This window comes from Talpa occidentalis, unplaced genomic scaffold (genome assembly GCF_014898055.3).
Source record: "Talpa occidentalis isolate TD23 unplaced genomic scaffold, MPIMG_talOcc4v2.1 talOcc4.9, whole genome shotgun sequence".
NCBI classification, from domain to species: domain Eukaryota; kingdom Metazoa; phylum Chordata; class Mammalia; order Eulipotyphla; family Talpidae; genus Talpa; species Talpa occidentalis.
Genome location: NW_023605305.1, coordinates 64,189,088 through 64,395,751, shown reverse-complemented (window position 1 = coordinate 64,395,751; position 206,664 = coordinate 64,189,088). Strand labels below are relative to the sequence as shown.

The window sequence follows — 206,664 nt, the reverse complement described above, 5'->3', positions numbered from 1 at the left end:
AATCAAAACTACAATGAGATACCATCTTACACCAGTGAGAATGGCACATATTAAAAAAACTAGCAACAACAAATGTTGGCGAGGATGTGGAGAAAAAGGAATCCTCCTGCACTGCTAGTGGGAGTACAAACTGGTCCAAACACTATGGAGAGCTGTGTGGAGATTCCTCAACCTACTAAAATAGAGCTTCCATATGATCCAGCAATCCCACTCCTAGGTATTTACCCAAAGGACACAGAAACATTAATTCCAAAGGGCACCTGCACGCCTATATTTATAGCAGCACTATTTACAATAGGTAAGCTATGGAAACAACCCAAATGCCCAAAAATAGATGAGTGGATCAAGAAGATGTGGATCATATACACAATGGAATATTACTCAGCATTCAAAAAAAATAAATTCATGCAATTTGCAGGAACATGGATGGAGCTAGAAGGGATCATGCTCAGTGAAATAAGCCAGAAAGAAAAAGAAAAATACCAGATGGTCTCATTCATAGCAGGAATTTAGAAAACCTAATCAAGGGACCAAGAAAAAGACTAATTATAATAAAGTAGAAATCAAAATCAACAAGCAACTATAAACCAGAGACATATTGGGGGGGAGGAGGGGAGGAGGAGGAGTAGGATCAAAACAAGGGGGGCTGGGGTGGGAATTTTATGGAGACAATAACTAAGATGAAAATGCATACATTGTGCAAAATTGAAAAATGATGTAAAAAACATATATATTAAAAAAAAGAATTCTCTTGGAGAGAATCTTGCTAAGAAAAAAATAATAAAGTTCCTGGGTTAGATAGTTAACTTCAGTTGACATTAGATTGAACGCTGGGAGACTAGTTTGCTTTAAAGATTCTCAAGATTAAACTCAGCTACTTATTAAGAAGGATAAAAATCTGTTACTCCAGGAGCAAATAAAAGGAAAAATAAATGGGTGTTTAAATAAGAGTTTCATATTTCCATCCACAATGCTACTTTTCTAATCATGAAAAGATCATAGTTTAATTGATGCATGTAACTGTATGCAAACAAGTATGATACCTAGATAATTCTTCAAGAGAACAGAACACTACAGATACTCATTAAAACTTACTTGACAAGTCATAAGTAGCATGTCAATGTCATTCTGGGAAATATCTGTCAATGTAGATTATGGGAAATAAAACAGCCTAATCAGAAATATAAATTTGAAGGTCTCTTCACTTTAAACTGTAATGTTGAACAATCTTACCAGTACGTCAAAGGCAATGAAACAGACTTGATAATTTAGATTTCAAAGTAATTAAGTAATTAAAATTCCTGGTAAACAGAGCTGACCAAAATTCAAACCTGAAAATGACACCGAGTTCATTAAACTAGGTTGTATAAAAATTATAACATCAACAAGGGATAAAAGTTTTTTAAGATGACCGCATTATGTATGGCAACAACCACACATCACTCTTAAATAACTGATACTTCTCAAGAGTTCTGAATGGTCTTCATTTCTAAGATCTCATAATACTTCAATTTTTTTTCTCTTATTTTAACCCTTAGCATTTCATAATTATCTCTCTCTCTCTCTCTCTCTCTCTCTCTGGAAAGGAATAAGTTGGCTATGGAAACATTTAAGAAAAGGCAACTAGACCCTTTACATAAAATGTATGTTCCAAAGGTCAGAGTCCAAATTTCTGAAGCCACTGAAATTCATTCATGAGACAGTAAGTTTTGGCTAAGAGGTATTGGTTTATCCATATTCTTTTAAAATGTTGCAATCCACCTCTGGTTTTTACTAAACAAAAATCTCTGACTGACAGGTTTAAGTGTTGGATTCAGTATCCCCCCAAGGACTGAATAGAGGCCTCCTCAGTAACACTCCAGAGAAAAGAGAGGAAGGAGGAGGGGATTTGAGATCTGAATATCTTGAATCTGCTGTTTAACTTGAGGCAAGGTGAACAGCCTTTCTGAACCTCAGTTCTCTCAACTTTTAAATGGGCTTACATTTTCCCCCAGTTTTGGGTACTAAAAAATTAAATAATACATTTAAAAATACCTGGAATACAAATATTAGCTGAATATTAATATTCCTAATGAACACTTTGTTTTTACAATGTACCTGATTTATTTTTAAAAAAATTATTGAATTAAATTGGTTTATTAGATATGGATTTTAGTCAATACAACTAATTTAAATACAGGTATTTAAAAAGTGTTTATCAAGGATCCCCCCTGGTGGCACAGAGGTTAAAGTCTCAGAGCTATGAAGCTATCACCAGCCACTGCCATATGAGTTCAATCCCCATTCATGGAGCTGACCCACATGGCACAGCATGACCCCTTTGTCTTGCCTGCTGTTCCCCTCAGCGGTGTATTTCAGTACACCCCCCTGTTCTGCTCTCCACTCTGTCTCTGGTGAATACTCTCACCCCCCCCACCCCCGCCCCCACCCTCTGGCCTATGCCCCAGTTCTTTTATGCATAAATAAATAAAAACATATCTTAAAAAATGTTTATCAAGTACTAACTTGGAATATACCATTTAATTATATTTATCCTTTCCTAAATACAATAACGCCTTCAGCCTCTCTATTCCTATCTTTTTTTAATGTGCAATTACTTGAGGTTTCTGAAGGTAGCTTTTCAATTTTGTTACATGTTGTTTTACTCAGGATTGTTGTAAAACTCAAGAAAAGCCATTTGCTTAAAATAATCATCTTGTATCACAAAGAACACTTTCATTTTGAAGACACTTTCACATCTATTATTTTATCCTTACAACTCATTGAAGTAGGTGGGGTTGCTATCATTAGCCCCATTTTATAGATGAAAAAACTGAGGCAAGCCCATTTAACTGGCTAGAACTAGTTTCCCCCATGTTTTAAATAGAAATTATTCTAACATTAGCTCATGTAGTATAAAAGAGACTCCTTTACAGCTAAAAAGATATTTGCAGCCACTGACCTCATTTTGGTTAGACAAGGTTAAGATTTTTATCTTTGTTTTAGAAATAAAGGTACTGATTTTTGTAAATTAGATATTTGATCAAGTTGGAGGGAAGGAGATTTTTGAAGCACTAGTAGAATCCTAGACTCTTAATTTCTAAACCAAGATTCTTGGCTTTACAACACAAAGCTTACCCTCAAATGTGCTCACAAGTGCCTGCTTCTCAGTAGGCATTTCACAAAGCAATTTTTAGGAACTGCAGGTTTTAATTTTGCATCTTTATTAAAAACACCTAAGTTTTATTTTCTTTTGTCTTTTGGTATAATCTGGGAAAGGAACAACATTGTTGTGTCTTGTGTTACTGAAAGGGAAGATCTGGATTCATTATTTGTCAAGCCATTATTTATTACAAAAACTCAAGTTTCAAGAACATCAACCAATTGCAGCTCCAAGTAGCCAGCGACTTCAGGGGTTCAGTCAAGAGGATTTGCAGCTTCCCACTCCACCTTTCTCTCAGTCTTTGGCACCTCCATTCCTAGGCTCTCACCCTTTCAGGAACTTTCTGTGGTTTTTAGTTTAAATTAAAGGAGTCATTATTATGGTGGAAATAATGAAATAAAATGAAGGAAAAGACAAAACAAAACACAAAACCGTAGTGTTACTACAAAGTCAATATTTTTACCTTCCTACATGCAGCGATCTTTTCTTTAGCTAGATATTAGTGCAATGACGAGCTAACCTTATAATTCAGTTGCTGCTCATTATCAAAAAAAGCAGGACCTATTGAAGAATGGGTGGAGGAACCTGCAAATACAGATGTGGAGTTTCCCTCTTGAACGGGTAAAACGAGCTTGGCTCATAACTTAAAAGGAGTCTGATGCTGCCACCTCGTGGCATAGAAGAAAAATGCTCTGCGTCCCAGAGAGCGAAATTAATCTTAACTGAGGGGTAGGGATGGATGAAATGGAAATTCAGAATTTTTATATCCTATATGAAATAATAATAGCCAACAGTAATTGAGGTTTCCCTGATTAAGGCATTTATTTATCATTTATGCAACAGTGAAGAAGGCAGACTAAAAAATCCTAGACTCATTGAGACTTTAGGCCTCTATTTAATATCTATTAATCATTTAATACTTGAAGCAAACCTATGTAGGTTTTCCCATTTTACAGATGAGATTATTGGGCCAAAGGGAGGTTAACTGGTCTGACTCCACAGCTGCTAAATAGCAAACCTGGATTTGAAGACAGGTTGTCTGACAAAAGAGCCATGAAGACTTGAGTCATACATTTATGCTGAATAAATTTTGTCTTCTTTTTAAGGTGCACAAGGGGATGATTAGTAGTTTCTGAAGTGGTACTCAAGTTGTGTGCATGTGGGAGGAAGGGATACAAAGTGTGTGTACATTTATGCGTATTATTACACTGAATTCATGTGTATAATTATTCTATGAACATATTCACCTATACATATGTGTACATTTATTCATGAGATTTGTATGGGTAGTTAATCATGCATTAAATTTTCATGAGCCCCTATTCTGTATTAAAATTAATATCAGATCCTAGAGATAATCAAATTAATGTGTATAATCCCTTTTTTCAAATGACTTGTATTTTAAGGACAAGAAAAACAAGTATTTGCAAAATTGTCATGCTCTTATGACAGCTTATTGTAAAGACTTAATCGTTTTCTTCAAGAAGACCACAATCTGCCTCAGACAAAACCCAAACATCTGTGCCAAGCACAGTTCATAAAGGACCTTCAGAAAGTGGTTGTTGGGTGTAGGGGCCGGACAAGCCACAGTGCAGGTTTTCTGATCCCATACAGACCCGGTAAAGGAGGAGTCAGAGTCCTCAGTGGTTTTTTGCAGGTCTTTTATTGGGGTTCACCAGGCATATGGCAGGCAGGGATGCTGGGGGGCCGGGAGGCTGGCAGTCCTCCCAGGCCCCAGCAAATCCTCACTCTATCTGGGCTCTCCAGCGTTCTCTGCTTCTCTCTCGGCTTCTGTCTCGGCTTCTGTCTCGGCTTCTTCTCTTCTCGGCTTCTGCTGCTACTGGCGTCCCCGTGACGCCGCCCTTAAAAAAAAAACACAGTGTTAGCGCAGGTGTAACCACTTCAGGTTCCCGCCATCAGGCATGCATTCAGGATCACAGGGTTCCCTCATCTATCCTGATGGCGGGAGGGCAGAAAAGCCTGATACCTTTTACCTTACCCTACAGCAGGTTTTCTAAAATCCAGCAGACCGGGTAAAGGAGGAGTCAGAAGTCCTCAGTGGTTTTGCAGGTTTTTATTGGGATTACCAGGTACACGGCAGGCAGGGGTGCTGGGGGGCCAGGAGGCTGGCAGATCTCCCAGCCCTCAGCAGGTCTTCACTCTAGGCTCTCCAGCCTTCTCTCTGCTTCTGCTTCTCTTGCTTCTTTCTCTGCTTTCGTTCATTCTTGGCTTCTTCTTGGCTTCTGCTGGCGTCCCTGTGATGCTGCCCTTATAAGCCCAGTCTCAGCCCAGGTGAATCCCATCTACCTATGCCCACACCCTATTCCAGGTGCCCGCCATCAGGCATGCATTCAGGACCGCAAGGATCCATCCTCTATCCTGATGGCGGGAGGGCAGAAAAGCCTGACATTTTTCCTTACCCTACATTGGGTGAATGACTAACAGAGAGTTAGAAGCTCTACATTGGGGAAGATTAAGTCATAACAGAACAGATAAGTCATAGCAACATAAGAAAGTCTGAAAAGTTGTAGAATAACTTGAGTATATAGCAACAAAACTATAATATCTCTACTTCACACCATATACAAAACTTAACCCCAAATATATCCTAGACATAAACATGAATGATGAAATACAGTTTCTAGAATGGAGAACATATTCATGACCTTGAGGTAGACAAAGATTTCTTCTACAGGAATAAAAAGTATGAATGACAAAAGAAGTCATACAAATTGAAATGTCTTAAAATTAAGAATGAGCAGGAGAGAGGTGGTGCCCACATCCACACTCCCCTACACGGGTCAGAGCAGCCCAGCCCTCCAGGGTGATGGCTGTGCAGGTGAGGATTCCAGGATGACTGAAAGTTGAGCTTTCCGGTGAGTGAGGACTCTGGATTCCTGAAGGGATGAAACAAAGTATCCTCTGATCTGTTTAAGCTTGGGTTTCCTGGCAGTGTCTGATAATGAATTTGAAGATACCACTTAGTTGCCAGAGATGTATAAACTTTGTCTTGTTTTAAAGTGCATAGGGGAAAGATTAGTGGTTTATACTATATGAGCTATTATTAGGAAAATTGTCTACATCTGGGATTAAGACTCTATCAAGAAACACTCCAGGAAGAGGCTAATTAAAAGACAAGATACTAGGTAGGAATAGTGACCTTTGCTTTTTTACTAATGCTGATAACTTGCATATAAGTAATGTTGAGGGAACAGTAGGATTTAAATGAGCTCCCCTCACCGATGTTTTATGAACTCCCCGCCACCTCTATGCCAAAAAGATCCCAGGGCTAAGGGCTACAATTCCCATCATGCCATGAATCTGCCATGACTCGACTTCTTGAAGGAGGGCTTACTGGAAACTAAGGGTGGAGTTAAGCATCCCTGTTGGTATAAAACCAAACACATGTGGGCTGGAGGGAACTTGGTTTTACCTGCCTTAGGGTGCACCTGAGATCCCAGCTCAGGCAGGATTTACCGGTAGGACATATTTGTAGGGTAAGGAAAAATGTCAGGCTTTTCTATCCTCCTACCATCAGGATAGATGATGGCTCCTTGCGGTCCTGAATGCATGCCTGATGGCGGGCACCTGGAATAGGGTGTGGGCATAGGTAGATGGGATTCACCTGGGCTGAGACTGTGCTTTTTTAAGGGTGGCGTCACGGGGACGCCAGCAGAAGCCGAAAGAGAAGCTGAGGGAGAAGGCCGGAGTCCAGAGTGAAGACTTGCTGGGGGCTGGGAGACCTGCCAGCCTACTGGCCCCCCAGCGCCCCTGCCTGCCGTGTACCTGGTAATCCCAATAAAAACCTGCAAAACCACTGAGGACTCTGACTCCTCCTTGACCCGGTCTGCATGGGATCAGAAAACCTACACTGTGTCCATTCCTGCCACTACATATTGAACAATTAATCTCTCTCTCTCTCTCTCTCACTCTCTCTCTCGTTCTGTGCTCCCCCCTCTTTTCATTTTCTCTGTGAATAAACCTTTCATTAACCTGCCTATTGTATGTATGCCTGGCCTTGGGTCTTGTTCTGAGGTTTAAAAAAAACCAACTGGGTGAGGACTCATACCCACATCACCCCACTTCTCTTGGGATCGCCCTGGAGGAGCAGACCCTGAAAAAAAAAACTTATATTGATAAAGTCTCCAATGTGAGCATGCACGCTTGAGCTAACAGCAGCAGAGGGTTGGGTGCAGCACTAGCCCCTCCCTCTGGGGGTAGTACTGCCACTATCCGCCCTCCCCCCCTTGCTCTAAACACAGTTTAATTATAGTTTTTCCTACCTCATTCCACCCTCCTGTTTCTCCTGATACATGTGATAGTCATGCCTTTATCTTTCAGGGATTGTTTCCTTTGTTTTGTTATTTCGTTGTGAATATGTGGAGGAGGTGAGCCAGGTGTTTTCGCTCTGCCACTATCTTGCCAGACAAGAACTAATATTTATAAGATACATCTGAGGGCTCCAAATTATGGCCTGAAGGCTAAATTCCACATGTATTTGTATGGTCTATGAGGTAAGAATAGTTTTTACAGATTTACATGCTTGGAAAAAATCAAAGGAAGAATAATAATTCATATGTTAAATGATTATGAAATTAAAATTTTTGGTGCCCATAAATAAAATGTTATTAGAATACAGTCATGCTCTTTCATGCAATGTGTGGCTGTCTATAACTGCTTTTTGAGCTATGGCAGCAAACTATTCAACTATTGCTCACAATGGCACACTATTCAAGAGTTGAATAGTTGCAACAGAGGCAGTATGGTTCACAAAGTCTAAAATACTTGCTATCTGGTACTTTACAGAAAAAAATTTGCTGACCACTAAAATACATAATTAAGGAGGTGAAAAGGCAATTAAGACAGTTTAAGAAAATACATGCAGCCACAAAGAGAACTTACATCCAGAATATATGAAGAACTCCTAATCAATCAGAAAAATACAAACCAATTAAAAAAAAAAAAAGCAAAGCCTTGAATTGGTACTTCACCTAAAAAAAAAAGGATTACAGTTGGCCAAAAACAGTGAAGGGTGAGGTACCCAATATCATTATTTATCAGGGAAGTACAAATTAAAACCAGAATGAAATACCACTATCAAATGGCTATCAAAATGGCTATCAAAAACCTATCAAAATGGCTCCAATTAAAAAATCTTGATATCAAGTATCAGTGAGTATATGGACTAACTGGAGTGAAAGTTAGAAGAGCTACTTTGAAAAACACTTTGGCAGTATCTACTAGATCTAGGTGTAGGTTGTTGTATTGCCCAATTCTAGTCCTCAGGATATGTCCTAACAGAAAGGTGGGCAAATATTCACCAAAAGACTTGTACAAGAAGGTTCACGATTGCTTTATTTTTGATTGCTCACAAAGGGAAGCACTACAAATGTCCATCAAAAGTGTAGTGACTAAACAAATTGTTATGTCACATAATGGAATACATACAATGAAAAAGAATGAACTACATCTACACGGAAGAACATCAGTAAGTCTCTCCAACATAGTGTTGAGAAAAAGAAATTGATGCAAGTGCATCATATATGGCTTTATAAGAAGTTCAAAACCAGGAAACAGTTTATAGCTAGAACTCAAAATAGTGGCCGTCTTTGGGGAGAGGGTTATTAACTGGCTATCGGCCTGAAGAAGTTTTCTGGATATTTGAATTGGGTGATGGCTACAAGGATAATGTAAAATATTAAAATAATGTAAACTTCAACATTGTTAAGTTTATGAACATAAAGGCTTTGTACTCTATTGTATGCTTGTTCTACAATAAAGATACTATAAGAAAGTAGCAAAAGTATAAATGAAACATGATTTAGGATGGAAGCCGCTATGTATGTAACAGATGGAGTAAGGGAGAAATGGGGGAATTTCTTTAATTTTCACATTGCTAACATTGATTAAGTTTATCTATTTGGTGTTTGGTGAACAGAAAGTTAATAAAATGGAAATTTAATCCATTTATTTATCCCAACTCTAAAATCAATGTTAGTCCCACCTTCTCCTTGACCACATAAGTGATTGTGATCATATGAACACACCTATTTCATAATTCTTCTCATCTACCTCACTTAGCTCTGCATAGACACTGCCTTCCAAAAAAAGTTTTGGAACTTTTCAACTTGGAGAAAGAAAGATAGGACTGTAAGGAATGTTCATGACAAGGTCAAGGGAGAACTAAAGATATATTTATAGTCTAATCACCAAAACCTCTGGATGCTGGGGCCTCCCAGGTGGCACCAGGGGTTAAGATGCAGCTCTGTGAAGGTGTCTGCAGCCACAGCAGCACAAGTTTGATATCTGGCCGGCCAAGGAGCAACCCACATGGCGCAGCAGACCTCTCCTGTCTCGCTTGCTGCTCCCCTCAGCAGTGCGTTTCAGTCAGCCTGCCTGTTCTGTTCCCCACTCTGTCTTTGGTGAATTCTCAAACCCCCCCACCCCTCTGGCCTGTACCCCAGTTATTGTATGTATCAATAAATAAATCTTTAAAAAAAAATCCCTCTAGATGATCTTATTAGGAAAAAGGGTGTTTGCAGATATAGTTACATTAAAGATCTTGAAATGTGGTCTCCAGAGAATGGATTTGTTATTTTAAACTACCACTTTGTAGTAATTTGTTTAAGTAGCCCTACAAAACTCAAATACTGAGTTACTGAGCACATTACCTTCTTCAGTCCAACAGAAACATTTCTTTTTGTTTAAATTTCAAAGGATGGGAAATTGGATACAGAATGGCAGTGAAAGGAAGATGCAGGGCCATTGCGCTACATGTCATCTCTGTATGAACCATCGCGCCCCTTTAATCCTGTCCTTCACTTAGCCTGCCTGCATGCACAAAGGCGTAGGAAGAGTTCATGATTAATTGTAGATATTGCTGAATCTGCCTCACTTGAAGATGCCTGCTTCATTGTTATTCATTAGGTAAAAGCCAATGTTCCAAAGCAACTCCACTTTTCTCAGAAATTATGTTGTCTGCTTCCTATCTAGCTGAATTCTGTATTTGCTGATTGCATTCTCTCTCCCCAGCCTGGATTGTACCTCTCCATTTAGACATTCCCTTTTCCATTTCCCCCTCTTCAGCCAATGTTAACTGGCCTTAATCTCCCATTTTAGAATGTTGGGCAGTTTAGTGGGCTTTCTCCCACTGAGAGAGTATTTTACACCAGTTTAATCTAGATAAAAGCAAAGCGTTCAATTGAGACAAAATTCGGGGTGGGGGATAAGGAAGTAAATTTTGGGAACATCCTCTGAACATCTGTACACTGGTTCCTTTCATATATGTTAATTTGTCTCTTTCTGTTAACCCTGTGAGATAATTGTAATGGCTACCACTTACGTTGAGCTTACTATATGCCAAACCCAAAGCACTTTGCATGTTATTATGTAGTGCACATGTTCTTTAACAACCCTATGACATAGGTGCTATTATTATCCCCATTTAGGGGTTAAGAAAATGAAACTCAAAGAGGTTAAGTAACTTGTCCAATGTTACACAACTAGAGTGTTGGTGGAGCCAGGATCCAAATGTGGGCAGTTGGGGTCTAAAGTCTGCTTTTAACCAATAAGCTGTGACAATCAAGTAACTTATTGGCCATTAGAGATTGTTATTATTTCCACGTTAGAGATGAAGGAATCAGGATCCTTACGTAGCTCTCCAGCTCATTCCCTATCTTACTTGTATACTCTTGGGGCATTGGCTTTCTCTCTGTTCTTCATGGATGTTATGTTTCTTCCCAATTTGGGGTCTTTATGTATATTCCTCTTTAGATTATGTTCCTTCTCTCTCTTCTATTAACTTCTATCTTTTAAATAGCTTTACAGAGATGTAATTCACATTATAATGTACACTCATTTAAAGTACTAAAGTAGGGCCTCCCTGGAGGAGCAAGGTGCTAAGTCTCAGCACTGTGAAGGTATCCACAGCCACTGCAGCATGAGTTTGATCCCAGGCCAGGGAGCTAACCCACACGGAACAGCAGACCTCTTGTGTTTTCCCCCGTTCCCATCAGCAGTGTATTTCAGTAGATCCACCTGTTCCCCACTCTGTCTCTGGTGAATCCTCTCACCCACCCCGCACTTCTAGACTATACCCCAGTTCTTATATGCATAAATAAATAAAATAAATCTTTTAAAAAAATAAAGTACTAAAGTACTACAATTCAGTGATTTTAGGACATTCACAGAGATGGGCAACCATAATCATAATCAATTTTAGGGCATTTTTATCATCTCTAAAAGAACCCCTATATCTGTTAGCAGTCACTCCCTATTTCCTCCACTCTGTAGCTCTCAGTCACTAATCTATTTTCTCATCTGAATTTGTCTTTTCTAGATATTTCTTATCAATGGAGTCAGTCATACAACACTGGTTTCTTTCACCTGGAAAGTTTTCAAGGTTAATCCAAGTGATAGTATATATTAGTATTTCACCTTTTTTTAATGCAAAATATATCATTGCGTGAATATACATTTTTGTTTATACATTCATTTGGTGACACTAGACTGTCTCTACTTCTCAGTTACTATAAGTAACACTGTAATACATGAGTGCCATGGAAGGGAAGTTAGCTTTACTCTAAGTGAAGTGAAAGAGGGGGTCAGGGGAATGATGATCTGACTTGAGTTTGAAAAAAATTCTGGCTGTTTTCAGAAAAGTTTGGATGTGGACAAAGGTAGACAAGAAATTCTAGTTTAGAAACTATTGTAGTAATCCGGGAGATTGTGGATTGAGTTCAGGTACTAGTAGAAAAGGTGGCAGGAAAGGTCGGGATCTAGAGTCAACAGCATTTATTGACAAAATGGGTTTGTGGAAAGAGAAAAAGCTTTCCAAGTTGGCTTCACAATTTTTAGCCTGTTTAACTAGAAGAGTGGAGTTGCCATGCATGTATAAAATTTGAACTATCCCTTAGGATGTCAAGGACAATCCGGATATCAAGTAGACAGGGAGCTATATGTTATCTATATAATTTTCTTTGTTGTTCTAGCATCAAGTAACTTGTTTTACTATTTTAATGATTTTATTCATTCAGTAAATACTCTGTGAATACCTATTATGTATGAGTCATAGCTGTAGATATCCAGTAAGGATAATCTACCTCTGTGTAAGCCTTACAGAATATTCTACATGCTGCAGGTAATCAATAAAAGTAGAATGTGGTGTGGAGACATGGCTATTAGTTGTGTCTCTGTTCTGACTGATGGTGTGATGATGTGCTCTTGGACAGATAGCTTCACTCTCAATGTATTAGATCTTCAAATGAGGGCAGCCTGGCTACCCACTCTCTCCCACCCTAAAAATTCCTTTATTTGCTTATCTTAATTGAAATCTAGTTTTCCCCAGGCAACATCATTTACTTAGAACTTAGTGGTGGAAGGTAGTTCCTTTTCCTTCTGTTGACCCATTGGGCAAAACTAAAGGGGGTGATCTGTGTATTACTACCTCTGCATAGCCACTTTGATTCTTTTGCATGAACTTAACAATCTCCCTTCTAACGTACAAATGAATCTTTTTCCTTAATCATTTACAAGAGCAATGCATATTCAATGTGGACAGAAATTAAAATCATGTTGATTTTCATTTTCCTCTACTAACCACTCATAATTCACTGTACTTACATCTGGTGGGGCATTTGTAACACTCTATTTGCTACTATGGTTATTTTCCTGCTAAGAGACTGTACATTTCATGAGGTCAGTGACTGTGTCATTATCATTTTTGCAGGTCTCAAAGTGTTCAATTCAGTGCCTTGTTAATATGTGACATCCCAAACACAAACACATGTACTGAATTAATGAGTAACCTGAAAGAAAAATATAATTAAGTACATTTTTAAAAATCTAATATATAATAAAACTAAATTTTCCGGGAGGACACTTCTGAAGACTGTGGGTGGTTTTTCTGCTCCTGTGAGCTTTTATATAATATCATTATTACCCCCTTTGATTTTATATTCATCTATATGAGGTCATTGAAATTCTCTCTGGCATAGGCAAGGTATTTCTGATTTTTTTTTAAGTAGCAAATGGAAATATTATAGTTATTGGAATCAGCAATTTGAATCCCAAGCCTGTCACTAACTAGCTGTGTGACTTTGGACAAGCTGAATAACTCCCAAACATTGAATTCCTATCACTCCAGCCAATGGGGAAGAACATACAGTGCCCTTTGTGGACCACATATAGATATGTGGAAGCTGGAAGAGGGAAACCCCTTTCCCTTCCTGGGCCTGCCCACTGACACCAGTTAGAAAATAAATAGTAGTTTTGAAATGAGCCCAGCAAGTGCCAGTACAGCAAAGAACAACTTGGAGGAGCAGCAGCAATAGGAAGAAAACTTAATCCAGGACCCCCTAGGGAAAGGCAGGCTTAGGATCCTAGTGACATTGTTATGAAAGCTTAATAATTTTAGAGTTGGGGCCTCCCTGGTGGCCTAGGGTTTAGTCTCAGCGCTACTACCACCACAAAGGCCCAACGAATTTTGCAGCAGACCTCTCCTGTCTCGCCAGCTGCTCCCCTCAGCAGTGTACCTCAGTAGATCTGCCTGTTCTGCTCCCCACTCTGTCTCTGGTAAATCCTCCCACCCCCACCCCACCCTGTACCTCTGGCCTGCACCCCGGTTCCACACAAAAATAAAATCTTTAAAGAAAATAATAATTTTAAAGGTGGTTCCAGTATAGCAAGAAAACAGTATTACACAAGGCACAAGAGACTTTGATGTCCCTAAGGATAAGCCTGTTCATACTTAAAAAAAAAAAAAAAGAAAACTCTTCCTTTTTTTATAATTTAAAATTCAATTTATTTATTTTTAAACCCAGTCTGTATAATAATAATAAAGAAGATATTATTTTATGTTTGAATCTGGGCAAAGTATTTTGCCTAATACCCTAACCTGTGGGTTATGGTGGAGGAAGGTAAAAACCCCAAGGGAATCACTCAGAAAAGTTTATCTATGCCCTTGAGCACTTTTTCTAGGCCATTCTCCTGGGATAATCATTAGTTATTCAGGTTCTAGGATTTGATGCAGATATTTTCTCTTAAGGCAGGGTAGGAAATACAGGAGAAAATATTCGGGCTTATGTATGAGGACATTTCTTAAAGCATAAAAGGCATATTTCTGAATTTTTGATTTGGAAGGATAATGGGTGTCTTCCTTGAATTCCCTAAATGATTCATTTGTGTAACCTGCGGACTGTGGCGCATCAAGTCCAACAGACTGTACTGCTTGCTAGCCTATGTGTCCAAGGCCAAGGCCATCAGCTCCCTGTCCCTGAATTACCTGACCTGTGAAATGTGGAGAGCTATATCCACTTTGCAGTGTTTCTTTGCAGATTAAATAAAGAACGTCATAAAATGTTAAATAAAATGCTCCCAGAATGGTAACTGTTTTATATTTTAGTAACATAATAGAAATAGTCCTTAGAAACTACATTCTGTTATGCAGGATTAATGCTTCCTGGTTAGTCACTAATTAGAATGTTCAAGTTTCTAAAATGTACAGACAAATGAGGAAAGAATAGTGTTCTCTATCAGGCAAACAGATTTGTCCAGCCAGAGATAGCTTAAGATGAAAACATAAGACTGGAGCCAATAAAAATCATCTGAAAAAGCTTGAGAGGTTGTTAAAATTCTTCCTAGGCTTTGTCATCTGACCTCTAGATTGTATGATTACGCTTAAATAGGAGGAAGGGTGATAGAATCTAAACTCCTTCCCTCTGTAATTTGCAAGTTGCAAAACTGGTCTGAGTGTCCACCTTTGCCACAGAAAGAAAGCACCTCAGCAGAATTATTGCTTTAATGTAAAAAAAAAAGTCATCAAACTTAGAGCCAGCAGGCCTTCAAATTGTAGCTTAGACTTCATTTTATAAGAAGAAAATTAAGAAAATTCCTAGGGAGATGTAGGGACTTGCTTAAAACAGAGAAAAACCAAGATCCCAGATCTTCTTACTCCCAGTCCTCTGCACTTTTTCTACTATGCCACATTTGTTTCTGTTTTGTTTTGCATGTAAAGGATTCAGAGAATTAGGGAAAAGAAAGGAGAGCCTTTGCATTTCTACAGATATGTGCCTTCTGATCCACAACTCTCATACATGTGGTTTTCGACCAGAAATATTTAGAAAATGTGATGACATTGTTTTGCAGTCACTAGCACTATGGGTTGTTGAATAGTAGGTGGAACTCAGAAGTGTTGAATAATACAGAGTAGTAAGTTATCCTGCACAAGTGCAACAGTGTGCCTGTTGAGTGAAAAGAGGAATTTTTCAGGTATTGTGCCATTTAATTAACACAAGAAGTCAGTAAGTCAGGTACTAGCAAATTCTCCATTTTACACAGTAGGAAACCCATGTGCTGAGGGGAAGACCTGTCTATCTGTCTGTCTGTATAACTTATTCCTAGGTATTTTATTCCTAAGTATATTATTCTTTTTGATGCAATTGTAAATGGAATTTCTTTTCTTAAGATCTCTTTCTGAGCGTTTATTGTGAGTGTGCAGAAGTGTAACTGATTTTTACATGTTGATTTTATATCTCTAATTTTACCGAATTCATTTTTCATTCTGGCAGGGATTCCTATTCTTACAAGAGAAACTCCACAAAGTCCCCATCCCCTACTACCACGTGCGGACATAGCACGGAGTCTGTAATCCAGAACCGGGTCCTCGCACAACAATCCTGGCACCCTGATCTCAGACTTCCTTTGTCCACAGCTATGAGAAATAAATTTGTGTTGTGTAAAATCTACTCCATCTGTGGTATTTTGTCATAGCAGTTCAAATTGATTAAGATAGGTGGTATTCTGGGCCTCCCCTGGTGGCGCAAACTGTTGAGCACCACACTATGAAACTGTCCGCAGCCTCTGCAGCGCCGGTCCGATCCCGGCCAGCCGATGAGGGTCCCACATGGCGAGGCAGACCTCTCCTGTCTCGCCCGCTGCTCCCCTCAGCAGTATATTTCGTCAGTCTACCTGTTCTGTTCCCCGCTCTGTCTCTGGTGAATCCTCTCAACCTCCTGTGCATCTGGCCTGTACCCCGGTTCTTGTATAAATAAATAAATCTTAAAAAAAAAAAAAAAAAAGAAGTACCATTGGAAGAAAATTAGGATTCGATTAAGTCATGAGACTGGGGCCCAGTTGATGGGATAGTGACCTTATAAGAGAGATTTTGATTATCTCATGAACCTAGAATACAGGTCCTGTGAGGATATAAGAAGAAGAAAGCTATTTATTTGCAAGCCAGAAGAGAGCTCTCACAGGGAACCAAAACCTGTCAAACTTTGACTTTGGACTCTCCAGCATCTAGAACTATGAGAAAATTAATTTCTGCTGCTTAAGACACCTAGTCTATGGTATTTTGTTATGGCAGCTCAAGCAGTGTCCTACAACCTGGTTATTTACACTCAACCAGTACCCTAATCTTTGCTTCAGAGCTCTTCACTCAGTTGGCTAGACCTTGTCAGATCTGCATTGCTGTCATATCTCACCACCCCCCCCGCCCCAATAGCCCACACTTGTGGCCTTTCAAAATATCCATGGTTTGTCATTTCATCTTTTTTTAATATAAGTAAATTCTAATATCCCCTGTCTTTCTTAGAAAAATGGTAACATACTGTGCATGCTTTTTCTTCCTTGCTTTTTACACTTAACAATATATCCTAAAGGTATAGTAATATATAGCAATATTTATTCCTTTTTTACATCCACTTAGCACTCTATTATATGACTCTCCAATAGATGTTGACCTAATCCCCTCTTTTCTTTTCTTTCTTTCTTCCTTTTTTTTTTTATGGGACCCTCGCCGGTGGCCAGGGAACGAACTGGCGCTACAGAGGCTGTGGGTAGCCTCGCAGCCCAGCACTCAACTGCTGCGCCACCAGGGGAGGCCCACTAATCCTCTCTTGATGGAATTGAGTTTTCAGTGTTTCGTCATCGGTTTACTTTTAGGAGAGAGTTGTAGAAGAGTAATTGCTAGTTGAAGAGCAAAAACAGGTAATTTTCTTAGATATTAACTGGCAGTCTTTAAACCTATTACTACTTTTTAATTTGCCATTTTCCTTCAAAAAAACCCTATCTAGTCAAACATCTCAGACAGTTAGAAATTTCCTCTAAGCTTTCTTTTATTCCCTACCATCATTGAAGTAGACATAAAATTAAAATAATTTGCATTCTAAAGTCTCTGCTTTAATTCAAACCTTTTGGACATGTTTTCTCCTATATCATATTACTTTTGTCTTTTTGCGTAGACTGGAGTGTGTAACAAGAATTTGACTGGATGGATGGTCAGGGAATGTTTGCACTTAAAAAAATGATTCCCAAACTTGCACCTGAAGACTGAACAGGCACAGAGCCGAGAAAGAGCATTCTATACAGAGGGAAAGCAAATTCTAAGGTCCTGTGGTAAGAGGTTACATGAAGGCAAATGGAACTGGAAGAAAACTAATGAGCTAGAAGCATAAAAGCAAAAGAAAATAAATAGAAGAGGTAGGTAAAGGCAAAAATATGCAGAATTTATAGGCTAGATTAAGGCTTTCTTTTTTTATTCTAAGGTATATGGAAACTAAAGATTTTAAACAATGGGGTGATACAGTCAGATTTGGAGATAAAAAATCATTTTGGCTGCTGGGTGAAAAAAAAAATTAGAGTTGTCCAGCAAAAGATTGCAATATACTCTGGTAGCATAGATGGTGATGAAGTAGACAGAGTCAAGAAATATTTAAAAGTAGATTGAATTTAGATTACAAATAGACAAATAGACAAGGCTTAGTGCAAGATTGTCTAAGGGGTGTGCCCCATCACCATGCTTTTGCTTCTATGACTGATGAGCAGTGATACCAATCACTGAAATAGAAAACAATGAAAGCCAACCCAGGTGAGCAGAATGGAGGGTGGGGTGGAAATAGCGAGTTTTTTTGAACATGCTGAAACTGCCATGCATTTGAGATTCTAAGATAAGATAGTAAGCACTACATTGCAAATAAAGGTCAGAAGAAAGGTCTCCATTAATGATATGCATTTATGAGTCATCTGCAAATGGCGTAATTTGAAGTCAAGAATGTATATGGGAATGCTGATGGATGTAATAAGGAGAGAGGACTTTGCTAAGTCTTGAGAACTGACAAGATTAACAGGCCAGAAAGAGGAGAGTGTACAAATGTTAGAGAAATAACAGCCATGTGAGCAGGGCTAAAGGGAAGCCGGGGGAAAAGAGTGTTTCAAGGAGACAAATTTTAGTTTGTTGTTTGTTGTTTGAAGTTGAAGTAAAATGAAGTCTTAAAAAAATGATTATGATGGGCCTCCCCACTGGCGCAGCGGTTAAGCACTGGGTTGCGAAGCTGCTCTCAGCCTCTGCAGCGCCGGTTCGATCCCTGGCTGCCGGGTGAGGGTCCCACATGGCATGCAGACCTCTCCGGCTGCCCACTGCTCCCCTCAGCAGTGTTCTTCATCAGTCTGCCTGATCTGCTCTCCGCTCTGACTCTGGTGAATTCTCTCACCCTCCCACGCTTCTGACTGTACCCAGTCCTTGTATAAATAAATAAATAAATCTTTTAAAAAAAAAGATCATGATGTATGCATTTTCATCTTGGTTATATTCCCCATACAATTCCCACCCCCCCTTATTTTGACACTTCCTTCCTCCCCTCCTGCCCCGTGCAAAAATAAAAATGATGTAAAAAATATATAATATAAAATAAAGATATTATAGCAAGTGAAAATTAACATAATTTGTTCTATTGACCTTATTATTCATAAGCTCTGGAACTTTCATTTATTCTGCTGGGTTCAAGTTACCATCTTGTGTCTTTTTCTTCCTAAAATTTATCCTTTCTCACACCCTTCCCTCTGTGCAGATCTTGTGAAATATATTATCAGTCACTAAAAAAAAAAAAAAATGATCATGAGATTGAGCAACAGAGAAGTTACCAGTAACTTCTAGCAGGGTGGTTTCAGTGAAGTGGTGGAGATGGGAGTCACATAAGAGTGAGTTGAATGAATAGAGGTGAGAAAGTTGAAACAGTTTTCTCTGTAGAGAAGTTTGACTGGAAAGGAAAGTAACTGGAAGACAATGTGGGCTAAAGACATCTCTTAAAGACTGAAGCGGGCCTCCCTGGTGGCACAGGGGTTATAATTTCAGTGCTATTAAGCTATCGTGAGCCACTGTGGTGAGTTAGATCCCTGGCCAAAGAGCTAATCCACATGGTGCAGCAGACCTCCCCTGTCTCACCTGCTGCTCCCCTCTGCAGTATATTCAGTAGATCCAGCTGTCTGTTTCCCAATCTGTCTCTGGTGAATCTTCTCACCCCAGTACCTCTGGCCTAGAAACCAATTTGTGTATGCACCAATAAAAAAATCTTTAGGGACCCCTGGTGGCACAGCGGGTTTAGCACCACGCTGTGAAGCTGCCTGCAGCCTCTGCAGTGCGGGTTGGATTCCTGGCCTGCCAGGGAGAAACCCACGTGGCAGTGTAGACCTCTCCTGCCTCGCCCACTGCTCCCCTCAGCAGTGTCTTTGGTCCGTCTGCCTGTTCTGCTCCCCACTCTGTCTCTGGTGAATTCGCTCACCCTCCCACACCTCTGACTTGTACCCCAGTTCTTGTATAAATAAATAAATAAATCTTTTTAAAAAATACTGTTATTCTCATCCAGTGAGGTTTGAAAAAAAAATCTTTAGGGCTTCCCTGGTGACACAAGGGGTTAAGACGCAACCTATGAAGCTGTCCACAGCCACTGCAGCACGAGCTCAATCCCCAGCCAGGGAGCTACCCACATGGTGCAGCAGACCTCTCCTGTCTCATCTGCTGCTCCCCCAGCAGTGTATTTCAGTAGATCTGCCTGTTCTGCTCCCCACTCTGTCTCTGCTGAATCCTCTCACCACCCGCATCTCTGGCCTGTACCCCAGTTCTTGTATGCATAAATATTTTTTTTAAAAATCTTAAAAAAAAAAGTAATTGCTGCTGCTTTAAAGACTGAAGAGTGGGGCCTCCCTGGTGGCACGAGGGGTTAAGACACAACCTGTGAAGCTGTCTGCAGCCACTGAAGCACGAGTTCGATCCCTGGCTAGCCAGGGAGCTACCCACATGGCACAGCAGACCTCTCCTGACTCGCCCTCTGCTCCCCTCAGCAGTGTATTTCAGTCAGTCTGTCTATTCTGTTCCCCACTCCATCTCTGGTGAATCCTCTCACCCCCATATCTCTGGCCTATACCCCAGTTCTTGTATGCATAAATAAATAAATCTTAAAAAAAATAAAAATAAAGACTGAAGAGTATCCTGAATGCATGTGTGAATGCTGTAGTAGAGATGATAGGGACAAGAAGGGGGGAGAAATAACAAGAGCCCAAGCACCTGAGCAGGTTAGATGGAATTGGATCTCTACCGAGGAATTGGCTGACAAGAGTAGAAGTGACACTTCATCAGATGAAATAAGAGAGGAGGAGATGCGGGTAGGCACAGATGGGTTTGTTGATCTACTTGATAGGGTTAAGGAAGAGCAACCCTCCAATAGAATCTATTTCCCCAACTAAATTTGAGAATGGGCTGTCAGTTGGTAACAGTCATGGAGATACGAAGCTTGAGGACGGAGGTTCTGTAAAACAGATATTTCAGAGAACATGAAAGTGAGTCTATAAGAGAAATGTAATATGACAGTTGGACAGTGTTGACACTCATTTCACTTGTTAATTAGTGTTATTAGTGTTATTGTTCTTCTGTATTTAACATCTTGTTGTGTACATTTATTAAAATTGATCTCTGCATGAGTTTGGTCTAAACCAGTTTATGGTCTTAATTCTCCCTTACATCTTATCCTGGATCTCACAGATGTAGAGCAGAAAGCACTTATGTGCTCTTACTTGTGAAGGAGTACAATCCCTGGGAAGACAACTGAAGGGCAAGGAAGGTGAAAGAACGAGGGAAAAGGAAGGAAAGCCAAAGTAAGGATGTCAGTTGTTGCAAAGTGCAGTTGATTGCTGGGTTCAAAAGACTCTGAAGAATGAGAACACTGTAGGACTGACCACTAAGGAGAGAAAGGGGTAAAAGGGAGTCAGACTTTATCCCTTGGTCATATCTAAGAGCTCATAAGCATACCCCCTGTGTTTCCGGGTTACATATGTCTGAGTATGGAAACTTAGAGGTATGAGGTAGGGCCAAGGCAACTTAGACCTGTGTGGACACTGTCAGAGCCCATATAGAGCTGGCTGACCCAGCAGCAGCTGGAATAAGGGATAGATAGTTCCAAAGAAGTGTCCAACAACTTACAACTGGGAATGTGGCTTACTTGATTTGATTAAAGCCCTATAATATTTTAGAAACAGACCAATAATGGAAATCGACTGATCTGTTTCTAAAGTCACTAATAGAAGTCCTCTAATCTGGATGGTGAACTGATCAAAGATTTTCAGATGTTTTCTATACAAAAGAAGAATTTCAGACTGGCACTGGGCACGCTAAGCCAGAAAACCATTTTTACGTTATTCTTTTTACCATTGTTTTATAAAAGGCGGATGAGTTTCAGGGATTCTGGATGCTGATTTTTTTTTTTTTTTAATCATATTAAAGTACCTCTGTCCTGCCATCTAGTGTTCACTAGTTTATCAAGGGGATATTTGAAAGGAGTTGTTTATCTGTTTCTGAAAGGTGGAACTGGGGCCTACCTGGTGGCACAAGGGGTTAAGATGCAACCTATGAAGCTGTCCACAGCCACTGAAGCACGTGTTCGATCCCCGGACAGGGAGCTACCCACATAGTGCAGCAGACCTCTCCTGACTCACCCACTGCTCCCCTCAGCAGTGTATTTCAGTAGATCTGCCTATTCTGTTCTCCACTCTGTCTCTGGTGAATCCTCTCACCACCCCCCAAACCTCTGGCATGTACCCTAGTTCTTGTATGCATAAATAAATCTTTAAAAAAAAATAAAAGGTGGAACTATTGATATTTTGTGACTGGAGAATTTCTAGCAATGAGGGGCTGCCCACAGCATTGAAGGAAATTTCTGGCTCTCCGTTCCCATCCTTTCACTAAGAAACAATAACTACCCCCAGCCTTGAGGACTGAAACACCCCCACACATTTTCAAATGTGCCACAGCACCCCAATCATTGGGAACCTCTAAGGAATGGTTAATGGTTAGCCCTTAGTTTATAGATTAGGAAACGGGCTCAGGGAAGCAGAATAACAAGGTCACACTAAACAGAAGAACACATACTCAGTAAAGATAAGTTATTTTCTGCATTCCTTCTACAGAAGACATACAGTCCTTTTCTGTCTTTCTACCAAGTATCTTTAAGCCCTCTGCACTTGTAAAATTGTTTTCACATGGTCGTATTTCATAAAATGAGGTTCACTTGTAAGATCATCATGCTAACAAAGAGAGGGTGGATTTCAGACAAGAAAGAAGATCAAATACAAAATACAAAGATCATTAAGAGTTTGAGAAAGAGATAATAGGAGAAAACTTGAAAAAAAAAAGGCTATTAAGTCTAGAAATTAGAATGGAGGTTTGACAATGACCTTCTTGAATATGAAGGGCTTTCATGTAGAAAGGTATATATATGTAACATAGGATAGATAGTATCTAAAATAGTATGAGTTATTGGTGTTTGCATCTGGATAACATTTGTACAATGCTTGAAAGCTTACTAAATGTTTTAATATGCATCATATCATTTTAATAATTTTATAGCATTGATTGTGTTTAAAATAAACACGCATCTTATTACATACATATGTAAATACTAAAAAAACAGACTTCACTGATAAAAACAAGAGAAAGGAGTGTTGAATATAAAACTATCTAATGATCCAGGTTTCAGTCCTCTAGGAAGATGTTGGGTATATATCGGTCCATGCCTGACCACCTAACATCTTAGTAATGTGGGGAATTGATTAAAGTAATTGAAAGTATAGGTATAAAGTATAGGAACAGGCTAGCTGAAAAAACCAAAAAACCACCAATCACAGTGAAATCAAGTACTAAGAGAGAGCTTATACACAGGGCAAATTGCAATCAGTGAAAACAAACCCTAAGTTTTTGAAAGCAATGATGTTAGGAGCAGAGGATTTGGGACTCATGAGGCATAAGAAAAATGATATCAGAGATGATATCAGAGAGAAGCCTGGCTAAAAGAGAGCTTTGAAGAGAATTCTTTATGAGAATTACATGCAAACATCTTCTCGTTTCATTAGTCATGAGGATTGTCCATCCCCCTGCCTGTGTAGTTAGCCAAATAACTAGAAGTGGGTACCTGATATAAGAGGTAAGATTGACTATGTGCTGGGTGTGAATATGTGTTTTTGTAGTTTTGCTATCTAATCAAATTTTATATCAAGGAATTATCTCCTTGCAGTGATGGCACTATTATACCTTCTTCTATGACATTATTCATTCAGCAAATATGGCACCACTATGTGCACTGACCTAGGCCAGGAGGATACAGTAGAAGACAAAATGAAAAATATTCTTGTCCTCATGGAGATTATTATTATTTTTTAATCTGTATGTCAGGGGTGGGTGGAAAGAGGAGTGAGTTGGAATAGGAGAGAGAGAAAATGAAGAAGTGTAAAAAGTCCAGTATGTAAACGGTGAGTAGTTTAACAGGGATAGTAAGGCAGGAAAGGAGAATTGAGACCACCTGGCAGGCCTCCCAGCCCCCAGTAAGTCTTCACTCTGGGCTCTCTGGCCTTCTCTCATGTTCTCTCTGCTTCTGCTTCATGGCTCTCCTTCTCCCTCAGCTTCTCTGCTCCTCCTGGCATCCCCGTGACGCCACCCTTATAAGCCCAGTCTTAGGCCAGGTGAATCCCATCTACCTATGCCCACACCCGACTCCAGGAGCCCACCATCAGGCATGCATTCGGGACCACAGTGTTCTGTCATCTATCCTAATGGTGGGAGGGCAGAAAAGCCTGATACTTTTTACCTTACCCTACACCCAGTATGTAAAAATACATTTAAAACAACATGCATAGAAAAGAGAATAAAAAAAAATGCTTAAATATTAAGTGATTTTCTTTAGTTATAAAATTAAGAGTGATTTTTCCAAATATTTTTATTTATACTTTGCAATTTTCATTAGTTTTTCCCTATGATTAGTATATACTGCTTTGCTAGAAACAATAAGAAACTTAATCACTTTTCAAAATATTTTTTTCATTTTCACTAAATAGAATGTTTTATACTCAGTACACTCAAGTATAATATATTTACGTTCATATATAGACTATATTTGCTTTAGATATATATTTAGATAAATATTTGCTTTAAGAATTGTTTTCTATAAAAAAGTAAATAAACATTTCTGAAATATCATCTCCATCATTATTTACATTTTTTCTATTAAAATGTTATCTTTTTAAAAGTTCTGTACAAAATGCCCCAAGTTTCTCTCCCGTTATTCATTTATTGCTTAAACATCTTATGAGACAGTTATCATCTGTTCTGTTGTATGACTAGCCTCACATTGAGAAGCCGTGTGGGACACCAGTTAAGAACACAGGTTGCAGAGGCAGGTTTGGATTTTATCTTGCTTCTCAGGAGCTGTGTGACTTTGGGCAACTCACCTAGTCTTTGTGCCTCAGTTTCTTCACACAGAAATAGTAAGAAAACAATGAGGAAAACCTCAGTGATTATTATGAGCATAATTTAGTTAATCCATACTCAGTATTTATTAAATGTTATTCATTGTTATCCTAAACTTAATTTTCCAGAAGACAAGGACACATTTTATATTTCTTCATGCTCTCAACTATAATTTAGAACAGTGTTAGGAAAAGCATCCTATCAATTTTACATTCCTAGGACCTAATGGATGTGGTGAATAGGTTAGATTTGAGGTAGGGAGGGGGAGATCAAAATCTCAAGCAATTTTGTAAGTTATCTTTGTAGTCCACCCCGTCAGGCTTTGAGGTAGGCAGCAGTTAGAATGCCGAGACTCAGAGAAATTACACCACTTGCCCAAGATCACTCAGCTGTCAAGTGCAAATTAAATCCATGTTCATATGTCTCTTTCAGTGTACTGAGTGTTGGTAATAAATGTGAAAAAATGAATGAATGAATTTGAGAAGAATCTGGAACTGTCTTTTGAGCTCTTCCTGTGTCTTTTTTTTATTTACTGCTGTGTTCCCAGAATTTAGCACAACACCTACTTCATAGGAAGAGCTGAATAAACATTTATTATTAGATGAATGAAGGAATGAAGAAGTGAAGAAAAGGGCAGAGAAATCAAGGAATGAATGGGCAAAATGGTCTCTCAAAAAGTAATTTCATCTTTAATATCCAGACTCTTATTCAGTATATGACAGACTCATGATAAATGCTTCTGTTCCATACCTACAGAAAGTGGAGGAAGTAATTCATTACCTATTTGCTACATGTACAAATTCAGACCAACTGGTATACAATCACCTGTGGTTTTATTTTTATAAAATGAGGTAATAAGTCTCCAGCTGTGCAGCTATAAACTCCCCTTGTTTGGCTGTGGGTTTGCTTGGAATAGGCAAAGGAATTCAAATAAATCTGTATAGTGTATCCCAAACATATTTTTTCTTTCTGATTCAAGGAACTCTGGGAAAACACCTTTGTTTATATTTTAGTGACTCCCCCCACTTATTCCCCCAAACCAGCCTCAAACTGGTAAAGGTCTACAGGGACTCCTGGAGGGACTATTACAGATGACTTTTTTTTGATTCAAACTAGTTCTCCACTTCCTTTTAATACAAGCATGGGAGAAACACCATAAGTTTAACATAAAACGGATTTGTTTATAATAAGATGTCAACATGATAAAAACATATTAATGCATCTGTGGGGTACAATGAAAAACTGCTGCAAAAATCAGCTGTGAAAATAATTTCCATTTAGATGACAAATACCAGATAGCTCAGGAATGGCCAATATGTGTCTCTGGGAAGGAAGTTTATATCCCACTGGTGCTTTTAAAACATTTCTCAATTCATAAAAATATGCTTTCTTGCATGATTTTGGTGTATATAAAATACTGGAAATAGCATAATCGTGTTCATTATTTTTATATAGTCACCATTCTCTCTACTTACACATACAAATCTCTACCATTATATTTACTTTTAGAGCATGGAGTTTGCTTTGGGTAGTCAAATAACTATAACATGCAAATACTGTGTAAGAATAGCAAAGCTATAAACAAGATGAGAGTCACACATGATTTGAAAAGTTTGTGATCTATTATGAAAGCACCACATTGAAGAAGAAATCTTTCTCCACTTGAGAACTAGAACCTTGCTACAAATGATTAATGATTAATGTCTGGTACTGTTATTATTTTCACTATCACATACTGATGAGTGCATAGCTTCATAACATTATAGTTACATAACATGGTTGCTTGCCTTTATATTGTTTCCTGTGGTCGTGGTGGCTAGTGAAACCTGTCTGTAGCATTACATAGCCTTAAGTTCTACTTTATTAGGGCAAAACTCTTTTCCCTTATGTAATTTTCTGCCCTGACTTAGATTCATGACAATGGATTTTTATTATAAAAATAAATCACTGTCCTTTAATTTTTTTTAATATAAGAGGCATTATGACAGATTCATAAATATTAATTACACACACACATAAACATGCTGTGAGTTACCGCCTGGCTCTTAAATATCTGCATACACTTTGGTACTAAGAGTTAGACATTGTGTTAAGGGTAATACAAATGGAGCATATGTCATAATTCTTAGATAATATTAGCTTTCTGTGTTATGGTTCTGAATGTCACCTCAAATGTCCAAGCTTTTGTTTATACTGCTTATGTTTTTCACACAAGTGTAGTATAAGGTCAACTCTTATATTCATCATTTTTTGCGCAGCAGTAACAACCACCCACCACTTTTCAGTGGCTTGTAGTAATAAAGATTTATTTCGTGCTCATAGGTCTATGAGTTACCTACAGCTTTAAAGAGTTCTGTATGTTCTTTCAGTCTAGGATCATCTAAGGAATGCCCTGCTTTTTGCAGAAATCAGAAGCTCCAGAGAGCAGACCAAGCCATGCAGGCATATTTAAAACTATGTCACATCTGTTCACATGCCATTCACTGGCCTAGGTGAATCACATGGCCATGGCTTTATCAATGTGCTAGGGAAATAAATTCCCCTTACAGGAGATAGAAGAACAAATATTAGTTGAAAAAGAATAAATTCTATCATGATTGCAGATTAAAAGTTCAGTTACATTCCTGACTTACAAAAAAATTAAATATTAAAATACCATTGCAAATTAAAGTAAAATTTTACTCTTTCTTTGGACAACTACTTATAAAGGACATGATAGTTTGGAAGCCAGAGTGGAGTTTAGGGAAAGAAATCTGATATAGTGATTAAATCTAAGAAAGCTTTAGTCTTTTGCAGAAAACAAAGCCTATTATTCCTCTTTGGGGCTCCCTAGCCCCTGTGCTTACCTTAATCATTTTACTTATTATTATGCCTTCTGCTTGTTAGTTTGTAAAGACTGGAATGTTTTATTTGTATACCTTAGATCTATTAAATTATTATTTTCTTTTTTAGCTGCAGTAACAACAACCAAATGGGATTGGGCAGGCACTCAGTGAATATTCATTAAATGACTAAAATAATCAATATATAAGTAATCCAGAATATGTTGTTCTTATTATCATTTTTTCATTGCTGACATTATATTCTAAAACATGGAGAAAGTAAGATATTTGTTTTTCCCCTCCAAAATTTCTTTTTCTACCTGAGACTTCTTACTTTCCCTTTCCTTAGTGAGGTTATTTTACTTTAAATAAAATAAATTGGATTTGCTTGGTTTGGATAGACCTCAAGAATTTTTCTGCAGATAAGCCTTCTGCATGTGCACGTGTATGTGTGTGTGTGAGAGAGAGAGAGAGAAAGAGAGAGAGAGAGAGAGAGAGAGAGAGAGAGAGAGAGAGCAAGAGTGCAAGCAAGCACACACCACACAAACTGTTATTATATATTTAGGAAATAACATTAAGATATTCACTATTCATTCACTGTAATACTGTTGAAAATCAGTTATTGACTCAAGCCACGCTTTTTCCACATTCATTTCTTTTGTGATTTGCTTACTGGGAAAACCTTCAGGGATTCACATTATGTATTATGAGCCTGTCAGGAGGACTATTACCATACTAGCATGGTTTAAAAGATTTCAAATAGGTTGTATAATGCAGTGCCTTAACAGTAAATAGCAGACTACAATACAGGAAATTGAGAAAACTGATGGTAATTCAAAAACATGTGAAAATGGAAATAGACTGCAAACTGGTTTCCATTACCATTCAACATATATAATCAACCTTTCAATTGCTTTAAAACTATTGTTAAACTCACTTGGCTAAGTTGTGTATTTTTCATGATTCAAATGTCACACTGAAGTCATGAAGTATTATATTTGAAAATGAATTTTGTGCAAAAATGGTATCTTTGCAAGGATCCAACAGTAATATGGAGATATCACCTCTGTAGTTCCCTCTCCCTCCCCAAACCATTACTTTCCAATTCTGTAGCTGCTTTTAGCTAGACTAAGAGGAATAGAAAATTGTATTTTAATGTAGTGACACAAAAGGAAGTAGAATTTGCTCATGATTTTTATATTTGCATATCATCTTACCAAAGGAAAATTAATTGCTCAGGACAAAATTTTAAGGACTTGAATACACAATTTCTTAGTTCAGGTGACTGACGTCTTCCTTATAGGTTAAATGTGGTAACAGTTTAGAGATTAAATGAATTATCCAAAACCGCCTGGTAAAGCCAGTTTATCTCATGAAATATCAAATTTATGATGAAAATTCACATTTTAATTTAGGAACTTAGAAATTTAGGAACATATCATGGCAGAAATAGTACAATGATTTAACATAGTTAACATTTTAGGCCTCAAAACTCTGCTTAATGCTGAGAAATATTTCCAATACAAGAGTGTAGGGGCAGGATGGCACAGGGCAGCTTTTATAGGATTCGAGCAGACCAGGGTAAAGGAGGAGTCCTGGAGCCCTCACTGGCTTTCTCAGGCTTTTATTGAGCCTTTACATGTAGTGCAACAACCAGGTACACAGCAGGCAAAGGTGCAGGGGGGTCGGGGGCAGGAGGCCAGTGCTCCAAGGCCTCAGCAAGTCTTCACTCTGGGCTTCTCTGGCGTTCTTTCTTCCCTTTTCTCTGTTCTTTCTCCCCGTCTCTCTCCTGCCTCTCTTCTGCTTCTCTTGGCAAATATCTCAATACTGCTGCTATGTGCCACAGAAGTAAACAAGACAACTTACAACAATGTAACAGATGCAGGTTCCCCATCAGGCAGGGCAATCCTAATGGCAGGGGGCCAGAAAAGCCTGAAAATCATTTACCCTACAAAGAGGATCAAGTTGTTTTAATCTGATGATTGACTCTATTCTAAGAATTCTGTCAGATACAAACTGAGCTAAGAGTCATGACATCAGTTATGATATACAGCTCCCAACAGCAAAGGAGTGAGAACATACAAATTCTGGTAGGGATTTACTTTTTAATTTATATATGAAAAATGTTCCTAGCAGATGGGGAAAAGTAAGGAGCTATTCATAAAACCTTTGGCTTTTTTCCATGAAAATGTCCCACTTATTGAACAGGAAATGTGGTGTAGAATGTAGAATGTGCTCTTAACCAAACTAAGAATTAACTTCTTCAATTTATAAAAGCTACTCATTGCTTTTACCACCAATGCAAACGTTTTCTTATCTAATACCTCTCAATAGGCTTGAGTCGTTAAATTGAACTCAAGAATAAGTGTTTATGATATCCTTTTGTGTGTGTAAAGAAGTGAAAAAAAAATCCCTCATCAATGTTGATAAATTCTAGTAGGTGACTATTTTGGGGGTAACTTGGTGTGACAAGCACTTGCTAGAGTGGCACGCCCAGGTTTACTTGATACCATGGCAACCACTTTCCAAGGTGGGGACTTGGAGGTCACTAGGGTGTGTCCAAATTTTGTAGAGTGAATTTAGGACTCGTAGGGATGACCAAGAAGTTATCGATAGCTTTAGATGTCAAATAGAATAGGAATGGAAAACACAGGTAAATATCAAAAATTAAGAAGACAACCCACAAATCAAGATGCAGCGTAAGAACAATTGGTAAGACTTAACAAGTCTACACCACTGAAGCAGAGAACCTTTCCAGCAATAATTCAGGGTTGAAGTAGAGTTTTGAATTCAATGAACATGATCCAATGTTGGGTCTTAGAAACAGGGGCTTTGTTAAAGACAGGCTTGTTTAATTCTGTTTAAAAAACATTTTCCTTCCCCTCCAAGTTGTTTTTATTAAGCAATCACCACACAATTTAGCTTTTACACTGTGAGCATCATAAAGACACCATTAGATTTTAGAATGGTGGACTAGAGAAAAGGGCAGAAAGATTGTATAATCACACTTTTTTTTTTACAAGTCTATGTTTCTATGTATTTACGTCACACGTGATGAAAATAGGCAAGAAACATGAAGTCATTTCTTTCCTTTGTATCTAAAGAGGGTTTGTTGAAAGAACTATAATGAAGTGCATTTTATGCATGAGTTAAAAAGTAAGTTACTTGTTTTTATTTTTATTTTTTACATTTTAATAGGACAGGTTTATTAGGAAAAGGAGGAAAAAAGAGGCACCAGCATAGACACAGGTGGGCTCTTAAGAGAGCTGCCATGGCTGCTTTACAAAGATTTAAAGGTTTGTGAAAAGAAACACCTGCATAGTCACACGAAGAGCTAGTTACTTGTTTTTAAATTGTTTCATGGGTTTAAGTCTTCACTTTGAGAAGCGCCTTGAGGTAATTGTTCATGAAATAATTCTTTTATATCTAGCATGGTAGGCATTAAAAAATTCTTGAGACTTGAATTACTTTGTGGAAAATTAGCATTTAATTTACCAAAAGAATTCCTCTAATGACTCAAGTTTATAGTAAAACAAGTAATAGTTACCTGGAAAAAATCATATTAAAAGTAGCTGTAAGTTTTATAGAAGTAAATTAGGATCAGTTAAGGAAAAAAAAATGCCTCCCAATTTTTTCCTTCGTTGTTCCCAAAATATTTGAAAAATATTACAAAGAACTTGGAATATATTTTTTTAATAAAGGAAAATACTTAAGATGATTTCTTTTTAGTCCTCATGGGGAATACTTAAAACCTCCTTTTGAGAATATAGTTGAAGACAGCTTTTTTTTTTTTAAGATTTATTTATTTATACAAGCACTGGGTACAGTCAGAAGCACGGGAGGGTGAGAGAATTCACCAGAGCCAGAGTGGGGAACAGAACAGGCAGACTGACAAAATACACCGCTGAGGGGAGCAGCGGGTGCGGCAGGAGAAGTCTGTTGCACCATGTGGGACCCTCACCGGCCGCCAGGGATCGAACCGGCACTGCAGAGGCTGCAGGCAGCTTCGCAGCCCAGCGCTCAACAGCTGCGCCACCAGAAGAGGCCCTTGAAGACACCTTTGACCTCTATTTTTTTTTTCCTGGAAAGACTTAAGACAGATGCTGTGATGAATTTTTCCCAATGCATTGTAATTTTTAGCATTTCTGTAATCTATGTAGTCAAGCATGCCTGCAATTCTACACAATTTACAACATAATCTATTTGAGCTATCAGCGGATCTAATAATGAAAGAGTGAAAGTGTAGGATCACAGTGAGGATGCAAACACATTCTTGCTTTCAGAATTCTGGCAAAGATAACCAAAGTGTCAAATTTGCAAAGGGGAATAACCTCTTTATTCTTCCTATCTTGTCCCCAGTAATAGGAGAGATTTTCTGGGGCACAGGGTGATAATACAAAAAGGAAAATCAAAATGGGGGAAATGAAAATTGCCTCCAATCTTTGGGAAAGAGGAAGCTCTTCCTTACAAAGATTGCAGAAGAAAGCAGGAAGACAGGCATGCTCAACTTGGGCTATTCATTTGGGGTGTGGGGGATAAGTGCTTATAACTGTGTGTGGATAATGCCCTTCATGTGATGCTCAGTCCTTTCCTTGAGAAATTTGTTTGAAGATTTGCACTCTAAGGGGCTGTAAATTAAAGATAGAAACTCACCCTTTTCAATGTTACACAGTTGTTATCACTGGGAGGAAAAAATACATCCCAAAAAACATCCCTTCCTCTCAATTTTAAGGAGCATGCTGAAGTGCTGAGGACCACTGGGAAACAGAGGTGTGTGGTCACTTGGGTTACATGGAGAAGAGAGGGATCAGAATTTAATAAAACTCAGGGGAAACTCAGTTCCTGGAATGCTTCTATTTGTTTTCAAGACTAGCATGATCTGGGGAAAGAAACAAAAAAATTTTTTTAACGATTTATTTATTTATGCATACAAGAACCGGGGTACAGGCCAGATGTGCAGGAGGGTGAGAGGATTCACCAGAGACAGAGTGGGGAACAGAACAGGCAGACTGACGAAATACACTGCTGAGGGGAACAACAAGTGAGACAGGAGAGGTCTGCCATGCCATGTGGGTATCTCCACTACCAGCAGGGCTTGAACTCACACTGCAGAGACTGCAGACAGCTTCACAGTGCTGTGCTCAACTGCCTGTGCCACCAGGGGAGGCCCAAGAAACAAAAATTTTTAAAATAAATCTATTTTTTGACTCAGAATTTAGTTTATGGGGGACAATATTGTTTTCCTCTAGCCCATAAAAAAATTACTTCTGGCTATAAACAATAATAGATTAAATGAGTGCAATAATTTTGAACAAAAGGCAAAGTCTGAATTCCCTTTGAACTTGGAAGTGGTAATTATACTCCTTTCTTTATTCATCATCAAATATTTGAAGAATACCTACGATCATCAGTGGGGCAACAAAATTGTAATAAAGTTATTCAAATAGTGTAGATGCAGTAGCTTTTTACTTATTTGTTTTAACAAAATAGATCATATCAGATTCAGATTCAGATGCTTTGTAGCTCTCGCCAGTGGGGAAGAGAAGAATTTGGTCAAGTGCTCTAGAAATTAGTTGGGTGTATGCTTATTATAGTATGCAGGAAAGAAGAGCTGAGATCACAACTTTATGGGAATATAATAAAGAATAAAATTTTTCTCATTGTTAGGTTTTTGTAGTCGCCTTATACCAATAACTATTATAGAAAGTAATAGTTATGGAGAAGACATACAATTACAACTTCATAGATTTTGCCAGAGCAAATGGTTCATTCCTGCCAAGAGTGATTGGAGAATCTTTGAGAAGGTGGAAAAAGATGGGCATGATTACATGATACAAGACTTTAAAAGATAAGATAGCTCTTTAATTATTAAACAATACATTCTTAAAACATTTACTGAGAACCCAGGTCCTTAGGATGCAAAGATAAACAGGACAAAATCCATGCCTTTTGGGGCCTCCCCTGGTGGCGCAGCGGTTGAGCGCTGGGCTGTGAGGCTGCCTGAAGCCCTGCAGCGCCAGTTCATTCCCCGGACGCCGGCGAGGATCCCACCAAAAGAAAAAATGCCCTTGGAATATTTCAGACAGGGGATATATACACCTAATAAGGGAGGAAAAGACAATGCCATAGGACAAATACAATGTTATATACAGCACATTTCATATATAGATACATGTATAAATACTTATGCATGTATACAATAATACATAAATATATATAACACAAATACACTGTTTCATATAGTGCCATATAGTGCTAAATCATAACTGATACAGGAACTTTCAGGAACAAGTAGGAAGAAGCCTTCAGTGCTGCCGGAAGGAATAGGTGAATTAAAATAAAGTTGCTCTTGAAGTAAGACTTCATTTCTTTTTTATTCATTCAGTCAACTAGCATGTATTAGGTGCCTACTATGTTTGCAGTGTTTACCCTCTAGGCATGAATAAATGGTGGACCAGACATAATTTATATCTATTTAAGATAAGTATAATGATAGATTTAATTAAGTATAATATTCACAGTGTTATTAAAAATAGGGCACCTAACGTATCCAGAAGATGGAGAAAAGGCTGCAGAGAGGAGGTGAAATTTGAAACACGTGCAGGCATTCGTCAGTCAGCTGTGATTGGGAGTACCAGGGATGAAGGGAGCTCCCGACTTGAGGACGAAGGATGGAAGGCTACAGCAGCTGACTACAGCATGATGTGTACACAGAACAAAAGGGAATTTGAGGGGCCTCCCCGGTGGCGCAGCGGTTGAGCGCTGGGTTGCGAAGCTGCCTGCAGCCTCTGCAGCCGGTTCGATCCCCGGCTGCTCCCCGGCCATCGGAGGAGGGTCCCACATGGCGTGCAGACCTCTCCTGCCGCCCGCTGCTCCCCTCAGCAGTGTGCTTCGGTCCCTCTGCCTGCTCTGCTCCCCGCTCTGGCTCTGGTGAATTCTCTCACCCTCCCACGCCTCTGACTGTACCCAGTGCATGTATAAACCAAACAAACAAACAAATAATAAATAAATAAATAAGACATGCCTCTAGAAAAATTAAAAAGAAAAAAAAAAGGGAATTTGATATGAGTATGACTTTAGGCAAGGAAGAGAAGTGAAACATTACTATTTTTTGAGATTGATGGGATCATATTAAAAAGGCCATAAATTCAGACTTAAAACTAAATTTTACTCTTCAGACTCGGTAGTTTTACTCAATACTTTACAAACTGTGCTCCACTAAATCCTTGAATTTCAAAGAGTATCTCAGGAAGGTAAAGGGCATGCCAAAAGGACAGTTTCTAGGAGGACTTTAGGGTTTTAAACATTAACTTTTAGGTAATGTAAAGTCTTTGACCAGACTTTAGCATTTTAAACATTAATTTTTAGGTAATGTAAAGTCTTTGAACATTTTTCAGGAAGGAAATGAAAGGCTAAGAACAATGTTTTGGGAAAATCCATCCATCAACAATACCATGCCAGAAATCTGGAAGTCATCCAAAATTGTTCCATTTCTCTCCTGATAGATAAATAAGCAGTCACTAAATCCTATTTATTCTTTCTTTTAAATACCCCTCAAATCCATCCTTTTCCCTCCTTTCCTAATGAAACTTCCAGTGACCCTGGCCCTCATAATTTTGCCCTGGTCAAATACAAGAGCCTTTTGACTTAACGGCTTTACACTCTTTAGTCAGTGCTATCCACAACTTTGCAATGGCCCTTGCTGCACTGTTTTGAAATTTATTAATTTGAGTGTATATATTTTTCATTAGAATTCAATTCCCTTGGAAGCAAATACAAGAGATCCTAAAGGAGTGTTAAATCTGGACTCAGCCAAATGTTCTACAGTATTCATTCTACCTTACAACATTATTTCCTAGTCTTCTAATAGATCATTTTCATCAGTATGCAAGTATATTCTATTTTTCCTCATCCTAAAAGTCCATCCTCATCTCAACATCCTCATTTGCTACTGTCCCCATCATAGCAAAACCCAAAGATTTCTCTGCTGCCTCTCAAAACTTAATCAACTGGAATCACCTCTGTTCATTTCAGTTTCCTCATATATGTATTCTTTCTTGACTTTCATCTCTATCAGTCCACTGCAAAGCCACTTGTCAAAGCCATCAAATCCAATAACCAACTCTTCATTCTCATCTTGACTTCTTGGGAGCATGAGACATGGTTGATAAGAATGCCTTGAAATAGTTGACAATACTTTTGGTGCAGTGGGGTTGAGTGCAGTGCTGTAAGGCTGTCACAGCCTCTGCAGCATGTGTTCGATTCCTGGCCAGCCAGGGAAATACCCACATAATGCAGCAGACCTCTCCTGTCTCACCCCGCTGCTCCCCTCAGCAGTGTACTTCAGTCAGTCTGCCTGTTCTACTCCCCACTCTGTCTCTGGTGAATCTCTCACCCCCCGACACCTCTGGCCTGTACCCCGGTTCTTATATAAATAAATAAATCTTTAAAAATAAAATTTCCTCCTACCTTAGCAGATATTCCTTTTCTTTATTTTTTGCTAGCTCTTCTTCATTTTATAGATCTCTGACTTTGCGCGAACTCAGTCTGAGATTCTGTTTGTTTGTTTGTTTTTTGTTTTTTGTTTTTTTTGTCTACGTTCACTTCCTAAGAGAATTCTAGTCCTAAACCATATTTGATAATGATTTTGAAATTTATGTTTTCAGTCTGGGCTTACCCACTGCAGTTGTGGCCAACTACCACTTAATATCTCCCTTTGAATTTCTAGTAAAAATCTTAAAGTTATCCCTCAACTCCCGTCCTCCCAACTTACTTCTCATGAAGTCTTTTGCATTTCAGTGTATGGCACCCTTGTTCATTTAGTTGTGTGCATCAAAAATCGAAGTCTCTCATTTCTCTTTTGTGATTCTTCTGATACCTCTCATACAACCACTTGCAAATCCTCTCTGTGCTAACTTCAAGTGCCTCGCACCATCTTCATTGCTATCATTCTGGCATAAGCTATTATCAACACTCATCTGGTCTACCACAATAACTTAATGGACTCTTCTTTCCACACAGCCATCCTCAGTGACCCTTTAAAATTCATAACATGTCATTCTCCTTTTCAGAAATATTCCAAAAACATTTGCTCACATTAGAAAACCTTCAAATTTTAGCATATCCTATTAAGATGATTTGGCTCTAGGCATTGCAATTGCAAACCCAGCCATTATTATTCTTAATTTTTAAAAGGATTTTTTTTTTTTTGTATACAAGAACTGGGTGTTGGCCAGAGGTGTGTGTGTGTGTGGCGGGGGAAGGGTGGTGAGAAGGTTCACCAGAGACAAAGCAGGGAGCAAAACAGCTAAATCTTCTGAAATACATTGCTGAGGGGAGCAATGGACAAGATAGGAGAGGTCTGCTGCACCATGTGAGTTCGCTCTCTGGCTGCAGGTCCATCTTGCACAGTGGCTAGTGATAGCTTGATAGCACTGAGACTTAACCTGTGTGCCAGCAGGGAGGCCCCATGCATTCTTACTCATCACTCTGGACACATACACCTTGCTATTCCCCCAGTATATTATTTGTACTATCTCAGTGCCTTTGCATTTGCCATTTTTCTGTCTAGAAGGCTCTTATCCCAGGTATTTCAATGACTCCTTTCTTCATATATTTCTCAGGTCTGCTCAAATGCTATATTCTCAGACTTTCTCTGACAAACTATATGAAAATAGGTTGTCAGCCCTCTCTGCTCCCCCACTTTCATATCTGCATCCATTTACTCTACTTTTCTTTACAGCACTAATCAATAATGTTAGATTATATTACATAGTTGTTGTTTGATTTGTTTATTGTCTTGCTCTTCCACTAGACTGTGCAAAGACTCTCCTTTGACCTAACTCTTTTCAGGCTCCTCTGAGTGCTCATCCTTTGGCATGTCCTTTTAGCAATAATCCTGCCAGTCAGTTTAACCATAATAACCACCCTGATAGACAACAAAAGTCCTTATCTTCCATCCCCTGGCCTACCTTTAGCAATGATCTTGTTATGTCACATTAGCATAGCATTACCTATCCTCTTAGTAATTTTCTGAGTATCAATCCACCCACTCTGCTACTTGACAATAAATCTCAGTTTCCTTTGTTGTGTTTAGAATCAAGCATAATATCTCTCCCGTAGTGAAAAACCTCATTGCAGCAGTCCTTGTACCTATTGCATAGCCCTGAATAAAGTCAGCCTTATCTTCTTTAACAAGTATCATGATTACTTTTTTAACAAATGTGGTAAATAATTCAAACTACATTGTTTTTCTGCCTTCCTCCCTTTCTTTTTTGAGGTAAAATTGATTTACAACACTTTATATGATTTAGAGGGATATGATCACATTCTTTTGATGAATGTTAGCATACCAAACCCACCAGCAAGGCACGCATAGTCCTCCACCATAGTCCATTAGGTCCCCTTCCCCTTCCCTTATGGTAGCCTCACTTCTACAGTCAGATTTCTAGGGTTTGCTATTGTTTTGATTTCGTCTTGACTCCTTGTTTCTCTGTATTACATGTGTGAGCATACAGTGCCCTTTTTGGTCATTAATGCACCTCCAGTGCCTAGAATAGTGCCAGTACTCACTAGGCATTCATTGTGTGTTTGTTCAATGAATGAATGTATTTAGAATAGGAATTATTTATTTGAATGTATTTCAATGAATGTATTTAGAATAAGAATGTATTTAGAATAGGGAATACTCAAATTATCCTGGAATCTTTAATGATTAAATAGCTAGTTTCATGCCACTTTAAACCTATTTCAATGTTTTAAAAACCAAGAGTGAAATGCTTATTAATGAAACTTTAAAAATTTTAACATAGTTCATCTTATGACATCAGGATTTCAGACTTAAAAATTCTTGAAGGCCACCTAGTCCAAGCCCACATTCTAATTAAAAAATAAATCTAATCCTTGGCTGTTTATTTAATGTCTTTATTCTTAGAGGAAGAATTATTTTATTATTTATAAAGCATGCAGAAATTTTGAACTTACCCAATTCTTCTTAAGTTTGCACTAATTATTCACGTCAAAGCTTTGCAGTCAATGTTAACAGGACTGAGGCAACAAGTCTCAGCATTAACATCCACTTGAGGTCATTAAAATTGTATTATAAAAGGCCTCAAATAATATGTATATTGTATAGTTTTGTCAAGGGTTGTTTTAATTAAAAAGTATAACCATAACAAAGATGATAATAATTCAAGGTGGTATTGGTATCTCTTTAATCAAATTTCACTAGTTTAAAAAAGTGTTCCATATAGATAGACTTTGAATCCATGACAAGAGGGGGGTGAATAACTTATTTAATTGATCTACAAGTATATTTGAGCCTTTCTTCAGACAAGCTGTCAACACAGACATGAAAGCAAGATTCTAAAAATGCTGTCAAATCCATAATGTTTATACAGCAAAGCAAACACCCTTTGTTATTTCAATTAATGCATCTGCTCACAGAGGAAGTCTGATTCAAATGTTTAATTTTTCTCGGCTACACTGAAAATTACAATGTTGACTCATATTGAAGCAATTTAACAATGTACTCAACCACAACATTAAAATGTATTACACTAAGTATAATATTTGTTATGAGGGTACCTCTTAAAAATAACATCACAAAGTTACATATTACATAGTCTTTAAAGGGTTTTAAGTATTGTTACCTGTACTGCATCTATGTATCTTTTTGAAGTGGGTTTGGCCAGTTAATACTATTGTTTCAACCACATGAAGCAATAATAATAAATGCCAAGTGATAAAATGTGTTTAGGGTACATACTGTACCAAGATCAGTTTGTTGATATACCTTGGAATACAGCCTATTGTATTTTAGAGTAATCTCTCTAGCTTTTTTTCTTTGATAGTTTCATTCTAAAATGGGGAATGAGATTTGTGAGTTGAATTTCCTGACCACTGAAAACTACTTTAAATATACTGTAATTCAATACTACTAGTTTTACCAATGAAAAGTGAAATGATTTTTTTAAGAATACACTACTAAGTGGCTAAACTAGGACAAGAATTCAGGACTTCTGCTTCGAACTCCTTCCATTTTGCTGTAAACAACAACATACCATCTTTCCTTATGACTGAATACTATTCCCTTGTGTGGATGTACCATATATTCTTGATCCAATCTGCTTTCACATGAACACTTAGGTTGTTGAAATTACATGTCCTAGCTATTGATGCAATTAATATTGAAAAGCATATAACTTTTTGAGTTAATGGTTTCTTGTTCTTTGGACAGATGCACAAGAGAAGGATTGCTGGGTCACATGGTATTCCCAGTTTTAGATTGTTAAGGTAATTGGAGATTGGTTTCTGCAATGGCTGCACCAGTTTACAGTGAAATAATTTTCCTCTTTCTCATCATCCTCTCCAGCACTTGTTGGTGGTATATTTTTTAAAGATTCATTTATTTATACAAGAACTGGGGTACAGGCCAGAGGTGTGGGAGGGTGAGAGAATTCACCAGAGACAGAGCGGAGAGCAGAAGAGGCAGACAACCGAAGACAGTGCTCAGGGGAGCAGTGAGAAAGACGGGAGTGGTCTGCCGCCCCATGTGTGTATCTCCCTGGCCAGCAGGGAATCGAATCCGTGCTGCAGAGGCTGCAGACAGCTTCACAGCACTGCGCTCAACCTGCTGCACCTGGGAGGCCCTGGTGGTCTTTTTAATATGTACCATTCTCAAGGTGTGTGATGATACCTCATTGTTTTGACTCTTATTAAAAGTGATGATGAAAATTTTCCAATATATCTATTTGTCTCCTGGATCTCCTTTTTGGTGAATTGTCTATTCAGATCTGCTGCCTCCTTTATTACTTGGTTAGTCTTTTTCTATTGTCAAATTGAATAAGATTTTCATGTATCTTGGATAAGTAAGAAGGATATCTCTTTAAGCTACTGTAAGGCCAGGGAATGGCCACTGAGCAGGTTTTCTGATCCAGCAGACTGGGTAAAGGAGGAGTCAGAGTCCTCAGTGGCTTTTGCAGGTCTTTTATTGGTGTTCACCAGGCATATGGCAGGCAGGGGTGCTGGGGGGCCGGGAGGCTGGCAGTCCTCCCAGCCCCCAGCAAATCCGCACTCTCTCTGGGCTCTCTGGCGTTCTCTGCTTCTGCTTCTTTGCTTCTCTTCGGCTTCTTTCTCAGCTTCTGCTGCTGCTACTAGCGTCCCCGTGACGCCGCCCTTAAAAGCACAGTCTTAGCCCAGGTGAATCCCATCTACCTATGCCCACACCCTACTCCAGGTGCCCGCCATCAGGCATGCATTCAGGACCTCAAGTATCCATCATCTATCCTGATGGCAGGAGGGCAGAAAAGCCTGACATTTTTCCTTACCTTACAGCTACTTACACTTTCTTTCATTGTATAAAAGATTTTATATTTGAATTCTTTTTATTTTAAACTTGAGAACAATCATAGGAACACTTTATCATGTATCTGTAAGGCCCTGCCTCTTCTGGCTTATGGGTAGCTCCAGTCTTACTAATGATTACTATACTGATATGAAAAATTATATTTTGTACTTAATATGCATATGCATAAAAGGAAATTCCTATAAATTTTGACTTCCTTTTAAAAGCACTCTTCCCTGTATCCTTGTTCCTTGATTTGATGGCTAAATAACCATTTTCTTTACTTCAATTCAATAAATACTTCTGGAATGTACTAGGTTCCATTAGGTTCTGGTAACAGCAGGTGGGACATGCCAATACATATATATATATATATATGTAGTAAATGTAAAATATCTGAAAAATGAAATATTCATACATATAGTATTTATAATAATATAATTGATAGATGCTTTACTAGATATTTGAACAAAGTGCCATGGGGATCCTGAAAAAAAAGCATTGTAGGGTAAGTGAAAAAGTATCAGGCTTTTCTGCCCCTCCCGCCATTAGGGTTTGTGATGGATCCTTGGGGTCCTAAATGCATGCCTGATGGTGGGCACCTGGAGTAGAGTGTGAGCACATGTAAGTGGGTACAACTGGGCTGAGAGACTGGGCTTATAAGGGTGGCATCATGGGGACGCCAGAAGAACCACGAGAGCAGCAGAGAATAAGGCCACGAGAGAACTCCGGAGCCCAGAGTGAAGACTTGCTGGGGGCTCCTTTACCCCATCTGCTGGAATCATAGAAAGCATGCACTGTGCTCGTTCCTGACATTACAAGCATGAAATCAAAAATTTTAATAATGTTAGAGGGAGGATAGAATTTTCTATTCTCTTTATAAAAAATTACAAAAGATGGAGAGGCAATCAAAGAATATGCAGCTAAATAATGTAGAAAACTAGCATTTTAGCAGTCTAGTTTATAAAAATGTTATTTTTCTGGATTTGGAAATGTTTTGTGTTATTTGTAACTTTAAGAGCGTAGATAACTGCTTTTGTGTCAAATGTCCATTTTCATAAGTAATTTTGTATTTTTTTCTTAAAGAAAATACATTGTATAGTTTTCAGATGCATCTTCAGTAAACCTGAATCTACTCAGTGCTTTATAATTTGCTGGGCACTAAGGATATGATATAGCAATGAGCAAAATCAAGGAAAACTGTCTTGTAAAGCTTCTTACATTCCACCTGATAAAGACTGACTGTAGGGTAAAGAAAATGTCAGGCTTTTCTGCCCTTCCGCCATCAGGACAGATGATGGATCCTTGCGGACCTGAATGCATACATGATGGCGGGCACCTGGAATAGGGTGTGGGCATAGGTAGATGGGATTCACCTGGGCTAAGACTGTGCTTTTTAAGGGCAGCGTCATGGGGACGCCAGCAGAAGCTGAGAAAGAAGCAGCAGAAGCTGAAAGAGAAGCCGAGAAAAGAAGTAACAGAAGCCGAGGGAGAAGCAGAGAAGGCCGGAGAGCCCAGATAGAGTGAAGACTTGCTGGGGGCTGGGAGGACTGCCAGCCTCCCGGCCCCCAGCACCGCTGCCTGCTGTGTACCTGGTAATCCCAATAAAAGACCTGCAAAAACCACTGAGGACTGATTCCTCCTTTACCTGGTCTGCTGGATCCTAGAAAACCTGCACCGTGTCCCTTCCTGCTGTTACACCAACACAACCCAAAAACATTGTAAACAAATAAACAGTACATTAGAAGTTAAATGCCATGGAAAAATGTTGAGGGGGTGGGGGTTAAGGCTAATGGAGTGTATCAGGGAGGGAGTGTGGGGAGATGAAACTGTAGTTTGAAACAGTGTGGGCAGACCGGGTAGGCCTCAACCAGAAGGTGACAGTGAACACACTTGCTGGAATTGGCTATGTAGCCATGATACCAGTGGAATCTACCCTAGATAGATTATTCTCTTCACACCCTGCTTTAGACTACTGGAGGTAAACTAACCCTAAAGATCCAGTAGTAGTGGGGTACAGCAGTAACAGTTGGACTGGGTTGAAGAACTGACTAGCTGCCTAGAGCACTAATCTTAGCAACTGTAATTAAAGAACATAGGTCAATATTGGAAATTAATAAATGCAGAGTTATATTTCTCAACATCTTTGGGGGATGTGAGAGCCCCAAGCAGCATGAGTCTTAAGCAGATTTGGTCAGATAGACTGCCAGGTATGTGTTGTGGGGGGTCTAGAGGGACAGATGAGGCCAATAGGGGACTATGTAAATGTTCAGTCTCATAAGGTTGAGGGCTAACACCAAGAACTGGCCTTTTCCTCCCTTCTCACCCACTGAGCTTTCAAACTTTCCTCTAAATAAAATATGGGAAACAAAGCTAAAACTATGTTTCAAGTTTATATTGTTGGCCTGTACCAGAAATTATAGTTGAGAATGTGACTATAATTGTGAAAATATTAAACTCTCTTAGAATACCATACATCCTTTACATATATAGGCAGCTATGGTATAGAAGAAAAACAAAAGGACATGTCAGAACTGGGTATGAATTCTGACTCCACCACTTTGCTGAAAAGCCTTGGGCAAATTAGAAAGGGAAAGAGTAAGTTTTAACATCTATAAAATGGGGATAATAGTTACTTTTATGACCATTAAATGAGATCTTTGTGTTTAAATGAACTTTAATAAAATATTATACACTTGTTTGGCATAATAATAAAGCTACACCTTGTTCACAGTAGTTAAAGATCATAATTATGAAGCATATACTAATTTAAGTTGTAATTATCAACAAATAGTTAAGACCTGCAAAATGCTTTAAAATCTTTTTTTTTTTTTTCATAGTCTGTCTTCATGTATGAAGTGCCAGCAAGGCACAGAGTAGGTTCTCTATTGATTCAGGCAGATGGGTAAAGGAGGAGTCCTGGAGCCCTCAGTGGCTTTTCCAGGTTTTTAATAATCTTTTTACACCATTTGTAGTGAGGGAACCAGGTGCAGGGTAGGCAGGGAGGCCTCCTAGCCTTGGCAGATCTTTCTGGGCTCTCTGGCATTCTCTCATGGTCTCTACCATACTCTGCTGCAAGGTCTGCTGCCACCCTCCTCTGTGACACTGCCCTTAGATGCTCAGTCTCTCAGCTCAGGTGTTCACACTCACACATGCCCACACCCTATGCCAGGAGCTGCCAGGAGGCACACTTGTAAGACCACGGGTGTTAATCATAGATGCTAATGAAGGGAGGGCAGGAAAAAAACAGGTAACTCCCATTTACCCTACCATGTAGCAGCAAGAAAGCCATCTAGCAGACTTTTCAACACCTTTTAATGGGATGTTAGAAGAGAGAGAGCTACTTCTTATATTTCAAAAGCAGAATAAGGTATTTGGTAAATGAAAACTGAGGGAGTGACTTAAATAAGTTTCAGCATCAAAACTAATTGGCTATTTTCTCCAAATTGCCAATTACTTAGTGTTTCTTAAATGATACATCTTGTCAGCAAGAAAGATGATCCTAAGAATGAACAAAAATAGCCTCTGTTCAACAGCTGTGGCATATATAATTTATAAGCTGTGATCATCTTTCAGATTGTCTGGGTGTGGAAACAAGAATGGATGGGTGTCATTTGTATATTTATCACTTCTCAGAAAACAAACTCTTGGCACATCTTGTTCTTTCTGATCAATATATTTTGTTCTTTACATCTTTACATATAAACAGTGTGACAAGACTTCCTATTTGATGAATGTGACCTTGAAATTAATGTCATGCACAAGTTGAAAGTGTACCCTAGTTCTAAAACATTTACTCCGAATCAGTACATAAATTTTAAGCACTGAGAGATGGGGCAACGTGAAAGAATAGGGCATCATGAAAGGAAGGGAGGAAGAGATAACCACTACAATGATATATTTTGGCAGTTTTTCATACTCTGCCTGAGTGTCCTGTTTCTTCTTAACATGTTTTTCCTCACCTCCATGTTATCACATTTATTCTTTCTTTGTGTCCTTATTGCCCTTGTGCTTCATAATTCTTTTTGCTCCTTGTGCATTTTACTTCCTACGCTCATTATTCAGCTTTCTCCCTCCACCCCCGTTTCCTTTACTATTTGCGTCTTGTGCTCGTTCTAGCACACAGTAGTTCACACTACATATTCATAGAAACGTGCTACAAATATGATTGTGTTTTATTGGAAAGTATTATGCAAGCAAATATTATGATTGTTTTATTGGAAAACGCAAATTAGAATTGAGAGCGCAGGAGGAAAGAGGCTTTCATCTTCATGACAGCATAGGAGGATTATAAAATACACGGCGGACAACGAAGAGAGCGAAGAATTGGGTTCTCTTGGTGCCAAGATCTGCATCAAAAATACTCAGCCCGTCGTGACTTGAGAAACTTGTGCATCTCCTCGGACTGCCCTTCCTTCAAGGCAACTCCCCACCTCCGCCCATCCTGCCTTCCCTCGTGCCCACAGTAGTTTTTACAGCCCCACACTTTAGGCCTGTTTCTCTTCAAATTCCCTTTCCACCTCTTTCCATTCCCTAAATTGCTTCTCACATCTCACCCTCACCTCTTCACCACCTTCGGTTTTCCTCATGCTGGGTCCCCTAAATCTCACTCTGGGGCTGTTCCCCGCCACCCCATTCCCAGTTACTGGGCGGCCGGCCCTCCCCCAGCTCTAAGCTGGCACACCTGCCGGTCTGAACCCCCAACCTCGCCGGCGCCCCGCCCCCTCCTCAGCCCCCGCCCCTCCTCAGCCCCCCGCTCCTCCTCAGCCCCCCGCCCCTCCTCAGCCCCCGCCCCTCCTCAGCCCCCCTCCTCAGCCCCCCGCCCCTCCTCAACCCCCGCCCCTCCTCAGTCCCCGCCCCTCCTCAGCCCCCGCCCCTCCTCAGCCCCCGCCCCTCCTCAGCCCCCCGCCCTCCTCAGCCCCCCGCCCCTCCTCAGCCCCCGCCCCTCCTCAGCCCCCGCCCCTCCTCAGCCCCCGCCCCTCCTCAGCCCCCCGCCCCTCCTCAGCCCCCGCCCCTCCTCAGCCCCCCGCCCCTCCTCAGCCCCCGCCCCTCCTCAGCCCCCGCCCCTCCTCAGCCCCCCGCCCCTCCTCAGCCCCCGCCCCTCCTCAGCCCCCGCCCCTCCCCAGCCCTCGCCCCTCCCCAGCCCCCCTCCTCAGCCCCCACCCTTCTGCCTCGCCGCGCGGCCGCCCCCGCCCGCCTGGGCTCTCCCGGCCGCCGCGCGTCCGCCGCGCCCCACCTGGCCCGGCCCCTCCCGGCGCCCCGAGCCGCCCGCACCCCTCGGCGCCTCGGCCTCGCCCCCCCCGCCCCGCTGCACTGTGGGTAGGCGGCGCGGGCCGCGCTCGGAGCCCGCGGCGGAGTCGGCGGCGGCGGAGCGAGGCCGCGCGCGTGAAGATGGCTGAGAAGCAGAAGCACGACGGGCGGGTGAAGATCGGCCACTACGTGCTGGGGGACACGCTGGGAGTCGGCACCTTCGGCAAAGTGAAGAGTTGAGTGCGCGCCGAGGCCGCCGCCCGGTGCCCTCCTGGCGGGCGGGGGCCGAGCCGGGGCGCTGGGGGCTCCGGGCCGGCGGCGGGCGCGGGCCCGGGGCAGGTGGAGCGGGCCGGGCCGGGGCGCGCGCAGCCCGGGGTCGGCGAGGGCGCCGGGCGCCGCCTCGCCCTGCCGCGGAGGCGGGGTCCGCAGGGGGCCGCGGAGGAGGGGCGGGGGCCCGGGTTCCAGGGCTGCGCCCACCCGCCTGTCTCGAGGTCGGGAGCCGGGCGCCTCCCCGCCCCGACCTCTCGGCCCCGGGGTGTAAAATCGGGAGCTTGGACTGATTGGTGAGGCGCCCCCGGGCCGCGAGCCCGTACCGCTAGCGCTGGCACACGCGGCTGCTGAGTTGCCATCTCGTGCCAGGTGCCCCCTGATAGGGCTTACACGTGATGTCAATTAATCGTTCCTGCAGCTGGTTGCAGGTGTTACCTTCACCTTAAAGGTGCGAAAAGGAGGCTCCCTAGAGGGTTAGGAACGTGCCCAAGGTCACACAGAAATTGGCACAATCAGGATGAAATCTAAAATGTCTTCCAGTTGTGCCCAGGTTGAGAGGTCCCTGGCATCCGGATTTTTCATGCTCCCTGACGCTGGGTTGGTGGGGCTGACAGTTGGGGTGGGGGATGCTTCGGGGGCCGAGAAGTGGGCGGGGCTTCTTGTTGGGTGTGTGAAATGCTAAAATGCAGCTGCTTTGGATTTGAGTTAATTAGACCTGGGAGGTCTGGAGTTTGCCTGATGTGTGTAAAATGGTTATAAGAAGGCTTCTGGGAAGGGGGAAGGCAAAAAGATTTCTTGTGTTGGCCTTTGGAGGGTGTAGGACTGGGGTCAGAACCTGCTGAGGCTTATTTTGCTGAGGTCTGTTTTTTTGGTAGAAGAACAGGTTGCTTTTGAAATGTTTTACTTCTCAAATGCATTGAGCATTGCTTTTTTGTTGTTAATAAGAGTCACCTGGGCTTTAATTAATTTGTTCTCTTTCCATAACCAGAGCTGGCTTATTAAAAATACTTTGCTGCAAATCCAGAATTATAGTAAAACTTGACCTTTTTTTTATCTGCAGAAATGTTGGGTAGGCAGTCTGGAGATTTTATTTTGAGGCCTCCATTTCCTTGTAAAATTAATATTTTAACCTCAAGTCAAGACTGTTAAATAGGCAAAAGAAATTCATTCTTCATTCCTGTGGCAAGGATCAGGTCCAGTTTGCTTCCACATATTTGATATTCCTTTTCATTCAGAAAACACTAAGCACCTACTGTGTGCCAGGTGCTGTTCTATGTAATAGGTATACAGCAAAAAACGAAACCAGCTTAAAATCCTTCTCTTTGTGGAGTTTATATTCTAGTAGGGTAAGACAAATAATAATCAGTGTGTGTGTATCTCTGTGTGTGTGTGTGTAAAAAATATGCAGTTTGTTAAATGCTGTTGAAAAAAGGAACCAGAGATTGGAAGATAGTTTTGTGATGTCAGTTTTCACTAAGGTGGTGAGTCAAGGGCTCACAGAGGGTGATACTTGTTTAAAAACCAAAAAAAGTTTATAAAATTCTGTGAAATCCTGTGAGGGCTGTGAAGTCCTGGATTATTTTTGAAAGACCTCACAAAGAGAGTGGAGTGTTAGGAGGATATATTTAGAATGAGTATAGGAAGATTGAGGGATTGGATTAATGCCTATAATGTTACTTGTCATTAAATATCATTACTGAGAACTATGGTATTACGACATTGTGCAGTTACTCAAGCAAACAGTACCTTTGCCATCTAGTAGACATGTACACGCTCAAAGTTATATAACTTAGCCTATGTCCTTTCTAATTGGTGATAAAGTTTTTGTTTGTCTTTTAAATTTCTATTACAATCTAAATTCAGAGTAAAACACCCATCAGATCAATCTGCCCATTGTCAAAAGACAACTTAAATCTCTTGTATATATTTTTGAAATTCTTTCAGATACTGGCTTATTAAACTATAAACCGACAGAATGTACTTTGATTTGTGAGAAATCCTTTTCCTGGATGACCCCAATCGGAGGGGTGTTTCCAACTAATATCATACTAGAGCCACTCTAAGTTAAACTGTAGTTTCCTATCCAAGGTTAGAATTAGTATAATGTTTAATAAAAAAATAAATATGTAGAAACTGTTAGAATCTAGTTCCTCATTTAGTTTTTCTAGGGACATGAAACAAAAACACATTTTTAAAAGCAGCTTCTTTGGGGTATATTTTATGTATCATAAAATCCACTCCTATCAAGTGTGCAACTCGTCACTTTACCAAATGGTACGTGTCATCGCGTATTAGCTTTAGAGCATTTTCATAACTACAACAAGATCCTTCATGCCCACTTAGTTCTTGTTCCCAACCCCAGCCTCAGGATATCACTACACTGTTTTCAGTCTGTATAAATTTGCTTTCTCTGGACATTTATAAATGGGATCATTTTATATGGAGTCTCATGCCTGGTTTCTTATCAATGTTTTTATTGTTCATAGATAACATAGTGGGTGTCTAGTTCTTTTTTTATCGCTGAATAATATTTCACTGCTTGGATATGCCTCTTTTTGTCTTGTTTTTGGTTTTGGACTATTAGACAATGCTGCCACAAAAAGTTGCATGCAATTCTTATTTTCAAATATCTTGAGTAAATCTTAGAGAAAACTTGCAGGGTTGTATCATAGTTTTTATGTTTAACTTTCTGAGAAACTGCAAGCTGTTTTCCAAAGTGTAGGAACCATTTTACAATTCTGTCAGTAATATATGATAGTTACCATTACTTCACATCCTCCCCAACATTTGTTATTATGTCTTAACCATTCTAATGGGTGTGAAATGGTATCACATTGTGGCTTTTGTTTGCATTGCCTCAATGACCAATAATGTTGAAAATCTTTTCATATACTTAATAACCATTGGTATGTTATCTTGGGTGAAATATCTATTCATGTCTCTTGTTCATTTTTCGATTGAGTTGATTGCCATATCATAAATTGAGTTGTAAGAATTTTTAGAACTTTTGGGTACAGATTTATTGGGTATATTTGCAATTATTTTTTCCAAACTTGTTTGACTTTTCATTTTCTTAATGTTGTCTTTTGAAGTATAAAACATCTGAATTTTCATTAGGTGTAATTTATCAGTTTTTTTCCCCTTTATTATGACCCATTTAAGAAATCTTTGCTTTAGGTTTCAAGGATTTTCTCTTATGTCTTATTTATTATTTTTTTTAGTTTTACCTCCATTTAAGTCTCTGATTTGTTTGGGTTAATTTTTAAGAATGGTATTTTGAATATGGCTGTCCAAATTGTTCTAGCACATTTTATTGAAAACAGATGCATTTTTAGTTGTATTGATTTAGACTTCATAAAATTAACTTCTATTAAAAAACTTAATAGTAGATGATGTAGTTTTATGTGGCTATAAAAACATGGAAATGGAGGAGTGAGGAACATTTTATGTTAACTGTTTTAACTATTAGGCTAATAATAGATTTTGAAAATGTAACTTCAGTTATTTATGTGTCAATCATAGACCAGTGTTAATAACAATAGGCAAAAATTGAAAACGATAGTTTCCATTTTATAGCACTGATATCATTTTTAAAAATATATGGAAATCTTTCTATTTTTGAAAACTAAGTGTCTTATTTAAAATGTATTTTTTTATTTTTATTTTTTATTTTTTTTTTAAAGATTTTTTTTTTTTTTTTTTAGATTTATTTATTTATTTATACAAGCACTGGGTACAGTCAGAAGCGCGGGAGGGTGAGAGAATTCACCAGAGCCAGAGCGGGGAGCAGAGCAGGCAGAAGGACCGAAGTACACTGCTGAGGGGAGCAGCGGGCGGCAGGAGAGGTCTGCGCGCCATGTGGGACCCTCCTCCGGTGGCCGGGGAGCAGCCGGGGATCGAACCGGCGCGGCAGAGGCCGCGGGCAGCTTCACAACCCAGCGCTCAACCGCTGCGCCACCAGGGAGGCCCTAAAATGTTTTAAATTCATTTTTCACCTTATTTTATTGCACTGTTGGGTTACTAGCGGAGTGTTTATAGAAGTATTACGTAGGTTGACAGAGTTTAAAAGTAATGCTTTTTATCTACGTGAATATATTTTTATATTGATTGTTTTGATTCTTACTCTTTTGAGGGTAAGGTGGAACTACTATTTAAGAACTCTCATAGGTTTGTTCATTTCTTACCAAAATAGTAAAGGGAATGAATAGAAGCTTTAGAACAATAGATCTGTATGTATTTCACAAAGACTGAAGAAAAAAAAGACATAGTGCTAATTATTTAGGAAGAAGCCAGCATTTTCAAGGTGAGGGCTGCTAGATATGGTTTATGATTTCATTACAATTTTGAAGCAAGCAGTGTTACTTCTTTTGAGAAAAAGATGCCAAGTTCTACATGATAAATGGAATTTTGGACAACTACCTGGTCATTTGTTGTACTTGAGAGTTGTGATTGTGGTGTTTTGTCCTTTGTTATGACTTTTCCCCCCCCTTACTCCCAAGTTAATGTCAAGCTCTGAATAAGATGTTTAACACCTCTGGGCCTTATTTTCTTCTTCTTTTTTTTTTTTTTTTTTTTAAGGACAGCACTAGGATAAATAACTTTGTCATTAAGCAGATAATTTTTTTTAAAGATTTGATTTCAGAATACGATATGTTTAATTGTTCCTTCTGATTTAATGAAATTTGAGTTACTGAAGAATACAGCTGAAATGTAGATGTGACATAGAACAAAAGAAAAGGGAAATGCATGTGTAACACCTAAGTGTAAAAAGCTAATTTAAAGTTTTTAATATTCTAAGTGCTGCATTTGATTTCATTTATTCCCCATAGTAATTCCCTGAGTTTGGTGTTATCCCCATTTTATAAATAAAGGATTTGAGAATCAAATACTTCAACTTTCCCAAAGTCACGGTGCTAGTTAGTAAGTGGCATATTTGGTAATCAGAATCAGGGTTTTCTGACTCAAAAGTCCATGCTATATAGTTATGTATATAACATGTTGTGTTTTACACATTCAATGATATAATTTTACATACCTGGGCCTCCCCAGTGGCGCAGCGGTTGAGCGCTGGGTTGCGAAGCTACCTACAGCCTCTGCAGCACCGCTTTGATCCCCGGCTGCTGGGCAAGGGTCCCACGTGGCGCGTAGACCTCTCTTGCTGCCCGCTGCTCCCCTCAGCAGTGTACTTCGTCAGTTTGCCTGTTCTGTTCCCCTCTCTGGCTCTGGTGAATTCTCTCACCCTCCTGTGCTTCTGACTGTTCCCAGTGCTTGTATAAATAAATAAATAAATCTTTAAAGAAAAATAATTTTACATACCCACAGATATTTATCAAGGATTGACAAGATTTAAATGCCTTTATTTTATTCCACATTTAGTAATCTTTTTTGAAACTCCTTATGTATGGTTTAAATTTACATTTCATATCCCCAATTTTCACTTTTGTGCCTTAATCCACTGTATTTCTTGTATGACGAATGTGTTGAATTCTGATAATTTCAACCCAAAGTTCTTATAAATACCAGGTATTTTAATTTTTTTTTCTTACAATGAAAAGTAATGTAGAGTAAAGATTACTGGTAATCTTTAGTACCCATGCTAAAAAGAACTTGTAAAGGGAATGGTTAATTCCAGTCAACTACTAGTTACATGACTTTGGGAAACCATTAAACTTATCTGAGCCTTTGTTTCCTCCTTTGTAAAATGACAGTAGCAACACTTGGCCTGTCTAATTCTAGAATTTTTATGAGGGTTAAATGCATTGAAGTACATTAAATGGCTTTTTAAAAAAGTTCCAGTGCCATACAGATGCATGGCTATTTTAAGTTTTGTACCTCTGTGGTATTAAGTGTTTAGAAAGTCATTCAGTTCTGACACCAACATTGAGACACAACTGTAACAATCTATCTCCATTTTTCGGTTGTCCTCACTGGAGAACATTCTTAGTGGTTATTTGTGATATTTGATAATTATTAATGTTTATATTAAAATGTAGCTTTCTGGTTAATCATGTAATTGGTTTTTTTCCACATATAAGTAAAAGAATAAAGTAAGAATTAAGTAGAAATGATAATGGATCTTTATATACCTTACTAGCTGAACTGGATTTACTTTTGGAATTAAGCAAATTCTAAATAAGTGTTAATAGTTCTAAATAATGGAACTAGATTTTTTTCTCAAATACTAGAATATTAGTGTTTGAATCAAAAGCAATTCAATCATATCTTTTAATTAGGTAAATGATATGCTACTTAGATTATTTTATTGATTTATATATCATTTATGACTTTGACATAATTTAGTCCTTAATTTCAGAATGGATTTTGCTCATTTTGTGTCATCAGTTGATTGATGCTCAAAAGATACTTTCTCAAAGAAACAATATTATAAATGGATAGATTCAGAGTAAGTCCTTAAAGGCAACATGGTATATAGCATAGAGAATATTGGATTTGGAAGACCTGGTGGAATTTATACTGTGTTGTAAATCTGTTGTGTGATCTGTAGCCAGAATCACTTAGGGAGAAAAAGAGAATAACCTGATCAGTTCTCTCTCATTGGGAGACATACATTGGAAGATAACTCAAAAATGCTTAAATTTTCTGTACTTTTAGGTTCTTGGGTCCTATCATTACTTAAACTCACAGTTAGCTGACTGAAATAATACGTGATTGGGTTTGAGACTAGAAATGTATTTGATTTGGGAGAGGAAGAGTTTATTGTCTTCTGTTTTGTTCTCCCCTAGGTGTTTTCTATTTTGCAGATGTACATGTTGAGAAAATTCTAATTCTTTAGACACTACTCACTTAACACCACCACTGGTACACACTTTGAATGTGCATGCCAAACACCTAATAGTCATACCATCCACATGCCCAGGTGGCTGTCATAGAACTCTTGGAAGAGGAAGGGAAAAGTTAGGAAAGGGAAGAGATATGAGCAGCAGCTGGCAATAATATGGGTTATTTTAAAGACAGTTTCTACTTAAAGTAGAACCAAGATGATGTTCATTTTTCAAACTATAGAAAATGCAGACTCTGAGCTAAATATGCCTTTCTACCAAACTTTCCCCTAACATAGTTATGTAAATTAGAAAAGATTTTTGTAGTTTGCTCATATGAGATAACTGCCACAGTTCTGTGGACTTTCTCCCTTTCCCAGCTGACATAGCACTCCCTTTCCCAGCTGACATAGCACTTATAAATATTTATAGAATATTTATCTTATGTTCTACCTTAGCTTTCCTTAAAGCTGTTGGTTTTGCTTTGTAATGATAATGCTGCTGCATTTATTCTTCTGTGATTCCTGTGGTTTCCTTAATAAGGAAAACATTTTGCAGGAAGAGTTAATTTTTTAAAACCAAGGCGATAATTTAATTTGATCTAGCAGAAGACATAAGTTCAAATTCTTTAAAAGATAATGAGTGAGTGGTACAAGACCCTTAAAATATTGACTGCATTGTAAAGATGAGAGCAAATCTTCCTATTATATTTATTAGTTATAAATACAAGAGAAAGCACCCTGAATTAGGTTGAATAGATTTTTATCTAAACAGTTGACCTGCAAATGCAAAAGCAGTGTGTTTATTATGAAATGTGGTTAGCCATTTTATTTTTAGTATGGTGTTATTAAGGAAAGAATTTCAGGCAGCTTTTATCTCTGCTAATAATAGAAATCTTCACCCCTGGAAGGGAACAGGATTCTTGACTTAGTGTAGTGTTTTATATTTAACAATATTTGCCTCTGATAAATTTTACTATAATTCTTTTGGTGATGACTTTGCTTTTAATGTGTTAATAATTATTTAATCTGCCTTTAGATTATAAACACAGCCCTTTATATAATTGAAAATAATTATCAAATCTTGCTGTCTTTATTCAGAAAGCTAATGTATCAATTTATTGAAATATTTCATTATTTTACAATCTTTTCATAGTATTTATATGTATATTTTATGTGCTATTAAAAACAGAATGAGTACTGTGTTCTCATTTAACATCTCTCAATTTCTGAATTATAAATTAGTTATAAGACAGTTAAATCTAGCCATCATAATTGAAAATAATAGAAAATTTAAATGTACCATAAATTTGTTTCTGAATTGAAATATACCATAATTTTTTTTCTAAATTTTTACCTTACTTGCAAATACATGAATGTTATTTTCCTTTTCCTTTTATAATGTGCTCAAGTACAACTTGGTATTATGCATATTTTGTAATTGAATTCAGTTCACACAGCCTTAATGAAATAATGAAAACAACACAAGCATTTATTGTGCTTATTCATACTGAATTTTAGACAAAATATTTTTACTAATGCTAAAATGTGGCAATAGGTATAGCAATATATGATTTACTAATTTAAAATATTGTGAGAAATATTTATCACAGAATTTACTTTGATTATTGTTTCACATTTGAACTCTAAGTCAAAAGTGATATACTAAATCCACCTTTTACTCTTATGTACACAGTCTTGTAATATATTTTAGTGCTCTACTAGTTATATTTTTACTATGTACTTAAACTTGATTTCGGCAAGAAACGACTCACTTCTTATAGTAGCTATATGGATAAGACGTGGAAATGTACTCTAGATAGTTTATTGCTACTGTAAAACTACTCCCAAAGAAATTAGGTATCCCCTTAAAGGGAAATCTTTGTCATTGACTTTTAGTTAATCATAGTAAACTTTACTTTTTTGGAAAATGCCTGCCTTTGGCAATACAGTGAGAGTCATCCCAGCCTCCCATTACCCCAGTGCCCATTGCCAGCACAGTAACTCTCCTTCACCTGCAAGCAGCATGAGTGAGAGCTGTCTCCTTGGGCAGTGCCTTGCTCCCAACTACAAGTGATGAGAACTGACTCACCTGGCCTCCATTTACCAGCTGCAGGAGCACTGCCTCCAGCAGCCAGCTTTGTGAACTAGAGCCATACTTCTGGCCCCCAGCTACCAGCTGCAGAAGATAGGCAGGAGAACCCTACCACTTCTGGGCTCCGACCACCAACTGTGGGAGCTTGCTCACCAGCTGGGGATCTGGGCTAGTTGCAGTTCCTGGAGCGGTGAACCAGAGGGACAGTTCAAAGAGAGAGTCCTGTAGATAGCATTGGTGTTAATTATCCTCTGTGTAAAAAGTACAGACTTCAACACTGAAGAGTTCCACATTACATAGAACAAAGGACATACAAGCAAAATCTCCACTGCCACTGACATCAGTTCTGAACCCGGGTGAGCTCCTGGGATGAGTGTGGGGGTGCAACTACACCCAGTAAAAGTCCCACCATTGTTGCTGGCCTCCAAAGCAAATAATGGGGACAACAGATGGCAACTTGAGTGCTCAGGGATTACTATACCACAGATTGAGAACCAAAATCTCCAAAACCTAGTCACAAAGATATGGGAGACTTGTTCTTCCTATCAGATGCAGAATTCCAAATTTCCAGGATAAAGAAATTCAAAGAAATGGGAGAAAACAAAGAAAATACAGATAAACAGATCAAAGATATACAAGACATGCCCTCACCTAAGAATATCCTGAGAAATAAAATTAGTGAACACAAAATTGAAATTGAAGCTTTAAATAAGAAAATAATGGAGATGCAGGATGTAAAACTATCAATAAAGGAGATAAAAAAATTCTGGAGAAACCTATGGAAGTAGAATAAATTAAAGGGAAGATTGAATCAGTGACCTTGAATATTATAATACACAAAGAATCCGGTAGAAGATGAAAAAGAGGTATGAAGGGGAATAAATGAAGAAATACTTTGAGAATTATCTGACTCCATAAGGAAAGGCAATATAAAAATAATGGGGATCCCAAGCAAAGGGGTAAAAGAGAGAGAGAAGGGAACAGAGAACTTATTTAAATAAATAATAGAGGAAAACTTCCCAAACCTGGAGAAAGAACTAATTACATAAATTCATGAAGCTAAAAACACCAGAGTGCCTAAACAAGAGACCTAATCAAGACACACGATGAAATGTCCAAGATAGGAACCCAAATTTAGCTAACAATGGACTTCTCTGAAAAAACAGTACCCACAGGGAGAGAATGGAATGAAGTGTTCAAACTACCTAAAATTTGCCAGCTAAGAACACTCTATCCTGCAAGGGCTCTCCTTTACATATAAGGGAGAAGTAGAGCCCTTCTTAGACAAACAGAAGCTGAAGGAGTTTGCAAACAGTAGGACTTTGCCTCCCAAGAAATATTGAAAGGCACTCTACTATCTAAACTGGGGAATATACACAAAGAACTGAACAAGGAAATAGTGCCACAAAATTAAGAACAAAATGGCAGCAATAGACTTTCATATATCAGTAAATACTATAAATGTAAACAGACTAAACTCACCAATTAAAGGGCACAGAGTAGTGTCAAGTTGGATTAGGGCACAGAATCCAAGTTTCTGCTGCCCCCAGGAAATGCACCTGAGCTGCAAAGACAAACATAGGCTAACAGTAAAGGGTGACAATAACTCTACAAATGATTGGGACCCAAAGGAAGGCAAGGACAAACATACTTGTATGAGATAAAGTAGATTTCCAGCTACAAGTGTAATGAGACAGGGATGGACACTATGAAATAATTAAGGGAACAACACATTAGGAAGACATAATACTTGGCTTTGTATGCTCACTAAATTAAGGAACACCAAAATATATAAGGCAGTTATATATTTTGAAATCTGAAAACAGACATTGGCAGAGGACTTCAACACCACACTGTCACCAATAGATCATGTAGACAGAAAATAAGGACACAATAACCTTAAAGAATTAGATCATATGTACCTAATAGACTTTATATGGCACTGCATCCCCCAAAACTGAATACACGTTTTCCTCAAGTGCACATATTCCATCACAAGGCAAGTATCAACAAATTTGTGAAGATTGAATTCACACCAAACATCTTACCATAAAGATATCAAACTAGAAGTCAATGACACACACACACACACACACACTCACGGGAAAACCTCTGATACCTGGAGATTGAACAACACATCACTGAAAGGCTATTGGGTTAATGAAGAATTTAGAGAAGAAATTAAAAAATACTTCAGGACAAATGACAATGAGGACACAACCTTCCAGAACTCGTGGGAAACAGCGAAAGCAGTAGTAAGAGGGATGTATATAGCAATACAGGCCTACATTGAGAAACTACTCAAGTAAATAACCTTGTCCTCCACCTCAAGGAAATGGAAGAACAACAAACAAAACCAAAAGGCAGTGAAAGAAAGGAAGTAATAATGTTAGAGCAGAAATAAATACTAGAGCAGAAATAAATAGAAATTAAAAAGTATAATAGATTATAACCTGGTTCTTCAAGAAATGAAATAAACAAACCTCTAGCTAGTTTCAGTTGGAAAAAAAAAATAAAGAAATTGCAAATAAATAGCATCATCTAGCTCTCTTCTTTCTCAAGTTTATTTTCCTGGAAGACATATACTTACTTTCTGATGCCTAGACTTTAAGTAAATTGCCCTTGTTCTGATCTTTATTCCTTCTCTCAGTATTTTTTCATATTTAGGAATTCACAGAATCTAGTGCCACATAGAATTCCTTGGGACTTGGAGTCTATAGCTAATGACCTGTTTTTGACAGATATTTGTTGTTTTGCCTCAGATGAGAGATTGGCACACACTTTTTGTATTCCCCTCTCAAATTCTGTAAGCAGCAATGCTAGTAGAGTATGAAACCTAAATTATATGTTCAAGCAGCCAAAATACTGCGATCAGATAGCATTTCATTCATACAGAAAACAACTAGTTATTGAACAACAGTTATGTGTCAGGCACTGTGCCAGATGCTGAGGATACAAAGATAAATAAGATGCAGTCCCTGCTCTGAAAGAGCTGATTGATTTAAAGAGGGAGATCAATAATAACAAAATATGTAATTATAGTACTTGATGTTAAGTGCTATCACAGAGAGGAACTGTGGGAGTACATGAAAAGCTTAATGGAAGAAATAGTACTTGTGCTGAATTTTAAAAAACAAGACCCAAATAGGTGAAACATTAATATTGGCAATTGGGGACACAAATGGGTCACATGTTTACCATCATTTATGTCACTGAATAAATTGAATTGTACTGAATACTTATGAACTCGGCATGTGCTAGCCACATATATACAGAAGACTAATCTTATGGAGAATTCCATAAGAATTCAGTTCTGAATAACTGAAGAATAATATTTGAGTTGAGGGAATAGTGAAACATATTGGAAAGGTAGGCATATGTCCTAAAGATGTATTACAGTATATATAAGGATGTGTAAATCTATGAAAGGATGGTAAGCCTTCAATATTACATAAATCATTATAATTAATTGCTTATCCCAATTTTCCCAGCCAACTACAGATTATAATGAGTATAGGACAGGCTCTAGCTTCCCAGTACCAATGGGCCCTCCATTCTGTATGGTGCCATAATTTTTTTTAAAGATTTATTTAAAACTGGGGTACAGGCCAGTGGTGTTGGGGGTGAGGGGATTCACCAGAGACAGAGTGGGGAACAAACTAGGCAGACTGATTGAAATACACTGCTGATGGGAGCAGCGGGAGAGTCAGGAAAGGTCTGCTGTGTCATGTGGGTAGCTCCCTGGCTGGGGATCAGACTCTTGTGCTGCAGAGGCTGCAGACAGCTTTACAGGCTGCGTCTTAACCCCTTGAGCCATGAGCGAGGCCTTGGTGCCGTAATTTGATATGACTCACAGACTTCCATTCAGCACCATCAAAAAAGTTCTTGGATCTTTCTATTTCCCTTGCTTTGCATTTCAGTTGGCTTGTCTCATCTTCACAGAAGACTAATCTATCTTACTATTTAAAGTATTAATATTATGTGGATACTTTTTGTCAAAATCACTTAGTTGAAGTGTTTTTGACCCTGGGAACTACCAAAGCTGCAGAGCCCAAAACTTGTTTATGCTCATTCCTCTCCTCTAATTCCTGCCACCCCCAAATTTTCTCCCTACTCCTTAAGACAAGGTCTAAATTTCAAGGTCTTTATGGTAACATCATTAGAACCATGAGAATAACCTGGTAACTGGGGCAGTAAAACAGTTCCTCTGTAATTATATAATAGAGCATTGTCCCTAGCTTCTCAGCTTGGAAGTCCTAGTCCTGCTCTCCCCAACCATAAATCACTCTTACGTGTGTTAAATGTTTTGCTGGGTAACCAGGCCATACTGTATAGTATAATCATGAAGAGCCTAGGCTTTAGAATCAGATTTGGATCTACATATGGATTTTGTTCATTGTTTTTAATTTTTCTGAGGCTCAGTTTCTTTTTTTTTTTTTAATAAATTTTATTGTTATATTCCCCATACAATTGCAGCCCCCCCATTCTGACCCCAATCCCTCCCCTCCCACCCCCGCCCCCCTAAAAGTGTCTCTGGTTCATAGTTTTTTGTTGATTTTGATTTTCACTTTCTTATAGTTATTCATTTTCCTGGTCCCTTATTTAAGTTTTCTAGATTCCTGCTATGAGTGAGACCATCCGGTATTTTTCTTTTTCTTTTTGGCTTATTTCGCTGAGCATGATCCCTTCCAGCGCCATCCATGTTGCTGCAAATTGCATGTGTTTATCTTTTTTGAATGCTGAGTAATATTCCATGGTATATATGTACCACATCTTCTTGATCCAGTCATCTACTTTTGGGCATTTTGGTTGTTTCCAAAGCTTAGCTATTGTAAACAGTGCTGCTATAAACATAGGGGTGCAGGTGTTCTTTGGAATTGATGTTTCTGTGTCCTTTGGGTAAATACCTAGGAGTGGAATTGCTGGATCATATGGAAGCTCTATGTTTAGTAGGTCCAGAAATCTCCATACAGCTTTCCACAGTGGTTGGACCAGTTTGCACTCCCACCAACAGTGCAGAAGAGTTCCTTTTTCTCCACACCCTCGTGAGGCTCAGTTTCTTTATAAAATTTACTTACAGGGTTGTAATCAGGTTAAGATGAAATACTGTAAAATACTTAGTGTATGTGTGAGACGTACAGACTTTTACCTGCTAGTTGTCCTCAGGTTTGTGGGAATCATTAACTGTCTCTATAATAATCCCCAGTATAGAGCATGCTGGGCTTGCCATTTAAAGTTTGAGCATGCTTCTGAGAAATTACAGATTAATCCCTGTAGCCCACCGGATATTCATGTTTTGGTAGTCTTTTGTACATTCACTTGGTGACCCTCTTGAGAGATTTAGTGTGTGTTTTGTAGTCTAAATTTTAAGTCAGAGGACCTCCGTGGTCTCATCACTGTGAAGCTACGAGTTCAGTCCCTGGCCAAGGAGATGACCCACATGGCACACAGCCGACCTCTCCGTCTTGCCTGCTGCTTCCCTCGGCAGTGGATTTCAGTCAGTACACCTGTTTTGCTCTCCACTGTCTCTGGTGAATTCTCTCACCCCCTGCACCTCTGGCCTGCACCCAGCTCTTGTATGCATAAATAAATCTTTAAAATTTTTTTTTTAAGTCAGACCGTACTGAAAATACCCTGAACATTTAAATAAACTTTTCCAACTATGCCTAGTAATATGGGATAGACTTGATTTTACTTATAAAGTACCTGATTTTTCCTGTTAGCCTAGCACTATGAATGACATTTGTCCTGTTAGATGAGAACTTTTCAAGTGCCAAAAAAGCAGCTTACAAACGGATTTTGTAAGTAGGCCAGGGACTTCATGTGGGCATAAGAAATACTACTTATAATTACTGGTCCTGTAGAGTGTTTGAAGTTGAATATATTACTTTAGTGGGCTGAAGCTTTTACTTCTTTGACAGTTCAAATTTTTGTATACAGTATGACCTTTACAGTGCAAGGACATTTTGATAACTTCAGTTAGTCTGAATTTAGAAGATTATAATTCATGCTGAAAATAATCAATGCTTTATTTTCACTTGTTCCTTTTCATTAGATGTAATAATCTAAATTATATCAAAATTGAATGAAGAAGTATTTTGTATGAATTAATAATGGAATAATATATAGAAAATGTTCCAAAATATACTTCATAAAATTATAGGGTCGGTGCTTATGTAAAAAAATGCTAGACTACATTGGGAACAATATTGGCAATTTGAATAATTATAGCCTATTTGCAAAACAATCAGGTACATAATTACATAATACAGCTATATGAAGTCCTGTATTTTGTGCATCAAGAAGAATGTGTGAGAGCCAGAAAGCATCAGAAAATGGCAACTAAATCATCATGAGTCTAGAGTGACTTAAGAGACATGCCTTCACTGTGGAATAATCCTTAGGGATATTGTTAGGAAAATTTTAGAGTTGCAGGGGGAATTAAGGTTGATATAGTTCAGCCTGTTACTTAATGCAGGTATTTATCTTATGGTAATCCTAACAAATGACTAAGCTTCCTCTGTTTGAATATTGGATGGTGCATGCTGCCTAGGTTTAAATCCTATACCTACCACATCATTAACCTCTCTGCATTCCATTTTCTTGGCTTTCTGTTGCCAGGAGCTGTATCTCTTGTAATAAAGACAAAAGGGATGTGGCTTCCAGCCCCTTTCCATATAGTATTGAGAGATGAGTTAAGAAACAAGTGTTAGTGCTATACAACCTGTGAAAATAGGTATACTCAAGATACAGTTGTTCCGTTATAAAGGGTGTTTACAGTATAGATGCGAGGGGTAAAAAGGAGGTACAAAGAAGCTTCATAAAACAGATGACTCTGTTCATTGAAAGAATTTCTATTGATATTCCAAGTTCTGCTTCTACAACAATACAAATCAGTCAAATCAGTTTCATTCTGTATGACAACTCTCACTTTATCAAATGTAAAATTCTAAAAGATATAGTTTGGGTAAGTGTGGACTCCCTCTCTACTTCCCATAAAATCCATAGTTTTTTTGTTTGTTTTTCATTTTTTTATTTTCATACATCACTGTTCATTTTTGTACACTATTCAATTCTCCCTTCAGGTGTAGTCCCCATAATTTTTCCACTACCATAGCACCGTGACCATCACTGTAGTCCCTTGTGCTCTCCCCTCCCCTGTTTTCTTTATTTATTTTTACTATTTTTTAATTTTTTTACATAATTGTTCATTTTTTAAAAATATTTGTTCCCCCTTCCCCCCCTCCATGTGGTCCCCATAGAATTTCCTTCACCAATGCACCCGTGCACCATCACTTCAGTCCCCTGTGCTCCTCCCTCCCTCCCTCTAACCCCTCCCCCTCCCCTGCAGTATATCTCTGATTTATAATTGCCTGTTTTTGTTTTGTTGTGTTTTGTATTGTTATTATAAAATCCATAGTTTTGAAGAGATTTTATGTAACTTGGCTATAAATTAAGAAAAACAAAATGGACCACTAATGAACTTGTAAAACTCTTTGATCCAAGAAATTGAATGGACTATAAATTATAATTTATTTCCATTAATTCACAGATGGTAGTAGAGCAAAATTGGAAATTTGAAGTACAGACCTTTCAAGTTTTAAAGGACAGTTGACAACACAGGTTTGAACTGCATGGGTTCACTTAAAATATGCAGATTTTTTTTTCTCATTAGATAGAGTTGGCCTTTCATATGCAGGGGTTCCACATTCATGTATTCAACCAATAGAATATCATTTAGTTGAATCTCAATGGGGAACCTGCAGATATGAAGGGTTCTAGGTATTATGGATTTTGTAGGTTGCAATACAAGAGATGGCTGGGAGTTAAGTTTTGTAGTAAAGCATTATAAGCAGAATTTTTATTGTGCTGGTGTTAGTGCACCTAATTTCCATGTTCAAGGGTCAACTGATTTTTGAATCAAATTATAAAGATAATATTTTGTTCTCTTGTAACAGAGCAGGTAGTTCAGACTGCCGTCATACCTACACCTAATGATGTTAAACGCACTTCTTTAGCCTGTTGCTCCCACCTGCCTAACCCTGCCCTCAGGTACAAGATGGTGGCTTTGGAATTCTAAGGGCCTTGGAATTCTTCAGGATGGAGGAAGGAATAAAGAAGAAAATGCTGGGGATATTTCTATTTACATGTCATTGCCCAGAACATAGACTAATGGCCATGACTAGGTACAGAGATGCTATGATGCAGTCTCTAATCTGGATAGACATTTGCTCAGTGTAATTTGGGAGTCTTATAAAAGCAAGTTCTGTGGAACTACTTTGACATTTGTATCCCTAGTGCCTACCTAGTACAGCATTTGCCATAGTAAGTACTCATTAAGTACTTGTGCCATGGATGAATGTCCCTATTGTTCTGGTCAAATTAGGGATTGATCTGGATATTTACTTATATACATGATAAATCATGGCAAATTTTTCATCTTTGGTGTTTACTTTTTAACTTTCTTATCAAAGTTCTGAAACAAGGCATCCCTAACAAAGTGCAGGCAGATCTAATACTGTACAGATCTTATTTTAGCTCCTTTATTTGTGTTTTTCTCCCTTTTAAAACTTGGAGGTATATTAAACCTCTTTTCATGTGATTTTTTTTTTAAGATTTATTTATTTATTTATACAAGAACAGGGGTATAGATCAGAAGCGCGGGAGGGTGAGAGAATCCACCAGAGCAGGGAGCGGAGCAGGCAGAAGGACTGAAGTATACTGCTGAGGGGAGCAGCCAGGGATTGAACTGGCGCAAAGGCTGTGGGCGCTGCAGAGGCTGCGGGCGCTGCAGAGGCTGCGGGCAGCTTCGCAACCCAGCGCTCAACTGCTGTGCCACGGGGGAGGCCTTGTAATAGCTTCTTAATGGAGAAGCTTAGGAGATAATGTCACTTAACATCTTGGTTTCTAGTATACAGACTCTGGTGCCGGCAAGTAAAATTGAGTGTATAGATTTGGTGGCGAAATGGAAGAATGCTAGTTTTTATTTTGAATTGGGGCAATTTTGTGGTATTAACCCTGAAATATATTGAGTTGAAGAAGGGTCCAGAGTCATTTGTAGATAATTAGTAATTAGGTGAATGAGATACTAAAGGCTCTATTTTGGACCTAGGTTAGAAATCTGGGAACACTAAACTGTAAAGCACAGGTGGAGGCCATAAAGGAGACCATCTGAAAGAAGAACCAGGAAGAGTAGAGTCATCCCAAAAAGAGAGTGATCAGTGTTATTGTCCAATATGGCAAAAAGTACAGTTATCTGAGAACTGAAAAATCTACATAGAGTAATAATTAATGCAACTTTTGCGGCCCTCTGGTTTTAGTAGCAGATTGGAGGCAGAAGCCAGAATTTAAGGAAGCTAGAAAGGGAAGAGCCATTTTGAAAAATTATGAGGAAAGTATTGGCAACTACAGGAAGATACAGAGTAAAATGAAGATTGGGATGTGCAGAAGGGATGTTGATTGGCTGAAGAGAAGGAGCTATTATAATAGAAAATGGTGGGATGTAAGGACAGGGTAGAAAAGATGGACTCAAGGGTACAAATCGATGAGACAGGCCTTAAAGGGGAGAAGGGGAAGATGTCCCTGGAGGAAAGAGGGATGTAGATATAAGCAAGCCTTTTAAGATAAAGGAAACTGCTCCTAGTGACTTCTTCCTCCCTAAACAATAAAAGATGAATCTGTCTGCTGGAAGGGGTGAAAAATTAAATAGGTGTTATGAGGATGATGGTGAAAATTTAGGATAGCAATTGAGGGAAATAGGAGTGGGACTTAGAAATTTGTTCTCTGATTGAGGGATTTGCCTTTCCCTCAACAGTAAGGGAATGTTACGTGAAAGGGCGAGAACTATTATTTCACTTAATGTAAATATTATTTAGGATGTAGTATGTATAAAACACTGCTGCATACTTTCTGGAAGATTCAGGTGCATATTTAAGGAGCATATGAGCTTACAGCTCATGTCATATGTTTTGGCACCAGCACAAATGCTTATTATAGCCTAAAAATGGCAAATGAGACATGAGCTTTATAAACTTACCATGAGTGAAAGAGACTCCTTTAAATAGAAGGGAACTAGAAAGACGTTATGGAAAAAGCAAAAAAAGTGGAGACTATATATGTATTACTTGATGAAATAATATTGAAACTAGTTATGTGTTTTTATTTTATTATAGCAATCACTTATTCTGTAATATAGTGACTGGCATTAACCTGAAGAGGAGAAGAAAACAAGATTAAAAATTACAGTGACTTCTGTCCAAAAGATATTCCAAATTAAATCGTTTTATGCATGAATATTAAATTCAGTAATATTTTCTACAGTATTATAGAATATCTCCGTGCTAGGTGCTGTGGATACAGAGGTGAGTGATTTAGATGCTGTTTTTTTGGGCCTCCCTGGTGGCGCAAAGGATCAGATGCAACCTCTGAAGCTGTACACAGCCACTGGAGCACGGAGTTTAATCCCCGGACAGGGGGCTACCCACGTGGTGCAGCAGACCTCTCCTGACTCACCCGCTGCTCCCCTCAGCAGTGTATTTTGGTCAATCTGCCTGTTCTGTTCCCTGCTCTGTCTGGTCAATCCTCTCACCCCTGCACCTCTGGCCTGTACCCCAGTTCTATATGCATAAATAAATAAATATTTTTTAAATGCTGTTTTTCTTCAAGGAGTACATACTCTAAAAGAAGAGTGCATACTTCTAAAATAAAACAGATGAAGATAGATAACTTTCGTTATATGCAATGAATGATATAAAAGTAGTATATGTCAGAGAAATTTGGGGTTGCAGTGGATAAAAGCACCTACAAATCATTATGTTGCTATTACATAAAATATTTTTTTCTTTTTCTTTAGTTGGAGAACATCAATTGACAGGCCATAAAGTAGCAGTTAAAATCTTAAATAGACAGAAGATTCGCAGTTTAGATGTTGTTGGAAAAATAAAACGAGAAATTCAAAATCTAAAACTCTTTCGTCATCCTCATATTATCAAACTGTAAGTATTGTGGTACCTAGTCATGCAAGAAAACTGTGTTGCATTATATTTTATGAGTTTAAAAATAATTGTTTATCTTTAACCTTTTGCAAATATACCACAGGTCTATTTAAGGTCTTGTATTAAGCATCAGTTTCTTTAAACTCCGCTAATCCTTTCTTTTGTATACTTTTGTTTTAGAATTAAACATTATTAATTACTTCAAAATTATACTCTTTTCAAGTAATGAATACAGGCTTGAAATTTTTTCCTTGAAATTTTTTTTATTGCGGTGACATTGGCTTATACTACTGTATAAGCCAGCAGGGGTATGGTTCACACCTTTCCAGATGAATGTTACCACACCATACCCACCAACAAAATACCAATCATCCACCACAGTTCATTTGGTGCCCTGCTCCACCAAGTCTGGTAACCTGGGTTCTGTTGTCAGATTTTTCAGATTTGATTTGTTTTGGTTTTGTCTGTTTTTTTGTTTTGCTTTTTTATATGAGTCAAATCATCATGTATTTGTTTTTCTCTTTTTGCGTTATTGTGCTCATCATAGTACCCTCCAGTTTGGAAGTTGACTCTTTTCTCTAGTAATTACTTTGAAGGTCACTTAAGATGTTGATGCTTATTGATAGTGAACTAGTAAAGATTTTATGTTTAATGATAGTGTCCATGTAGTGCATCTTCCCAACATCTTAAATATATGGTTGGCTATTCAGAGGGGAGTTTTTTATTGTTGGGGGGGATGGGGGTGGTGTGCCATTGGGTGACCTGTGATGACTCAGTTCTCCTACCACTATCATGAAAACCTCATTCTTACTGTAAGCCTCAGTGTCATTTGATCTTTGCTTGAAAGTTCGCATGATCATAAGTAAACAAAAAATCAGGCCCTTGAAATTGCATGGAAGTACTTAATTATAAGGTATCATCTAGGACCTATATACCAAATGATTCAGAATGTGTATAAATAAGTTTTCAGATTTTTCACTGGAGTTAAAATACCATATGTGCACTCAGTGACTCGCTTCTCCTATTGTTTCCTGAATATGAGATTCTTTGTAGTGTTACCTGAAGATTAAATGTGTTTGCACTAGTATAATGCCTAATAGTTGATAAGCATTGGCCCAAAGCAGGAATTGGCAACCTACAAGCTGATTCCAGTCCTTTTTCATGATTCTGAATGATTCTCATTTAATTGAAACCTTCATTGCTTACTTCAACTCCATGTTAGTTAGTAATGACTGTATTCCTGGTAGTGGATGAATTCTGAAATACATCCCTTTGCTTTCCTTATTGAATGGCCACTTCCTGTAAGAGAAGAAAACTGGGATGGCCAGATAATCAGACTAAAAATAACACATGCCAGCATGAGAGTGGAAAAGGGAATGATCTCTGTCTGCCTTGTGCCGTGATCTTACCACTTTTAGAATGCCAACACTGAAAAAAAAACCCTGTGGAAATTTTGCCCAGAAGCATTAGCCCTACTTCCTGTTCTGTTCTGACAAACACAAATTAGATTTTATCAGTAGTTACAATTTTCATGAGGATTTAAAAGCTGATCTTTGATGTTATATCTACCAGTGTTTTTCTGCCTCCATTTCTCTATAATTGCTTCATTTTGGTTTAACTGATTATCACATTCTGATTTAAAATTATTTATTTACTGTTTTGTTTGGTGAAGGAGTTATAGAGCATTATCATAGTGGGTCAGAAAGTAATTCCTATATTTTTAATATATGCCATTTTGATGTGTGTGATATGGTATTTCTTTGTTTTGTGCCACATCTTTCTTATTGAAAGTGGTGATGAACATTTATTCATGTCTTTGGGCCTTCAGGATGTCCTTTTACATTCTGATTTAAAATTATTTATTTACTGTTTTGTTTGGTGAAGGAGTTATAGAGCATTATCATAGTGGGTCAGAAAGTAATTGGCAGAGCCTGGCTTCCAGCCTTGAGCTTTAATCCATTTGACTATCCATTGGTCTCTTGTATTCTGGACCTGAACTTAAAAAAATGAACTCATGTATTCTTTCCTCGGAACAAGCTTGTTGGCATTGACTTCAATAGTGTTAATGATTGAAGCTAAGAGAGAGAATGACCTGACCCTTTCAGTCGTCTTGTTTTGTGCGGTTCTGGACTAGCTGCTAAAAATAGTTTCCTCTTTACAGAATGGGACTCTAGAATTAGTAATAAAGTGTGAAAATGAATTTTACCATGATTGTGTGATTTCTCTATAAACTAAAATTGATGAAGGAAAAAAATAAGCAAAGAGGACTTAAAGGAAAATCCAAACTTTTCTATGAACTTAAAAATGATTGAATTGATTTTTGTCATGTTCTTCCTCCTTGTTTTTGGGTTTTTTTTGGGGGGAGAGAGGGGTGGAAGGTGTTTTATTTTTGTTTGTTTTTTAAGATTCCCAACCCCACCTTTTCCCTCCCCTTGTCCTTTTCCCACCCTCCTCCCTCTTAACCTCAGAGCCCTCAGGATTTTTACTGATGTCCACTGGATTTTAAAGTGTTTCACATTATTGAGCTGTCTGCTGTATAAATGCCCAGCATTTGTTTTTATGTGACTGAGCACATAATTCACTCAGATTTCTTTTACTTTGTTGAAAATGGCTACATTTATTATCCTTTCTTATGGCTGTGTAGTACTCTATGTTGTGGATATACCACATCTTCTTGACCAGATCATCTGTCAGTGGATATTTAGGCTGCTTCCATGTCCTAGCTGCTGTAAAGAATGCTGCTGTGAACATCATGGACATAAGGGTTTTTTGGTTGATGGTTTCCTATTCTGTGGGTATTTGCCCAAGAGTGGGTTGTATCGTTATTTTCCATCCTTAGCCTTTTAAAGTAAATCCAGATTGCTTTCCATAATGGTGGCACCAGTTCATAGTCCCACCAGCAGTGTTAAAGGTTCCTTTTCCTATATTTTTAATATATGCCATTTTGATGTGTGTGATATGGTATTTCTTTGTTTTGTGCCACATCTTTCTTATTGAAAGTGGTGATGAACATTTATTCATGTCTTTGGGCCTTCAGGATGTCCTTAATGGTGAATTGTTCACATCTACTGCCCATTGATTAATAGGGTTATATTTTATTGTTGAGTTCTATGCGTTTTTAAAACATACCTTGTATATTAGTCCCTTATCAGTATATATTGTGCAAATATTTTCTCCCATTCACTAGGGTGTCTATTTAACTATCTTGTATTTTCTTTCACTTTATAGAAGCCTTTTAACTTGAGGTAGTCTTAACTGTTTTTTTTGTTTTTAATTCCCTAGTTACAGAGTTGATTAACTGCAAATATCTTTATTCTTGATACTATGGAATGTATTGCCAGTATTTTCTTTAATTTATTTTTACTACGTCTTACATCTAAATCTGTACAAATTTTATCTGGAGTTTATTTTGCATATAGTATTAGTGAGTTATCCAACTTTGTTTTATGTGTGGCTTTCTAATTTTCTCACTATCATTTATTAAAGAAACTGTTTTTACACAATTTATGGTTATTATTTCATTGTCAGAGAGTAGATGATGGTATATGTGTAAATTTGTTTCTGGGTTTTCAGTTTTGTTTCATTGATCCATGTAGCTTTTTTTGTGCAAGTACCATGCTGTTTTTAATATTATTGTTCTACAATAAAGTTTGGAGTCAGGTGATGTGATAATTTCCGTTTATCTCCTTTTTTCCTCCCGATTGCTTTTGCATTTCAAGACCTTTTGTGGTTCCAGATAAATGTTGATGTTTTTTGTTTAGGTTCCTTGAAAAATACTGTTGTTATTTTGGTGGGGATTGTGTTAAGTTTGTATGTCATTTTAGGCAGGGTAGTCATTAATTTCCCATACACATCAGCATGGGATATCTTTCTATAGCTTAGCGTCATTATCTAAGACCTTTAACATTCTGTAGTTCTCAGTGTATAGGTCTCCTTTGTTAGGTTGGTTTTGACTTACTTTCTTTGAAGCAATTAGAAATGAAGGGCTTTTTTCTTACTTCTTGTTCATTGTATATAAAAAAAAACTATGGATTTTTAATGCTTATTTTGTAACCTGTCACTGTGCTGTATTTATTGTTTCTAGTAACTTTTTGGTGAAGTCTTTAGGCTTATCTATGTATGATAGGATATTATCTGCAGATAGTCTAGTTTCATTTCTTTTCTGACTTGGATTCTTCCCCTCGGCCCCCGTGTTTGCCTAATAGCTTTGTCCAGAATTTCTAGTGCTAAGTTAAACAGAAGTGGTGACAGTGGACATCCTTTTCTTCTTCTGAGCGATCTTAAGGGAAAGCTTTCAGTTTTTAACCATTGACTATTAGGTTTGCTGTTGGTTTGTGATATATCTCCTTTATTGTATTGTGGTAGAGTCTCTTCTCATCTTGTGTAGGATTTTTGTCACAAATGAGTGCTGAATCTTAAATGCTTTCTCTATTGATACTATATTTTTTATTTCTATTTTTCTTGATATGATATATTATACTAATTGGTTTACATGCATTAAGTCAGCTTAGTTTTAGTGTCTCTTACTGTCTTGTGCCCACTTCAGTTGTAGGCTATTTTTAAGCACTTTGATGCAGACTTCAGCATGACTTATATTTGATACGGGCTCACAGACTGGAAGTTGTTCTGTTTTCTTTCCTAACAGTCTTTTCCTGATGTGTTTGCTCCTGTTATTGGTAGGTATTTGAGCTCTAGTTTGTTCAAGAATTTCTTGTTTAGATTTTAGCTAGCCCTTGGGTGGGGTGGCAGGAGTTTTGAATAATCCAGCCTGGGCTTCAGCTAGTAGCTTCTTGTAGGGAAATCCAGTTCTCTGAAATGATTAAGGCTACACATCTCTTCTATATTAAGAACCTCAGGCTCAAGACAGTAGTCCTCCCCCTGGGTCCCCACCCCTGCAGCTCTTCAGCAATGCACCCTCTGTCCTGGGTGCCTGCTCACATACCCTCTTATTCACCGCAGTCTCAGAACTTCCAGGATACTCATGAGCCTGATTCAGTCACTGTAGGTTGTTCAGCACGGCAAGCCTTTCCTCCACAGTTGTGGATAATTCTGCCCCCTTATCATGCTAAATGAAGTTCACTTAAAAATTTTCCTACCCCTTTCTACTGGACCAACACTCTGATGTGTGTTGTGGTTGTCCATTTTTCCCTAGGGGTTTTTTTTGGCTTTGATTTGCAGCAGTTTAATTGTAAGTATCTGGAGGAGGCAAGTCTGGTGTCTTCACTCTGCCACCATCTTGCCGGACCTCTCCTCATCCGTAGATCTTTGGAAAGCTGCATTTTAACTGATCAAAAATCGATGCTTTCCCTGTCTACTTTTTAAAATCTTTCTTTTGTTCAACTATGGGTACCTTTTTAACATTTTCAACCACCATCACTTTGTAATATTGTATTCTCTAGGTTTCTATGGTATTACAGTCTTTAAATTTTCTTTTTTCATTCTAATGACTTTTGAAATGTTTTCATATAATCTGTTACCTGCCTACCCATTATATATTATGTATTTCAGCATTTTATGCTAGTATGTAATCTTTTCTAGTGAACACCCTTTAGGTGACTTCATCTACTGCCACAGTGTTATTTTTCATCTCCTTGCCAGAGATTTCCAAGTCTGTTTCTGGGTCAGATACTTCTGAATTCTGGACACATTTATTGAACTTTTTATTGGATGTTTCCATTCTGAAGTCACAGAGCAGTCTGAAACCGAGTTAAACTTTGTTTCTCCCACATGTACACCTCTTTGTTATTTCTGTTATTTTGAGTGAAAATACCGTTCACTCAGTTTCCTAAGCATGAATCTTTGTCATTATCTTTGAGTCCTTTACCCTTACCCCTTACATGTAAATACTCATTAAACTTTACCTCTTCTTTCTCCAGATGCCCCTTGAATAGGTCCATGTTTCTCTGTTGTTATTGTTTGTTCACCATAATCTCTTCCTTGTAGTTCCCCTGTTTCTGCTTTGGAAGCTTTGCCCACACTTCTTTCCCCTAGACTTCCAATTCTAACTTGTCATTTAGAGTAGCATTTACATAGTTTCCTCTAGAAAACATACTTCCCCCCAAGACTGAGTTGTTTTATCCTGTTTGCTCCTAGATGACCCAACATTCAGCCTTTCCAAATTCTTACTGTTTTAATTGCTCATTTTCTTATTAATATCGCCCACAAGATTGAATTCTTTAGGAGCAGAAAATATATTTTTTTGTTGTTAGTGAAAAAAAATTTTATTGAGCACCTATTATGTGATGGGTGCTGTTGGTGGCTTTGGAGATAAAATGGTGTCTGCTCTTACATTTTCTAGCAATATCTATAGGTTAGAGATAGTAAGTGAACAAATTAACAAGATTATTGTAGACAGCTTTTGTAAGTGTTATGAGAAGAATGAAACATGGTGGAATGAAACATTTTTTTTTTTTAATAGTCATTGAGTATGACTAAGAAAGAATAAGTGCTATTTTAGATTTGGTTGTGGGACAGGCTTCACTGGGGAGGTAAAGTTTAAGCTATTGATAAACTTAAAGGATGCTACATATCTATCCCTTCCAAGATTTAGGGATAGAGTGTTCTCAAAGCAGCAGCCACAATTGGATGAAGCAAAGTTTGAGTATTGTATTTATATATAGTATTGATATGATAGATAGTTCATTTCTAGTTGTTACACATTGGCCATCTTTTAAATTCTCATTGTGAATTAAAAAAATATATTTTTCCTGAGTTTTATAGTCTGTTTTAATGGATATTGCCTAAAAATGTGCATAAATTGGCCAACTGGGAAATGCTTTTTTGTGTCTACTTGAAATTTTGTTTTCTTAAATAGTGTTTCTGAAATATTTTCTAAAGCTTACTTTCTGTTATATTAAAAAAATAGTGATGACATGTATGAATGATTCATGATTGAATTTTTCATAGTACTTCAATGTAATTATTATTTTTGAGGGCATAAAAGATTATTTTGGCCAGGCTTATAACACAATACCAAAATTTGACCTTTTCACTAATTCCTAACGTAGTAACTGTTTCCTTAGAACTTCTGTCTTCTAAAAAATCATGTTTTCCTTTGTCCCCACATTATTCTGGTTAATTGAAATTTTATTGGTTAAAGTTTTGTTACAATTTTGCTGTAATTTTTCAGCCTCAGATTATTCTGGTTTTGAATGCTTACATTATTTATTTTTTTGTAAAGATTTATTTATTTATACAAGAATTGGGGTACAAGCCATAGGCGCTGGAGGGTGAGAGAATTTACCAGAGACAGAGTGGGGAACAGGAACAGAATAGGCAGATGACTGAAATACACTGCTGAGGGGGAGCAGCGGGCGAGGCAGGAGAGGTCTGCTGTGCCATGTGGGTCATCTCCCTGGCCGGGGATAGAACTCCTGCTGTGGTGGCTGCTGGCTGTGGAAAGCTTCATAGGTTGCTTCTTATCCCCTTGCACCACCAGGGAGGCCCAGCTTACTTTATTTAATAGTGCTAACTCATATATTTATTTAAATGCCTGCTTTGTTATATCGCATAGGTGCATATTAATCAAATTATCATAATTGTGTAACTTATGAATAATAATATTTTATGCATGTGTTCTGAAGATAAAGGAAGTACTCTGAGAATAATAAAGTCATTGGACTTAAGTGATCTTTTAGAGATTTAAAGGATGACTAGTAACCAGATAAAAGGTGGAGTACAAGTCATGGTTTAGGATTCAAGTTAGCAGACACAGCTTATTATACAAAGGAGCAGTGGCAGAAGGAAGTGCAGCATAACTAATAAATAAAAAGAAATAGCGTGATTGCAGTGGTGGGAGTTAAAGGTGAGACCAGACAACAGAGATAGGTAGGGGTTTGAGTTACTCAGATCTGAAGGTTTTGAATTGGGTGACTACTGACGAACCCTTTCTTCATGTTTTGAAAAGAATGCTTGTTTAATATCTGTCTTCCTGGATAGACTGTAGATATTACAAGTAGAAACAGGAACTATTGCTCTCACCGAGTACAGTGCAAATAGGTTCTCAGTAAATACTCTGTCACCATTTAATAGCTCAGTGGCTGGCATGCAGTAGTGCTCAGGAATGTTTATTATGGTTTTTGCTGCTTGAGATTGACCTTTGGTGTGGAGAATATCTGTGGTGGAGTTAGAAGTTTCCATGTAGTCCAACAACATTTATTGGAGACCTGTGATACACTGAAGGAATCAGCAGCTAAATTTATTATAATTTATTAGGATTTTTTTTTCACTTACGCCCCAAAGATGTATAGAGGAAAAAGGTGTTAGAGAATTCTGTTAATAAATCAGATCAGACTACATTGAGGGAACATAGTAGGTGCTCCTGTTTTACTGTCTGTTCATTTTCATTGATCAGAGCTTGTTACCTGTTAACATTGCTTTTGTAGAACCATTTTTTTCTAGAGTTTGCAGATAAAATTTCCTTTCCACACAGTTCATTTGAAGTAGTTTCCACCTCATTACTTAGTTGTATTAGTGTATTTAATATAAAGTGGAGTACCTTGCTATTTTTTCATCCCAAAGACTAAAAATTGCTATGATAAATATTTCTTCTGAAAATACACATTCATTTGCAGTACTGTTTTAGCTTTAACATTTTACTATTTTGCAGTGTTTAATTTGTACCTGATATGTTCTTTCTGAAAAGGAGTAGTATGAACCTATATCAACAACTTCTTGGCCCTTTTCCCCCTCCTCTTTAGTGGGGAATAGTAACCAGAACCATGATGTAATACACACTTGCTTTTGTGCACATTAATGAGGTGCCTTATTCAGGTGGACAAATTGCAGGAAGGTTCCCCTGCTTCTGAAACATCCTGTGTTAAGGTGTACTGCCTGGAGAGTGGTGCATTGGCCACGTCTCAGTTCTATTTGTGCCTTCCACTGGGTGCCTTTGACCCATGAAAAAATACATAGTTTTCCATAGTGGCTCTAAAAAGTAACTCAGTATAAATTAGATATTGTTCATAGTCAACCAGACTCTAAATAATTTTTTATAAACACAGAAAATCTATTTTTAAAAAATAGAACAGTTGTTTCATTTATATGTGTTAAATGCAACCTTCATTTATTTTTATTGAGGTAACATTGCTTTACAACACTATTTATGATTTAGGCAAATAGGTTCACACCTCAGATATGTGTCACCACACCACACCCACTCAAAAGCACCCATAGTCCTTTTCCGTAGACCTTTGGAACCCCTCCTCACATTTTTCCTACCCTCTCTCTCTTCCCCTTCTAGTAGACTCTTTCTGTGGTGATATTTCTAGGATTTGTTTTAGTTTAGTCTTGTCAGGTTTTTTTTTGTTTGTTTTGTTTCTCTGTATTCCACATATGAGTGACATCTGGTATTTGTATTTTGCCTTCTGAGTTATTTCACTTAACATAATCTCCTTCAGTTCCATCCATGTTGCAAATGGCCACAGGTCATCTTTTTTTTTTTTTTTTAAATAGCTGAGTAGAATTCCATCGTGTGTGTATGTGTGTGTGTGTCTGTGTGTCTGTGTGTGTCTGTGTATTCACACCACATCTTAATCCACTACTCTCATTGGGCACTTTGGTTATGTTTCCATGACTTGGCTATGTATCCCTTAGAATTATAATTTGCAACATAGCCCTTTGAATTAGTGAAACCTTAATTTAAAATACTAATATGGGCCTCCCCTGGTGGCGCAGCAGTTGAGCACTGGGTTGTGAAGCTGCCCGCAGCCTCTGTAGCACTGGTTCGATCCCCGGCCACCTGGAAAGGTTCCCACATGGCACGACAGACCTCTCCTGCTGTGCCCGCTGCTCCCCTTAGCAGTGTATTTCATCGGTCTGCCTGCTCTGTTCCCCGCTCTGGCTCTGGTGAATTCTCTCACCCTCCTGCACTTCTGACTGTACTCAGTGCTTGTATAAATAAATAAACCTTTAAAAAAATACTTAAATATTTAGTTCATTTTCAAAGTTTTTGAAACTTCACTCAGAGTTTATGGGGGGAAGTTGTAGTTTTTTAGGAAAAAATTTTGTTTTGTCAAGTAAAGCTAAGGTTCTTTATTATTTTTTTAAAGATTTTTTATTTATGCATATAAGAACTAGGGTACAGGCAGGAGGTATGTGGGGGGGGATGAGAGGATTCACTAGAGACAGAGTGGGGAGCAGAACAGGCAGATCTATTAAAATACACTGCTAAGGGAGGGGGAAGCAGGGAGCAAGGGAGCAGGGAGCAAGACATGAAGCAAGACATGGTTAGCACCCTGGCTGGGTATTGAACTTAGACCATAATGGTGAAAGCTCTGAGACTTAACCCTTGTGCCACCAGGGAGGGCCTCTTTACTATTTTAAATGTGCTTAGGTTTGAGTGTCTAGAAATAAATAACTGAATATCCACACATGCACATATAGCTATTTGATTTTTTATCATGGATTTTTTTTTTAAATGTATACAAAATAAAGTGACGATGCCTCACTTATTTCACTTCAGTAGTGGTCAGTGTATTATTGCTTTATCTGTTTTTTCCTCCTCAAATCTCAGATTATTTTGAAGCAAATTCTCAAATGTGTTATGTTTTCAATCTGTAAACTCTAGAATCTATTCTGGAAGGTAAAGATTCTTTTAAAAAATTTAAATAACATTAGCACAATTATCACACCTAAACTATTAAATATTAAGGAGATTATCAACCAGTCAGTATTCAGGTTTTTAATTGTTTCATAAATGCATTTACAAGTTGGGTTGTTTGAATCAGAAAGCAAACTATATGTATACAATATAATTTGTCAACGTGTCTCTTGTGTTACTTTTAATCTATTGCTTCCTTTTCACCTTTTTTCCTTGCATTTTATTTGTTGAAAAAAGGGGTCATCTGACAACTTCCTTGATTTTGCTGATTATATCTCTCAAAAGGAGTTTTTGTTTATCAATGTATGATACTACTTCTCCTTAGACTATAAACAAATTTTGTAAAATGGAAAAATTAATGATTAATTTGGTTATCGAAGAATGAAGGTTTCACAGATTATGTAAACATGAAGGGATGATTTGAAATCCTGGCTAGTTGATGTGACCAGAAACCGATACCATGATATCAGGTTTTGAGAAAGGAAGAAAAAAAGCTTTATTGCGAATTAGCTGGCAAACTCAAATCTACCTCCCTAAGAATAGGGGTGAGGTTAAATGGATTTGAAAACAAAGGAATTATATTATTGGCTAAGGAGTGAGCTAAGGGCTAAGCAATTTGGGTTGGCTAAAGTACACTGGCTAGTTACAGGGCAGTTCATACATGAAGTAAGAAGAGGCTTTTCTTCAGACAACTGGCGTTTTGAATTTCTTTTTTTTTTTAAGATTTATTTATTTATACAAGAACTAAGGTACAGGCCAGAGGTACAGGAGTGTGGGAGGATTCACCAGAGACAGAGCAGGTAGCAGAACAGGCAGATGACCGAAAACACTGCTGAGGGGAGCAGCGGGTGAGACAGTAGAGGTCTTCCACACCATGTGGGAATCTCCCTGGCCGGCTGGGAATTGAACCCGCACTGCAGAGGCTGTGGACAGCTTCACAGTGCTGCACTCAACCTGCTGCGCCACTGGGGAGGCCCGAGTTTCGAATTTCTGTTGGTGGGCCCCTTGCTCCTGGGTAGTCTCTCTCCTCTGGGGGTGTGTGTATCTTCCAATTCTTAGCTAACCTTGAAACTCAGCTAAAGGTTAGTAGATAAACCTCCAGGCTCTACTTTGTCCACAAAAGCCAATCTCTGGGAAAAGTTTAGATACTTTTTTTTTTCCTTTTGTGTTTTAGGGCCTGAAAGCAATTTAACCATTTGACTTCTGTTACAGACTCAGGAAATAGGTGGATTTTTAAAACTTCCATGTTTATAGCTCTTTATTATTATTTTTTAAAGATTTATTTATTTATGCAGGAACCGGGGTACAGGCCAGATGTGTGGGAGGGTAAGAGGATTCACCAGAAACAGAGTGGGGAACAGAACAGGCAGACTGACTGAAATACACTGCTGAGGGGAGCAGCGGGCGAGACACAAGAGGTCTGCCACGCCATGTGGGTATCTTACCTGCTGGCTGGGATCGAACCCATACTGCAGAGGCTGTGGACAGCTTCACAGCGCTGTGCTCACTGCCTGCGCCACCAGAGCTGCCCTCTTTGATTATTTTGATAGCATTATATAATTTGTTGCCATCTTAAAATTGTGAACCACTGCAGTGTAAAATTGCAGCAAGAAAAGATATACTAGGTTGATTTTGGTTAAAGTAAAATTTTATTAACTTCCTTTTCATTTGCAAAATAGATATCAGGTGATCAGCACTCCAACAGATTTTTTTATGGTAATGGAATATGTGTCCGGTGGTGAATTATTTGACTATATCTGTAAACATGGACGGGTGAGTAACATCTATCTAGTACAATAGACATGCTAAAATAGAGAAAAGTAGTGAGAAATAGCAAGCCACATAGCTGTCTTATTGGGGTGCTTCTCTGATAATTGCCAGCTAAATATACAGAATATTCAACATGTTTTCTTTCTTTTAAAATACACTTTTTGAAAACATTGATATTAGGAAATATGAAATTCATTCCACTTAATTACCAAATATGCCTATTCTTTTTAAAAATATCTGTTCCATAAAATCATGTTGAAGCTTCATTTATACCATTTTCTTAACATTTTGACATAAACTTTTTAGATTCGTTTTACTTGTAAATTCTCTAAACCATTGTGCACATTTAATATTGTTGGCCTAGCAAAGAAAGAAAAACCTTTTGGTATGGTGAGTTATAATGGATGTTGTTGATTTGTCTGACGTTGAGAATTTTAGCACAATTTTGATTAGCTCACTTATTTTGCTGATGGTGAAATTAAAACTCTTGCTATGTAGATGACTGAACTATTCTTAAAGCAGCTTCTTTTATATTTAATAGGTTGAAGAGATGGAAGCCAGGCGACTCTTCCAGCAGATCCTGTCTGCTGTAGATTACTGTCATAGGCATATGGTGGTTCATCGAGATCTGAAACCAGAGAATGTGCTGCTGGATGCACACATGAATGCCAAGATAGCTGATTTTGGTATGCAATTCCAGGGTGGTTTAGAAATAGACTAGCTGCCTTCTAGAGTGTATGAGTCACAATTCTTAAAGAACTAATAACTTTAGTTTCAACATTGTAAATCAATCCTGTGCCATGAAAAGTGATTAGTTTCAAGGTCTCTTCACTCACTTGGTTCTACTTTTCCAATACATTAAAAAAAATTACAGATACTTCTAGAGAAGTTAGAGGGTGAAACTATTCAATCTCCATTCCCTCCTAAGTAAATGATATTTAACTGGTTTTTGCTTGCTTGTTTTTTGTGAGAGCCACTGACTCCTTAGAAAATTGAATGAAAATATAGGCACTTTCCCTGATGAGTGCTATTCAGTGGAGGCATATGAAAGCTTGCATGCAGTTTTGGAATTTTATAATTTCTCAGAATTGATCAAGGGGAATGTCAACAGATCTCAGACAACTTAGTTAAAGCATAAGAGTTTTTGTCAGAGATAAGAGAATATGTGAAATGACAATTTTTATGCACCACTTTCTGTGGCAAGCATACCTGGAAAGAGTGCCATGGTAGAGTGCTTGGGGAAAGGACTAGTGAACAACAAATTATTGAAAGAGTTGGGAAGATGTCAGAGTTAAACATTGCTTATTTAAAAGTTTTGTCAATACCTTCTCTTAAAAACCAGGAAACCAGTGTCACTGTCTTCCTTCTCTAAATCACAAAACTCATTTAAGTACTAGGTTCAACTAGATTTTTTTGTTCAGTAGATACCATTTTTTATGTTAAATCAGAACTTTCCAAATGAAAAACTTTTGAAGCATCTATAAATTGGAGTCTGGTTTCTACTTAGAGATATTTGAGACTTTTGAAAGTATAGTATAAAAAAACAGTAGCCTCTATGTTAGTCTTTCAGCAGTAAAAGTGGGTAAATAATATTTTTATGCTTTTATGTTGGGAAACTTAATTAGAAAACCTCATTTGTGATGCAAATCAACATTTTTTTCTCTAGAAAAGAAATAGTCTAATCATGCATAAGATATATTTTAAGCTGTTTTTTAGTCTAGTGTAAGTAAGCACTCTGAAATGGTCTTTAGTCTAACCAGTGCTTTTCACTGCTTCTTTTCAATAAATGAAATAAATATATGTATGGAGCAATAAAGACTTGACATTTTTCTTGTGCATTTACTACATCTTCTTTTATAAATATCAAGCACAGAGGATAAACATTACTCTTATTTTCAGGATTATCTAATATGATGTCAGATGGTGAATTTCTGCGAACTAGTTGTGGATCTCCAAATTATGCAGCACCTGAAGTCATCTCCGGCAGGTAATCATATATTGGTGAAGAGAAAGCATTTTGCAATTTTTTGTTCATTCTGGTAACATAACTGCATTATATTCTCTTTAGAAGATGAGATTTTAGCACACTAGGAACAAATTGTCCCTTTAATTTTTCCCTTATTGAATAGAGAATCATTATGTTAAATAACTAAAATATATAATTTAGGTTTTGCTTTAAATGTATTAGAATTTTCCCATTCAAAATGACTGAAACATACACTGCTTTTTTATTTTAGAAAAATGCAGTAAACAGTAAGCATTTGCTAGATTTAAGCTATTGTTATTTACTTACCACACACCGTCCTTTAATATTTTACAAATTCTTATAAAGTATACAGAATATTTTAATGTTGCCAATATTCTATAAAATATGTTCCTGATTAAAAAAGTCTGTTATATATGAGCTTGTTTTCTTGTAGTTTTAAGGTTAGAAAAGCTATGTAGCTTATATGCTATAGTATTATTTTTTCCAAATTTATCGTCTTCTACTTTGTTGTATTCATCAAAAAAAAAGTAGGAAGTTTCATATTTTTAACTAGTCATTTAAGCTCAGTTAAACAAATTTATGATAAGGAAAAACACCATTTTTCTTGTTCATTTACCTACATCTCCTTTTACAAATTGAATAGTAATTGGCTAGACCAATTTTTCTCTCTGGAGAAAAGCAATTCAGAACTGGGGAGTTACCATGGACTTCATTAAAGACCTTGAAAATTAATCCATAACCAAATTTATGTTATGCATTTGTCAAAACAGTACATACTGATGAGAAAAAGTGATAAATGCATTTCAGGCTTGTATTGTCATCCTTTGTTGTAGATTGTATGCAGGTCCTGAAGTTGATATCTGGAGCTGTGGCGTTATCTTGTATGCTCTTCTTTGTGGCACCCTCCCATTTGATGATGAACATGTGCCTACATTATTTAAGAAGATCCGTGGGGGTGTTTTTTATATCCCAGAATATCTCAATCGTTCTGTTGCCACTCTCCTGATGCACATGTTACAGGTTGATCCCCTGAAACGAGCAACTATCAAAGACATAAGGTGATTATTATTTTTGTTACTGTTATGTGCATTTTCTAGTATTAGTGCCACCAATTGAATGCCTAAATTTATGTGGGGCTCTATACCTTTTATAATAATTTTACTTATTATAAACATTTGACCATGTCACTCATCTTTTAAATATTTCATATTCTTTCCCAAACTTTTTAGCTTAGGAAACAAAGTGTATGAAGTCCTTCATAATGAGGCTCCAGGCTCTACCTCTTTGTCCTGAAATCACACTTCCTGCATTCACTACACACCTCCCAGTTAGTACTTCAGCCACTTTTCTTTGTTACTCAGACATATCATATATTGCGTGCCTCCATGTGTTTGTTACTCTCTTCCCCTCAGATGCCTGTTCTCTATCTTTTTGATGTGATTAATTTTCATTCATCCTTTAAAATTCTGCTCACATATTACCTTCCTTATGAAATGACTTCTGTTCCCTAAGTCACTGTTAGTTGCTTCCATTTCTACAGTTTCCACCTTTTGTTCATCCTTTTATTTCATTGTCCTATAGTATCTAGCTATTTCTCAGTGTGTGTTTTCTCCTGTCTTAAATTATAACTATGTATGGGTAGGGAAAGTGTCTTACTCATCTTTGTACCTTCAGTGCTGCAAGGCTAGGATCTAGTATGTCTCAGGAAGCATTTGAATGCATTTCAACTAGAAAAACAGGATGAGACATATCTTTTACATATGGTTAATGGAATAAAGCATAAAAGTTTTGCTCCATTTTTTAAATCCAAAAATAGGTGCCAGTGGGTTGGCTGTGAAGGATTTCATGCTATGTAAGAAACTTTGGAAATGGGAATATGACCTTTATGTACTACACCCAAGCCATGGTGATTCATTGCTTTTTTACTTAAAATGTTACGTTTCTTAGATTTTTTTTGTTGTTCTTATCTAACATTTCATCAGATATTTATTTACAAACACAATCTTTGAGTTCTTTCTAGAATCCTCCTCCTTTTGTGAATAAGCCAGGTGACCGTAGTGTGACGCTTGGAATATATAAATGATGGACTGGTTGGAGGATGGCAGTTGTTCATGTGACCGCTGCTGATCTCTCCTTCAAGCTAGGACTGATTCTTTTTGCATTCATATTGTTTTCTTCCCCTGGCTTTTCTTCAGTGTTCCAGGCCTCATACACAAAATGTGAAAGTGTAAATTAGCACCAGTTTTAGTTATGGAAATGAACTTGGCAGGAAAAATCCTTTTGTGCTCACAGTTCTTTAGAATAAACAGTTCATTTAATTAGCCTCTCTGTAGAAAGAAAATTAGATATGCTGATATATATCTTTGCACCTGTTTGCATCAGCACATATATTTAGAATAGTGAAAGTATACAGATTATTTTATTTTAAAATGTTTCTGTAGTTACAGGCTACAGACGAAGAATAAAAATAAAAGTGTATTATGATGAGTTAATTTGTACAAGAGTAGGCTGTACAGATAGTGGCGTTCACCGCTGTACTTTACATAAGTAATATAATAACTGCAATTTGTAGTTTTCATTGTTATGCAATTTATCCATGTTTAACTTTTCATGTTTGGGAATTCTTGGTTTGATAATATACAGTTCAACAGGGAGTCACTAACTGTTGAACAATTATTCTATACCCAGCATTTTACGAGGTACCTGACAGATGGCATTGACTCTTCGTATGTGGCTGCTACTATTCTTGTTTAACAAGCCATGAAAGAGAAGCTTAGGAGGTTTTCTTATGATTTTTTTTTTTTTAATATGTCTGCTTTCTCGTCTTAAGTCTTAAATTAGGGACCAACTATTAATTCATAAAATATACACCTCATGCATATTAAATGTTGACTAAATCTGTTTGTTGAAAATTACACAGCTAATAAGAGACAGAAATAGACTTAATTCAGAAATTCCTGAATTCAGAACCTATACTATTTCCACTAAATCAGATTGTTATGTCAGTTCTGTGATATCTGTTCTTCCTCCAGTATACCATAATATATTTTTCTTATGCTACCACATTTGTCCTATAGCTTTTTTTCTGTATGGTTCTTATAAGGTGGTAAGCTATTGGAAGTTACAAAATACAGCTCTTTCTTTAATTGTTCATGTAGTCGTTTTTTGCTTTTATTTAATATTTGTTATGCATCTACTCTCCAAGGCCCTATGCTAGGTGATAGAAATACAGTGGTAGACTAGTCAGACATTGACTTCATGAAAACCAGATCTTTGCATTCTCCCAAGTGTCTTAAGCTTGCTTTCACTGTTAATGTTATGATTAAAAGCCAAGAGTCTAAGTCCCGCTAAGTATGAATCCTAATTCTTCTGTTTATTGGCTTACCAGCACTTCCCTTTTAGTTACATCAAATATAGTGGGTTGTTTGGGAATATGGTCTTAGTTAAACCATGAGTATTTATTATTTTTGTCATCAGAAGACAGGTGAATATATCAAACTGCAAATATTCAACCTAATTAAAGCTTTTAGTTGGTTGATGATAAAGTTGAGAGCTACAAAAAAGACCAAGAAGGCAACATTTTTAAAATACTTAAGGCCTGAAATGATACCAGAATGGAAAAATAGCTTCTCACTGTTATTTCCAGTGCAGTGGCCCTGTGTCATCTGTAATGAGAACAATGGCAGTAAGACCTTCAAAAATGTCCCTAGAATTACTTTGCTTAATATAAGCAAACTGAACATCCTGAAATTTGCTCCTCGTGTTCATTTGGCATGTTGATGCATTTGGACTGAAAGTGCTTTCGGCAAGTTAGATAATCTGTACGGCACTTGGCATAACACTGTCTCTGTCAAGATTAACTGCAACCTTCCCATGCACAAGATACTTAGGACAGACCTCAGCAGAATTTTGAAAAGTGAAGAGGCCTCCAAGTACCATGCCAGAAGATTCATTGCAGAGTCCTGAAGAGGAATCCACTGCAGAACCTGAGAGTCATGTTGTCACCAAACCCATACACAAAGACCGAGCATGGGAACACCAGTCTTGGCCAGGCCAAGAATCACAAACTCTAGATGGATAAGGCAGCAGCAGTGCTAAGGAGCCAAATCAGATGGGAAAGAGGTTCCCTGTGGCAGGGAAGAAAGGAGAAAAGGCTATTGGCGTGAAGAAACCAAAGAAGTTTTTGTTTAAAACAGGACTGCAGATAACAGGAACCCAGCAGCTGGAAAGACGCCCACAGCAAAGAAACCCAATACAGGAAAAGAGAAGCTTGCTGCATAAACTTCAATTTGTTTATTCTATAAAGGGCGTATCATTTTGGATAGCTAATTTTGAATAAATACCTGATCATAAAGGCATAGGTTAAAAAAGGATTATGGTTCTTTATCTGAATTAGTAAATTATAAATCAAGTTTAGATTATTATATGTTGAATGTTTTTTAACATTCAATTGATATAAATCACATACCATCAAATTTCACCTTTAACATTTTCATCATTCCCAAAATATTACCCATTAGTAGTCATTTCCCATTTCCTCCTCCTCCTAAGCCCTAACAACTACTAATCTTTTGTGTCTTTGTGGATTTGGATTCTGGGCATTTCATATGAATGGAGTTGTAAAGTATGTGGTCTTTTGAGGCTGGCTTCTTTCACTTAGTATGTTTTCAGGGTTCTTTCTTAGTGTAGTATATCTGCTGATGCATGCAGATTCCATTTTTTGCTTGAAAAACCTATGGTTTATGGATATTTTAGTAGTTCTACTTTTTAGGTCTTTGAATAATGCTGTGAACATTCAGGTCCAAGTTTTGTAGGGTCATGTATTTTCATTTATCTTGGATATATGCCTTGAGTTTGTAATATGTTATTGCTCTTGTTTGTTGCATGATTTTTACTGAACTGTTTCCATAAAATTTGTATTGTTTACCCTGGGTGCCACTGAAGTCTCTGGTTAGCTAAATGGTCAGCTAATTATTAGGCATTTCCTTAAATGCCTTTAATAAGTCTTCTAGCCTTTGTCTAGGACTCTGTTGGCATGTTGGAACATGTCTTAAGTGTTTCAGTGAAAAGTTTGTAACTCTGCCTTAGTTTTTACTTCCTGCTTCACAGATCCTTAAAGTCAGCCAGTCATGAGAAATTAGTGCCTTTTCAGTTCTTTCTTGGGCATGCACACAATTCTGTACATGTGTGTGGCCTTGAGTCCCAAGAATATAGCAGACTGTTTCAAAGATCTCTGTGGGGCTGTTAGTCCTTAAATTTTTCCATTTGAATTTTTGGGTCAACAACATCTTTGTTTCAACTCTTGTTGTAGCTATAGGCACCTGGAAAGTTAGAAAGTTGCCAGTGACTGTTTCAGCAAATGTCCTACAGTGAGGGGTCTCTGAATTAGGTCAGATGAGATAATATTTTTGATGTGAGGTTGCCACGAAATTGCCATATATGTCAAATACTGGCAGTTTCTGGGTGTAGGGCTTTTGGAGAAGTCTCAAACTATCCTACTTCCCTACTTCCTTCCCTGGTGGTTGCCAATCTGCTGGTTTTCTGGGATTCTACAATTGTGAGACTCCTGGTTTTCAAAAATGGGGAAAGGGAGAGGGATATAGGCCAAGTTAGACTTTCACAGATCTCGCTGTTTGTACTGTTGTTCAGCCATTTTCCTTGACTCAACACTCCTCTGATTGTTGTGTTTGATTAATTTTTGGAGTTCTGAAAAAGTTGATTTTGATTATTTTTCTCTAGTAGTCTCTGCTCTTGTGGAAGAGTAAACATTTGGGATTCATTCATAGATGTACATTTTTCTATTTATCACTGATATTTCAAGAATGCTAGACATGTAACTTATTTTCTAAGAAAGAAGTCAGTTATTTTACTACTGAGCACTAGGTGCTTATTACTAGCATGGTATAGCAAATTCCTACAGAGCAGTGAATTCCTTTTTTTGTCTTCATGCATCTTGTGCCTAGTAATTATTCATAGATTCTGTATTTCTTGAACATTCACTACTGAACTGTAGATCTCATTTTCAGTGAACTCATTTTATTGGGGAGATTCAGAAAAACATCAACAACTATTAGAAAGTTAGAGTGTTATAGTAGATCTACTTGAATCTGTAGAATTTATCTTTGCATACATCTTGAGACCCTGGCACACTGTCCTTTCTCACTCAGACTATTGTGTTAGCATCATCCTCACCATTATTACTTTTGTCTTTTCAGTTCATTTCTGTATCACAAGCTGAGATATCTTGTAGAATTCAAATTAGCACATGTCATCCCTAACTAAAATCTTTCAGTGATTTTCATCATTTCAAATCCCACATCATTTCTTATAGCCTAAGATGTCATAAATACTTGATTCTTTTGCCAGTCCAACCCATAAGTCATTGTGCCTTGGTGATAGTGGCTTCAGTTCAGTTGCTTGAATATGGCAACACTCTTTCTTGTCTGGGAGTCTTTGCATATGTTGTTTCTTTTTCTGGAAATACCTGTTATTTCCCAATTCTTTGCTTAGCTGATACCTGATATCTTTGTTTATTCTCATACCTGCTTAAATGTTACTCACAGTGGCTTCCCTAATCACCTGCCTCCTGTTCTGAATAATCTATTATTTTATCCTGTGCTTTATGCTCAAAATCTTTATCATGGAATTTTTGTATTTATTTATAGCTACTTATTATTTTTCTGTGTTTTCATTTAATCTGTAGCCAGCTAAAATAGAATCTGTGTGATGAGGAGTGTGTATCATCTTGCTGATAATACGATCTTAGAAAATATTCACAACTGAATTAATCAGTGAATAGAAATTCAGGAAAAACATATATTGATCCGGATTTAGCTTAGGGGGTTCCCCTGTTCTGCCATGTAACAGTGCTTAGTCTTGAAGTCAGATGAAAAGAGGTGGGAGGGTAATAATAGCATCATGTACAAAGGTCCAGAAACAGGAGGAAATATGATTTAGGAGAGGGTCTCCAAGTTTTAGTGTCTTAGTATCCCTGTATAGAAATTTAGACTGCAGAGTTTAAAAATATTTAATTCTCTTAAAAATAACAAAAACCTACATATGAATCTAATATAGCTTTTATGAAAAATAGCTTAATTTTAAAATGAAAAATGTGACAAGAATGATATTTTACATCTTTTAAATCCCTGTAACGTTTGACTTAAAGACAATAGCTAGGTTCTCATAACTACTTCATTCCGTCTGTTGCAGTATGTTGCATTAGTTGAAGTCCATGAAGAAAATCTAATCTCTCACAGATAATGGAAGTGGTTGAAAAAGATAATGATGGGTATTCTTCTTTGATATTAAAGCTTAACGTGTTAGTTGCAATGTCAAATCAGAAAACTTGTTAATGAACTTTTGTAACTTGTTACATTTAAACCCACTTTTCTGTTTTTCAATTTGACTAAATCTGTTACCTATATATGATTCTATAACATCATGCATTGGTCATTTGGAAAATATCGGCATATTCAGTTGGACAGATTTTCCAAATGGTGTCACGGTCCATTACATAGTATCAAAAGTCATGTTCGCTATGCCCATCAGTAAACTCATCAGGTAAATCTTTGAGTATAGGGAAGCTGTTAAAGAGGCAGATGCAAATTATACAAAATTCTAAATTTTTGCTTGGAAGCTTGAATGTTACCATTGGCAGTATGTACTTCCATTTGTTTCCTTTGAAGTGACAGATTCATTTTATTTTTGAGAAAATGTCAGCTAAATACTCAAGCACAAAAAAACATAGTTATTAAAGGGTGTATATTAATACACCCTTACTCAGGGTAATAATATAGCTATGAAGAGCCCAGGTCTTTCTGATTGTTATATTGTATCACCCCATGTCTAAATTATTTGGGACTTGCCAAAGCATGTTCTTACAATAGTGTATCATGGTATTTTTCCTAGAGAGCATGAATGGTTTAAACAAGATTTGCCCAGTTACTTATTTCCTGAAGATCCCTCCTATGATGCAAACGTCATTGATGATGAGGCTGTGAAAGAAGTGTGTGAAAAATTTGAGTGTACAGAATCGGAAGTAATGAACAGTTTATATAGTGGTGACCCTCAAGACCAGCTTGCAGTGGCTTATCATCTTATCATTGACAATCGGAGAATAATGAACCAAGCCAGTGAGTTCTACCTCGCTTCTAGTCCTCCAACTGGTTCTTTTATGGATGATAGTGCCATGCATATTCCCCCAGGTCTGAAACCTCATCCAGAAAGGATGCCACCTCTTATAGCAGATAGCCCTAAAGCAAGATGTCCATTGGATGCACTGAATACAACTAAGCCCAAATCTTTAGCGGTGAAAAAAGCCAAGTGGCACCTTGGAATCCGAAGTCAGAGCAAACCATATGACATTATGGCTGAGGTTTACCGAGCTATGAAGCAACTGGATTTTGAATGGAAGGTAGGAAATTATAGTATATTTTTAGAAGCCATTTGTTTGGATAGTAAGCTATTCTGCATTGCTGTATTGAGCAGTGAGTTCAACGAAAATGTTTATTTTGATTTAGGTATAAATTTAGTGGTCTGGATATCTAGTTGATAAACTTCACTCTTTCCATGTGCATTCAAAACCACACATACATCTGTAAGGATGAAGAGCTGTTGATGTTCATATTTTTGAATTAGATAACAGCATTTTAGCTGAGAAACAAAAAACAAACAACTTAAAATCTGAGCAAATGGCCCACCTGTTTTTTTTTCCCAAAGATTTTATTTATTTATACAAGCACTGGGTACAGTCAGAAGCGTGGGAGGGTGAGAGAATTCACCAGAGCCAGAGCGGGGAGCAGAACATGCAGAAGGACCGAAGTACCACTGCTGAGGGGAGCAGCGGGCGGCAGGAGAGGACTGCGCGCCATGTGGGACCCTTGCCCAGCGGCCCGGGATCAAACAGGCGCTGCGGAGGCTGCAGGCAGCTTCGCAGCCCAGCGCTCAACCTCAACCGCTGCGCCAACAGGGAGAGGCCCACCTGTTTGAAGGGAGATTTTCTCTTCCTCTTCCTCCTCTCCTTTCTCCTCCCTTTCCTATACCCCTGCTCTCTCCCCCTTCCCTTCCTCTCTCTACCTCTCTCCCCTCTCTACTTTTCTTTTTTCTCATAGCTGTGGCAGCTACTCTGGTCAGTGCAAATTATACCACCAGGACATATTTATTCAGGCCACAAATACTTTTCTGTAAATTGATAAAATCTCTAATTTGGCTGATGCTTTAAATCCTTAGTTGTGGTATTTTTTTCTTTCAGTCTACCTTTTACCTTTATTCATAAGTGCTAAAATTAATTTTCATTTCCTTTTTACATGAAGGTAATAAACAAAGTAAAAATTTTCTCCAAACCATTAAATTATAGAGCTCCCTTTCCTGAAGCAATTTTATTTAATTAGTTTTTAAAAAGAGATGGTAACACTTTTAAGATTCCTTGTTTTGAAAAATTTTTGGAACAGATTTAAAAGCTATTTTGAAAACCCATAATATTCTTTATCTGAACTGTAGTTTTCTTACCTTCAAAAGGCAAATGCTGTGTTCTTCACAGGTACTTAAATTTTGTGACTGTACCTGTTATAGTGCCCTATGGAAAACATTAATATGTTAGTTCCCATATATTCCTTCTATTTCATATTCATAGGTAAAAATATTGAATTGGAGGCTGGGTAACCAGGCCTTATTGATGTTCTAGAGTAGGTGAATATCTAGAATGAAGGCTAGACTGTAACCCCTGAGTTCCCTTTAAATTATAATTCCTTACACAAACAGTACTATGAGTCGGGATTAAATTTAAAACTAAACTACAATGTACTATTGAAAAAAGATCCTTCAGGAATTCCTTCTCTACTTTCCTCAGTAATTATTTGTTATTGATTTTCTTCATAATAGGAATAAGGGGGATACTTGGTAGTTTGATACTTCTAATGTTTTTCTTTAAAGACAATTTCCTGTTCTAGGTAGTAAACGCATACCATCTTCGAGTGAGAAGAAAAAATCCAGTGACTGGCAATTATGTGAAAATGAGCTTACAGCTTTACCTGGTTGACAATAGAAGCTATCTTTTGGACTTTAAAAGCATTGATGGTAAGGAAGCTATGCAGGCAGGATCTCTGAGAAGATAAAACTTGGCACTAGTTGACAAGATATTAAAATCATCTCAAAAACATGGTGGGGTAGGTCTTCTATACTGTTCCCCCCCCCCCATTTAAAGAAATGCATTTTAAAAATGTAAGTGAAATGGAAAGAACCAAAGACATATGGACTCTTAGGCAACACCTCTCCATAAGTGCTACTTTGGCATAAAGAAGTGATTTGAAGTGTTGGCAGTGCAAGCAAAGTAAGGAACAACAGGGAAACAAATTTTGCCTAAACTTACTGATATTGTCAGCTGCTTTGTCACGTTTGTCCATTTGTATTTTATTAGTTAACACTATAATATCTAAACTTCCTCCCTTTGAGAGCATCTCTCATTTATGGTGGCCATGATGACCAGTCAGGGCTCTCCTGACTGGGATTTGGGTGCCTTTGGTTGTTCAGGTTGTTCACACAGAAATCAAGGTGTTTATGTCTGAGTCCTTAGTGTGTGCCAGGAGTGAAACCTGGGTGAATCAAATGTGGTTATTGCATTCGGAGGCCTGGATGAGATAAAAACAAAATAATTCAAGGGTCAGTTGCTGCATGTAGCAAGAGTAGAACCAGCCATGTTCAAAGCTAGGAAGATTGTTTTAACTAGAGCTTTTAAATTTGATTCTTGAACTACAACCAATTATAGCAGTGTTAATACGGTACCAAGACCACCGTCATCAAAATTACCCAGCGTTCTTATTAAAATGCAGGAAACACCCCAGGTCTGTGCAATCAGAGTCTCTGGAGATGAGCTGAATTCTGGAAAACTGGGAACCTGCATTTTAAATGAGATTTCCCTCTGTCTGCACCCTCTTGACCTCCATACAACTTGCAGTCCCTAGGTAATTCTAGTGTGTACCAGAGGTTCAGAACCACTGTGTGATAGTAATGTCTGTTTTTATCCTAATGATTTTTTGTTGATACACTGCAAGAAAATCAACATCCAAGGGTATGTTTTCTTCAGAGGCCAGGACATCAGTTTGATGGAAAGATTAATGCCAAATGCTTTAAGGACTGAGGGGCCACATTTTAACTGTGTGAAGTGTGTGATTAATTAGTGATATCTGTTCCCATTGTGAAAGGAAGAGGTGTTGCCAGGCTGCTCCTAAAACACTGAAATGTGACGCCCTTGGCTAAGTTGCCCCATGTTCTTTCATAGGAAGCAGGAGGGCATACAAACCTTTCCTGTAAATTGCTCTTTTTTGGTTTGTTTCAGATGAGGTGGTGGAGCAGAGGTCGGGTTCCTCTACACCCCAGCGTTCCTGTTCTGCTGCTGGCTTACATAGAGCAAGATCAAGTTTTGATTCTGCAGCTGCAGAGAGCCATTCGCTTTCTGGTTCTCTCACTGGCTCCTTGACTGGAAGCTCTTTGTCTTCAGTTCCACCTCGCCTGGGCAGTCACACCATGGATTTTTTTGAAATGTGTGCCAGTCTGATCACTACTTTAGCTCGTTGACGATCTTTTCCTAATCTCTATTTTTTTGTTACCGCACTGTGAAAATCAGACATATTCTTTAAATTATTATCTTATGGCTGTCACATACTCTGCAATACTGATTGAGAAATGTGAATGTCTCCAGGGGACACTCAGTGCCATTGATGTTACTAAAAACAAAATAGTTTGACACTTCATTTACCTGTAGAAATCTGTAATTCTTTTTGCCTACTATAAATCCACATAAGGCATTATCTTTAGTAGGTGACATTGATGAAGATTGTTTATTTAAAATTGTGAGTTCACTACAGATGATTAATCCACCTTCACTGGTGAATCATCTCAACTGAAGGGTGCTTTGGCAACACCGCCTTGCTTTACTCTTGAATTACAGGTACATTCAGTTGACTTCTCATTTTCAGTAAGCTTTAATCTGTGTTTATGCGTCCAGTTGTCTTGCACAAGAAGGTTAAAAGATAAAGCAACTATTAATAAGATAGTATTTGTATGCTGAAATTTTAAAAGGCTTCTAACAGTTTTTGCAGCTACTACCTAGCACTCGACAGAAGGGCTCTGATCCTGAACTAGGTAGCCCGAATTTCCAGGTTTTTTTGAAAACAGCTGTAAAGAACCCAAGGTTTTATCTTGAAATTTCCCTGGATAATTTATCTTAAGAGCCTTCAAAGTTCAGTATCGGAACATCTAGAACTGCAAGAACATTCATCTTTACCATAAATTTATATCATTTTAAAAGATGCCTTCAAAATCTACTTTCCTTAAATTCTTTTTGACTCTGTTTTTTCACTTCACCAAGCACAGGAAAACATGAAACCAAGCAAATTATCAACCACTCTTTAAAAGAGTACTCTCACGTTTGAGCTCTTATTATGTGCAGTGTTAGGGGAGATAATGTGTCTGTCCTGTTGCATCCTACAATGCTAATTCAGCACCTGAAAGTTTAAGTTTGTTATTGTGGCTACTCTCCCCCAACCCCCACCTTCTCTAGTCACCATTTTCTTTGCTTGGTCCTTAGTGGCTGATTGACTTATTTCAGTCTTTCTCTGTTTCCCTTTCTTTGTTCTATATCTTGGTTGCCAGCCAGCCAATTTGACAATACTGTTCTGGCCCTAAGGGCTTTTGTGTACTTCCAAAACTTGGTAGGCTGTGACCTTCATGTTGAACCTGTTAGGGTAGGGAAGACTTAATTTAAAAAAAAAAACAAAACTCTTGAATAAATACTATGTTGTTTACATATATACATATATGTATTCACACTAGTGCTTTTAATGAAAAGCCAATTTTTTTTTTTTTTTGTTTTTCCTTGTGCAGGCTTTTTTAATTAAAGAAAAAAATCCCTAGAGATAGCAGAGTACATAAAGCTTGTTTATTTTGTTGTTTTAGTGAAAGTATTTAAAATTTATTTAATTTGAATATTTTCATTTGTTTAATATAATTAATTTTATTCATCTGACTTACCCTAGAAAAGACTGAGCTCTTCAAAACAAAAAATGATACTGCCTCGACAAATTTCTCTGCCAGAAATACTGTTTTTTTCTACCAAGAGGCAAATGAGAGTAGAGCAAGTGTTTGTGGAAGATAAACATGTCTATCTTTAATTCTGAATCAGAAGTTTGTAGCATGTCATGTCTACAACTTTAAAAAAATGGTGTTAATTAAATTCTAAGTCTGATTTCTAAGTCGAGATAAAAGGAATCCTTGTTCCCCAATTTGGGAAAGAGTGAGATTGCAGTTAAGATGTTTTAAGTTTAAGCCTTGGAAAGATTGCCATCTAGTGACACCAAAGGGTACTTTCTGGGGCCATTTGTATAGGGATAAATAGTCCTAATGGCACAATTTTGACTTCTTCAAATATGTTGTAAATTCCTCTGTTGAGGGAAAAAATGGTGCCTCATAATAGTTACCTGGTGTGATGACCTTAGAAAGGTCACCTCATAAAATTTGCCTGATACGGTGACCTTAGAAATAAGGAACCAATCTTATTCTTTCTCCCAAATGACAAAATCTACAATCTTACAAGCAGATAAACAGCAGGAAGGAATCCAATGGCATTTTAGCTGTATTGGAGTCCAATAAATGTTAGAAACATCAAAATTGCTTTATATGAATGATCATCATTTTTGGAGGGAGTTAACATTTATTTTTTCATTCCAGTATTTCTGAACATCGACAATTTGAGAGTTACCTGTTGAACTTTAGGAGAACCAAGAGTCACAGTTTTGGTTCCTACATACATATGTTTTTAAAACACAGCTATTCTGTGCATCTAGATGGTGTAGTAAGTTGGTTTATAGAGAGATTTCAGGAGGCCCGGTCCAACATAATAGGGGCTAGAACTTTCATAGAGTTTTTTGTAGCTATTGGTCAGGGAGAGGGAATGAACGTTGCTTGCCCCAGTTACCCACATTTCAGTCTCATAAATGGGTTAATTTTGAGTGTGTTAAGTAGATCTGGGGTAGGAATGACTTCTTCCAGTTATAATTCTGGAGGAGAGCTGCTATCATTAGTTTTTAGATAAAGTCTAAGCTACATCATGGAAATGGATGCCATAGTGTTTGAGGACAGCATTTACTGAACTGTTTCCTGTGAGATGCTTTGCAGAAAAAAAAGATTCCACTGAGTAAGTTTGGAAAAATGTTACATGCTATTCTTCTGCTTGAGTATGGCAATGGATATGAACATTAAAGACTTTGACAAGTCTTTATGTGAAAAAAGTAAAATATTTTACTTTAACTCTGCTTTCCCCAATTTTTAAAACTAACTTTAAAACTTATTTTCTTAAGAGATGAAGCAAATTTGGGAAAGACTTAAGGAAAAAATTTGCCCCAGGTTTTCATAATTAAGATAGTTTAAAATTAAGGCTTCCTTTCCTTGTTGAAGAAACTGGTTCAAAATCAGAATAATCTCTTTTTAACATGTGGATATATTCATCTTGAGCAAATGCTGACCTAAAAAGAATTTCATATGACTTGTTCCATTGTACCTTGGTTTTCTTAATCAGTTTGTGGTATTGCTTGGAGCAAAATTTATTTTTGAACTTGAAAAACCTTAAACAAGATTACTTATAAAAAGAGCTAAGAGATTAGCACTGATGCTTATGACTTTCTGGGTAATGATTCAGTATCATTGATTCTTTGAAAATGTATAGTTTTTAAAATACTTTATACAGGACACCAGTTTAGATCTAATTCTTACTGTCTTTAATGTAGGTCAAATTGAATATATAGGGAGGGAGAGAAGCAGGCTAACTGTTTTGAGTTTTTGTTTTGATCATCTCTTAAGAGACACTTTTGTAACCTCCAGGATTTGTATGCCTTGATACTAACCATCTGTTAAGAGAATCGGGAGCTGAGATTAGTAAAAAATAATAGTATTTCTGCATCAGGTAATTGGCTACATAGAATGCAGACAATTCTCTATTTTCTGCAAATATGTTTTCCATGTTGGTTACATGATTCTGAGCTTGCTTTCTCTTTCTTGACAGTTTGTGCTCAGGGAATACAAATTGATTATTAGTAGCCTCTGTTAACACTATATACTGAGTTAATGTAAGCACTGCATCTTCCACTTACAAAATGTGAAAGTTTGGAATGTGCCTACCACTGACACTGCAGCATGTCTCATTTGAGTCCTATTCATAGGTGTGAAGCCTCAGTACCTAAATGCGAGACATCTCAGTTTTGTCTGTTTCTAAAGACTTTCACCTTTTCAATCTGACATTTCTTTAGTTGGTGATCCTGTCTTTCTGTGACTTCTTTAAGGAATGTAATTTATTTTAATTATTCTTAGACATGCTACACTATTGAAAATTCTAGATGTGGGATATGTGCAATCTATTAGTCGGTCACATCCTCTATTGGGCCTTGTTTTTGTCTCTGACGTGGGAAAGATAGCATAAAAGATCTCTGAGGTACCTTTGAGCTTTAAAGTTCTGTCTTCTCTGTCTTTTCATATGACTTGTTTTAGTGTTCCCTTTTTTATATTTAAGAGTTTTTATACCAATGTGAATGTCCTAAATTTGTTTGGTGAGGCATTTTGAAGGTATATACTTGAATATTTTTCTAAGTACAGCTGCCCTCTGTAAATACAAATGGCAGAAATCATCTAGAAAATCAAGCATGTTAAAACATCATGTGAACTTCGCATAAAGCAAAACAATACTAATCTGGAGTGATGGAAGCATTTTTTGCACTTATATGGTGATTTTGAGATCTACAGACCCTTCATGTCTATTAACTTATTTAATACCTTACAGTAACCTTGTGAAGTTCCCATCTTCCGGATGAGGAAGCAGGACCAGGAAAGTGCTTCTTAAAGCTTTTATGCCACACAGGTATTCAGAGGTGAACTCTGCTCTTGCCACCCTCCTCTGGGGAGAACAGTCTGAATCAATGAAATATTTGAGAACTTGAGTCATAAAAATAAACAGATATATTGCTTTTAAGTCTTAGAATGACATAATGTAGTCTTAACTGAATAATTTCTTAGTTTCATTATTGGAACCAGTTGATTGTACTAACTAGTAATTATCTGAAGTATTTATGATTAGCACATTGATTTTTACAAGTACTTCTATGTTATTGAGGGTTTTTAAAAAAATGAAGAAATGTTAGGATGTGATTCTTTTATTTACATAATTCTTAGAGTGTAATCTTTTTTAAAAAGTAAAACTAGCCCCAGCCTGTCTTAAATTATTCTAATTTTTGACTATTACCTAAATTAGGGTTATCTAAATTTCACATACAGATTGGTAATTTTTTTCACTTTGTATGCGTATTAGATGATAAAACAGTATTTTCATAGAGTGTATTTCTATCATGAACTACCTATTGTAATGGGCTTGATAGAGAATCTCCAAAACCTTATAAAACTTTGAAATGTAACTTGTTTGATAAGCTTTAAAAATTATATAAATCTTCTTTAAACAAGTTGCTGGAATCCTTACTAGCCTTTCCTACATATAATTGTAATGCATTTGATGACACTGAACAGTAATAGCATAGAGATCAAGACCCACAGTCTAGACTGGATTGAGTTTTAATTAAACTTTTCCAGCCATAACCTGATAAGAATCAGACTGGGTCTAGAAGTTATTAGACTGTGGTCCTGTATTAATTTTGTGAGCCAGTGTTAATGTTTACTGCCAGTCTTGCATAGCAATGCCAGTTTGTGGCTGTGACTATGTATGTGATTTTTGGTAACTATATCTAAAGCAGTTTAGTTATGGAAGTACTTATGATTATTTGGACAAGCAGGGTAGGTAAATTTGGTTACATTTAAAGTGCAATTAAGTGTCGAGCACTCTTTCCAGGAAAAAAAAAAGTATTTGTAGAATATATTAGCGTGAAAACGTTTGAACATTTATAGAATTTTGACAAGTTTCATTCAGAGTGTGTGTGTGTGTATGTGTGTGTGTGTGTGTGTGTTTAATGCATGGTTGGCTACTTTGCGTTACTTTAAATTTTCACGGAGGACCAGGAACATTAGATTTAGCCAAGGAGAATTGCATTTAATTTTTTCCTGCTAACTTAAGCAAACATTTTTCACAGTTATAAGCCCCTTTGAAGTAAGTTTTGTTACAAAGAAAGGCCATTTATCTAGACAGATACAATTTTCCTAAAATGGCCAGGAGAAACAGGTTCCCAGTTCTAGCAAAGACACCTGAATTGTGCCTTCTCTCTTAAATTGTAGGAACAGTAATAATTAGGCAAAAACTTATTTGAACTATATTTTCTTTTTTTCCCCTCTCATTTCTCCTTAGCTCTGCCCTCCATAATTGATCAACATCGTTTGTTTTTACCTGTTTGTTTTTAGGTCTCTTTGGCTACACCTCACCCTATCACTATCAGAAGTTGTTGAGTATTTTTTGTTGTTGTTGCTTCACTTTTTAAGTCACCTTGGTAAGAGTTTGGCTGCCTTCTCATGTTTTTAAAATTAATGCAATGAATGGCAATCTTTTTATTTCATCCCTTTAACAGATTTGTAATGGAAAGAATGCAAAGAACAAAATCCAGTTTGGAACCTGATTCTCATTTTGGCTGCTGTGACAACAGCAAGTCACATAACTTCACTTTTTTTTCTCATGTACAAAATGTGTATATTAACCTACCTCACAGATATGTGTGAGAAATTGTTTCAAGGCCCTTGTTTAAATATAGGATTTACCATCCTCATTTAATAAAAATGCATTTAATATAAATTCCCTCCCCTTTTTTAGATATCTTTGATACTGATAGGTTGAGTATCTTGATTTTAGGTAAGTCTTATGTGCTGAGAATATAATGGTAAAAATGTTTCAAAACACAGTTACACAAATTATATTATTTTAAGTGATTTAAAATTTCCTGTAAACAGTGAATATTTAAATACCAGATTTTCTTGTTCTAACAGTTATCTAGAACTTCTTAAAATGTTGGCTGAAACTGCCTTAATGTACCAAAATACAGTGCTTTCTTAAGACTGTTCACAAATATATGTGGTTGTACAATGTTTTGTGTTACTTTAAAATTGAGTGTTAAATGTAAAATTCGTACAAAACTGTGAACTCTAAGTAAAGTAATCTTGATTTGTTTTAGGAAGGATACTCATGTTCTTTCTTATGTATGCCTAAATATTACACAATGAATTTTGAGTATAACAAAAAAAAACCCTGAAAGTTGACGACTAGTAGGTTATGTCCATGATAAAATAAGATTGGATGTTATTCAAATTTTCTCAAGAATATTCTATGTTTATTTTTTCTTAACCTGTATTTGAAAAAGAAAAGAATTCCCATAGGCTAATACATTCAATAGCTATATAATTAAGTATTTAATTGTATATGTATTTAAACATTGTTTTCAAAATGTTGAAATTGGGATCACTTTCTATGTTCATACAAACAAGAAGGAATAAAAGACCACACTCCCGGTGCTTTGTGTTTTAATAACCATAAATTCAAATTTCAGTTTTATTTGTCATGTATTTTTCATTTTAAAATTCAGTGGTCAGGTCTTATAGTAATGGTGTGGTAAAAAGGTCTTCTTGAATTACAGTATTTCATAGTTATAGCTTCTCCTTCATTAATATTTGCACCATACAAAATGCATAGGTAACAATCACAAGAGAAAAGCAGCCTGTCTGATTTGTTTATAAGCTTTTTTCACAAAATCAAATTAAAGACTTTGTTTAATTTGAATTGTTTCCGTTTTGTTATTCAGCTAATATTCTGCATGTCAGTAGTTACAGAGAAAGCTATTATAGAAAATATTTGCCTGTACATTTTTTTAGATTTCAACCATTTCTATCTTTGTTGTACACTATAGTTTCTCCTTTTAGTCACTGTGTTAGTTTTCTGTTGCTACTATAACAAATTGCCACAAACTTAGTGACTTAAACAGCACAATCTGATTATCTTACAGTTCTGTAAGTCAGGAGTTCAGTGGTGGGCTCACTGGTGTTGCTGCTTCAAGTCACACGAGGCTGAAAACCAAAGCATTGGGAAGACTGGTCTGGGAGATTCTGTTCCACGTTCAGCAGGTTGTTGGCAGGATTCAGTTGTGTGCTGCTGTGGGATTAAAGTTCTGTTTATTTATTTATTTATTTTGACTGTTGGCTAAGGGTCATTTGCTGCTTCTAGGGACCACCAGCTTCTCTGGCCCACAGCTCCTCTACTCTTCAGAGCCACCTGAGGGTAACAATCACAACAAGAAAAGCAGCTTGCTTTTCTTGCCTCCACCTTACTACATCTCTCTGATTAGCTGGCTCTTCTGCCTCCCTCTTCTGACTTCAAGGTCCTATGAGATTACATTGGGTTCATCTGGATAACCTCCATATTTTAAGGTCAACTGGTTAGCAACCTTAATTTTATCTGTAAAATGTCTTTTGCCAATTTACATTATTACATTTACAGGAATAACAAAGGGGCATGAAGATTTTAGAGGTCAAGATTCTCCTTACTACAATCAGAATAGAAAGGGAAGGTAAGAAGACCTCAGGCTAAAAATAGAATTTTATATTAAAGTCTGAGAATACAGGATCAGCAGTGTAGATTCGATCTTATGAATTTATAATGGTCACCTTTCATGCAACTTTTTGAAAAATACCGTATTCTAGCCCTCATTAAAAACGTCAAAGTCAAGATACATTAATAAGGATCTCAATTTGATTTATTTAATGTTTAAAGAATGTATTTGCTATTAGTGAATGTTTTTCCTTTATTTTTTAAATTATGTGGGTAATGGATACTTAATGTAGGAATTCATAAAAATACAGGAAGCTTGAAGAAGCTGAAAAAGAAATCCTAGCCCTGTCACCAGAAACAACCATTTCTTAAGGAATTTATCATTATATATATATTTTTTTTTCCTCTCCCTGTTCTTCCCCTTTAGAGTCTCTGTGTTAAAAGTTCTGAAGATGTGTAGGAGAAGGCCCGACTGAGAGAATATTGTGTCATCTTGGAAGACCAAGTATTTCACAGAGGTGCTGCTAGGAGGTAGGGAAGGTTTCTTGGTGTACGTTAACAGGTTGTGGGAGGCCTGGACTGTAAATGAATTTGACTTGGCTGCTGTTAACTTTTGTTAGGGTTAAGTAGTTTTGGATACTATCTTTTATCTGATAGAATGTTTTTATGTTTACTGATCTCTTTATGCAAAATTACAAGTAAAATGGAATCTCAGTCTTTCCATGGAAACTTTATGCTAGATCAAGGGTTTCTTGAGGATATGACATCTGCTTGGGACATCATCACTGAAGTCTCACACTGTGTACTTTAAGCAATCTTGCAGATCAATAGCATGACAAATTTACCTTGAATGCTGCTGTGACTTAAAGAATGGAAGAAACATGACTGATATCAGTGAAAGAGAAATATAGCCACATTGAGTATAGATAGATTTGTCAGAGGCAGCTACTATTCCTGCAGAACAGACCATATCTATAAATAGTAACTGGGTGCTAGTTTGTATTAGACTAAAGGGTTTATACTTTAAAAATAGAAAAATGTTCAGTTTCAAAATCTTATTAAATATTTTTATGTAAAACTAATTACAGCCCAGCCATTCTTTTAAGTATTAGAATTTGAACATTTTGCATTTTGTTTTTCATATATTGCAAGTTCAGAAAAGGCCATGTATTAAAATTTTTAGCAGTGTACTACTGTCATGTAGTAAGGGTGTTATTAACCCTGTTTTACTGATGTAGAAATTGAGACTCATTTGTTACTGAACTGGAACAGGAGGCCTGCAATGACATGGTAAGTGCACAGGACAAACCTATCTCAATTCAAATGTACTTTCCCTACCAATTTAGGATTTAAAATATTTTATGTTTTGGTGAAGTGGTAAGAGTGTTATATAGTTTGTGATTCTCTGTTAGAATTGTTGCATGAAAGATCTTTCACCATAGTCAATTACCTCTTTGCCCACAGTCCAGACTCATTCCTGTCTTCTGCAGTGGCCATTGCATAATTTTTACTTTGGAGTGTGGGAGAGGGCTACAGTCACTTGATTACCCTTCCTCTCATTGAGTAGTAATTTAATTCAGGGGGGTGGGGGCAAGGAAGAAACATATTTCCAGTCTTAATCTCACCTCCTAAAAAAGAAATGAATCATTCCTTAACTCTCTTTCATCTCTACCTTTAGTCAGTCACCAGGACGTTTTGTTTCCTGACTGCTGTGATACCTTTAATGGGCGCCCTGTACTGTATATTTCAGTTGCTGTCTTAAAATTCGTTTCTCTTCTCTAATGTATCACCCACATCGTTGTGGCTTGTTTTCTCTGTAAACATCTGCATTGCCTTTCTGCTTACTAACTCTGACTCCTTGCTTCCCACAACTTCTCTCCTAGCAGCTCTTCCCATGCTGCCTTCGACTTGCCCTCCATATCTTCATAGTTGTTAAATATAGCTTAGATTTTCTAGCTGTTTTTCTCATCTAACAAATATACTGTATATTTATGTCACTTTGTAAAATTGTTTCATATGTTAATAATCTCTATCTTTTCCCATTTCTATAAGTACTTTTGATTTTTCTACACTAAGTTTGGCCTTTATTGCAAGTGCCATTTGGAGCATGGGAAAAAAGAGGCAAATCTGAAGATATATTTATTTGAAGCTGCTTATTTTATCTTTTTGAGCAGGCAGTGTACATCATTTAAAAAATAGAATATTATTTACAAATCAGCTTTAAAATAATTATATTTGGACAATAGGATGTTTTCAGTGTTATAGCATCCAATTTAACTATTTCTTGAAATGATAAAGACCAAGTTGCAATTATTTTAAGATTATACTTATAATTTGAGTATTTAAAATACCTTGGTTACACTATTTACTTTTCATAATTTAATAACACCCAATTTAAAGGCACAACATTGAGAAATTACAGACACTGTTGTACCAGTATTAGACGCAAGCCAACCATCTGCACAGCTGACTAGCTGCCATAGGCATGGCTTCTAACTTCAGACATGGCTCATTAAACAAGTGCTCAAATGCTGGCACAGAGTTTCACATGCTCTTGGGCCAGCAGCGAAAGATATTAAAGCAGACATTGAAAGATAACCATTTAGGAGTAAAACCAACATCTAAATGTGGAGGGTTTTTTTTCTTTTCCATTCCTAACAAGTTTACATGTCAGCCACACGAGTGCTCACTTGTGCAGCCCATACGGTCTTATCTTGATCCTCTATGGTGACCAGCCTTGATGCCTGAGAGAAAGAAAATAGACATACATTTTGAAATCTGTAGGCCTGAGGAGTCATGAATAGTCTTAGGGATTTCTTACTCCAGTTTGATATTTCTATGCTCCTTAATTTTTTTTTTATTTTCTATATACTTTACATCATTTTCCTTTTTTCACAATGTATGCTTTCTCCTCTCAGGTGTAGTCCTCGTAAAATTCCCACCACCAATTTACCCATGCACCATCACCATAGTCCCTTGTGCTGTTTTTTAATTATTATTATTATTTTAATTTTATATATTTTTTACATCATTTTTCATTTTTACACAATGTATGCATTTTCATCTTGGTTATAGTCCCCATACAATTCCCACCCCCCCTTGTTTTGATCCTACTTCCTCCTCCCCCCCACCCCCCGTGTCTGGTTTAGAGTTGCTTGTTGATTTTGATTTTAAGTTTTTATAATTATAGTCTTTTTCCTGGTCCCTGATTTAGGTTTTCTAAATTACTGCTATGAGTGAGACCATCCGATATTTTTCTTTCTCTTTCTGGCTTATTTCGCTGAGCATGATCCCTTATAGCTCCATCCATGTTGCTGCAAATGGTATGAGTTTATCTTTTTTGATTGCTGAGTGATATTCCATTGTGTATATGTACCACATCTTCTAGATCCAGTCATCTATTTTGGGGCATTTGGGTTGTTTCCATAGCTTAGCTATTGTAAATAGTGCTGCTATAAACATAGGGGTGGAAGTGCCCTTTTGAATTAATGTTTCTGTGTCCTTTGGGTAGGTAAATACCTAGGAGTGGAATTGCTGGATCATATAGAAGCTCCATCTTTAGCAGGTTGAGGAATCTCCACACAGCTTTCCATAATGGTTGGACCAGTTTGCACTCCCACCAGCAGTGCAGGAGAGTTCCTTTTTCTCCACATCCTCGCCAACACTTGTTTTTGCTAGTTCTATAATATATGTGCCATTCTTACTAGTATAAGATGGTATCTCATTGTAATTTTGATTTGCATTTCCCTGATTACAAGTGATGTGGAACATTTTTTCATATGCGTATTGGCCATTTGCATTTCTCCTTTGCAGAAGTTTCTTTTTAGCTCTTCTGCCCCTTTTTTGACTGGATTATTTACTTTGTTTTTGTTGAGTCTCATCAGCTCTTTGTAGATTTTTGTTATCAGTCCTTTATCATTAGTGTTGTGTGCAAAAATTTTCTCCCAATCGGTGGGGTTTCTCTTTATTTTGGTCACTGTCTCTTTTGCTGTACAGAAGCTCTTTAATTTGTCGTTTATCTTTTCCTTCACTATCACTGCTTTGGGTGATGTGTCTTTAAAGATATTACTGAGGTGTATGTCACGTAGTGTTTCACCTGTATTTCCTTCTATATATTTTATGGCTTCAGGTCTTATATCTAGTTCTTTAATCCATTTTGAGTTGGTTTTTGTGCATGGTGTCAGGTAGTAGTCAAGCTTCATTCTTTTGCATGTAGCGACCCAGTTTTCCAGCACTATTTATTGAATAAACTTCCTTTGCTCCATTGATATTCTTTGCTCCTTTGTCAAAGATTTGTTGACCATAAATCCGTGGGTTTATTTCTGGGTTTTCTGTTTGGTTCCATTGATCCATGTGTCTGTTCTTGTTCCAGTATCATACACTTTTGATTATTATGGCTTTGTAGTATAGTTTGAAGTCTGGGAGTGTGATACCTACATTCCCTTCCTTTTTTTTTTTTCAGGAGAGCTTTGGCTATTCAGGGTTTTTGGTGGCTCCATATGAATTTCATCAATATTTGTTCTGTTTCTTTGAAGAATGTCATTGAAATTTTTATTGGAATGTCATTGAAATTTTTATTGGAATAGCATCTATAAATTGCTTTTGGTAGGATGGCCATTTTGGTAGTTAATTCTTCCAACCCATGAGCAGGGGATGTCTTTCCATTTCTTTGTGTCGTCTTCTATTTCTTTTTCTTTTTAAGATTTATTTATTTATTTATACAAGCCATGGGTACAGTCAGAAGTGTGGGAGGGTGAGAGAATTCACCAGAGCCAGAGCAGGGAGCAGAACAGGCAGACTGTCAAAATACACTACTGAGGGGAGCAGCGGGCACGGCAGGAGAGGTCTGCACGCCATGTGGGACCCTAGCGGGCAGGCAAGGGTTGAAACGGCGCTGCAGAGGCTGCCGGCAGCTTCATAGCCCAGCCCTCAACCACTGTACCACCAGGGAGGCCCATCTTCTGTTTCTTTTAATAGTGTTTTACAGTTTTCTTTGTATAGGTCCTTTACCTCTTCTGTTAGGTTTAGTCCCAAATATTTGATTTTTTGGTTTCAATGATAAACGGGATGATTTTTCTTGATTTCTTCTTCAGATTTATTGTTTGTGTACAGGAAGGCTACTGATTTTTGTGTGTTGATTTTTGTATCCTGCTACTTTACTAAACTGATTAGTTTGATTAGTTTTTCTGTGGAGGTTTTGGGGTTCTCTATATCATCTGTGAATAGTGATAATTTAACTTCTTCCTTCCCTATTTGGATTCCTTGTATGTCTTTCTCTTATTGCTCTTGCTAGGACTTCCAGTATTATATTGAAAAGCAGTGGTGAGAGTGGACATCCTTGTCTTGTTCCAGATCTTTTTTTTTTAAGATTTATTTATTTATACAAGCACTGGGTACAGTCAGAAGCGCGGGAGGGTGAGAGAATTCACCAGAGACAGAGCGGAGAGCAGAACAGGCAGACTGACGAAGTACACTGCTGAGGGGGAGCAGCAGGCGGCAGGAGAGGTCTGTGTGCCATGTGGGACCCTCGCCCGGTGACCGGGGATCGAACCGGCGCTGCAGAGGCTGCAGGCAGCTTCGCAACCCAGTGCTCAACTGCTGTGCCACTGGGGAGGCCCTTGTTCCAGATCTTAATGGAAATGCTTTTAACTTTTCACCATTGAGAATGATATTGGCTATAGGCTTATCATATATGGCCTTTATGATGCTGAGGTATGTTCCTTGTATCCAGAGAATTTCAAGGGCCTTTATCATAAATGGATATTGTACTTTGTTGAAAGCTTTCTCAGCATCTATTCATATTATCATATGGTTTTTATATTTCTTTTTGCTGACATGTTGGATTACATTGATTGATTTTTGGATGTTGAATCATCCTTGTGTCCCTGGAATAAATCCTACTTGGTCGTGGTGAATTATCTTATGGATACATTGTTGGATTCTTTTACCTAAAATTTTATTGAGGATTTTTGCATCGGTGTTCATTAGAGAGATTGGCCTGTAGTTTTCTTTTTTTTTTGTGTTGTTGTTGTTTGGTTTTGGTATTAGTGTAATGTTGGCGTCATAGAATGTGTTTGGTATTATCCCTTCCTTCTCAATTTTTTTTTGAAGATTTATTTATTTATTTATACAAGCACTGGGTACAGTCAGAAGTGCGGGAGGGCGAGAGAATTCACCAGAGCCAGAGAGGGGAGCAGAACAGCCAGAAGGACCAAAGTACACTGCTGAGGGGAGCAGCGGGTAGCAGGAGAGGTCTGCACGCCATGTGGGACCCTTGCCTGGTGGCCAGGGATCAAACTGGCGCTGTGTAGGCTGCGGGCAGCTTCGCAACCCAGTGCTCAACCGCTGTGCTACCGGGGAGGCCCTCCTTCTCAATTTTTTGGTAGATTTTATGAAGGATAGGCACTAGTTCGTTTCTGAATATTTGGTAGAATTCATTTGTAAATCCATCTGGTCCTAGGCTTTTGTTTTTGGGTAGGGTTTTGATTACTGTTTCAATTTCACTGCTTGTAATTGGTCTGTTTAGGTGTTCTATTTCTTCTTTATCTAGCTTTGGTTGATTATAAAGTTGTATGAATTTGTTCATCTCTTCTAGATTGTTGAATTTGTTTGCATATAACTGTTCATAGTAATTTCTGATGATTCTTTTGATTTCTGCTATGTCTGTTGTGATTTCTCCTCTTTCATTTGTGATCCTATTTATTTGTGCTTTCTCCCGTTTTTCCTTTGTGAGCCTTGCTAGGGGTTTGTCTATTTTATGTATTTTTCCAAAGAACCAACTTTTGGTTTCATTGATCTTTTGGATTGTTTTTTAGTTTCCATTTCATTTATTTCTGCTTTGATTTTTATTATTTTCTTTCTTCTACTGCTTTTAGGTTTTTTTTTGTTGTTCTTTTTCTAGTTCTTTGAGATGTGTGATTAGGTTGTTTCTTTGAGTTCTTTCTTGTTTCTTGATGTGAGCCTGTATTGCTATATATTTTCCTCTTATTACTGCTTTTGCTACATCCCATGCATTTAGAAAATGTGTGTCCTCCTTGTCATTCAACTCAAAGTATTTTTTAATTTCTTCTTTGATCTCCTCATTAATCCAGTGGTCTTCCAGTAGTGTGGGTTTTAACCTCCATGAGGTAGGAGGGTTCCTTGCTTTCTTTTTATGGTTTATTTCTAGTTTCATGCCTTCATGGTCAGAGCAAATGGTTGCTATGATTTCAGTCTTGGTGTATCTGTTTGATGTTTGTCTTGAGTCCCAGTATGTGATCAGTCCTGGAGAATGAGCCGTATGTGCTTGAGAAAAATGTGAACTCAGATTTTTTTGGGTTTAGTGTTCTATAGATGTCAGTTAAGCCCGTGAGGTCTAGATCCTTATTTAGAGCTTTAGTGTCTTTACTTATTTTTTGTCTCATTGATCTGTCCATTGTTGATAGTGGTGTGATATGATAGTCTCTTACTACATATGTATTTTCTCTGAGGTCTGTTTTCAGAGATGATAATAGTTGTGTGATATATTTTGGTGCTCCTTCATTTGGTGAGTATATGTTAATGAGTGTTATGTCTTCTTGAAGTATTGTCCCCTTGATCCTAATGTAGTGACCCTCTGGGTCTCTTTTTTTACATTTTTGAGTTTGAAATCTGTTTTATCTGATATAAGTATAGCTGTTCCTGCCTTCTTTTTTTTTTTTAATTTTTTTTTTATAGAGGCATGTTTTATTTATTTTTTATTTGTTTGTTTGTTTGTTTGTTTTTTTGTTTATACATGCACTGGGTACAGTCAGAAGTGCGGGAGGGTGAGAGAATTCACCAGAGCCAGAGCGGGGAGCAGAGCAGGCAGAAGGACCGAAGTACACTGCTGAGGGGAGCAGCGGGCGGCAGGAAGGTCTGCGCGCCATGTGGGACCCTCCTCCCGTGGCTGGGAAGCAGCCGGGGATCGAACCGGCGCTGCGGAGGCCGCGGGCAGCTTCGCAACCCAGCGCTCAACCGCTGCGCCACCGGGGAGGCCCCCTGCCTTCTTTTTTGGTTCATTTGCTTGTAGGATTGTTTTCCATCCTTTCAGTCTATTTTTATCTTTTGCAGTTAAATGTGTTTCCTGGAGACAGCAAAAGGCTGGGTTTTGTTTCTTAATCCAGCCTGCAACTCTGTGTCTTTTTATTGAAGAGTCTAGTCTGTTTACATTTAAAGTTAATATTGCTATGTTAGCATCTATATTTGCTATTCTGTTTGTCTTTTCTCTGGTTTTATTTATTTAATAATGTTTTTGGGGGTCTTGTTTCATTCTTATTCCTCCATCTGTTGGTTCTGGCATCAGGACTCCTTGTAGTATTTTTTGGAGTGGGGGTTTGGTTGTAATGAAATTCCAGAGTTTCTGTTTGTCTGGGAAGGTCCTTATTTTTTCTTCATAGAGGAAGGAAAGCTTTGCGGGATAGAGTATTCTTGGTTGGCATTTGTGTCTTGGAGTCTGTTGACTATGTCCCTCCACTCTCTCCTTGCCCGTAGTGTTTCTTCAGAGAAGTCTGATGTCAGCCTGATTGGTGTTTCCTTTATATGTTACCGGTTTCTTCCCTCTTGTCAGCTTCATTATTTTTTCCTTGTCTTGGATACTTGGGAGCTTTACTATTATGTGTCTTGCTGTATTTTTCCTTTCATCATGGAAGTTTGGTGTTCTTCTTGCTTGTATGTCTATTTTCAGCTCCTTCTTCATGTTCGGGAAGTTCTCTTCAATTATTTCCTTGAATATTTTCTCTGTTCCTAGGTCTCTGTCCTCTCCTTCTGGAATTCCTATAACTCTTATATTTCCTTTCCTCATGGAGTCAGATAGTTCCCGAAGGCTTTCTTCAGTCTTTTTCCTTCGTACTTCTCTTTCCTTTTCTGTTTCGGTTCTTTTTATTTCTGTGTCTTCGAGAGTACTTACTCTTTCTCCCATTTCATCTACTCTGCTTTCATTACTTTTCCCAGAGTTCTTTAGCTCCTCCATTAATCCTTTGATCTCCTGCATTTCTTTCACTTCCCTCTTTAGGGACTCAAACTGGTGGTCTAATCGAGTCCAATGCTGTTATACCAGATGTCCAGTAGGGCTGTCCCAGAAAAATCTCTTCCTTCTGCATTTGTTTAAATCCAAAGGTGGGTTTTGAGATCTCACAGACTGCCTTGGCAGTGGCTGGATCATCTGCTGGGCTCCAAATCACTGGATCCCCCTCTGGGCTCCAGCTTTCTGCCAGGCAGGGCCTGGCCTGTGGGGGCCTTCAGCTTACGTCTGGCTGCAGGGACAGCCCTTTCCCAGTTCCATACAGTCTAGGTGGGTTCCGGACACAGAGATCCCTGTTCTAAAATGGCGAGTCAGGAGGGTACTTCCCTGCACCCGCGATCTGCCCTGGCAGTGGCTGGATCCCCTTCTGGGCTCTAACTGGAGGCCAGATGGGACCTGGCTCACAGGAGCTTTTCAACTCACCTCTGGCTGTGGGGACAGACCTTTCGCAGTTCCACACATTCTAGGTGGGTTCTGGATGCAGAGATCCCTGTTCTAAAATCCCTACCCTGTTTTGGTCCCTCCCCCTTGCCCCACAGAATGTCTCATTTATAGTTGCCTGTTAATTTTGGTTTTTGATTTATTATAATTATTTTTTCCTGATCTCTTACTTCATTCCCCTACATTCCTCCTGTAAGTGAAACCATCCAATATTTTTCTTTTTCTTTCTGGCATTTCATGGAGCATAATCCCTTCTAGTGCCGTCCATGTTGCTGCAACTGGCATGAGTTTATCGATTGCTGAGTAATATTCCATTGTGTAGGTATAACACATCATCTTGATCCAGTCATCTATTTTTGGGCATATGGGCTGTTTCCAATTTTAACCTTTTGTAAATAGTGCTGCAGTAAACATTGGGGTGCAGGTATCCTTTTGAATTAATGTTTAGTGTTTGGGTAGATTCCTAGGGGTGGAATTGCTGGGTCATATGGAAGCTCCATTTTTGTAGTTTCAGGAACTTTTGCACAGCTTTCCATAGTGGCTGGACCAGTTTGCATTACCATCAGCAGTTTAGGAGAGTTCCTTTTTCTCCACATCCTCACCAACATTTGTTGTTCCCTGTTTTTTTTAATATGTGCCATTCTCACTGGTGTAAGGTGTTATCTCATTGTGGTTTTGATTTGTGTTTCCCTGATTATGAGGGATGTTGAACATTTTTTCATGTCTTTTTAGCATTTCTGCCCATTTTTTGACTGGTTTGTTTTTGTTGAGGTGCATCAGCTCTTTGTAGATCTTTGTGATCAATCCCTTATCAGCTGTATTGTGTACAAAAATTTTCTCCCAATTAGTAGGGCTTCTCTTTGTCTTGGTTAATGTGTCTTTTTCTGTATAGAAGCTTTTTAGTTTGATGTAATCCCAGCTGTTCATCTTTTCCTTCGGGGGATGTTTTTATAGTCCTTTAAAATGTTGGCAACAGGAGAGTCCGTGCTTTGCTGGAGAGTACCATCTAATAGTTAATCAGGGGGACACTATACCCAGAGAGTCCCATATCTTGGCACAAAGTTGAAACGCCCTGTAGGGATTATGCTAATTGATACATCAAAAGAAGGAAGACATACTGGATGATTACACCCAGTGTGGAATATAAAGAAACTAAAGGAAGGAACAGGCAAAACTAATCCAAACAAACCCAGAAATAAGACAGTAGAACTGAGGCTGTGAGAGGTGGAGGGGCCCAGTGGACTATGGTAGAGGATTATGCTGGCGCTTTGGTGGTGGGTCTTGTATGGTAACATCTGACGGAGGTATGAACCTACTACCCATCTAAATCATATGCAATGTTATAAACCAAAAAATGATTTTAAGAAACAGTTCTAAAACAATATATACTATGTAGAAAGATTTGATAGTATACTCAGACGACACAATAATAAATTGCAGAGAAGGGCATCATAGCATATCTAATTTTTCCTTGAGACGAAAGTATTTAAAATTCATTTTCTGAAATACTAAATCAGAGTACTTACTTGAAGTCTAGATGTTCAATTAGCACATATCCATCTATTGAAAAAAAAATCACTATTACTAATCTGAAAGTTACAGAGATAATGCTTTGAAATTTATTTTAATGTTCGAAATTTTGTGAATAGTATGTCAGGAACTCACATTTGCCTTTTGAATTGCGACATATCACTAGATTTTCTTCAGTGACATCAATGACATCTAGTTCTTCTCCAGGGGTTATTGGCAAATCAAATATTCCATTTCTTGAATTATTGGAACATGCCACTGCTGTATTGATAACAGTAATATCTTTGTCATACTGAAATGAAAAGTTACTAATCAGAATATGCCTGCATAGTTTTTGTTCTCTTTTTCATTATAACAAAATCAGTGGAGGATGTAACATCTGAGGGAATAGAAAATAATACAATATTAAGGGAAAGGAATGCTATTTAAGGAAATAGTAAAATGCTAGTTTTCATTTTCAAAGTGTTTGCATACTCATTACCTAATTGTAGTAGATGGATTCTGTTGAATGAGAATGCTGGAAAACATGGGTATAAATTAACTTTTGTGGATGGCATGTTAACTGTTCTAGTAATTAAGTTTAACCAAACCTAGAAGAGGAGAAGTTGGAATGAGAACAATCTCTTTATCTAGTAGTGCTTCAGAATTTATAATGGCCTTATCTACCTTGTATTTCTAGATGACACTCTTTTTCCATTCTTCCTTTCTAGGTGGACATAGTCTTGTATATATCTATAGCACACATATTTAAAAAAAAAAACTGATGAGAAATTGAACTTCTTATTTCAGGGTGTTTTTTTCTTTTTCCTGTGTGATAAACAACTGGCCTTAACATCTACATATACACCATCTTCTAAAGCACTGAAATCCGTGGACCAGGAAAAAGTAGTTCCAGTATATGTATCTTAAATTTTAGATGTCTACATCCTCAAATTAGGGTTTCCAAACATTTCCTGTTGCTCAGGACAGTTTCTATTTATAGATAATGTTTCTGTTTACAAATACTTACGATCAAGTATACTTGCGTCCACCCTCATAAGTGTCCAGAATTTTGGTGACATATTATGAGATCGCCCTATACCAAATAAAATTGATTCACCAGATAGATTTTTCTTTCATTTAACAAAGCAATAGCTTCCTAACAGATCGTCTTTCCCTTTCCTGGCTACTGTCCACTGTATATACACAGTGAGTTCTCAAAATTCAGATCTCATTATTAGGCCACCTTCCTTTTTATAAAGTCCTGAAAACTCTTCATTACTTTCAGGATAAGGTCCATGTTAGCTTGAAATTCATGTTTTTTTGTATATTGTCATTCTTACTCAAGCTGTATCAAGTTATATGATGATCCTAAGTAAATCCCGTACCTTTTTTTTTTAATTTTTATTTATTTATGCATACAAGAACTGGGGCGTAGGCCAGAGATGCAGGGGGTGAGAGGATTCGCCAGAGACAGAGTGGGGAGCAGAACAGGTGTATCTACTGAAATACACTGCTGAGGGGAGCAGTAGGTGATATAGGAGAGGTCTACTAAGCCAATGGATTACCTCCCTGGATGGGTATGGAACTCAGACCTCAACAGTGAATAGCACTGAGACTTAACCCCTAAGCCACCAGAGAGGCCCTATATCATGTACCTTTCATATTTTGATGTGATTGCTCATGTGGTTTTCTCTGCCTGAAATACCCTTTTTTCTCTTCACCTTGCATGAAGATTTTCATCATATATAATTTACTTTTGTAATGGCACATTACATATACTCTTTTTTTTTTTTAAAGATTTATTTATACAAGAACCGAGGTATAGGTCAGATGCGCGGGAGGGTGAGGCTTCACCAGAGATAGAGCAGGGAACAGAACAGGCAGACTGATTGAAATACACTGCTGAGGGGAGCAGCAGGCGAGACAGGAGAGGTCTGCCGCACCATGTGGGACCCTCGCCAGCTGGCCGCGATCACAAGTGAGTTACCCAATTATTTTATGAATAATTGAGTAATTCAATAGTAATTGAAATAGCATAGTGTTTTCTTTTTTCCAGTGCTGTATCAAGGAAACCAGCCACAGTAATAAGGAAGAATGGACTCATACCTACATAATCATACCAATATGAGATAGTCACAAAAATATTATAGGAGAAAAGCAGTAGATGGAAGGTAGGGTCTTCTAACAGTTGTGGCAATGTTGCTTTTTTAGCTTATCAAATAACAGCAATAAACCATTTCATATCACAATTTCTAAATATAGTAACCCTAATCTTCTTTGGAGTTAGTTTCTATTAGAACTTTTTGTATGTTCCTATTTCAGTTCATTCCAAAAACAATTATTGGATGTTTAGAAGGGGCTAGTGAGGCCTATTCTGCTCTGCACACAGACATGAACTTACTAATACCTTTTTATCCTTATCTTCTAGGAGCTCATTGATTAATACATAATTACAATGTTAGTGTTTTGTGATAAGCTATAGGTTTGTTAAGGTATGTAGAGGAAGAATCATTTCTTTAAAAGTTTTCCTAGAGGAGATGCTTCAACTGGGTGTTGGTTAATGAACAGGAGCTAGACAGAGAAGGTAGCAAAAGTGTTACAGACAGTTGGGAAAGATCTCTCATAAACATGGAGAAGGAGGAGGTAGGACAAAGAAAGGACACAACTATGGGTAGATTGTTGCCCAGCCATCAAATGCAAGGTGAAGAATGGGAGAAAGTAAAACCAGATAGACAAAGGTCTTTATATATCATGTTAAGAAGCCTAGTATTTATCCACTTGGCAATAGGGAACTTTTGAAAGATTTTAGGCAAAGTAGTGACTTATCTAAAAAATATGAGCAGGATGCATACTTTATCTCTTTCAATACAGTGTCTGAAAAGTGGAAATGTTCAATACACATTTTAAAATAAATTCTCACTTTGACAGCATATGAAATCAGAAAGGAAGCTTGTTTGAACTTTGGAATTATGGAAAGATGCAATTAAGGAGAAATGTTCCATGAACTCTTCATGACAATAAAAGAAGTTAAGGGATTTCCGATTGTTTCATTTAGTAGTTCAGTTGTGTTCATGTGTAATTTAGTCATTCATTTACTGAACACTAATGTGTGTATTTTTATATTGTGTTGAGGAGCCGACTTGAGTGAGACAGTCTCCCCATTCAGAGGGAACTCAAGAATTTAGTTCACACAAATACATGTTACAATTTATCAGTGTTATCACAGGTGGGGATGGAGATATATATATATATAATACCTATATATGTATATATGTGTCTATATACATATATAAAATTGTGTATGCTGAGAGAGTAGCTTTGGTGGAATTAGGGAAGAACAGCTTTAAAGAACAACTTACAGTTTTCAGTCAGAATACCATGCATGAGGGCATTAGAATATAAAAATGCATCAGGAAAAAAATAACAGCCTTCTAGTCAAAGATCATATGTCTATCCCAAAGAGGCAGAGGGGTAAAACACAGTATCTTTTAGAATAGAGGTCCCTCATCTTTAATATTTTTACATTCTGAGAACATACCTCAAATTTTTCTCTAAAAAGTTTTTCTTCTTTTTCTAGTCTGTTCTTTTTTAAGTTTTGCTTCTTGATTCTGAAGAAGTTAGTAGGAGATAAACTGCCAAGAAATATGCAAGTAGGGTTAAATGTACTATTATATAATACAAATCTAAGTTTCCAAGTCTATAGTCATTCCATTTCAGGATAAATTTTGTGTGTGTAATTTTTTAAATAAAATTGTGATATGTAAATTCATGTAAATAACATAAACTTCCAACTATACACACACATTTCCACTGGAGCACATTGGGCAAAACAATATGAATTGTTTTCCCCTGCAATTTAAATTTTTGATAGCAAGATGACTAGAATCAAAACACATTTGTTAAACAATTTAAGTTAAACTTTTCTACATATGACTTAGAAACATGGTTAACTTATTAAAAAATGAGTCAAAAGGAAATTTACAAATATTCCTACTCATCCTCGGATTACTTAATGGAAAACAGTGGAGAGTAAATGGCTTATACCTTAAGGTTTTCAAACCTAACTGGGGAGTCACAAGTCTCTGTGCCTCAGTAAAAAAGCTCTCTTATTTGTTGAGTAATTTTGGAGAAGTATACAGTTTGGAAAAGTATATAGTGAAGAAAATGTCACAAAATATGCACAAAAATTTCAGTATATAAAGTGGATAACCTGAAAGCAGAAGCTGATTATACTCTTAATCCTCCTCCCTCTTCTCTTTCCTGCTTTTCATGTGGGTTGATGCCACATCACATTAATATAGTGATAGAAATAAAAAGCCAGGCATGTCCTGTCAGTTTTATTCAGAGTGTGTCCTATATCTGTTTTGTTCTGTCCAGTATTCTTAGCCACTGCCATATTTCAGGCTATGAGCACTTCTTGCCCAAAATGCCGTCTCTATCTTGCCTCTCTTTACATGAATCCGTTTGCATATCTACTTCCAGAGTCATATTTCAAAAACTTAATTGATCAAAAGTAAAACGATCAATTCTCTTGCTATAAGATAAAGTTAAATTCCTTACTATGGCACAGAGGGCAGTTTATGATCTGGCCCCAAACTACCTCTCCAACTGTCTTTCTACATAGACATACAAAGTCTCCATGCAAAATCTTAGAAGGTAGGCTGTCATTCCAATACCTTTTACCTGGGATATTCTTCCCCACTTTCCCTGAAAACTTGTTTAATTAATACAGGAATAATGAATGGGCTAAATATAGAAAGATACTTACTGGTGGAATAACTTACAGTAGAAACCATTTTGAAAGAAAAAAACAAGAAAAAAAATTGATACATCAGTCTACACTACAAGAATGATAGCTCAATATCACACTTTCAAATTTCACATTTAAATTTACTCTGTTGAACATAAAAGTAAACTATTACATCAATTTCTTTTAAGAAAAAAAAGTGCTAGAAAATTGTTCCCTAAAAAACTTACATGTAAACAGTAAAATACTAAAAATCTTTTTTGGGTAGAAGGTGGTCAGAAATTTCAATGGCATTTCCTTAGGATTCTGTTTTGCTATACTGTGTGTGAAAAGTTTGAAGTTCTAGGTGTAAAAATGCTTTTCTAGTCTAGTCTGCAAATCTTTCTGACTTGAGAAAAATTAAGTTTACATCAAGTCTAAAAAACTTAAGGGAAAGGCCAGCCATTCTCTGTGTTTAGATTTGGTTTACACTGCTGTCTGACTTTTGGGTCCCCTCGTAGACGTTTCTGAACAGGTTCCCAGAGGAGACAAGACCACACAGTATTCCCAGCTCAATGACCATTTAGACAAGGATTTCTCTAAGACATTTGTTAAGGCAACTCAGATTCTGCCCCACGTCATGGTGATTGAGGGGAAGACTGGTGCACAGAGCACTAGGTGTCAGAGAGAGTGAAACCCATTACCTCCTCCAACAGCCAACTGAGAACTTACATGAATGAAGGTAGAAATAACTCTAATTGGTGTTTTATTTAAGTTCTGTCTTAAAGTTCTCACAAACTAAAAGAAGACTAAGTTTTTCATCATTTGATAAGGACTGACTTGAAATATTTATTTGCCCCCTATCTGCCAAAAGCAGGGAGATGATGATAATGAAGGTAAATTGTGTAGCACCTTACATATTCATGTTCTTTGTCTCTCTTAATCCACTCACCTGCTCTGTGATGTAGGTGTTACTCTCCTTTTGTAAATAAGAAACCTGAAAATCAAATTTAATGACTTGCCTGCAGTCATACAACTAGTAGGAGGTATAAATTAAGGCAGATAAGGTGAAATGTAAGTGCACCTGTGGACCTACCTTTCTGATTCTACAGCCCCCTTTTTCTCCTTTTTCTCCTTTGGTGTCAAAAACTTGGGCTTCCGTGTTTTCAATTTATCTTCATCTCTGAAGGAGAAAAATGTTTTTTTTTAAATTGTTTTTTTTTTATTATTTACATCATTGCCCATTTTTAAACAACATTTGCTTCCCCCACCCCCTCAGGTGTAGTTCCCATAGTTTCCTTCCCCAAGGCACCCGTGCACCATCACCTCAGTCCCCTGTGCTCTTCCCTCCTGCTCTCTGATTCCTCTCCCTCCTCCTTCCCTTCAGTATGTCTCTGGTTTATAATTGTCTGTTTTTGCTTTGTTGTGTTTTGTACTGTTGTTATTATTTTTTTATACTGATGTCTTATTTGGTTCCCCTATATTCCTGTTATAACTGAAACCATCCTATATTTTTCTTTTTCCTTTTGGCTTATTTCACTGAGCATAATTGAAGGAGGAAAATGTTTTGAGCAAGATTAAGATTGAGCTAAAATTGTGAGACCATCACTACTTTCTGGGCAATTATGTTTCACAAAAATGTTAAAAAATTTTAAGTATTTTTTGAAGATGTTTGTAAAGCCAGATAGTATAGACTTTGAGGGCATACCATTTCTATGACAGCTATTCAAATCTGCTTTTGCAGCAAAAACAAATAGCAAGGTTGTACTTGGTCCTCAAGCCATAGTTTACTGACCGTTGACCTGTGGCCATCCAACTTTGAAACCACAAACAAGAGATCAACCTGCTTAAGATCACACTTGTCTCCTGTCTGATATTCTGTTTCTTAGTCTTCACCATGAGCAAAGATCAATCCGTGTTAGCACTAGTGGGTCTGGGCAGAAAAGAATGCAGGGATGGTGGTGTCACTAATATTTGGAATATAAAGTAACTAAATTGTCAGATAAAGCCAAGCTGAAAAATTAACCCTTGATAACTGACTACAGAACTGTAGCACCAACGGGGAGGGTGGGGGAGGAGTGAGAACAAAGAAGGAAGGAAGCACAATGATCTATGATGTTAGAATATGGTTGAGTTGTTGGTAGGTACACTATGGTGGTAATATCTGATGGGATTACCCCACTATTTCCTCAAGTAAAAAATAATTAAGAAGCAGCAATATGGATGGCGCTAGAAGGGATCATGCTCAGCGAAATAAGCCAGAAAGAAAAAGAAAAATACCGGATGGTCTCACTCATAACAGGAATATAGAAAACTTAAATAAGGGACCAGGAAAAAGAATAACTATAAGAAAGAAAAAAATCAAAATCAACAAACAACAATGAACCAGAGACACACTTTGTGGGGGGGGGGCGGGGAAAGGAGGGTTTGGGGTCAAAACTGGGGTTGCAATTGTATCGAGAATATAAAAATAAAAAAATTTTAAAAAAAGAATAAAATCAAATAGGACACAATTTCTGCCCTGGGGAGGGTGAAGGGGGAAGAATGCAAGGATGGATAGTAGAAGTAGGTGTTAGTACCTTCTTATCAGCTCTTAGACATTTTGAATATGTTAACTAATTTGGTTTTCACACTAAGCACTCAGCAGTCCTTTAAAGTAATGCATAAAGCTTTGCAAAGGAAGAGATGATCTGAGAATTGGACTAGAGAGATGGTCACAAAACTAATGACTTTGAACCCAGGTGCATTTGACTTCAAAGTCTGTGGTCTTTCACCATATCTGCCACTTTAAAACACTTCTTCCAGGGTTAGACAAAGTCACCAATATGTCCATCACTTTAGAGGCCAACCAGGACCATCTGTATGCATATAGTGTCTATACATCTGATTATTGCAATACCTCTTCCTTGGCTAAATTACAACCATCAGGATATTACGTCAGAAGAACTTTTGCGATTTTCAGAGATACTATGTGGTCATTACCTTCAGATTCTGGTCACAAGTGTCCAACAGAATGAATGTCAAGAGTTAGCATTTGATCATCATTAGAAAGCTTAGGTTAGGCTTTCAAAGAAACCTTCCTGGACTTGTCTAGGGATCTCTTATTATCCTCTTCTCAATATCTATTACTTTTGGAGTCTGTAACAACAAATTCCACAAATGCTTGTTTGTTTTTTTTTTTTTTAAACTAATGTTCTCTCTTCTTTCTCTACTCTGAGTTCCTGAAGATAGTACCCAACACATGGCAAGGGCTCAAAGAGAATTTGTACATGAACTTGTTTGGAAGAAACTACAGCTGTAAGGGTGGGGCACAGCCAAGGCAAATGCCTACTTGAAAGTTTATTTTCTCTAGTGATTATAAAGCAATACACCCTGTGTATTTAAAAAAAAAGTAGGTCGAAAGGAAGCAGAAGGATAAAGGAAGCAAAAGTAAAGAGACAAACATAATTAACCTCTGAAGGAATTCAGGTTCCCTTCTAAACATTTTCTCAAAAACTTAAAAACTGAATTGATCTCATGACATATAATTTGCATTCTGTTTTTTCCCACCTATCACAGTGTAAGCATTTCTACATGTCCTATATATTAGTATATATTTATATTAGTATATATTTATATATACTAATATATATATACTATTTTATATAATATATATTTATATATATATAATATATATACTAATTTATATATACTATTAGTATATATTTATTATATATTAGTATAAATTAGTATATATTTAGCATGTATTTAATACTAGACAAGAGGTCATGTTGAATACTATAATATGCTATAGTATAGCATGTAAGAAAATATATATGAGAAAATAATCTGGATATTTAGGTTGTTTTAAACAACATTAATCATAACCTTAAGAAAGGCATAACTTCATGATATTTTTTTTAAAGATTTATTTGTTCATGCATACAAGAACCCAGGTATAGGCCAGATGTGTGGGAGAGTGAGAGGATTCACCAGAGACAGAGTGGGGAACAACACAGCCAGACTGACTGAAACACACTGCTGAAGGGAGCAGCGGGTGAGACAGGAGAGGTCTGCCCCACCATGTGGATTGCTCGCTGGCTGGCCGGGATTGAACCCGCCCTGCAGAGGCTGGGGACAGCTTCACAGCACTGTGCTCAACTGCCTGCGCCACAAGGGGAGGCCCTGAAGTTTATTTTTTTACTTTTTTTCTTGCCTTTTTTTCAGTAGTGCTAATTGCTTGAAGTAGAATTACTAAGTAAAGAGTATGAGCATTTTGGGTACACATTGCCTAATTATTCTTTCATAAAAGTCAAACCATTTTAAACCCATACCAATCATGTGAACATTATGATCAAAACTTATTTTAGCTTTTCTAAAGATCCAGTTAGAAAGCTTCATGAATTTGACAGGTTGATGAATGTGGTTGCCATCTCACAGGTTAGGAAACTAAGGTCCACAGAAATAAGGGGATGTGCTATAGGTCACACTAGTGCCACACTGTAGAAGCTGTTCAGAGTCCTCTTCAAGATCCCCCCTCTTCCTTCCCTTGCTGACTCATTAGTCTAATGAACAAAAGTAAATGAAATTTAAAGCAGAAGTCTTTGATTTTCTATTAATAGCAGTAATTTAATGCAGTGTTGTTTAGCTTAATCTAATACCAAAACCTGGCATGCAAACTAGCCAAATTTAGAAGAACTCCATTATCATCTTCACTCTCTTAGTCCACATTCTGCTACTTTCCATCAGTGTTCCATCTGCTACAAATGCCTTTCGCCGTTGGCTCCTCTGAGGCCAAATTACAGAAGATGTATTCTATCACTTGAAAAAGAAATTGGTCAGGCTTTAATAGGGCTAGGCGATTTGGTAAGTATCATTTATTCATAAACTATTTCTCATGTAGCTAGTATGTCTTTAGTGCCTGTATTACTGGCAAATAAAGAAGTGAATACAGTTTTTACCAGAAGATTTCACAATTTAAGATATCTACTTAAGTTTTCCTTTGAAATATCTTTTCTTCTCCCTTTTTTCAATATCCTAGAACACATTTTGATGATCTTTCACCTATATGACTGCAACTATATTTTTTAACACATGATCTTGACATGAGATATGACAGATGGCATTGCAGAACAATGGGGAAAACAGGAACTATCATGTTAGGACATTTTTCCATGTGGAAATGTAACACAGGTTTTAAAGAGATGAAGATAGATTACAAAATGGGAGTGTACACATGAGTTCATGCACACACACAAACACACACTGAAGAGCAACAGTAGAAGATGAGTAATAAGAACTACAACATGGAAATGTAGAGAAAAGTTCACATTTTTTTTCTTTGAAAGGTGGCATGATCAGCTGCTAAAGATATAGAGAAACTACGTAATATAATAAAGTTATCTTCTAGATTTAACAAAGATGTTAGTGATCTTACTGAAAATAAATTCACTGGTATGACTAGAATAGAAAGAAGCCCAATTGCAGTGACCTTACAAAGATGAACTGACGATACGTTGAGGAGATCTCTGTTTTCATCCATTTAGTAGAGAGGGAACAGACTGATAAAAGATAGCTGGAGAGAGGTAGAGGTATCAAGTTTAAGAATGGTGTCTTTTTTGATAGAGTGTAATTATTTGGCCTTTGAGAACAGAGGTTCTGTTGGTTAATGCTTGCTACCTTTCATGCTGTCTTGTACATAGGAGGTTATTAAATAAGGTTGTTGTTCTGAAAGGACTTTGAAGTGTCCGTATTGAAAGATAAGAGATTTCAAAGCTTCAGTGACTACTGATTCACCTACGACTGTTAGAACATCTATGTCATTGATTGCTTTCCCTTTTGAGTGGGGGAGCATATCACAGATTGACACAGATTTTTTATCCAGTCTTCTAGAATCTGAAGAGATGGTCCTCTGACCATATTTAACAAGCCTGAATGTCTTAAATATTAGTAGGGATGACCAAAGAGATAAATTGACTTACTTTGATCCTTTTTCATGTATGCCCACATCATCGTAGATAATAACTTCCTGAGACCTAAGTTCTAGGATCAAGATAGGACCAAAATAGATTATTAAGGAAGGTTTATATAATCTCTGACTTTTCAAATTATACACAATTACCTAATTATCCAGGTGCACCCCCAAGCCTGTTTTACCAAAATTTGATCATAGTTACAGATAGGCTGGAAGGATTGAAGAACACATGATCTAATGTCTCAGACATATACATATATATCAATTTGGTTTCATGCAGTTTTCCAGAAAATATGAGTTGCTGAAACATTTTTAGACTAGGTTCCCATCTTCCTACTGGTCTTCTCTCCATGTTTGGGGAGACCCATGCTTTTACCAGCTTTTATATGATATGTTACTAATTGAATTGCCAAGTAAGAGTGAAAGCCATGATGTAAGTCCCAACAAACAACAAAACTTTTATCAGATTCAACCTGAGCACGTACTGAGCACGTACAGAGAGCATTCTATGTGTTTGTGCACTGTTTTTTAATAGTAGGGCAAACGATATTTCCATGATCCATGCTTGATTCAGTTAGTATAGGTACTGTGGTGGGATCATGTTCAACTTATGTCTTAATTAGGGTGATCTGACATCAACTACTTCAAGTGACTATATGGTATAATGTAAAATGCACACACTTCATAACCTGAGAGATTTGAGTACAAATCTCAGGTTGCTAGAGTTTGGATGTGAGTCCTAGTGCCTCCCTAAAAAGGAATAACAGCTATTTCTCTGGGATTTTAAAGAGACCTGGTATATTTAAGTAAGTACTTAAAAACGTTAAGTACCTCCCCAAAGTAATACTGTTAAGTAAAGTATCCTATTTGATTTTGATATATCAATTTTTCATTAAATGTGGAATGCAGAAAAGAGATTACTACTTCTCTTTCCCTGCTCCTGAATATAGCAATGCTGAGTAGTTCTGTACCAGCAATAAGCAGATGTCACTTACGTAAATCAGGCAGCGAAATGGAAAATGCACTCCTGATAGACAAAAGACACAAAAGGGTTAAGGAAAAAAGCCATGTTCAGAAAGATTAGCTGCTATATCTCAAGCAACACATTATTCACTAGGTTTTTTGAGACAGATATTTTGCAAAGTGGGCATCAGCAGTTCATTAATATCTGTGGGTGTGGTTCACTCAGAAAATTGGCAAGGAGGAGACAAGTGTTAACCAGGGCCTTTGGCTTTAGTTTCTGATTCCCCTTCACTATCTGAGAATAGAATGGCAAACAGCAAGCTGTGTAACTACCAGGCTGACCCTGCTAATTCTCTCCTAGGAAGAGAAATAAAAAGGGACATTTTACCTTACATTTTCTTTTGACTTGGTTTTCTTCATTTTAAATCTATCCTTTTCTTTTTTGAAGAATCTCTGCAGTCTTTTAAGTGCTTCTTTTCCATCTAAACTAAGAGGAGGTAGGGGAAAAAGTAACAATATTGGAGAGAAAATTTGAAATGGAAGATTTCTGTAGGAAAAAGAACTAGAGGTTTCTATTTCATTCCCAAAACACACTCCACCCCAGGAAGAGCAAGAAAATGCCTTATCAGCCTTCTAAACTGTTGATAGGTGCTGAAATGTAGCACACATCACCCAGCTTTGAAGGGATTTCTGGAGTAGGGAATGATATACCTATATCATCACATAACAGCATTGATGCCCATTTCCCTTCAATATTCAAGCCTTTTTTGACCAAACTGCTCTTGACCATTACTACTTTCCTTTCCACAGTGTGCCTCTAATAAGTTAACTTGGATAATGTCCATTTGAACAAATACTCTTTTTCATTTCACATTTTCTTAGAATATCTTAAGGACATAAAATGAATGTCAGGTGGGCAGTGTTATGAAGAAGACCTGTGGACAGCAGCATGTGAAAGGCAAAACAATGAAAAGAGCTACAAGCTAAAGTCCTTTTTGATTTGTACAATTAAAATGATGGCTGCATTCTCTAAGACCCAACTCATAATGTCCTAGAATTAACAACACACTGATGTCCATAGAATGACACTGTATAGGGCCTCCCTAGTGGCACAGCGGTTGAGCGCTGGTTTGCGAAGCTGCCCGCGGCCTCTGCAGTGCCGGTTCCATCCCCAGCTGCTCCCCGGCCACCGGCCACCGGAGAAGGGTCCCACATGGCGCGCAGACCTCTCCTGCTGCCCACTGCTCCCCTCAGCAGTGTACTTCGGTCTTTCTGCCTGCTCTGCTCCCCGCTCTGGTGAATTTGCTCACCCTCCTGTGCTTCTGACTGTAGCCAGTGCTTGTATAAAAAAATAAATAAATCTTAAAAAAAAAAAAATGACACCATATAACCGTTTCCATAGAATGGAAACTCATACAATCCCAGGACACTTTAAGACATTATTTCACACATATAGTACCCAATATATGACATATACAACATATGATTTGGCAATGCTAGACCCTAACATTTTATTTTTCAAGGTGGCTATTTTAGGAGAAATTGTTATAATCTTACAGCTAACAAATGTGCTTGGCAGAAGCAATTTCCTTCTTTGTAATTATTTCTCGGTCCCTTGGAAAAATCATTATTTTCACCCATGTTTACCTGAAGCAACTATGCTTCTGAAAGACTCCTATTCCCAATATTGTTACATTGGAAATGAGGGTTTATCTCTTAGTAGATTGTCTTTTTTTTTAAATTGAGATATAGCTGACATGTTACATTTATTGATTTCAGGTATATAGCATAATGATTTGATATTTGTATGTATTTTGAAGTGATCACAATAAATATTCCTTTTCTTTTTTTTAAATAGAGGCATGCTTTATTTATTTGTTTGCTGGTTTGTTTGTTTGTTTTTGTTTATACATGCACTGGGTACAGTCAGAAGCGCGGGAGGGTGAGAGAATTCACCAGAGCCAGAGCGGGGAGCAGAGCAGGCAGAAGGACCGAAGTACACTGCTGAGGGGAGCAGCGGGCGGCAGGAGAGGTCTGCGCGCCATGTGGGACCCTCCTCCGGTGGCCGGGGAGCAGCCGGGGATCGAACCGGTGCCGCAGAGGCCGCGGGCAGCTTCGCAACCCAGCGCTCAACCGCTGCGCCACCGGGGAGGCCCAATAAATATTCTTGATAATGTTAAATTATTAAACTCAAATCCCAGAGTTGGTCTTATTAACTTGCAAAGACACAGTTAAGTCACAATCATTAATTTCTTCCTGGAAAAGCAATTACAGAATTAAAACAGGCTGTATTGATGTTTACTTTTGCTTCCTCACTTATTTCCTAACATAATATCCAAGCCCTCTATTCTGGGAGATGGGCATTTTCTTAAAAGAGAAAGTGTGAAATTTGTAGCAGGTGATTGTACACAATTGCAAGTGTTCTGCTGACCACAATGTATAATTCAAATTGCTTATCTCCACTCTATAAATCTTCCCTAAAGATGGTGGTGGGTGTCTGTGAAAAGGGGTTGCCTCTTAAACTCTGGTTTTCCTAGACTAAGAGAAGCACCATCATTATGAAGTCAACTCACTTTGGGTAGTTGCTCTTTGTTTTGTATACATCTTCATACATTTCTTCACTATTTTCTTCTGAAATTAAAAAAAATCTTTCATTGTAATGATAATAGTTCACATTCATCCTTTACAGAAATTATTTGCTACCTACCCAGTACTGGGTACTTTGATCTTTCATTTGTTTACTAAATGGTTATAGAAGCACTCAGCAATTCCTTACAACTGCAGAAATGTCCACCCATACATACCATTATCTGAGGCAAATGAATTAGAGAAGTCTGACTTTGCTCTAGGGAGAAAAGACACAAAGACCATTAACCTGTTGCATGAAACCTTTAAAGTCTTATCATCTTTGTTTAAAAGTCTCACAACACTGCTTAAGGGCTGCAGTGTACATACCCTTCTCTCCCAGGGTACTCCACATCATCATACATCTCCTCGGAGATGGAACTTCGCTTAAAGACCCCTTGGCCTGGGGTTTCACTAGTCACTTCTAAGGCTTCCACATAGCCACCTATAGGAAAAAGAGAGAATACCTCAAAAAAAGTCTCATCAATTGCTATTATAAATGCAGTAAAACATCACTGGCAGTGGAGGCAAACATAGGAGAAATCACATTAAATATGCTAAAGCTGGATTCTGTCTTGGTGAGTATGACCCTTTGGCTAACCACTTCATATTACAGAGCCAGTTATGACTATCTGAGGTTGGTAATAACGATAACATGACTTTACATTTTTCTTTGAAGGGTACTAGTTACTAGTAAACCAGTAACTCTTCCCTCCTTTTCTGGTTCTACCTCTAATCTCTGGCCTCAGATGGTGAGGCCATTATACTACCTGGGGCTTCTTCCTCTACAGCTAGATCACCTTACCACTTTTGTGCATTTTTCCCCTTAAAGTAAAATTTCTTAGACAGTTGAGCACATGTCAGCATTTATGAGTCATTAATAACAGAATTAGCCAGTAGACAGCATGTCATGTTGAAATGCATATGGCTTGTTCACACAAGTAGGTAGCCTGTTAGATGCAGGTAGGGACTAGTTTCTTCCAGAGCTGTACTCTTGTCTTTGCCATTGCCATCTTTTTTATCATAGATGATTCAGAACCATTTTCATTCATGAACTACTAATCAGAAGTAAGTAGTAATATATCTGAGAAATAAACAATGAGCAAACTTAGTTGTGCCTAATAATTAAAGGAACCAAGCAGCAGGATTAACTAGCATGTAGGCCTCAGATGTCCCCATGAATGTCAGAGGCATAAGTTTTCAGCACAAAACTAAGATGCTGAATATAAAGTTGCTTAATTCTCAGTTCAGGGCAGATTTTTTTTTTTTCCTGAATCTTCCTTTTGGCTGAGACAAAAGCAGTTTAAAGCTACATTTTAGAAGTACAGAATACTTCTAAATTTACTTCCTTTCAAGTTTTAGATTCTCAGAACTCACCCATTTCTATTGGGTTGTCGAAATATTTTACGTTCCACACCAGACTCAATTTCTCTCTGCAGATTTGCTGTTCTGAAGCCTCTCTCCTCTCTATAAGTGGCAGTCCCATCCTTTCAGTTGCTTAAGTCCAAAAACGTGAAGATATCATTGACTCCTTTCTCTCTCACATCTCACCTCTAATCCACAGCCACCTGTCAGCTGTCCTTTCAGAATATATCCTGAACTCAAACAGCTCAACAACTCTACCTACCAAGATCCTGTACCTAAATTATTGGAACAAGTACCTAAGAGGTCTGATTTATCCTTACACATTCTTCTTCCAAGTCAGCGGCCAGGACTGATCATTCTTTATTATGTAAGTCAGATCATTCTGTTCTTAGGTGCAAACCCTTAGGGCTAAGGTTCACTTTGACACTGACTCCCTTTCCATGGTTCCTGGTTACTACAGGTAGGCAGATGCTTTCTTTCTATAACAGTTCTCCATGACCTTTATTTTATTTTTTTTTTTTACAGCTTAAAAGGACAGGTTTAGTTGGAAAAGGAGGGGGAAAAAAAGAGCTATCTACATAGTGACGGACGGGCAGGAGAACTCAAATTTTATATTTTACTTTTTAAATTCTTTCCTTCAGTCAGGAGATTGTTCAGATCATTAAATCTGCCAAGCTTTGACTGAAGTTTGATTTATTTTTTCATTCCTTTAGCAAACTTTTGCTGGGCATCTCCAGTATGCAAGACACTATACCAGATTACAGAAAAATACCAAAATGGTCTTTCTGATTTAAAGGTGCTTACCATATACCCTGGGATACAAACACATACACCATGAATTTTAATGCAATACATGCTATCTTTTTCTTTTTCAGAAAAAGAAATAAATGAAAACAGCACATGAACCAGATACTTCATATGCATTGATAAACAGCTCTGGGAATTAAGTAATACTATCTCCATTTGAATGTGAAAGTAAGTAATTTTCCCAAGGTTATAAGATAAATATATAATGCTTCTGGGTCCCCAAATAGCTTGACTCTAAAGCATAACATGGATACATGATGATTCGGTTGCTCTTTTAACTGTCATGGAAACACATGCGGAATTATGGTCCCTGGAGATTCTGGAAAAGGAGGACGAACTGAGAGAAGGGCAGCTTCTGAAGTAGTGACTTACACATAGATCTTGAAGGATGAAGAGGATAGCAATAGGTAGAGAATGGGCATAGGCATTCTAGAGAGAGATGACACACGCAATTATAGAGGCATTTAAGCACATGGCTGAGACTAGAGCAGAGACTAAATAGAGAAGGAGGTGCAGTTGGACATGGCTAACAAGGTTGGAAGCCGATTTAAAGGACCTTAAGTCCATCTTATCATACTGTATGGATTCTTCCCATGACACTAACACATGAAATGCTAGAGGCTTGCCAGGTTTATGGAGTTGAAATGGACATCTGCTTTGTGTATTCAGTGTCGACTGCCACCCCCACCTTCTCATAGCATCCTTTTATTTCCCTTGGGAAACCCTTCAACCAGTTGTCATGTAGCTTTGGTGTGACTGACTCTTACCCCAGCTCCAGGGAAGGATCTGATTCAGGCTGGGTCTCATAGAGCTTAGATCCCCATTCATGATGACTGGTGCAGGGATCACGTGCAGCTCAACCAGAGCTAGTCCAGACCCAGACCTGGGCCTTTTCTTGTATTTGTTAAGAACATAAAATTTTCTAAATTTCCTCTGGGGTATCTAAGAGAATAGGTGTAAGACTGTTACTACTAGATAGCGTCTTGCCTCTACAAAAGTAGAATTTGTCTGAAATGGCACCAAGTCCAGGAGTGGAAAAAAGGAACACTGAGTCCCTATGGTCATTGTTTTTTTTTTTTTTTTTAAGTTATTCTTGCATACAAGAACTGGGAAACTGGGGTACAGGCCAGAGTTGGGGGGGGGTGAAGGATTCACCAGAGACAGAGTGGGGAACAGAACAGGCAGATCATCTGAAATACACTGCTGAGGGAAGCAGTGGGCGAGTCAGGAGAAATCTGTGCCATGAGGGTAGCTCCCTGACCAGGGATTGAACTCATGCTGCAGTGGCTGCAGCGAGCGTCATAGGTTGCATCTGAAACCCTTGCGTCACCAGGAGCGCCCCCTTATGGTCATTGTTTATGTCCCTGGACCCTGTCTCTGCAGCATTTCTGCTAGGTGGGTCTTTCTTTTTTTTACTTTTGCTTAACAGTATTTGATGGTTGCTACTTGCAATCAAGAGTCTTAACACCATGAAGGTAAAAAGCAATCTAAATACAGCCAACTATCGACACCATACTATGTCATCAGTGAATCAATCAGTGGGCCTACAAAAAGCAACAGGAACTATAAATATGACAAGAAAGGAATAAACATGTTCTGAGTACCTATTACGCAACTTTCATAATCCATGTGAGATCTGTGTTATGATCCCTTTTCATAAATGAAGAAATTGAGCTGCAGGTATATGAAGTTACCACACAGCTAGCGAGTGTGACAGTTGACATTTGAACTCAGGTCTTATAAATCCACTGCTCTTTCCACTATGGTACAGCTGCCACACTAGGGCAAGTTACTTTGCCCATAATATTCAATAAACAAAATACCAACCAGACACAGCTTTAAAATAATTTGGTGATGGTGATGAGAACCAGGGAAGAAGTGAACTTACATTGCCCTTGGGAGTGCCTCGCCAGCTTCGGGTCCTCAGGACAGGCCTTTGTGTGGATGACATCTTGCTTCCCATCCAGCACACTCCTCCTCATGTGGACTTTCATCGTCTGGACTGCTCGAGGTGTACCTTCATAGGCATCCGTCTAAAGGCATATGATTGGAGGGGATTTTGACTTACCTGTTCTCTGCTTACTCAGGCTATTCATTCCTCATGGGTAGCAATTATTTTATTTAACAGTGTCTTACTAGACTCTAAGTTTCATGAGGATACTTATATCTTGTTCACCTCTGAATGACCAATGCATGTCTGGCACAGAGGCAGCCTCTAGGAGGCAGCCAAGGTATAATGGGACATTGATGACAGGGCAGGCTGTCTTAAAATTATAATTTTCACCTTCAATTAGGAAAATGTCAGTTCTTTTGATAAAATGTTTAGAAAGGTTAACTGGTCTGTGCCTCACAGCTCATAATGTATTAAGGCAGGAATTGACCAGAGTCCTGTGCTATGGACGGACCATTTCCTTTTGCCTTATATTTAATCTTCCCACTCACAATTCTTCGGTTTGTTATCATTTCTCCAGTGTCTCTCCTCCACAGCATTTTTTAAAAAACACTGAGAACATGCTAAGCTCTGGAGAGAGATGCAATGGACATGGTCCTTTACACGCTGGTCATGGGCGACAATACAACTAAGGTGCGATGTGGAAAATGTTATGCAGCAGTATTGCTGAGATGGAAACATGGTGTGGGGGTTTCTGTGGGCAGGGAGACAGGTTTGGGAAGATTTTAACACGTTTTATTAAACTGATAGGGTTTAATTTAAAAGACTGATAGGATAAAAGAATATCTGGCTGACATTTTTAGCAAAGGAATGGGGTATTTGGAGGCTGCTGAATGGGTAAATGCTGTGTGCTGAGTACAGCATGTCACGGTATGATGTCAAGGTATGATGTGAATGTTGTGACCCTCGTGCTGTACTCACAAAACTGCAACACATAATGCTATCATTCCTGTGACTCGTGATCATGCACCTTACACGTGACTGAACATGTGCCCGAGACAACCATGTGATCTGGCAGATGATCCCATGTGCCCATCCCATGACACCCAGTAGATCCCATGACATCATAGTGGATCACATGAAGTTGCTCCCATGGCATCAATGTGGATCCCATGACATAACGGATCCCATGACACCAAGTGGCTCCCATGAAGTTGATCCCATGACATCAGAGTGGATCCCATGACATCCAAATGGATCCCATGGCATGGTAATGGATACAATGAAGATCCTATGGCAAAGTAGGCAAACCCATGTTTGGCCAGAGGATCCCATGATGGCAAAGTGGATCACATAAAGCAGATCCCATGTTTCTATGCTTGATCCCATGATGTCATGGGATCCACTTTGTTGATGTGTGTGATGGGATCCACTGGCCAAAACATGGGATTGCTTGCTTTGCCATGGGCTCTTCATGGGACCCATTACTGCATCATGGGATCCATTTAGATGTAATGGGATCCACTGGGCTCCATGTGATCCACTTAATGGGATCAACTGGGCATCATGGGCTCACCCTTGTCATGCGATCTTCATGGGATCCACTTTGGTGTCATAGGATCCACTTTGATATCATGGGCTTGTCATGGGATCCAGTACTGTGCCATGGCATCCATTGCACCATGGGATCCACTTCGTGGGATCCACTGGGGATCATGGGATCACATGCTTTGTCTTGGGAGCCTCACAGGACCCATTTTGCCATCATGGGATCAACTTCATGGGATCCACTGGGTGCCTGGGACCCATTTTGATATCATGGATAATCATGGGATTCATTAGGCCATGGGATCCACTGGGAATCACAGGATCACCTGCTTTGTCATGGGATTTTCACGGGCCCCCTTTGACGTCATGGGCTCAACTAATGTAATGGGATCCATTGGGTGTCATGGGATCCATTTTGAGATCATGGGATTGTCATGGACTCCATTATACCATGGTATCCACTTCATGGGATCTACTAGGAATCATGACATCACCTGCTTTGTCATGGGATCTTCACAGGACCCACTTTACCATCATGGGATTGACTTCACGTGATCCACTCTCATTGGATCCACCGGTCAAAGCATGGGATCTCCTTCATGGGATCCTTCTGTCGTCGTGGGATCTACTTCATGGGGTCTATTGGGTGTCATGGAATCCATCACACATAATGGGATCATCTTGGGATCCACTGTCCAGTCACGAGTGTCAAGTCTCTGAAGAGCCTATGTTGACAGGTCAATCCTATGATGTTTTTGAACGTATAACAAGCCCATGTCTACCGGGATCCCCTGATGATCCCACGGTGGGCAACAACAGGTGTCAATATCGTGGTGGCTGTGACCAAGCTCAGAGACTAAGTCACCTTTGTGAGCAAGGCCTTTGAAGTAGGTCTATACTCCAAGGTAGGGCTAATACAAGGTAGGGCTAATACCAGGTGAGTGACAATGGGAGCCACTTTGTTTTGCCGCCTGGTTATCTTACTGAACTCACACTAGCCCCAGACCTGCTTTGAAGGCTTTCGTGGCTAATAACTGGATAATCTGAGGCTAGAACACAATGTTACTGTCACACTCACTTGTTTGGTAAAATGTTTCAACATCCATACTCTTCTGACGCCTTGTCTCTAAAAAGCTGCATGTATCTCAAAGCTCACCCTGTGAATTAGTCCACTGAAATGTCAGAACTGTTGGAACCCTGGAACACAGATACCTTGGAGATGTGGTTTGAATGTGGATCCTTTTCTATTCTCTGAGGTTCCAGTTCACGTGGTTCTTTCTCCTTTGTTCTTTGATCTTCATCTGCATGTTTAGGGCTAAAAAAATGAGGAGATACCTGGGAATAACTAATCATAGTTTAGATGGTAGTGTACCACTCAATACTAAATGGAATAGGAAAGATGAATTTAAACACAGGTCAGGATCAGGTCAACCATGAAGTTTCCCTTAGTTTCTGTCTGAGTCTTTGGAAAGCTGCACATCTCTCTACATTCACTCCATGAGTTAATACAGATTGTCGGAATGTCAATGTCTGTGCTATATCTTCTACAGTCTCCCAGTTGCCTGTAGGATAAAGCACAAGACCCATTGTGATCTGGCCCCTACCATTTCTTTCAACCTCTCGCCCTCTGCTCCTTCCCTCACTTTTACTCTAGTCTAATTCCCCTTACCTATCATTGTGTGTTGGACATTGCTCCCTTTTTGTCTGTTATTTCCTTTGTCAGTCATGGCAAAGTCATTACTTCCTCAGATTGCTGGAAAACACAATACCTTCTCAATTTGCCTACATCATCTTACCTCTTGGAATCCTTCCCTGCTTTTCCCAAAATGTTATACTTTATTTGTTCTCCACATACTTTGTCCTTGCATGTCATATTGTAACAAGCCTATCAATCTGGCTCTAGTCCCTCCACTTTGTCTTGCTACCTAAAAATCAAGTGAAAAGAGGCAGTGTGCTTTGATGTATGTGTCCTAGCACTACTGCTGTGTAATCCCCAGCAGTAGCAACGCACTGCCTGGCACAGTGGTCTCAGCCAGGGCTTCCTGATGAAATGAATGCCTGGCAGGTGCCCATACAGTCAGTGGCTGCAGTGGAGGTACACAGGGCAGACTCAAGGTGGAGAGATTAATGACAAAACCAAGAGCTAAGTCCTGGGAATAGGAACAGCGAGGCCCAAACTTCTACACCTAGCATGATAGCAAACTAGACACTTCTACACATTTTTTATGGAAGCAGAGGAAAAAGAATCTTTCAAAGAAAGCCAGAAGTGGTGAGAATGCTGTTCTGAAAGACAACAGGAAGTGTTGTCTATAAGCACAGACGTCACTGCTCACCTGTGGCTCCTGAACCCTTCACATTTGCCTGGTTGGAAATACATCTGCATTTTGTAGACTTGGTGTGGAAAAAACAATATAGATGTTGAAATGATGTTCTGGGTATATTAGGATAAATAAAATACTAAAATTTTACTAGTTTTCCATTTAAAATATGCTACCTGAAAAATGTTAAATGACGTATGTGACCTGAATTAGGCTTCTCTTGGACAGGGCTGGTCCCAGTGAGGATGCTCAGGCCCTCCTGGCCTCCGTTTTGCATAAGTTCCCAGCTTCTGGAGGGTCCCACACTACACTGCATGCTCAGGCCACCTCAGTCTGATTGGTGGTTCCTGTGCTGGCCTCAGGTCATGTTTATTCCAAGGGAATAAAATTAATTCCAGGGGGAGATACTAGACCTAGACTCTCAGGAGGCAGGAAAGGCCAAGGCCCTGCTCTGGCCCCAGGGAGTGTGAGAAGTGCCAGGAATACCAAAAAGAAAAAAAGAAAACTTGGGCCCTGCCCACAAGGAGCTCACAGGCCAGAAGTTGGGGTGGTGAGTGATGATGACCTGGCATGCTGGCAAGCACACAGTGACACTGGTGTAAACGTGCACCTTATGTAGGTACCATGGGGAAGAGACTGTTTACTTCTCTACGAAGGAACACATTCAGAAAGGTTTCTTCCAGGAGGGAATGTTTCATGGCCAGAAGTTTACCAGGTCATTAAGTTGGGATGAGTTAATGAATTAAAAGAGCAAAGGCAAAGAGACTTGACATGCATTAGTACATACCAGAACTTGCATATTCTTGGGGATTCCTGTGATTATATCATAGGCCTGCTTGACTGGCCCTCCTTCTAACTCCCAGAGCCTCTGAGAGTAGTGACTAGATCTCCATCTATGCCACAGCCCCAGCAAGGGTGGTACACATGGGGGACTCAACAAGCATTTGCCAAGAGGTGCAGTGTGGGCTAGAATGAGGGGCAAGGGAGAGGCCAGCAGGGTCCCTGGGCAGCATTGCTGCACAGGCACCTTGCAAGGAATGGAAGCAATTGAACCAGGTCAGACCCTGGAAACACAGCTGCCCTCCAAGGAAAATTAGTTCAGTGAGCTGAGTTCTTTTCCTTTTGGAGGTAAAACTCACCTAAGTTCTTGATGGAGGAAACTTTTCCAAGGCTGAAAGTAAAAAGAAAAATAGTCGTTTCCATTACAGATCTTTAGACTTGATCCAAAGAGAGGCAGCTAAGGACTCGGTACCAGAGAAAGTGGACAATGACAATTCAAAGTACCATGAGCAACAGCCTGTGGAGCTGAAGCTTAATCCAAAAAGAAAATAAGCATTCCTGAAGTCACTGTGCATTCCAGAGGGAATCTATGCTTTGACTTAGAAAATTGTTCTCTGAATGCCTTTCCAGGAATGTTTATCTGCAGAATACGGAACCTTTAAATCAGAAGAGGAAATACCCATTTGTGATATCTGAGCAGGTGTCGGGGAAAAATTGGCATATTCAGCAGTGCAAATCATGCTGGGAGTTCTCCTTTACTGATCACGAGCACTCCAATCAAAAACCACATGCTCTAGATTTAGCTCCAATACATTATGCTCCAATAACCACAACACAGGCCCTCCTTTATTCAATCATCAACGATCTGGTGTCATTTGAGGTTTGGAATCGACTAGCCAGGGTGCCTAAAGAAAACAAAATATCTAAGCATCCCAAATGCTGCCCCAGACCCCAACCTACTCCAGCTAATAGTCTTTCCTCCAGGAAAGCCCCACAGGCCTGCATTCCCAACAACTGACTCTTCCTTTCCATAAATTTCTAGCAAAGGCATGGCAGCACTGGTAGAATGACAAGTCAGACGGTACTTGGTTTATCTCTGCTACATTATTTACAGGTTATTTCACCTCTCTGAGCCTCAAGGTATCATCTGTAAAATGGAAGTCGGGGTAAGAGGTCACTGGGGATGCTGAGGACTGAGTGCAGCCATGCTGAGGACTGAGTGCAGCCGTGTATGTCAATGTGCCTGGCACAGAACAGCAGCTGGGAAAGTGACGCTCCATGCTGGACACAAAGATACGAACAGCAGATAGAAATGGTAATTGTCAGAAAAGAGAAAGCAATCACTGAAAACAGAAGTGGGGTAGTTTGGTGTAAAGGCAAGCAGCTCTGAACCCCTACAAAGGCCCAAGAGTGTCTCAGCAAGAGCAGCTGTGGTCCCTAGGTCCCTGTGTTTCAGGGTGCTCCAAGTCACACAGAAAACCAGATTCCACCCACTCAGCCCGAAAACACTGAGGTGCAAATCATGCATGTCTAAAGCTAAACAGCTTAGTATTTAAAGTTTCATGCTTTTACATTTTTTTAAAGATTTATTTATTTATGCATACAAGAGCTGGGGTACAGACCAGAGGTGTCGGGGGGTGAGAGGTTCCACCAGAGACAGAGTGGGGAACAGAACAGGCAGACTGACTGAAATACACTGCTGAGGGGAGCAGTGGGTGAGTCAGGAGAGGTCTGCTGCACCATGTGGGTACCTCCCTGGCCGGGGCTGGAACTCGTGCTGCAGTGGCTGCAGACAGCCTCATAGGTTGTGTCTTAACCCCTTGCGCCACCAGGGAGGCCTGCTTCTACATTTTTGAATGGAATAAAATCTGGCTATTTGGAAAGTTCGCTTGTACAGGAAAGTTTATGTATTCACTGATATTTCTTGATAAGTGAAGCATTTTAACAGAATGTTTCTGCTTTTGTTAATAGTCATATGTAGTTTTTTAGATAGAAAGTGTATTTATAAACAATCTTTTCCAGTAAGCATAAGAAAACTGAAACAGAGTCGAGACCAAGTGAGAAAAGAAAACTTTCACTGCATCCATTACAGCAGGAAGTACTGCTGTGAGCCAGGTGTTGCTGTCAGTGCTTAAACAGTTTGACTTAGCTCTCCCAGCCATTCACTGAAACGCAGGAACAATGATTCCTTTATTTACTGAGCATCTATTATGGAACAGTAGTCACAAGGCATATACCTTTTGCCTTTATGCAGAATACATCATTTTACAGAAGAACCAGCTGAAGCTCAGAGAGGTGACGTGTAGAACAGATTCTAGGCACTTACTATTAAACTGCTTATTTTCACTTGTTTTCATTCTCACAATGACCTCGGATGTGGCTGTGTCATTATCTCTGTTTCACAGGTAAGGAAATGGAATCAAGGTGATACAGCTAGAAGTTAGATGGAGGCTGGCAGTGATTCTGCCTGGACCCTAACTGAGCTGCTCCATTGCTTGCAAGGTGGCGCCCAGCACCCTGCCAACAGAGAGCTTAGAAGACATGCTGTTTTTGAAAGCACAAAATACACAAATGTTTGTGTCAAATAACTCTTCTGTCTAAAGGGAGAGTTATTAAAGGCCAGCTGGTGCTGGCCACCTTAGATAAGAAGCTGGGAATGAATTAGGCCTATCTTTCCCCTTCCCCTCACTCATTTTCTGTCTCCGATATACCAGAGGTCAGAGTCTTAGCAGCTGGTTTCTGGAAAAGGCTCAGACATCAAGGGAAAACTGAAAACCAAGAGCGACCTCTCATAAAAGAAACTGCTTGGAATCAACCCTGCACACCTTGTTAGAGAGGTGGTAAGAAGAGATGAAACAATACCTTTTTGAGTTCTTCAATTCCAACTTCATAAGTTGCTAAAATAAACAGGAAGAAAATTATTTCAAGGCAACTTACTCATTGGTTTCTCACAGCACTCAAAATTAAAGCAGTTATGCAAGATTGCAGAATTCAGTTTTATCAACTTAACAGAACATTGATCTATGTGAGGCTTTGACTATGTGGTTTGGGAAATTCTCAGGTCACTGATCAAGGTTTTAATTTCTGTGGGAATTTCCAGAGTAGAATGTACAGTCAATGAAAACATGAAACAATTCTCAGTTTCCTGTTAAACTAAACACATGCATTCTTCATACATAAGAGAAAGTCCTAAAATCAGAGCAACAACAGCAGGCACACACAAAAGCCGAAAGCCTACTTCGAAAGATGAATACATGCTTACAAGTGTGGCTTCATAAGTAATTTATTCCCTTAAAAATAGCTTGGAAATATATCACCACCAATGCTGGTTCAAATATATTTTTCTGATAGTTCTGTGGATGTTAGTTAATAATATAATGCCAACTTAAATTATTAACTAACATAAGTTGTGGCGAGAATTTAGGTTCAAAGCCCAGTCCTGCCTCTTTCTATTTGTGAGAAAACAGACAAATTCTATTCTTTGAGCCCTGGGTTGCTTATCTGAGAAATGTGGTCAACTGATATTTGCCTTACAGAGTTAATGCAGAGATTAAAGGAGAAGATGCAAGAACATAATAGCTAGCTGGCAAAGTACCAGATAGGTATAGCAACTAGTGATGTGTTTTTTAGATAATTGTGAATTTGACTTTTCTTTGCTTGAATGTTCTCTGTAGAAGCCTCCCCTCTACTAGTAGTGAATTTCATGTGTAAGTGGGCTCCCCAATCTATTTTCTCTTTCTTGCTGCTAGAGAGTCCTGTGGCTTTAGTCCCAAGTACTGACCAGAAACATGCTGCTGTCTAAGCATTATTCTTCTAAACATACAGTCCATTGATGAAGTGGACAAAATCCTAGGTTTCCTTCAGGGACTGTCCACATGTGATCATGGTGGCCATACAGAGCTAAAATGCTGCATGGATGATTAAGAATATGTACTTCAACTTGGGCTACTACACTTTTATTTTGACCAGAGCATTTTATCCTATTTGACCAGAGCATTTTATCCTGTTTTTTGCTTTAGAAACTTTGTTTAGCCTTTAATTCATTCAAAATGTATGCAGTTTGCCTCAAGTCCATTTCAAGTATCCACCCAAGATGGGTATAATAATCCCCTCCCTCCCCAAATTTATCAACCATTTTGTGTTTCTCAAATATTTAACAAGTGATGATGTCTTTACTTTTCCTTGTCTGCTGGGGAGGGAAGAGAGATAGGCTTATTCCTACAAATGGGGAAGCCAAGGGGCAGAGAATCCTTACTTGCCAAGGCTTGTAATTAAAGATAATATATAATCAGTAATCAATAACAGACACTCATAATCTGATACTGCTTTTTAACAAAGTACAGGTTTGCCAACGAACCTGCTCCATCAAAAGGTGCTCCTGAAGTAGAAGTACAAAGAACTGTACCCAAGAGGGTCAGAAGGGATTAGGAAAATCTCATCCTCTGTGGGAGGATGCAACCTACAGAATTGGAGCCCCCACTCACTCGTTTGTGGGGTGACACACTCTCCACTGAGCAGCTTCATCCCAGTTGGGAGGAAAAGGATGAATATCAGAATATGGCCCTCAGTAATATTCTGACTGCTACTACTGTAATGTGGTCACAACTTTCAGACACTCAGCATTTTCTGCATCAACTCCCATGTGACCCGAACATATCCCTTTACCTCATTTACACCAGGTGAGATGATTGTTAAAATTATAAAAATAAGAAGCAGCTAATATTTTCTGCACTTGTAGATAGAGGCACCAATGCTAAACATTTCAATGCAATTTCACTTAATACTCCTGTTGATTACTACTGTATTCAAACTTTACTGATGCAAAAGCAGACAACCAGAGAGTGAAGTAACTTGCTCAAAGCCACTCCATTATGAAATGGTTTGAAATTTTCTTCGGGCTTGGAATCATTCCTTTAAATGAAATTTTACCCATGTGGTTCTTATGGACCTTCACTAAAGGTAGGATTTTTGTTAACCCTGGCAGGGGCAAATCTCAGCCCTTTCTTGGCCTGCTCTGTCACCACCACTGTGGAGGGCCCGGGATGGAGGCAGGGAGGGGTGCCTCATCACAGCCTGAGGAAGGGGACTCCTTACTCAGCACTGGTTAGTGGGGGTACAATCATGGTGTTTTTTTTTTTTTCCTTTGATGTTTACCCAAAGTGGTTATTGTCTAGAGGCTTTCTGGTTTCCCGGCTTCCTATTTTCCTGCTGTTTAGGCTAGAAAAAGCAGGCTTTAGTTTGAGCTTTGTTCATCAGTGCCCAGGGACTTCACCAACTATCTTTCCTCAGGTCCTGAGGCCCCTACCCAGTCTACCTTTTTCTGTCTGCCTTTTCAGAGTCTTCTGGTTTTCCTGTGCTTGTTTTATATGTAATATCCATGGGTATTAGTTATACTTAGCAGGGGAACAGGGAAAAGTAGATTTCTTCCATCCTTTCATAAGCAGAATTCCATTTAATATATATCAGAATAATGCTACAAAGATTATACCCATTTTATAGATTAGGAAACTGAGGTACAGTTGTCAATCAGTAAGTGATGTGAAAGAGTATAGAAGAAACTGGGGAAAAGGTTAAATGGACAGGAACAAATTGCGGTAAGAGAACCCATGTCCACCCATCCTTTTTCCTCTAGGGCAACTGTCTTTGCTCCTTAGAGAAGAACAGGGATGCAAATGGGGGCCTACAACAGAATGCTGTGGATCCCTGCCTGCAGTTCCCAGTTTCATGGGCCCCAGCCGATCTATTTCTGTCTCCCACAGGGATACCCACTCTGGTAGGGGATGCCCTCACTACCCTCCCCTATATTCCACCCCACTCCCCTGTCTATGGCCCTGTGTTTTGTCACCACTCAATTTTCTGAGTCCTTTCTCTTTTTAGTCACAACCATTTGCCTCTTTAGCAGCACCATCCATGATGCACACAGAGACTCCCTCAGGGAAACACTGAAGAGATGCCTGGGTTAATCGTTCCTTCTCTAAGTAACTCAATGTTCCTAGCATTATGGAACATTTCTATCCTGGAGAGAATGAATACAGACCTCTAGTCCAACTTCCCAATTTAAATCTCAGCTTCACCCAGAACCACAGGAGACCCTGTCTATATGCAAACCCTGTGCACACCACCTTAGGGGAGGCTTCTAAAGAATATGCTTTCCCTGCAGCATAGTCTGTCCTGAGGAGCAAAGACCAGGGAAGTGTCTTAAGCAGGATCTTGGGCAAGGAGTCCAGAGGGAGAACGTGTCAGTTCTGACTGGAGCATCCCTTTGGCTTGTGAGCCCTTAGCTTTGCAGAAAGGTATGCAGTGAGAATTCAGCCCATGTATGGCCTATGGCCTTTCCATTCACTCTGCTCTGCTGAGCGGCAGCAGCAGCATCAGGGAACTTGTTAGAAATGCAGGACCTTAGGCCCCATCCCAGAGACACAGAACAGGAATCTGCTTTAACAAGATTCTAGGTGACTCATTTGACTGTAAGAGTCTGACAAGCCATATTTTAATGCAGGAGGCCCAGACACCCCCAAGTATGAAACAGTATTGCCTTATGGGGGTGTTGGGAGGCAGGCATTACTCTATGGCTAGTGCTTTACAAGTCACAAGGGAGGTTTGAAATGCCCAGTCTAGAAGTGAGAGTTTTTCCAGTAGTTCTTTAACCCATTATTTCCTGAGGAAGGGGAGAGTAATTATAATGGGTCTTAACGCCACAAACTTCCCAAATTTACATTCCCAAGCAAATTACTTCGTCTCCCAGAGCTTCAGTTTCCTTGTGTGTGCAACAGAGTTTGGACCAGATGATCTCTCTAACCCTCCTTCCAAGGAAGTCAAAACATCCTCAAATGTTTAGCAGCATTAAATGGTGAAAAGAGCATGAATCTTAGTGGCAGCCCCAGCCTGTTTCACATTATAGTTCTATCACGTATTACTCATGTGACTGTGCAATCTGTCTGATCTTCAGTTTACTTTCTCTGAAGGTAGGTGAATAATGAAATTGCGCTGTGGGCAAGGATGTACACAGAGAACCTAACACAGAACGTGGCACACAGCACAGGCTTAGTGACATACAAGCGCTTCCCAGCACTAATGTTCACGCTGTTTCTATAGAACTGGCTCATCCTACAGGCAGAATAAAGACAGAGAAACTTGTAGAAATGCTTTAATGCCTGCTTCATCTTCTTACCTGGGGGTCTCTTTTATTCACCAAAAGGTCTAGGCTTCATGGACAATAGCAGAGGCAGGAAGCCTTAGCTCTGAACCAATGGTCGGATCCACTAAATGAATCCTCAGCTCCTATTCAGGCTCAACACAGGGACCTAATTCTCATGGTTTGTTATCTCCCTCTCCACACATGGAGTTACCAGGGGACTTCAAGAAAGATACCACAAGAAAGAGAGAAGAAGTTTCTAAAGGAGGAGAAGGAAGAAAAATGAATGACTGTATCTTGATTTTTCCCTCCCACATATCTACAAAGGGCAAAGCATGTAGCTAGACTGGGGGAGGAGAGAAAAGGCAGAGAGAAGCCAGCACTAGGAGTTGTGAGATAGCATTGATATACAACTGGATTTATTTATGAGACCAGACAAGGCAAGAAAAGAAATGAGATGGAAGGGCAGCACGGCAGTGAATTTTTAAACCTTCAGTTAGTTAGAAGGAAATACCATTTTTGACACATTTTCATTCCACATGGGGATACAATATTAATTGGCTTAGCCGACTTACAATCAGCAATTTCTTTTGCAGAGCACAGGTTAATGGAGTTGCCAGAGTGTCTCAGATATGAAATTGTGGCCTCGTAATTATGTGGTTCTTCAAATTCAGCACTAAGAAGCATGGAGGGAAAAAAAAAGGTTACTTAAAAATCTTTAAACATTTTAAAACTTTTTGTACTCTTTTCCTTATTAGGGAAGTAGTATGTCTGGTCAGTACAGTGACCTAAGCAGATAAAGAGGTACACCACCCCCTACTTTAAACATGTAGGAATTCTATATGAAATATAACAAGGCAAAAAATTATACAAAGAAAAAGTAACTTGCAAATGTAACTTACAAAGGAAATGTAACTCGGTAAGTTAAAATCCCTGGGTGCCGCTCATAGAAAGGAAACTTACAGGTAAACATGTCGGTGGGAATTGCAGCCCAGGGACTCAAAGGCAAATTGTGACCAGATAAAGAAAGCTCTTGACTAGGTGGCTGGGGATTAATGTATGAGTCAGATGTTAAATCTCAGCCACAGGCCTCATCTGAATGGGAAACTGGAAATGAGCTATCAGCATAAACGTGTCACAAAACACCACCCCATCAGCAACACAAATTCTAAAAAGCATTTATGTCTCTCTTGGGTACACAGAGGGAAACCTGCTATGGGACTCAGGCCACTGGAACTAAAAAGGAAATCAGAAACAAACAAAACCCCAGCACCAAAGTGAGAGTGGCTTCTAAACACATACCATCTGTATGTTTAAGAAAACAAAGTCAAAACCGGTGCTTGAGATCCAAATTGCAAATCTGAAATCATGTCAAGTCTCTCCTACAACCATGGCACCTATGATTTCCCGAGGGAATCATTCCAACTCAGAACAAGCAAAAACAGCACAAGGAGATGAGCACCGTACACCGTGAGTAGAGGTAACTAACAGGAGAATTAAATGATAGGGAAATGACACAAAAGTGACATTAAGATATATTTTAAGTGCATTCAAAGAAAACGAGAAATATAAGCCATGAGGTTAAACAGAGTGTGTGAATAAAAGAACATGCAGATTTAAGGACAGAAGAAAGGAGTTGCAGAAATCATAGAGCTCTTGAAATAAGAAATTAATGTAGAGGTTGGAAAATAGACAAGCAAAGATAGAGTAAGAGTTGGAAAATATTAAAAGAGAAGTTGGGGCCTCCCTGGTGGCACAAGGCATTAAGATGCAGCACTATGAGGCAGTCTGCAGCCACTGCAGCATGACTTCACTCACCTGGCCAGGGTGCTACACATATGGCGCAGCAGACCTCTCCTGACTTGCCTGCTGCTCTGTATTTCAGTTGATCAGTGTATTTCAGTTGATCTGCCTGTTCTGTTCCCTGCTCTGTCTCTGGTGAATCCTCTCATCCCCCACAACTCTGGCCTGTACCCCGAGTTCTCGTGTGCATAAATAAATAATATTATTAAAAAGAGAAGTTAACCGTAGCAAGAATAAAATCAGAAGGTATAATGTGTTTGTAAACACACAGATACACTGGATTTCAAAATGAAAAAGGAAGCAGATGATGAAAAGCTATAAATAGTCAAATGATAATAGCTAAGACTTCTCTAAAATTGAAAAGGGACATGACCATTAAAGGCTTGAATCAATGGTACAAACACCCATCTCCCCTCTACCCACCTCCAAGTTCAACCCACCTCTCTCCCCTTTCCTCCTCCAAATAATTTAATAGGCAAGTTTTAACAGTTTCAGAGAACAGAAAAAGAAATGCCCCACTCAGTTTAAGAGGATAGTGCAATTTCGATACGTTTCCACAAAAGGAGAAAAGAGGAACATAATCTCACTTAAGAGATTTTAGTGAAAACTCACCAAAAATACTGAAAAACAGAACTAGTATTTAACAACTCAAATCTATTCCAAGGCTTACAAGAATAGCTCAACATTTGAAAATCTATTATTGTAATTAATCATATTAAAACAGTGAGGGGGGAAGAAAAGATTTTAAGAGATGCAAAAAAATTACAGGTAAACTTAGTGAGATTAACCTGTAATAATATCATACCTAAGAGTGAAATGTAATATAGAGTCAATATTTAAACTCTATTGGGAAATTGTGTAATTGGAAAGAGACAAACCTATAGAAAATTGAACAAAGAGTATGGTGGACATCACAGAAGAGAAAACTTGAATAGCTTACAAAAGTGACGTTGTGACCTCACAGTAAACAGGGAAATGAAGAAAAGACAATGATAATTTGGTTCATACCCATCATGTTGTCAGGAACCCAATATCTCACTTGGAAAGTCCATGGAGAAACAACTTTACTGATTTGAGAGTATCCATTGTGGAGGGTAAGTTTCCAAAATCTGGTAAAACTGATAGAAGTTGTTTATTTACTGTGGTTCAGCAATTCTAAGTGGAAACCTCGGGCTACAGTCATTTGTAAGTATGTGCAGCATCCTTTGAAGGGTAGAAATTTAAAACAACCTACATATCCTTCAGCAAGAAAATATAGGAAGAGGCTGTGGTGTGAAATAAAGTGAACAAACCAGATTTACATTCATCAACATAGAACAGAAAATCTAGCTTGGAAAAAATGAAGTTGCAAAGGGTAAGATGTCATTTACACAAAACTGAGTGCTGTTTTGTAGATGTGAGTTGTGAGTTTGTAGCTAAAGTATAAGAAATATACTAAATGGAGACACTCCATTCATAAGAGGAGTTGCCTGTGGGAAAGGAGAGAAAGTAATGGGACGGGGGAGTGAAATGAAGGACGCTTCAGCTATGTCCATAACACGTGGAAAAATCCTATTTCATACCTAATGCTGACAGGAGAGAAGGAAAAGGTCACCCATTATCTTCCCACCACACAAAACTGAGGTCTCAGTACTTTGGTGTTTTTCCTTATTTTTCCCTACTTATAGGCATATAATTATTGTAAACAATGCAAAGTTTACAGTTCTACCCCCCCATTTATTATTATATCATAAATAGGTTCCATCCAATTATTTTCTCTCCTTTGACCATTTTAGATATTTTGTGGTTTCTTTCTTCATCTACTCTAATATTTCTAAAGATGTCTGGATAGTTCATTTTGCTGAAAAGGAAAAATTATGAATGCTTATCTATCAACAATTTCTCCCCTAATTATTTTGCTCCCTCCCCCCTGCATGAAGTAATTGAGAGAAACTTTCTTAAATTATGGACTATTCCATGTAGCCCATGCTCCAGTGGCCTGACAGTCTCATCAGATCAATGGTAAATTAACTGTATTAATAAGAAACAATTTGTGGAAAAATTGAAAGAAGAAGTCTAATCAATTTCTTGGACCACTTTTGTCAGAAATGAATAAATTTATCTGACATTAGATGATCAGAAAGATTTTTCAACTGAATATAAAGAGATTCAGTGTTTCAGATCAATTGTCTTTGTAGAGAAGCAGTCCCAGGATTAATGTTACAGAAAAAAGGGATATCGTTGATGTATTTAAATCTTCCTTTTTGCTACCTGAGAAAGTCTTTTATCTTTTTCCTGGTCCATTAAAACCAGATCTGAGATCTACCTTGATTTAATATAGTGTGGGTGAATACAGAGAACTTGGATTGCAAGGAAGAAATAACACCATGATTCAAATACATCTATGCTTCAATTCCTTTGCTTCCACCTTTATTAAAATATCTGTCTCTAATCTCTCTCTAGCACTATCGACATTAAGGGGCAGCATAGAATTACAGAGTCGGAATTTGGGGTCAGACAGATTTGAATTTGAATCCTATCTCTTTTACTTTCACAGTTTCAAAGTATTGGATAAATACCTTGATGCTCAGTTTCCTCTGAGAATTTTACTCTATAAAGTAGAAATAAGATCTACTTTAAGGGTATATGGTAGATATTGCATGAAATATTTTCCATTTGCACAAATGATTTTACAAAATTGGGCTAGTAATACTCTAGTAGAGGACAGAAATGATAGCATTTTTAAAGTTAGTGTTGAGATTTGAATTTTGGAAGGCTCTTTTTATTCTTTGAGTATGTTTTAATCTTTTCTAATTTTATTAAGGAAATATCTCTAGAAATTTAAAAATTACATAATACATTATTAATGTTTTTTAATGTAATCTCCAACATTATGGGGCAGGAGACAGGTGGGGGAATCCTAAGTGATGAGAAAGAATCACCAGGTAAGACCTGGAAGAAGACCACCCTATACACAGAAAAAAGCAAGTATTTCTGTTTTGTGAGAACTTGCTGTTCTCCTGAGGAGAAGGCAGAAGGCCAGTCAGTGAACTGAAGTCAGGCAACAGGGGAGAGGGAGTTAGGAAAAGAATCTGGGAGCTAAACAGTGTCCAGAACTTAGAGCACTTTCTTGGTCATGGTAAAAAGTTTAGGACCTTTAAATTTTATTCTGAGTTTAAAGTGAAGGCTATGGTTCTGTGATTTGTTTGATTAAATAAACATGTAAGTCAAAGTCTAATGGATGGGTTCACATGAGCGGGAAAAGAGAAGTGTGCACCTCCTAGCAGGCTGAGGTAACCAGGAGAAGCTTCCGGGAGCAATGTCCCTTGGTGCTGGACACTGGACTGAGGAGCAGCAGAGGAAAGATGGATTCCAGTGAGTTCCTGTGTTCATCTGGCAGCTGCCTTACATGATCTGCAGAGCGAGTGAAGAGCTCTGATGGTGCTGTTACTTAGCCTTGTTCAACATAAGAAGGATATACTATTAGATATGCAAATCAATGTAAAATATACAGATAATGGCCTCCTGAAATTATTATTATTTATATAAAAACTAACAGAAGGGAATAGTCTATCAGCCCATATTCTCCCTATTTATCAGTTCCTTACCAACTTAAGTCATTAAATAAATGCTTGGTATTTTCCAGGGAAACAAATGTGAAAGGAAAAAAAAACAGATGATCTCTTCTCACATGGCATTTATCTCCAAAAGCCCTCATGTTGGGAAAGTTCTGAGATAAGATAGTGTAGCTGAACATCTTTCCAAAGGCAGTTCCCAGCTCACATCCTGGATAACTTGTACTACCTTGGCTCTAGGGCGAGTCATGAAAGTCTCTGAGCTCTTGGTTTCTCCTTTACAAAATGGGATATTAATGCTGGCCATGGCACTAAAATGAGCATGACAGAGAGAAAATTATTATTATTTTTTAAGATTGATTTATTTATACAAGCACTGGGTACAGTCAGAGGTGCAGGAGGGTGAGAGAATTCACCAGAGCCAGAGCGGAGAGTAGAACAGGCAGAGTGAAGAAATACACTGCTGAGGGGAGCAGCGGGAGGCAGGAAGGTCTGCACCCCATGTGGGACCCTCGCCCGGTGACCGGGGATTGAACCAGCGCTGCAGAGGCTGCGGGCAGCTTCGCAACCCAGCACTCAACCGCTGCGCCACCGGGGAGGCCCGAGAAAATTATTAATAAGTAACAAATTGTGGAAAAATTGAAAGATGTCTAATCAATTTCTTGGAATACTTTTGTCAGCAATGAATGTCTGATGTTAGATGATCAGAAAGATTTTCGCTACATGTGGCCAAATGTGGCTTCATTTCCACTCACCTTTCCTGAACATAACCTATGTACAAAAATAGGCTGCTGGTCTGCATCTTGGGATTGTTGAGTTCTCCCAAAGTTGACTTTTTCTAGATTATCATCTAAATGCCTCTAAAGAGAAAGAGCCATACTTGGCTCCAAAGGCTTTTAATAGTTTAGCTCCACCCTTGCCTATTTCCTTACATAGGTCTTTCTGCAGACAGAAAATGTAATCCTAACACAGGCATTCAAGAACACCTGCCTGGAGTAAGTCCACACTCAGTAGTAGAGCAGACCATGAGTTTTTAACCCTTGTCCTCTTGTTGTGGATGAAGATCCTCATGTGACATCTTGTAAGGCAGCCAGGGGTGGCAGGTGAAGCGATGCCTTGGAGTCAGCTGATTAATTGTGGTCATGTTGCATCATCCTGATTTACTTTACCTGATTTGTGGTCAGACTGTCTACTAACCACCTGCTTTGTGGGGTGGCTGTGATTGGGACTTTTAAAATAAGGAAGCAGACATAAATACAGGGTACACATCCTTGTCTATGGAAAGTGCTCAATAAATAGAATGGATAAGTGAATTTTCTCTAAAGGAAGAATATTTAAAAACAAACCCACTACTCCTGACAGCACTGCCCTTGTGAAAAGTAGACCAAATATTGGCCTGTATCCCTGAGGTCCAATTAAAAGGGGGATAATAAGAATTTACTGAAGTGACTTGAGTTGAAGCCAACTGAGTGTTCTGGGTCTAAAATTTAAAGGCATAGGCTTCAAAAAAATTCCTATTCTTTATTTTTGCCCATAGTGATTCACTTTAGCACACTGGGATCTTGTAGCCCACATCTCCCAGATAGCATTATGAGGGTTCTGCTTGACTGATGGTCAATCAGAACAGGTCTATTCCTGTCTCAATGATCCAAAACACAGCCATTCAGGAAAGAACACTGTAGTTAAAAATAATTTTAAAATCAGCCTGTAGACATTCAGGTCTTACATGCATAAAGGCACAAATACATCCAAGTGCTCTTTAACAGATGAATGGATAGAGGATCTGTGGAGCATATATTCAATGGAATATTACACAGTCGAAAAGTAAAAGACAGATTTCAGATGGTCTCACCCATCTGCAGAATATAAATGCCCAAAAACCAATTTGAACTTGGCAAAAAGAAGAGAACAGTTATCAGAGGAAATAGGGGAAAGGATAGAGGGATTGAGGGAGGGGGCAGATAGGCAATGGTTGTGGGTAGTTTGGTGGAGGGAACAAAAACAATGCATAAAATAGAACCCCAAAAAAATGTTTTAAAAAAATTCATGACAAAGAAAAATCACGGCTTGTTTTGTTAAGTAGTAAACAACCTTCAATAACTTTCAGGAGGGCTCAGTTTTGGACTGAGTGAGCACAAATGATTTGCCAAGTACTTGACATGTGTTAGTATCAATGGAGGAAGCAGCAAATCACCTACAAATTGGGTTAGATTCCTCTCTTGCCTTCCATCTCACTCCTCGAAGCTGGCCTTTCCTCCAAAATATCTCTCAAATCTATTCATTTATCTCCATTTCTATCCCTTTGTTCCTCTCCTGTTACTTACACTCTCTGTGACTCTTCTTTAGGAAATGGTCATCATCTACTTCTTAAGATTGTCAAAAACAGACACAATTTGAGTGTTGGTTGTAGTATTTAATGTTCTGATCATCATTTCATTGTTGCTGGAATGGCCTTTGAGACTGGCTTCCTAGTACCACCTGCTTCCCCACTAAATTTATTCATACCGCATTCAGAGTGATCCTTACAAAATAAATGTCAGCTCACATCACTTCCTAGCTTAAAACTCACCTATGGCTTCCTAATGCATTTAGTGCAAAATCTGAACTCTTCTAGGGCTCAGTCACCAATCCCCTGGGACAAGCTGCTTAGCTATGCTTCCCTCCTTTCTGGCTCTTTAAACATGCTGAGGGGGAATCTGCCTTGACACTTTGTCCGAACTATTCCCTTCCCTGTAATTTTCTTTCCTAGACATTCCATGACTGTCCTCATTATTCAGGTCTTAACCCAAATGGCATTTCTTCAGAGGTGCCTTTCTTGATCATCCTCCATTTCCTTTATTTTACTCCCAATTCTACTTAAGACCCTAATGCTAATTAAAATTTTTCCTTTATAGCACTTACCACTATCCAAACAAGGATTGCGGATACATTTTGTTTGGCCAAGATGTAGTGGGGGTTGTCATTATTTTATTTGCGTGCCTTTGGTGATGCATTTACTTCCCTGGCCTCCCTTCCTGATTATCTCACACAGGTCTGTCACACGGTCACATAACCTGTCCCTAGACATCTGTGTTTCCTGCTCTGCAAGGGGGTAGAATTATCAAAAACAGAAACATCAGGGCATGTCCCAAAGTATTAGGTTGCAAAAGATCATCCAGAAGACTCCAAATGGCCTTATATTATCTCTTAAAGACTATCATTAAATAAATACACAAAATTAAAATGTTCAAGAGAGAAAATGGTGACCTCCTGGGATCCACCCACAGATCCTCATCTAAGAAACACTGTACTTTTGAACAGTTTCTATTTCTGAAATAAACAGCCTCTTTCTTGTCTGAGGGACCAGTGTCTGAGGGGGAGATTGCCTGAGTCAGGACTACCCTCTGACACTACTTAATGGGAAAAAAGCCATATTTATAGCTAATGAATAAAATATTAGCCAACTCTGCTAAGTAATGAGAGAGACCCAGGGATGGCTGTGCCCTGGATAACCTGCTTGGCTCACACAAGTAGAGGCTGCTTATTCAAGAGGGACTCCAGCCAAGTCAGTTCTCATGAAAGAGTGATGACAGAATAATCTCAAAAGAATCATTTCACTGTTGGAGACTAATGAGATATTAATATTTCAGAGATAACAAGAGACAAAGAGGCCAATGGTTGAAGGAACTAGGACTCATTGAACACCTTCTGGGTACTCCATGCTTCATATAACGTAGTTCATTTAGTCTTCATGCCAAATAATGAAGAAAATATTGTATCTACTTTATCCATCCTGTATAAGATCCAAAGCTGTTAGGTGGCTAGCTAAGGTACAGAGGAGGGATTTGATGGTGTGCTGATCTGAGTGCAGACCTGTGCTCTGCCCATTACACAATGCAGCATCTCCCATTCAGTGCACAGTAAGAGGCTCCTAAATGGAATGTTTGTTATAAATGTGCTCAATACTTGACAATATGATTAAAATAGCCACAGAAATATAACTAAAACACAAAAGCTTGTGTTTTGTGAATAATGAGAAAACAATAAAAGGTTTAGTTTAGAGAAGAATATAGTCCTTAGATGTCTTTAGATTGTCTAAAGACTGCTATGTAAAGAAGAGGAAAAGATAATGTCTATTGCACTTTTACTGCACTAAGACCTGAATCCAAGAGATACGGTCAACTCATTTCAGAGGGCAGTTTGATTCTAAAGTCAGTGCATTAGGACAGAATAGTCAAATTGTCCTTGTAAATCTCTGAGGGAAAAGGTGTCACACTATATAGTCTGACCACTGTCTCCTCTACTTGCTTATCACACCAAGTCTGCCCCATGTTCAAATGAATTGCTGTTTCTTTGGTTGAAGTGCCAGAGAAGAAGTCTAATTAGAGTCAAGTGTTAGGAAGATTGCATACCCAACTAAATGCCATGGTCAGAGCATACTCACATGCACACTGAGATGCCCGTTCTATGCTAGGCACCAGGGAACCAAGACAAGATAGGGCACAGCACACACTGTCCCCTCAAACTGACACTGGGAATGATGCTTATTGAGTCTATGGTACAGATCACAGCCAAGCTGTCCAAATTTCCCCTTTCACAGAAATGCACAGAGAATGTGACTCCACTGAACTACCTCATGCTGTCATTCCACTCTTTCAAATGGATAACAAGGAGTAGGCAACTGGACAAAAAGTTCTTGAGCACAATGAAAGGCATTTAGCACCATGCAGTAGTTCCTTATTTATTCCTTGGTATACAGATCCTCCATAATCTGGTTCCTATCTGCTTATAAAGTCACATGCTACATAACAATGCTTTGGTCCATGACAGACTGCATAGGCCAATGTGGCCCCTATATACAGCCTGGTATAAAGCAGTAGGATTTATCCTGTGGATGTCTGTAATCACACTCTATAATGTTTGCACAAAGATGAAATCACCTAATACTTCTCAGAACGTATCCCTGTAGTTAATGGGATGTATGGTCATTTCTTTCTAATTTTTACTATACCTTCCGTATTCTAATTCTACTTAAGTATTTCCAGTTTCCATAGATAAGCCACTTTTTTTTTTAATTGAGGCAACACTGGTTTATAATACTGCTGTGACTCAGAGTCACAGGATCATGCACAGATATGCCATGTTATTTCATATCTCCAGTCTCTGCCTACAGTGTCGCTTCTCACATTATCCGTAATATTTATTTCAAGTGTTTCCTCTTCAGTGTTAGGTTGATTGGATTAACACCCCTATTCTTCACCCCTTCCTGGATTCCTGCCCTTTGCTAGATAAATTTTCAGTGCCTTCCTCCTCTGACTTGGTTTGGCCACATGACTTGCTCTGAGTAACAGCAAATGTTACAGAGGCCTTAAGTGTGCTTGTGCAATCTGGCTTATCTTGATTGTCTGCTGTGACTGCTAGACACCTCTTGGGCTGCTTGCTAGATGTTAGATGTGCTAGGTAAGTCAGGTTGCCCTGTTCATCCCAGCCAAGGCAATCCTACATCAGCTACCTGCAAGCTGACTCAGACATGCGAGCAACTCCAGATAATAACCACAAAGCTAAGTAGATGGTCCCCAGTCAGCTGCAAATATCTGACAAAGCCCAGTAGAACCCAGTACAGATCAGGTGCAGCCCACACTCATGGTACATGCCATAGAAGGCTAGTTGCTTATTACATAGCAGTGCTGCAGGGTTAGACAACTGACGTTCTATAAAGACTCCAGAGAAAAGAAATCCCTCCCTTATTTGTTCAGCCTGTGAGTCTTTTACCTTCCTCAATTGTGAAACTTAACATCCTTTACTATTACAAACATTTGATGAATTAGTAACATGACTACTGGTTTTTATGTTTGGTTCTCTTAAGATTCACCTTAAGAACAGGAACATCTTAGGAAGAGAGGGGAGGTGATATCATCAAAATAGTTTGGGTACACCTACAAACACAACCATTATGGAAAATAGCATGGCAGTTCTTAAAAAAAAAATTGATTTACCTTATGATCCAGCAATCCCATTCCTGGGTATATATCCAAAGGAATTGAAATATTTTGAAGAGATATCTTCACACCTGTCCTGACTGCAGCATTATTTACAATAACCAAGATATGCACACACCTAAGTGTCCACCAGTGCATGAATGGATAAAGAAAGTGCAACGATACATATATGTATATAATGGATTATTATTCAGTCATCAGAAAGAGGGAAATCCTGCCATTTGAGTGCAACATATTAAGTGAGAAAAGTAAGACAGAGACAAATACTGTATAATATCACTTATATGTATAATCAACATACACTGAACTTACAAAAATGGAGTAGAATGATGTTTACCAGGCACTTGGGGTGAAGGAATTGGAGAAAATATTTTTACAGATACCAACTTGCAACTAGTAGATCTATAAATTTAATGTAGAACACAATGATTGTAATTAAAAAAAATTGGAAATTGCAAAGTGGCTAAGCGACTAGATCTTAACTGTTCTCAACAAGACATGATGGTTATGTGAGGTGGTAAAGGCAGTAGCTAACCCTACTCTCTTACTCATACTGCAATATATAAATGTATCTAACCAACGCACACCTCAAGCATACACACATCATAGGTCATTGTGTCAGAATGGACTGGAATTGTGATTCTGCAGGGGCAAACATTCTGAACCCACAGTCTTTAACTGTAAAACGAGGACAGTGACAGCAACTTCGCAGCCTTTTTGAGAAAAGGCAATAAGAACATCTGTGTAAAATAGCAGCTCGACGCATGACACATCAAAAGGCTCACTAGAGAGCATTTGGTCGAGTGAATTAATGAACTGATACTTCTGTGGCCAGATTTTTAGAATGAGTACACCAAAAATAGAAGATCCTTTGTCCCATTACCAATCCCTAGCATCACACCAGCTGCCCAGCACACTCCAGAGCCTCTAATTCCATTTATTACTGTGGAAGCTGATGTTTCAATTTACTGAACCTAGCTGTATAATAAATAAAAGTACCTCAGAGAACCATCTTTGCAACATAGCGTCAGCACAGCACATAGTTAACTGCGGTTTATTTAATCTCTCATTTAAAACAAAAGTTGCAGCTCATTGTTTATAAATCTGTTCTTCCTGCAATCCTTCTGAGAAATGCACACACTTGGCGTGTGCTTATTGCTTGCTCCTGGGCAGGCTAAGCAGCCTTGCTGCCTTCAGTGCCTTGCTACACTTCCACACAACTAAGAAACAGGTACTCACCTCTGCGGAGGCAGGTTGCCCTCTTTCATGGCAGCTGAAAGGGCAAGGGGCGGCATGAGAAAGAGGCATTAGCAACGGCCGATAAAGTGAATGACATATGTGCAGTGATCTGACCCCAGAGGCAAAGTGTGGTGTGGTTTGTGACCCATGCCTCCCAAGCCCCAAGCCCCCAGGGGACTGCCCTTATGAGCACTCTCTCTCGTGTCAGAATTTGAGCTCTTTGGAGGCCAGAACTTCTGTGGGGCTCTCTTAATTTCCCATGTCTGCACAGGGCTCACCCAAGAGTGGAGTGGTTCAAAGCAAGCTTGAAGTAAAAGTAATACTGACTTTACTGGACACTAACTGGTGTGCAGAGCACTGTTTAAACTTTCCCCCTACCTCATGTTGTCTGTCTTCCCAATAATCCTATGAGGTGAGTGTCATCCCTATTGACAGATGAGGAAAACAAGGCTCGGAGAGCAATGTGCCCAAAGTCAAATACCTAGTGAGAAGGGCGGCTGGGACTGACCGCATCCAATTAATTACAGAAGACTTAGCAATTTGTCCTGTGACAACTTTTTTTCAGAGAGGTGGCCGGAGGCCTGCATTATTTATTATTTATAAAAGCCCTATTTAGCCTTCTCTGATATGGAGGTGGTTGCACTACTTAGGTCTACTCTATTGTAGGGCTTGACCTCTCTATGTGGAATTCTCCTTTAGGCTAAGGTTTTGGATGACTTCTAGCAGTACTTCTCAAAGTGGGTCCTCAGAGCAGCAGCATTGGTACCCCAGCAACTTGTTAAAAAGGCAACTGCTCAGGTCCTAAGCCCAGACCAAATAAATCACAAACTCTGGGGATGAGGCCCAGCAATATATATATATATTATGAGGCCCAGCAATACAAATCGATTAGGTGATGCTGAAACCTGCTTAGGTTTGAGAACAACCGAGTTAAAGGCATAGATCCAGGAGGTTGCCCAAAGTCACCAAATATATCAAGACCACATCTGCTCTCTTGGGCTACCATCTGCCAGCGCTCCTGGCTACAGAAAAACAAACACTGGCAGAGCACTCCAAAGTGTACGTTCACCTCATGTTTCATGTGAGCAAACATAAGCAAAGGTGCTTACGGCGTCAACAGGCTCAGACTGGCGTGGGTGCAGAGGGCTGAAGTGGCGTCCCAAACAACAGCAGGGAAGACACAGAAAAGCACACCAAACCAGTTCCCAAGGTCGTTCCGTTCCTGGAAAGGACCAGTGGCGGCAGGGTGGGAGCCCTTCAACTCACCACTGAGTCCTGAGGGTCCTCAGAGGATCTCAGGTCAAGTTCACACTGACTTTCCTCCTTTCTCACCCCTTCTACCCACCTACTGCACAGGTTGTATTGACAACACAGGCTTTGTGGAAACACAAAGGCTCACTGCCTCCTGCTCAGCTACTTTTTCATTTTCTTCCTCTTGGACAGATTCCCAGTGATCAAATGCAAAGCTCTCAGGGGAAGCAGGCTGACCCGGGAGCGATAAAGGGCCAATTCCCACAGATTTGTCATTTCTCAGGCCAGGTGCCATGGCTCTGCGTGAGAATGAGCAGTGATGGATGTCCAGCCCCGTGAAACGCAGCTTGGCTCTGTCACCTGGAAGGAGGAGGTGATGCTGGGGGACACAGGCATGCCTCTGGCTGGCTGTGTACAGTCCCTACACATTCCCTTACCTTCCCTGTGGGTCTTGGGGACAGCAGCTGGCAGCCTCTGGAAGGCCTGGAGGTCCACAACTGGGGGCTTTGGAGGTTTTCTCGGAGGAGGACCCAGGGACTCGATGGAAGGCAGTGGCTTAGTTTTAGGAAGCTGGTGATGCTTGACATCTGGCTGTTTTTCTAAGAACAAAGAGTCCAAAATGTAGGTTATTGTTATTCCCATACCGGGGCTTGTCTGATGAAACAGACTGAATTCCTTGCCTCAGTCTCACACCCCTCCAAACTATATCCACCCAGCAGCCAGAGTGCCCCATAGAGATGCAAACCTGATGCTGTCACCCTCCCGCTGCCCAGAGGATGCAACCTCAGAATGTCAGCCATTCCTCCATCTTCGCATGTAACACCACCAGCCCTATCTACACTTCCAGATTCTTTTCTTACCACATTAAGCATCCTACTTCCCAGATGTTAATTTCAAACCTCTTTAAGTCATGCCACTAGTTTCTCAATCCTCTAGATTTGATTTTAAAAGTCTCAAAAAGCTTTCCTATATGTCAAGATTTTGTCCATGCCAATGCTGGCCCTGGAATGTTGCTCTGTCACTTCTCTCTTGGCAAAGCTTGATTCATCGTTTATGGTCCTGTTCTAGTGACATCTCCTCTAGGAAGCTTTCCCTCATTTCTATCAGAAATCAAGGCCTTAATCAACCATGCTGCTTTATATCCCCAAAGCTCATGTTAACACCACTTCAGCCTGTGTTAGAAGGGTTTGTCTATCTTCTCACTCACTGCAGTCTCCTCAGAGGCACAGACCAAGTCATACTGATCTACTCCAAACCCAGGGTCTGCTTCAGAGGAAATGGACAATGCCATTCTTCAAAGATTTATGATGGAGTAAATAACAAGGTCTCAAGGAGGAAGGGCTGCTCTGATTTCCAGGCCTAACATCTGGGCCAGGCATCAAGCTGACTTTGTGGTATCTGGGCATCTTTGAATTTTGTGTCCTGGAATTTGCCAGAACAGTCCTAATTTACTTTGTCCTTCTGCACTCCTAAGTGAAACCCTAACACAAATTCCAATATTATATATGAAGTCATCTCCATCTCTTATACTGGAAATAACACAAAATATTATATAATCCAAGTGCCTTGATTTTTGACTTAAATTATAGAGTGGCTGACTCCACGATGTTAAAAAATAAAATAGGCCCAAAATGGAGTCATTTACACCAACCCCCTCAACACCTACTACCTAATTTAAATATAGTTTCAGTCTCCCTGCAAATGTGGAATTTTTAAATCACTCAACTTAGAATTTTTGCCAGCACTAAGGGAAGGTAGCTTTGCCTGAAATGATCTTTCTCTTCTTTTACTAATAACCTTGGCATACCTTCTTTTGGGTTACAAAATCCTTCCCCTTTCTACTTGCTAGAGGAAGCAGTGCTGCCCATTTGTGAATCATCTCATAAAGTCAGTTAGAGCTTCCAATTTATTCAGATGAATTTTCTTGAATCATTTTCACTAGTAAAAGTAAAGTTGGCTAATATTTCCCCAATACCTCTGTGCCACTTCCTCAAAGCTCTGCTGTCCTCTGCAAGCAGGGAGGGAGTTTCTTCCTTGCTCTACCAGCAGAGGTTCCCATCTCCTTTGACTTTAATTACAAGTCCCATTGTCAGAAAGTTCTATATCAAACTAAGGAGATGACAATGTGAAAATGAATGATCACCAAGTCACTGGGCTCTGAATTTCTATAAGACTCTGGGTTATCTTACATGGGTTATCTCATATAATCCTCTCAACAGCTCATCAGGTAGGTAATCCATTCATTTCCTTCTATCCATCCTTTCCCCCATGCATCTTCCCTCCATTCCTCAATAACTATTTACCTACAATATTCCAAGGCTTACTCTGTTATCCCAGTAGCTGGGGACAGTTAAGGGCAAGAACAGATATACCTCTGCCCTCAGGAATTATCATTCTGTAAGGGCAGACTGATAACAAACATAGCAGACATAAACAAACAATCAATATAGTTACAGAGATCTATTAGTTCTATGAAAGATATAGAACAGTCTGATATGAAAAAGTATTAATTGTTTGTGGTGAGGAGGTTGTCCTTAAAAAGGAGAGTTTAGGGGAGGATTATCTGAGACAGTGTCACTTGAACTTCAAAAGGAGTTTTCTAGGGAGAGGGAACTGCAGGCCTAAACTCCTAAGGCATATCAAGGTCCACTCAAGAACCTTGTTGACTATGGGTTAGTAATCCAGAGGAAGAGAGGCAGGCCAGAAGTCAGGGACACACAGCAGGGACCAGAAGGAACAGGGCTATGAAACCAGCAGTAAGTGGTTTGGATGCTTTCTAAGAGAAACCATGTGGCATAGTCATCAAGAGACCCGGCCATGCACATCTCCATCCATTCATTCAACCAATCATTAAACCTGGCTTTGTTCTCCTTGGTGCTAGTGACATGGTGGTAAAGAAGAAAGGTTTTATGTCTATGTAACTTACATTTTACTGAGGTTAAACACATACATATCAATCTATCAGGTGGGGCTAAGTGATATAAAGAAAACCAAAACAATGTAAGAAGATAGTAATGGGGGGGGGTTTAGATAGAATGGCCTACAAAGTCCACTCAGAGTTGGTGAAACTGAATGGGGAGAGAAAGACACTGATGAAGTGGGAGGGTGAGACATCAAAGGCTGGGGAGGAAATGTTCCAAGCAGAGGGATAGGCAAATGCAAGGCCCTGGGGTAGAAGCAGCTCTGTATATCTAAGGATCAGCAAGAAGGCTGATGCTCTGAGAGGAGGGGCTAAGAGAAGTAGGCCTGGACCAAATCACATGAGCCATAGCAGATAACTGGACTTCAAGTGAGCAGGGGAGATATGGCTTATACTTTAGAGGATGATGGTGCCTTCTAGGAGAACAGAAAGAAAGGGGGCAAGTGTGTGGAGGCAGGGTGATCATTTGGGCTGCTGTAGTGGTCTAGGGAACAGACTGCTGGCAAATAAGGGAAGAAGGCAGAAGTGGACAAAAGGGGAGATTCAGAAAGAATCCTGCTTGTAGAGCCAACAGCCTTGCTGACAGATTAGATGCCAAGAATGAGGGGCAGAGGTAGAAAGGGAGACTCCAACCTTTTTGGACTGAGCACTAAGAAGATGGTGGTGCTATTTACCGAGACAGGAAAGACAGGTGATGGATCAGATTTATGGGAGAGCAGATCAGTCTCTCAGAAGTAAGAAAGATTATCCAAGTTCATGCATCTTACATGGCATTCAAATTCAAGTTTTGCCCCATTGTCTGTCAGTGTAATTTCTGGAGCCTGATCACTTTACCCAGACCTGAAATTATAATTCAGCAGATGGGCCTAGAAAATCTTCTCTGGAGTTTAGAGCAAACATTACAAAGGTCACATATGTGACCATACCAAGCTAGCAAGCTCGAAATTAGAACAATGGGTCCTCCCCCAGGCTTGTGGGATTAGATGTCTTACCTGGGTCCTGGCAGGTGAGCTCACTCTCATAGACAGGCTGGTAGGTGTTCTCTCCTGGGCTCCTCTTAGGATGTAGCATTTCTAGGCTCTTCCTATCATGCTGAGAAAGTAGAAAAGTGGAATCTTCAGAAGGAGTGATAGAGTTTCTTTGGGCCATTAAGTGCCTCTGAGAAGGAAGAGTCTCTGCTTGTTTAATTTCCAGCTTTTTCCCGTGCTCTTCTGAAGGAAGTCCCACACTTTTCTGCTCTTCCAGATGGAAGGCCCTCCTTCCACAATGGAGAAAGTGTGGTGGCATCTCACTTTTCTGTGATGAAACCTTCTCCCAGTTCCATAGTTTGTCTCTAAAACTATTGGTTGTTTTCTTCTTGGTTATCTCAGCATCTGATGAATTCACATCTATTACCACAGAAGCGTTCTGCAAATTTACTGGAGAGGCAGTAGTCCTTCCTGGAGGTCCTGGGGAATTAGGACATTTCTGAACTTCGCTCCTCTGCACCACCTCCATTTTCTGGGGTTTAAGAGTCTGGGGTTCAGTGCTGGGACAATAGGATGGAAGCTGATTATGGCTGGATGAGAGGGGCTTCCCATTGGCCCAAATCTTCGACAACTGTGTGCTTCCTGGTTTTTGAGAAACACCCGCTGGGAATTTCATCAGTCCGGGAAGAGATGAGGCATCAGGATTCTGAAATCTGGCTCGAAGTTCCTGGAAGTTTATTAACCCTTCCTAAAGCATAAAAGAAAAGAAATACCTGTCATTATTCTAGGGGAAAAAGCAGTGTGATTAGCTGACTTCCCTGTGCATGTTAAGGGTTCCATGTAATAACGTGTCCATGTAATATCATTGCTCGCATATCAGGTACTATCAGCCAATAATACTATTATCTACATGACATGGAATGAAATCGATTGTCTCCTTTTTTAATATTCTTTAGATATTTGTAACAATTGCTGATAAATCCCTTGATACTAACTTTTGATGGCTGCCTTACTGCCTATAAAACTAAGTCCTGACCACCTAAATCAGCATTCAAGGTTCTTTGTGGAATTATTACCTCAAAGATGGTGGAACCAATGCCTCTAGTTCCAGACAAACACAACTACCCTTAAACTAAACAGGATTATTTTACAGTTTTGCTAGAAACCTTGTACTCTCTACCACCCTGACTTTGCTTGTATGATCTTGCTTCATGAACTGTGCCCCCAACTACCTTATCTATTCAGACTTCCCCTGGGCATGATAGGTAGCGCTAACATCTGCCCTATCTCCTTGCTGCTTCCATAGCTCTTTGGCTGTTGAATTTAACACCATGAAATAGAGAAAAGAGCAAACTTTGGAACTAGACAGACCTATGTTCAAATCTTCACTCTGCTCGATCATTTAGGCAAATATTTTGGGAAACTTGGTATTACCTACAAGTAGTCTCATCCTAAAAATAAGTTTTCAAGTGGTAGAAGCATCGGGACTACCACAAGTGTCTATCACAGTGCCTGATACATAGTAAGCCCATGATGAATAAAAGCTATTTAGAGAAGACTAGATGATCTTTGTATATTTCATACTCTATTTGGGAGATTGTGCTCTTCTTTCTAAATTGAACTCAAATTCAGTAGATGAGAATGGCAGGGGTAACAGCAGCCCAACTCTTGGGACTGAGGAAGGAACGTGCCCAGAATTTTACAGGGGATTGGTTTAGGTAGGTAGGATTACGCTTGGCTCCTACACAGTGTCCTTCCCTCTGCTCCTTCCTTTCTCTCGCTAGGTCTAATTTGTAAAAGTGCCTACCGTCCTTTGTCTTCCCATGAGGTAGAAGGGGTGGAGGTAGAGTGTGGGAGAACATCTAATGGGGTCATTTCAAAAATCAAAAGCCATCATCTTCTCCTGATCACCTTAAAGGTCTTATTTCCATGTATTCATTCTCCACGGCAGTGATTTCTGATTTTGCCAGCTGAGGGAATACTGGGTGACCTTTCCTCACTGTGTTTACAGTTGACACACACCTGCCCTTTGAAGATTTAGGAAGGGAAAGAAACTGAACAAGAAGCAGGTGTCCGGGAGGTAGCTTGTATGCTCTTTCCCTCTCCCTTTGCTCTCTCTCTCACACACACAAACACATACACACACTACGCACACATTTATAGCTTTCTCTGCAAACTGCTAGAAGTTCATTTCTTGTATGTCAAGCAGCAGACAAGTTAATTCAATACTTCCTCTCCCGAGATGTGGTAGAAACCAGCACTGGGTATGGAATCAGGAAATCTGCGTATGAGGTTCAGCTTTGCCATTTTTGAGTTATGGGTGTTGCACAAGCCACTTCTCTGAGCTCTGTTTTCCTTGCTATGAAATGGGACTATTCTAACAGTCCAGGGTTATTGTCAGCATGGACAAGGTGGTAAAAAAAAAAAAACACTAACTTAAAACCTAACATCTCAGCCAATTTTAACATGTACAGTTCAGTAATGTTAAATGCATTTACATTGTTGTGAAGATCCAGAACTCTTCATTGTGAGAAACCGAAATTCTATACCCATTAAACAACTCCCCATAACCTTTCCATCCAACAACAAATTGTACTTTCTGTATTTATGATTTTGACTACCCTAGGTAGGAATCATCTAGCATTTTTGTGACTGGCTCATTTCACTTAGCATATAATCCTGTATGCATGTGACAGGTATTTCCTTCCTTTTTAAAGACTGAATAATATTCTATTGCATGTATATGTCACATTTAGTTTATTCATATGTTGATGGACATTTGGGTTGTTTCCACCTTCTAGCTATTATGAATAAAGTTGGTATAAAAATGAATGCACCAAGATCCCTTTGAAACCCTACTTTCAATTCTTTGGGATATATGCCCAGAATTACAATTGCTAAATCACATGATACTTCTATTTTTACTTTTTTTGAGGAACCACCAAACTGTTTTCCATAGCAACTGAATGATTTTATATTCCTAACAGAACACAAAGTTTACAATTCTTTAACATCCTTGCAACACTTGTTCTTTTTGTTTGATAGTAACCATCCTAATAAGTGTAGGGTAGTTATTAGTTAATACTTTTATAGAATGTAATGATGGTGATTTTGAGCTCTTTGCACTCTAAAGCAATGCTATTATTTGGTAGATTTTAGTCTCTGCAAGAATGAGAAGGGAAAAGAATTATGGACTAATAACCTCCAAACCAAGGTTCTGTGCCAAGATCACCATTTCAGGAGGAAGCAAACCCAAAGAATATACCTGGTTCATTCCTCTTCCAGCAAATATTTATTGTACCTACTTTACGGGCTAAACACTATTTTAGACAGTCAAGGACTCTAATCTTAACTATTACATTCTAACATCAGAGAAAGAAATAAGCAAATACACTTGAAAATACTAGACAAGCCCTTCAAGGAGAATTAAATAGTGCAACAATGAGTGAGTGTCTACCCCTGATTTTCTTAGGTCCCAAAGCAAAGTGATTCCTTCTTTCTGAGTTCAGACATCTATCAAGCGAGGGGGTTGTCCTGGGTCATTTCCAAGGCCCCTTCTAACGCTCACATTTAGGTTTTATTTTCCTTCCTATAGGAAATGGAATGCATTCTGATATATATTACTCATTACTCATAGGTGGCAGGAAGTCAAGATTGATGGCAGGAAGATGGTCTGGCAGGTGCCCAAGGGGGCAATGGCTACACTCTGCTCCCTTTTCTCAAGCCACAGCCAGTCAATCTCCGCATTCTACTGATCTCAGATCTTAAGCCCAGGTCTGTGCCTTCTTTCATTCCATGCTCAAGCATATCTTCAATGGCAAAATGAACTTTCCAGCTATGAATAAGTTAAGGATCTTCAAATAGGAAGATTCTACTGAATTACCTGGGTGAGCCCAACACAATCACAAGAGCCTTTACAAGAGGGAAACAAGAGAATCAGAGATGTGACAATGGAAGTGGAGATAAGGGAGGTATGTGTTTAAGACACTATATGCTGACCTTGGAAATGGAAGAAGGGTTTGGGAGCTGAGAAGCAGGTAACCCTTAGAAGCTAGAGAAGGCAACAAATGGATTCTCCCCCACAGCTTCCAGATGAATGCTGTCCTGGTAACACCTTGATTTTATATATCTGCCCTCTAGAACTATAAGAAAGTAAGTTTGTGATGGTGTTAGCTACTAACTTTGTCATAATTTATTCAAGTGGCACTAGGAAACTAATACAATTGTTATAAGGTTTAAATAAAGGTACTTGGAAGACATAATAAGTGCTCATTAAATGTTAGCTCTTGTTATTATAGGTGGTTGTTGAGACCATAGGACTTTACTTGGGAGAATGTGTAGAGAGGTCAGAGTCCTAAGACAAGAGCAGCAGAAGGAAAGAGGAACATGGTTAATCTAGAGCGGAAGAGAAGGGGTGGGCAGTATTAATGAGGAAGACGTCAAACACTGGCAAGAGCAGCGGTGAAGTTCTGTGAGATAAAGATGGGAGGGTGCCTGATGGAATCTGTCGAGCTAGAAACCATTTCATGGACATTGTCAAAGAAAGTGTGGTGGAAAGGTGAGGGAGTGAAAAAGATACTGTGGTAAATTTTCTTTAAGGAAGCTGGCATGACTGTGGAAGAACAGGAGAGTAAGTAGAAGGGGATTCAGGGTCAACTATAGGCTTTAAATAAATTGTCTTTCTAAAGAATCTTCCCCTCTCTTGGGCCCTAAAGCTTGGAACTACATTTCCGAGGTGTCTTTCACCTAGAATTCTGCCAGGCAGAGGTATGGTGGGGGGACACAGATCTCAGCCACCTGGGGAGGCCAGACTCTTTGGGGAGCAGTGGTGGCAGAGACCCCATGCTGTGCAGTGGGCAGCTTTTGCTGGAACAGGAGGACTATCCCCTCAGTTGTACCATACCGGCTCATCCCAGGCCTCCTGGAAATTCCTAGAACAGCCTGATAAAACCCCCATTTGTTCAAACTGCAAGTACAGCTTTGGTGGTCTGCAGGGACAAATATGGAACAATATGTCCTGGTTTGCTTTTCTTCACAGCACCTATCAGCACCCTACATACTATCTCCCTCCATCAGAATGTACACCCTTTGAGGATAGGTTGTCAGTATTTGTTCATGGCTGTCACACCAGTGCCAGACATATTTGATCCAAACTGAATGCTCAAGAAAAATTTGGTGGATGTATGACTGAATGAATCCTTGATTTATAAGTCTTTCAGTGGCCCTTCAAGACAGGGGCAGTGTCTAATTTTTCTTGGTTACCCTCCTGCCCCCAATACTAGCTCTAAGGCTCACAAGATGATAGGTGAATGAATGGATCAGTGAATAAACATTTATAAAATTATCAGGTTCACATTGTTCATGAATTATAACTGTACAAAATTTTAAACTGTTTCCCTTAGAAGAGCAGCTTAGAGTGCACACAGAAATTATTCAACTGCTGTGATGTCAGAAGACAACCTTGAAAGAAGCCCTGGAAGAGAGCCCTTGGCACTGCTGATCTGGACTGAGCAAGCTATGGAGAGTAAAGGCCAAAATGATTCCAGATATTGTGGGAACAACATAAGATAAAAGACAGTGGTATTCTCTAAACAGAAAGGGTTTATCTCTTAGATACAAAAATTAACCAAGGAGGTAGCAACCCGCCAAGAGAAACAAAGACATTGCTATTTCAGAAGAATAGGGAGACCAGTATGAAAATTAAAAGTCTGAATCCTTGTTCTTTAGATATGGTGTTATCATAATTACATGAATTTACTTAACCAAGCTAGGGGGAAGAAGACTTCATCAAACAGACATCTCTCAGTCAGTATACAGGGATCTAAAGAATATGGTAGTACACTGTCATATACCATCTGCTTCGTTGTCCCAAGCCACAGCCAGTCAGTCTCCACATTCTCAGGCCTTAAGCCCACCCCTCTACCTTCTTCCATTCCATACTCATGCATATCTTGAACAGCAAATAGTAACAAACATCGGCACTATTTGCCTATTTGTCATGCAAGTATCTTACATGATAGCTACACTTTTTTTAAAAAAAAGATTTATTTATTTATTTATTTATTTATACAAGCACTGGGTACAGTCAGAAGCGCGGGAGGGTGAGAGATTTCACCAGAGCCAGAGCGGGGAACAGAACAGGCAGACTGATGATACACTGCTGAAGGGAGCAGCGGGCGGCAGGAGAGGTCTGCGCGCCATGTGGGACCCTCGCTCTGTGGCCGGGGATAGAACCGGCACTGCAGAGGCAGTGGGCAGCCTCACAACCCGGCGCACAACCGCTGCGCCATAGGGGAGGCCCAATATCTACACTTTTCTAAGCAGCTAACCTGTTCGAGGTCACAGCAAAGGAGGATCAAAACTGGGACTTAAACTCTGGATGACCCAGAGTCATCCTCTATTCTGGACGCCTTAAACCCAATAATCTGTTGACAGCTTTAGATTTTATTTTGGCTAATACATTTTTAAAATAAGTTAATACATGATCAAATGAGCATAAATATTACAATATTAGTTTCTGGGAATTATTTTTCCCCTTTGCAAAGTATTCCCCTTTGATAACAAAGAATTGATAACTATACATTTTTCTTGTCTTATCATCCCTATCACCAACCCATATGCATTAATGTCTGCAATAATTCTACAAAACAGTTATTATCATCCCATTTTACAGGTGGCGGACAGAGGCCGAGTAACTTTCTCTACTTCACAGTTAGCATGGGGTACAGGGATTTGAATACAAGTCTGTTTGACATAGGATGGGACAGCTGCAAATTATTCTGCTGATATATCTTACAAATGAAGCTCCAACTACAATTATTTGTTACCTCACAGACATTTTATAATCAGTTTTGCACATGTCACACTTACTTTAAAATTGCTAAAAAGTACCTCTGTAACATCTTTTAAACAAACTAATAAATCAAAATCCCAGGAAATCAATTTGTATTTGCTTTTAAAACATTGCCCCAGATTTTGTGCTGTTTATACCAAGGTGCACAAAACAGTAGATCTAATGTAAATGGGGAATTTAAAAAAATTAAATAAATTATATGGCTATCGTGACACTATCTTGGATTTTCAAGGCAATTCTATTTTAAAAGGTGATAAGAAAATGGGAATCTGATAAAGTACAACTTAGTGTTATTACGCTTCCAAAATATAGCTGCAAATGAGAATAAATTCTATGTGAAATCCCACATCTCGACTTCCGGTTCATAGGCTATTGAACAGTAGCTGCCCTGTTCTCTCTGGACTTTCCCCTGCTATGCAGGCTGCTGGGGCCACTCTTCGGGCTTGGTTTCCTGGGTGTACATCTACCATGGCACACAGCACACAACTGGGCAAGCTGCCACAAACAAGGATTGCAGGTGCTCAATAAATTGGTAGTGACTAATAAAGTAAGAACACCTGAATTCCAAAAGGAGGCGACACTGTTTTGATGCATAATTCTTGGTTTTAAAAGTAAATTCATTTGTGAATTTCCACAAATTGCTGAATATTGCCTTCTACAAGATAAAGATAATGGCAACATCAATGGCAATGATTTATCACGGTTAAGCTGAATATTCTCCTGGCAAGCACTCACAAGAGTCTTAAGGAAAATGCAAACTCAAAATCCAAAGCAGAGCAGGAGGTAGCAGAAGCCAAGATATTATGAGCCTAGGAAGAGAGGCAGAAATAGCTGTCAAATCCTACCTAAGATGGAAAGAAAGAAAAGTCGATTAAAAATAGCATCTGAGTCAACCTTCATGAATAAAAGTGCTTCGATCCAACCTTCACTACTACAAGAGCTATAATAATGGCAAAGCAGTGTGTGTTCCTGGTACCAGTGATTAATTCTGAAGCTCCCAAGGAATGGGGGTGGATAAGAACAACAGAGCATAGAAGTGTTGAAATCCTCCCAAATGCCCTCTGAAAAGGCACAGGATATAGAGAGATTAAACATTTCCATCATAAAGGTATAAGAATCAATAATTACACACCCCAGTACCTGTCAGGTCAGATCAATACTTTTCATCTTGTCTGCATCTGTGAAATGGGTTTATAGAGTCCACCCCATGGGGTTACTGTGAGGCTTCAGTTAATAATGTTTACATAGCCTGGCCTCTGGTCAGTGCTCTGTGAAGTGCTGTCCTCTTCTACTTGCAATACCATCTGCTGCCAACAGGAGGTACTTAGAGCTCCCATGCCGCCAGAAAAATTCCTTCTTCTCTAGCCATGACACAGTCTAGCTGACTTTAAAAACATTCCACAGAACCTTGTGAGGTCTAGTAAGACCACAATCCTTCCTCATCACAACACACAACACCTGCACCACATTATAGCTGCCTACCCCCCAGTCATAATAGTGGGCAATGGCTGGCCAATGATGCACCTTCTCCTGAAACATCATGCATATATCCTGCTTACCATGGTTATCAGAAAGCCAAGCTACCCTGTTAACAGAAGGATTATCCCCGCAGACCTCTATCATATCCCCAGCTGAATCCCATTTCTCACCCTTCCCATACCTCCCCACACCTTCCACTGAGCTCTCTGGAACTCACAATCAGGGGCTAGCACAAGTCCTCAAGTCCTCAGCCTCTGCTATGAATACAACATCTGCCCCTTTGCTCTCACACTGGTGTCCCCCTTAAAGATAGAGCTTCCCCTGATCCTCCCTGCAGTGTGACCTTTTTCTCCCACACTCCTCTATTCTGGGGTCAGGGGATCGATAAAGTGCTCTCTTCTCCATTGCCACTTCAAGATCTTTTCTTCTTCCCCAAACATAAACATACCAACTCCTAGTACCAGTACACCAGACAGAACTCATTGCTCCCTCTTGAAGTCACCTGCAGTGGTCCTGGATGCTCTCCACTGACTGAAGATCTCGCTTCCTGCTCTCCTCCGTTACCACTCTGAGGACATGGGGAACCCTTCCAACAACCTTCTGACATCACTTCTGATGGCCTTGTTTTCCACTCAACCTCAGCCACAACTTCCATGGATACACCTTCGACTCCAGTCACCAATACTGGACCATCATTTTCAAGTACCCTACTTTTGGATCACCACCTCCTATCTCACCCGCTTATTATTCTTGTGCCCCAACCCCAGCAATTCTTTGGTTCCATCAAATTCATCCCTGGGCCTCAACACTTCTTCCCTTTGGGGGATAGTGTGGGCTCCCTGCTGTCTTCATTTCCCCAGATTCTCAGCTGACATCCCACAGACAATCGCTTAGTCTCTTTAGACTACATCTACTCTCATATCTCCCTCCCACTACACACGCACATATGCCTAGATAAAAGCAGGAAAGGTGCCTAGAATTCCAAACCTGGTTAACTGTCTTCCTGTCCTTTCTCTGCACCTGGAGCATACCTAGGCCAGCTCCCACCTTGCAGTATGTATGGCCTGGAGTTAACTACTGGAGCTGGAGCAGGCGGAAATGTGGTGTCTAAGTTAAGGAATCAGGATTTTATTCAGTAGGTTCTCAGAAGCTTCTAAAAGTTGCAAGCAGGAGAGTGACACAAGATGACCTACTCACACAAATCTCATTAAAGCATCATTTCCCCAAACCTCCTGCCTATCCCAGTTCTGGGTCAGGAGTCTCTGTTTACTACTGCTCAGCATGCACACAATCTACCTTACCATACCTACTCACCATACCCTCTGCCTTACCATACCTGCTTACCATACCCTCCACCTTACCACAATGGCTTATCATACACTCTACCACAACAATCTCTCCCACTCAACTCAAATTTTTCTGTCTATCACTCTATCTTCAACGGATACCTGAACCAGGTAAAAAGAAGAACTGAAACTGTTTTTTTTTTTTTAAAGATTTATTTTTATTTATTTATATAAGCACTGGGTACAGTCAGAAGCGCGGGAGGGTGAGAGAATTCACCAGAGCCAGAGCGGGGAGCAGAGCAGGCAGAAGGACCGAAGTACACTGCTGAGTGGAGCAGTGGGTGGCAGGAGAGGTCTGCATGCCATGTGGGACCCTCCTCTGGTGGCCGGGGAGCAGCCAGGGATCGAACCGGCGCTGCAGAGGCTGCGGGCAGCTTTGCAACCCAGCGCTCAACCGCTGCGCCACCGGGGAGGCCCCAGAACTGAAACTGTTAATCCCCATTGAGTGAAGGCACCGATGTCAACCACTCTCTAGCCCAAGTCTACATGTGGCATCAATGAAAGTAAAGAATTAGTTTGGCTTGGTCCACTGTGGGATCCTTCTTGAAGGAGGATAGGTAGAAGGATAGGTAGGTTTTCACTGGGAAGAAAGGAGCCATGAAGGCACTTTGGGCTAGAGGAACGCCTTAGAGGCAGCAGCCCTCATGTTCCAGGTGAACAGAGGACCACGAAGCAGGTGTGAGGAAGAAAGTCATTCTTCTTCCCCGAGGCCACTGTCATTGTGGCCTTCAGAAAACTTTTACTCAAAGAGGTCATAAGGAATTCCAGTGGCCTTTGAAGAAAAATAAGAGATTGTTTTGGTGCAGCCTTTACATGGATTTAATGTCACATGGCTCTGCCACTTTGTCTTAGCTCTGCCTCCACTCTTCCTTTCAGGACCTTTCTGTCCACCCATCATTAATTATAGAGGTTTTGGAACTTTCATGACACATTCCAACAGTACTTTGGCACCACCACAAATAATCATCTCCCCAGCACCCAACATGAAAACTTGTGTGCCAGCCCCGCCTCCACAAAGTCCCTGCCGCCCTGCCCAACCCTTCTCAAGAGCTCTGCCTCCGTTTGTTCTTCCTCTTTGAAAAACAGCTTGGATTCTCTAAGATTTAGTTTCAGCATTCACAAAACAACACTCATTTAAGTCTATAATCCTTACACAAAATCCTTGGGCCAGATGTACTTTGGCATTCGGACATTTTCCAATTTCCGAAAGGTAATATAACAAATTCTGTTCTGTGCTGCCCAGTGTGGGCAGCACTCTGAGGCAGCACTCTGCCATCCAGCGTGGTACTATTCTGTAGTAAAACACATTCAGGTCTGCCGAATTTTGGATAAATACACACCATAAAGGTCTCAGGTTGGCTTGGGTAGGCTTTTGATACCAAAATAGTTATGGAGGCTAAGTGTTTTTCAGAGCTTACTGATTTTGGAATGGTGGGGAAGGAATCAGACACTTGTTCCTGTCCCTTTCCTAGGGTTCTTTCAAGGCGTAAAGAAGAAAGAGAGAACAATTCCCTAGCTCCAATCATAGTAAATGGCAGCTGTTAATGTAGCTATTTCCATTCAGCTGGTCATCTTCTTCTGAGCCATTTGCAATCATTTTCTAACTGGTGACCGGCTGGCCTGAGTCAAGCATCTCTTCATGACCTGCTGTCTCTAAAACGCAGTTCTGGTCATGTCCTTGCATTTTGAAAAAATTAATAACATTTCACATTTATCTATCAATTCAGGTGTCAATTGCTTTGCTCCTTGATCCAGATCACCTTATACCTCTGATGTCACAATCATGCAAAATCCCTGGGCTTCCCATAACATGTCTTCTTTCCTGCATCACTATAGCCTATGCTGTACCTGCCACCTGGAATGGTCTTGCTAAACATCTCTTGCTCCAATTCTACTTGTCTTTCTAGCTCAAATGCTTCCTACTCCAAGAAACCCTTCACCACTGGTTCATTTTGAACTCAACCTCTTCCCCTCTCAGACCTCTTCTGTCACTGGTTCTAAAATCTGATTGTGCAGGAGAAACTCCCTGAGCACCCCTGAACCTGCTCCCCTGAGACAGACTCCCAGGGGGCCATAGGTTTTGAAATGATCTTGAGAGCTGATTGTATAGCCAGTGAGCACTAGGTTGGGAATCATGTTTTATAGCATCTCAGCTGCAAATCTCTTTTGGTCTCATGCCTCTCAGCATTTTCTAAGTCCTATTATAATCACCCAAGTGGACACCTCATCACCCCCAATTATCTGTGAACTCTTTGAAGGCAAGTAAATAAGCATACCTCTGTAGAGTCCAGAGGTTCAAGCATGCTGCTTTACTCCCAGCAAGTACTCAATAAATATGTGCCAACAAAATTGATGAAAATGAATGAAAGGGTTTCTGGAGCAATGGCATAGAGCAAATGTTTAAAAAGGCTTTCATAGAGAACGACAAATTAAGTACATAACAATGATGCATCTGAAATGAAGTTCTGATCATGTCACCTCCCTTTAAAACCATCAATGGTTCCCCATTTCCCTGATCAAAAACTACACAAATTCCTCAGCCATGCACATCACACCGGCTGGTCTTTCCCTGCCTCCATCTTCAAATTCATTTTTCACAACCTCCTGCCTCTAACTCACCCCGCCAGTAAAACTGAACTTGCCTGTGTGCATTCGTACTAGTCCACCTGCCTGGAATGCCTTGTTCATATGCATTTGCCTAGTGAAACTTACTCATCTTTTTTAGTTGAGTTGTCAATCCCTCCTAGAAGCCTTTTCGCTGGGCTAAAGAGTAGCATTTCATGCTTTTAAGCACCTTTTGCTTACCTTTATCTTTCCATTTATTTAATCTTATTAAAACCATCGATCTATGTGCCCACTTTACTCCCCATCATGCTGTGAGGCCCTCTGGGGTATGGGCCAGACTACGTTCTTTTCACTCATGCTGCTATCACTCTGTTATGCGCACAGAACACAGGTGACAATTCGTGTCCTATTGAACAGCGTTGATTAGAAAACCGTTGGATGTATTTATAGATGGTGACAACTGAGGAAAACTTAGGAGTAATTCCAGATAGAAGACTAGAAAGTCACACTGCATTCTTGTCATTACATTCCTAGGCACCGCACACAGCAACATATGTACTTAGCCACAGCAACTAAAATCCTGCAGCAGACCTCTGAATGATGGCCTGGAAGGTGAGGACAGATGCCAGTCAGTTTTCTGGAGCTTGCTCAGGTCGCATTGCTAGCCAATGGCTGAGCCAACATTGGCACCAGCCCTGATCTCAGAGCCTGTGAGCTTTACACAAGAAGCCGATGCTACAGTGCACCTGTCCTCTTGTGACAGTTTGCATTTGTCTTTCCCCAAGTTCATCCAACAATCACTTGCTGCATGCCTACTCTGGGTACCATAAATGTATCAGAGATGCCCTCATGGGATCCATGGTCTTATGGAAAGGTGGGCAGGTAAGCAGGAATTACCAGTGCCCCACGTCCTGCTGGGAAGGGCTCACCGTGGCAGGCAGAGACAAGAGTCACTTGGTTTGGGGGAACGAAAAGACCTTCCTGGAAAAAGCCAGGCATGAACAACAAATAGGAGCTTGGCTATCTGGAGGCTAGGGGGCCTGACAGGTAAAAGAGACTTTTATAAGATCTCAGAGGCTTGGGCGCTGGCAGCTGTGGGTTTCCAAAGCTGGGAGCAAGGTTGAAATGTGAGACTGGGAGGGGTAAGAAGTGGGGCTGAGGCTGCAGCCTGAAAGGCTGCACAAGCCATTAAAAACAAACCTAATGCACATTTGCATTTTTATGGTTCAAAATACTTTCACAGACTATGCAAGGAGATGGAGACTTAGAAATCGATATTTTGCAGCCTCCACCCCATGCTCAAGGCTCAGGCCAGTATAGAAACCCTCAAGCACACGAAAACAAAGAAAGCTAACTATTAATTTCCAACAAATGAGGTTTATGATGCCTGTTATGTAACCAAGAAACACCCCTCCCCCCCACTGTACTCCAGAGTGCTTTGAGATAGTAAAACTTCCTCAAGACAGTAAAACAAGATAATTGCTGGTTAACTGCATTTTGTAGTGGGGGTAGGGGTGGGGATGTGGGGGTCTCACAGGAGAAAATGGGCACCAACATCTTGAGATACCAAATTCAAAACGCAGCTCCCAGCAAAAGGGCTCAAATTTAACTTAGTTAGCAGTCTGGGGATAAGGGCCTGAAGCTAGAATTCACGATCTCTGCAAACAGGCCAGTTCTCAAACCACCCCATTACCGGCCTCTCCCTCCCATCCCTTGCCTGTTTGGCACTGCAACGTGGGGCAAGAACAGGGAGGCTCCACTAAATCTGGCTGCCAGCAAGGTGGAAAAATTGACCACAGAGCATCCTTATTTGAAAGGACTTCTTGCTCTCTGTGCTGCCCTCTCAAAGCCCAGACAGAACAGTTTCTCAGTGTCCTGGGGTTTATGACAGTTTTATTTAAAGTGTAATTTACTGAAGACTGAAAAGAGGAAGGCTGAATAACTTCTTTGAGCCATTTTATGGTTTTCACCTACAGCACATGATGTAAGCTCCTTAGCCAATGAGGCCAAGTTCATAGGTTTGTTTTTTCTATCAGAGTCCCAGCTGCATGAAGAAACTGTCAAAGAAATCAAAACACCAGTCTAAATGCAATGGAGACAAACTTTACAGGTGTTAGATGTTTCTGTGTTTTAAAGAAGAGAAAGCAGCTCCTGTTCCATTTTCCTGTCAATCCAGTATCTTCTTTCTCCAATCACAGTGATGGGAGGCAGCTTTATAATGCACTGCCGGGCCTCCCTGGTGGCACAGGCGGTTGAACGCAGCGCTGTGAAGCTGTCCGCAGCCTCTGCAGTGCTGGTTCAATCTCCGCCGGCCTTGGAGCAACCCACATGGCAAGCAGATCTCTCCTGTCTCGCATGCTGCTCCCCTCAGCAGTGTATTTTGTCAGTCTGCCTGTCCTGTTCCCCGCTCTGTCTCTGCTGAATCCTCTTACCCTCCCGCGCATCTGGCCTGTACCCTGGCTCTTATATAAATAAAATAAATTTAAAAAATAAAAGGCACAGCCACTCACTACTGTCATCATCACCTCCTCCTCTACCACCACCTATGCCCCCTACCACCCTACACCATGCCACAGCATTCAGTACCTTCAGGTGGAAATTTGATTTCACCAAACAATCGGGCAGGGCAGGTATGATGATTACATTTTATAGCTAAGGAAACTAAGGCTTGGAGAGAGAACAATTTAGCTTAGGGCTTAAAACCCATGCTATGGATACTGGAGTCAGAGCATCTGTGCTTAGATCCTGGCTTTCACTTTCAGTGGGGTGACTTTGAACTTTACCTTCCTCATGGCAGTGGGTCAATAACAAAGCAACGATAATAGTATTCACTTTAATGCTGTCTATTAATTTTGACAATCCATGCTAAGTTAGCACGGTGTCTAGCCAACGATATATTTTCCATAAATACTGTTACCGGTGGTGTTGACTTTTGCATCATTATAAAGAGCTAGCTCAGATTTTAAAATGAAGTTGATTCCAGAACTCAAGTTCTTTTCTTTCTACCATATTGGATTAGACTCATTCACACACTATTTTGTTTAGTCTTCCATAATGCTGTCTTGGAGACATGATTAATTCCATTTTACAGATGAGGAACTGAAATTGGACGGGCTGAGTTACGTGCCAAAGATTAAAGAGCTAATCAATATCTGGCCTAGGCCTTCTGACTTCAGTCTCCTAGCTTTTTCTAACATAAATTAGTATGGCCACAAACAATTTTTACCAATACACAGTCATGAAATGCAACAGAAGAGTGTTAGCAAGGCCCTTTATCTGGGACAAAATTTCATTATCCAAAATGAATGCTCAACAGCCACTGTGCTTTCTAAATATGTATTCTGCTAATCCACTCAGTAAACCTTGGGATTTTCTTGACTCAAAGAACTAGCAGAGCCAGAGCCCCTAGTGAGAAAGGTTTACAGCAGCAATTAGTTACACACCAATCCTTGTAAAGGCTCCCAGCACCAGCTCCCGACTCCCTCACCTTGGGAGGGTGCCAGCTGTGTGGGGCCAACAGCACACCCCACAGCCCAGCTGTCTCCTAGAAACAAAGCATCCCTGGACCCGTGAAGGGAACCATGAACTGATGGATTTGCAGAGAACCCAGGTGCTGTGGAAATGCACTGACGTGGACAGACCTGGGGTCCATTCTTCCCTACAGGCTGACTCTAGCAGAGTTAACTCACACTCCTTGTGCGAGGAAGGGGCTGAGTAACAGTAACTGTCCCTCTCTCTGCCTTCTTCCTTCCTCAGCTTGCTCCATCGAAGCGTGTTAATCCTCTACATTACATGTGACCCCACACTACCAAGTCACACATCTCTAGGGGAGTCGTCACATCCTCATCACAGAGACCATTCACAGACTGTCTTGTGAACAGTGCCCCCTGGAGGTGTACAACTCAGCCCGCCCTCACAGACACGTGGTGAAGAATACTCAAGGAAGTAAGGGCAAACGAGCTGTTTTTAAATGTCAGGAATCTAGAAAACCTAAATAAGGGACCAGGAAAAAGAGTAACTATAAGAAAGAAAAAATCAAAATCAACAAACAACTATGAACCAGAGACACACTATGGGACCTGGGGGGTGGGGAAAGGAGGGATTGGGGTCAAAATAAGTGGGTTGCAATTGTATGGGGAATATAAAAATAAAATTAAAAAAATAAAGACAAAAAATAAAATTAAAAAAAAATAAATAAAATGTCAACAAGGGGCCTCCCTGGTGGCACAAGGGGTTAAGCACTGCACTATGAAGTAATCTGCAGCCTCTGCAGCACGAGTTTGATCCCCAGCAGGCTGTGGAGCAACCCACATGGCACGGCAGACCTCTCTTGTCCTGCCTGCTGCTCCCCTCAGCAGTGTATTTCAGTCAGTCTGCTTGTTCTGCTCCCCACTCTGTCTCTGGTGAATCTCTCACCCCCGCACACCTCTGGCCTGTACCCCAGCTCTTGTATGCATAAACAAATAAATGTTTAAATAAATAAAATGTCAACAGGGACCATTCATTCATTCACTCACTAACTAGGGGTGTCTATTATAGGCTAGGGTGTGTGCTGTGCATGTGGAAGTACGTTGTCAATAGGATACAACACATTCTTAGTAACTTATTTTCCTCTCATCTACCCCTCTTATTGCTCTCAAAGCTGCCAATCTTATCTGCTTCCGCTACCCACTGCACTGAAGGGACCCCTATCTTAGTCCTCTCGGGGTTTCCTAACAGTGCTTGGAGTGGAGGAGACAGTGAATATCTGATGAGGGAATGAAAGCCCCCATGAGCTCCCACATTTCATCCTCTGCCTGAGATGCTCTTCTTCCTTTTCATTGTCTGAAAAATAACCATCTTGCTTGACTCAGCTCAGTTGCAACTCCCTGAGGAAGCCTCCCATCAGGTATCAGTGAGCAGTAGTCCCCCCCTGTGTACATCCCAAAACCCTGTGCTACTCTCAACTGCATGTGTGTTACACCAATGCTGTCTTTTGCATTTCCCCTTCCATCCTAGACAAGTGCCACTCTAAGTGCACAGAGTGTTGAGAACAGAGGTCCAGGCTGAAAAGTTTTAGGTTGGAATTTATCGCTAAGAATTCTCTCTGTCACCTTGACAAAGTTATTTCAGTGCTCTGTTCCCCTATTTCTGATGTGTGAAATGGTGCCATGACTATTCGTATCGCAGCACTGCCATAGGCATCAAAACTGACTGGGGGTCTGGCACAGAGGCGGCCAGGGAATATTTTAATGAGGGTAGTTGTGATGTGGCTTAGGAGAGGGGGAGAAAGAGGAGGAGGACGAGGATACTGATGATCATCATGATTATCACGGTGATTTGGACAATGATGAAATGATTACCTGTGGCAGAGAAAATGCTCAGGGAAGATGTACAGAATTAACGGGCCTGGTGGTTTCAGATGGGAACATTTTATCTGGTCTGACAGCTGGCATTTTACTTTCCTATTGTGGGAAGTGCTTCCATGTTGGCCCCATTCTTCTGCATTCACTGACATAAGTATCTGTGGGTTTTCTTGGAGCTTTCTCTCCAGTCCACCTTAGTCCTGCTCACTTCCCTTCACTCGCCTCTCCATTTCCTACCATCACCCCAGCCGAGCCACTGACACTAGTGTCCAACAATGGGCAGCAAGAAACCTACTTCAAACATTCAGTTCTGCTCTCCGTAGGTTCACAAATCATTCTGTTTTTTTTTTTTTTTTCAACCATGACACAGGCTCTGAATAAAGACTTTGGGGGGAAGAAATGGCCAGACTAGACCAGCATAATGGTAGCTGAATAATTCTCCCTCCTAAAGACATCCATGCTCTAATGTTTAGAACCTGTGAAGATGTGACCTAATAAAGTAAAAAGAAATTTGGAGATGTGGTGAAGTTAAAGATCTAGAGATGAGATCATCCTGAATTATCCAGATGACTGCAATGTAAGGGTCCTTTAAGAGGAACGTCAGAAAGTCAGTCTTAAAAGGATGGCAGCAGAGAACACACTATTGCTGACTCTGAAACTGGAGAAAGGGGCCAGGACCAGTGAATGCAGGAGGCCTCTAAGTTGAATAAATCAAAGCAAATGATTTTTCCTGAAAGCCTCCAGAAGGAACATAGTCCTGATGAACCCATTTTAGACTCTGGATATCCAGAGCTGCAAGAGAATGAATGTGCAGGGTTTTGAGTCACTGAGTTTTTTGGAATTTATATAGCAGCAATAGGAAGCTCTGAAAAGAAAACTTCAGGGCACACAGTGATCAGGACAGGCTAGGTTTTGTTGTAAGCAAGTAGCTCCTGACATTGATGCTAAGGCTCTGCTCTTCATATGCACCAGGGCCCCACCATCTAGTGATGAGGCACTTTCAACACATGGCTTGACAGTCATGGAGCTAGAATTTGAGCCAAATGTTTGACTTGAAGCCATCAGATGCTCAGTCTTATCACAACTTTTTAAGCCACAGAAGCATAAAGAAATATGGAGACATTAAGTTGAAAGTTATTGTTACAAATTCTTCTTGGAGTGAAACAGTGAGCTTGCCAATAAATACAATGTTCCTCACTAATCTTCTTAACCTCCACATGAACCAGAAAATTCCCCTTCTGTCAGGTTTAACATTTTTGAATGTCAGCACTCAAAGCAGTGTTTGAAGACACTCTGATTCAACTCATCCTTCTATTTATTCATTCATTCATTCATTCATTTATTTATTTAAAGATTTACTTATTTATTTATACAGAAGCTCGGGAGGATGAGCAAATTCACCAGAGCCAGAGCGGGGAGCAGAGCAGGCAGAAGGACCGAAGTACACTGCTGAGGGGAGCAGCGGGCGGCAGGAGAGGTCTGCGCGCCATGTGGGACCCTCCTCTGGTGGCCGGGGAGCAGCCGGGGATTGAACCGGCGCTGCAAAGGCTGCGGGCAGCTTTGCAACCCAACGCTCAACTGCTGCGCCACCAGGGAGGCCCTCAACTCATCCTTTTACAGATGAAGATTCTGGAAATGTGCTCAAAGTTGTCCATAGACATACTACCAAGGGCTAAGACTGCTTCTGAAAATAACACTACTTTATATCTGGGTGGGAGAACTGCATTTCAAGTGAACCCTTGAATCATTTTAATAAAATACACTCAGATAGTATTATTTCAACAGTTTCAGGTAGGAAAATTGAGACTGAGGAAGTTAATGTCCCCAGGGGTGGAATTTAAACTTGAACCTTTGGAACACTTGCCCATGGCTCTATCTTGTACTCCACAGCTCCCACTGGGAGGGTGAGACCCTCTCAGACCCAGTGCTGATGATGGAAGGGCAATAATAGGGACTCCTTCTCATCCCTTGTAGCCCCAACTCCACACTGCACTCCTGGGTTGGAGCAGAACATGGGCAGGAGGTTGGCAGACCTTCCCAAAAATGAGTCTACAAGTTGAGTATTCTCTCAGTCAGTTTTCTGAAGCTAAAAGTCAATATAAAATTCTCACTCTAAAACTGGCAAATATATGAGAGTTCTCTGTCTCACAGGTAAGGAGGAATGCTTTCATCTGCTATTTTAAGGAATTTTAAGAAAGAGTGCAGCTATTTTGAAGCAACTTTTTAGATAAGGTGTGCTGCCAGGCTCTGTTTTTCTACTGGGAGATTTATTAATCTCATTGTGAGCGCATGCTATGAAGGGAGACCTGGGGAAACAGTAAGAACATGTGATGATGCTGTTTCCCCCAGAGGTTACAGGCAGTCCAAGCTGCTTTTGTTTTTCCAAGCAGAGATGCAGAGGCTAGTTGTGTCCCTGGGTTCTGTGGTGATGCCTCTCTTCTTGAGATGCCTCTCTTTTTCAGCTCTCTCTGTACTTTTGATAGGCTGGTACCACTGTTCTAGAACTTCTATAACTTCTGCTGTTACAAAATATGTCCTTTAAACCTTCAGCTTGAAGGTCTGAATCCTATCCTAGCTGTGTGACTTTCAGCAAGTTACTCCACCTCTCTGGGTCTTCTCAGTGGGAGTGCCTCCTGCCTAAATGATAGAGCCTGCCCCAGAGCTGCTGTGAGTGAATACATATAAATCATGCCCCATTTAGAGAAGTACACAGTCAATATCAGCTGCTGCTACTGTTCATAATAGTCATGAAAAAAATATCACACAACCCCAAAGAATTTCCATTTCCTCATGTGTAAAATAGGGATTTTTTTTTTTTTCTCTCTCAGATGATTCGCAAGTTTGAATGAAAAAGAGCATCTAGGTGCAGGGACTAGCACAGAGTGGGTCCTCTGCCAATATTACCTTTACTCCTGGGCCAGGGGTCCAGCAAAAGAGCCACGAGGCCAGGCACTGGGTGGGCACTGGGGGAAGGCAGAGCTCAGAACATCTGGCAGCACATCTATGCTAATTCATTTGTCTCTGAGAGTTACAGATGCAGGCATTAGGGTCCCGTCCTCAGAATGGAACAAGGTAGAAAAACACATCCCACATCTGAGAATCTACCTAAGATCTCTACCACCCAGCTCAAAGTTACTGGCCTGACAAACTGGGATCACATGGGCGTGCTGATGCTAGGTGCTTTCTTAGGTATATCATCTCACTCACGAAATCCTTGTTAGTAAATAAGAAACAGAGGTCCCCAGGGGAAAATATTTACCTATAGGAACATGCACATGCACCCCCCAAATTCCAATCCAATGCTGTTTGTTGGGTGGGTACCACAACCAGGAGAAATAGCCTCTGAGCACAAACTCTGAAGCAACACTGTGTGAAAAGACAAAACACAGGAGGAGACTCTGGGTGACTTTTCAGGGTATAAAAAGTCACACTTCCCTGTTATCCTTTAAGGACAGATTTGGACTTTTAGTGATGAATGTAATTTAGCATACACACATACTGATTTTCAGTGATGCACACTTAAAACTTACATAATGTTAGAAGGCAATTTTACTTCAATTAAAAACAAGTTTAAATGTCAATCTTGCTTTCTTTTTTTATAATGACTTCAAATTTATTAGAAAACAAACAGACAAACCAACCCAACCTTCCCCAACAATGATTTTCTTATCTAAAGTCACACACTAATTGTTGAGATAAGCTACTAGCCGGTTCGGTTCACAAAAGGTAAGAGTTGGGAAAGTGGTTTCAATTCTAACATCTTCTCTGCTCAAATTTTGGATTAAGGGGAATTTGATCATACCCACAAGCATGAATATTTGTACAGGACTTTTAATTTTATTTTTTAAGATTTATTTATTTATTTATACAAACACTGGGTACAGTCAGAAGCACAGGAAGGTGAAAGAATTCACCAGAGCCAGAGCGGGGAGCAGAACAGGTAGACTGAGGAAGTACACTGCTAAGGGGAGCAGCGGGTGGCAGGAGAGGTCTGCGCACCATGTGGGACCCTCGCCATTGGCTGGCCGGGGATTGAACCGGCGCTGCTGAGGCTGTGGGCAGCTTCGCAGCCCAGCGCTCAAGACTGCACCACCAGGGAGGCCCAGGACTTTTAATTTTTTTATACTAGAACTTTCAAACACATGACCCTAGGTAACCCTTAAAGACAAGATCAAATAGATAATAGAAAACAGAATCTGAGAGAAGATAAAATGCTTGTTCAAGTCCATGTAGTAAGTGGACCTAGTCTCAAATTCAGGTCTTCTGATTTAAAACTTAAAACTCTGTCCCATATACCACTCATGAGGATAGTGATAAAAAGGAACCAAACCAAGAATTAAGAATAGGTACTCAGGAAACAAATATGTCTGAGATTGAATCCTACTTCTGCACATTCTTTAAAATGGGGGAGGATGAAAACCACACTATCAGAGTAATAGGTAACCTTAACTTTTTCCAGTATTATGATCCAAAATTAAAGTATTATTTCTGATGCACATTATTTGTAGCTTTTCAGTTTTTAATATGTCCTAACAAAAAGTCAAATTAATCTTGAAAAATGTTTAATCATTCTTTAAAAATCAACCCAGGAGATTGCTATTTTAGATTTTTACAGGTGAGCAAAACCAAACCCAAGTCAGAGAGCGGGGAGGAATACTGATGCACCGTCTCCACTGTGGGAAGGAGTCGACACGTCTCAGGTTTCTTCTCTGAAGAGCTACGCTATCTTTTTAGAGAGGTCAAAATGAGGGGGATGGGAATTGTCTGGGGACTATAACCGAGATGAAGATGCGTACATTGTGCAAAAATGAAAAATGATGTAAAAAATATAAAAGAAAAAAAAATAGGGCACATGGTAGAAAACAGCTCCCAGGTTGATGGGCAAAGGCACTCCATGAGCATCACAGCAATTCTCTAATTTGCTGATAAGGTCCACATCTGAGTTTGGTTAACCTGCTGTACTCCAGACCGTCTAATTTAAGCAATAGACATTTATGGCCTCCTGGCTCTGGAGGCCAGAAGTCCAAAGCGTCAACTAGGTGGGTTCCTTCTAAGGGCTGTGAGGGAAGGTGCTGTCCAGGCCTTTCTCCTGAGCTTGTGGATGGCTTTCTTCATGATCAGAGGTGTCCTCCTGTCTTCACACTGTCTCCATGTGTGTCCATATTCCTCCTGTTTATAAGGACACAGGCCATATTGGATGGCCACCCTGGTGACTGCACTTTAAACTGATCACCTCTGAAAAGACCCTATCTCCAAATAAGGTCTTCTGAGGTTCTAGGGGTGAGGAATTTGACATATGGATTAGGGGGGAAAAGTACATGATTCAAGTCCGAACAGTCCATTCACTGCTGCTCTAACTTGTTCTGTTTGTAGCATGGCCATCCTTTGAGTTCACAGAACTTTTCAAGTTCTTTATATGTACTGACTTACTTAAACTTCAGTTGAATGCTTAGAGGTAGATACCATTATCTCCTTTTATAAATGAGGTATCTGGGGCACAAAAAGATATAAGTAACTTGCTCAAAGTCCAACTGCTAGTCAACAGCAGTTTCAGAAACTAAACCGGTCAGGCTGGCTCAGAGCGGGTGCTTTTAAGCACCAGTGTGCTGTTTCTGGGATCTTCTGTTCTCTAGGACATTCTGGGCCACACCTGGATTGTTTTAAAGGGCTGGGGTCTTGCAAAGTGGGAAAGACCAACTGTGATGGTGGAGAGCGGGGAGAGAGGGGCTAAAGAGGGCCTCTCGAGGAGGTGATAGCTGAGTCTTAAATGAAGTAAAAATCAGTGTTGTGGAAGGAAGAATGTGCATGTGGAAATGGCAGGCTGGAGCACAAGAGGCATGAGGCAGGGAGGCAGGAGCACACAGGGCAGGTGCCTGAGCTTGGGTTTGGGCCCAACTCTCTAGGCACAGGGGACAACAGAAAGAGAATGATAAGGTCAGGTGTGTCTCTTAGAACCATCTCTCCAGTGGAGACCTGCTGCTGCCTAGTTTGGAGGAGGCAAGACATGGCTTATGGGGTGGCGACACTGGGCTGAATGCTATGGACAGAATAACTGGAATGGGCATCAGCCCTGCAGTGTGCGGGTCACCATGTTTCACCCTCAAGGAGTAAACACCGCAGTCCTAATAAGGCGGGAGCTATGTGGCCTGTCTTTAGGGACTGCAATTTTCTCCTCAGAATTTCTCTTGGAACTCACAAGCCTTGTCTCAACACTCATCCCCAAGAACAAGCTCGTCAGTAACAGACCACTTTCTAGGCATGCTCCTTCTCAGCTGGCTGGTCCCCTCTGTTTAAGTGTTACTCTGTCTTACAACTTAGTCACTAAAATTAGACTACTCAAGGGAAAAAAAAAAACAAAAAACAAAAAACACAACTTCCGAAATGGCTCTTGAAGGCTTGGTGAGTGGTTTTACAGGCGTTTAGAACCTGGTTCTAGATTTAGCTCTGGCAACAATAACCACACACAGGAAGTCCTGCAGGGTCAGAGTCTGAGCATGACCCGACACAGGGAGGTTAGTTCACCTCCCCATTTGGAGGTGTAGTTTCCTCAGTGGCTCCCTTGTCCTCCAGGATAAAGAGCAAATGGCATGCAGGGTCTCTCAATATCTGGTTTCCATTTACTTCTTAGGATTTGACTTTTTGTTTGTTTTGTTTTTCCGTTTTCTGCTCCATCACAACTAAGTGCAGGAGTGTCCTTCTGAATCCTCACCCCACCCTGGGGCTCACCTTTGCCCCACTGTCCCCTCTGCTTTCTTCCTCTTTTTTTCCCCCTGGGAAATGTTACTTACTCCTCATCTGCTCACTCTCAGTTCCTCCAACCAGCCCAGTCTGAACCTCATCTGGGTTAGGCACCTCCTCTCAGCGCTGCCATTGAAATTTACAACCTTCTTCATTCTATTGTTTATTTTATATTAAAATGACCTGCTTTCTTACATTATCCCATGCCAAACTGAGCAACTAACAGGTGTCTACAATAGTTCTCAGAAATTCTAAGATAGGGCTTAAGCATAGATGTTTGGTAAATATCTGCTGAATGATGAACATTGCCTAGAGACCTTCTGTCAGAGAGTTTACTCTCAAAATTAGCAAGACCATGTATTGAGCACCTTCCATATTGGAGGGACAGAGAATGAGTTACATAATTTCACATTTTCCCTATGGGGTTCAGGTTCCCCATCTCTAAAATAGGAGTTTAGACTATTGTTCTCTGAGAAATCTCCCAACTCCTGCATTTTATTATTGGATGACATGTTCAAATAACTTGACTAAAAAGAGGTAGAAGTAGAAATATAAATCTTTCAACTGCAACTCCAAAGCTAGTTCATTAAGAATTCAAGTACCATTTTGTAAACTCCATGACTAACCAGCACTCCCAGTTCAAAAATGCGTGGTGATTCTTTCCAGCCAAGACTGTGTGTCTGTGTGACAACTTACCTGGCTAAGGGGAGGCACTAAGGTATAAACTTACCTTAAATTTAGAAAAACTCATTAACCTCTCTCTGGGTATCCAAACTATATAATAAAAGATTTTTAAAGAATTCTTGAGCCCATGTTTATGGGGGACAATGATACTGTTTTTTAGAACTAAAAAGAAAACTATGTAATCGTTCAGGCATTTACTGATGCAAAACAAACCTCTCCATAACTGAGTGGCCTGAAATACAACTTTTTTCCCATACCTCACAATTCTGTGTGATAGGACTCTGGGCAAGGCTTGACTGGGTGATTCATTTGCGGCATACAGTATGGATGAAATTTACCCAGTATCATCTCCCTGATGACAGGCTGGTCTGGCGGGTCCTGCTGTGGGTCCTGCCTAGCTTTGCAGAAACGCTAGAAAGTGAAGGTTAGCTGGAGCCATTAATTAGAACAGCTACATGAGGTTTTTCCAACATGAAAGCCATAGGATACAGACCTTTTACATGGGGACCGAGTGTTTTCACAAAGGAGGAAGCCGCGGGCCCACTTATGGCAAAGCCTCCAAACTCACATAATATCCCATGTGCCATGCTCTATAGGCCAAAGCCCAGGGTCAAGAAAAATGACAAAGACTTTCCCTCCTACTGGGGGGAATGATAGAGAATATGAAGTCAAGTGTTAATGCCCCTGTAGTAACACACACTAATCACTACCCTGTACCCAACACACTGCTAGATAATGTAGATTTGCCTGGATCTCTCCCTAAACTTAAATATCCTACTCCCTAGTTGGCCCATCTCTGTTGATTGACTCCTGATTTCCATGCAAACCTGTTTCATCTTAAGTATCTAAGTAAATGCTGACTCCCTTCTTTCGCGCCCTCAGGATTCACACCTGGAATCACTGATGAGTTTGCCTTTTTTTGATTACTGCAAAAGCCTCATCCCTGGTCTTCTGCTCTTGTTATTCTCTACCATCTATTTTCAAAACAGTCACCAGGTGATCCCCCTTAAAACGCAGTCAAAGCATTAGAGTGAACAACTTACAACACTCAAGTGCTCTCCATCTCTCTCAGAGCAAAGCCTGAAGCTCCTGCAATGGCTCCCTACTTGGTCTGACCCTTCTTTTCTTTGTTCACTGTGCAGTCACTCTGGCCACCTTTGCTGTTCCTTCAACACACCACGCAAGTTTCTGCCTCAGGGCCTTTGCAATCACTGCCATCTCTTTGTAAAATGCTCTTCCCTGAGATATCCACAAGGCCAACTTCCTCACTGCCTTGAAGTTTCTGCTTAAATGTCACCTTCCCTTGAAACTATTCCATTGAAAACAGCAGCCCTTTCCACTGCTTTGCCATCCTCAAATCCTTCCCTGCCTTGTATTTCCATGTTGTAATCACTGCCATTTGACCTGCACTAGGTCTCCTGTACTAGAATATATAGCCAGGCAGTTGACTGGTTCATTGCTGCAAGTGCAGCACCTGACAACACAATGCAGGTATTCAATCAATACTGAATAATATTTTTTGAAGTAACACTGATTGATAGCATTGTATAGAGTTCAGGATTTGCTACCAAGGTCTGCTTCTTACCCATCACCATACAATTGACCCCCTTTTCCAGTTTCCCCTCTCTCATACCCCTCCCCTGCTGGTAATCACTATTTTGTTGTTACAATCTAAAAGTTTTGTTTGTTCACTTATTTTTGTTTCTTTATGTACTAAACATAAGTGAAATTATAGGCTGTTTCGCCTTTCTCCACCCGACACTTCACTAAGCGCAATACTCTCTAGGTCCAGCCATATTACTGTAAAGGGCAGGATTTCATTTCTTTTTACAGCTGAGTCATATTCCATTGTGTCTACATACGTCATCTTTATCCTGAGTGAATATCTTGTTTTTTAAAAAAGCAAAATCGCCCTTAGGCTTAAAGATGAAAAATAACCCTTATTTCTCTTTTGATTTTTTCTCCTGTTCCCTGAGCAGAAAATGTCATGTAATTACATTAACTTATCCCATAAAAATATTGTTAACTCACATCCTTGTTGGCACATTTTTCTCTAAATTGCCTAACATCCTACTTGTTTTCCTGATGATGATACCTGGCTTAGAGTGGGCACTCACTACGTTATTAACAAATCTAATCTTGTGCTCCCTCCTGCTACCTACCTGCTGTATGCCATGGAGCAAGTGACAACAGTCTGTCAATTTCCTAGCCTATAAAACAGGGGCATATGGCATCAATGTCATTGTGTTGTCATGTAGATAAACTGAAATAATGGATGCCAGCCCCTACCTTGGCTCATTGGAGGGAACAAAGTAAGTCCGATTGATTTCCTTACAACCACAGTAAATCTATTCAGCCTGACATTTTCCATCAGACAGGAGCTTCTCAACCGCAAAGCGGCTGTGGGGGTGGGAGTACAGAAGAGAAGAGAGCAATACCAGGGTGCCCTGGCTTAATTTTCTAGACCTCTGCTAGTTGGACAGGAGTGATCTGCCACATGGAGACAGATGTCCTGTAGCCTGGGGCAAAGGGGAGTTTTCCGGTTGGGTGGCAGCTGAAATGGATCCTCTGACCTGATATAAAAGCAAACCTCTGGGAGAGAAGCCACATGATTCACAGGAGGAAGCAATCTGACTTGGTTTTATAAAGGAGATATGGAAGCAAAGTGCACCCTCTATCCCCCTCCCCCCCTTGGGAAGAAGTTGATTTACTAAAGCCGGGATAGTGCAGTGGAAAACTGGAGAAGAAAAGGAGATGTGGTCAGACCACCCAGACATCCTCCACCTATGCCAACAGCAGCTGCTATCCAAGAAGGTGCTTCCCCAAAGGTCACCTCTGTTCTTAGGAGCACCTCCAGTCATCTCATAAGTTAGTTATTCCAGCAGTAACCCTATTTTATGAGGGCAGGAAGCAGGCACAGAGGAAGACCTCACTTGCCCCAGGGCACACAGCTCCCGCGGAGCAGTGCCCAGCCTAAGCCACGCTGCAAAGAGCACCGCACAGCGCCCTCAGCTCAGGCCGCTGGGATTCGCCGCGCTGACGCCGGCTCAGTCCACAGGGGCGAGCGGACAGAGAAGCCAGCAGGCGCTGACACCCAGACTCGCGAGTGGGTCAAAAATCGGCGCAGGGTTAACGGCTACAGTCCCTCGAGCCACCGTCCCGCGACCCGCTGGTCACCTCACCTCCCAGGTGGCACAGTAACTCGCTTTCGGTTCTGCGCTCCCGGGAGCAAGGCCAGTGCGCTGCGGACGCCCCTCGTGTTCATTCCTCTCCAGGAGGCCGGGAGCACAGGGCGGCCCATCCCCAGGGCTCGCTGTTGGCAGGGAAGAGACCCGGCCAGAGGGAGCACAGAGAAAGCCCATTAAACAAACCGACGCGCCTTACCCCCTCCATGGCTTTCCTCCGAGGCAGCTTCTGGGAGACAAATCTGGCTTCCCAGCGCTGAATCCTGGGGCCGAGCGTCCGCTTTGCTCTGTCTGCGCTGACCGGGGAGCAACCACTTCCCGTCGCCCGGGACACACCTGGGCGCAGGCTCCTCACCTGCCCCACCTGGGCCGCGGCTCCTCCCTCTCCCGGGGCTGCAGCGTTCCCGCCGCCCGCGCCCGCGCCCGCGGGGCGCACGCCGGCCTCCATCTGCCCGGCTTCCAGCTTCTTGGCCCCGGGGTTCTTTCAGTCCAGAGACCCCACTTCCTAGCAAGTGGCTCTCTCCACTGTTCGCCAGGCTAGTTTGACAGTCACTCTCCAGAGGAGTTCACTTTTGTGCCCGAGGCCCGGGGGAGTTGCTGAGGAAGTCTCCTGTTAATTCAAAACGCCCAGGCTGGACAATGTAATCTCCATTAGTAGCAGCCCAACCCCACCCCTCACCCCCCACTCTGGTGGCTACTTCACTTCACGAGAGTCTTTCTCACCCACAGGCCCAAAGGAGAGAATCCCTATGATGGAGCTCTTGTGTCCCTCAGGCACCTGCTCAGCGGCTCAGCATTTGGATACAATATTATACTTCAATCCTACCACAGCCCCGGGGAGCAGTATTATTCCCATTTAGAAGCTAATGAAACTGAGGCTTAGAAAGATCCCCTAAACCTGCCTGTGGTTACCCAGGTAGTAAATAGAAGCATCAAGGTTTGAATGTAGGTCTGGCTGACTCTAAAGTGATTTATTTTCTGGCTTGTTTTTCTGACAGCTGGGGCTGGAAACCCAATCCTCAGTTCATAAATAAAATCCTTCAGATTTTATTTATGCATACAAGAACTGGGGTACAGGCCAGAGGTGCGAGGGGTGAGAGGATTCACCAGAGACAGAGTGGGGGACATGCAGATTGAATGAAATACACTGCTGAGGGGAGCAGCGGGAGAGACGGGAGATGTCTGCTGCGCCATGTGGGTTAGCTCCCTGGTCTGGGATGGAACTTGTGCTGCAGTGGCTGGTGATAGCTTAATAGTGCTGAGACTTAACCCCTTCAGGCACCAGGGAGGCCCCAATCCTCAGTTCTTAAGAAATGGGGTGGGAGGGGCAACCAGGGGCAGTAGGGGCTGGTAGCCAGAGCTCTCAGAGCAGGCACTCTTCTGGCTTTGTTAAGGCCCAGCTCCTGAAGTGAAAAGTCTCTCTTGCCTGGGTAGTCAGAGGGGAGGCGGGGCACTGGGAGAGAGCCCTCCAGGTGCCTATTTCTCTAACAGGTGGTTGGGTTCCCAAACCTGGCCCATGATTGCTTCTGTCAATGAATCTGCTGAAAATACAGGTCTCGAGGCCCCAAGGCAGAAATGAATTAGTTCCTCTGGCACAGGGTCTGGGAATTTGGAAGTTAAATAAGGTTTTCATGTTGGTAAGCTTCAATAATTAATGACTGCAGTAAGATATCTATTTTACATCATGACTCAGCACACACACATATACTAAAATATGCATGTACTGAAGTAAAATTTCTCCAAACAGTAATCACATTCTTTCTACATGTGATCATGTTCATGTTTTCTATTCTCTTCTGAGCCACAATGTGCTGTTTATTATTTAAAAAATCAGTGGTCAGCTCACTCCATTGCACTGATTTCATGACTTGCAGTTTGACCCACATGGTCCTGTGCGCTCTGTTCTCAATTAGATTGGGTGCCCGATGCTCCAAATTTAATAGGGGCAGGCCAAAGCTTCTCTGTAGCTCCCCTTGCACCTTAGTCCTCACTTAGGTCAAAACCTTATCTCCTATACAGTTGCAAAGAATTTAATGGAGGAATTATCTACAGAAGATCTCAGGGGGCCTGTCCCAACCCCAGTTGATAAGTAGGACATCAAATCCCCTTTGCAAGGGCTCCCCCTGGTGGCTTCAGACAGGCCTGCAAAGGCAGAGGAGGTTGGAGAGGGTGGGAAGGGCTCTCACCACCCTGAGCAAGGAAGAACTGGAAGCTGTGCCTTTTGGTTTGGTTCAGAACAAGTTACAATGGCAGTTCACAGGATGCAGTAGTAAGGATGCATTAAGTATTGGTAGCCGTTAGAGAGTTTTTGCATGTAGGCTTAAGAACCATGACTCTGCAATCCTATAGGATCCTACATTATATTACCTTACCACTTTCTAGGTCCTAAGCTGTTCCTCCCTAGCTGTTGGCCTTGGGAATGTCAACAACCCCCTCTGAGATGTATGTTCCTCATTTGTAAAACTAGATAAGAGGACTGGTAGTGTTGAATTAAGAATTAATGCAACGAGGGCCTCCCCTGGTGGTGCAGCGGTTGAGCACTGGGCTGCAAAGCTGCCCGTAGCCTCTGCAGTGCCGGTTCGATCCCCGGCCAACGGCGAGGGTCCCACATGGTGTGCAGGCCTCTCCTGTCTCGCCCGCTGCTTCCCTCAGCAGTGTATTTCGTCAGTCTGCCTGTTCTGTTCCCCGCTCTGGCTCAGGTGAATTATCTCACCCTCCCGTGCTTCTGACTATACCCAGTGCTTGTATAAATAAATAAATCTTAAAAAAAAAAACAATCTTTAAAAAAAGAATTAATGCAATGAAAATCTCCTGGTACCATCATTAGCGCTAAATAGGCCTCCACAATCATGTTCCTCGCCTCCTTCCCCTCTCTTCCTCACTTTCCAGTGTCTGTGCACTGTCCAAATGCACAGACTACACTTGGATGTTCATGTAAAACAAGAGTTCTACTTCTCTTTAATCACCCAATTGTGTTGTTACCCTGGTCCCAGGAGTAGCAGGTCGGGGTTAATAAGCACCCCACTTAACCTTATAGAGAACTCCTTCCTGCCTGCTTACCTGGGAAGGGGTGGGCAGAAGAGGTGGATGCAGAGTGCAGACATTGTGGGGAGATCTGGGATGTGAAATTTGGGGTTTTACTTAAGTTTAGCCAGATCTGTTACAGCTTAGGAATAAATAATTGAATAAAGAAATGTGAGATCCAATTACATGTGTGTAGTGGGCAGGAAGGGACACAGTGCGGGTTTTCTGATGCAGCAGACAGGGTAAAGGAGAAAAGGGAGCCCTCAGTGGCTTTTGCAGGTTTTTATTGGAATTTACCAGGCACATGGCAGACAGGGGTGCCGGGGGGGCCGGGAGGCTGGTAGGTCTCCCAGCCCCCAGCAAGTCTTCACTCTATCTGGTCTCTCCGGCATTCTGTGGTGGTCTCTGCTGCTTCTCTCTCTCAGTTCTGCTTCTCCGCTTCTGCTGGCGTCCCTGTGACACTGCCCTTAAAAAAAAAAAAATCCCAGTCTTAGCCCAGGTGAATCCCATCTATGTATGCCCACACCCTACTCCAGGTGCCCGCCATCAGGCATGCATTCAGAACCGCAGGGTTCCGTCATCTATCCTAATGGTGGAAGGGCAGAAAAGCCTGATACTTTTACCTGTGCAAGGTACTTTGGTGGTCTGTTGCTGACTGCAGGTGAGATGAGTCTCCCTATGATCATTGAACTATGGCTAAGAAAGTGACTGAGCATCTACTACCTGTGGAAAGCATGCCCCAGACCTTACAAAGATGACTTTCTTTAATCCATATTAGGATCCTCATTTTCCAGTTGAGGAAACTGAGGCACACAAAAGCTATGTCCATGATTCAAGCTGATGCTGCTAGCAAGTACAAGAGCAATATTCCAACTGGGCAGCCTAGCCCCAGAGTCCACACATAACCATATTGGTTGTTTCTACTTAAATTTCAGAGAAACGCAAAGTGATAAATTCCAGCATCTGAGAGCTTGAAGCTTTCTATGAACCCTTAATTCAGTGAGAAGATGTAGCAGACACATGTGCTGAAGTTACTCAGTATTTCTGCAAATGAGCTGCAAGTTAGCTGCTATGGCTCACCCCCTGTTTATTCCTTATGGATCACTGCACAATTTTGGGTAAAATCTAGTATAGTTACTTAGCCTCAGTTCTGGACAGCTGGCACACCCCACAATGGCAGCACTTGGGACCTGCCTTTTCTGCCTCCACATTCCATTGAGGACATATTTCTACCTTAAACCCCTTGCTTCAGTTTGCCCCTCCTGGTCTTGGAAGTGATGTGTTAAACTCGCTAAAGAGTTCCCATCCATTCCCTGCATGCTGAACAGCAGAGATCAGTATTTCTAGCACATTCTTAATGCTTCCGTCTCAGATACTGCTTGTGGCTTTTCAGTGATTCCATTCATGTCTCACTCTTTCCTCTTAGTAAACATATTACTTGTATTTTGCACACAAAGTGGTAGTTTGTGGTAGAATATTCTGATGTAAAAAATGAAAGATATAAAATATATCCAAAACCAGGAAATCGTGGGCATTTTCCTCTTTGTAGGGGCAACGCTGAGCTCTACATGTTCTCTAATGACAAAGCTGGCGCACACAGATTGATTGTCAGAATTAGGATGGTGCTGCTCGAGTAACCTATTATTAATATTAAAATTATTATTGGTTACATTAATCATTTCTGAGGATTTCCAGCATAACATGTAATTTATTTATGTATAATTTATATCCTGACTTCGTTCAAAAGGGAGAGAAGGAAAGAGGAAAGGAAATTGAATTTATTGAGAGTCTATTGTGTAACAAGCTGCAGAATTTGCCTGTATTTTCTTTTAGCCCTCATGACAGTGTTGTGAGATAAGCAGTGTTATTCCTAGTGGACAAGGGAGGAAGGGTCCTGACCATGCAGAGGGCAGTCTGATCTTCCCATTGAACTCTGGCCACTCGCTCATCCTTTGCTCTTTCCTCCTTTCCATGTTGGCCCCAGAAGGAGTGGGGGAATGGGCGATTAAAAGGAGGTAAAGGGCCTCCCTGGTGGCGTCAGGGGTTAAGCACAGCACTATAAAGCTATCTGCAGCCTCTGCAGCATGAGTTCGATCCCGGGCCAGCCAGAGAGCAACCCACATGGCGCAGCAGACCTCTCCTGTCTCACCCGCTGCTCCCCTCAGCAGGGTATTTCAGTCAGTCTGCCTGTTCTGCTCCCCACTCTGTCTCTGGTGAATTCTCTTACCCCCTGCACCTCTGGCCTATACCATAGTTCTTGTATGCATAAATAAATCTTTTTTAAAAAAGGTAAAACAGGATGTTAAAAACGAAGATTATAGTCATGCAGAGGGCAGGACAGGGCAGTCAAGCAGTACAGAATTATGGGATGTAGCTACAAGGTCACAGCTATTTAAAGACAAATAATTTAAGGATACAATACCTACAATTATCTCAGGAGTAGGTGGACTCAACAAAGGGTCTGCTGCAGTTTGTGAAAGCTATACAATCTAGCTGGTTTCTCTTTTGCTTTGAAGGAAGCTCACATTTCAGTTTGGTGTGTATGCATGTAAATATCCTAGTACTACATCACAATTTAGTAAGGGCTTTCTTGGAGGATGCTAATCAAACATAACCAAGGCAAGCTGATTCCCTTTCAACAGGCTTTTACCAGGAGTCTGAGCACCTACTTTGTGCCAGCTGCTGTGCTTGGAGTTGGAGATGTAGCACTCCTTTTGGGGGTTTAAAGAAACTTCTTCCTGCATCAATGCAGGTTACATTATGCAGGCATCTCTCAGATGAATTATTAAGGTGTTTTCTCATATGCTTATCTTGTTGAGGTCAAAGGAAACCCACTCTACTGTGGGAAGGAAATGGGGCTTGCCTGGAAGAGATTGGAATCATTCCAATATCAAGCACTCTGGTGTCCCCTTGACTAGAAAAGTGGGTCCTCAGAAGGAAACCTCAAGCCTGGAACCCTTTATCTCTCTATGGGTTTTGTTTCCATGAGTCTGGCTTCAAGGCATAGTAATACCACGTGGCCACAATGCTTGGAGCTCCGAGGACCAGAATGGAGGCATGGCAGGTCTCTACAAAATCCACAATTGATAGGGGACTCATGGCTTACCACTGGGGAAGGTGACAGATAAGTATTTGAAAGTTCTATAAAAGTATAGCAAGCTCCCGAATAACACCATTTAATCATAAAGCTGATGAGGAAAAAAAATCAATTCTCAATGGGAATCACTGTGTGGCCTGCGCACGTGCTCCCCACGTCTGCCTGGGTGGTCCTCAGTTTCCCCCACTTCCTCCACATCCTGAAAATGTACACATAAGGCTCACAGTGTCTGCAGTGTCCCAGTCCACGTGAGCGTGGGTATGTGTGTGCACGGCCCTTTGATGGGGGAGTGTTCTGTCCAGGCTGGGTTCCCGCCTTGTTCCGCGAGCTGCTAGGTTATGTTCCATCACCCACAACCCTGAACTAGAATAAGCTTTTGGAAAGTGAATGCTTTTTTCCAAAATGAATTTATGCATCTTTAGCTTGAGCCCTCCTTAGGATCACCTGTCTGTCACACTCCTAAATCACAGGTTAGAGGCCATCTGACCCCTCCACGCCTGCCCACAGTACCTAAGCATCGCAGTTAAGGGGGCACCGCTACAGAGAGAAGATGTGTGATGGAAAAATGATTTATCTTCCTAGTACCTTGCAAGGAAAAGCAGTGCTTACTCTTACATATTAAACCATAATACTGTCAATAGATTCTTGAAAACTGCACCTTTCAGCTAAGTGACATAGAACAAACCCACTTTACCATAGGCTAATTGATACAATAAACAAGAGTTAAATTCCCATGGCATATTTCTGGTCACAAGAACATCACCAAACTTATAAACAGACCCCTAACATTTCTAAAATCCAATGATAATTTGTATTCATTCATGAACTTCATGTCTGGCTATCATAATCTGGTGACTGATGTATTGATATCACAATCTGCTATCATAATCTTGATGTGAGCTTAGTCAGCCTCCTGAGATTTGAACTGAAGACCAATTGCTATGTCCAGGTGACTGGGCCTGGGCTGCTGGGAGTGGCTTAGTTTGTTTCAGGCACTAAGGTCATTACCATTACCTTGTATATTACATCATACATATATATACACATATATTATATACACTCACACAAACACTTATATCATCCATTTTTATCAATAATCTTAGGAGGTAGCTATCATTACCCCCATTTTATAGAAGAAGAAACTGAGGTGCAAAGAAATTAAGAATTTTTCCTCTAAGCCACATGGCCTTTAAGAAGCAGAACTGGATTCTAACTGTCTGTTGGGTTAAGGTCAAGGACTATTGACTGCAATGCCCTGGATGCCAGCCAAGACCAAACTCACAGAAATGGTACTGTTGGGATTTTAGGAGTGGGCAGATTGGGGGCTGGGTTTCAAAACCTAGAGAAAGAAACTGCAGCCTAGAAAAGATACCAGGCCAACAGGCAAGCAGGCCAGGGAGAAGAAGATCTTGCTGAGAAAGAAGAGCAAAAATCAAAAATAGAGGCAGCCAGTTGGGCCATGGAATAAGGTGCACACAGCAGGTGCTGGGCAGTAGAGGAGGCAGGGATGGCACACAGGTAACAGGACAGTCACCAAGAACAATGGACCCCAGAGTGGAGCTGCAGAATTGACATCCCCTGACCCCACGCGGATGACCCTACCACCCTTCCTGCTTGGTTGGGATGCACTCAGCATCCCAGCAGATCTGGCCCTTGTGGTCAGAGGCCTCTAGACTCACTCGGCATATGGCTGGGCCAGGCAGGGGAGTGCATTAGGGAGATCCTTACACTGAGAGCAGATACATTAAAAAATATATACAATCAGTGATGTATTACAAATATAGAGAAAATACTGTGGAAATACTCTATTTGATTTTTGATCAACAGTGACTCAATTATCCATTAGTTGTTCCTTTGACAAGTGACTTGTGTCTGACTCTCTAACAGGGTGCTAGCAAAGTCAACCACACAGAAGGTTCTGAGTGTGAACCCACAGAAGGTAAATGAAGAAATGCACACGGCATCTGACACCTAATAAGAACTAGGTAAAGGCTAGATCTCTTATCTCTTCTCTTGAGCTCGTGCTTTTGCAGAAGAAGGTGTAACTCTCACCCGCAGGGTGGAGAGAGGCTTCACGGTGTTAATGAGGCTTGCTCTTAGTCCTACAGCAGCCAAGGATGGGATGGCCCAGAAAGAGAGAACGGCTTGTGCGAAATTTGCCTTCCACAATCAAGTCTTCCCTTTAGGGGCATGAAAGTTTTGAAAAGCTTGGTCTCCACTTTCAGGAGCGGCTCTTTCTGACCCTGAGTATCCTAGAAGCAGCCAAGGGACTGCACATCCCCGTCTGCTTTAGTGTGTATTCATTCTGTGCATGAGCTATGCTAGCAGAGTGGTTGCAGCCCAGGCCCCATGCTGCCAATAGCTCATGCAACAGCTTGCAGGAAGGTGGGCTGCAGCCCCGCCTAGCCCCCACAGCTCTGTGTGACAGACTTCAGTCAATTCTCAATGAGTGTGTTGGACTGGATAGGCCATTTGGCCCTCATTCAGTCACAAGATGAGAGTTTTTTTGTCATTGAAATGAAGGGCTTCCTGGGAAGGAAGGTGGCTATTGCATCAAAGAGAACTCACTTCCCACTGTCTCCCAGAGCCCAGAATGCTGTGTCAGGTGTAACTGAGCTGAGCGTAGAGGTCAGTGTACTTATTCAAAGACATTTCTCATGGTGGCCTTTAATATCTGTATAATGAAATGACACCTCATTGATGCTCACAGGAGGCAGGCACAAAATAAACCCCCATTTTGCCTGTGAAAGAATAGCCAGCCACTCAGGGAGGGACTGCAAGGATTTGATCAGGGCTCCATTTCCAGGGCTTAGAATATAGGGGAGTAGGAGGGAACTGGGGAATTTGAAGAGTCTTCTGAACAAGTCACTGACCCTGGAAGCTCCATGCCCACCTGGCCCCTTGGCTCTGCAAGGCCCATCCCTTCTCTTGATTGCCACCTCCATCCTGTCCAGGCCCACTTCATTCAGTGAATGAAGCTCTTTACCTGAGGACTTCCATGGCCTAGATTAGACCAAGACATATGGTGAAAGACAAAACCTGTAATCTACTCAGGAGCTAAGGTGAATCATATGTTCACTCATACGCCAAGTGCTATGAAATAAAATAAAAAAGGGTCTAGTTGTTTTCAGAGGGTAGCTGAGGAGTCTAGGCCATTTCTGAATGCCAGATCCATTCACTCATTCATTCATTCAAAGTCTGTATTGAGTACCTACTGTATGCATTGAGCTGGGTACTGTTCTATGTGTAGAGGATTCACAATGATGCAGATCTCCACCCTCCTGCTGGAAGGCTCACTTGGATGTTAGTAGACACCCTAACTCAACAAAGCTGTAACAGAGTCAATGACTTGGCTGCCTAAATCTACTCAAGTGGAGTCACTCTCCTCCACATTCCCAAGTAGACACCTTGGATGCTTCTGGGAGACCTTTCACTTCTCAAATACAGGTGATTGTGCCTAATTCAAAAACACCCAGCAAGTAAGGACACTGTCCCCCTCCCATGTTGTTCACATTCTCTGGCACAAAAGAGGTGCAGTTCTTGCATCAAGGGAATATAGTCGAGTCTCACCTAAGAAAGCGATCAGACAACTCAGAAACTTCTCTATAATCAGTTTGCTTCCCTCGCCCCTGCATGAGGGCTGTGAGTTTAGACTCATGGTGTCCTTGACCTCATGCTCCCACCAAATTAACCTTCTTAGTTTTTCCAGAGAACTTTTCCTCAAGACAAATCTGACCACAGAGACCATCATTAAAAGCTTCCTCTGACTCTCTAATGTCACAAAACTCTCTAGAAATGCACCCATGGGGCTGTTCCAGACTTAACTTCTGTCTTGGTTCCTCTATATGCCTATGAGTTCCTTCAATGCTGGGCTCACAGGGCTACCTCCTGCCTCTAGATATTTGCCCATCCCATTTCCTCCCCAGGGAGCTCTGTGTCTGGCACGCCTGCATCCACCTGTCTGTTCCCTCTCATTCATTCAGTGCTGGCGGCGCCTGGCACTGAGCCTCTCCCGATGACCATGGCAGGATGCTGTCCTCAGTCTTCTCCCCACCGCTCCCTCATCACTTATCTCAGAACCCAACTGACACTACACAGCGGGTCCTATTTGTGTCCATGCATAACATCTCTGAGTCCTCTATAACTCTCCAGCCCCTGAGAATTTACAAAAAAGGCGTTCTCAGACTGTCAGCTGAAGTCACCATATGCCATTCACCATGGTCTCTCCCTTCCAGCTCTGGGTCCTCCTTGTCACATTCTGGGACCAGGAAATTATTGGAGAAATCTCATTTTTGCCACCAGAGGTGAGCCCACCATGACAACGTCAGCGTCCTTGGGTTTACCCACAGCAGCCATGAGGCAGGAACTATCTCTCCTTCACAGATGAGGGAGTTGAGACTCAGAAAGTTAGCAGAACACAGAGCAAGGCTGCAGGCTGGGGAGTGAGGGAGCTGGTCTGGGCCCCAGGTCTCAACACCAGGAGCTTGGATTCTTAAGTGCTGTATGTGGGCCACACATAGAGGACCTGGGCTCCAGCTCAGCCTGCCTTTGTCCTTCTGTCCTGTGTTTGTGTTCCCTAAGAAGATGGTGGGGCATCTGAAGGCAGGAATTGGCTATTACTCATTCTTACCTCTGTATCCAACTCAGCACTAGGCCTACAAGCAATGTTTCCTCAATAAATGTGTTAGCATTCAGGTGAGTGTTCATTCCATTGTATCATTTTCCTTTTCTTAGAGGCAAGTTTTTTTTTTTGCAGTAATTGGCCAGTCTTGTTTGCAACTAGGACTATGAAGGGTCAAGGTGACTTGAGAGATGTGTAGGGCAGGAAGGAGCAGGAAGGGGGCTAACCCTCCTCGTTGGTGCAGTAGAAACATCAGCCTCTTGCCTTGACCAGATCCCTTCCAAGCAAGTGCCTGGTTTGTATTCACGTAGCCTCCAGACCATGAAAATGGAGCAATGCCAGCAGCAGCAGGAGATTGCCAAGCGGGGCGTGTGCCGGCCTCAGGCACAGGGAAACATTTTAGCCATCAGTCTAGTACCCAAATCTTCCAGTTTGGCCACAAATGTACATCTTTCTTTTATCTGCAAATTGTGCTGGGCTCTGGGAATAACTGTAAATTGGCCTGGCTCTGGCTGAAGTCACATATCAGACCTGAAGGACAGAGAGATAATGAATCCCTCCCATTGTCCTGTGGGGTCTGGCCAACAGCTTCATTATTTCCGATTCTGCAACTGTTTGAGTCTTGATGGTCACACTCCACACACAATGTCCTCACCATCTGTCATGATATGGAGGCCATGCAGGGCCCAAGTGTGGGGGAATCTGAACAAGGGTTTGGGGAATCTGGCTTTGAAAAGTGGATAAAGCCATGGAAGGAAGAGAGGCTCATAGGAAGAGTCATGAACGTATTTTCAAAGGAGAAAATATAAAAATTATTTCTGAGACATAAACATGGCATCTATTCATGCATTCATGCATTCACTGATGTCACTCATTAGGACAAGTAATTCTCAACTATTTGATGGGAGGTGAACTGAGATACTGATCCAGATCCAACTTGAAAAACAGAAGTCATTCTAAATATCTGAAACAGAGGGAATTTAACACAGAGAACTACTACTCCAGGGATAGCAGGCTAAGTAAGGAATCAGAGTAGGGACCAGGAAGAAGCCCATATAATATAAAAGCCATGAATCCCCCTGAGTTCTCTCTCTTATTCATTTGTTCAAAATATTTTTGGAGATCTCCACTGGACACTGTTTTCAGATCTCAAGCTACCTTATTTGAAGAGACAAATCTTTGCTTTGGAGGACAAATTTTTTTTTTAAACTTGTGGCTCTAATTTGCTGATCAAACCACCACCCTTTTTGGTTAATGCAGTTTGCACAGTGGTTATACTGCAGGAATATGAAGATCTCTAGGTGATTATTCAGAAAAGCAGCACATCTTCAGAAATCCAAGTAGTTTGTTTAAAAATCAGTCTCATTTTATGACTAAGGATCTTATTATTATTTTAGGTGGGAAGAACAGAAGAAAAGAAAAATCCCTCCTATGTGTATAGCATCTTATGTGTATAGCATCTTTCTAAAACACTTGCACAAAATCAAGGGAAGCACAAAGGAATAGAGAAAGAAAGCAGAAGAGCAGGAAACAAAGTTATTCTTCAGAGACGTTTTTTAAAAAACACTACACTGTCAAAAGAGACAGCAAGTCAATATCTGAGGGTATTTTAGGGAACTCATTGTCAGAGGTTAGGAAGTCAAAAACTGTAATACCCAGTTAACTTACAGATTCTGAAAGGTTGGGTGATCCCTTCCATTGATCACAAAATAACATTCACCATCTACCCCAACAATGTGCTTTAGGGGAGATAAACACAACAATTAGAGAACACAGATCTGGTTGCCTATCCAACATCATTTTCCTCCTGCTCCTTCACATCCTTTAAAAAATGTGAGTGCTCATTCTTCTCCCAGAAGCCCATGTAATGGAAGGAAAGCTGATCTCACAGTGTCTCCAGGTATAGGTTCTGATTGGCAAGTCATCGGCACATGCTCCCACTCCCAGAGAGATCAGCTCAGAGTGACCATGTGATCTTAGCCAGCCCAATCAGAGGAGCAGAGGATTCTTTCTCAAAATACTGGGATGAGCTTTTCTCTTGCTCTCAGCACACTAGCAGCATGCAGTAGCAGGAGCTACTGAAGGGCATCTTTGGTCATTAGGGAAGTGACGTTAGGAATGAACCAGGCAGAAGAAAGAGTAGAGACGAAGAAAGAAGTGGGCTTGAGCCTCAGTCAGCACTTGGAGTTTCTAGCTCTGGGAGCCAATAAAATCCCTTTTTGTCTTGTTAGATGGAGTTGGGTCTTCTTTTTCTTGCAATAGAAACCTGTGGGGTCACAGCAAAAATACACTTTCAGAATGAAACTATTGCTTATCTGAGACACAACTGCTTTACACTTGCACTTATAGAGCCTCAAGTATGCAGAAAATATTTTCATGTATTTGTCTCATTGAATTTTCCTATATGACCCTACTTTTAATTGAGAAAACTATGTTTCAAGAGGTAACTGGCTGGCCAGAATAATCAGCACTGGCTGCTATAAAATACAGCCCTCAAATCTCAGTGGCTTAGCGTGGGTTGGTTTCTTGCCCATATTCCAGTTAGATAAGTAGCAGTTGGCCTTCCTGGATGAGTGTCCTTGAAATGGTGACTCATGGATTTGGCCCCCTGTGACCCTAACATCTTGGATTATTCGTTATTTATTAGTATGGATATATAGCCAGGGAATGTGTGAAATATCACTCGGGTTGCTTTAGGAGTCAGACCTGAAAGCTCTGCATCACTTCGGCCCCGTGACATGGGCAGCTGGGAAGTAAAGCATCTTCTGATGTGCCCAAAGGAGGGAGAACATCTCACCTGTCATTCTTGTGGAGGAAGATCTTAGGAGGATCTTTGGAGGATCCTACCACAGCTTGTGAAGGGAGCCTGGATTCTCAACCAATCATGCATTTTCACAACCTTATATTCCTCACCCCCCCACAGCCCCCACACTACACATATTCATGTTTCATTAAAATTCCCTCAGTAAGTAGTTATCCTGCTTAAATAAAGGTCAATTTGTATTTTTTCCTACAGTGTCTTCTTAAATTAAAAGAAACTCCCAGCCTCTCTGACATTTGACAGAATCACAGAAGCTGTTACTATCTCAGCGAAGTGTTTGCCTCATGATGATGTATACGAGGGATTGATCATTTACTTATTCTCAAAGCAGATGGACTTTATAAGGAAAAGTGCTCTGTAATGCAGACATGACTGTGAAGAATAAATCAAATTTCTCTGTGTACTTAGGAGAGAGAATTATTCAAATGCCAGGTCTGCAGCTTTGGGTTCATTTATGGAGCCCGCAATCTAGCACAGCGGCCACCAGGGGGAGCGCTAGGCCCATCCCTGCGCAGGCAGCTATTTTTAGAGGGTGCTTCTAGCCTCAAGGAAGAAGCCAAAGAAATAAAAGACTATGATTTTTTTTAAAAACAGGACCAACTTATAAATTATTTGTGAGTCCAATAAAAGACAATTATCAACATTTCCTACTATTTCAAGAGTAATATATTCTATGTAAGAAAAAGTCAATTTATTCCATGGCTATGATTCAGACAATGGAGATTGGAAGCTACCATAACCAAAAAAAAAAAAAAAAAAAAAGGATTCTAATCCCATGTAAATCTGTCTTTGAAACTCAAATCAGAGGATGTGAATTCTGGCCCTGGCAGCACGAGATATTTACCCCTTGAAGACAATGTAATTTGATGGACTTGCGGGGAGGTGGCTTGAGAAGAGGAAGTGTGGAAGGGGGCAAAGGAAGGGAAGCAGAAAGAGTGAAAGAGAGAGGATATGAATGAACATACACCCAGATGTAACTCCTTATTCTTTCCCCAGCTCCAGGAGCTTAAGTAGAAGACTCTTGTCCAAATAATCGAATAATGAATATTGCACCATAATTTTAGCAAGGATGGTTTCACTAATTTCAGTCCTATAGATATACAATATGACGGAACTCAGAAGATCCTGTTGGATTACAAAGAGCCCTTCGCCCTCTGTGGCCAGCCGTGGGCAACCCTCCTTTGCTAAGCAGACTTGGTGTAAGAGGGCAAGCGTGGGTCTCTCTCCGGCTCCAGAGAGATGGAGCCTGATGAACCTTGCTATGTGAGACAGTAAAAGTGAGACTTTGGGGCCCATCACCTCGCCTCTCCGAGCTTTACTTTCTACGATAGCATCTCACAGAATGGCTGAAAGAGGAAACGTGTGAGTATTTAGCACTTTGTGGGTAGGCAATGAACATTAGCTTTCTTCTTGGTAAGTTCTCTTATTTTCCTAAAGATGGCATAAATAAAACTGAACTGAGTCTGGTTCTGATTTCCACACATCCTGAGTCTGTGGGCCTGGCTTCCTGAGGACTCCTGTGAATCCATGGGCGCACTCTCACTGAACCCTGAGCTGGAGCCAGGCAGCCTGGCTGCATCGGGGTGTGTTTTTCCTAACACCCAGGCACTTGAATGAGCTGAGGAGTGCTTCCTCAGAGGCAGTGGCGGAGAGCAGGGGCGGAGAAGATGTGGAGCCCAAGCTGCCCATCAGCTGAAGTGATGCCTCCACAGTCTTCTGGTGATTACTGGAAACAGAACACTGGCATGGAGTGGACAGCTTCAGTGAGTGTCTGGGGAACTTGGAAGTGGGAGACATAGAGCTTGGAAGAAGGGTGGGGTGTAGGCATCTGGTAGAGTGCCAGGTCTCTGGGGGTCCAGGGAGTGCTCTAGAACTGAGATAATACTCATCATCCTGGAAGGATGACGTGCTGCGAGTATCGCCTCCAATCTGCACATGGGCCAGCATCAGCTCTGCATTTACGGAATTATTCCTGCTCTCTATTCTCTCCTAGTCTGACTCCTGTTTGTGAACAAGCTCAAGCCCCAACCTCATGCTCACTTCCCTCTCCCCTTATTCTTTACTTCCTACCACCCCAGTCTCTCTTCTCTCACTCTCTGTCTTTCTCTGTGCCCTCAGAGGTGGACCCACACCTAGACTTCTTCACCACCTAGACTTCTTTGCTGCCTGGAGCAAAGCTCCAGTAGGAAGTCCCAAGGCAGATAAGGAGCGCGACTTACATACCATTCCTTTCTATTTATGCATTAACATATTTTGCAAAGGAACTTATGAGGGTGTATGAAATATGAAATCACCAAGGTAAAAAGTAGAATTGAAAAACTGGGAACAAAGACCTACAATGGAAACAAAGCTAAAACCAAGAAAACTGCAGAGTATCATCCGCTCCCATTTGATTGTTGTTGGGTTACACATGTAGTCCCTGGTTTTCTGGATGCCCGCAGGTAAAGTGGCATCTGTAAGTTCAGCGTCTGTAATATATGAATAAGTGAGTGACGCTGCATAAATGCAAATGTGTAGAGACTGGAGTACCAGCATCCTTCTTCTAGCTGCAATGAAGAGACTTACACAGGTAGCCCCAAAAGGGAAGGAGGAGGAAAGGTTTCCCTAAGGATGCCCTGGCAATGAGCAAGAAGAAGATGTCCCAGCGCTCTAAGAGTTGGATTCAGAGGGTGGCCAGGTCTCCCATTTGGGGTATGTGGATCCAGGCACCCCCCCCCCCACATGAGCGCAAGGGCTGGCAGGTCCCATCCTAGTGCTCTGCCTTCAGCACAGCTGAGCTATGCCCCAGCACAGGCTCCCCCCACTACCCGAAAATGAAGTGTTTTACTAAGACTTTTCACAAGTAGAAATGGTGTAAGGAGAAAAAGCAATTGCTATTAATTGACATAGAACATTTTCTGAGTATTCCTAGACCCAAAATAACCTATGAAATCATACCAAATTGTGCTAAAACTTAAAATAACGCTAATAATAATACCTAAAGTAACACATGAAGGAGAAGCAGGATGATGTGCTACACACACAGCCTCTATAAAGCAGGGGATGTGGTATAAATTGGGAGGAAAGATTACTCTAGAATAAGTCAGTGGACAAGAAAGACATTGTAAATCATTTTTGCTCTTCATAAAGAGGTTGTGGATGATTTGTGAATATCTGTTGATTTTGGTCCCTTGCAACTCCTGGGGGTCTCTATCATGGCTCACTCCTCTACAAGGAACTATTCAGATGATTTTCTCTAATGCTGAGAGCAGGACTCAGAAAGCAGGGAGACTATGACTTGAACCAAGACAGTAGGCTTTGAGTTTGATGCAGTTATTGGTCCCCAAGCACTAGTCCCCCAAGGGTAAACTGGTGGCTGCAAGAAAGATGTTAGACACCATCAGAGCAGGATTCCTGTCTGCCCTGAACTGACCAGGTCATGGAGGTGAGCTGTGGGTGGAGGGCTACCTTGAAGGACTGCAGCTGAGCATGGTGGGGAAGGCAAGCACTCCCACGCTGCCTGTCTAGAAAGCATGGTCTCCTGTAGTGTGGACAGCTACAAGCAGAGAACATTCCCCAGAGAGTTCAGCGATGTTGAATGATGGCAGAACTAGAATTCTAGCTCTGCCATACATTAGCTGTATGACCATGGGCAAATTACTTGATTACTGATTCTATTTCTGCATATATAAAATGCAGACAATGCCTTTTGGAGCTGAAACAAGAAATAACATGATGTAGCAGTTAAGTCCTTGGAGACTAACCTCCCCAAACAGAGAGTAATTTTTCTGATTATGATTTTGGGTGGAGCTGCTGACCTGTTTTCCAATATTTGCAATGGGACTTAGGTTCCCAGGGATTTGGGAGGAAAATAATCTGTCAAACCAACACGGGAAATTGTGCCATTGATGACAAGGCGCCCGCAGCATCTTGGGACAAACAGGGTTGACTGTACTTCATGAAGCCCAATGGCTGTGGGTTGAATAATCTTTCGGGAGGCCCAGATTTGAAAATAAATTTTTTAAAAAGGCAGTGGAACAAGAAAAGATAACAGCTCTCCCTGGGGGCACAGCAGGCTAGAAAGTATTTTCCTGTGTGTAGACGCAAGGGCTTCTTGGTCCATCATAGCGTTACCCTGCCTCTGAGATCCAGGCACTTGGAAGGAAAAGTGCGGGCAGGCTTGACCTCGCATTCCAGACACCATGTCTCAGGGTGGCCCTCCCCTGCCGGTATCTGAGATCCTTTGTTCAAGTGGGAATATGAGTGATGCGTCACTGAATTCCACAGGCACTGTCTGGGGAGGGCTGCAGGCGGCTGGCAGCTTAAGCCCTCTCTCCCTCTGCCTCCCAAGGGAGGAGGCTGCTCCCCTTCAGCCCAGAGGGCCAGAAGGGAGGGCGCCAGGCACATGCTGAATTATCTCACAAGAGCAATTGGAGTCTACCTTGGCTGAAGTCGGGAAGGTTGTAAAATCACTTCCCTGAGGCACTCCAGCACCCAATTTGGAGATGAGTGGGGATTTACATGATTCAACGGAATGTTTCTTTCCAGCATCGGGGCTCAGTCAGTCGTGAAGGAGGAATTTGTGAGCAAAGCTTACAGGCTGTGGCTTCAGCTTCATTCTTGTCTGGAGGGGCTGTGGGAGTGAGGAAAAAATGCAAAATCTTTGTGAGGTTACAATCAAGGATGTTGGGGGTGGGATGCATCTGTTTCACTGTGACCTGAGGAAGGTTTTTCTCTGGGGTTCGGAGCGATAAGTGAGGAATCTCTTAGGACTCTAAGCCCTTAATAGAAGGGGCACTCTGTTTAGGACAAGGTGCCGTGGTAAGTCATTTATATCACGTCTTTGTTAGATGCTGACAGCCCTGCAAGTTGAGGCTTTTGTCCTCTCACTGACGAGGACATTGAGGCTCAGGGAAGGGATGTGATGAGCCTGAAGTCTCTTGGGGCAGAAAGTTTCTCGGCACAGCCAGAACATATGTTGGCAGACCTCTCCCCCAGAACGGCTAGCTAGAGAGACAAGTCATCTACTGGCACATGCGATGATAAGACAGACTGTCTCAAACCCTCAGGGCAGCAGCGTTCAGCAGAGGCCAGGCCGCTGGCTCAGACTTCTGGGGGACCTTTGGTGGAGCACCCTCTTCCTGCCACGGGCTGAGCCCAGGTCTGATGATAAATGTCTGGGCAGAACTGAATAGTCATTGCCCTCCGCCCTCTGCCACCCTGAGGTTCCTGCCACTGACTAGGTCTTTGATAAAGGAGAGCTGAAAATTGAAATTGAAAATTTGAAATCTGAGGTATACAGATATCTAGTGCATGATACTTATTTCACAGAATGGCTGCAAGACTCAACACATATGCAGGGAATTTGTAAACTGTAAGTTTCATGCAAGAATCTGTTATTTGCTTCTTCTGTTAAAGTGCTCCCCCATAAAGAGCCCGGTGCCAGCAGGGTGGGGTCCCTCTGTACTCAACTGGTGAGTTTGCTCTTGGAGGCAGAAGCCAGGAAAGGGACTTGTTAAGTGCACAGGAGCTAAAAGTCATTGGCCTTTTCCTTTGTGCTTGCTTTTGCCCTGAAGCCACCAGCTTTCACCCACATGGGATTACATCAAATCTGGTGCTCCAGCTTTTGCTGTGCGGGGAGATTTCTGGAGCAGATGAGCATCCTAGGGCCAGAATAGCTGGGGTGGCAGCGTGGTTTCTGCTTGTGAGAGACAATTATGAAGTTAAGTATGGATTGAGGAACAGGCAGACTTGGGCCCAAATCTTACGCCATCTCTTCTTGGCTGTGTGATATGGGAAAGTCATTTCACCTGTTGGCTCCTCAGCTTTCTCACCTGACAAATGGGGAAACACCCCTTCCTCCTGACAGGATGGTGCCAGAAGGCACTGAAATCAGGTAAAGCTCGCTCCGAGCCTGCTGCAGAGGCGGTGCCCGACAGATGTTACTTTATCACCATTGAAAGAACCTGTGATCATACTAATATCCAGCTAATGGACGTGTAT

The 206,664-nt window shown here is 40.0% G+C and overlaps 2 protein-coding genes across 5 annotated transcripts; one reads left to right on the top strand and one right to left on the bottom strand.

Moving 5' to 3' along the window:
• The first annotated feature begins 46,193 nt into the window (after nucleotides 1-46,193).
• Nucleotides 46,194-128,339, top strand: PRKAA2 (protein kinase AMP-activated catalytic subunit alpha 2). 4 transcript variants are annotated; one of them, XM_054691666.1, is made up of 11 exons: nucleotides 46,222-46,359; nucleotides 66,120-66,261; nucleotides 78,541-78,634; nucleotides 79,173-79,317; nucleotides 80,531-80,618; nucleotides 81,452-81,676; nucleotides 88,527-89,031; nucleotides 90,566-90,692; nucleotides 91,951-100,147; nucleotides 100,556-100,659; nucleotides 127,608-128,339. In XM_054691666.1, exons 1-9 carry the CDS (start codon nucleotides 46,266-46,268, stop codon nucleotides 92,187-92,189), a joined length of 1,659 nt encoding a protein of 552 aa, XP_054547641.1. In that variant the 5' UTR covers nucleotides 46,222-46,265; the 3' UTR covers nucleotides 92,190-100,147; nucleotides 100,556-100,659; nucleotides 127,608-128,339. The 4 variants fall into 4 exon arrangements, with proteins under 4 accessions (XP_054547640.1, XP_054547641.1, XP_037354028.1 ...); XM_054691665.1 differs by lacking the exon at nucleotides 127,608-128,339 and having other exon boundaries at nucleotides 46,194-46,359; nucleotides 100,556-101,135; XM_037498132.2 differs by lacking the exons at nucleotides 46,222-46,359; nucleotides 127,608-128,339 and adding an exon at nucleotides 63,865-65,628 and having other exon boundaries at nucleotides 100,556-101,135.
• On the bottom strand, nucleotides 102,834-187,567 carry FYB2 (FYN binding protein 2). Its single transcript, XM_054691541.1, has 20 exons — nucleotides 187,319-187,567; nucleotides 158,949-159,672; nucleotides 155,474-155,635; nucleotides 153,786-153,819; nucleotides 141,787-141,887; nucleotides 136,939-136,973; nucleotides 134,436-134,467; nucleotides 132,191-132,293; nucleotides 129,428-129,572; nucleotides 125,698-125,812; nucleotides 125,547-125,587; nucleotides 125,316-125,373; nucleotides 123,131-123,229; nucleotides 122,775-122,806; nucleotides 121,787-121,847; nucleotides 116,923-117,009; nucleotides 114,639-114,732; nucleotides 111,254-111,410; nucleotides 111,115-111,148; nucleotides 102,834-102,872 (listed from the first exon to the last, which is right to left on the bottom strand). The coding sequence occupies exons 1-20, from the start codon at nucleotides 187,565-187,567 to the stop codon at nucleotides 102,851-102,853; spliced, it is 2,385 nt and encodes a 794-aa protein (XP_054547516.1). The 3' UTR covers nucleotides 102,834-102,850.
• Between the last annotated feature and the right edge of the window lie 19,097 nt (nucleotides 187,568-206,664).

Bases quoted from the DNA above. Each gene is read 5' to 3' on its own strand.
- PRKAA2 (XM_054691666.1), top strand. From the start codon at position 46,266: ATGGCTGAGAAGCAGAAGCACGACGGGCGGGTGAAGATCGGCCACTAC. The intron at 79,318-80,530 runs GTATGCAATTCC...TCTTATTTTCAG, and splicing joins TGCCAAGATAGCTGATTTTG to GATTATCTAATATGATGTCA. The intron at 80,619-81,451 runs GTAATCATATAT...CCTTTGTTGTAG, and splicing joins CCTGAAGTCATCTCCGGCAG to ATTGTATGCAGGTCCTGAAG.
- FYB2 (XM_054691541.1), bottom strand. From the start codon at position 187,567: ATGGAGGCCGGCGTGCGCCCCGCGGGCGCGGGCGCGGGCGGCGGGAAC. The intron at 141,888-153,785 runs GTGAGTACCTGT...CATGCTTCTTAG, and splicing joins GGCAACCTGCCTCCGCAGAG to TGCTGAATTTGAAGAACCAC. The intron at 125,588-125,697 runs GTATGTACACTG...TTTTCTCCCTAG, and splicing joins GAGTACCCTGGGAGAGAAGG to AGCAAAGTCAGACTTCTCTA.